Source organism: Haliotis rufescens, unplaced genomic scaffold, assembly GCF_023055435.1.
Source record: "Haliotis rufescens isolate VD_foot unplaced genomic scaffold, xgHalRufe1.0.p SCAF_14, whole genome shotgun sequence".
NCBI lineage: Eukaryota > Metazoa > Mollusca > Gastropoda > Lepetellida > Haliotidae > Haliotis > Haliotis rufescens.
The window spans coordinates 26,158,886-26,447,243 of NW_025963824.1; the positions used below are offsets into that span (position 1 = coordinate 26,158,886).

Below are 288,358 nucleotides of genomic sequence, written 5' to 3' on the forward strand. Positions count from 1 at the left end.
TGGTAAACGTTTGAGACCTGCTTTCCTCCTTTCCTCCCACATTAAGCTGACACACCGTGATATAACTGGAATACTGTTCATAGCAACCCGTGAAGATCCGGGTTAGAATAGGTCTTCAGGAACCCATGCTTGCCGTAACAACCTTGTCGTAAGAGGCGACTAATGGGAGCGGGTGGTCAGGCTTGCTGACTTGGTTGATGCATGTCATCGTATCCCAATTGCTTAGATCGATGCTCATGATGTCAATCAATGTATTGTCTGGTCCAGACTCGATTATTTACAGACCGCCGTCATATTGCTGAAGTATTGCTCTGTTAAACAACACACAAACAAAAATGTTCAAAGTGGCATTAAACCCATCTCGCTCGCCCCACGTCTCCTTTCAGCATTCGATGTGATACTCGGTAATTAATGACTGGGGATAAGATCCATTCACTTTGAACACAGAACAGTGTGTCTTCCATTTCCATTGTCCATTATTGTAGCAAAAACTTTGCTGCTTTGCTGCGTTTTGATATCTTTCATATCAAAAGTTTTCAATGAGAGATGTGTCATCCAGTACTTTTTAAGGGAGCGACAATTTGATATTCTGGGGGTCAAATTTTGAAATTATAGTTTATTCTGGAAAAAAATATATCCTCAGGTTTTAATAAATAAAAAGTCAGCTGGACATGCTGTGTAATCCTGGAAATAAATGTGTTGAGGAAAAAAGACCTGCTTTCCAAAATATGATTGTGTGTGTTTAAGCAGTGGCCGAAAAGATATCCCCTGTGACCAAAATCCCAGATGCCACTGATATTTAATGGTGGGTCCGCATCTTGAAAATTAGTGATCAAGTTAATGTTTGAGACCATCTTGAAATTGCTAAAGTGTGAAAAAATTGTGACTCTGCACAATAAATCTGCTGATTTGACATTATTTATTGTTGTATTGTCCCTGCAGCTTTCAGTAGCGTGATGGTTTTCCGTATCCAGGGGAGGTAACTCTGTATGTTCGTGTACAGCCCGGTCGTGTTGTCACACGCGTATGTATCAAGTACTATCCCAGCAGCCACCCAGCTTGTTCCCATCCGACACTGTAGTGCACCGCCCGCATCTCCCTGGGCGAAAAGAAGGATGAGTGAGTGAGTGAGTGAGTGAGTGAGTTGGGATTTATCGCTGCTTTTAACCTGATTTCAAGTATTTATTTGTGTGGAGGCTTAGGCCAAACTCTTTTTTATGAATTGGTTTATGAATCCACCGTCTTTAAAAAAGTGCAATGTGGAAAGAATATAATAAATGGAAAGCGGTGGGTTTTTGTTTATCCCGTGATCAGAAATAAGTTGGCAAAATAAGCAAAAATGTTTTCGGACGCTATCAATATGAATAAATAAATTCATTAAAATACCATAATTAAAATTTAGTTACTACAAAACAATATATCATGACGAATCGCGACATATCCGCGGAAGGGAGGTAGCTTTGAACTCAGACACAGTATACTGGCTCTGGGCCGATCAGTCCTTGTTTTAGTCCCATAATGCCGAGCGTTAGACAGGGTAACAACAAGTACCATCTTTTAACGTCTTTTGGTATGACGCGCCCGGGGATCGAACCCACGACATTCCGCTCTCCGGGCAGACGCTCTACCACTAGACCACGGAGGCGGTCCCACGCCAGTTTTATCGGACAGTAAGACATACTTTTCATCAAAAAGATTTTTGAGTGTGTTCTTTTGCGTGTCATTCAGTTATTCAATGTGGATTTTCTCGCAACTCGATCATAATCAATGGGACCGAAATGTTATCCCAGGAGGCGTGGAGATGATGGTTTGAATCCGTCGTTTACTGCTACCGAGATTATGAGAATCTAGTAGGCGAGCTGTCTTTGTGGCATGGTACTGTTTAGTGGATATTGATTCACACGGATGACCTATGCCAATCCCACTAAAATCAGATCTTAGTTCTCGCTACCGCTAAACAAAGATCTGACGACATCCCATTACGGGTCACGTCAGACCGACCTTGCGCGAACTTTGACCGATCAATGGAATGACTAATCAGAATTTCATAATTCATTTCATAATTTCAAATTGGCGACTACGCTTCGAAACATATTTTGATAAATTCTCGATTACAAATTTGAAACCTAAACAAAAGAACATTCTGGAATGGCTAATAGGTAGTCTAGATTGTATGGATTCAGTCGTTAAACCCGTAACTATCGTTCGGAATACCCCGTGTTAAAGTTTTCGAGGTTGTATGATCAGAAATCACATTCCGACTGTCACTTTCATGATCTGGTAAGCGACGCTCTGATTGGTCGGATGAAAGGTCGTTCTGACGTGACCCCTAATGGGATGTCTTTAAATCTTTGTTTAGCGGTAGCGAGAACTTAGGGTCTGATTTTAATGAGATTGGACCTATGCATGAGTTCATGGACTGTTCCGAGTTCATGGATACTATGTATGGTACCAGTTTCTCGTGTGTCTCGCGTTGATATTGCTGATAATTGTTAAAAGCGGCGTAAAACGATATTCACCCACTCACTGATCGACATCCATTCAGTTCCGAAAATGTGCTGTGGCACATGCTCTCCTGATTAGAGTGAGTGAGTGAGTTTGATTTTATAGGATTAAGGTCAACAGAGTTACAGAGTGGCCACGTCTGCCCACATAATTCATTCAGCTGAATATGACCGCAAACAATAGTGAGTGAGTCAGTATGGTTTTTACGCTGCTTTTAGCAATATTCCAGCAATATCCCGGCGGGGGACACCAGAAATGGGCTTCACACATTGTACCCATGTCGGGAATCGAACCCGGGTCTTCAGCGTGACGAGCGAACGCTTTAACCACTAGGCTACCCGACCGCCCCCTCTCCTGACTAGAGTGGAGACCGCCTCCGTGGTCTTGTGGTAGAGCGTCCGCCCGGAGAGCGGAAGGTCCAGGGTTCGATCCCGGGCCGCGTCATACAAAAAGACGTTAAAAGATTGTACTTGTTGTTACCCTGTCTGGCGCTCGGCATTAAGGGGCTAAAACAAGGACTGGTCGGCTCGGAGTCAGTATACTGTGTCTGAGTGGGGTATTCATGTTAAACTGCGGCATGGTATCTCAGTGAGCTAGCACTATAAATCGGCATCAGTCCGGACTAGTACAAGCAGCCACACACACACATACACGTGCATGCACGTCGCTATATAAGTGCAATAATCTTGGACGCGACGTTAAACCCAATTTCACCTCACCTCACCTGACTAGAGTGGGCATGGATCTACACAGGTGTAAATCACTGCACCCATGGCCAAGACGCTTGGTGACATTGGTAATATGTGCACACACATTCCCCCTTTTAAACTGTGAACGAAAGGTTATTTTTATATCAGAGAGGTTCAATACTTTTAGGAATAGGAGTAAGTGAACGCCTTCTCATCACTGTAAACTCGTGTTGAGTTATCGTTCTTGTTTAATAATTTAAAGAAGTTCTTGCGTCCAAACGCCCGTATGGAATCCTTCCGGAAAGGCACGAGTCTCCATCGGCATGATCACGACCGGGACACCATGGGTTTGTCGTGCCTTCGTCCATTCGCGACCAACTCTGGTTATTTCGGGACAAGCCAAATGGCGACTTGTGCCTTTCTAGAAGGATTTGACATTGGCGTATCATTCGTGACCAACTCGTGTCTTTCCGGGACTAGCCGTATCGCGACTCGTGCCTTTCCTAGAAGGATTTCACATTGGCGAATCATTCGTGACTATCTCGTGTCTTTCCGGGACAAGCCGTATTGCGACTCGTGTCTTTCTAGAAAGATTTCACATTGGCGTATCATTCGTGACCAATTCGTGTCGTTCCGGGACAAGGCGAATGGCGACTCGTGTCCTTCTTTAAGGATTTCATAATGGCGTTTCATTCGTGACCAACTCGTGTCTTTCCGAGACAAGCCGAATGGCGACTCGTGCCCTTATAAAAAAGATTTCACGCTGGCGTATCATTCGTGAACAACTCGTGTCTTTCCGGAACAAGCTGAATCTTGTAGGTTACGGAAAGATGCGCGTGAGGACGACTGTTTATTTTGAGCTAAGGCTTTAAACGTCTCCCAACCTAACATCCTCTTGATTTGAAGAACAAAAATAAAGGGTAAAATAATCTATTGGTTCCTTGCACACACAAACACACACACACACGCACGCACGCACGCACGCACGCACGCACGCACGCACGCACGCACACACACACACACACACACACACACACACACACACACACACACACAAACACACACACATACAATCCAGCTGATCAGCACGTACGACACTTACAGTGCAAGGACCTCCATCTTGGACATCACTGACAGCACACAGGTAACTGTCACTGTGGATGTTGCTAGGCAACCGGCAGTGGGAGGTGTTGACAAGTTTCATCGCCAACTTCTGTAGTTTATGTGCCAGGTCAGTCCCTGGAAAGGTGAACGAACATTCAGTCAATTTCAGCAGATGGAGCGCTAGTTGCCTTAAATTGGCTGACATTGTAGTGATGGGGGAAGTACTGTAGTAACTTTCACGTCGAGTGGGCGTCTCCTAAAACACACGTTTGTCTAAAGAGTCGACACAAATGAAATCATTCAATCTGGATGTTCCAATGGTCAAAGTCGTTTCAACTCCCTGCTTCACAAAGCGTTCGTAGCCACGACTATCGTAAATGCGTAGTTTGATATAGACTTGCGACTGTCGTAGCGCTAAGATCGCTAAGTTAAACGGGACCCAATTATATGGTTTCGTATCCCTACAACTATCGTAATTTTATCATTTTATCGTAGAATAACGATTATCGTAGCTCTAAGATCACTTAGCTTCGAGTATTCACAAAGCGTTCGCAGCGCTGCGATTGTTGTAGCATATATCATAGGACAGTCGCATCGTTGAGCTCGCTTTGTTGAACGGCCCCTTGATAGCGTTCGTAGCGCTCTGACTTTCGTCACTACAGTTCATCATAGACTGACGAGTGTCGTTGTGCTAGGAGAACAAAGTGGACAGGGAACCACGGGTTCATCCACAAAGCGATCTTAGCGCTGTGCCTGTCGTATCTCCCATACATAACATAGACTTACGACTGTCGTATCCCAATTGCGTGGATCGATGCTCATGATATCAATCTCTGGATTGTCTGGTCCAGACTAGATTATTTACATCCCGCCTTCATATAGCTGGAATATTGCTGAGCGCGGCGTTAAACAACAAACAAACAAACTACCGTAGCGCTACGAACGCGTGGTGGATGGGGGCCTACGACCTTATATACTTTGGCTTGTCTTTGCACATCATAGCACCTGTGCAGTGACTGACTGAACTGATGTCGGATGAAGTGTTAACTGCACGTGTGAGATTGATCGATAAAAAAGGTTGGTTATCACGAAACCTCACCCCGTGCGTTTTTTAACTGAAAACCAGGTTGTGAACATGAAATTAAGTGAAATGGTTGAGTTGAAGGTTTTTTGTTTTTTTTAACGCCGCACTCAGTAGTATTCCATCTATATGACAGTAATCGAGTCTGTACCAGGCAATCCAGTGTTTGATGTTATGAGCAAAGGTGAGGTGAAATGGGGTTTAACGTCGCGTCCAAGATTATTGCACTTATGTAGCGACGTGCATGCACGTGTGTGTGTGTGTGTGTGTGTGTGTGTGTGTGTGTGTGTGTGTCTGCTTGTACTAGTCCGGACTGATGCCGATTTATAGTGCTAGCCCACTGAGATATCATGCCACACTCAGACACAGTATACTGACTCCGAGCCGACCAGCTCTTATTTTAGCCCCTTACTGCCGAGCGCCAGACAGGGTAACAACAAGTACCATCTTTTTACGTCTTTTGGTATGACGCGGCCGGGGATCGAACCGCTCTCCGGGCGGACGCCCTACCACTAGACCACGGAGGCGGTCCATTCATGGGCAAAGACCCGCGACGTCAGGATGCGTCGACACGCCATCGACCAAGTCACTGAGCCTGACAACCCGATCCATGAAGTCGTCTTTTACGACCAACATAGGCATCTTCCCAAGCCAAGTGAGTTAACTGACTATAAAAGTCCAGTTTCCACCCTTGCCGAACTAGGCTGGTATTATGGAGTTACATTTTGCTGGTCTAACGAGTCTATGCATAGTCCAATCAAAATTGCGCAGCGAAATCGAAATCCGGTTCGTAAACTGTCATACAGAGTTCGGTCGATTGCAGGATTTCCAAAGCATGTGCACCGCCAACTCGTTGTCAAGAGATATTTTCCAAATCTTTTAAATTTTTTAATCAAGGTGCTCACCTGATTTGATGCACTTCGCGATGTAAGACCAGTTTTATCACAATATAGATCTTGATCGTCGATCAGATCATCTTGACTGGGCGCCGCCATTTTGTTTGAAGCAAAGTAAGTGATACGTGAGGTGGAATCTGATTGGTCCATAGGAGAGGCATAGAAGGGACATAACTCGTAACAGCCACTGGTGGTGCTACGATCGAGCCCAGGATTTCCAGCCTAGTTCGGCAAGGGTGGACACTGGACACTTAAAGTCAGTTAACTCTCTTGTCACCACGGTGCAGCTGCTTTGAACTGTATTTAAGTTATTTCATAGCCTGCCAGATGCATGGGCGGGGCCCAAAACGAAGTTGATGGCGAATGTGTCCAGGATATTGATCATAACAGAATATTTTTTTAATTTGAAGTTTACATGATATACGGCTTTTCCATTGGACGAGAGATCGGTCACATGCCCGCGAAATTGACGTTCATAAGTGTATGAACGACACAATTTGACGTTCATACGTTTTTCACGAGACCGTGTTCTTGAAATGACGTAAAACACTGACGGACTACTTCCACATTCCTTGGGAAACCCCTGGGATTTCCCTAGCACGAAAACATACATTAGCGTTCTTTATGATCATTTAGAACTTTTATCTTGGTCTCAGCCTTTCAGTATACATTGAGAAACGTAAGAGAGCTTGACTGCATGATTGTTTACGAATTTCCTCGCTACGGCCCATCCTAATGAACAAACGAAAAAATGCACATCCAAACTATCGTCAGTATCGACTCGATCTGTGTCTAGGCTGACAGAGACCGTCTCCAGTAATCTACGAATTTACCTTGGTGTCTGTTTGACGCATCTTTAATCACCTTTCAATAATCGGTCAGTTGAGCAATGATGATTAACACATGTAACCGCCACAGATTCATTAACAACTTCGGAAATCCTCCCGTCACGTTTATCGTGTCGGCCATTTTGACGTCTTGTACTTGATGTAATTAAGTGTATTACGACGCGCTGTCTTTGTGACTGACTTACTGGGTAGTTCTTTACAGACCTTTCCCATCTAATGGTGTTATTATTTGAACACAGTCATGTGTTGCGTAAGATGTTTCTGAAGAGCAAGTTGTGCATCCATACGCCCATGTCACCTCTCCTTTTTAGGAACTATTTTACTCCGCGATATAGCTGGTTGTTGTATGGCCGTCAGTGTAAACATGAAGTCACACGTACTAAATATAATTGTGTTTAGATCTTGGCCTACATCCTTTGAGGTAAGAAATTATGTTAAAAAGCTCCGACGTTCATACAGTACTCCAATGAACTCACACACAGTGAAAGTCAATTCTTAAATGAGTATAAACTATTCTGGATAATCGATCATACAATCAGGTGAGAAATAGTCTTCCACATAAACCTTGTTATTGATATTGAGTGAGTGAGTTTGGTTTTACGCCGCTTTGAACAATATTTTAGGTATATCGCGGCGTGTCAGCTTAATGTGATAGGAAAGCCCGAAGTGATGCAGGTTTAAGACGTTTTACCATTTTGGTGAAACACACGAGCGAGGGTATGGTGTTGAACACTGAAGAAACACAATCAGGGCGAACAGGAATCGGAACCAGTCGTCTGAGGCGCCGAGATTCTCTGTGCAGAGTTGCGTCCCTTGGGCACGCCAGAAACCCAAGAAGATGGTGGGTTCGAATCCCGGTTCGCCCCGATTATGTTTCGAGGTTTGTCAGCACCGTGCCCGTGCTCGTGGGTTTCACCGAAGTGGTAAACGTCTTAGACCTACCTCACTTCGGGCTTTCCTCCCATATTAAGCTGACACGCCGTGGTATAACTGGAATACTGTTAAAAGCGGCGTTAAACCAAACTCACTCACTCACTCACTATTAAAAAAGAACGACTTTCATGTGGCCTTGAAGTAAATCTATCACTTAAAATGTTGAAGTTGCCGGATTCTGTATCACCTCGTGCTTTCCTGTTGGTCAATCATGTGACTTGATTGACATGTTACTATAGTTTGAAGGTATTCATCGAACGCTCCTTTCAAGCGCTGCTTAACCCCAGAACGAGGCCTATATTATTGTGCTATGTGTCTTAACAGGTAATTATGACACTAGTGTCGTGTGTAGAAAATGAATTCCGTTTTGACGAATGTTAGATCACTTGCTATTTTAGGTCTTCCAGCCTTTGGCATCGCTCGATCACTTTCTCTCTGATCACCTCTATTGCTCATTACTATACCTCTCTGGGTGGCCCCCCAGCCTGTGATCACACAGCTTGATCCTAGCAAGTCCGTGTTCGAATCTGGTAGACACACTGACGGGTAGTCGATGTCGTGCCCCACCAACTGTACCAGAGCAACGTCGTTACTGTAGGGGTCTACGAAATAAAATAATAATGCATATGACATACGTTCTGCTCTAGGTCTACAGACTGCAAACTCTTCATTGACGCGAGCCTCTCGTCAGCTTTTATACGGACGTCTCCGTCTCTACCGAATGTGTTATGCTTTGCAATGAAGTTCTTCTCAAACAGTGTGGTTCTAGTTGGCGCTTTCCAGCTGTTGCAATTGTCGTCGAGACGTTTCTCGTCCTCACAGTAATTCACGGATATCGTTTAAATTATTAAGAAGCTGAAGGCTATGCACCAAGGAAGGCCACAAGGCAATATATTACCGGTAGTTTTTGCCTCTGTATATAACCTAAATATTTAAAAATGATAAACATATTTAATAATGTATCCGATCCCCTCACATAAATTTATGTTGTTTGTTTGTTGTTTAACGGCGGTCTGGACCAGACAATCCAGTGATTGACATCATGAGCATCGATCTAATCAATTGGGATACGTTGACATGCTTCAACCAAGTCAGCGATCTTGACCACTCGATGCCGTTAGTCGCCTCTTACGCCAAGCATAGTCGCCTTTTACGGCAAGCATTGGTTGCTGGAGACCTATTCTACCCCGGATCATCACGGGTACATAACCTCATGTGAAACGGTCTGTGCAGACTGCTTTCAATGACATACGTTCTATTCCCCTTATGTGCATTAAACTCGATGCGCATTCATAGTGTCAACCCACGACCAACCACCTTCCCTCCCTGTATTTTTAAAGGAATACCTATTTCTAGTTTATTTCAGATACTAGTATACTAGTATTTATTTAAAGATTCATGTTGGTTTGTTTGTTGTTTAACTCCGCACTCAGCAATATTCAAGCTTTATGACGGCGGACTGTAAATAATCGAGTCTTGATCAGACAAGCCAGTGATTGACATCATGGGCATCGATCCACGCAATTGGGATACGATGCCATGCATCAACCAAGTCAGCAAGCCTGACCACCCGATCCCGTTAGTCGTCTCTTACGACAAGCATAGTCGCCTTTAAAAGAGTGAGTGAGTGGTGTTTACGCCCCTTTTAGCAATATTTCAGGAACATCACGACGGGAGACCCCAGGAATTGACTTCGCACATTGTACGTGGGGAAACGAACCAGGGCTTTGGGAGTGACAAAACGGATGCCTCAACCACTTGACTTCCCCAAAGCCTCTCACTACAGAAGATATGTTTTACCCATAGTGAATCCTCCATGTATAACGATGTTCCTGACGTTCACGCGCATCTCCGTGCCCTCCTGGTGCTCTCTGTCATAGTCCCCCAACACAACTATCCAGCCGGTCGGATCATAGTGCCTGCAGCAGAGAAACACATGTACGTCGGAGCAACTGTCCATTCGTTCGGATCATAGTGCCTGCAGCAGAGAAACATGCACGTGGGTGCAACTATCCAGCCGGTCGGATCATAGTGCCTGCAGCAGAGAAACATATGCACGTCGGTGCAACTGTCCATTCGGTCGGAATATAGTGCCTGCAGCAGAGAAACATATGCACGTCGGTGCAACTATCCAGTCGGTCGGATCATAGTGCCTGCAGCAGAGAAACATATGCACGTCGGCGCAACTATCCAGCTGGTCGGATCATAGTGCCTGCAGCAGAGAAACATATGCACGTCGGTGCAACTATCCAGCCGGTCGGATCATAGTGCCTGCAGCAGAGAAACATCAGTCGTAGCATGTTACACTTCTTAACAGAGGCACAATTATTTCCTCTGGTACAATTGCCAATATATTAGCTTCTTCTAGTCAAATCGCGGCGTCAGTTTGGCAAGCCATTAGTAATATTTGACCATTGTGCTCCAGAATGTCTTTTTCAGCTCACAGGGGAAAATACAATCCAAGCGTATGTTCTGCGTTTCTTTACATCCATAATTTATTTGATATGATTTGGTCAGGTTCATACACTATGTATACAAATCAGACTGTGTAAGGGTCATCCGATTCTTTCATATTACTAAATATAAAAATGTGTTTTACCGTTTTTCTTACCCGTCAAAACACCTTCCGGCTGTGAGCACCCAGTCTTTGGCAATTAACACTCCGCTACAGAAAGTAGGCCCAAATGATCTCAGACCAACCTGGAATGTCAAAGGTCACTATATGTCATATTTCATAGACAGGCAGGCAATATAAAAAACAACACCTCCTTGTCTCAATCGTAATGTACCTAAACTTTAACATAAGTTAAGTGTCCCCTGCCATGGTATTGCTGGAAGATGACACACTCACTCAAATTACTATACAGTAAAGACGTGTATAACGAACACGCTTATAACGAACTGTTTTTTTTTGTCCCGGCCACTTTCTGTATAGATGCTGTATATATGATTATAACGAACTACGGTTTTAACGAACTAAAATAAGTGGTCCCTTTGAGTTCGTTGTAACCGTAGTTTATTGTATTTAATCTTTCATTTTCGTGAACGTACACACAATAAGACAATCATTCTTATTGAATTCAGATCGTTTACTCTGATATTCGAAAGCTGTCTCCGTTATGATCTGACGAAACCCCACAGGACGTCGAGTCAGGAGAATCCTAAGTGGACTTTGACCCAATCTAAATTGAGGATGTGTGGTTTCTTCAGCCAATCAAATGTCAGCTTTCTGAAACGACTAGGGTTCCTATACTTTCCACCTTGATACACAAAAATTGAACAGAAAAAGGTAAATCTTTTGGGTTTAAATGCCATGGTCCACAGAAACGACAGGGTGTATATATCATCTACATCATGTATAACGCGGTCTTTATTATTCTCCATCCAGAACTGACCGTTTCGATTTAGAAATACTGCAGACAGATATGCTGTTCAGAACGTCTCGCTCGCTTGTACGGAGAAATGGAATTCAGCGCCGATTGACTTCACCTATCTTGACTCCGATGGAAGATTTTTCAAAATTTGGTCGTGTGAGATCGACGCATTGTTTGACAAAGAAACCCGAACAATCCGAGCAAGATTCCTTTTAAAGGGCACGGTCCAGATTAGTGAGGTTTATCGTAATTGGTTTACATATACTTTTTACAGTTTTACCCTTAGCTAGAAATATGCGCATCGCGCTATGATCAATAAACCAATGACGTCATACCTGCCATGGGAATTCCCCTTGTTTGGCCGTAGTGCCTCCGACAATACGCCGTCCTACTGGCGGAGGTACGTCTTGGACTCTTCCACACGGCACTTGAAAATGAGTGAGTGAGTGAGTGAGTGAGTGAGTAAGTGAGTGAGTGAGTTTACGCCGCTTTGAACAGCATTTCAGAGATATCACGGCACGTCGGCTTGTTGTGGAAGGAAAGCCAATGTGATGCAGGTCTCAGAAATTTACCACCTTAAACCCACGGGTTTGGCGCTGAGAGACCAATAAATGTCATAGTCCGAATCTGGGATTCGAACCTACCCTCATAGGTTTCTGGCTAGAGCAAGACGCAAGTATACAAGGCGATTGCGGAGTTAGATAGTATTTCAGTACAATCACGGCAGTCATATGTCGGAGCTGGTAAGGTGAGGTGAAATAGGGTATAACTTTGCGTTAAAGATCATTGCACTTCTACAGCGACGTGATTATAGGTATGAGTGTTTTCGTCGTTTAACATGGATACCCAACTCCCAGCAGGTCCCATAATGCCGAGCGCAGGATAGGCAGATTACCATCTTAAGAACGTATTTTGGTCTGACACGGCCGGGCATCGAAACACCGGCCTTCCGCTCTATGGGCTGATGCTCTATAAAGCACACTACAGAGGCGGTCGGACCAATGAAATGACTAACAAAAAGTCGATATTAGCCAATCAGAAAGCAGTGTTCTCGAGCTTTACGACATTTTTTTCAAACTGGCGACTTCCATTCCAGGCTACACTTCGAAAAATATTTTGACAAAGTTCTCGATTTAAAATTTGAAACCTGAACAAAAGAAAATTCTGGAATGTCTAATAGATGGTTTAGACTGTATGGCAGTACTTCCCACCGGACCCGTGAAGATCCGGGGTAGAATAGGTCTTTAGCAACCCATGCTTGCCGTAAAAGGCGACTATGCTTGTCCTTAAAGGCGACTAACGGGATCGGGTGGTCAGACTCGCTGACTTGGTTGATGCATGTCATCGATCCCAATTGCGTGGATCGATGTTCATGATGTCAATCACTGGATTTTCTCGTCAAGACTCGATTATTTACAGACCGCCGTCATATAGCTCTAATATTGCTGAGTGCGGCGTAAAACAACCAACCAACCAACCAACTTCCCTCGTCTATGCAAAGTCAATTTATATCCCATTGAAGCGAGAGATGATTTTGATGCATTCAGTCCAACAGCCGGTAACTGTCTCTGATTGGTTGGAAGAAACCAATTGACCAATTGACCAGGACCAGATCCAACCAAGGGATGGAACGTTCAAATGTGACCTGGCTAACGATACCAGCGTATTTCGATGTAAGTATTTTCAGTATCGTCACTGGATATGACGTAGTTTCATATATACTCAACACCAAAATAAAGGGAACCATAGAAACATATAGAGAAGTGTGTACGCTAAGAAGATGTGTTTCCAAGGTGTACCACTTAATGACAAAACTAACAATAAGTCAAGTGTTACCACAGAGTGTCTTTATTCTTATCACGATATGCTGCACGTGATTTCCAAACCTTACACGCTAATCCTGCACGAGGATAACAGTTTGTTCGTTTGTGCATCGAACCAATCTAATATGCACTGAACATGAGTAATTATTCATATAATAACCAATTTGTATGGTGATCGCGTTTGTTTTGTCTGTGAGTATATTTTTAAGAGGGAGCACGGTTGACCCAGTCGTCTAAGGCGGCGCGATACGCTATGCAGAATTGCGTCCCTTAGGCGTGCTAGAATCCGTTTATTACTCCATATTCTCCATATTTATGATTTATTATTATTTTTTTTATATTTATTTTTTTGTGTTCATGCTCAAGGGCTTTCCCTCCACATCAAGCTGACACGATGAGATATAACTGATAAACTGATCAAAGCCTTATTGAACCATACTCACTCACTCACTCACCCACTCATTTTTCACATCAATCTTACACCCGTGATGCAACTGAAATACAGTTCAAAACGACGTTAAACCAGACTCACTCACTCACCCTAACTCACTTCTCACATCAAGTCTACGCCGCGATGCAACTGAAATACTGTTCAAAGCGGCGCTGTCCTCGGCCAGTGAACTTTATGCATTACAGTGGGTACTTTGCCGTCGCTACAGCAATGGCAGATCCCATAATGAATGCCAGTCGCGACACAAGCGGAATTATGTATGCTATTATTTCGCGTGATTTCAAGAAATTCTCGGTCAAAACCGTCATTTCCTGATTTTTCTCAAAGTCCAGTGTTTCCGTGAAATCGGTATTTTCTCCAGATTACTAGAATTTGCACAAGTCTGTTCTATCCTCTAAGTGAGCAGAATGAAGTCCTTACCGATTTGACTGGAGCAAGTCACTACCAGTGTTAGACACAGACTTGTCCACCATGAGCGCTGGACATCTGGCATGTTTACACGGGGCAGATAAGGTATGGGATTAGAAATACCTTGTGAGTAGAAGACTGTGGAGGCACGTGGTCATGTGTACTGCACACGGGTAAATAATCAGGCGCAGATCAACGGAGAGTAGGTGGATGGGTGACCGTGTTCGGGAGCTTGAGTTTCTGGAGTTTCTGGAGCTCCGGTCCTGCCCGACACTGAAACACATGCGACATGTGGTTTCTATTGTGGACGGGGGTATGATGGCCGAGAGGGCACATCGTATGCTCGCCTTCAGTTACGGCTGCGGGGAAGCAATAAATCGATAACACGACACGATAAAGCGATAACGCGAAATGAGAAAGCGATAAAACGAGACGAGAAAGCGATAAAGCGAGACGAGAAAGCGATGACACGAGACGATAAAGCGAGACGAGAAAGCGATAACACGAGGCGAGAAAGCGATGACACGAGGCGAGAAAGCGATGACACGAGACGAGAAAGCGATAAAGCGAGACGAGAAAGCGATAACACGAGGCGAGAAAGCGATACCTCGAGGCGAGAAAGCGATAACTCGAGGCGAGAAAGCGATAACACGAGACGAGAAAGCGATAAGACGAGACGAGAAAGCGATAAAGCGAGACGAGAAAGCGATAACACGAGGCGAGAAAGCGATAAAGCGAGACGAGAAAGCGATAAAGCGAGACGAGAAAGCGGTAATACAACATAACACGTATCTCGCTTTCTCGGCTCGTGTTATCGTTTTTACGCGGTATAGCAATAACCCCTCATAGCCACTATAGGGGTCGCATGTGTTATCTGTTTCTATACCATAAAAAGTATATACGTAAAACAACAGTAACGAATTGTGTGAATGCATGCATGGATGGATGGATATGTGTGTATGTGTCCGTCTGTCTGTCTGACTGTGTATATATGTGGTAGATATTTACATAATTCACATCAGAACGCTCAATTGTTAGCATTCAGACAGTGTAATAGTTAGAGAATTGTTACATAACTATGAATAGTCCTGCTTGAACAAAGATGCGTCGCTTGGGTGACATTGGCTGGCGTGAAAAGTGAAACAGAAGGCTTTCTGTTTGCTGCTCAGGACCAGTCACTTCCCACTTGAAACCGTCAACGTGTGATTTTGAATCTGAAGCGACATGATGGAGTGGCTCGATCATTTAATAACCGTCTTCGCCATGCTTGTGGTTTTGACACAGAGGCACATCCAAGGTACGACCCAGAATATATAGAGGGCGTAATGGAAAATGCTCAAATATGTAATTCTTTGGAATAGGTCTATATTCAACCTCCGACATATCCGCGCCAACAAACTTGATCTTGTCCTTTTTCTTAACTCCAATAAAATAATTTATTTGTGGGTTTGACTAGGCAGCGCGTCCTTGGATGGGTCCCATTCGCTGTCTGGGCTGCGTGTAGAGGGGGCAGGGGCCCCGAGCTGATGATAGCCTAACCAGCCTGACTGTGCTAGGATCACCAAAACCCTCTTTGCTGCATGTTTTAATCTGTAACTACTAATACTACTACTATTACTACTACTGCTGCTGCTGCTGCTGCTACTACTACCATTACCAACACCACCACCACTACCACTACCACTACCACTACCACTACTACTACTACTACTACTACTGCTGCTGCTGCTGCTGCTACTACTACTACCATTACCACCACCACCACCACTACCACTACCACTACTACTACTACTACTACTACTACTACTACTACTACTACTGCTGCTGCTGCTGCTGCTACTACTACCATTACCACCACCACCACCACAACCACCACCACTACCACTACTACTACTACTACTACTACTACATAGAACGCATAACCATGCATGCTAATAATCCCAGGGCTAAATATTGTATTGCTTTGTCACTATTTGCAAGTTAAAAAGATGAAAAATAAATTTCAACATTAAAATATTGGCCTCAGCGTTCCATTAAACGTGGCAACAAAGGTACTGCACTGTGGCATCCGGAATACTACTCGTGGTTAGGCATCCCCCATACCAAAAGGGGGTGGCACCCTCCCATGCTGTCTATTTGTCAAATATGTCATTCAGCTGTAATAACAACAACAATGTCGCATATGTGTCACGGCACCGAACAGCTGTCACTGTTCCCATCACACAAGTGTTGTATCTCAGGTGATACCACAGATACTTTCTCATTTCCATGGCAACGAATCAAAACACATCGGGCGTGGTAGTGCGCTGTCTTCATTTAGATGATTCTGACCTCGGTTAACAATCTGTTCGCCTCAACCAAATCAGTACCTTGTAATCATTAGCATATTGCAATAACCATAATGTGGTTCAGTCATACATCGATATAAAATACAGCTCGCAATTCAATAGACTACAACTTACAGAAGGCCGTGATGTTGCCTGATCTACATGACCAGTTCATCTAATCGAACACAGCCTCATCGTTATAGCGATGCTATGCTTGATGGGTATTGATGGGTCGATTGTAAACTGAAGCCAACACAACTCTGTGCCTGATGATTTGACAATGCGGGTCTACATGATAAAAGACACAATGGCAGTGTTCATACACCCCTCGACATCAAGGTGCGCTGACTGGGCGACGTGATTTGACAATCGGGGACAGAGTCGGCGGTTGAACGTTGTCAAGTGAATTCATATGACGATAATCTGGAAATGTCAGTGGATATTACTTTGTTTTATGATATGACAGAACACGCCGACGTTTAAGGTGGGTAAGTTATTTGAGTTTAACGTCCCTTTGATTCACTTCCTTTGATTCACTTTCAGTCAATCCTATGTATGGTGGTGAAATAAATCCAACATGAATATGATCGCATAATATACTTGTATAGATTCCGTGTCATTTCGTATTTTCTCTGTCTGTCTGTCTGTCTGTCTGCGAGTCTATCTGTCTCTCTCGCCTCCGTGGTCTAGTGGTAGAGCGTCTGCCTGGAAAGCGGAAAGTCGAGGGTTCGATCCCCGGCCGCGTCATACCTAAAGACGTTAAAAGATGGTACTTGTTGTTACCCTTCCTGATCGGCTCGGAGTCAGTATACTGTGTTAAGGGTATTCATGTTAAACTGTGGCATTTGATCTCAGTGGACTAGCACTCTAAATCTGGACTAGTAAGAGCAGCCACACACCTACGCTCACGTACACACACACACACACACACACACACACACACACACACACACACACACACAGAGGCAGGCAGCTTGAGTTAGTGAGTGAGTATTGCTTTTAGCAATATCCCAGCAATTTCACATTCAGGGACACAAGAAAAGGGCTTCACACATTGTACCCATGTGGGGTCATCGGCGTGACGAGCGAACGAAGAGAGACATATAATTTATTTGAGCCCCACCTCGTAACTAATATAATATATGGTGAATAAACTCTTTCAGAATATCTTAGTATAGGATATAGAGTAACGAACCACTTCATACGTGAGTTATGAGAGACTATAAATCAATTGTAAAAGCATGTTTACCCTTTCACACACATACAAAATATAAATATATATATACAAAATATGAATGGTTGTAAAACGTTTTTCACAAAGGTGATTCATCTTGGGTAAGAAAATATTGCAGGTTTTGGCAGCTGGAGATATCAATGGAATGGAATGGAATTGGTAGATAGAATAAAACCTACTTTCTTTAAGTCACCCAAACTACCAAAATCAAAACATATAAAAAGACATTTGGAAACAAGATAAAAAGTATAAGGTCAATCAGTATATACTATATAATATTTACAATATAAAGCAAGTAGACAAACAAGTATAAATATACCCCTAAGTGATTTCGTGGTAGATTTTCAAATCGGCTGAAGTTTTCTATAACTATAGTAGAATTAACTTTTTTAATTACATAAAGAAATTTAACAATTTCGCCAATATTGGCTCAAGGCACACACTCAGAAATTGTAAACAATCCGTTTATCATTTAATATGCCATGCAGATTTTGCACAATCTAATCCAGCACAATAACAACATATTTATCTAATTGCATTTACTAAGACCAATCACAATATTATTTTTGTATCGCAGTTATGAATGTGTATTTTTCACGACAGCTGGAGTGAGTGAGTGAGTATGGTTTTACGCCGCTTTTAGCAATATTCCTGCAATATCACGGCGGGGGACACCAGAAATGGGCTTCACACATTGTACCCATGTCGGGAATCGAACCCGGGTCTTCGGCGTGACGAGCGAACGCTTTATCCACCAGGCTACCCGACCGCCCCCACGACAGCTGGAAATAGTGCTGTGGTAATAACTATAAACATTATGGCACTTTTTAGACTAAATTTCAACATGTGTGTATTTTTACTAATTTCAAAACTTGCATAGAATATATTTACCTCACTTCTCTTCCCAAACATTTCTTGTAACACTTTAGCCCATGCAGATCCTATGTAGAGATTATTATACAAGCATGTGTGTCATAATGATTTTACGAAGCGCGAGTCAGAAGTCTTTCCCGAAATATTTGCAAGGGAAATACATGAAATCTTACACGAGGTTGTAAAATCAGTATGACACACATGCGAGTGTAATACTTTCTTTAATACCCATTTTTTCTCAATTCCTTTGATCCCCCCTTTTGTAAAATGCACTAATCACGACCGCCGTCTTAAAAAAACAGTTTTCGAGTGACGTCAACAATTTCAGCTATGACGTCGTTTCTTGTGTGACGTTATTTCACCCTTATGACACAAGAAGATTCGAATAACGTTAACAATGCAAGGATGACGTAAAAAATACACTCGTGCGCCTAAAGTGGTATTTGCACCAGTTCACATACGAATTATATTAGCGCGTTTTTTTCTAACCCCAAGGGTAATAAATGGTATTATTATACCCCCATGTTATTCTATCAGGGTCCATTGTATCTTTGACCGCCTCCGTGGTCTTGTGGTAGAGCGTCCGCCCGGAGGGAGGAAGGTCCGGGGTTCGATCCCCGGCCGCGTCATACCAAAAGACGTTAAAATATGGTACTTGTTGTTACCCTGTCTGGTGCTCGGCATTAAGGGGCTAAAACAAGGACTGGTCGGCTCGGAGTCAGTATACTGTGTCTGAGTGGGATATTCATGTTAAACTGCGTCATGGTATCTCAGTGAGGTAGCACTATAAATCGGCATAAGTCCGACTAGTACAAGCAGCCAAACACACACGTGCATGCACGTCGCTATATAAGTACAATAATCTTGGACGCGACGTTAAACCCAATTTCACCTCACCTCACCATTGTATCTTTAAACGAGTGAACGGAATGGTTTTAATCTATTTTACGTCAAATTGGCAAGATTCCAGACAGGGTGTCACGAAGTACGTAAACTGCCCGGCAAAAGAAAGTATACTCCCATTTTTGATTGTGGTTAAAAATGAAACAAATGAGAAATGGTTATTCGATGGTTTGATACAGGTATCATTAGTGATATTACACGCATCATATGAATAAGTATCTCACAACAGGTCAGCCTAGTAATGTTCTGATAACATTTGCAAAGTTTGAGTCAAATTCAAATTTACTTTCTTTTGATTGGCAGTGGGCTGTCGGGTAGCCTAGTGGTTAAAGCGTTCGCTCGTCACGCCGAAGACCCGGGTTGGCTTCCCGACATGGGTACAATGTGTGAAGCCCATTTCTGGTGCCCCCCGCTGTGAATATTGCTACAAGCGGCGTAAAATCAAAACTCACTCACTCACTCATTTGATCGGCAGTTTGTAATGGAAGCATATTAATGCCATAGTCCATTCTTTTTATTATCTACGCAGATGATATCTACGTAGATGATACTTTGATCTACGTAAAAGATACTTTCATCTCCGATATCATCGTTACTTAGGCAGTGATATTGTCTTGTGCAGTTGCGATCCTAGTAGGATACAACCATTTATATTTTTAATAAAGGTGATTACTTAATTACTGTCAATTTAATTAAATGTTTGGGAGCATGTTGGTTGTGTATTTTCATTTGGCCCTTTTCTGTATTTTCACAACATACTGAGATCATTATCTACGTAGATGATACTTTGATCTACGTAAAAGATACTTTCATCTACGATATCATCGTTACTTAGGCAGTGATATTGTCTTGTGCAGTTGCGATCCTAGTAGGATACAACCATTTATATCTTAAATAAAGGTGATTACTTAATTACTGTTAATTTAATTAAATGTTTGGGAGCATGTTGGTTGTGTATTTTCATTTGGCCCTTTTCTGTATTTTCACAACATACTGAGATCATTATCTACGTAGATGATACTTTGATCTACGTAAAAGATACTTTCATCTACGATATCATCGTTACTTAGGCAGTGATATTGTCTTGTGCAGTTGCGATCCTAGTAGGATACAACCATTTATATCTTTAATAAAGGTGGTTACTTAATTACTGTTAATTTAATTAAATGTTTGTGAGCATGTTGGTTGTGTATTTTCATTTGGCCTTTTCTGTATTTTCACAACATACTGAGATCATTTCAACGTGTCAAACTATCAGCGCTTAAAGAAAAACACAAATTGCATAAGTGTACCTTCATTGCTTTATAGGATGATGACGGGTATTGGTTTGATATAGGTTTATAGTTTGAATGAATCTAAACCCTTCATATTCACGTTTTACCTCTCAAACCTTATCTCCGTTATGGAGAAATCATGAGGAGAAACATATTTCCCAGGCTTTAACAATTTCATGGTTGATACATAATTTCGCTAAAATTTGGAATAATGACCTATAGCTGTTTATTTGTTTGTAGTTTGGAGAATAGTTTGTGCTCTTCTCTCTTTATTAGGGTTGTTAGAGGTTATGTGTCATTCTCCAGTTACTTCGACACACTAGAATGAAGATTTACTTTATGCAATGATTAGATAATACCCCAATAACGACATGTCAAGGTGGAAAGTCAAGCCAGTCGGTCAATTTTAATTAAGTCAGTGGTTAAATATAACTGACCCGGAACTAGTGTCGATTACTCGAGAAAATATTGTTACCTGGATGAAAGTACCTTGTACGTAGATGTGAGCAGTATCATGAAAGTATCATCTACGTAAATGTAAGTATCATCTACGTAAATGTAAGTATCATCTACGTTAATGTAAGTATCATCTACGTAAATGTTAGTGTCATCTACGTAAATGTAGGTATCATCTACGTAAATGTTAGTGTCATCTACGTAAAAGTAAGTATCATCTACGTAAATGTAAGTATCATCTACGTTAATGTAAGTATCATCTACGTAAATGTTAGTATCATCTACGTAAATGTAAGTATCATCTACGTAAATGTTAGTATCATCTACGTAAATGTAAGTATCATCTACGTAAATGTTAGTATCATCTACGTAAATGTTAGTATCATCTACGCAAATGTAAGTATCATCTACGTAAATGTAAGTATCATCTACGTAAATATTAGTATCATCTACGTAAATGTAAGTATCATCTACGTAAATGTTAGTATCATCTACGTAAATGTTAGTATCATCTACGTCAATGTTAGTATAGTCTACGTAAATGTTAGTATCATCTACGTAAATGTTAGTAACATCTACGTAAATGTAAGTATCATCTACGTAAATGAAAGTATCATCTACGTAGATAATACTAGTTTTAAGAATGTTGCACTAATACGCTTCCAAAGTTTATTAATGTAACACTGTTTTATATGTTTTGAGAAAGGTTGGGTGAACTGTCTAGAGTTTCATTCGAAATAAGATCTTTGTGCATCATTGTCAATGGCAATGTTGTCCGCAGAAGCTGTGGTGTCTTCATTTGGATAATCAAAACCTCGGTTAACTATCTCACCTAGCTCAATCAATACTTTGTCATCATAATTAACCCACATCAGTAGTGTAATCCGTGTAAATGCAATTACGATCAGACAATAGTGTGATAGACACTGCACGTACAAAGTGCAAATAGAGTTTAACGATAACAAAGAATAAAAACAACAGAGGGCATCGCGGCAATTAATGACGTAACGTTTTATGACACGTCCCCAATGTACGTCACACGTATTATGAGGCGGGGGCGGCCACATGGCGACGTTAACACCTTAGTACCTTCACGCGGGGTTAATAATGTTGATCATATTACATTGTTGGGTGGGTGGGTGTGTTAATGACCCAGGTGTTTGACCCATCACCGCATGGTATACATGTGTTAGCAATTAGGGCCGTGTCCATCCTTTTGTTTTGATGATTATCTAATCTTCCACGTATATAGCTACACAGTGATTATGTTAAAACACATCTAGATTGCTGGCGGGTAGGTAGGTGCTTGTATTTTTTCTGCAGTGCATTACTGTACTCTAATGACATTTTCTTGCTTTAAAACAACGAATCTTCTTGCTTGAAAACAATGACATTTTCTTGCTTTAGTACAAAGGCATTTTCTTGCTTTACTACGATGACATTGTCTAGCTTTACTACAAAGGCATTTTCATGCTTTACTACAATGACATTTTCTTGCTTTACTACAATGACATTTTCTTGCTTTACTACAATGACATTTTCTTGCTTTACTACAATGACATTTTCTTGCTTTACTACAATGATATTTTCTTGCTTTACTACAATGACACTGTCTTGCTTTACTACGATGTCATTGTCTTGCTTTACTACAATGATATTTTCTTGCTTTGCTACAATGCCATTTTCTTACTTTACTACAATGACATTTTCTTACTTTACTACGATGACATTGTCTTGCTTTACTACAATGACATTTTATTGCTTTACTACAATGACATTTTATTGCTTTACTACAATGACATTGTCTTGCTTTACTACGATGACATTGTCTTGCTTTACTACAATGACATTTTCTTTCTTTACTTCAATGGAATTTTCTTACTTTACTACAAAGACATTGTCTTTCTTTACTACAATGACATTGTCTTTCTTTACGACAATGACATTGTCTTTCTTTACCACAATGACATTGTCTTGCTTTACTACAATGACATTGTCTTTCTTTACCACAATGACATTGTCTTTCTGAACGACAATGACATTGTCTTTCTTTACCACAATGACATTGTCTTGCTTTACTACAATGACATTGTCTTTCTTTACTACAATGACATTGTCTTGCTTTACTACAATGACATTTTCGTGCTTTACAGATATAGTTTTTCAATAATAATAATATAAATATTAGTTCGGAATCACTTATGATTTCACATCATGTGTAACTAGCTTAAATTTACAAATACAATTTCAACTCATTTTTCACACGTTCCTATGAAGAATACGTGAACAGACTCGCTTTTCGTTTCCATGCTTACATACATTGTCGCTCAAACAAACCAGGCAAATGTATTACGTTAATTAGCAAATGTGTTGAGGGTGGTCTGTTTGCGTCAACGCTTGACAGATGGGCCTAATTCATTATCGTTTCCCGCGTATGATGTCCACCTGGAAAGAGAGTATACATGGGTGTTCGCATGCACAATCTTGCTTATTGATGCTTATTGATTGAAGTTTGGCAAGCATCTTAGCCCATATCAATTACGCTATTGCAAAATCAGGGTCCCGACAACTGCTACTGTAATTGGAGATACGTTTAGTTTGGTCGGAAAATTATATTGTGGTTACGATTGTCAGTGCCATGGCAACAAACAATATTTATTCCGGTTTCACGTATTAGCATTAACTAACGTGAGTAGTAAGAATCATGATAAGGTGCAGTGTTTGCACTTTAAGAAGGTGTTTTATATGCAACAAACGCCCACGTGGTTTATTAGTTGTCACCCTACAGCTAACTAAAACTCGAGGGACATTAAAATGTAATATACATAAGCATTACAACTTAAAAGGAGGCGGGCCCTCAACCTGGAACCACCCGTGGAGATCCGGGTTAGAACAGGTCTTCAGCAACACATGCTTGCCGTAAAAGGTGACTATGGTTGTCGTAAGAGGCGACTAACGGGATCGGGTGGTCAGGCTCGCTGATTTGTTTCATGTATGTCATCGTTTCCCAATTGCGTGGATCGAAGCGCATGATGTCAATCAGTGGATTGTCTAGCCCAGACTCGATTATTTACAGACCTCCGTCATATAGCTTCAATATTGCTGAGTGTGGCGTCAAACAAACAATCAACCTGGAACCTCGTCGCAACAAGCAATTGTCTCCACGATCGCGATCATATTTTTGCGCCCGATCGATTTCGACGGGGTGTTGGTTTCTATCTATTCCATTCACTTTCAGGATGGTGTTAAACTGACAGTACGTCAAAATGGCCAAGTCACGTGGTACAAGCAGACGCGTCATCCTCGCCAATGAAAGTATCTCAGGTAATTATTCTCTTAACCTCTTCTTTACTCACCGCCTCCGTGGTCTGGTGGATAGAGGGTAAGAAAAGAAATTTTGTAGTGTACCTACCAATTGATGCAAGTACCCATACTGTCATAAAACACACATGTGTAACTCAGAAGATAAAACAAATTGTATTTGGCACGTGGTACCTTCAGAATCAGGAATGTGAATATGGAACATTTCAGTTTAAATATTTATCTAATATAAAAGTAGAAAACAAACATTCTGAAAACAAAACTTCCTGAAACTTTTGTTTTTGATTTCAAGGGAACAAGGGGCATAATTTGACCCCATCATAGTGGTATGCATAATACTGTTGACACTGACATTTGTACAGTGGTAAAGTTATTAATATGTTTTAATTAAAAGTAATAGTTACGTTTTTGTAATGTTTTTTAAAAATGAAGTAGATCAACATTGTGAGTGTGGGTTGTTTTAACCACGAACCATACTTCTCTATGAAAGTAACCGCCATAATGGTTATATGTTTATTCCTGACACCTCAATTATTCACACTGTCCAAAAGTGCTAATATCCCGCTGCATGGAAACCTGATCAACGTTTTCCGCATAGCGATATGCTATAGACCTGTACCCGACCCTCTCGACAGGCAGACCTCGCTACACGGAAATGGATCAACGTTTCACCTGCAGCGAAATGTAGTATGGGGAAATAGCTGGGATAGAGCTAGACGCCAGTCTAGGATAGAGCCTGACTCCCTCTTATGATTTACTGAATAGCACAAACATGTTTAGTGTAATAATTTACAGTGAGGAATGTTAAAAAATATATTCATAATTATTCAAATAGTTTGTATGTACGCATGTCACTATACATATGTGAGACAAAGATAAAGTTACTTTAAAAGGCTCGTTTACATCTTTCCAACGATTACTCATCATCACCTTGGCCCCGTGTAATTTTCTCATATGACAAATAATATGCAATAAACACGCAATACATTTGTTAAAGGGATGCTACTTTCCATAGACTGGAGCCCATTTCCAAACCAGACGTTGTATATCGTGCTCAAACAGTGTGCCTGTGTCTTCAGCAACCCATGTTTGCCTTAAAAGGCGACTAACGGGATCCGGTAGTCAAACTCGCTGACTTGGTTGATGCATGTCATCGTATCCAAGTTGCGTAGAACGATGCTCATGATATCAATCACTGGACATGATTTTCTACAGTCCGTCGTCATATAGCTGGAATATTGCTAAGTGAGACGTTAAACAACAACAAACAAACAAATATTAGGGTGCATTTTATCCGTAATACAAATTGAGCTAGCAGTTCGACAAAGTTATCAATATCAATTTGATAAAAAATAAGACCGCTGACTTTGTGTGCTGGCGATTAGGTGCCTCACTATGGCAATGTGGGTTCGAATACCGGGCGGGACTCAACCCCCCAAAAGTACGAATTTACACTTGTCTGAGGGGTACACAAAGTACGTGACCTTGACCACCACTTGTCTCACTTGGACTCAACCAAAAAAAGTACGAGAATAGGTCCTGTGTTATCCCAAATATAACATTTGTTACAGATAAAAAATAATATTACAATTTATTTTTATCTTAAATGTAACTAAATTTGTGACACGTATGCTGATGTTTTGAATACCTATGTTTCTAACTACTATTTGAATTATTTCCTAGACATCCGATTGGTGGAGATATGGTTGTACCTTCTTGGTGTCATCTGGTGGCTGTTGACGGTTGTATTCCGCGCCTGGAGTCTGAACCCAGTCAGCTTCCTCTACCACCGGATGAAGACCATGTACATGTTAGACGGCAAGAGTGATCTCCCCATACAACCCAGGTGGACGGACCGCATCAGGGATCTGTTTATTTCAGGTAGGACGAGAGTTATCTCCCATGATTCAGACCTATGTTCCTCCATAGATAAGATTATTCATTTTCATTGTGGCTGGATTTGCATTATTATTGTATTGTCGCCGATTGGTAACAGTACCAAATATTATTCAAAGGGCGACAATATGACTTTTCAAAACGTCGTCGGGAGGCAACGCGACAATATCTCTTCTAGGATTCCATAGATTTGTTTACAGACCGGGGCGACGTTATGCACAATATTTAAGTATGAAAGGCATATGTCTATACGCTCTGTATTCATGGCCCATTGAGAACTGGAGATGTGATAAATATCTGTTCGCGATATGTTCTACTGTGTGTTCAAAGAGGTCAGACTCTGAACAGCATTACCAGCTCTGTACCTCTGCCTCTGTAAACAGACAATGTGACAAAGGCATTGTTATCTCTGTACCTCTGCTTCTGTAAACAGACAATGTGACAAAGGCATTGTTATCTCTGTACCTCTGCCTCTGTAAACAGACAATGTGACAAAGGCATTGCTATCTCTGTACCTCTGCCTCTGTAAACAGACAATATGACAAAGGCATTGTTATCTCTGTACCTCTGCCTCTGTAAACAGACAATGTGACAAAGGCATTGTTATCTCTGTACCTCTGCCTCTGTAAACAGACAATGTGACAAAGGCATTGTTATCTCTGTACCTCTGCCTCTGTAAACAGACAATGTGACAAAGGCATTGTTATCTCTGTACCTCTGCCTCTGTAAACAGACAATGTGACAAAGGTATTGCTATCTCTGTACCTCTGCCTCTGTAAACAAACAATATGACAAAGGCATTGTTATCTCTGTACCTCTGCCTCTGTAAACAGACAATGTGACAAAGGCATTGTTATCTCTGAACCTCTGCCTCTGTAAACAAACAATGTGACAAAGGCATTGTTATCTCCTGAACCTCTGTCCACGTGAACAGGCAATGTGACAAAGGCATTGTTATCTCTGAACCTCTGTCCACGTGAACAAGCAATGTGACAAAGGCATTGTTATCTCTGTACCTCTGCCTCTGTAAACAGACAATGTGACAAAGGCATTGTTATCTCTGTACCTCTGCCTCTGTAAACAAACAATGTGACAAAGGCATTCTCATCTCTGTACCTCTGCCTCTGTAAACAGACAATGTGACAAAGGCATTGTTATCTCTGTACCTCTGCCTCTGTAAACAAACAATATGACAAAGGCATTGTTATCTCCTGAACCTCTGTCCACGTGAACAGGCAATGTGACAAAGGCATTGCTATCTCCTGAACCTCTGTCCACGTGAACAGACAATGTGACAAAGGCATTGTTATCTCCTGAACCTCTGTCCACGTGAACAGGCAATGTGACAAAGGCATTGTTATCTCTGAACCTCTGCCTCTGTAACAGACAATGTGACAAAGGCATTTTTATCTCTGTACCCATGCCACGGTGTGTATATCTTTGTGCATGTATGTATGCGTGTGTGCCTGTATGTGTGTATGTATATTTGCATGCCTCAGTGTGTGTGCAGTCTTGTGATTGTGCGTGCGTATGTATCTGTGTACATGCATCCATACTATCTCAGTAGACAACATACGTGAATTTCGATCTTGACCGAACACTATTTCCACTCCGGATACATTTAGCTATGCAACAATCAATATTTACGCCACCGCGCCCAGAATATGTCCTTTAAATATATATCTCTCAAGCTGTTTCTGTCACGAAGTGACGCTACCCGGTGATGGGGCTCCAGTCCAGTATTGATCAGGGAGACAGGATGAGGCACACGTATTGGCAGCTCATTAAGTTATAGTTATCACCTGGCAACTGTTTTCTTGATGAAGATTGTTTGTGGTATTGATAGTGAGTCGGGTTTAACGCCGCTTTTAACAGTATTACAGTTATATCGCGGCGTGTCAGATTAATGCGGGAGGAAAGCCCGAAGTGATGCAGGTTTCAGACATTTACCACTTCGGTGAAATCCACGAGCACAGGTATGGTGCTGACAGACCTAGAAACATATTTCGTGATGATGATAATGATGATGATGATGATGATGATGTTGGTACTGGAGATGATGATGAAGGTCATAGTGTTGCTATAGTTGATTAGATGCGAGATGAGGTGAAATGGGGTTTAACGTCGCGTTCAAGAATATTGCACTTACATAGCGACGTACATGCGCGTGTTTTTGTGTGGCTGCTTCATCATTGTCTGGACGCTTGCCGAATTTATTGATCTTCATATCCGAAATTAATTTTACAGAAATTTATCGTCATTACGCCTCCACTATCATTTCATCAGTTCCCATATGTAACTCCAGTCACCCATCCCAACCTTCTATTTGAATCGACCATTACATAGATTATATATCAGTATATGGTCTCTGACCATTAATATATTTGGAGTTAACGAGGTATTTACTCGGGCAACAGTACAAAGCAATCACACAATGAGTAATACAAACTGACAGATTATTGGCTTATCGTGACTAAAGCCTCGGATGCGTCGCTGTATAATATGGGGATTACATCGATCTGTCTCCTAATGAACGCACGATACTGTTACTTAAACCACGTGTAGGCGTCATTGTGCTGATCCATCAAAGCTGCGGGTGATCACGCAAATGTATTGTTATGTCTACGTTTCAGATTTCTAGTTTCCTCATGCGATATATCAGAGTTTGAGATTACCGGTGCATGTATCGATATACCGGCTTTCCATGCATTGATGTATCGGCGTTTGAGGTTTATCTGTCTGTCTGTCCATTAATTCCTCCATCCATCCATTTATTATCCATCCATCCATCCCTCATCCATCCATCTATCCAACCACCATCCATCAATCATCCATTCATCCAACCACCCATCCAACCACCATCCAACCAGCATCCATTCATCCATCCATCATCCATCAACCACCATCCATCCATCCATTAATCATCAAACCACCAACCATCAATCCAACCACCATCCATCCATCTCATCAACCACCATCCATCCATCCAACCACCATCCATCCACCCATCTATCCAACCGCCATCCATCCATCAACCACCATCCATCCATCCATTCACCCAACCACCATCCATCCATCCACCATCCATTCATCCAACATCCATCCATCAACCATCATCCGTCCATCCATTAATCATCCAACCACCAATCATCCATCCAACCACCATCCATCCATCTCATCAACCACCATCCATTCATCCAACCACCATCCATTCATCTATCCATCAACCACCATCCGTCCATCCATTAATCATCAAACCACCATCCATCATCTATCCATCATCCATCAACCACCATCCGTCCATCCATTAATCATCAAACCACCAATCATCCATCCATCCATCATCCATCAACCACCATCCATTGATCCAACCACCACCCATCCAACCACCATCCATCCAACCACCATCCATCCATCATCCATCAACCACCATCCATTGATCAACAACCACCCATCCAACCACCATCCATCCAACCACTATCCATCAATCATCCATCAACCACCATCCATTGATCCAACCACCACCCATCCAACCACCATCCATCCATCATCCATCAACCACCATCCATTGATCCAACCACCACCCATCCATCCAACCAACCACCATCCATCCAACCACCATCCATCCATCATCCATCAACCACCATCCATTGATCCAACCACCACCCATCCAACCACCATCCAACCACCATCCATCCATCATCCATTAACCACCATCCATCAACCACCATCCATCAACCACCATCCATTGATCCAACCACCACCCATCCATCCAACCAACCACCATCCATCCAACCAACCACCATCCATACATCCAACCAACCACCATCAATCTATCCAACCAACACCAACCCATTCAACCACCATCCATCAATCCATCTATCCAACCACCATCCATCCATCAACCACCATCCATCGGTACGTCACACGTGTGTCGTACAAAGTTGACCTTGTTTTATTCGTTTTGATTGGATAACCGTGACCTCTGTCACACCGGGACTATTTTTTTTCATTCATTAAAAATCGCGAGACGTCATTCATTTGTAACTACAAGGCAGAACAGAAGCAATCTCATGAGAACGAGAGATATTTACAAACACTTTATCAAACCAAAAAGATAGTCACAAGCACTAAATTCGGTTTGCATTCTATGTAAGTTATGCATAGAGCTGCTACAGACATTATATAATCGAGCTATATCAATTTACGATATACGACTACCGATCAATAGATCGAGGGTTCCCATGAGCGTGATGCTCATCAATCTGATTTAATGGATAAGCGTGGCGTCAGTTTAAACTACCTGGACAGATATCTATCTGGACTTGCTTGTGAAGATCCGGTTTTGCCATCAGTGTCCCCTTCGAAGCGTATTTTGTGGCACTGTTTCGGGGGTTGTTTGTTCACGACTGCACGACCAGATCACTCAAAGTGAACATTTCCGATACAAATCATTCGAAAACTCTGTAGATGTGTGCCTGACTTCTGATTATGTGGCCCAAAGATCCAAAATGTGAACAATAACATTCCCTAGCTCTAGCGTAAAACGCTGTGTGAGTGAGTTGGGTTTAACGCCGCTTTTAACAGTATTCGAGTCATATCGCGGCGTGTCAGCTTAATGTGGGAGATAAGACCGAAGTGATGCAGGTCTCAGACATTTACCACTTCGGTGAAACACATGAGCACGGGTATGGGGCTGACAAACCTAGAAACATAATTGGGGCGAACCGGGATTCGAACCCACAATCATAGGTTTCTGGCGTGCGCAAGGGACGCGACTCTGCACAGCGAATCGCGGCGCCTTAGACGACTGTCCACCCGTGCCCCCTAAAACGCTGGGTGTTTTTTCTTATACCGGTGGAGACCTTGCCCTTCGATCGTTCGAAGCTGTCACTGACATGCAAGCAGACTTGAGTTTGTTGATTTTCACGTCTTCAGGGTGGTACAGTTAACATGAATGTCTTTGGCGAACGCTCTGATTTCCCTTTTCCAAAATGGTACTGACATGATAAAAATTCAGCTGATAGATCAATGATACCGAACGATTTTGATTGCACTGACGGGACCCCGGCAGTACGAGTGACCGACTGTTGGTCCGATATTCAAAGCGCGGCGCTAATGTGACTTTTCAAATTTTCGTATAGGTGTCCTGCGTACTAACAACATGGCGTTACCATAAGTTGAAGACATTCTTCCAAATGGACCTTGAGCGCCGGTGCTGTTTTGTTTGCAAACATAACTGCAGGCGTATGTTGTTAATGCGTGTGCATACAAATGTCAACAATGCCCATATTTAGGCATATATCAATATTCATGCGCAACCAGAATTTGCAACCGGTTACAGTTTGGTCTGTCAACGAACGAAGGGTGTTATTTATTTACACTTAAATATATATTTAACGTGGGTAATAAATAAAATACCACACTCAATCTCGTTAGATACCATTTTTACGAAACCCGTGAACGTCCACCCGTTTCGTAAAAATGGTATCTAACGAGAATGAGTGTAGTGTTCTTTATATATGTACAGACACAACACAACCCGTAAGACAGACACTTCGACACAACGTTGACATAACTGTGTTGAACAATTAGAGGCACGCTGACACAGACATCTGCGCAGGGCAGGTTACGGTAACCTGGCAACCGTGACACGTGCTCGGCTCGTGATGACGAAGGTGTGGCGGTTGTTTTGACAATGAGTGACGTGATTATGCAAGGCGGTGTATCTGGCGCTCCAGGGATCTTCACGTTTTCATAGGTGGCATTTATAGCAACAGTTCCGCATAGAGGCCAATGTCGCAGGTGTTTCCGTGCGCCAGCACTTCCTCCGTAATTTAGCATCTACTTAACAATATAATAATAAAATCGTTGCATAATGGGGAACTTTGGAATAAATGCCAGTATTTTGGGACAAACAAAGTGTCGTTATAAACTGCTGACCCTATGAAAGTATACACCCATGTTTGATTTTGATATACAGTAAACTACGGTTATAACGAACACGCTTATAACGGAATGACGGATATAACGAACTTACTTTTTGGTCCCGACTACTTGCTGTAGTTATGTTGTATATGTGCATATAACGAACTACGGTTATAACGAACTAAAAGTAGAAGTTCCTTTGAGTTCGTTATAACCGTAGTCTACTGTACTTGATAGTGATGTTTTGGACCTTAAGTCTGCAGTGTTTCGGCAAATGTACACAGCCTAGTAAAGTTTTGATAACGTCTTTAATTGTTTTTGGTCCAATCCAGGGTGATCCAATTAGCGATGCTTGACGTCTATATATAGCAATATTCCACTTATATGACTGCGGGCTATAAAAAAATCCAGTACAGACCAGATAATACAGTGATTGATATCACAAGCAACGTTCCACAACCAGCCGTTAAAACCAATTTCACTTCACCTCACATCTTACGACAGGCACGAAGGGCCTACCGGGAACGGTGCGGTTAGAATTGTGCATGCCAGACGCTCATTGATTTATCAACTGCTGCCTGCTTGTGGCTGTCATCGGCTTCAAGACAGCAGTATGTAATCATGCATTAATGTGATAAATCACGGTATTACAGCCGACCGCGAATGAAGTGTCCGCCCTTGATCCCAAGCAACTGAAATATTGTAACGTTTGGGAAGACACGTCGATCAGTCTTCGAACGAAAACTAGCTTCCTTACAACTGCGTTTTGAGCAAGTATTATCCACGGCACTACGGGGATGTTTTGAATATAGTCGCGGATGGACAGGATGAGAAATACCAGGATGCCTGTGAATGGAATCCATAAACAAAGAAACATTGTTTACCATGATTCATGCCCTAATTTTGTTTTGATCATGAATCATTGGTCGTTGTCAGATGTCAACGAGGTGGATATAGTTTGATATAGAACAGTATATCGAACAAGGACGTAACTGCTTCCTGTTAGTTCCAGCGTGTGACACGTTTCCAGACACCTGGTGTTTGCTCCAAGCAATTCCCCACCAATATGACCGCGACCTGTAAATAATCGCGTCTGGACCAGCCAATTCCGTGATTGATGTTATGAACAACAATCCACGCCGCCGGGGTACAAAAACATGCAGCCAACCAATTCACCGAGCCTGACCAACCGATTCACTATAGGTTACTGGGGAACAACTGTAACCCTCGAATCTATGCTTGCTCTGAATCCATGCGGGGAGCCAGCATTTCGATCAGCTGGTAAACCCATCAAATGCATCTCCGCGCTATATTTGAACATAGGACTATGTGCTGTCCTGGAATAAATCTGTAAATACCAAAGGCAGTCTCAGACCTCAGTCAAGGCCTGACTGCACCAGTGTTAATTCACACCCCGGGGATAACATGATGATGACTGAGTACGGTAAATCAATGTTAAAAATGCTGACGAGGCAGAATGAGACGGGTTGGATAAAAAGAGCTGCATACGCTATGCCGTTATGTCGTGGTAAGTTGTTGTTAAAGAGCGCCGTCACCAGGCACCGCTCAATCCCAGAAAGAGACTTCATAAACGTGCTACCGTATTCGACGTAATAAGCGCTCCGCTCTAATAAGCGCCCACGGCAATATTTGCTAATATATTGGCTGGTGAACAATCCCAATTGGCACCCCTTCCGATTGATAAATGTAATCAAGACTTATTTATTCATGTATAATACAAACTCGTGTGTTATATGCACCCTTAATTACGGTTCTGGAAAAATTGTTTGTCGTGTATAGTACGCACAGACGTTTCTTTTGTATCATTTCAGGCTGTCAACATAAACAACGAAATTTACGATCTTTCACCTCTGTTTGTCTTCCGCCAAAATTATATTCTAAAAATAGCCCCGTATTTCTAATTTTAAGAGCACCTTGGGTGCTTATTACGTCGAATACGGTAAGTCTTAACTGGTATCCTAAAGGAACAAAAAGGAAATCCATCATGTCGTGTTTAGGCCACGTGTTATTTATGTCATCTAGCCGATGGGTATCGCTCGATAGCTTCCTTTAAAAGTCAGTTGAGTCTTTATGCCTGGTAGGGGTGGTCGGGTAGCCTAGTGGTTAAAGCGTTCGCTCGTCACGCCGAAGACCCGGGTTCGATTTCCGACATGGGTACAATGTGTGAAGCCCATTTCTGGAGTCCCCCGCCGTGATATTGCTGGAATATTGCTAAAAGCGGCGTAAAACCATACTCACTCACTTATGCCGGGTAGAACAGAATTTCAGTTATCACGTCTTACCAGTTTCATGTGGAAGGAAAATTCAAAGTGGTTGGTTGGTTTGTTGTTTAACGCCGCACTCAGCTATATGACGGCGGTCTGTAAATAATCGAGTCTGGACCAGACAATCCAGTGATTGATATCAACCAAGTCAGCGAGCCTGACCACCCGATCCCGATAGTCGCCTTTTATGGCAAGCATGGGTTAAAATTCAAAGTGATGTGAGACGTTTAATACTTAGTGATAACCACGAGGTCAGTATTTGTGCGGATAGACCAATGCTCATTATCTGCACACCGTTTGCGACTGACCACCCGTCCCTCTTATTGCAGTTAATTCAGATATTGGAATTTAAGGAAGATGTTTATAAACATATCCACGACAGAAAGACCCCAAGGGTTGATTTAGACATCGCTCAAGCCTGTCTGTGCATTCAATGCCTTAGTAAAGCTTTCAAAAAGTTTTCAGGTGAAAAATTGACTCGTCTTTGCATGTATTTGTGACGGGTGCCCCCGGTGGGACAGGATAAGCTCAACTTTTCGCGTACACCCGATATCATCACTATTAGATAGTGATTCATAAACACATGCTCATGATATACTCGGAATAATACAATCGGCTCTGCTTTTAGCGGAGATTTGTTTTGAAATTAGAGGGAGTTTTGTGGCTTTTATTTGTTTGATTCCATCGTACACGATATCAAAGACATCATGGTGTAAGCACAAACGGCATACGATTTGTAAGCCTGTCATTACCTGAAGCACAGTATTCACATATTCAAGGCCATTAACGTCTCATAGTGTCCCATCCAACACGTGGATGGTTAAAGTGAACACTATCCCCGCTATATCGCGGCGCCCGGTATATACACGAGTCTTGGCCAGACAAACCTGTGGTTGACATCATAAGTTACAGTCAACGATGTGTACGCAGTGATGTCCCATTGTTCATACGGAAACCTTCTGCCCAGAAAGAGGGGTTTCCGAATTAACGGCGTCCGGACTGGAGAGGTTTCATTGTTCAGTCTGTGTTAAAAATTCTCTGGCACCTTTTATAAAAGACGGATATATGCATCTTAACCGTATAAATTATACATGTGCATTACCTACGTTTAAGCCGTCGTAATTCTCTGTGCAGAGTTGCGTCCCTTGGGCACGCCAGAATCCTATGATTGTGGGATCGAATCCCGGTTAGCCCCGATTATGTTTCTAGTATACCCGTGCTCGTGGGTTTTACCAAAGTTGTAAACGTCAAGGACCTGCATCACCTGGGGCTTTCCTACCACATTAAGCGCACATGCCATGATATAACTGGAATGTTGTTGTGAAAAGTGGCGGTAAACCAAACTCACTCACTCATTCATTTCAGATGTCCAAAGAAAGATCCGTCTACTTCAGTGGGTCAAGTCACGAGTGACCCACATCCAAATCGACGACTTCATCTACTCCTGGCAAGACGGTATAGCACTGTGCGCCCTCCTCGAGTCCCTCAGCCCTGGCTTGTGTCCCAGATACTATCTCCTCAAATCTGTGCTCAGGGTCAACAACTGCAAATTTGGGCTGCAAATCGCAAACAAATTCCTGGATATACAGCGGGTAAGCACGTATTCTTTGCTTCGTTTGTTTGCTTGTTGTTTAACGCCGCACTCTGAAAATATTCCAGCTAAATGACGGTGGCCTGTCAATAATCGAGTCTGGACCAGACAATCCAGTTATCGATATCGTGAGCAACGATCCACGCCATCGTGGTACAATGACATGCATCAACCAAGTCACCGACCCGGACCTCCAGATCCATTTATATGCCTCTATGCGACCAGCATAAGTTGCTGGTAACAAATTCTAACACGTATACCCGCAAAACCCCACCGGGGGTGTTCTATGCTGAACTTCACTGAGAGAATATAGTTTTACGCCGCAGTTAGCAATATTCAAGCAAAATCACGGTTGTGACTAGAGACAGAATACCAATGTTAATAGATCCCACGCCTTCGACGTGACAAACGCACGCTTTTATTAGGGCAGATCCCACCCCCCCCTGGTGTTCACTGTTTAGTGTAAGAATTGGCACACATGAATATAAGAGTTGCATCCCTCCTCCGTGCGATTCCGAGAGATTTCCAGAATGGTAAAACGTAAAAGACAATTCTTAGTGGGTGTGGCAACATTCCAGCAATATCACGTCGGGGGACACCAGAAATTGTCTTCACACATTGTACACAATTTGGGCATCGAACGCGGTCCTCCTGCGTGACGAGCGAACGCATTACCCACTGGGATATTCCACCGCCCCGCATCTTAAAGAGTGAATTAATGTACAATGTTGCAGATACACGAACGGAGTCAGTTTAAAGGGCAAGTACAATCAACATAGCAACTTTGCAGAATTTGATACTTTAGAGAATTCCTAATCACGAATGCTTACCCAGAATAAGCAGAGGGACGACGCAACAAATCATGGCGAGGGGTGGCACCAACATATGTACAAATTCATTCAGATACTGCAGGTTGAGCAATAATACTGTGATCACGACCCTGGTTGTTTGATGCCCCTCAATAGGTAGAAGTATCGAAACCTATTCTTTGATAGGCAGTACTTAGAAGTTGACGGATGACAAAGTAGACACAATGTATTGATAACAACTTTTTTAATACTGTAAGCAAGTCCTTGCTTGACAACGGTTTAAGGATCTATACCGAAACGTCGCCTTTACAGTATTAAAGAAGTTGTTAAAATTCATAAATTGTATCTACTTTGTCGAAACCTAGACTATGCCTGTGAGAGGGAAAAGAAACTTCTTTCCAACCAGAAACCAGTGAACGATTATCACAATGCTGTTTCACATCTAAACTAGTGTCCAAAAGAAACGATACCAACTTATTTTCAAAATTGTTTTTTACTAAGTGAATTGTCAAGTATGAAAACATGCCAATTCGTATTGCACATCCCAAACACAGCATAGTCGATAAAAAATACCGGGAACACGTGATCACTTCCGGGAAAAAACGTAAATTTCGTGAAAGTGACATTTCCCTCTCTAGCATGTTCTGCACGTGCAGAAAAACTGTATAAAACGGCTGATCAGACACGTTGATATCACAGCAACAAAAAGAACACAAGATATGCCACGTTTGACAGCCATCGAGAGAGAGAGAGCCGTTGGAATGGTCCAACAAGGAGCGTCACACGTCGACGTCGCCAGAAGGTTGGGCTTCGCACGCATCACTATCACCAGGTTGATGCAGCGGTTACGTCAGACAGGTCAGATGTCAGACAGGCCCAGGAGTGGAAGACCACGAGTAACCACGCCCCGTGAAGATCGTTACATCCGGGTATTACACCTGAGGAACCGCACCGTAACAGCGACGTCCACGGCGGCTACAGCACTGGGACACAGGATCAGTCGACAGACCGTCTACAGGAGACTACGGCAGTATGGTATCCGGCCACGTCATCCCTACCGCGGACCGCTCCTGACGCCTCGACACCGGAACAACAGACTGATCTGGGCCAGGCGAGTTCGACGTTGGCAACGGCGGGACTGGGCACGTGTTATGTTCTCTGATGTGAGCAGATTCCTCATCTTCAGAAACGATGGACGGCAGCTTGTATACCGACGATTTGGTGAACGTTTGGCGCCTAACTGTATCCAACAGGTCCGGCCGTTTGGAGGTGGAGGGTTAATGGTTTGGGATGGCATATGTGGTGACGTCAAAACGATGCTTGTCGTAATTCGTGGAAACCTGAATGCACAGCGTTATCTTGATGACATCCTACTGCCTGTTGTGGTGCCCTTTATTCAGCAACAGCCTCGTGGACTCCTTTTCCAACATGACAATGCAAGGCCACACACAGCAAGATTGACACAGAACTTCCTTGCCAACGCCAAAGTACAGGTTTTGCCATGGCCCGCATATTCACCGGACATGAATCCCATCGAGCACTTATGGGACCACCTCGATCGGCAAATCCGACGTCGCCGTGTGCCTCCAGTCAACGTCCAGGACTTGGAACGATGTCTCCTGGAGGAATGGCAACGCATCACTCCCAACGTCATCAGACGTTTGACGTCATCAGTCCGTAGGCGTGTTCTGGCATGTATTGATGCTCACGGTGGACATACCCGCTACTGACTTGACTTTGAGACGTGTGGTGTGACATTTCCCGTTGTTTCTGTGATCAGTGCTCTAACGAAATGTTCATTTTTCGACCCCACCCATCTTTAAAGGCTTGTCATATTGGTTGTACAGATTTTATTGAAATGAAATTTTTGTACAGATGTTGTGAAAGGATTTATCAAAAGCATAACACCAATCCTAAACTTCTGCATTGTTTAGTTTTTCTTTTATGTCGTTGCAAACAGGTGGTATCGTTTCTTTTGGACACTAGTTTAGTTGGGGTGGTAATTGTGTAAATGGAAATGTTAAATTCGAAATTGGACAAATAGGACGCTATTTATGCCGTGCTCGTTCTTTTTATCAATTGTTTATTTTATATTTAAAAGTAAACGACTGCTGTATGTACACATGTTTTTTTCTTCATCAAACACGATGGGGATTATCCCTTAGCTTGCTGCTGGGCGGGTAGAAAGTCTGATTCACAATGTCAAGATCATAGGTCGTTTTTACACAGTCAGCAATGTATGCAATGTTACTTTTGTAGGATTAACAGAAATAGCAAAACTTTTAGATTGATCGCATCCTGGCTTATTGGCGCCAGAACGTCACAACATATCAGTCAGGGAAAACATTAGTCACGCATCGCTGCACCGTTGCGCCGGTAGCTTTGGTCCACGCCCCAAATAGTTTTATTTTGGAATCCGATTACGCCCATGTGATTTCATCACTTTTGACTCAATATATCTGGGACAATTGAAATTCGCAACAAAATCGCAATCATTTTTTTCTCACTTTACTTGCCCTTTAAAGTAATACGGGTGATCTCACACTAGCGATACTTCATGTGGGAGCTAGAAAAAAATTACAGCTATTATTTGACATAGTATATTAATATATCCTAATTAGGCCGACAAAAGTTAATTATAATGTAATATAATGGGGCTGGGACCTGTGATTTTGTTTCGACCACTGCTTCAAGGTGTAAAGGTTCAATTGATTTCTCTAGAGTGAGTGAGTATGGTTTTACGCTGCTTTTAGCTATATTCCAGCAATATCACGGCGGGGGACTCCAGAAATGGGCTTCACACATTGTACCCATGTCGGGAATCGAACCCGGGTCTTCGGCGGGACGAGCGAACGCTTTAACCACTAGGCTACCCGACCGCCCCAGATTTCTCTAGAGAGAGGAACTGAACATGATTGTTTACGAACAAGTCATACCTGAGGCAAAGTTATCTTTTTTTCAAGTATTTCCCGGAGCAAATTATGTTTTTCAAAACATCTCCAGCCACAAATGGTCGGTTCCTAAAGCTGTATCACATTAAATGTGAAAATTGAAACTATCTCAGGTTGTCATCACCCCGGAAGAGATGGCCATAGCAGCGGAAGACACAGAGCTGAAGATCGTCCATCTTGTCCACATGATCCGGTGGAAACATCAGCGTATGCCCAAGTCATCTACTCCCGCACACGCTGTAGCACTTCCAGTGAGGAGGGTCTTGAGCAGGTGCTTTGCACGTGGAACCGGTTTGAAAACAGCGATGGTTGGACGCAGGGCCAAGTTCAACATCATCACAGACGATGAAGGCAAGTCTTTTGTATGATAAGGGATAATATCATCTTCCTATGAAGTTATGAATGAAAGGAAATAAAAAAACCAACATTTATAATAACACTACTACTACTACTACTACTACTACTACTACTACTACTACCACTACTACTACTACTACTGGTGGTGGTCAGGCTCGCTGACTTGGTTGATGCATGTCATCGTATCCCAATTGTGTGGATCGATGCTCATGATGTCAATCACTGGATTGTCTGGTCCAGACTCGATTATTATCATATAGCTGGAATATTGCTGAGTGCGGCGTTAAACAACAAACAAAACAAAACAAAGAAACTACTACTACTACTACTACTACTACTTCTACTACTACTACTACTACTACTACTACTTCTACTACTACTACTACTACTTCTTTTTCAATCTATCAAAACGTAATACCGTAGCATATTTTATGTCTTTTTCACTTCAGTATCCGTGAAAAGTGTATTTGTTTCTATTCAATTTCCTATAACTTTAAAGTTCAAACTTAAAGGGGCACTGATCTAACGCAATTCCCCGGGACTGGTTGTTGCCTTTGTTATTGTTTTTTCCCAGTGAGTACCCGGATGTATAGCAGAAATCTAGACTAGTTCGCGACCTCTGCTGCGCCATTCGTAAGCGCATTAGTCACTTTTATGGGTAGTAATAAGGGCATATGGTCACATTGATCAACAAAATGAAATACAGTTTTCGAGATAATAAGGAAATGTAGGTATCTTTGCGGGTAGCATCGGTAATGGTGACGAAATTTTGATAAGTCACTTGCTTGGTAATTTTGCGATTTTCGTTTACACTATTTTGACTTGCAAAACAAAGTAAATATTTCACCTGAGCACTGCTTTTTTTATAGTGTGTATATTTTTTTACTGTCAAAATGTGTAACATTTTCAAATTTATTAAACGCCTAAATATTCAGTTATTTTACAAAGTGACTGAAAAACATTTCCATCTGTATTATTATGATAACGAATTCCAAACATTTTGATGTTTTATGTCATCACAAATAGACTGGAAATATTACGTTGAAAAGTACATTTCTATGTTGTTTGGCTTCTAATCCAACATAATAATCTGTTGTGATGTTTTTAGGCCCTTTTTATCGTCTTAATCAATTTTAGTCAATCTGAAGAATTTCCCAACCAAGACGTAGAGGAACAAGAACGAATCGGTTCAATGCTACAGCGAATGAAGGAAATCAAAATGCAAATACCATAATTACAACCTACCAAATTTATGTGTATAAATTTTAGGCAGCTTCCTTGTTCGAGGAATGTATCCGTGAATATCCACACAAAGGAACAATATCCCAATCGTCTGCAGCTGTACAAAGAAACTTATTCGATGTCACGTGTCTCTGTAACAATCAAATATTTTAAAAGATATTTATCGTTTCGGGATATTATAACCCGTGTTCGTTTCTCAACTGATCACTTAGATTGTTTCAGGTGTTTCACATAGGTGTCAAGTCTCAAGGGTCGGACGAGAAAGCCCACGTGACGACTATTTCATAACGTCCGCGGTTCCTAAAAAATCCATTGAGTGATAGATAACAATGAGCAATCAATCAACGTATTATTAGTTAACCCTTTGAACAAAGTATGTTGTTTTTACATCGACACTTCACGCCATGATATGAGTGTATTCCCTTTGTTTTAGTAAACCTAGACATGTAAACACTCCCTTTTGACATATCCACTGTGCAAGATAACAGTGATTAATCAATCAACGTATTTTCTGTTAATCCCTTGATGACTAGGAACGATCCGTTGATTTACAAAAAAAAGTAAATGCACTGATCATTCACCTCTTGCTGGGCTTCCACGTGCATATTACATAACACATATTTCACCTCACTTCAAACCTGGATTGAGATTGAATAAATACCCCAGACACAATAAATGCCAAATGGGAACCTTTGTCAGGTAATCTAAGTCGTGCTACCACTAATTGTACCTGTAATAAATTCATTAACTGAGCATCAAGTGAATGACGACAAATACACAAGTGTAGGGTTATACCAGAAAACGTGGATGACAACAAGTGAGTAGTAATCGTATTATCGACGCAATCCGAAATCCGAAAATGCTTTCACTGCATGGATACTTTTTTTTATTATTAAACTATAACCATCTGGGGTATTTCCAAATGACGACATACGATGAGCTCCGCCGTTCTTTTTGTCTGTTTGTTTTGGCTGAAGAAATTAATTAACGTGCGCCTTTTGTCAAAATCTTTATAGATCACGGTTAAAGTAATCAGTGTTCAAAAATGCGTAAAACAAATATTGCCTCCAGCCTCCAAGTTTATTTAGCTGTCCTTGCAGACGGTAGCCCAGTCTCTGGTCACGCTCAGTTGCGTTGCGTATCATCCGGGTACTCACGGGGAAAAAACAATAACAAAGGCAACAACCAGTCCGGGGAATTGCGTTAGATCAGTGCCCCTTTAAAAGGCGCTTAACCTTTCGGGATTTGAACTTTTATATTTGTTGGCGTTTCTTTTTTGTTAATTCGACATTATCAAACATGCGACTTCTCCACACCAGGTACACTTGACCTTCTGGTAGAAATCATTGGTCCACTTGGAGAGATGAACAGTGAAAGGATATCTTCTCTCCATCCAGAAATATCCTCCAAACACCAACATGAAACTACTATAAACACCCTGAAGCCTCCATCCGAACCGCGGTCAAAGGTAATTGAAGATAGTGAGGGAAACAAGTTCATCCGTCAGAAAAGGTTTGACGAAGACAGTAACCAAGTCATACCATTTGACTATCAAAGCATAGGGGAAGGACGATTCCTTGTGACGTATGTTCCAAGAAACACGGGTGTTCATGACATTGTCATCAAATCCCACGACCACCATATTCAGGGAAGCCCCTATCAAGTCTCTGTGTCGGACTGGTCAAGCTCGTGGAACGTTTTAGGGAAGAGCAAGCCTATGACTTTAGGCATGCTGCCATCAATCAGCAAGGGCCCAGCCAAGATGAAACAACTCCAGGAGGAAGTATCCAACAGGTTCCTGGATGCTGGAGTCAGATCCAGACGCCACAGAGGCCACTCCAAACAACTCACAATAGGAAAACGGAGAGTTGTTAAAAGGGTGATAACTCGAAATGGAGAGGAGATTGCTCTTTCGGATTTTTCTCCTTCGCCAACTTTGTCTAGGCAGAGTAGTGCCGAATTCTCTGATCTGTCTGAAGAAGAACAGAACAGGAAAGACTGTATCGGAAAGAGACTGACGTGGCAGTCTGGAGTTAAGCATGCTAACAACGCAGGCAAAGGAAAGTTTCAGGCTGTCAAAGAAGACATATATATCCCCGAGGACGAGACGTACAATGACACATCTGACTCTCTGTCAGTGATATCAATTGATTCAGATAGTATAAAGAAGAAACCCCTATCAAAGGACATTAACAAAGGGAAAGCTGTTCACGAATGTGTTCCAGAAAGCAACGGGCGTAGTTTTTGCAGTAATTCAAAGCAGAATTCTTCACACAAGTCTTCTGTCCATTGCAGCGTTTCGGACAAAATGGGCAGGGCAGTTGAACCTGTGAGATATTCCAGTGATGAAATAAATGAAAACTGTATGGCAGGCGTTCATCTGAAGCTTCTGCAATCAGACAGCCATAAGAAATCTTGTTACTACATGAAGGATACGACTATCATAGATGATTCCTCTAACTGTGAGCCACCTATTGCAGCACATCCCAGACCAAACATGTTGCAGATGTCGCGACAATGGCAGTCTTTCGATGTTGACCAACTTCCCAAAGACTCTCCACGGATAGAATATGTCAACAACACGTGTCCAAAGGCAAAGACAACGAGGGATTCATCCTGTCAGAACGGGGATGCCTCAAAGGACAATGATGATGAACAGGTGGCAGTTAAAGCAACTGCAGCGGACGAATCAATCCTGTCAGAGCATTCTGGACGTACAGAAACGCTCTTGGGTAGGTCTACAAAGACTTCCAGCCAACTTCAATCCAAGGAAGGAAAAGAAGACCAGGGTCACTCACACCCTTCCGGCAGTTCAAGCAGCACCATAACACCAACTGGGTTTAAGAGCATTGTTGACCAACAGTCCCCATATCGATCATGGACCAACTCCCAGGTGGTTATCGTGGTACCTAGAGCGAAGGTTGACAAGACGACCCAAGTAACAAATGAGGAGATCAAGAATGCTACGGGTTGGCATTCTGGTGCATTTAAGATCAAGAAACGTAAAATATATATTAACACTGGCAACATCCAACAGCAATCTCAAGCAGCTGAATCTGATATACCCTTGAATGGCGATGACATAGAGGGCTCTCTCAATGGAAACATTAATGCCCAAGAGAGACAGAGAAATGTCTTTAATGTGGAAGAATGGCTGCACAGTAACGGCAATGATATATTTCGCGCTCCTTCAGACAGACAGTCAACCTTTGATACGATAGATAGTGGCATAGCTGATGAGAATATCTCCCTTTGGAACCATGGAGGCACAAATGGGCACCGGAGGATATCCAGAAGGCAACGTCCTCATGAGATTCAGTTAGATCCAAGTACTAGGAACTACCATCAACGAAGAAGGAGGTTGCAGTTTCAGAGAGGGTCTCAACGAAGGGTACTCCATTCTTCATTATCAGAGATTGGGTCCAAGCTGGTTGAATGTTCGAATGAAGAGTTAAACTTTTCCGACTCGGAACTTGAATACAGCTCGAGACGAAATCGGATGCACAACAGGGCTCAGTTTAGAAGCCAGAACAGTTGTCATGGTGATACTTTGCGTCGATCAATGATAGCTATTGGAAGGGATACAGATGGTGCGAACATGCAACATCTGAAGAGAAACCGTTCAGTAAGTGGACAGGACCAGTTTCATGTAGAAGCTGCATCACGTAAAGGTCAAGCATTCTTCGGTTGGTGCGGTGATCAAAGTAATACGGGTAACATTGGAACTGTTACTGTGTCAGACACTGTTAGGATAAGCAGTAAAGAACCTGAAAGAGTTAGATCATCTGGTAAGAGTGCCGATGATGGACTCGGACTTTCAACCTTACAGAGATCACATTTTGTTGGTGAAACAAACATGTTGAGAAATGTTGAGGATCATTTGAAAAATATGACACAAAAATCAAGGACGTGTGGAACTGGAAGTGACAGACTGGATGGAAACAAACTGGACAATAACAAACAACCCTTTAGGAAGGTGTTTACCTCTGGACCTGTTGGTACACCGACACAAGGAAATGATTCACTCAATGTCCAAAGTGGAAAACAGGATGGCAATCAGTTGAAAGAACAAGCTAACTTTAAGACTGTAAAAGTAGTTCGCCCTCCGACAGAACATATTGAAACTTCTTCATGTCTTAATGACTCGCCTGTTGTTCCTCCGAGTCCCAATACTCCAGATGTGAATATTCAGGAATATTCCCTCTCAGACTCTAGGCGACCAGGTTCTGATGTAGTTGATGAAGCATGGTTCTCAAAGTTCTTTCCCAAATCTGTGTTGCAACTACTAGAAAATAACCCTTTCTCTGAGACCACCGGGGGTGACGAGAGACTCCCCGGAGACCTTAGTGAAGAGGAAGAGTGTCTGGCGTTTGGAGCTGGTTTGTCTTATGGACAGGTCGGGATGAAGAACAACTTCCAGGTACGTCAGGAAATTGATTATTAAAGCAATGTTAGGATGAACGAGGTCCAGGTGTTTTTGTTTGCCTAATATGATTTCAGATTGACCCCATAGGTTTTCTGTGATTGATTTAGTTAAAATGAAGTCGGTACCTTTTGCAATCGGTACCTTTTTCAAGCAACATATTTAGGTGAGGTGAAATGGGATTCAACGTCGTATTCAAGATTATTGCACTCACATAGCAACGTGCATGCACATGTGTGTGTGTGTGTGTGTGTGTGTGTGTGTGTGTGTGTGTGCACACGCAAAGTTGCTTGTATTAGTCCGGGCTAATACTTAGATACCATGCAACAGTTTAACATGGATACCCGACTCATAGTCCGAGCCGACCAGTCCTTGTTTTATCTCCTTAATGCCAAGCGTCAGGGAGGGTAACAAGTACCATCTTTTAAAATCTTTTGACTATGGAAAGGGTTTTGTCGTCTTTATTGATATGACACAGCTGGGGATCGCACCACAGACTCTCCGCTCTCCATGCAGACTCTGTATCAACTAGACCATGGAGGCGGTCCAATACCTATAGATGTTTAATAGCACAGACGTCCCGGGCTCCCAAACTAATTTTCGTATATTATTCATGGTGTACTGGTGCTTATTTAGGCTGTTCCGTTATGGAGAAATGTTAAGTTACTTTTGCTGTTGAGTACATGCTTTCATGGTGATGTTGTTTTCTTATAGGTGTGGGTCCGCTATCCCTGCAACGGCATCGTCAACATCAGCGTCCACGGCCCAGATCCCCGCTACATTACAGAGACATCGACAACATACACGGGTGATAACTTGTATGAGGTCATGTATGAGGTCACACATCCGGGCTATTATGTCATCACAGTTAAGTGGTGTGACCAGAACGTTGCAAATAGTCCCTTCATTACCAAAGTAGCTTGGGATTAAAGGAAGCCATCGATCGATACTCAAAGGCCGGACGTCCTATAGTAACTCGTGACCTATTTACGTCAAATGGAATTCCCTTTCTGCACACAACACCTCTTATGACTACCACATATGTGTAGAAAACCAAGGGACGCTAATACTAGCATGATTGTGTAAGGCTCATTTTGAAAATTGAAATGAGAGCTCAATGTCTATTTCTAACAGCTCGTTTCTATTGTCGCACATTGGTTGGTATGGTTTTCATAGTGTGGTCTAAACGTTGAGAATAACCCTTTATGGCAGGTGTAACAGGTGTGTGTTCCAACCTGTGTTCCAGCCGTCATACAAGTGGAATATTGCTGAGTGCGGCGTTAAACAAATATCAAACAAAAAATATTTTTGTTCCAAATATTCCTTCATATCGAGAATAACCCTGGCTTGAAGGCATGCACACTGGTGGTAAAGAAGGAAACATGTCCCCAGTATCCCACACTTGTATCCGACTATTTCATATTCTCGTTAGGGTAGGGTTAGGGTTAGTGTCATAAAGTAATGAATGAATGCTGTTCAATAAGGATAAGAATAGCCTATTGCCGATGCTGTGTACTTGTCGTGGGGTGTAATTTCGTTTGTCTGCCATTCCGTTACCAGTCCAACAATTATATGCACCCGATTCATAATTTTTAATGTAACCACGTGCTGTCCGTGTGCGTGTGTTGACAAACTGCCATGCCTTTCCTATGATGACGAAATAACTAACTGCCATTAAATTTTCTTGAATGACCACGGAGACTTCTTCGTCTTCTTTTCAGTTAGGGTTAGGGTTGGAGTCTCCAGTACCCCATGCTTCAAGCTGACCATTTCATATGCTGAGGACCGGGATTTTTGTTAGAAGCAGAGTATCTTTACTGCTTTATACAATATTTTTCTCCGATTCCCGTCGTATGACGGGCGTATAAGATGGCTTAATCCTTCTATTGCATCCGGTATCTGAGGACTATATATAAGGTCGTTCAATCATTTCATCACATCCGGTATTTAAGAGAATACAGATATTAGCGACGAAGGGATTTCCTTAATGATAAGTCTCCGATGAAATCGTTCAATACCTCCATTGCATCTGGGGCTTATATAAAGCCGTTCAGTCAATCAATTACATTCGGTATTTGAGGAGCATTTGTGGTCGTTCCGTCATTCTGTAACATTCAATGATTATGGAGAATATGAGGTCGTTAAGTCATTCTATTACCTCCGGTGATTTAGGAGAATATATGTCGTTCAGCCATTCCAATACATTCGGTGATTGTGGAACATGTATGGTCGTTCAGTCATTTCATTACATCCGGTGATTGAGGAGAATATATGGTCGTTTACTCATTTCATTGCATACAGCAATTCTCCAGTTATACTCTTCTTTTACTTTCGATGCATATTTCGTATCTAGAAGAGAGCTGAAGATCAGTTTAATTGTAAGTTTTATGGCACACTCCGTGGCCAGAAGGCTGCATCTAAGTTCACGTGGGGCGTGCTGTATGATTGAGTGTGGACCCTGGGCCCTTAACTTGTTGAAGGGGTGTATTTTCTCCGGAATGCTCATATGATTTGATACTGTGCATCTTTTGACTTGTCGCATCTATAACTGTACGTGTATTCTGATAACCGATGGCTACGCTTTGGATTCTGACTTTTGTAGTCGTATTGCAAAATGAAATATTATTGTTGGTAGTAGTATTGTAATTATAAGAGCCCTTGGAAATAAAATAACCCAAAGAGACATGTATGTAAGATGAAATTCTACGTCACCTCAAATTAACCATTCAGTAGTAGCTTGAGAATGGCCGATTTCACATATTTTTTTTCAAATCCGAAAAAATGTTTTAAAAAGCATATTAATGATGATGTACCGAAACTAATGGGCCCAGGGTAGTTATGATAGGATATATAATACCCTGGGACACTGAGGATGAGGAACAGTTTGTAACAAATGGGTATCCTTGTCAAACGAGGTCTGCTACACACACACACACACACACACACACACACACACACACACACACACACACACACACACACACACACACACACACACACACTGTATAATTGATGGATGGATGGATAGATGAATAGATGGATAGATAGATAGGTTCAATAGTCCAAAGATGACATCTATCGTTTACTCTACAGGTTTCACCATTGTACAAGTACACAGTAAGGCTAGTTTGATGTCACATTCCTCCTGCGAGGAAGACTTCTAACAAATTTATCCAACGCTGAGTGTCATTACTGACATAATTACTTTCGATTGGCCGGCCTGGTATTTTGTCACATCCGTCCTTGTGTTGCCGTGTTGAATGCGACACATATGCTAAATAATGTATTCACCCTACGGCAAAGAAGTTTAGATTTTTAAACCAATGAAAACATGGTTTTAATTACATAATGCATCATTTTACCTATTTCCCACACCTGATGACAGGGACACGGGGCGCACATCAGTGTAGCGTGGAATAATTCGCTATGTGGAGCTGCATAACTGCCCAAATCTGATGGTTTAGGGTTTGTGATTTGTAAGCACAGTACCCATGCTCGTGAGTTACACAAAAGGTGAGGTGAGGTGAAATGAGGTTTAACGTCGCGTCCAAGATTATTGCACTTATATAGCGGTCTGTGTGTGTGTGTGTGTGTGTGTGTGTGTGTGTGTGTGTGTGTGTGTGTGTGTGTGTGTGTGTCTGCTTGTACTTGTCCGGACTGATGCCGATTTATAGTGCTAACCCACTGAGATACCATGCCGCAGTTTAACATGAACACCCCTCACAGTATACTGACTCCGAGCCGACCAGTTCCTGTTTAGGGCCCTTTAATGCTGAGCGCCAGGGTAACAATAAGTACCATCTTTTGACGTCTTTTGGTATGATGCGGCCGGGGATCGGGGACCGCTTTCCGGGCGGACGCTCTACCACTAGACCACGGAGGCGGTCGAGTGACACCAAAGTGGTTGACGTCTTTGAACTGCACCACATTGGCTTTCTTTCCACATTCAAAGCGGTATTAAACCCAGTTCTCGCACAATTGGGGGTGGTGTGTGTCGTGTTGTGTGTGGGTGTGGATGGTGGGGTGGGGGTGAGGGAGGGAGTCCCATAAAATGAATAACTGTTGGTCAACATGTATTTATAACACTGTATATTGAAGATGTTAACATGTATATATCATTAAGAAATAAACGACTCGTGGTCGTTGTTTAGCGTACAATAAAACACTGTAGGGAGAATAACCCATGAGGGGCGCAAAGGCATCTATTTCTCATATGAGATATCAACATTTTGTACTGCCTCTTAAACGATTTTAAAGAATGTACACTCTTCAAAAACATTTTCCAGTATTTAAATACTGATGACTCCTTGAATACAATGCGACCTCGGCCGTATCGGACAAGTCCATTTTATGAACAGAGGGGTTACGTTTCGTGTTTCCTGGATATTCTCACAATTTTCACGTCCATTCTCTGTACCTTTTCTCCCAAAACAGATTGTAATATCTCTCTCACATTTGAATGCGATCGTTCGGCCATTGCGTTCATCCGCGGTGCCCAGCTAATCTATGGAGAACATCTCACGTGACACTTCGTTCTAAAAAATAACGTCATCCAATTTACGACGTCATCAAGTTGTGAGCGCATGTTCGAATCTTCAGAAATTACTTCACGATAAAACTGTTTAAACCTGAAATAAACAACGTTTTTTTCTTCATTGTTCTTGTTCTTATATTATTGTATAATGAATAGGTCAACATGTATTTATAACATTGTATACGAAAGGATCAACATGTATGTATAGCACTGTAAATGTCAACATGTATTTATAACGCTGTATAATGAATAGGTCAACATGTATTTATAACATTGTATAATGAATAGGTTAACATGTATTGATAAAATTGTATAATGAATAGGTCAACATGTATTGATAACATTGTATATGAAAGGATCAACATGTATGTATAGCACTGTAAAGGTCAACATGTATTTATAACGCTGTATAATAAATAGGTCAACATGTATTGATAACATTGTATACGAAAGGATCAACATGTATGTACAGCACTGTAAAGGTCAACATGTATTTATAACGCTGTATAATGAATAGGTCAACATGTATTCATAACATTGTATAATGAATAGGTCAACATGTATTTATAACATTGTATGTGAAAGGATCAACATGTATGTATAGCACCGAAAAGGTCAACATGTATTTACTATGCTGTATTATGAATAGGTCAACATGTATTTATAACATTGTATATGAAAGGATCAAAATGTATGTATAGTAGTGTAAAGGTTCACACGTATTTACTATGTTGTATAATGAATAAGTCAACATGTATTTATAACACTGTAAAATGCATAGATTAACCTCAGCGTTTGCCGTTGTGTAAGGAATAGGTATATTTTTATTATATGGGGAAATATATGTGTTTGTTGTTTTATAATCAAATGGTTATGTCGTATTTAAGACATTGTATAATGTATAGATTAAACTGCGAAATAAAAAAATGTTTCTCGGGAACATTTTTCTCAAAAGGGAGGAGTGACTTTTTTGTTTATTGAAAACAAAACATTGAGGGAGGGACATCTTTGATTATTTTCTCACTGTAGAGTTTCGGGTTTGCCAGGATTTTATCGAGAAAAGAGAAATTATTCCAAAATAAATGTATGCTTCAGATTAAAAAAATAAATTGTTAGTCTCTAAGAAAAGATGTTTTATTGAAAGAAATATTGAGGTTCATCAACAAATGTCCCAAAGAAAGTATACGATGAGTTTGATTAAATATTTGATTAAAGCTCAGAGTTAGAGTTTTAACATAACGTGTAAAACTGCTCATGTTATCCAAAGAAAACCTTTACGACTGACTGAGACACAATGATGGGGGTTAAAAAAATGACAAGTTTCGCAATATCAGCGTCAAAACACTGGTAAAACATGAAAGCACATTCCACACCAACGTAATACCAAGTATGTCCACCTTGTGCATTAATGCTCGCCTGAACACGACGTCGCACCGATGTCGCTCGGCATTACTGCATTAAGGGGCAAATACAAGGACTGATCGGCCCGGAGTAAGTGTACTGTGTCTGAGTGGGGTAGTCATGTTTAACTGTGTCATGGTATACAGTGGGCTAAAACAAGGACTAGTCAGCTCGGAGTCAGTATACTGTGGCTGAGTGGGGTATTCATGTTAAACTGCGTCATGGTATCTCAGTGGGCTAAAACAAGGACTGGTCGTCTCAGAGTCAGTCCACTGTGTCTGAGTGGGGTAGTCATGTTAAACTGTGTCATGGTATCTCAGCGGTCTAGCACTATAAAATCGGCACTAGTCAGGACTAGTACAAACAGCCGCACACGCACGCACGCACGCACACACACACACAAACACACACACGCGTGTCATGCTCGAAATATTGCTAATAACTAGACCAAATTACTTCAATAAAACTGATGTCCCAGAAACCCTTGCTCACCTTACCACCATCCTGTCGGTCGTTCTATGGCCGAGTCATTAATTGGCTTAAAACATTAGTTTCAAGTTGTTGTCAAAGAAAAACATCATATACATCGCCTTTTGACTGATGATATAGCTTGAGGGCGAGAAATGTTTGCGTTTACTGACCTAAATGATAAACATAAAATAATTGTGATGTTAATATTCTTGAAGCAGATAATTGTCACTGAGAACGTGATACATATTTTAATTATGCTGCTCCGTTTTACAGGTCATAACATCTTTTCACTTTTCACAAATATTATGTCCACAGGGTTATGATACAATGTCAAAGGTATGTGTTATAAACTGTCGGGCATAATAAAGTATACACCCCTGTTTGATGGTGGCTAAAAATGAAACAAACAAAAAATGGTTACACGATGGTGATGTATTTGATATGGTAATCACAGATGCGTTTTCGACCTTAAGTTTGCAGTGTTTCGAAGACTGTTCTCACCATAGTAACGTTTGATAACGTTTAAAACTTTTTGGCCAAATCCAATTTTCAAGTGTATAGATTTTGTGCCCGACAATTTGCAGTCATCGATGCACATGTAAAAGTGTTCTTCAATTCAGGCATTCATAGTGTTGTGTTATAAGTACAAACATCTGGAAAAGACGAAAGCACTACTCTTTCTTTAGTTTCATGTACTTGACGTTTTCCAAAACGCCAAACAAAGACACACACACACCACACAGAAAGAACGGACCGACAGAAACACACGCAAAGACACACATACAGACAGAGAGACATGCAACACACACAGCACACACAGATATAGACAGACAGACAGACAGACAAAATCACATGGACACAACACACAAACACGCATACACTCACAAACAACACACATACACACACAGACATACACACACGTACACACACATACAAACAACACATATACACACAAACAACACACATACACAAACAACACACACACAAACACGCACACACACAAAAAAACAACAACAACAACACACATACACATGTTTTCCGTGGCATTATGTAGTTTGTGGAATAAACCGAGTGGACCCACGTGCGCCATCTTTGGGCAGAGTTGTGGCACAAACGCATGCCAGAAACACAACACGAAGGTCAACTATCCCCAATATCCCTTGTGTGGATTTGTTGGCATGATATATCCTTGATTGTTTGTTGTTTAACGCCGCAACCAGCAATATTCCAGCTATGTGACGTCGGCCTGTAAATAAAAGAGCCGGAACCAGACAATCCAGTGATTGACATCGTCAATTCGGTGGTCATGGTAAGTGACCTGGCTGACTGTGTATTATCGTACACCGATTCATCAACCAGAAGGTTGCCTTGCTCGGACTCGATGATCTGCAGTGATACCTGGAATATTGTTGACCAAGCCATAACAGTATATATTACATCTCGATGTGCTCAATGTTATTGCTCTCTCACACATCAACAGCGGCTCACATTTAAATCTGCGGTATTCTTGAAGTAAGCGGTGTCTTGGGAAGCATAACACCGAATCCTTGAGTGAGTGAGTCATTTGGGTTTTACGCCGTTTTAACAAACAGCCAGCAATAAAGTCATTAGGGGAATCGAACCCAGGCCTTCGGCGTGATGAGCGGGCGCTTTAACCACCAGCCTACCCACCGCCAAAAGACCGCAGTTAATTTTATAGCTTTCGTAACGAGATCACTTAAAGTTATTTGTAATGAGATCTAATGGGGCGTTCAAGACGTGCATGTACGTGCATGTGCTTGCTGACACCAGCACGGACTTGTGCTGGTTTTGTAGTGCTAGTCCACTGAGATATGATGCCGGCAAGTTTTTGTTTTATCCCCCAAGCGCCGAGCGTCAGGCAAGGTGACAACAAGTACCACCTTTAAACGTATTTTGGAATGGCGCGGCCAGGGGAACGAACCACCGACATTCCCCTCTCTAGACAGACTCTCCCTAATTCGCCACGGAGGCGGTCGCTCAACAGTTGAAAGTCTTCATAAAATCAGTCAAACACCGTTGTGTCGAACTTACAGTTGTCTCGAAGTAAAAGCTTGGTCCCTGCGTATTCCTTCTTTATTATCAATAAATAATCAATAAGAAAAGTTATGTTGGATATTTATTTTATTTTCTCGTTGTTTATTTCTCGCATATGTTTCATGCCAATCGGTGGATGTATTCCATGTCTTTTATCAGTTGTGTCGAACCTCGGATAACACGAAGTATTTCAGTAGGTCTCTTCAACTTCAACACAACGGTGTTTAACTGTATGTAAGAACTACTCGAAAACAAAAAAAGCAACAACTTTAAAAGAGTCCTGGCATTTTTGCATAACTATCTTTTAGATTTTACGAAATGAATGTATACATCACTGCGGTTTATTGTTTTGAACAATGGCCAACTTTAGACTAACCAGAGGAAATAAATGACTACGAGAATGAAATATTCCTCGTCTCATATTTTCCCTGGTCACTTTGACATGTCGTAAATCGTGCGTGTCTTTCGCTGCGTGACAAAATAAAAGGAACAGTTATTTTGTTTCATATTCTGGCCAGGTTTGATGAAACACGTGTTCTGACAAGCATGATAAATGATTTGCTCATTTTGGCCTATAAAAGGGATTAGCTTCTTTCAACAACTGTATTAATTTACTATGGGTTTCCGTGTGGTGTACATGCTGGCTATGGCGGTCTACTTGTCAGCTGGGAGTCTTCACCAAGATGGTAAGTCGAATTGACATAAGTTGACAAGCGGAGTGCGGAGATTGTGAGGTTCCGAGAACAATGGGGAGTCGGACTTGAGATGCAAGCGCGGCATTTCGTAATGGGACGTCGCATATTTGCCTTGTTTTTCCCGAATCTTGTCAGTCAACATAGTGTCAAAGGGACAGAATATTCAATGATATAGATGATTTCATTGGATTAAAAAAAGGACAAGGTCAGGTTGGTTGGCCTGGGTACGTATTATTATTATTTACAGATTAAAATAGAAAATGCAGCAAGGAGGGTTTGGGTGATCCTGGCACAGTCAGGCTGGTTAGGCTCATCATCAGCTCAGGGCCCTTGCCCCCCCCCCCCCCCTCCCTCTTCACGCAGTCCAGACAGCGAATGGGACTTCTCCCAGGAAGCGCTGCCTGGTCAAACCTACCCAGAACGTTTCGGAGAATGTGAAGACTCCCCAACACTGCAGCCTTCTGCATTACCCAGATTGTCAGAAGGGCTGTATTCCTGGCAGCAAACACGGGTACTCTCCCCATGTCAGTCAACAGATTTGGAGGTACCAAACCTAAGGCACCAAGAACAATTGGCGTCGGACAGCTTGGTACTTGTGATGCAAGCGTGATATTTCGAAGTCACTGTCTGCATATTTGACATGTTTTTCCTGAATCTTGTCAATCGAATTAGTGTCAAAAGGGACAGAAAATTCAATGATATAAATGGTTTCATTGAGTTTATCAAAAAGGACAAGATCCGGTTTGCTCGCCTGGATAGGTTTGAGGCTGTATAGGGGCCTATTCCAAAGGATTTTGTATTTATCATTTTCCATGACGCCATCTACATATTCTGTGTCGTACCATGGATGGGCTTAAAATACTGTGTTTGTGCCAAAGCTGGGCATCCACTGACAATGTGTTGGACAGTCTCATTACATTCATTGCATAATCTACATTTCTTATTTACATTTTGATGCAAAATCACACATTGACGGTTTCGATAAGGAAGTGACTGGTCCTGAGCAGTAAACGGAAAACTTTCTGTTTCACTTTTCAGGCCAGCCGACTTCATCCCAGCGAAGGACTCTGCAGGGTTGCTGACCTTCTCAACACACTGCACATAAACTCGATGCAGTGGTCGTTCAGAAAGCCTCTCCTTGAAAATCTGAGTCAGGGCCGATTTGATATGGCATTTCGCATGGTTGACACTCAGCAGTACAGAACCATCAACAAACTCAACACTGACATTGAAATTATGTTCCACATCCTTAGCTCGTTTATGTAAACTGTGTAATGCCTTCTTTTCATCACGAGTCTTGACATGCTTCACAAGAGGATCATCAGACAAATAAATGTGTGCAAAAGTGCACAATACAGTCCCATCATGAAGAGCCCCAACGTTAATCAAACCATACCCTCCCACTTTTATTGGTAAATATAAGCAATTAAGAGCGAGGGTGGTGGGACCTATTGTCTGACATGGTGTCAATACCCTGAATTTCTTGTTTCGTCCAATCAACAACACCAAAAGAATATGAGTGAGTGAATTTGGTTTTGCACATGGCGAGTCAGCTTAATGTGGTAGGAAAGCCCGAAGTGATGCAGGTCTCAGACGTTTACCACTTCGGTGAAACCCACGAGCACGGGTATGGTGCTTACAAACCTAGAAACATAATTGGGGCGAACCGGGATTCGAACCAACAATCATAGGGTACTGGCGTGGCCAAGTGACGCAACTCTGCAAAGCGAATCTCAACGCCTTAGACGACCCACCCGAAAATTATGAAAGGACGGGTACAGTATAAGTATTTGTGGCTTTAACTTTATTGCGAGCATTCAACTCTGAATCCAGATTTTCTTAAGCCTACATTTGTACTTCCCTTGATATGGGCATTCTGGAGTTTGTCCCTAACCTGTATCCCTAAGTACGTATAGGCCTACCCTTCCACGAGATAGTGAATAACTCCTTCTCCAAGTAAACTGACTGATCTTCTACCCTGCCACGTCCAAAGGACATGTCGATGTCATTAGAAAAAGACTCGACAAGGAAAATCTGTTTTCTTAGTGTGGATCCTCCATTGGTAATACGTTCAAGGTCATCCATGTAAAGGAGGTGAGTAAGGGGTGTTGGGGAGCTGTGTTGAGGAGTTCTAGAATGATAACCTTCCTCTTTGCTAATCAGAAAGCTTAAAGGATTTTGTGACAAACAGAAAAGCAAAGGCCTAAAAGAATCGCCCTGAAATATTCCTCTTCTGATAGAAATGTGTTCCGAAGTCACCACCTGCCTCTGCGAATACATCTCAAGTTGAGTTGACCAGCAATTTATTAAAGACTTGAGTAAAACAAGTAGTCGCTCGGGGTGTTCAATACATTCTAGGGACTTCAAAATCCATTCTTGAGGTACAGAATCACAAGCTTTTCTGTAGTCTATCCAACACATAGCGAGGTATCCCTTTCTGGCTCCCTATGCTCTATGTAGATAATGTCATTCGATGGCAGTACGATGGCACGAGATCTGTTAGACACCCTGTAAATATGTTGTACTGTATGTTAAAAAAACTACTAGTAATTGGGCGGAAGTGTTTAGGGTCAGTCAGATCACATTTCTTTAGGAAAAGACAACCAAGGCGGAACATCGCCTGTTTCGAGAAGAGAATTTAAACAGTGACGTAATGGTGTTTGGACACATGGGAACAGTTTCCAAAACCGATCTCGAATATCACCAGGCCCTTTCTCCGTATTAGATTTGGACTCTTTAATTACCTTTTTTCAGGCAATCGAGTGTAATGAAACACAACAATGCTGGCTATATTTTGTTCTCGAAGTTACAGTTGCCGGGTACAGACCATAACTGTCTTCAAAACCTTTCACTGGAATCCATCGTGTTTTTCTCTCTCTCATCTTTGCATGTATTTTTTTCTCTCCATTAGATTTGAACAGCTTGTTTTGTTTTATGAACTTATTTTTCCTGTTCTACTTTTTTTCTTTCTGTCCAAACCTTTAACTTTGATTTTAGAGAATCAATAATTGGATTTAGTATTTTCTCTTTTGTTGTCTTGAATTTTTTTTTTTTATTGTTTTCCAAATTTTGTTTGTTTGTCGTTTTAACATTGATTGCCCCGAGGAACGTAATTTCTAGCAAAATCTATCCAGGATATATCTTTCTTTGTTTCAGTTAGTTTTATTTGGAATCGGTTTTTCTTTTGATTTATTACCCTTTTGTAGTTCAGTGTCTTTGGAAACTGTATTGAGTTTCTCCTGTGTTCGAGCAGCAGCATACACGCAACAGTTAATGTCCACATTGAGAGTGACAGAAATAATGTCATCTTATTTGTCAAGTTGATTCTGTGAAAATGATTGGTTAAATCATTTTACTGGCCTCTGTTTCTCAATCGGTAAATAAAAGATTTGATTCTAAAATGACATGAACAAAATATACAAGTGATCATGAGAAAGTTTATCGATAGAAGAAGGATCAAAATCTTCGAGGCCTACATGAGGGATTTTGTTTTGTGAGCCCATGTCTGGGTCATCAGTGACGGCTTCAGGTAATTTAGGGAGAACAATGCGAACGTCCGTTTGCAGTTTCGGGTCTACTACTGTTGGAACTGAAGGTTAATGCAAAGGCCCTGACGCGTGTTGGCATTTGGCTCACAAGACTCATGGCGCATATACACATTCAGTCGCCGGAGCTGGTCGCGAATATGCTGCTCTGTCAGGTATGCATACATTGGTGTGACTTTGTTCCAATGCTGTTTCAATAATTTGCCATTTGTTCGAGGTATGTCTGGCCATACTGTCATTTTCGCACACCCACGAAGTGTGGACTTGAGTTAGTACGTCCAAGATATTCTTGGATAGGTTCTGTGCCTCCCAAGCAAAAGAAAGAAACACAAGAAAATTAGATTCGACCAAACAAGTACAAACGTTATTAAAACTGACTGAAAGCAGTCGCCGAAATCAATTACACCACCTTTGAATAACCATTTCTTATTTGTTATATTTGTTATATTTTTAACCACAATCGAGCATTGGAGTATACTTTTTTGTCCTGTATGTATGCTTGACGTAAGAGGCGGTTGAAGCATGTTTTCGTATCCCAATAGCGTGGATCGATGCTCATGATGTCAATACTCGATAATTTACAGACCGTCGTCATATAGCTGGAATATTCCTGAGTATGGCGTTAAACAACAAACAAACAAACAAATAAACAACATGCCGATGTATGATTTTTGCCTTGTCTGAGTGCGGGATTAAATACCAAACGGGCAGCATGATGATGTATGACTTCTTGTCTTTCAGGCTGTTTACCGTTCATGTGCAGTCAATTGTGTATATTTGGGTACGTGGAAGTGAACGGCTGTCTGACGTGTACCTGTTGCTCTCTTCCCTCGTGTGCTCCTCCTACCCCAGACATGTGTCCCCGTGGTATCAGATACGCCAACGGCTGTCCAACGTGCCTTTGCCACTAGCGACGACGACAATGACGGTGGCAAAATATGCCTCAGGCTCAATGGACCTTCTGAATGATGTACACTGATGTGGTTTGTGCTGTACGATTTACACCCTATGCTTTGTTCGGCATGATTCATATATGTAATGGTTTATTCTGAATGACATTTCAATGGCAAATTCTGTATCATATCTTCTACGGCTTGTTCAGTGTCATGTCACAAATTGTAGTATACAATGGCTTTGTTCTCAAAAATATATATTCAATGGCTTGTTCTGGAAAATATATTTAAATCATTGTCATGATTTATATTTCAGTGGTTTGTCCTGAATGTTGTATTTTATATTCTTGCTATAAATGTGATATATATATTCAAATAGATGTTCAGAGTGATATGCATTCAAACACATGTTGTGAATCATATAAATACTAGTATATATCTTGAATGTATCTTATTGATATGTATCTCATGTTATTTCTAAAAGAAATCTACTAAATACCTTGTTCTACAATATACATATTCTATGGCTTATTCCTAAAGGTTATATATTAAGTTTATACACTATTGGATATTTTGAATGGGACATACCACATGACTTGGTCTGAATTTAATATACCACATGACTTATTCTGATTGATATATACCAGTGTTTTAAGTAAATAAAGTGCCAGGCTACCATCAGGACCCACATACTTGAGAAGCTGCAGGCCCTAACTAAGCTCCTTAGGCCCTATATCAATACTACAGCTCATTGTGACAAATAAATCAAGCCATACAAATTTGAAACCACGAGCCCAGGACAAGATCTACCTGCCACGAGCCAACGGGCAGAACACTGACACTATATATACCCTATGACTCGTTCTGGGCGATATTTTATGTTATGAATTGTTCTGAATGATATACACCCCATGATTTGTTCTACGTGAGATATTTTGAGTAATATATACAATGAACGAGTCGGAGAATATTGATATATCCTCAGGTGTCCAGGGTGTGTGATTCGTTAAGACAAGTGAGTGAGTGAGTTTGGTTAAGTTAATATAGTGTATATTCATTATATTGAGAAACCATAGGCCTATAGCACATGTTATATAGCTAAAACAGCTTCACAGGAAGGGGACAACAGTGACAGGGCTCAGTTTAGCCATAGAGATTCTAAGAGTGCTTCAAAATCGAGCACTAAGAGAAGTTGAGGGTGTGGCCAGGGCCCATCTCCAGTCTCAACTGATAACACTGATGATTATAATAAGCCTGGATCTGCTAACAATGGTGATAAGTGTTGCACAATTTTGTCATGGAACATTGAAAGTCTTCGTAAGAAATTAGAGGACAATGATTTCATTGAATATATTAGAAGCTTTGATATTGTTATTTTACTAGAAACTTTCCTTGATAAAACTGTTGATGCTCCTGAACTAAATGATTATGATATTTACTTTACCAAAGCTCATAAAATTGCAAATTACGGTAGACTGTCAGGTGGGGTATGTATGTATGTGAAGAAATCTTAAACTTCTTATTGCGTTCAATACCCCTTGTCTTTTGATAATGCCATTTGCATAAAATTATCTAAATGCCTATTCGGTTGTGATAAAGATGTTCTTTTATTTGGAATGTACATACCGCCATATGGATCAAACTACTATGATACCTCAGGAAAAAGAACTAGTTTTGAACAACTGGAACAGTGGTTGATTGAACATGCATCTGAACTGTTAGATTTTCACGTACTGATATGTGGTGATTTAAATGCACGTACTGGTAATAACAGTAATCCCCCTGAGCCGTGTAATGATGAGGAAACAAGTGTATTCCCCGAGGAGGAACTTGTGCATGTCGGGGAGAGATCTTCAAAGGATACATTTATGAATAGATTTGGTAAAATGTTGTTAGATTTTGCTTCGCATTCAACATGTATGTCTTAAATGGGAGGTTCAAGGGGGATGAGCAGGGTGAATTTACTTATGTATCTGTGCAAGGTGGTAGTGTTGTTGATTATTTTATTGCCTCTCCTGCTCTTTTTGAATACTTCACTCGCTTCACAGTCGAACAGAGGCTAGATTCAAAACATATGCCCTTGTTGCTATATTTTAACAGGCCACCCATTAGTACTGTAGAAGTAGATGATTCAACAGAATGTAGATCATCCAAATACCAGTGGAATGTGGATAATGTCAATACATTTGTTGAAAACCTTAAATCGATCTATTTTGCAACTTCTGCTAATCTCATGGCCAGCGTTAATGTCAACATCAATTCAGCTCTTGATATGTTTGTTTCCACTTTGCTAGATGCTGCAAGTTGTATGAAAAAAACAGTTTACCCTAAAAATGTTAGAAATGGATTTTACAGTTATGAGTGTAGGATAGCTAAGCGTAAAGCTAAGAAATATCTTAGACTATTTCGGAGATATAAATCAAACTTATTCAGAAGACAATACTGTACTTTGGGGAATAGATATAAATTTGTCTGCCGAAAGTCTAAATTTGAATTTAAGACAAAGACTGCGAAGGCGTTGACAGCAGTTATATCCAATCAAAAACAGTTTTGGAAACTTCTCCGAGGTATAATCTAAGCCGTGTAGTAAGCAAAATTATATAAGCAGTGATGCTTGGTTTAACCATTTTAGCAATGTGTTCAATGCTGATATCTTCTGTGACCAGAATGTCTCCTCATCGAACGTAGACAACGAAGCAAATTTAGAACCCAACTGTGCTAATGTAGTAAACAGTGTGGAAGAGTATATACTGGACTCCACTATAACAGATGAAGAGATACATAATGCTATATCTCATTTGAAAGATGGCAAAGCTTCAGGTATAGATGATGTGGTAATTGAAGTGTTAAAAGTCTCTGAAAATGTTGTCATGCCCTTTCTGAACGTGTTATTTAATAGAATATTTGAGTCTGGTGTTTTTCCTGATGTTTGGTCAAAAGCTATTATCATTCCTGTTCATAAAAAAGGAGAAAAAAGCAATCCTGATAACTATCGTGGTATTTCACTTCTCTGTGTTATAGGTAAAGTTTACATGTATGTTTTAAGCAAACGACTAACTATAAGGGCAAACATCAAGAACAGAATACCAGAAACACAGGCCGGTTTCAGAAAGGGTTATGCAACCACTGACCACATATTTACTCTGTATGCTATTATTCAGAAATGTTTATGTAAAAAGAAATAAAAACTTTATGCGGCATTTGTAGATTTTAAAAAGGCTTTTGATTTTGTTAACCGTGATAAGTTGTGGAATCTCTTAATGTCTTATGGTATAAGTAGTAAAATGTTAAAAGCTTTAAGAAATTTATATAAAAGTGTTAAATCGTGTGTAAAATGTGATCTAGGTTTCACAGATTATTTTGACTGCCCTACTGGTCTACGTCAAGGATGTATTTTGAGTCCATTAGTGTTTTCACTTTTCATAAGCGAACTATCAAATGAAGCTATCTCTAATGGAATGCATGGTGTACAGTTATTCCCTGATTTAATAGAGATACTGTTATTGTTGTTTGCCGACGATGTTATTTTAACACGGGGCTACAGACTCAGTTGAATATTCTAGAAACCCACACAGAAAAATGGACTTTAATGGTAAATCTGGAAAAAAACAAAAGTTGTTTTATTCAGACGAGGTGGGGTGCTTTCAAAAAAGGATATTTGGTATTATTATTTGGGAAAAAGGTTGAGGTAGTGTCAAGCTACAAATATCTTGGTTTACCTTTTAATTCATCAGTAAAATTCAGTAAAAGTATATCTGACCTAGCACTAAGAGCAAAAAGAGCTTTGGTCGAATTGATTGCAACTTTAAGTAAAACTGGTCTTATTTCAAAGTCAGTGTTCTGTAAGATATTCGATTCGCAAATACAACCCATGCTTTTATATGGCTCTGAAGTGTGGGGATTTCAGCAATATGACAAATTGGAAAAAGTTCATCTATTAGCCTGTAAGAAATTCCTGCAAGTAGGACAACAAACCCCAAATGCTATAATCTACGGGGAAACGGGTCGCTTTCCAATGTACATCAACTCCTATGTTAGAACACTTAAGTTTTGGCTTAAATTAATTCATATGAATGAAGACAAATTGCCAAAAAAGGCTTATAATATGTTATTGTATTTAGATAACTGTGGACGCCATACATGGGCTTCTAACATTTGTTTACTTCTTTTTTCTCATGGCTTTGGTTTTGTATGGATATCGCAAACAGTTGGGAACCAGCTTTCATTTCTACGACTTTTTAAGGATACTTGTATAAACATGTTTTACCGAAACTGGAGATCAGTCTTAAACTCTAGTTCAAGATTTCATTTATATGCAGAGTTTAAAAGACTTTTAGAGCCTGAAAAATATCTTTCAGTTTTTTATGAAAGAAAATTTAGAAACATAATTGTAAGATTTAGAGCAGGTCTTGTAAAATTGAAGAATAATGAAGGCAGATATCTGTCGATAGAAAAGTCTTTTTGAATATGTCCAGTCTGTAATAATGGTATAGAGGATGAATTTCATTTTTTACTCATTTGTTCATGTTATAATGATCTCAGAAAAGAATACTTACCGGCCAAACTTGCCGATATCCTAGCTTGAACCATTTCAAATCTATTATGTGTAATAACAATGAAGCAGTCTTAAACAGTTTATCACGTTTCCTATATTACGCTTATGCAAAAAGAACAAGTAGTACAATTCAATTATGACATAAGTCATGTGTCACGTTACTTTACCGTTGCATCTGTGAACAATTGGTATATTGTGAACTGAAATTGTATATGGGCCCGAGGCCTTCATGCAAATAAAAGTTCTTCTTCTTCTTCTTCTTCTTCTTCTTCTATATAGCTATGTGTGTATATGTGTATGTGCAATGATAAGGTAACATATTTGGAGTGAGTGAGTATGGTTTTACGCCGCTTTTAGCATTATTCCCGCAATATCACGGCGGGGGACACCAGAAATGGGCTTCGCACATTGTACCCATGTCGGGAATCGAACCCAGGTCTTCGGCGTGACGAGCGAACCCTTTAACCACTGGGCTATCAGACCATCATCTTACATAGTTTGAAGTTTTTAGGTTCGTAGCATGCAACATGTACATTGACAGTTGTTACTTGACATTAGCGAAACGTATGCTTTAGTGTGTCACCTTTATCACGGCGTGTCAGCTTACTGTGGGAGGAAAGCCCATGATGCAGGTCTCAGACGTTTACCCCCCTGTTGAAACCCACACGTATGGTGCGGACAAGAATAGAAACATAATCATGGCTGCACTGGGATTAACCCAATGATCATGCCAATGATTTCTGGTATGACTAAAGGATGCAAACCTGCAAAGCCAATTGGTTAAGACTTCGTGGTCAGATGGCGGACAAAGTAGAGAATCCAATATCGTCTTTGTTCATTTCTATTCATTATATTTCAATCATCGTAACAAAGGTTATATTTGGGATAACAATTTCTCATTTGTTACATTTGACCACTTTCTAAATGGCATTGTGTATTCATGTCAGTCATTGTTTTGTTCTGTTCTGTTTTGATTTTCTAGAATATTCGTAAATAAAATCGACAAAACAATTTCGATCATCATATTCCGATTATAAAAAAAATATGATAAGAATATGTTTATGAATCTAATGGAGATGCAGGTCTTGGATGAAGGGTTTGCGTATTCTGCCCCGCCATAAACACAACAAACCGTATTCGATGTAATAAGCGCCCCGCTCTAATAAGCGCCCACGGCGATATTTGCTAATAATATTGGCTAGTGAACAATCCCAATTGGCACCACGTCCGATATATCAATGTACACAAGACTTATTTTTTCGCGTATAATACGCACTCATGTGGTATATGAACCGTTAATTATGGGCAATTAAATTCTGGAAAAATATATCTGTCGTACATAAACATTTCAGGCTGTCAGCATAAACCACGAAATTTATCTTTCAACTCTGTTTTTTTCACCAAAATAATATTCTTATAAGAGCCCACTATTTCTAATTTTTAGAGCGCCCTGGGCGCTTATTACGTCGAATACGGTAATATTTTAAAAAATCTTATCTTATCTCATTTGCATCAGACATCATGTTTGTCACCGATGCGCTGATCAAATTTTGAACAAAGCACGTATGACGCTCTTTTAAATCTTCGTAGAAAGAGCATGCTCAATTGTACGCCGCAAGTTGTGGAATGTAGACACCAAAGCCTGAAGCTGTTGGAATATTGCTCGACATAAAGAGAGAGATGAGTATTTTCATCCCTCTTCCCATAAATCTTATAGATAACTCTTTCTCACTTTGCACATCACATCATTTTGCATATATATAAATATGAAACAGATGGCTGGCTATTTGACCATTCTTGAACGACATCTGATCATCGATATAATTGAACCTGTTGAACTTGTCATTGTGCACTAAGTGAACTATTTAAAAGTAAATGACAGTTTTAGAGAAACATGATATACGACCCGGACATGAACAAACAAAATATACAACAGGAAAGTGCACGTGCACCACAAAAAAACCCACAAGACATATAATTGCTATGGCTTTTTTGCAATCACCTTGTCACGATTACCCACGATGACCCTTAAATTACACGTGCATTAATTTTTATGAATAAGACATTCGTGACAAATTTCACAGTACAAGTGGAACCGCCTTAATTCAAACACAGAGTTAATCGCTGAAGTGTTTTAACTGTGAAACGAAAGTTTGTCAGCCAAACCTCGTAAACGTTTATGAAAATAAAGTGGTTCTGTCGGTGATGCGCAGGAATTGTTTTCCGCTAGAAAATGATTATGTTTCTTAACATGTTCTTGGAATCTAGTACATAAATCAGTCCACATTAATGTAGCTCTAATGTGTGTACATCCAAATATGTACATTGCGAACAGGATAGGAAAAGTCAAAGTAGACACAATTTATGGATAAACACTTCTTAAATAGTGTGAAGGCGACGTTTCGGTACAGATCCTTATACCGTTGTCAAGCAAGACAGAATGAGGGACATAGTACAGAATATATTTAGTAGGTGGGGGACTAACAGTGGAGGATTATAAATAACATAAGGTACATTTGCACCTAGGAATCCGTGTAGATAAGGTACATTTGTATCTTGGAATCCAAATACATAAGGTACATTTTTATCCAGGAATCCAAGTACATAAGGTACATTTGTATCTAGGAATCCAAGTACATTAGGTACGTATGTATCAAGGGAATACAGGTATATAGGTTCATTTGTATCTAGCAAACCAAGTATCTAAGGTACATTTGCACCTAGGAATCCAAGTAGATAAGGTACATTTGCACCTAGGAATCCAAGTAGATAAGGTACATTTGTATCTTGGAATCCAAATACATAAGGTACATTTTTTATCCAGGAATCAAAGAACCTAAGGTACATTTGTATCTAGCAAACCAAGTATATAAGGTACATTTGCACCTAGGAATCCAAGGACAAAAGGTACATTTCTATCTAGGAATCCAAGTACATAAGGTACATTTTGTTCTTGGAATCCAAATACATAAGGCACATTTTGTTCTTGGAATCCAAGGACATAAGGTTCATTTGTATCTAGGAATCCAAGTACATTAGGTACGTATGTATCAAGGGAATACAGGTATATAGATTCATTTGTATCTAGCAAACCAAGTACCTAAGGTACATTTGCACCTAGGAATCCAAGGACATAAGGTACATTTGTATCTAGGAATCCAAGGACATAAGGTACATTTGTATCTAGGAATCCAAGGACATAAGGTACATTTGTATCTAGGAATCCAAGTACATAAGGTACATTTGTATCTAGCAAACCAAGTACCTAAGGTACATTTGCACCTAGGAATCCAAGGACATAAGGTACATTTGTATCTAGGAATCCAAGTACATAAGGTACATTTGTATCTTGTAATCTAAATACATACGGTACATTTTTATCTAGGAATCCAAATACATAAGGTACATTTGTATCTAGGAATCAAAGTACCTAAGGTACATTTGCACCTAGGAATCCAAGGACATTAGGTACGTATGTATCAAGGGAATACAGGTATAAAGCTACATTTGTATCTAGCAAACCAAGTACATAAGGTACATTTGCACCTAGGAATCAAAATACATAAGGTACATTGTATCCTTGAATCCAAATACATAAGGTACATTTTTATCTAGGAATGCAAATACATAAGGTAAATTTGTATCTAGGAATCCAAGTACATTAGGTACTATGTATCAAGGGAATACAGGTATATAGGTACATTTGTATCTAGCAAACCAACTACCTTAGGTACATTTTTATCTAGGAATCCAAGTTCATAAGGTACATTTGTATCCAGGAATCCAAATACATAAGGTACATTTTTATCTAGGAATCCAAGGACATAAGGTTCATTTGTATTTAGGAATCCAAGTACATAAGGTACATTTGTATTTTGGAATCCAAATACAATAGGTACATTTTGTTCTTGGAATCCAAGTACATAATGTACATTTGTATTTAGGAATCCAAATACATAAGGTACATTTTTATCTAGGAATCCAAGTACATAAGGTACATTTTTATCTAGCAAACCAAGTACATAAGGTACATTTGCACCTAGGAATCCAAGTAGATAAGAAACATTTGTATCTAGGAATCAAAGTACATAAATCGTCCGCCCAGAGAGCGGAAGGTCCGGGGTTCGATTTCCGGCCGCGTCATACCAAAAGACGTTAAAAGATGGTACTTGTTGTTACCATGTCTGGCGCTCGGCATTAAGGGGCTAAAACAAAAACTGGTCGGCTCGGAGTCAGTATACTGTGTCTGAATGGGGTATTCATGTTAAAAATGCGGCATGGTATCTTAGTGGGCTAGCACTATAAATCGGCATCAGTCCGGACTTGTACAAGCAGCCACACACACACACACACACACGTGCATGCACGTCGCTATATAAGTGCAATAATTTTGGCCGCGACGTTAAACCCAATTTCACCTCACCTCACCAAGTACATAAGGTACATTGGTATCTAGGAATTAAAGTACATAAGGTACATTTGTATCTAGGAATCCAAGTACATAAGGTACATTTGTATCTTGGAATCCAAGTATATAGGTACATTTGTATCTTGGAATCCAAATATATAGGTACATTTGTATCTTGGAATCCAAGTAAATAGGTACATTTGTATCTTGGAATCCAAATATATAGATACATTTGTATCTTGGAATCCAAATATATAGGTACATTTGTATCTTGGAATCCAAGTTTATATGTACATTTGTATCTTGGAATCCAAATATATAGATACATTTGTATCTTGGAATCCAAATATATAGGTACATTTGTATCTTGGAATCCAAATATATAGATACATTTGTATCTTGGAATCCAAATATATAGGTACATTTGTATCTTGGAATCCAAATATATAGGTACATTTGTATCTTGGAATCCAAATATATAGATACATTTGTATCTTGGAATCCAAATATATAGGTACATTTGTATCTTGGAATCCAAATATATAGGATACCGGTTCTTGTTTTAGCCCCTTAATACCGAGAGACAGGCAGGGTAACAACGAGTACCATTTTAAAACATTTTTTGGTATGACGCGACCGGGGATCGAACCCCGGACCTTCAGCTCTCAGGGCGGATGCTCCACCACTAGACCACGTAGGCGGTCTTGTATCTTGGTAACGCAGACATAAACAACACAAGGCACGTTTTTTTATGGAAGCAATGACGTTGCACAAAATATAAGGTACATTTCCATAGGGAACCTAGGGTACATGAGGTTATCAGGCAATTGAGACACACAAGACCATTTAATATGACGTGCTTCTTTCACAAGTTACACTCTGCAGACCCCGCGGCATGTGATAGGCTAGCCAAACAATTTTCTTTGCCATACACAGAAACAAATTAAGCAACGCCCGCCATCAAACTATTGTTTCCTGATTGGCTTGTGTTGAATTGCGCCGAACCATGTCACTGATGTCGTGCTGGTGTCTTTGGTGACGTCTTTTTGGTGACGTATCATTGGTGACGTGTTATCGGTGACGTATTATTGGTGACTTCTTATTGGTGCCGTGTTATCGGTGACGCATCATTGGTGACTTCTTATTGGTGGCGTATCATTGGTGACGCATTATCATGACGTATCATGGGTGACGTGTTATCGGTGACGTATTATTGGTGACTTCTTATTGGTGACGTATTATTGGTGACGTGTTATCGGTGACGTATCATTGGTGACTTCTTATTGGTAGCGTATCATTGGTGACGCATTATCATGACGTATCATGGGTGACGTGATATTGGTAATGTATTATTGTAGACGTATCATTGGTGACGTGTTGTCGGTGACGTATCATTGGTGACGTCTCTTTCGTGACGTATCATTGGTGACTTCTTATTGGAGACGTATCATTGGTGACTTCTTATTGGTGACTTCTTATTGGTGGCGTATCATTGGTGACGTGTTATCGGTGACGTATCATTGGTGACCTCTTATTATTGGCGTATCATTGGTGACGCATTATCATGACGTATCATTGGTGACGTGATATTGGTAATGTATTATTGGTGACGAATAATTGGTGACGTATTATTATGGACGTATTAATGGTGACAACGTTGGCGACGTATTATTGGTGAAGTATCATTGGTCACGTAAAATTGATGACGTATTATGGGTGACGTATTAACATTTAAACCTCCATAAACGCACAAACATGTGGAGGTCAAATCTTAATTTAACTTCATATTACCGATGACGGCCGATTACGATGAATACATGACGGCAGACAAGCAGCAAAAACTGACTATGTTGGATATTTTACGAACGCTTGCTTCATGACAACAGGTGACATGGAGTTTTCCTTATTTGGTGACGTGCATGTACGTGTGTGCGTGGTAGCTTGTGCTAATCCGGTCGGTTGTATAGCGCTAGCCAACTAAAATACCATGGCGCACAGGATACTTCGCTCAAACACAGTACCCTAACTCACAGTCGGCCAGTTGTTTAATGCCGAGCGCCAGACAGGGTCACAGCAAGTACCATCTTTTGAAGTATTTCGGTATAGGACGCGGCCAGGGGATCGAACCACGGACCTTCCGGGCATCAACTCTATCCACGACACCACCGAGGTCAACGTGGATTGCAGGCTAGGTGTAACCTTGCGGTTAAAGCGTTCTTTCTTCACGCCGACTACCGACTGGGCCTCGCCGTGATATTACTGTAATATAGCTAATAGCTGCAAAATTAGTATTCCAGTTATATCGCGGCGTGTCAGCTTAATGTGGGAGGAAAGCCAGAAGTGATGCAGGTCGAAAACGTTTACCACTTCGGTGAAACCCACGAGCACGGGTATGGTGCTGACAAACCAAGAAACATAATCGGGGCGAACCAGTATTCGAACCCACAGTAACAGGTTTCTGGCGTGCCCAAGGGACGCAACTCTGCACAGCGAATCGCGGCGCCTTGGACGACTGGGACACCCTTGTCTCCTGGTCACATACAGAACACTGTATATTGGTATAGTGTGATTGTGCAATGTTTGAGCGTGGACCATGGTATCCTTCTTTAAACAATCTTCCTGCAATGTAACAGAAACGGTCATCAGGATTGGGATTCGAACCCTGGCCTTAAGTAAACACTTTAACCACGAGGCTAACCTTTGAAACTGTCAGACTGTATTCATAGCGTGCATTGGTGTTCATATTACCAAACACAGCAGCAAATTATTCATTACATCATGAATTCGGATATTACAATTTCCGATTGGTCAATCAGAGGTATCAAATCACATTAACCACCTCTGATTGAAACGGTCGATTTACGACCTCATTACCGTGAAAACTTTATTGAAAAGTACTTCTTCCTTAGTCATTATCGGTACTTAGTTTCAAATAAATACATGCACAATTAGAGGTAAAACAATGCGTTCTTGCTTTAAGTACAATATACAAAGTATGTTTAGCAATGAACTATGAGCAGGGAATACTTTAGTAAGCGGGTAAGAAATTGTTTTTCCAGTGTTTGGGATCACAGAGAACTTGAAATTTGTCCTTTTTATATAGCCACCCGTGACGTCATATGTTCTTCGTCATAATGAGCGTTGTGACGTCATAATATTGACGTGCGATATATCACTAAACCTTGCGAGGCTTGTCTTAATTTTTTTTCTGGGGTGTCTAATTTATGTTTGCTTCTGATTTGGCTGTGGTACATACTTTTAATGCCTTTCTTCATACGAGTACAGTACACTGATTTAAAATGTGTTAAATGTTAAATGTTTACTTAATTGAGAACAACCTGGTCACGGTAAAATGGAGTTCGACATACCGTAATCGACATAATAGGCGCCCGGGGCGCTCTAAAAATTAGAGATAGGGGGCTCTTATTAGAATATTATTTTGGTGAATAATCGTGAATAAAGATCGTAAATTTCGTTGTTTATGCTGACAGCCTGAAATGTTTATAAACGACAGATATATTTTTCCAGAATTTAATTGCCCATAATTAAGGGTACACATAACACACGAGTATGTATTATACGCGAATAAATAAGTCTTGTGTACATTGATCAATCAGAAGGGGTGCTAATTGGGATTGTTCACTAGCCAATATATTAGCAAATATCGCCGTGGGCGCTTTTTAGAGCGGGGCGCATATTACGTCGAGACGGTATATGTGTTTATGGCGGGGCAGGATACGCAAACCCTTCAGCCAAGACCTGCATCACATTGTTTTGTCAATCCAAAGGTTGAACTCAAAGTAACTAATTCAAGGACTACCATATATCATGATTGTGCCACATTGGAAGACTATTTACTCATGAAAATACTTATAGTTATTATAAGGCCACTTACGTTGGCAACAAGTACTATTCTGGCAGATTTAACATCGGTTGCAAATTCAAATGCAACTTTACATTGAAAACATAATATTTGCATCTCCTATTTCAACCTCCAGTCTTGTAAATGCTATTCCAGTTTGTTGTCAATATGTTTCTGTATGCTCCACAGTGAATGAGTGAGTCGAGCGGGGGACACCAAAAATTGGCTTAACACATTATACCCATGTTACGAATCGGACCCGGGACTACAGCGTGCTGAGCGAACGCTTTAACCACTTGGCTACCCGACCGCCCCTGGTGTCCTTTGTTATCCATCGTGTGGTCATGGTCCGTTTTAAGAATAATATTATGTAAAAACAAAGAAATATTATTTCCCTTAGGCTTTATTTGGAATTTTTCATGAAAATAATTAACAGGGAAAGGGTCAGTAGGCAATTAAGATTGTAAAATGAGTACAAAATTCAACATATAAAAGGTTCATGGCAAAAATATAAAAAATATGACAAGTGAAGGGTTGCTCAGTCTTTTCTTCCCCAACTGGTTTGGTGGTTATATCTGTAACACTGCCTCTTCACGGTGATGGTACGTGGGTGGATTTCTATTCAATGTCAGCTGAAAATTGATACAAACAGAGATAAAATTACCAGTGGTAGTTATAATCATTGTTGCTTGTGATATGCAATCTCCAAAAATAAAACAATGTAAATTTGGATGGTCATAGCACACTCGCTCCTGTTGGGAGCTACCTGAAAGCATTTGTGTCTTTATTTTGTTTTGTTTAATATAATTGTTGTTTTAACTCCGCACTCCGCAATCTTTCAGCTGTACGACAGAAGTATGGAAATGATCGAATCTGGACCAGAGAAACCAATGACTGATAATTATTATGATTGATATATATTAGCTTGGACTTTCTTGAAACATTTTTGAAAATACCGAAAATAAGTTGGCATCAGGTGTTAGCAAATTAACTAGATCGCTCACTGTTGCTGTATGTTCTGAAAAACAACCATTTTGGGCTTCTCTTTTAATTATCTGTTTTGAAGACAAATATCTAACGAAAGTGTCGCCCAAGCTAACCCGCCGCGATATAACGGAAACACTATTCAAATCGCCGTTAAACTCACTCACTCACTCACTCACTCGCTCACTCCAACGTCATGCACATCGAACGACGTGTAATACTTACCAAACCGCGACCTTCGCCTGCACACACATGTGCGACATCCCCTTCGTCTTTGGGTGGCATACCCGAATAGACAGCGCCTTCTGCATTGGTTGCTGGACACTCTGGGACAGAGCCGTGGCTTGCAGGAACACGTGGGGCAACCATTCACTTCCTTCACGCCGTTAGGACACCTCAGTGGCCGAGAACAGCGTAGTTTGGGACAGGTGGGTGGTCCTTTAATTTCAACAAAAACGAGTGAGTGAGTTGGGTGCAACGCCGCTTTGAATAGGATTTCGGTTATATCAAGGTGAGCGTATCCTGCCCCATCGGTGGCACCTATCACAAACACATGCAAAGGCAAGAAATTGGTTAACCTTAAACCAAGGTAAATTACAACAGAAATCATTCTCGTCTTCCCCTGCTTCTTCATATTCCCTGCCAGAGCTGTTATAGTAAGTGAGTGAGTTGTATCTATTGCCGCTTTGAACATTAATCCAGTTATGGCACGGCACGATATTGGGTGGGTAGGTGGATGGGAAGGTGAGTGAGTGAGTGGTTGGATGGACGGATATGAGTGAGTGAGTGGATTTTGGTAGATGGGTATTGGTGAGTGAGTGAGTGATTGGATGGGTATGCGTGAGTGAGTGAGTGAGTGAAAGGGTAGGTGAGTGAGTGAGTGGGTGGTTGGATGGACGGATATGAGTGTGTGAGTGGGTTTTTGTAGATGGGTATGGGTGAGTGAGTGAGTGAGTGGCTATGGGTGACTTAGTGAGTGAGTTGCTGAGTGAGTGAGTGTGTGAGTGGGTTGCTGAGTGAGTGAGTGTGTGAGAGTGGCTATGGGTGACTTCGTGAGTAGGTTGCTGAGTGAGTGAGTGAGTGACTTAGTGAGTGGGTTGTTGAGTGAGTGAGTGTGTGAGTGGATGGGTATGAGTGAGTGAGTGAGTGGGTGTTTGGGTGTTCGGGTGAGTAAGTGGTGAGAATGGTATGGGTGACTGAGTGAGTGAGTGGGCGAGTGGTGAGTTAATGGATGAGTAGGTCTTGGTGACGTAATACATACCTGGATTGCACTGACAAGATGGACAACCATTGATCTTTTTGTAGCCGTTTTTGCACTCCCTTGAACACCGTAGCATAGGACACACGGGACCTACATTGTCGATGGATATACACAGAGTGAGTACAGTCGGGCATTCGAGATAAAAGGGCATCGTCAATGGATATTTAACGTGGATTTTGGTAAATGAAAGGTTAACCACACCTGATAGTGAGTGAGTGAGTGAGTGAAGATAGTTTTACGTCGCTGTTATCAATATTCAAACAATAGCACGGCGGTGGCCAACAGAAACTGGTTTAACGCATTATACCATGTGGGGCGTGACGAGCGAACACATACCCCAGACCCAAGTCTAATAGCATTTTTAACATTTAAAAACTAAACCATAGCTCGAGAAAAAGCTATATATTCAATAAATAAGTTTTATAAATTTCGAATTCTTATGTAAATTTATGTGGATACAATTATTGTCACAGTACGAAACCATCGACATATCAGTAATTCGAAATAATGACGTTCGACTTCCACCCTGCCTGTTGTTCGGCATTAAAGGGATACAAATGGTCGGTCTGGAGTCAGTATACTGTGTGCGAGTGGGGTATCCATGTTAAACTGCGGCATGCTATCCCACAGGGCTAACACTATAAAACCGGCATTAGTCCGGACTAGTACAAGCCGACACACACACATACACACACGTGCAGGCACGTCGCTATGTAAGTACAATCTTGATCGCGACTTTGAACCCCATTCACATCCCCTCACTTACATGCTACAGATACCGACGATGTCAGTGATAAGTGTCATTTTCTTTCTTAATCTGGCAAGTAGTTAAGTTTCGGCAGTGAGATATTTGTTATCGCTCAGGATCTTCCGAATGTTTAACTTACGAGGGTTGCAGGAACATGTTGGACAGCCATTAACTTTCTTGACACCATATTGACACTTGATTGGGTGAAGACATCCAATCTTTGAGCAAAGGACAGGGCCTGGAGAAGAAAGATATACTGCAGGACAATTTATCAAAATCTTGATCTTGATTCCGTGGTCTGGTGGATGGAGCGTCTGCCCGGAGAGTGGAAGGTCGGGGGTTCCAAAAGACGTTAAAATATGGTACTTGTTGTTACCCTTCCTGGCGCTCGGCATTAAGGTGCTAAACAGGGAATGGTCGACTCGGAGTCAGTTTACTCACGTAAAAACGACGTTAAACCCCATTCACATCCCCTCACCTATATGCTACAAATACCGAAGAAGTCAGCGATAAGTGTCATTTTCTTTTTTAATCTGGCAAGTAGCCAAATCCTAGGCGGTTACGTTTCGGCAGTGAGATATTTCTTATCGCTCAGGATCTTCCGAATGTTTAACTTACGAGGGTTGCAGGAACATGTTGGACAGCCATCAACTATCTTGACACCATATTGACACTTGATTGCAAGTGTGGGAGGACATGCACTCTTTGAGCAAAGGACAGGGCCTGGAGAAGAAAGATATACTGTAGTACAATGAAACACAATCTTGATCTTGATTCCGTAGACTAGTGGTAGGAGCGTCTGCCCGGAGAGCGGAAGGTCGGGGGTCGATCCCTGGCCGCCTCAAACCAAAAGACGTTAAATGATGGTCCTTATTGTTACCCTTCCTGGCGCTCGGCAGTAAGGGGCTAAACAGGGAATGGTCGACTCGGAGTCAGTATACTGTGTCTGAGTGGGGTATCTATGTTAAACATAGAGCAATTATCTTGAACGCGGCGTTAATCCCCACTTCACCTTATCTCATCATCTTGATTGGTGAAGCTGCAATTCGCTGTTCATTCCTTAGACATTTCAAAATTCGATGATCGGGGCTGTAAGTGGAATCAGCAACGTGGACCCCCTCTGGGACTGAGCGGGATGGGGGAGCAATCAAAGATCACTGGTAAGGTGCCTTGCTCAGCTGATGACTGAGTGAGTGGATGGGTATGAGTGAGTGAATGAGTTGGTTTGAGTGAATGAGTGGCTGAGTGAATGATTGAGTGCGTGAGTGAGTGGGCGAGTGGTGAGTGGTCGGGATGAATGAGTCTTGGCATGGGCGAGTGAGTGAGTGAGTGATTGAGTGAGTGACGTAATACATACCTGGATTGCACTGACAAGATGGACAACCATTGATCTTTTTGTAGCCGTTTTTGCACTCTCTTAAACACTGACGCCTCGGACACACGGGACCTAAATTGTCGATGGATATACGTCAGCAATAGATATTTAAAGTGGATTTTGGTAAATGAAAGGTTAACCACACCTAATAGTGAGGATAGTTTACGTCGCTTTTATCAATATTCCAACAATCAGTGGACAACAGAAATGGAGTCACGCACAGTGCCCATGTGAGGAATTGAACCGGGACTTTCGCCGCGACGAGCGAACACATACTCCTCTAGGCTACCCCAATCCCTGGTCTAATAACATTTGTAACATTTAAAAACTAAACTTCGAAACAAAGCTATAGATTCAAAAAATACATTTAATTAATTTCGAACTCGAATATAAATTCATATTGATACAAATATTGTCACAAACAGTACCATCGATACATCAGAATATCGACATATCAGTGATTATAAATAACGAGGTTCGACTTCTACCCTGCCTGTTGTTCTGCATGAAAGGGATAAAACTCGTCGTTTTGGAGTCTAGGTTTGTGTGGAGTATCCATGTTAAACTGCGGCATGCTATCCCACGGGGCTAACACTATAAAACCGGCATTAGTACGGACAAATACAAGCAGACACGCACGCACGCACGCACGCACGCACGCACGCACGCACGCACGCACGCACGCACGCACGCACGCATCGCTCGCATGCAGGCACGCACATACACCCGTCGCGATGTAAGTGCAATCATCTTGAACGCGACGTTAAACCCCATTAACCTCCCCTCATCTACAGGCTACAGATACCGAAGAAGTCAGCGATAAGTGTCATTTGCTTTTTAACCTGGCAAGTAACCAAAACCTAGGCGGTTAAGTTTCGGCAGTGAGATATTTCTTATCGCTCAGGATCTTCCGAATGTTTAACTTACGAGGGTTGCAGGAACATGTTGGACAGCCATCAACTATCTTGACACCATATTGACACTTGATTGCAAGTGTGGGAGGACATGCACTCTTTGAACAAAGGACAGGGCCTGGAGAAGAAAGATATACTGCAGTACAATGAAACACAATCTTGATCTTGATTCCGTGGTCTAGTGGATGGAGCGTCTGCCGGGAGAGCGGAAGGTCGGGGGTTCGATCCCTGGCCGCTTCATACCAAAAAACGTTGAATGATGGTCCTTGTCATTACCCTTCCTGACGCTCGGCATTAAGGGGCTAAATAAGAAATGGGCGGCTCGGAGTCAGTATACGGTGTCTGAGTTGGGTGTCTATGTAAAACATAGAGCAATAATATTAAACGCGACGTTAATCCCAACTTTACCTTGTCTCACCGTCTTGATAGGTGACGCTTAACATCCGGGGTTGGAGCATGGGCTAAATTACTGCAATTCGCTGTTCGGAGTTGCATCCCTTTTTTTAAAATCTGATGATCGGGGTTGGAAGTGGAATCAACAACGTGGACCCCCTCTGAGGCTGAGGGGGGAGGGGATGGGGGAGCAATCAAAGAACACCTACACTAGTAAGGCGCCGTGCCCAGTTGATCAACATTGGCCATCATATTGACTACAAGTATCAACTTTAAGGAGTGTTTGTAAAAGGCACACCTGCTCATTTCAGATTGTCAGAAAACAAACACTTACCAGGATTGCACTCGCACGTGGGGCAACCATTCACTTTCTTTAACCCATAAAGACATTTGACTGGGCGAGCACAGCGACGTAAGGGGCAGATGGGCGGTCCTGTAATAGTTGACAGGTGCATCATCAATAAAACGAAAAACAGTACAAGCGTCACACACAAATTATATTTCTCACCTGAAATGACATATTTTACAACTGACCCTTAAGTAATAACTTAACAGTATGAGGTGAGATGAGATATATTTTTACAGTGCGTTTATGATAGCGACGTGTGTGTGTGCATAAGTGAGGGTGTGGCTGGTGAAGTGGTGGTGTGTGTGTGACTGCTTCTATTAGTCCGGACTAATGACCACCATGTCGCTGTGTAATACGGACATCCAACTCAGACAGTATACCGACTCCTAGCCGACCAGTCCTTGTTCTAGCCCCTTAAATGCCGAGCGACAGGCAGGGAAACAGCTAGTACTATCTTTGGTATGACGTGGCCGGGGTTCGAACCACCGACATAGCGCTCTCAAGCAGCCGCTCTACCCTCTAGACTAACATTATCAGTGCGCGGGGCGCCTCAATACGGCGGCAATTGAAACATCCCAACAAGGCGAGTTTGAAAGTGAGACAACCGAAGTTTTTCATCACAAAGTGTTGATCGTTCTCGTTAGATATAATTTCTGAAGAAATCATGACTTTCTGTTGCATCTTTGTTGGTTTGTTGTTTAACGCTGCACTAAGCAATATTCCAGCTATATGACGGCGGTCTGTAAATAATCGAGTCTGGACCAGACAATCAAGTGTTTGAGCATAAGCATCGATCTACGCAATTTGGATACGATGACATGCATCAACCAAGTCAGCGAGCTTGACCATCCGATCCCGTTAGTCACCTATTACGGCAAGCATGGGTTGCTGAAGACCTATATACCCGGATCTTCACGGGTACTTTGGTGTCTGTCCGGACGAATACGAGTGTGTTATTTATTTTATTTATATTATTCCATCATTGTATATCGCATTTAGTAGATCTATGTTAACAGCAACACATATTGAAGAATGTGACGTACACACAAGGGTATGATAAAATGCAAATCCTGAAGAATTCTTCTGATTATTAATGAATGGAACAAAACCTTTTTCTATCATGACCTAAGGTAACCTTAGCAAGGTCACAGAATAAAACGAGGTCAACCTTGCACGACACACGTGTGACATACGGTTTTGGTATCTCACTACAAGTCTCTTCATCCCGTGGGAAACAGTTTCTCGTCACATATACGTATTTACGTTAGTTGGGGGAGCGTGGGTTGGGTGTGTGTGATTTTACAGTGATGGAAGCTTACCACAAGGTCGACATCGACATGTTGGACATCCTCTCTCATCAGGGATATTTCCACATTCACAGAAGATGGCGCACACGGGACCACATACTGGCCGGGGATGAGGCAGAGACACAGCAGGGACGTTAGCTGCGCCTAGAATGCAATGGATGAGTGAGTGAGTGAGATTGGTTTGACGCCACTTTGAACAGGAGGAAAGCCTGAAGTGATGCATGTCTTAGACGTTTACCACTTTGGTATTACCCATGAGCACGGGTAATGCACGCAACACTGAATGAGAGATTGAGTGAGTGATTGAGTGAGTGAGTGAGTGAGTGAGTGAGTGAGTGAGTGTAACCCACGAGCACGGGTAATGGACGCAACACTGATTGAGTGAGTGAGTGAGTGATTGAGTGATTGAGTGATTGAGTGAGTGAGTGAGTGAGTGAGTGATTGAGTGAGTGAGTGAGTGAGTGAGTGAGTGAGTGAGTGATTGGGTGAGTGAGTGATTGAGTGAGTGATTGAGTGAGTGAGTGAGTGAGTGAAACCCACGAGCACGGGTAATGGACGCAACACTGCAAAGCGAATTACGGTGCCTCGGTCGATTGGACCAAGTGTATAAAACGACACATGCTGATTTGATTCGTATTAAATGGATGCATAAGTCATTGAAATAAAACGACAACACATAACCAGTGTCTAAATGTAAACTGTAAACTGTAAACCTGACATGAATATCAAGCTGGTCATTAAATTATCGCATTGTACACATGCTCTTGCGGCACGAGATGCGTCCCTTGGTCACAAGAGAAAGCTATGATTGTGGGTTCGAATCCTGGCCAGCCACGATTATGTTTCTAGGTTTGTCAGCACCATATCCGTGCTTACGGGTTTCACCAAAGTGATAAGCGTCTGAAACCAGCATCACTTCGGGCTTTCCTCCCACATTAAGCTGACACGCCGTGATATAACTGGAATACTGATCAAAGCGGCGTTAAACCCAACTCACTCACCAACACCTATTTATATAAAGATGTGAACAAATCCAGTCAATAAGTGGGAATTCCTGGTTAGAATGTGTCCTCAGGAACGTATGCTTATTTTATTACTCGCCCGTTGAAGACACCAATGTTTGCTAACAAGAAGCTGGTATTACACATAGTGTTTTCACAAACAAATATTGAAAACTCGCAATATCGCTGGGCTTATTCAATGACATTGCACATGGAGATGATAGATTTCTGAGAGAAGCTAGTGCGCACTCGATGACCCCAGCAACCTTGTTGCTAGGCTAAAGTCACATGGCACTGTTTCGCTGGTGTAGAGGAAATTCAAAACTTACGTCACAGGGTATTGTGACGTGTTTGTAAACTTTGTGGTGCAGGCCAGGGCCCGTATCAAAGCGACAGAAGCGAAACGACAGTCAATGTTAAAGTATTAGAAGGTACGATCACCTTAACGAGACGATCGCTTTGTGGAACGGACCCCAGAATTACATGCGTAGGCCGGTGTGTGGTATTAAATAAATAAATAAATAAATAAATAAATAAATACGTGTCACCTATTAGCATGACTGAATTATGAGTCTGTAAACCTCAACGGGTTTATGCTGTTGATGTCTACCTATTTACCCTCGGCATTGAAATTTTAAAAAGCTATAAACGGCAAGTAATGAATAAAATCCTTAAGCTGACACGCCGTGATATAACTTGAATACTGTTAAAACCGGCGTTAAACCCAACTCACTCACTCTGACTACCTGATATGTAAATATGCACGTGAAAACCACATAAATCAAATGTTATTGCAGAAGTCTAACATTCATCTGTTTTTATTGACAACACCATTGACCCGACAAGGGAAAATCTGTGCGCTGAAAATTCTTCTATATCCTCTTTGTTGATATGTTACCGTTCCAGTTTATAATATACATTAATCTCTTATTGATAACCGTACGGAAAACACTGTCCATATCCCAATCCAATTCTTTTTACTATTTCGGAGAACCATTTACAGTATAGGTTTTTACTTCAAGCTTTGAAACACAGATGATTCTTGAAATGAAGAACCTGCAAAACTCGTGCCAAATTGTCTTAAAAGAGCTAAAAAGATATGGTCAGTGATTCATTCGTATGATTTCAGCGCTATTTTGCTCTTTACGCCCATATTTGAATCGAGAATTTTTATTCTGTGGCGTTGACGTTTTCTGTTAGAAACATGCACACGTAATGTATTAATAAAAAGATGCGGATATTATTCTCTTTCATGGACAATCGCCTGTGTGATTATCTCTGTCTTCATCAAACACCAAACTAGAGGTTTTACCCTATAATAGAAAGTGTTATCGATGCAACCTTTTATAAAAAACTCCGACACATGATATTTACCATATGAAAACACGATCGGCTAGTAATCTCTATATTCTGAATTATCGGAAATTGTATAAATGCAAAGGAAAAGATTTATATACATACCCTGGACTTTCTGCACCGCGAGGCAGAAGACAACCGCAGCTGGGATTATAATAGAAACTGTTAGTTTCATTATGGTGTTAGGCAAGGTTGTATTTCCCTAGCCTGTGTCTTGTTCTTTAGCTCTGCTTCAGCTCTGTATGCCCGTTATCTACTTCTGCTCTGTGGTAAATGTTAAGAAATAGGTACCCTCAATGACCTTTATATCATGTCCTACGTCCGTAAACTGAACACTGATTGGCTAGAACCTGGTCCGGAATGAGTCCTGAGCGCGTCAGGGATTTATTGATTGGTTTGTTATATGTACGTCACCAGTGACATCCGTGTTTACATCTGCGTACTATCCATCAAATTAAAGCAATGGCTTAACTACATCCGGGACACGCGTTGGTGCATAAGGCGTCATGTCTTTCTGGGCATTGTGATCTGAATGTCAATTGATTGATGGCGCTAAAGACACAGCAAAAACAAGAAATGTTTGTCTGCATTTTTTCATGCAAATACATATTTGGCGTGACGACCTTGTTATTGACAGGTACGACATGACATCAAGCACAGGCAGCATGTCAATAACTTGGCTTTACTTGCTCAAGATCATGATCAACAGTATTCCGCATTATCAAAACTGCTCGTTTGTATCTGTGATTAAAGAGTTTTGTCCAGATTTGTGACTATCGTAGATGAAACTGAACTATTGTCTCAATATTAATAGGGTAATGTTCCGTATTGGAAATATCATAAATATGACAAGATTTAACAAAGATAATAAAGTGATTAAGTTCTTATTGCAAATAAGTCTTCTTCTCCTCCTGATCATCCTCTTTTTCTTCTTCTTCTTCTTCTTCTTCTTCTTCTATGCTACCCCTTTTCTCATTAAGTGAGTGAGTGAGTGAGTTTGGTTTTACACCGCTTTTAGCAATAATCCAGCAATGTCACGGCGGGGGACACCAGAAATGGGCTTCACACACTGTACCCATGTCGGGAATCGAACCCGGGCCTTCGGTGTGACGAGTGTGACGAGTGTGACGCTTTAACCACTATGCCACATCCTTGCTCATTAAGTATTGTCTCAATATAATTAGGGTATTGCGCAGTGTAGGTTGGAATATATGATCAGATAATGTGATTCAGTTATAATTGTCATTATTTCTAACTCTTCTATGTTGGCACTTGGCTCTTTAGGTATTGTCTATAATTGGAATAATGCGCATTATCGGAAACGTTCATATATGATGCGATTTGACAAAGCTGATAATGTGATTATGCCATTATTGTAAAATATATTTTTTTATGGTATGCGATCCCTCTACTCTTTAAGTATTGTCTCCATATGATAAGGGAAATGAGCAGTATTTGTCTGTTGGTTTGTTGTTTTACGCCGCAGCAATATTCCAGCTGTATGACGGCGGTCTGTAAATAATCGAGGCTGGACCAGAAAATCGAGTGAATGACATCATGAGCATCGATCCAAGCAATTGGGATACGATGACATGCATCAACCAAGTCAGCGAGCCTGGCCACCAGATCCCGTTAGTCACCCGATCCCGACAAGCACAGTCGCCTTTTACGGCAAGCATGGGTTGCTGAGGACCTATTCTATCCCGGATCTTCACGGGTCTTGAATAAGCAGTACATATGTATATTGAAATATATGATAAGATTCGACTGAGCAGATAATGGGATTAAGTATTAAGTAATAACCGTTCTCATTCTTTGCCACTCATTTTCATTTTACTTTCTTATTTGTTGTTGTATTTATATTGTTTGTAAATATGTTTTGGGGAGGGTTTTTCTGAGTCGTGATACCTTGTGCACGATACTTTTCTCGAATTAAATATACTGACACACAATGAAAACGCAAGATAAACTTTTAACTCGAAGGATAAGACATTTTTAAGCAGTAAACAGTTACGTCACAGAGAATGATGACTATGAGGTGCAATGACATTTTTGCGTTGATTGTCTCAGTCCTAAATACACAGAACAACTAAAACTTCTGATGTACGTGTTCAAAATATTTTAGTAAATATGTAAACTAACTCAAGTTGGTTTTGAATACCAGTAACTTAAATTGAATCTGCAATGAAAATATTAAATTGGTCCGAGTCTAGAACTGAAATATTGATCGGGATATCATTGGAAATTAACAATAAGTATAGTATAACATAACGTAATTGCTGAGCATATTTGTTCGAGAAAGAGATTCCAAGGTGAGATACGTCAATAAAGAGCAACATCGCATGTCGTGATATATTTGGATTTACGTGCATACAAAACTCCTATGATGAATTCATTAAGAAGCATATGTAGAGTTGAGTTGTCACGACAAATCAGGCCACTGCCCCGGGTTACGTGGCTGTCAATCATATAGTGGAAAATCCGGTCTGATGTTAGCAATAGCATTGCCCTCCGACACCCAGATCCTCTTGGTGACAGCCCCTGGTGATGTCTGTAGCCATGGTAACCTACTTTACGTTCTCCGTATGTTTGACTTCCCCCAGGCGGCTAATTCTATGTACATATGTGAAGTTGTGCGGTAGGTTACTTAGTCGAAGAGAGGAGGAGTGGGTTGACTGAGCTTTATGGGATTGTCGACGCTCCTGAGGTACTTCCGGATATTCATTGTCTGATTTCTTTTTATATTTTTGCTAAATTCACGTGAAGAGAATGTGTATGTACAGGTGGATATGCAAAACGATATGTAAAGTCAAATAGACACTAGTGCTGTCAGAATGCTGAATGATGACTTTCAATACCAGCATTTACATCGAGTGAGAATTGCTCTTGTTCTAAGGCTTTTATGACATTTCCGCTGTCGTTCTTTTGTGTTTTTATTGACCGCCTTCGTGGTCTAGTAGTAGAGCGTCCGCCCGGAGAGCAGAAGGACCGGGGTTCGATCCCAGGCCGCGTCATACCAAAAGACGTTAAAAGATGGTACTTATTGTTCCCCTGTCTGGCGCTCGGCATTAAGGGGTTAAAACAAGGACTGGTCGGCTCGGAGTCAGTATACTGCGGCGTCTGAGTGGGGTAGTTATGTTAAACTGCGGCATGGTATCTCAGTGGGCATCGGCATCAGTCCGGACTAGTACAAGCAGCCACACACATGTGCATCCACGTCGCTATATAAGTGCAACAATCTTGGACGGGACGTTAAACCCAATTTCACCTCACCTCACCTTGTGTTTGTATTACAAAACGCCTGACATGCTTTATCGAAAACGATTATCCCTGACTGGAATTTTACTTTCTGTAGAGATGTGTCACCATTTGAGATGTCAGATATGCTCTATCAAGAACGATTATCCATGACTCGAGTTAAACGTTCTGTAGAGATGCGTCATCATTTGAAACCTCAGATATGTTTTATCAAGAACGATTATCCCTGACTCGAGTTAAACTTTCTGAAGAGATGTGTCACCATTTGAAACGTCAGATTTGCTTTACCAAGAACGATTATTCAATAACTGGAGTTTAACTTTCTGAACAGATGGGGCACCATTTGAAACGTCAGCTATGTATCATCAACGATTATCCCTGACATTTTTACATTTTGTATAGCAAGGCACAAATGTCCAGCTGCATCTTAAACATGCAGGTAAGCGAGCTGATGAACTGTTGTAACTGGTTTGGAGGCGAGAACATGAACAACCATAGAATACACAACACATAAAAAGGGAAGCATACACGATGCACGCACAGAACCTGGTGAAAAGCTTGTGCAATGGTTTCCCTTGAGTACAACTTCAAACGACCACTGTTTGCGTTGGGTAGGGCGTTAAAACGTTCGCTCGTTACGTCGAAGGTCTGGTTCGATTCTCAATGTATGAAGAACATTCTTGGTCTGTGGTATGGCTGTACCAAACGTCGTAAAACGATACTCACTCCAACAATCAGCGAGTTACAGGACGAATAAGAGTAACGGCACTGGAAATGAGGCAGAAGCATTTATTCACGAATAATCTCTGCTGTGCACAACTAAATCTATGCCACAACCCAAAAATATACTTACAGGCATAATGAAAGAAACCACAGTGTTTAAGTAAGCGGGCAAAATTGAAAATACGAAACATATAGCACATGGTAATATTTGCTGTTGTTTTAAGTAAAAAATCGTAACATAAACATGTAAGTCACAGCAAAGAAATCCCGAATTCTGTTTCAGGGTACCCAAAAAGTTGATGGTTTATTGACGTAAAGAGGTCACAGGCCCATAACACATAGACTTTTGGGCAAAAGAAAGTACACACCCCTGTTCGATAGCTGCTAAACCTGAAACAAACATGACATGGTTATTCGATAGTGATGTATTTGAGTTTGTAATGGTTTGGCGCCTTTTTTTTTAGCTGAGTGACGTTTTCATAACATTTGTAATGTTTTGGTCCAATCCAATATTCAAGTGTATATTTTCTTTTGCCCGTTAGTATAACTATAAAGGACAGTGTTTAGCTTATCTGGACTGAGCGCAGAGTATCAAGTAGTATAATATGCAACACATAAAGAGTGTATTGTGTCGTTCTATGTAATCCGAAATATGTTTTTGACGGAATACTGTATTACTCTATAACATGCAACACACATTACACTGTTGATATTGATTCAATGAAACATAAATAATGCAACAATGTAATCACAGCATTGGTATTTCCATCAAATAAGTACGGCGTTTCTTAAGGGATGACATTCAGCTAGTTTTTGCAACACAACAAGGTTTCTACAAAATAACATTTGCAGCAGTGCATGGTTGGGAGATGTGCAAAATTATTTGGAAATAATTTTTTTTCTTAAAATGTTATAAAAAAGACATTCCAGACAGACATGATACCCAGATTCAATATAAGTGTAAATACAAAATAGAAAAAGTCGTTTCTATCTTCAAATACTGTACATTCTTCAAAATAATCTCTGCTATCATATATACATCTACACAACGGAACACACAAAAAATTGTACTTATCACAAATATAATGAAAGAAGCCACATGTTTATATATGGAAATACGTAAAATACAGCACAAGTTTATATTTCCTGTTGTTTTCAGTAAAGATGCGTCACATAAAAAAGTAACTCATAGTAAAATGTCAGTGAAATTGCTGAACAATCCCAACGTTTGTTTAAGTGTACCTATGAAATGTCATGCAGAATACGGGGCGGTCGGGTAGCCTAGTGGTTAAAGCGTTGGCTCGTCACGCCGAAGACCCGGGTTCGATTCCCGACATGGGTACAATGTGTGAAGCCCATTTCTGGTGTACCCCGCCGTGATATTGCTGGAATATTGCTAAAAGCGGCGTAAAACCATACTCACTCACTGGACAGACAGGCAGATCTAAGAAACATGTTTAGGCTTCTCCTTTCAGAGAAAGAATGATCTCTCTGTGAACTTGAACTGAACGAAATATATCAAAAACATTGTCTGCAACAAAAATTCTGGGTTTCCCAGAATATATGGTCGATCCATCGCTGTTCACTCAAAGGCCTCCTCAACCCATCTTTCAAAGGGTAGTCGAACCATTCTCCCACCTTCAATTTTATATGATTCGGGTCCTTGAGGGTCATAAAACACACAACCATTGACATGTCCCACTGCAATCTCTATAATGCAGCCTCCACTGTCCGCGTCTTTGGATAATCCTATCTTAAACACATCAATGTCTTGAAGTGAAACCTTTGAATGTTTGTTTTTCTGAACTCGCAAATTCTTCTTCAGTGCTTCCATCAGACGAACTTTTATACGTTCTTGTTGATGCAGAGGAGTGTCTTCAAATTTGTGTCCTGCCATAGCAACGAACTTAGACCCGCCGCTTTTTTTCTTTGAAAGCGATGTTATATGTTCAGGCACAGAATGACTAGTCATGATATTATCCACATTGATATCATCTACTAGGACGTTTAACATGTGCCTCAATGGTGTTGAAGAATAACTATGCATGTGAATGGATCTGGGGTAGCGCATCCTCCGAGCTTCCATAACTTGCTTCCTGGAAGAAATACCTTCCAAAGAAGCTTCTGTACTTTCTGTCGTGCGCGAAGAAAACAGGAGGTGTCTTATTTTTTCGTTTGAGCCATTTTCGAATTTGTCAATAGACAACGACGGGAACTTCGTTTTCAAATCACACGTAATAAACATCTCTGATGGCTTGACGTCTACTCTGAACATATCTGCGTAAAATCCGATTCGTTGTGATTTAAACACATCACATGTAACCAAATCATGGGTGAGGATTGAGCCAAATATTTGGTTGAGAAACGTATGAAGAGAGTTCCCGGAATCAGGTGTGTTGTGCTGATGAACTATAAGACCGCCACCTTGGGAATTTCTAAAAGCAGACAGTATCTTAGTGAACTGAAGCTGCGATTCGCTCAAACGCACGTTTTCCAAAGTAGGGTCAAAATGAATAAAGAATATGTCTTTGAGTGTTGACAGCTCCTTTTCACAATTCTGAAGCATCTCGGAGCATCTTCTACAGTCACCTGGAGAATACATCAAATCTACATGTACAAACACCAAACTAATTTTTTGAAACACCTACATCGCCAGACCTATGCTAATCTACTTGGAAGCAATTATACTAAATCTTAAATCAATATTAGTTTTGGGGAATCAGTTTTTCGCTTTCATCATATGTCAATATTGATTTTTAAGGATTTGTTTCGTTTGTCTGTTTATCTAATGATGCCGCGCCATGAGTAGCTAGTTTTTTTCAAGTCATGAGGTTGACATATTATACTCATTAGCATCATCATAACTTCAGGATCTACAATTTTCCAAAGAAACGCAGTCGTGTACATGCTCATTAAAAAATGACACATTAATAACTAGAATTGCATTTTAATCACTTTCAAAACAGGGGGAACTCCATCATTCCCATTACCATGATTTTCAATGGTCAATTCATATAATGTTTAGCGTAAAGACAAATGGAATCTGTTTTGGAGGATAATCAAGACTGGTTATTCTCTTGCACTGACATTGTATATTTAAGGTCTTCTGAACCAGTACAAATCACGATGGGCTTTTAGTTTGATATCACCACTTTCGCTTTCCGAAAATATGTGACTGTAAAACATTGGTGTATATCGCGGCGTGCAAGCTTACTGGAAGAAAGTTGATAAAGTCTCTGACGTTTTCCACTTCAGTGACACCCACGGGCACGGGTATTGTGTTGACAGACCTGGAAACATAATCAGGGCGAACCGGGACTCGAACCCACAATCAAAGATATGTGGTGTGCCCAAGGGACGTAACTCTGTACAGCAAATTCCGGCATCTTAGAGGACTTATAGGCCACCCGTGCCCCGCGGTTTGGGAATTGCAACTAATCACACGATAAACCAGAGTGGCCGGGGTTTACGTACTCAATACTCATGTATCATGGCAATAAGAGTGCCGCGACCTTCAATAAATATCATTAAAAATCTTCAGAGCCACACCCAGTGTTGACTTCAGTGAGTGAGTATGGTTTTACGCCATATTTTGCAATATTCCAGTAATATCACGACGGGGGACACCAGAAATGGGCTTCACACATTGTACCCATGTGGGGAATCGAACCCGGGTCTTCGCCGTGACGAGCGAACGCTTTAATCACTACGCTCCCCGACCGCCCTTGACTTGTATGACTTTGAGGAAGAACTTGACTTTCATTATAGTTTACATGCATCTGAGAAAATTTCAAAGGGCAACACAATGTGATGTATGGATTTTAATACAACATGAATTGGCCAAAAGTAGGTCACCGCGACCTACTACTTTCATTATCAGATTGTGATCACATGATTATATAACTCATTATTCTATAAGACTTGTTACATAACAAGCTGCAGTAAAAGCCAGGGACACACTCACGGTGTCTTTGACCTTTAATCAAAGTCATTCACGACCATGTCAGACCCACCTCGAGGATGACATGTTGTCTGGTAAACAGACATTGTTTCAGGTTTAGACATTGGGGATGACATGAATAATCTTTCTCTCGAAAGAATTCCAAAGGTAATCAAGACGCTATATTTATGTGATGTTTAATTCTGGCAAAATTATGAACTTAATTAAAAAACATGACCATTAACATGATAAAGCATTTATACCAATAACAGAATGAAAAGTCAGGTTTACGTTTACCAGAGCGTTCCGGTACCGCTCCAGGTACCTTCCCATTTTGGATTCGAAATATTTGAGGGACGGATACCTTGTAAATAAAGCGACAAAACCCTGTCCATGCCCAATAGAAATCTCTGCATAAAGCAGAATCGATTGTACAATTCCGACCATATCATGAGCATGTGTTTATGAATCACTATCAACGAGTAATGATGCCAGGTGTTCGCGAGCAGGTGATCGTATCCTGCCTCACCGGTGGTAACCATCATAAACACATGTAAAGGCAAGTAAATTGTTCACCTGAAAAAGACATGGGAACATATGGCGGACGTCAAAACAGAGAATTGCATTTGGCATCATTTTTGTCACTGATGCGTCAAATTTGGAAATGTCCTCCACAAGGCTTCCATAAAACATTTTGAAAGCTTTACAGAGGGATGGAATATTGTAACCTTGATCAAACAACTTCAATAGTCGCATTATGCTCGTTGAAATCTTTGCAGAAAGAGCATGCTCGATTATATCTCAAAAGTTGTGAAATGTAAAAACCAAAGACTGGCGCTGCTGGATTTATTGCTCGACATGAAGGGAAAGTTGACTATTGGAAAGTTGAAGTCATCCCTTGTCTTGTGAAGAGTGTTTTGTTACTCTGGTATCCTTTGATTTCTTGTTCTGGTTTGTAAATCAGTGGAAGAGAATTGGCCATGTGATTGTTATTGAACGATATCAGATCATCGATATACCTGAAGCTTAAAACATCCGTAAATTAAAAGCATATTTGAAGACTGCTGAAGGGCTCGCAAATGGAGTGATATATCTGATATATCATGCTGTGGATGCTTTAAAGCATGTCACAAATACCACAGGTCGTGACCACAATACTTACACAGACGGACTTCCGATACCGGAATTGGTTGAAGCTTGTCGTCTGAAAGTAAACAAATAGTAATAGTAACACATCTACAATTGTTTCTAAACCTTGTAAATATAAAAAAATGACAAATGTACACCTCCACACCTATTATGTATTGAACCTTAATGCTCCCCATGGATATTTCTCTTATTGTAAAACATTAAATGTGACTTACCTTTTTATCTTGCCTAACATCTAAAATACTTAATTTTTGGGGTTAATGGTTTTCATAAATTTGCCCGCCACAGCGGTATAAAACTGAAACAAAACAGGTATATTGGCAATAAAATTGACCTGAGATGTCCTTGATGTACAAAGCCTAAACATACATACATTGTCGTCTATAGCAATATTGCGACAAACAACCCCTTCGCATCCGTTTGTTTTAAACTTTGCCAAAATAAAATAAAACACCAGAAAGCGAAATTCGTTTTAGGATAATCACTCGGAGAAATTATTTGATGTATCCTTTGTGTGGTACAGATGTAGACAACCATACGAAATCAGTGTCACATACCAGGCCTCGCTGTTATCAGCCAATCAGGGAAAAGTAGCCCCAAAGGAAGATAATACCTTGGTTAGCCAATCAAATGCCATGGAATCGCTTGCATTGTTTATTTATCAACACTGTACAGAAGATCATTAATGTTAGCGAATTAATATTGAGTGTAATTCAATTTTATCAACAATATGATACAATTTAAATAATCAGAGAAATAATCAGAGAAATATATATTTATATAAAATTTAGTTTACGAGAACTGTGCAGATTTAAGATGGCTTCAGCCATGTGTCATCACAACCGAGTTGTACATTATACAAAATGACTTTTCATCAATTATCGAGTTTAAAGTAATTAGTTAAAGTGAATAAACTGCTCAGTGGTGATACTACAGTTTGCTGAATATCATTACAAGGTCAACAAACAAGCTGTTACTATATACTAAGTAGATATTTTATTGTCTTTCCATTTCTACCATACTGAAGAGACACTGCTATGGGATAGATTGTTTTTTTCCAAATGCTTTCATATTCAATATCCGTTTAAAGTTTAGTTTACGAGAAAAGTTCAGATTTGTAGATTTATTTAGCCATGTATGCCTACAAATGAAGTGTATATAATACGAATTATCGTCAATTGCCAAGTTTAATGTTTTTGGCTACGTTGTATAAACAGCTGACTAAAATTTCAGAGAGTAACCAGTGGAATATGTTGATTATGCATTCACAGATATTCGGATGTGTTAATTCTACAGAATTCAATAAAATGTAATCTCAAACCTTCAAAATCCAAGATGGGAAGGTTTAATATATATCTCACTCAATATGATAATAGAACAACTAACAATAACAAATAATGTTGGCATTAAAGTAATCCTATATTTACAGTTTATTGATAGCATTAAGTCCAGACTCATAAAATTACAAGCATTCCGAACCTGTGTGAATGAATATCGGTAACATAAATTCGTTGTCAACCGACCCTCGGGGCGTGTGGTGTGATGTACCTTGTATGTGAGCCTGTGTAACCCTCGCCTGACGGTTGGTGGTACACAGTGGACATCGCACCATATACTCCTCGGGATCGGTTGAGAACTTATGATGTACACTATCTCTATAAAAAAAGCTAATTAACAGCGGTTAGAAAGGGCCTACTTATTTTGATCACTTGACATTGGTGCTCCATGTACACTTTCAACCAAACTCATGGTTAAACAAACGAAATTAATAACAGACCAGTGCTTTACATCGTGGAATTTCAGTTGATTTAGAAGCAATCATTTTGTCAAAAAGGTGTGGTTTGCGTCTGTCGTGTTCTTGGCAGATACCACCTTATACATTCCCGAAATGCATATTGATAGAAGGAAGGGTAAGTATCCTATAGTCTCCGCCAAGGATGCGGCGAAGGGAACCACTCCTTTTGGCACTATGATATGGCTACTAAAGTCTTGGCGGATACCACCTGATGCCAGCCCGAAATGTATCCTAGTATTCAGTGATATCCACCACGAACCCGGCGGACAGAAACCACCCGTTTTGGTGCTTTGATGTGGCTACTGAATGTGAAATTCAAGATTAAGCTCCTAGTTAAAACACAATCCGTCCACATAATTCTATTTTGCAAAGGTATGTTTAATGGGAGTAAAGTGTATGTCCATTACCATAAAACCTTTGGTCTAAACTGAGTCTCCACTTATCTATTCAAGAGCCGGTAGCGTGGCCAAGTGTTTGTAGTGTTCGCTGGTCACGTCGAAGGTTCAATTCCCCACTTGAGTACATTATATCAACCCCGTTTCTGATGCCCCCCCCCCATCGTTATATTTCTGGGATTTTGCTAAAAGTGGTGTAAAACCCTACTCAGTCAGACAGTCAGTCTCCATGTATCCTGTGATACTGTGCCATTCCATACTTACGAAGTTCAGGCGCCCTAATTCTTTGTCCTGTAAGAAAAGAAGTATCTACTGTTAATAATGACACAATCGATTGATCTATGGGTTTATGGATGCATGGAATTAGTGCACCAGGTACACAAAGGCTTACATTTAAACCAATAGATAACATGGACTTTGGTAAGTGTTAAACTTTCTGTAGGGATCTCATGTTTAAAGTGAGTGGTTGTCACCTATGGTTGTTATAAGATGCAACTCAGTGGATCGGGAGGTCAGTCTTGGTGATTTGATTGATTTGCATGTCACTGTACCCCGACAACCTAGAACGTTGCTCGAAATGCCAGTTGCTGCTTTGTCTGGTCCATACTCAATTAGTTGTGAACCACTGTGATATTGCTTGAGTATTGCCGATTGCAGCGTCACAAAGATTACAAATTCTCTTAACTTTACATTGGCAAGGTTTTAAGATACGTTTCGACATAATTGTCAAAAAGTGTGTGGTTTGCGTCGGTCGTATTCTTCGCAAATACCACCTGATACAAACCTGAATACACAATTGTATTCTATGATCTATGCGTATATTGACACAAGAAACCGGTGGTACCAGATACATAAACATAAATCTAATATATAATACAAAAGATAATATAAACTTGAAGGAATTGTGAAATTATGGGTAAAATGCCTGGTATGGTCCCAGTAACCTATGGATGTTAAAAGAGGCAACTTAATGGATCGGGTGGTCAGACTTGGTGATATTGTTGATTCTGTTACACTGTTCCCTGACAAACTGTGGCGTTTCTCGAAGTGCAATTAGCCTGTTTTACTGGTTTAGACTTAATTATTTTAGGCCGCTGTGATATAGCTGGAATATTGCTGACTAAAGCCTTAAACAACGCAACGTTCTGAAACATCAACACAAATTGTCTTACACTCTTGGATTTACAACGTTCTGAAATATGTTTCGACATTGTCAAAAAAGGTGTAGTTCGCATCTTTTGTTTGGTTGTTTGTTGTTTTACGCCCCACTCAGCAACATTCCAGCTATATGACGGCGGTCTGCAAATAATCGAGTCTGCACTAGACAATCCAGTGATTGACGAAATGAGCATCGATCCACCAAATTGGAATCGATGATATGAATCAGCCAAGTCAGCGAACCTGACCACCCGATCCCGTTAGTTGCCTTTCACGACAAGCATATTCGCCTTATAAGGCAAGAATGTATTGGTGAAGACCTATTCTACCCCGGATCTTCATGGGTCTTGCATCTATCTGATTCTCAGCGGATACCAAATGAAACTTAACCGAAATGCTTCCGGAAAGGTAAGTATCCGGTGATATTCGACACGAATCTGACGGACATAAACCACGCATAGGCCTTTCGGCATTGTGGAATGGCTATTGAGTGTGAATGTCATGATTAAGCTCTTACTTCAAACACAAACTGTGTTCATAATTCCTAGTTAAAAAAAAAGTATTTAATGGGGCTAAAGCGATATTCCATTACATTAACATGGTTGGTCTAAACTGTCTCTTCATTTATCTACTCAAGGGGCGATTGGGTAGCCGTACCGTTCGCATGGGTGCAACGTTTGAATGCCATTTCTGCAGTCCCCTGCCTTGACATTGATGGATTACATCATGACAGAACCGCAGAGGTAACATAATCGGGTAAAGATGGTAATACGTAAAACATAGTACATGGTAATATCTCCTGTTATTTTTAGTAAAACATGACATAAAAAAGTCACTCATTGTAAAATGTCAGTGAAATTGGTCGAACAATCCAGACCTTTGTTTCAGCGTAAATTCGAAATGTCAGGCTAATGCATTGTGTGTAACAATTACAGGGATAGACCTGGAGGGAGGAAACGATGTGTTTCCAACGTAGTTAAGGTGATGAATGTCTTTATCACCTACCACAGGGCAATAATGTGTATTCTTTAGCAGTAATTACACTAGCGTGTTTCCTAAAAACAAGCCATAATAAGTAAATAGAGGAACATAACAAGCATTCGTATTTCAGGCCATAAAATATTCTGGTTTCTCATCCCTTTTTAGAATAAAAAAATGGGTCGGTTAGTAGTAGAATGTTTATCATAATTCTTTTCGATTTCCCAAACACAGCAACCAATCAGTAAATGTCAGCAAGACTACTATATAAAAGCCGCCTTAAAATACTTAGCCTGGCACAGACAAAACTGTGGTTCATACAAATATGAGCAACGATTCACGCCATCATGGAAAGATGACAACAAACAGCAAGTAACACATTCTTACCACCTGATCCTGACTTAAGTCAGCTCTAACAATAAACACTGGGTACTGGGGACCTATTCTGCCCAAGAATTCAAACAGTAATTCAGGCACTGTTAACATTACACTTTAATACAAATAACAGAATGAAAAAAAACGTTTGCGAGATGAATACCTTCCGGATACCTTCTAAAAATGTCAAACATTTAGTTAGACATTTCATTAAATTGAGACAATTAAAACACCTGAAAATTGCAAGAAATTTGAAAGTTGCGGAAGATATCTAGAATGAAGTAGTATCTGAGAAGTTTACGGAAATAGAAACGTGACGTTGTGGATGTTTTAAAGCATGTCACAAGTGTCACAGGCTGTAACCACAATACTAACTAGCTGGCGATACCACCAGACTTGAAGTGTCTGAAAGGCCTGGAAAAACAACGTATTAGTCATGCAGCTGTGGTATATTGTCAAATGGCAAGAATAATATAAGTAACAAATATCTTTTAACATATCTACAATTGCTTCAAAACCTTGTAAATATAGATATAACATATGTACACTACCGCAGCTGTTATGTGTTAATGCACCTTATGAATATTTCTCTAAATGTAAAACATTGGATGTGTGGCTGAATTTGTATTAAAACATTTACCTGAGATGTACGTGATTTACAGAGCCTTAATATTAATACATTGTCGTTTTGAGCTCACTTGGCAATATGGCGACAAACAACCCCTTCGCATCCGTTTCCTTTAAGATTTACCTAAACAATATAAAACCCCGACAAACTAAATACGTTTCAGGATAATCCATCAGAGAAGATTATTTGATGTATCCTTTGTGTTGTACAGCTGAAGACAGCAATACGAAATCAGTGTCATCGATCGACGTATTAATGCAACGCAAGCCAGGCCAATCTGTTATCAGCCATTCAGGGAAAAGTTGCCCCAAAGCAAGATAATACCTTGGTTAGCCAATCAAATGCCATGGAATTGCTTGCATTGTTTAATTATCAACACTGTAATGAATATAATTAATGTTAGCGAATATCTATTGCGTGAAATTCAATTTTATCAATACGGTGATAGATATATACGATACAATTTAATTGAAGATAATCAGAGAAATGTATATTAATATAGAAGTGAGTTTACGAGAATTGTGCAGATTAAAGACGGATTCAGCAATGTAGCATTACAACCAAGTTGTAGATAATACACAGTGACTTTTCGTCAAATATCGATTTTAAAGTTATTAGTTACAGTGAATAAACTGCTCAAGTGTGATACTATAACTTGCCAATTATTATTACAAGGTGAACAATCAATCTGTTGCTGTATACAAAGAACATATTGTATTGTCTTTTAATTTCTACCATACTGAAGAGAAACCGCTATGGGACAGATTGTTCTTTCCAAATGTTTTCCTCATTCAATATTGATTTAAAGTTGAGTTGACGAGAAATGTTTAGATTATATACATACTCCTCGAGACCGGTTTATAATGAACATTACCCCTATAAAAAAGTTAATTAACTGCGATTAGAAAGGGCCTAATACAATACGCCCACATCGTGATATTTCTTGGAAATTGCTAAAAGTGGTGTAAAACCCAACTCAGTCTGTCAGTCAGTCACCATGTATCCTGTGACACTGTTCTACTCCATCCCCGCATAGGTACAATATATGAAGCCCATTGCTGCTGTCCCTCGGCTGAATGTATTGCTAAAGCGGATTAAATCCCTACTCAGACAGTCATTTTCCATGTATCCTGTGTCAGGCTCGGTGATTTGGTTGATTATGTATCACTGTTCCCCAACACCCTAGGGCGTTGCTCGAAGTGCAAGTTACTGGTTTATCTGGTTCAGACCTATTTGTTTTTAGGCCGTAAAGTGTATCTTCCATTACAAGAACATGTTTGGTATAAACTGAGTCTTCATTTATCTATTCAAGAGCCGGTGGCGTGGCCAAGTGTTTGTAGTGTTCGCTGGTCACGTCGTAGGTTCAATTCCCCACTTGAGTAGATTATATCAACCTCGTTTCTGACCCACCCACCGTTATATTTCTGTATTATTTGCTAAAATTGGTGTAAAACCCTACTCAGTCAGTCAGTCAGTCACCATGTATCCTGTGACACTGTAGCACTCCATCCCCACATTGGTACAATATATGAAGCCCATTTCTGCTGTCCCTTGGCTTGATTTTCCCGGGATATTGCTAAAGCGGATCAAAACCCTACTCAGTCAGACAGTCAGTTTCCATGTTTCCTGTGTCAGGATCGGTGATTCGGTTGATTGCGTATCACTGTTCCCCAACACCCTAGGGCGTTGCTCGAAGTGCAAGTTACTGGTTTATTTGTTTCAGACCTATTTGTTTTATGGCCGCTGTGATACAGCTGCAATATTGCCGACTAAAGTCTTAAAAAACAACAACAATTAGTCTTTCACTCTTAGATTTGCAACATTCGAAAATATGCTTCAACATAATTGTCAAAAAGTCGTGGTTTGCGTCTGTCGTATTCTTGACAGATACCACCTGATACTTGCCCGAAATGCCTCCTGGTATCCGGTGATATCTGCCACGAAAGCGGCGGACAGACACCATCCCTTTGAGTACTGTGATGTGGCTACTTAATGTGAATTTCAAGATTAAGCCCCTGCTTAAAACACTCACTGTGCACATGATTCTATGTTTGTAAAAGCATAATTAATGGGAGTGAAGTACATGTTCGATTACAATAACAAGGTTGGTCTAAACTGAGTCTTCTTTTCTCTATTCAAGGGGCGGTTGGGTAGCCGACGCTTCTAGCGTTCACCAGTTTCGTGGAAGGTTCAATTCCCCAAGTGAGTACACTATGTCATGCCCGTTTCTGATGCCACCCAAAGGGATATTTTTGGGATAATGCTATAAGCGGAGTAGTACCCTACTCAGTCAGTCAGTCTCCATGTCTGCGTCTGTCAGATTTTTCGCAGATACCTCTGGATACCTAACCTAAATGCACCCTGGCATCCGGTGATATCCGCCCCAGATCCGGCAGACAGAAACCACCCCTTTTGGTGCTGTGATATGGCTACTGATTGTGAATTTCCAGATTGAGATTACTTTAAACACAAACCGTGTACATGATACTATGTTAGTAAAAGTATATTTAATGGAAGTGAAGTGAATGTTCCATTACAATAACATGGTTGTCCAATCTGACTCTTCATGTATCTAGTCAAGGAACAGTTGGGTAGCCCAGTGGTTGTACCGTTCGCTGGTCACGTCGAAGGTTAATTCCCCACATGGATATTATACATGAAGCTCATTTCTGCTGTCCCCCGCCTTGATACTTCTGGGATATTGCTAAGGTGGAATAAATGCCTACTTAGTCAGTCAGTCTCCATGTATCCTGTTACGCTTTGTCATTCCATACTTACCTCTGGATCTTGTGGCTGGAAGAAACGAAATATATTACTGTTAATAAACACAAATTCGATTAATTTATGCGTAATTTGACACATGAAACCAGTGTACCGGATAAATATCTCACATTAAATACAATAGATAATATAAACTTAAGAAAAGTGTAAAATTATGGGTAGGATGCCAGTAACCTATGAATTAAGAATTAACTCAATGGATCGGGTGATCAGGCTCGGTGAGAATGTTGATTGCGTATGGCTGTCCCTCCACAACCTGGGACGTTGCTCGAAGTGCAAGTTACTGGTTTATTTGGTTCAAACTTAATTTTTAAGACCGCTGTGATATAGTTGGAATATTGCTGACTGAAGCCTTGAACAACAAAACAATTTGTCTTACGCTCTTACATTTGCAACGTTCTGAAAGATGTTTCGACAAAATTATCAAATGGGCGTGGTTTGCGTGGTTCGTATTTTTGGCGGAGGTTCAATTCCCCACTTGAGTACATTATATTAACCCCGTTTCTGATGCCCCCCATCGTTATATTTCTGGAATTTTGCTAAAAGTGGTGTAAAACGCTGCTCAGTCAGACAGTCAGTCTCCATGTATCCTGTGATACTGTGCCATTCCATACTTACGATGTTCAGGCACCCAAATGCTTTGTTCTGTAAGAAAAGAAGTATATACTGTAAATAATGACACACTCGATTGATCTTTGCGTTTATGGATGCATGGCATTAGTGTACCAGGTACACAAAAGCTTACATTTAAACCAATAGATAACATGGACTTTGGTAAGTGTTAAACTGTCTGTAGGGATCTCATGTTTAAAGTGAGTTGTCTCAAGTAGGTTAGCCTATGGTTGTTATAAGATGCAACTCAATGAATCGGGAGGTAAGTCTTGGTGATTTGATTGATTGCATGTCACTGTACCCCGACAACCTAGAACGTTGCTCGAAATGCCAGTTGCTGCCTTGTCTGGTCCTTACTCAGTTAGTTGTGAACCGCTGTGATATGGCTTGAGTATTGCCGATTGCAGCGTCACAAAGATTACAAATTGTCTTCACTTTACATTGGCAAGGTTCTAAGATATAATTCGACATAATTGTCAAAAAGTGTGTGGTTTGCGTCGGTAGTATTCTTCGCAAATACCACCTGATACATGCCTGAATACACAATTGTATTCTATGATCTATGCGTATATTGACACAAGAAACCGGTGGTACCAGATACATAAACATAAATCTCACATGTAATACAATAGATAATATAAACTTGAAGGAATTGTGAAATTATGGGTAAAATGCCTGGTATGGTCCAAGTAACCAATGGATGTTAAAAGAGGCAACTTAATGGATCGGGTGGTCAGGCTTGGTGATATTGTTGATTGCGTTACACTGTTCCCTTACAAACTGAGGCGTTACTCGAAGTGCAATTTACTGGTTTTACTGGTTTAGACTTAATTATTTTAGGCCGCTGTAATATAGCTGGAATGTTGCTTAGTGAAGCCATAAACAACAAAACAAATTGTTTTACACTCTTGGATTTGCAACGTTCTGAAATATGTTTCGACATTGTCAAAAAAGGTGAAGTTCGCATCTTTTTTTGTTGTTGTTGTTGTTTTACGCCGCACTCAGCAACATTCCAGCTATATGACGGCGGTCTGCAAATAATCGAGTCTGCACCAGACAATCCAGTGATTGACAAAATGAGCATCGATCCACCAAATTGGAATCGATGATATGAATCAGCCAAGTCAGCGAGCCTGACTCCCCGATCCCGTTAGCTGCCTTTTACGACAAGCATAGTCGCCTTTTAAGGCAAGCATGGATTGTTGAAGACCTATTCTACCCCGGATCTTCACGGGTCTTGCATCTATCTGATTCTCAGCGGATACCAAATGAAACTTACCCGAAATGCTTCCGGAAAGGTAAGTATCTGGTGATATTCGACACGAATCTGACGGACATAAACCACGCATAGGCCTTTCGGCATTGTGAAATTGCTATTGAGTGTGAATGTCATGATTAAGCTCTTACTTCAAACACAAACTGTGTTCATAATTCCCAGTTAGAAAAAGTATTTAATGGGGGTAAAGCGATATTCCATTACATTAACATGTTTGGTCTAAACTGTCTCTTCATTTATCTACTCAAGGGGGTAGCCGTACTGTTCGCATGGGTGCAACATATGAATGCCATTTCTGCAGGCCCCTGCCTTGACATTGATGGATTACATCATGAAAGAACCGCAGAGTTAACATAATCGGGTAAAGAGGGAAATACGTAAAACATAGTAAATGGTAATATTTCCTGTTGTTTTTAATAAAACATCACATAAAAAGGTCTCTCATAGTAAAATGTCAGTGAAATTGGTCGAACAATCCCGACTTTTGTTTCAGCGTAAATTCGAAATGTCATGCCGAATACAGGTTCATCTAATTACTGTTCATTGTCTCTTTCCATCCACCTTGGATATATCTACACTAATGCATTGTGTGTAACAATTACAGGGATAGACCTGGAGGGAGGAAACGATGTGTTTCCAACGTAGTTCAGGTTACCTCAGGTATGCATACTTCTATGAATGTCATTATCACCTACTACAGGACAATAATTTGTATTCTTTAGCAGTAATTATACTAGCGTGTTTCCTTAAACAAGCCATAATCACTAAATAGAGGAACATAACAAGCATTCGTATTTCAGGCCATAAAAGATTCTGGTTTCTCATCCCTTTTTAGAATAAAAAATGGGTCGGTTAGTAGTAGAATGTTTATCATAATTTTTTTCGATTTCCCAAACACAGCAACCAATCAGTGAATGTCAGCAACACTACTATATAAAAGCCGCCTTAAAATACTTAGCCTGGAACAGACAAAAATGTGGTTCATACAAATACGAGCAACGATTCACGCCATCATGGAACGATGACAACAAACAGCAAGTAACACATTCTCACCACCTGATCCTGACTTAAGTCAGCTCTAACAATAAACATTGGGTGCTGGGGACCTATTCTGCCCGAGAATTCAAACAGTAATTCAGGCACTGTTAACATTACACATTAATACAAATAACAGACTGAAAAGACTTGTTTCCGTTTTTTTAAAAAAACGCTCCAGTAACGTTCCAGGTAGCGTTTCATTTTGGATCTGAAAAAGTGTGCGAGATGGATACCTTGCGGATACCCTCTAAAAATGTCAAACATTTAGTTAGACATTTCATTAAATTGAGACATTTAAAACACCTAAAAAATTGCAAGAAATTTGAAAGTTGCGGAAGATATCTAGAATGAAGTAGTATCTGAGAAGTTTACGGAAAATAGAAACGTGACGTTGTGGATGTTTTAAAGCATGTCACAAGTGCCACAGGCTGTAACCACAATACTTACTAGCTAGCGCTAGCACCAATCTTGAAGTGTCTGAAAGGTCCGTAAAAAAACGTATTAGTCATGCAGCTGTGGTATATTTTCAAATGGCAAGAGTAATATAAGTAACAAATATTTTTTAACATATCTACAATTGTTTCAAAACCTTGTAAATATAGATATGACATATAATCAATATGTACATATGTCAATATAAATGTGACATATGTACACTACCGCAGCTGTTATGTGTTAATGCACCTCATGGATATTTCTATAAATGTTAAAACATTGGATGTGTGGCTGAATTTGTATTAAAACATTTACCTGAGATGTACGTGATTTACAGAGCCTTAACATTAATACATTGTCGTTTCGAGCTCACTTGGCAATATGGCGACAAACAACCCCTTCGCATCCGTTTCCTTTAAGATTTACCTAAACAATATAAAACCCCGACAAGCAAAATTCGTTTCAGGATAATCCATCAGAGAAGATTATTTGATGTATCCTTTGTGTTGTACAACTGAAGGCAACAATACGAAATCAGTGTCATTGATCGACGTATTAATGCAACGCAAGCCAGGCCACTCTGTTGTCAGCCAATCAGGGAAAAGTTGCCCTAAAGCAAGATAATACCTTGGTTAGCCAATCAAATGCCATGGAATCGCTTGCATTGTTTATTTATCAACACTGGAATGAATATAATTAATGTTAGCGAATATATATTGCATGAAATTCAATTTTATCCATCCGGTGATAGATATATACGATACAATTTAATTGAAGATAATCAGAGAAATTTATATTAATATAAAAGTAAGTTTACGAGAATTGTGCAGATTTAAGACGGATTAAGCAATGTTGCATCACAACCAAGTTGTAGATAATACAAAGTGCTTGTGAAACCTACAGCGTACAGCTTCATAGTGCGTTTGACCTGACACGGCAGTGATTCACGACCTTTTCAGACCTGCCCCGAGGATGACATGTTCTAAGTTTCATTGACATACAGTCGATGCGTTTCTGGTAAACAGACATTGTTTCAGGTAAAGACATTGTGGATGACATGAATAAACATTGTCTCGAAAGAATTACCAAGGTAATCAAGACGCTATATTGAATTGTGCAGATTTAAGACGGATTCAGCAATGTAGCATCACAACCAAGTTGAAGATAATGCAAAATGAGTTTTCGTCAATTATCGAGTTTAAAGTTATTAGTTACAGTGAATAAACCGCTCAGGTGTGATAATATAACTTGCCATTATTATTACAAGGTGAACAAGCAAGCTGTTACTATATACAAAGTACATATTGTATTGTCTTTTCATTTCTATCATACTGAAGAGAAACCGCTATGGGACAGATTGTTCTTTCCAAATGTTTTCCTCATTCAATATCCATTTAAAGTTCAGTTTACGAGAAATGTTCAGGTTTTAGACATACTCCTCGAGGTCGGTTTATAATGTCCATTACCCCTATAAAAAGTTAATTAACTGCGATTAGAAAGGGCCTAATACGTTATACCAACCCCGTTTCTGACGCCCCGTTTGTGATATTTCTGGGATATTGCTAAAAGTGGTGAGTTCGGATTAGATTTTAGAATCTTTCATCCATGTGTGATCACAACTGAAGTGCAGATGATACGAGTTTTCGTCAACTGTCGAGGGAAGTGTTTTTGGTAACGATGGATAAACAGTTGACACAGTGACTAAAATTCCAGAAAGTTGCCAGTGAAAATATATTGATGATGCATTCTGACGTTTTTTGATGTGTTAATTCTATAAAATGTAATCCCAAACCTTCCGAATCCAAGATTGGAATGTTTGATATATATCTCAATCAATATGGTAATAGAACAACTAACAATAACAAACAGAAGCAGATGGCTCAGTGGTGGCTCAAAAGTAGTCTTATAATTACAGTTCATTGATAGCATAAAGTCCAGACACATTACATAGATTCCTGACCTGTGTGAATGAATATCGGTAAAATAAGTTCGTTGTCAACCGACCCTCGGGGCATATGATGTGATGTACCTTGTGTGTGAGCCTGTGTAACCCCGGGGTACACAGGATACATCACACCATATATATACTCCTCGATGTCGGTTGAGAACTTATAATGTACATTACCCCTATAAAAAAGCTGATTAACTGCGATTAGAAAGGGTCTACTTATTTTGATTACTTGACATTGGTGCTCCACGAACACTTTGAATCCTACTCATGGTTAACACGAACAAAATTAAGATACCCCTTAATATCAGACCACTGCTTTACATCATCACATGTGAGTTGATTTAGAAGCAATCACTTTGATTTGATTACTTATGCTTTGTCAAAAGTATATTTATGGAAAATTTAAGAGGTTATTAAATATCTCTATATATTTCATGGCAGTAAAGTGTATGTTCCATTTCATTAACGTGATCTGTCTGAACCTATTCTTCATTTATCTATTCATGGGTCGTGGGGTTGCCCAGTGGTTGTAGCACATAGTATATTATATCAAGCCCGTTTTTGATGTCCCCTAGTGTGACATTTCTAATATATTGCTAAAAGCGGAGTAAAACCCTACTCAGTCAATCAGTCTCCATTTACCCTGTGACACTCTGCCACTCCATACTAACGAAATTCATCAATCATCTTTGCGACTGGAAGAAAAGAAGTATCTACTGTTAATAAACACGCCATCGATTGCGTACATACGAAGGTGCATTGAATCAGTATACCCGATACACAAAAGCTCAGTGTCAGGCGGTATCAATGACGAATCCGCGGACAGAAACCACCCCTTTTGGTGCTGTGACACCATATGTCCTGTGAAACTGCCGCTCCATCCCCACATTGGTACAATATATGAAGCCAATTTCTACTGTCCCTTGGCTTGATTTTTCCGGGATATTGCTAAGCAGATTAAAACCCTACACAGTCAGACAGTCAGTCTCCATGTAGCCTGTAATACTGTGCCATTCCATACTTACGACGTTCACTCGCCAAAGGTCTTGCTCCTGTAAAAAAAGAAGTTTCAACTGTTAATAATGACACAATCGATTGATCTTTGCGTTTATGGATGCATGGAATTAGTGTACCAGATACACAGCTCACATTTAAACCAAAAGATAACATGGACTTTGGTAAGTGTTAAACTGTCTGTAGGGATCTCATGTTTAAAGTGAGTGGTTGTCACCTATGGTTGTTATAAGATGCAATTCAGTGGATCGGGAGGTCAGTCTTGGTGATTTGGTTGACTGCATGTCACTGTACCCCGACAACCTAGAACATTGCTCGAAATGCCAGTTGCTGCTTTGTCTGGTCCACACTCAATTAGTTGTGGACCACTGTGATATGGCTTGAGTATTGCCGACTGCAGCGTTACGAAGATTACAAATTGTTTTAAACTTTTCATTGGCAAGGTTCTAAAATATGTTTCGGCATAATTGTCAAATAGTGTGTGGTTTGCGTCGGTCGTATTCTTCGCAGATGCCACATGATACATACCTGAATACACAGATTCGATTGATATTTGCGTATATTGACACAAGAAGCCGGTGGTACCAGATACATAAATCTCAAATGTAATATAATGGATAATATAATTATGAAATAATTGTGAAATTATGGGTAAAATGCCTGGTATGGTCCAAGTAACCTATGGATGTTACAAGAGGCAAATTAATGGATCGGTTGGTCAGGCTTGGTATATATTGTTGATTGCGTTTCACTGTTCCAAAACAAACTGGGACGTTACTCGAAGTGAAATTTACTGGTTTTACTGGTTCAGACTTAATTATTTTAGGCGATATGTGATATAGCTGGAATATGGCTGACTGAAGCCTTAAACAACAAAACAATTGTCTTACACTCTTGGATTTGCAACGTTCTAAAATATGTTTCGACATTGTCAAAAACGTGTAAAATGTCAGTGAAATTGCGGAACAATCCCGACTGTTGTTTCAGTGTCAATACGAAATGTCATGCTGAATACCGGTTCACCTAATTACTGTTACTTTTTTCTTTCCATCCACCTTTGAAATATGTACACTAATCCATTGTGTGTAACAAGTACAGTGATTGAACTGGTGAGAGGCCGATGTTCAGTCCCTAAGTCTTTGCTGAAAATGTTCGTAAAAAATCCCGAATTAGCCGCCTTTAAATATCTAGCCTGGCACAGATACAAATGTGGTTGATACAAATACAAGCAGCGATTAACGCCACCATGGAACGATGACAACAACCAGCAAGTAACTCATTCTTACCACCCGATCCTGACTAAAGTCAGCTCTCACAATACACATTGGGTGCTGAGGACCTATTTTGCCCAAGAATTCACACAGTAATTCAAGCACTGTTGACATCACACGTGATATCGATATCACAGTTGCAGACAGACAGACATACAAAGAGGCAGTCAGACGATAGACAGACAGACAGATAAAATATGTTTAGGCTTTTCAGAGAAAGTATGATCTCTCTGTGAACTTGAACTGAATGAAAAATATCAAAAACATTATCTGTCTTAAAAGAAATATCCCAGGGTTCTCAGAATATATGGTTGAATCCTCGTTGTTCACTCAAAGGCCTCGTTAACCCATGTTTCAAAGGGTAGTCGAACCATTCTCTCCTCTCCAATTTTACAAGATTCGGTTCCTTGACAGGCTCCATTGTCCGCGTCTTTGGATAATGCTATCTTCATCACAAAAAATGTCTTGAAGTCAAACCTTTGAATGTTTGTTTTTAGGAACTCGCAAATTCTTCTTCAGACCTTGCATCAGATGGTCCTTTCTATATCCTTGATGCTCTTAAGGAGTGTCATCATATTTTAGCCAAAACCACAACAACGAACATAGTTCGGCCACTTTTTTTCTTTGAAAGGGCTGTCATATGTTCAGGGCTAGATAGACTAGTCATGATGTCTTCCACTATGTCGTTTAACATTCTCTCCTTAAGTGCTTAGGAGGCAGTTGGCACGAGAATTGTCACAAAGAAAACAGGAATTGTCTTATTTTTCGTTTGAGCCATTTTCGAATTTGTCAATAGACAAAGAAGTGAACTTCGTTTACAATCACACGTAAGAAACATATCTGATGGCTCGACATCTACTCTGAACACATCTATGTAATTTCTGATTTGTTATGATTTAAACACATCACATGTAACCAAATCATGGGTGAGGATTGAGCCAAATATTTGGTTAAAAAGTTATAAAGACAGTCAGTCCCCTGAATCGGTTGTTTTGCGCTAATGTACTATAAGAACGCCACCATGATAATTTCTAAAATGAGACAGTATCTTAGTGAACTGAAACGGCGATGCGCCCTAATAAGGATAGATATGAATGAAGAATAGGTTTTTGAGTGTTGACAACTCATCTTCACAATTCTGAAGCACCTCTGAGCATCTTCCACACTTATCTGGAGAATATGCAAACAATATATACAGAACATAAAATCTTCAACCCGGCTTAGACAGTAACGTGACCTATACCAAACTACTCGGAAGCAAGTATTAAAGAAAATAAGAAATAGAAATGTTTTGGGGGGAAGCAGTTTTAGCTTTCATCATGTTGCTTTATTGAGTTTTAAGGATTTGTTTCGTCTGTGTGTTTACTACTTTTGCCTCGCCATGAGTAGATAGTTGTTCCATTTTTGTAAGAACATACATCATACTGATAAACTTCAGGATATAAAATTGGATTCCAAAGAGATGCAGTCGTGTTCACACTCCTTAATAAAGTGACACATTTATAATAGTGATGATAAGCAGTATTAAACAAAAATGTAAAAAAATAATAGAAATAAAAGAAACTAGAATTTCATTTTAATCATTTGCTAAACAAGAGCAACGTCATCAATCCCATTACCATGATTTTCAAAGGGCCATTCATATAATGTTTACAGCTTTTTTGCCCTTTACGCCAAATGGAATCTGTTTCAGTGGATATTCAAGACTGGTTATATCCTTGCATTAACATTTTATATGTAAGGGCTTCTGAAGCAGTACACATCACGATATGCTTTCAGTGTGTTATCACCACTTCCGCTTTCCTAAAATATGTGACTGCAGAACAGGGAGTCAACCACGTTGACTTAAGTGACTTTCAGGACGAATCATTATAGTTTACAAGCATTTTAGGAACTTTTCCAAGGGCAAAACACAATATGATATAGAGATGGATTTTAATACAACAAAAATAGGCTAAAAGTAGGTCACCGTGACCTGATCCTTTTATTGTCAGATTGTGACCACGTGATCATATAAAGTATTACCTGTATAAGACTTATAACATTACTATCTGCAGTAAATGGCATGCTTGTGAAAACTACAGCGGACAGCGTCATAGCGCGTTTGACCTGACACGGCCTTTTCTGACCCGGCCAAAGGATGACATGTTCTAAGTTTCATTGACATACAGATGCGTCTGTGGTAAACATACATTGTTTCAGGTTTCGACATTGGGGATGACATGAATACTTTTTGTCTCGAAAGAATTCCCAAGGTAATCAAGACACTGTATTTATATGATGTTCGTGTGATGTTTTATTCTAGCAAAATTATTTACTTGATAATAAAACATGATAATAAACATGATAAAGCATTCCCATTAACTACCATAACCATGCAATAATACCAATAACATTTCAGGTTTCCGTTTTCCAGAAAATCTCCGGAAACGTTGCAGGTACCAAATCATTTTGGATCCGAAACGTTAGCGGGACGGATACCTTCTGGATACCCTAAAAAATATCATACATTTGGATGGACATTTCGTTAAATTAACAATGTAAAACACTTGAAAATTACAAAGAAATTTGATGGCTGACTTAAGGAGTCTAAACTGAAGTGGTAACTTAGAGGTTTACGGAAACTACAAACGTAACTCTTCATGCTGTGGATGTTTTAAAGCATGTCACAAATACCACAAGTCGTAACCACAATACTTACTAAAATGGGATCTTCTGGATGGATCTGAAAGGTCGGTAAAACAACGTATTAGTCATATATTGGTTATTTCAAGGGAAATAATGTTTCATTCATATTCATTCATACAAGTATTCTGTTCCACAGAAATGACACGACTGGTCACTCTGTCGTATCGAATAATAGCATCACCCCCACTATCCTATGCTGCTTTATTGCGTAATGGTGCCTGGTTCGTGAATGGCGATTACTATAATTGATGTGTTTTTTTCTTCATAACCAGTATGAAGACTTTGAGCTCATCATCAAAGAACAAATGTGATAACAATGTTATTTGTTACAATGGTTTCATAAAATACCTGCAGCTGTGATATATTTTTAAATAGAAAGAATAACATAAGTAAAACATATCTTGTAACACGTCTACAATTGTTTCAAAACCGTGTAAATATAAATATGACATTTGTACACTACCGCAACAATTATGTGTTTAACCTTAATACACCTCATGGATATTTCTCTTATTGTAAAACATTAAATGCGTCGCTGAATGTGTATCAAAACATTTACTTGAGATGTACGTGATGTACAGAGCCTTAACATTAATACATTTGTCAATCAGGGAATGCCCCAAAGCAAGATAATTGCTTGGTTAGCCAATCATATGCCATCGATTCGCATGCGTTGTATATTTGTCAACAAAAATGAATGAACATAATTAATGTTAGCGAATAAATATTGCGTGTAATTCAATTTGATCTAAACGGTGATAGACATATATGATGCAATTTAATTGAAGATAATCAGAGAAATAGATATTAATATAAAAGTGAGTTCAAGAGAATTTTGCAGATTTAAGAAGGATTCAGGCATGTAGCATAACAACCGAGTGGTAGATAATGCAAAGTGCGTTTTCTCAGGGATCCCAGATTTAAAGGGGTCCCTTGTAACCTATGGTTGTTATAAGATGCATCTCAATGGGTCTGATGGTCAGTCATGATGATTTGGTTGATTGCTTGTCAGTGTACCCCGACAACCTAGAACGTTAATCGAAATACCAGTAACTGCTTTGTCTGGTCCACATTCAACTATTTTCAACTGGTAGTCTAGATCACATACTTTGTGTACCCCTCTGACAAGTGTAAATTGGCTAAGCTCCCGCGGCCGAAATCTTTGAGCACACAACACCATTTAGAAAGTGGTCAAATGTAACAAATGGCGGACACCACGTGATACTAACACAATATGCATCCTGGTATCCGGTGATATCAGCCACGAATCTGACGGATATAAACCACGTCTAGGCCTTTCGGCACTTTGATATGGCTGCTGAATGTGAATATGATGATTTAACTCTTACTTGAAACAGATCCTGTTGACTATGTTAACTCTTACTTGAAACCGATACTGATTCTTTGTGTGAAAAGGTACATTTATTGGTCGTAAAGTGTATGTTCCATTACAATAAAACGGGTGGTCTAAACTGAGTCTTCATTTATCTATCTAAGGCACGTTTGGGTAACCCTGTGGTTGTAGCGAGCGCTGGTCACTAGGTAGATAAAATTCCCCAAATGGGTACAATATATGAAGCTCATTTCTGCCGTCTCCGCCTTGGTTTTTCTGGGATATTGCTGAAGCGGAATAAAATCCTACTTAGTCAATCAGTCTCCATGTATACTGCGATGCTTTGTCATTCCATATTTGGATCTTGTGACTGGAAGAAACGAATTATATTACTGTTAATAAACACAAATTCGATTGATCCATGCGTATGGGTAGGATGCCAGTAACCTGTGAATTAAGAATAAACTCAATGGATCGGGTGGTCAGTCTCGGTGAGATAGTTGATTGCGTATCACTGTCCCTCGACAACCTAGGACGTTGCTCGAAGTGCAAATTACTGGTTTATTTGGTTCAGACTAAATTTTTAAGGCTGCTGTGATATAGTTGGAATATTGCTGACTGAAGCCTTGAACAACAAAACAATTTGTCTTACGCTCTTTCATTTGCAAAGTTCTGAAAGATGTTTCGACATGGGCGTAGTTTGCGTCGCTCGTATTCTTGGCGGATACCGCCTCATACTTTCTCAGAATACATACTGGTATCAGGTGGTATCAGTGACGAATCCGGCGGACTCAAACCACCCCTTTTGCCACTGTGATACGGCTACTGGATGTGAATTTCAAGATGAAGCTCCTACTTAAAACACAAGCCGTGCACATGATTCTAAGTATATACAAGTATATATAAAGGGATGTGGATGTTGATGTGGATGTTCCATTACAATAACATGGTCGTCTAAGCTGCCTCTTCATAAATCTAGTCAAGGGTCGATGTGGTAGCCCAGTGGTTGTAGCGTTTTCTTATTACGTGGGAGGTTCAATTCCCCACATGAATAACACATATGAATGCCATTTCTACTTTCCCTCGGCTTGATATTGATGGAATATTGCTAAAAGCGGATTAAAACCCTATTGAGTCTGTCAGTCTCCATGTATCATGTGCCACTGTGTCATTCAATACTTAACGTTCCTAGGGATAGAAAAAGAAACGAACTGTTTTACTGTTAATAAACACATAATTGATTGATCTATGCGTACACAGATACAGGGAACCAGTGTACCAGATATACAACGGCTCACAATTAATACAGTAGATAACATAAACTTGTGGTTAGTGTTAATTTAATGGTAGGGATCTCCGGCTCAAATTTGTTCACAGTGAGCTATGGGTCTCAGAGTAATAGCGGCAACTCAATGGATCGAGTGGTCACACTCGGTGATTTGGTTGATTGCATGTCGCTGTACCCCAACAACCTGGGACGTTCCTCGAAAGGCCAGTTGCTGCATTGTCTGGTACACACTCAATTATTTTTCGACTGCTGTCATATAACTGGAATATTGCTAAAAGTGCAGTAACACCATGATCAGACAGTCAGTAAGTCTCCATATATCCTGTGACACTGTGCTATTCCATACTTACCTTTGAATGAAGAACTTGTCTCTTCTTCGTCGGCTGGAACAAACGAAATAAGTTACTGTTAATAAACACACTATTCCATTGATAAATCTATGCGTATATAGACACATTGAATCAGTTAAAGAAATATGCAAAAGCTCACATTTAATAAATAGATATCTTGAACCAAGGTGAGTGTTAAACTATCGGTAGGGGTCCCAAGTTTAAATTGGTCCCCAGTAAACTAAGATTGTTATTTGATGCAATTCAGTGGGTCGGATGGTCACTCACGGTGATTTGGTTGATTGCATGTTACTGTAGCCCGGCAGTCTACCACCTGAAACTTACTCGAAATGCGTCCTGGTATCCGGAAAGGTAAGTATCCGGTGATATTCGCTACGAATCTGACGGACATAAACCAGGCATAGGCCTTTCGGCACAGTGCTATAGCTACTGAATGTTAATATCATGATTAAGCTCTTACTTGAAACACAAACTGTGTACATGATTCCCTGTTTGAAAAAGTATTTAATGGCAGTAAAGCGATATTCCATTACATTAATATGGTTGGTCTAAGCTACCTCTTCATTTATCTACTCAATCCGTTCACATTGGTGCAATATATGAAGCCCATTTCTGCTGTCCAACGCCTTGACTATGGATTCATAATGAAAGAAACCACAGCGTTTACATAACCGGGCAAAGATGGAAATACGTAAAATATAGCACATGGTAATATTTACTCATGTTGTCAGTATTAAAACATCACAGAAAAAAGTAACTCACAGTAAAATACCAGTGAAACTGTCGAACAATCCCGACTTTTGTTTCAGTGTAAATACGAAACGATGTTAAGTCCCTAAGTCTTTGCTGAAAATGTTCGTAAAAATTCCGAAAATTAGCCGCCTTAAAATATCTAGCCTGATACAAAAGTGATTATACAAATACAAGCAGCGATTCACGCCACCATGGAACGATGACAACAATCAACAAAGTTATATATTCTTACCACCCGATCCTCACTAAAGTCAGCTCTCACAAAACACATTGGGTGCTGAGGACCTATTTTGCCCAAGAATTCACACATTAATTCAAGCACTGTTAACATCACACGTGATATCTATCACAGTTGCAGACAGACAGACATACAAAGAGGCAATCAGACGACAGACAGAAAGATAAAATATGTTTAGGCTTTTCAGAGAAAGAATGATCTCTCTAAATGAACTTGAAATGAATGAAAAATATCGAAAACATTATCTGTCTTAAAAGAAATATCCTAGGTTTCTCAGAATAAATGGTGGAATCCTCGTTGTTCACTCAAAGGCCTCGTTAACCCATGTTTTAAAGGGAGTCGAACCATTCTCTTCACTTCAATTTTATAAGATTCGGGTCCTTGAGGATCATAAAACACACAACCATTGACATGTCCCACTGCAATCTCTGTAATACAGCCTCCATTGTCTGCGTCTTTGGATAATGCTATCTTCATCACACAAATGTCTTGAAGTGAAACCTTGGAATGTTTGTTTTTCGGAACACGCAAATTCTTCTTCATTCCGTGCATCAGATGGTCCTTTCTATATTCTTGTTGATCTTAAGGAGTGTCTTCATAATTTAACCAAAACCACGACAGCGAACATAGTTCCGCCACTTTTTTAACATTCTCTCCTTAAGTGCTGAGGAGGCAGTTGGCACGATAAATGGGTCTGGCATAACACAACCTCAAAGCTTCCACATTTTGCTTCCTGGGAGAAATACCCATCAAAGCAGCGTCTCTGCGCTCTGTCGTGCGCGAAGAAAACAGGAATTGTCTTATTCTTTCGTTTGAGCCATTTTCGAATTTGTCAATACAAAAAGACTGGTACTTCTTGTTCAAATCACAGTCCACTCTTAACACATCTTTGTAATTTCTGATTTGTTGTGATTAAAACACTTCTCATGTAACCAAATCATAGGCGAGGATTGAGCCAAATATTTCGTAAAAAACGTATGAGGATAGTCCCCGGAATCAGGTGTTTTGAACTGATGAACAATAAGAACATCATGATACATTCTAAAAGCAGACAGTATCTTAGTGAACTGAAACAGCTATGCTTCGCGCATCATGGAATTTTCTCACGTGAGGCACTGTCTTCATCAGCTGATTAACGTCAACAAATACATCTTCAATCCTTACAAAATTCAGAAGGGTTTCCAGTGGGATATGTTAATGATGTATTCACGCGTTTTTGGATGTGTTAATTTAATAAAATATCAAACAAAAACCTTCCGAATACAATATATATCTCGCTCAATATGAAAATAGAAACCTAACAATACCAAACAAACAGATAAGTGGTGGCTCAAAAGTAATCCTATAATAACAGTTTATTGATTGATGACATTAAAAAGATTCCGGACCTTTAAGAATGAATCTCGGAAAAAATCATTCGTTGTCAACCGACCCTCGGGGCACATGGTGTGATGTACCTTGTGTTTGAGCCTGTGTAACCCCAGCTGACAGTTCGGGGTACATCACACCATATACTCCTTGAGATCGGTTGAGAACCTATGTACATTACCCCCATAAAAATGCTTATTAAAAGAGGTTAAAAAGGCCTACTTATTTTGATCACTTGACATTGGTGCTCAACGTACACTTTCAACCCAACTAATGGTTAAAATAATCGAAATTAATAACAGACCAGTGCTTTACATCGTCGCATGTCAGTTGATTTAGAAGCAATCACTTTGTCAAAAAGGTGTGGTTTGCGTCTGTCGTATTCTTGGCAGATACCACGTTATACATTCCCGAAATGCATCCTGGTATCCGGATGTGTAAGTATCCCATAGTCTCCGCCACGGATGCGGCGGAGAGAACCACTCCTTTTGGCACTGTGATATCGCTACTAAAGTCTTGGCGGATACCACCTGATGCTAGCCCGAAATGTATCCTGGTATTCGGTGATATCCGCCACGAACCCGGCGGACGGAAACCACCCGTTTTGGTGCTTTGATTTGGCTACTGAATATGAAATTCAAGATTAAGCTCCTGGTTAAAACACAATCCGTCCACATAAATTGTATTTTTGCAAAGGTATATTTAATTGGAGTAAAGTGTGTGTTCCATGAAAAGAACATGTTTGGTATAAACTGGGTCTTCATTTATCTATTCAAGAGCCGGTAGCTTGGGCAAGTGTTTGTAGTGTTCGCTGGTCACGTCGAAGGTTCAATTCCCCATTTGAGTACATTATATCAACCCCGATTCTGAGGCCTCCCATCGTGATATTTCTGGGATATTGCTAAAATTGGTGTAAAACCCTACTCAGTCAGTCAGTCAGTCAGTCACCATGTATCCTGTGACACTGTGGCACTCGATCCCCACATGGGTACAATATATGAAGCCCATTTCTGCTGTCCCTCGGCTTGATATTTCTGGGATATTGCTAAAGCGGATTAAAACCCTACTCAGTCAGACAGTCAGTTTCCACGAAGCCTGTGTCAGGCTCGGTGATTTCGTTGAATACGTATATCTGTTCCCCGACAACCTATTACGTTGCTCGAAGTGCAAGTTACTGCTTTTTCTGGTTTAGACCTAATGTTTGTTTAGGCCGCTGTGATATAGCTGCAATATTGCCGACTAAAACATTAAAAAACAAAGCAATTTGTCTTACACTCTTACATTTGCAACTATGTTTTTCGAAATAATCCTAACAAATGGTGGCTTGCGTCTGTCGTATTCTTGGCGGATACTGCTTGCTACTTATATTAGCCGATATGCATCCTGCTATCCGGTGGTATCTGCCCTGAATCCGGCAGACAGAAACCACCCCTATTGGTGCTGTGAAATGGCTACTGAATGTGAATTTCAAGATTAAACTCCTCCTTGAAACGCAAACGGTGTACATTATTCTATGGAAGTACCTTTACCACTTTCCGACAACAGTTTAGATAGAGGTCAAATCTAACAAATTGCGGATACCACATGATTCTAACGCGATATGCATCCTAGTATCCAGTGATATCAGCCACGAATCTGAGCGACATAAACCACGCCTATGTCTTTCGGTACTATGATATGTACATGGCTACTGAATGTGAATATCATGATTTAACTCTTACTTGAAACATATACTGTGGACATGATTCTATGTTTGAAAAAGAACATCTATTGGGAGTAAAGTGTATGTTCCATTACAATAAAACGGGTGGTCTAAACTGACTTTTGGGTAGCCCAGTGTTTGTAGCGATCGCTGGACACGTCGTAGGTTCAATATACCAGATGGGTACAATATTTGAAGCTCATTTCTGCTGCCCCCAGCTATGATATTTCTGGGATATTGCTGAAGCGGAACAAAATCATACTCAGCCAATCTCCATGTATCCTGTGACGTTTTGTCATTCTATACTTACCTCCTTTACTTCCGTCTCGAAGAAACACAGTTAATAAACACAATTGCGATTGATCCATGCGTAAACTACCACATGACATGAATAAACATTGTCTCAAAAGAATTCCCAAGGTATTCAAGACGCTGTATTTGATATGATATAACACCCCCATTTACATCGGACTAGCATACATGTAACCATGCATTAATACCAATAAGAGAATGAAAAGACAGGTTTCTGTTTTCCAAAAGCGCTCCCTTAACGTTCCAGGTTCCGTTTCATTTTGTATCCGAGACGGATAGCTTCTGGATACTCTCTAAAATTGTCAAACTTTTTTTTTGACATTTAATTAAATTAACACATGTAAAACACCTGAAAATTACAAAGACATTTGAAGGCTGCTGAAGATATCTATAATGTGGGTAGAACCAGAGAAGGTTACGGAAAATAGAAACGTGTCTTTTCATGTTGTGGTTGTCCTAACTACAATACTTACACATAAAGGGTCTCAATGCAATATCTGAAAGGTCGGTAAAAACAACGTTTTAGTCATATATTGATTATTTTGAGGGAAACGATGTTTCATTGATATAAGTCTTGTGTCCAAGTTTACCGTACCACAGAAATTACATGACTGGTAACTCTGAAGTAACTAATAACAATATCACCCCTAGAATCCTATACTGCTTTATTTTATTGCGCAATGGTGCGTGGTTCATAATTACTATAATTGATGTGAACACACAATGCCGTTTAGAAAGTGGTCAAACGTAACAAATGTTATATTTGGGATAGTACTTTTTTAGTAAAGTACAGATTCTCGTACTTTTATGGGTTGAGTCCAGTCCGGGATTCCAACCGACACTTCCATAGTGAGGCACCTAATCACCAGCACTCAAAGTCAGCAATCTGACACACTCAGCCAACGAAGCTTCCACGAAAAAAAGAAAGTCCGACAACTGGTAGTCCAGATCACACACTTTGTGTACCCCTCTGACAAGTGTAAATTGGCTAGACTCCCACGTCAGAAATCTATGAGCACGCAACGCCATTTACAAAGTGGCCAAATGTATCAAATGGCGGATAAAACGTGATGCTAACACGCTATGCATCCTGGTTAGTATCCGGTGATATCAGCCACGAATCTGAGCGACATAAACCACGCCTATGCCTTTCGGCACTTTGATATGGCTGGTGAATGTGAATATCACGATTTAACTCTTACTTGAAACATATTCTGTGGACATGATTCTGTGTTTGAAAAAGAACATCTATTGGGTGTAAAGTGTATGTTCCATTACAATAAAACGGGTGGTCTAAACTGACTCTTCATTTATTTAAGGCACCTTTGGGTAGCCCAGTGGTTGTAGCGATCGCTTGACACGTCGTAGGTTCAATTCCCCAGATGGGTACAATATATGAAGCCCGTTTCTGCTGTCCCCGGCCATGATATTTCTGAGATATTTCTAAGGCGGAATAAATCCCTACTTAGTCAGTCAGTCTCCATGTATCCTGTTACGCTTTGTCATTCCACGAATTATATTACTGTAAATAAACAAAAATTCGATTGATCCATGCGCAGATTGACACATGAAACCCGTGTACAAGATACAAAATATCACATTTAATACAATAGATAATATAAATTTGAGGAAAGTGTGAAGTTATGGGTAGGATACCATTAATCTATGAAATCAATTAAGAATAAACTCAATGGATCGCGTGGTCAGTCTCGGTGAGATGGTTGATTGCGTATCACTGTCCCTGGACAACCTAGGACGTCGAAGCGCATGTTACTGGTTTACTTGGTTCAGACTTAATATTTAAGGCCGCTGTGATATAGTTGGAATATTGCTGACTGAAGCCTTGAACACCAAAACAATTTGTCTTACGCTCTTACATTTGCAAAGTTCTGAAAGATGTTTTGACACAATTATCAAATGGGCGTGGTTTGCGTCTCTCGTATTCTTGGCGGATACCGCTTCATACTTTCTCAAAATACACCCTGGTATCAGGTGGTATCAGTGAAGAATCCGGCGGACAGAAAGCACCCATTTTGCCACTGTGATATGGCTACTGGATGTGAATTTCAAGATGAAGCTCCTACTTAAAACACAAGCCGTGCACATGATTCTAAGTATGTAAAGTTTATTTAAAGGGAGAAAAGTGGATGCTCCATTACAATAACACGGTTGTCTAAACAGACCCTTTATTTTTCTAGTCAAGGAACGGTTGGGTAGCCCAGTGGTTGTAGCGTTTGCGGTCACGTCGAAGGTTAAATCTCCACATAGGTATCATTTATGAAGCCGATTATCTCTGTCCCCCGCCTTGATATTTCTATCTCACTCCATGCATCCTGTGACACTGTGCCTGTCCATACTTAAGATGGATTCAGCCATAACAACCGAGTTGAAGATAATACAAAGTGAGTTTTCATCAATTACTTACAGTGAATAAACTGCTCAGGTGTGATAATATAACTTGCTAAATATTTTTACAAGGTAAACAAGCAAGCTGTTACTATTTACATAGTAGATATTATATTGTCTTTTTATTTCTACCACACTGAAGAGAAACTGCTTTGCGACAGATTGTTCTTTCCAAATGTGTTTCTCATTCAATATCCATTTAAAGTTTAGTTCACAATAAATGTTCGGATAAGATTTCATAATTTTTCATCCATGTGTGATCAAAACTGAAGTGTAGATGATACGAGTTTTCGTCAACTGTCGAGGAAAGTGTTTTTGGTAACGATCGATAAACACTTGACTCGGTGACTAAAATTCCAGAAAGTTGCCAGTGGAATAAATTGATGATGTCTTCAGACGTTTTGTGATATGTTAATTCAATAAAATGTAATCCCCAAACTTCCGAATCCAAGATGGGAAGTTTTAATATATATCTCAATCAATATGGTAATAGAACAACAAACAATAACAAACAGAAGCAGATGGCTCAGTGGTGGCTCAAAAGTAGTCTTATAATTACAGTTCATTGATAGCATAAAGTCCAGATTTATTACTTAGATTCCGGACCTGTGTGAATGAATATTGTAAACATAAATTTGTTGTCAACCGACCCTCGGGGCATATGGTGTGATGTACCTTGTGTGTGAGCCTGTGTCACCCTCGCCTGACGGTTGGGGGTACACAGGGGACATAACACCATGTACTCCACGGGATCGGTTGAGAACTTATGATGTACACAATCTCTATAAAAAAGCTAAGTAACAGCGGTTATTTTGAACACATGACATTGGTGCTCCATGTAAACTTTCAACCAAACTCATGGTTAAAACAACCGGAATTAATAACAGACCAGTGCTTTACATCGGCGCATGTAAGTTGATTTAGAAGCAATCACTTTGTCAAAAAAGTATGGTTTGCGTCTGTCGTATTCTTGGCAGATACCACCTTATACATTCCCGAAATGCATATTGGTATCCGGAAGGGTAAGTATCCTATAGTCTCCGCCACGGATCCGGCGGAGAGAACCTTTTGGCACTGTGATATCGCTACTAAAGTCTTGGCGGATACCTCCTGATGCTAGCCCGAAATGTATCCTGGTATTCGGTGATATCCGCCACGAACCCGGCGGACGGAAACCACTCGTTTTGGTGCTTTGATGTGGCTACTGAATGTAAAATTCAAGATTAAGCTCCTAGTTAAAACATAATCCGTCCACATAATTCTATTTTTGTAAAGGTATGTTTAATGGGAGTAAAGTGTATGTCCATTACAATAACACTTTTGGTGTAAACTGAGCCTTCACTTATCTATTCAAGAGCCGGTAGCGTGGCCAAGTGTTTGTAGTGTTCGCTTGTCACGTCGAAGGTTCAATTCCCCACTTGAGTACATTATATTAACCCCGTTTCTGACGCCCCCCATCGTTATATTTCTCGGATTTTGCTAAACGTGGTGTAAAACGCTGCTCAGTCAGACAGTCAGTCTCCATGTATCCTGTGATACTGTGCCATTCCATACTTACGACGTTCAAGCGCCCTAAATCTTTGGCCTGTAAGAAAAGAAGTATCTACTGTTAATAATGACACAATCGATTGATCTATGCGTTTATGGATGCAAGGAATTAGTGTACCAGGTACACAAAAGCTTACATTTAAACCAATAGATAACATGGACTTTGGTAAGTGTTAAACTGTCTGTAGGGATCTCATGTTTAAAGTGAGTGGTCTCAAGTAGGTTAGCCTATGGTTGTTATAAGATGCAACTCAGTGGATTGGGAGGGCAGTCTTGGTGATTTGGTTGATTGCATGTCACTGTACCCCGACAACCTAGAACGTGGCTCGAAATGCCAGTTTCTGCCTTGTCTGATCCACACTGAATTAGTTGTGGACCGCTGTGATATGGCTTGAGCATTGCCGATTGCAGCTTTACAAAGATTACAAATTGTCTTAAACTTTACATTGGCAAGGTTCTAAAATATGTATCGACATAATTGTCAAAAAGTGTGTGGTTTGCGTCGGTCGTATCCTTCGCAAAAAACCACCTGATACATACCTGAATACACAGATTCGATTGATCTATGCGTATATTGACACAAGAAACCGGTGGTACCAGATACTTAAGAATTGACCTTCACTTTGTGTGAGTTCATTGGAGTATGAACCTTCACTCTATGAAGGTTCATACTCCAATGAACTCACACAAAGTGAAATTCAATTCTTAAAAATTTTTAAGCACAATTTCTTACCTCAAAGGATGTAGGCAAAGATCTAAGCACAATTTTATTTAGTACGTGTGACTTCATGTTTACACTGACAGCCATACAACAACCAGCTATATCGCGGAGTAAAATAGTTTCTCAAAAAGAGAGGTGACATGGGCGTATGGATGCACAACTTGCTCTTTAGAAACATCTTATGCGGCACATGTGTTCAAATCATATCCTCATTAGATGAGAAAGGTAGGTAAAGAACTACCTCAGTAAGTCAGTCACAATGACAGCGCGTCGTAATACATTTACATCAAGTACAAGACGTCAAAATGGCCGACACAATAAATGTGACGGGAGAGATTTCCAAAATTGTTAATGAATCTGTGGCGGTTACATGTGTAAGTCATCATTGATCAACTGGTCGATCATTGAAAGGTGAAAAAAGATGCGTCAAACAGACACAAAGGTAAATTCATAAATTGCTGGAGAAGGTCAATGTCAGCCTAGACACGGATCGAATCGATACTTCGATAGTTTAGATTTCTTCGTTTGTTCATTAGGATGGGCGGTAGCGAGGATATTCGTGAACAATCATGCAGTCACGCTCTCTGACATTTCTCAATGTATACTGAAACGCTGAGACCGAGAATAATGGTTCTAAATGATCAGAAAGAACGTTTATGCAGGTTTGCGCGCTAGGGAATTCCCAGGGGTTTCCCCAGGAATGTGGAAGTAGTCCGTCAGTGTTTACGTCATTTCAAGAACATGGTCTCGTGAAAAACGTATGAACGTCAAATTGTGTCGTTCATACAGTTATGAACGTCAATTTCGCGGTCATGTGACCGATCTCTCGCCCAATGGAAAAGCCGCATATCGTGTAAACTTCAAATTAAAAAATTATATAAACATAAATCTCACATGTAATACAATAGATAATATTAACTTGAAGGAATTGTGAAATTATAGGTAAAATGCCTGGATGTTACAAGAGGCAACTTAATGGATCGGGTGGTCAGGCTTGGTGATATTGTTGATTGCGTTTCACTGTTCCCCCACAAACTGGGACGTTAATCGAAGTGAAATTTACTGGTTTTACTTGTTCAGACTTAATTATTTTAGGCCGCTGTGATATAGCTTGAATATTGCTGACTGAAGCCTTAAAAAACAACACAAATTGTCTTAGACTCTTGGATTTGCAACGTTCTAAAATATGTTTCGACATTGTCAAAAACGTGTAATTTGCATCTATCTGATTCTTGGCAGATACCACCTAAAATTTATCCGAAATGCATCCTGGTATGCGGAAAGGTAAGTATCCGGTGATATTCGACACGAATCTGACGGACATAAACCACGCATAGGCCTTTCGCCACTGTGATATGGCTATTGCAAGTAAATATCATGATTATGCTCTTACTTTAAACACAAACTGTGTAGATGATTCCCTGTTTGAAAAAAGTATTTAATCATGGGAGTAAAGCGATATTCCATTATATTAACATGGTTGGTCTAAGCTGCCTCTTTATTTATCTACTCAAGGGGCGATGTATGAATCCCATTTATGCTGTCCCCTGCCTTGACATTAATGGATTACATAATGAAAGAAACCACAGAGTTTCCATAATCGGTCAAAGACGGAAATACGTGAAATATAGCACATGGTTATATTTCCTCATATTTTCAGTAATAATGCGTCACAGAAAAACGTAACTCATAGTAAAATGTCAGTGAAACTGCGGAACAATCCCGACTTTTGTTTCAGTGTAAATACGAAATGTCATGCCGAATACCGGTTCACCTAATTACTGTTCCTTTTCACTTTCCATTCAACTTTGATATATGTACACTAATGCATTGTGTGTAACAAGTACAGTGATTGAACTGGTGAGAGGCCGATGTCTAAGTCTTTGCTCAAAATGTTCGTAAAAATTCCCAAATTAGCCACCTTTAAATATCTAGCCTGGCACAGATACAAATGTGGTTGATACAAATACAAGCAGCGATTCACGCCACCATGGAACGATGACAATAATCAGCAAAGTAACACCATTCTTACCGCCCGATCCTCACTAAAGTCAGCTCTCACAATACACATTGGGTGCTGAGGACCTGTTTTGCCCAAGAATGCACGCATTAATTCAGGCACTGTTAACATCACACGTGATACTATATCACAGTTGCAGACATACAGACATACAAAGAGGCAATCAGACGACAGAAAGACAGACAGATAAAAATATGTTTAGGCTTTTCAGAGAAAGAATGATATCTCTGTGAACTTGAACTGAATGAAAAATATCAAAAACATTATCTGTCTTAAAAGAAATATCCTAGGTTTCTCAGAATATATGGTCGAATCATCGTTGTTCACTCAAAGGCCTCGTTAACCCATGTTTCAAAGGGTAGTCGAACCATTCTCTCCCCTTTAATTTTATAAGATTCGGATCCTTGAGGGTCATAAAACACACAACCATTGACATGTCCCACAGCAATCTCTATAATACAGGCTCCATTGTCCGCGTCTTTGGATAATGCTATCTTCATCACACAAATGTTTTGAAGTGAATCGTCACGATATGGCTGAAATACTGCCGATGTGACGTTAAATCTTAACTCACTCACTTGAAGTGAAACCTTTGAATGTTTGTTTTTCGGAACTCGCAAATTCTTCTTCAGTCCTTGCATCAGATGGTCCTTTCTATATTCTTGATGCTCTTAAGGAGTGTAATCATATTTTAGCCAAAACCACAAGAACGAACATAGTTCCGCCACTTTTTTTTCTTTGAAAGGGCTGTCATATGTTCAGGGCTAGATAGACTAGTCATGATGTCTTCCACTATGTCGTTTAACATTCTCTCCTTAAGTGCTGAAGAGGCAGTTGGCACGAGAATGGGTCTGGCATAACATAACCTCAAAGCTTACTCTTTTTGCTTCCTGTGAGAAATACCCTTCAAAGCAGCTTCTCTGCTCTCTGTCGTGCGCGAGAAAACAGGAATTGTCGTATTTTTGGTCGTTTGAACCATTTTCGTATTTGTCAATACACAAAGACTGGAACTTCTTTTTCAAATCACAGTCCAGTCTAAACACATCTTTGTCATTTATTTGTAATTTGTTGTGATTTAAACACTTCACATTTAACCAAATCATAGGTGAGGATTGAGCCAAATATTTCTTAAAAAAACGTATGAAGATAGTCCCCTGAATCAGGTGTTTTGAATTGATGAAAAATAAGAACATCATGATACATTCTAAAAGCATACAGTATCTTAGTGAACTGAAACAGCGATGCTTCGCGCATCATGGAATTTGCTCACGTGAGGCACTGTCTTCATCAGCTGATTAACGTCAACAAATACAACTTCAATCCTTACAAAATTCAGAAGGTTTCCAGTGGGATATGTTAATGATGTATTCACGCGTTTTTGGATGTGTTAATGTAATAAAATATGAAACAAAACCTTCCGAATACAATATATATCTTGCTAAATATGAAAATAGAAACCTAACAATAACAAACAAATAGATAAGTGGTGGCTCAAAAGTAATCCTATAATTACAGTTCATTGATTGATGACATTACAAAGATTCCGGACCTTTAAGTATGAATATTGGAAAAATCCTTTCGTTGTCAACCGATCCTCGGGACACATGGTGTGATGTACCTTGTGTTTGAGCCTGTGTAACCCTCGCTGACAGTTCGGGGTACATCACACCATATACTCCTTGAGATCGGTTGAGAACTTATGTACATTACCCCCATAAAAATGCTAATTAACAGCGGTTAGAAAGTCCTACTTATTTTGATCACTTGACATTGGTGCTCCACGTACACTTTCAACCCAACTAATGGTTAAAACAAACGAAATTAATAACGGACCAGTGCTTTACATCGTCGCATGTCAGTTGATTTAGAAACAATCACTTAGTCTAAAAGATGTGGTTTGCGTCTGTCGTATTCTTGGCAGATACCACCTGATACATTCCCAAAATGCATACTGGTATCCGGAAGGGTAAGTATCTCATAGTCTCCGCCACGGATGCGGCGGAGAGAGCCACTCCTTTTGGCACTGTGATATGGCTACTAAAGTCTTGGCGGATACCACCTGATGCTAGCCCGAAATGTATCCTGGTATTCGGTGATATCCGCCACGAACCCGGCGGACAGAAACCACCCGTTTTGGTGCTTTGATGTGGCAACTGAATATGAAATTCAAGATTAAGCTCCAGGTTAAAACACAATCCCTCCACATAAATTGTATTTTTGCAAAGGTAGGTTTAATTGGAGTAAAGTGTGTGTTCCATGACCAGAACATGTTTGGTATAAACTGACTCTTCATTTATCTATTCAAGAGCCGGTAGCTTGGCCAAGTGTTTGTAGTGTTCGCTGGTCACGTCGAAGGTTCAATTCCCCATTTGAGTACATTATATCAACCCCGTTTCTGACGCCCCCATCGTGATATTTCTGGGATATTGCTAAAAGTCGTGTAAAACTACTCAGTCAGTCAGTCAGTCACCATGTATCCTGTGACACTGTGGCACTCGATCCCCACATGGGTACAATATATGAAGCCCATTTCTGCTGTCCCTCGGCTTGATATTTCTGGGATATTGCTAAAGCGGATTAAAACCCTACTCAGTCAGACAGTCAGTTTCCATGAAGCTTGTGCCAGGCTCGGTGATTTCGTTGACTACGTATATCTGTTCCCCGACAACCTATTACGTTGCTTGAAGTGCAAGTCACTGGTTTATCCGGTTCAGACCTAATGTTTGTTTAGGCCGCTGTGATATAGCTGCAATAGTGCCGACTTACACCTTAAAAAACAATGCAATTTGTCTTACACTCTTACATTTGCAACTATGTTTCGAGATAATCGTAACAAAGGGTGGTTTGCGTCTGTCGTATTCTTGGCGGATACTGCTTGCTACTTATATTAGCCGATATGCATCCTGCAATCCGGTGGTATCTGCCCTGAATCCGGCAGACAGAAACCACAACTATTGGTGCTGTGATATGGCTACTGAATTTGAATTTCAAGATCAAGCTCCTACTTGAAACGCAAACGGTGTACATTATTCTATGGAAGTACATTTACCACTTTCCAACAACTGGTAGCCTAGATCACATAATTTGTGTACCCCTCTGACAAGTGTTAATTGGCTAGGCTCCCACAGTGATAAGATATCCCACCGGTGATAAGATATGTCAAGCTCTGAGCACAAAACACTATTTAGAAAGAGGTCAAATCTAACAAATGGCGGATACCACGTGATTATTTAGCGATTTGCATCCTGGTATCCAGTGATATCAGCCACGAATCTGAGCGACATAAACCACACCTATGCCTTTCGGCACTATGATATGTACATGGCGACTGAATGTGAATATCATGATTTAACTCTTACTTGAAACTATACTGTGGACATGATTCTATGTTTGAAAAAGAACATCTATTGGGAGTAAAGTGTATGTTCCATTACAATAAAACGGGTGGTCTAAACTGACTCTTCATTTATTTATTCAAGGCACCTTTGGGTAGCCCAGTGGTTGTAGCGATCGCTTGACACGTCGTAGGTTCAATTCCCCAGATGGGTATTATATATGAAGCTTATTTCTGCTGTCCCCGGCCATGATATTTCTGGGATATTGCTAAGGCGGAATAAATCCCTACTTAGTCAGTCTGTCTCCATGTACACTACTGCCTAAAAGTTCATTCCCCTAACACGCGTTGAGAACGCGTGTAACACGCATGTGACACGGGTGCTCAACGGGTTGCACACGCGATTCACACCCGTTGCACACCCGTGTCCAACGGGTGTGAATCGCGTGTGCAACCCGTTGCACACGCGTGTGCCACGCGTGTAACACGGGACCGGGTTCCAGTTGAAGTTGACAAATTTATCAAATGAATAGTGAATTAAAACAAAACAGTGAGATGTGAAATTTGAGTTAATGAGCGGCCATTGAGCTGTGTTCACCAGACCGTAAATACAAGGTCGGCCCATCTTAATTAGTGTTCGGTTGCTAGACTTTTATGGCATGAACCATTCCACTAGGGTCCAGTCTAGCCGTTGTGGCTAGCCGACAGTAGAACAGTAGTGAATTTAGATGCGAGTTTATTGCTAAGAAACCCCCGTGTTGACACGATTGTCGCGGGTTGGTAAATGTTCGCCATTAATAAAATAATTGTTTGTGGATTGCGAACATATTCATTTGCCCACACGAGTCATTCCATTTGATTGCAAATATAACGTTTTTCGTTCGCCAAATTTATGCTTTAGACAGTTCAATTATGACATAGCCGTCACCACTACTAATGTCTCATTATTTCACGTAGGAATATGTCCCATTTCCCCACACCCAACTTTCTGTGTTGTATTTTGAAAAATAAATAAAAGAAGGTTTTGTGTGGGACACTTTTATACTAATTATAAGAGGATGTTGTAAATGAATATGAACAGCCATGCTGTCTGACAGTTGATAACATTTGAGATCTTCACAATCACCGGGTGTGACCATGTAGACAGAATCTCGTTAGGGTTTGTGATTTTTACATTTGCCCAATTACCATAGTGAGTATTGCTGGGGATACCAAACGTAACAGTTTATTATTAGAGGTTGTGAGTACCTATACCACGTAGATAGGATATCTTTAGGATTTTAATCCTTCTTTGAGAGGCATTTAGAAGTTGGAGTACTACGTTAGGATAAGATTTATGGGTGACTTTAATCCTTTCTTTCTCTGTGGGTAATCCTTTCACGTTCATTTGAGGAAGTCACTCAACCAGGTCATGACAGGTCGTGAGTTTACTTACTAACTACTGTGAGCGTTTTTGGCATGACATCTTTTCTTGTATAAACATAGAAACGATGCTCACTCACTCACTGTTAATCTTCTGCAGTTTGCTTGCAAAGTGGGGATAAACCTCAGTGTCAAAGACGATCAAACTTAGTTCGAATCCTTGTTTATATGTGACATCTCCCAAATGGTGACATTTTCATAAACTTGGCAAGTGATGATGAATTTTAATATTAATATTATTATAGTTTATGAAATTGTTAATAAAACTTTAATAAAATTGTGCTTCACTCTCACGAAAAATATATTGTCTCTGAGTAAATTTATTTGTCACGTTACATCGGCATTTTTCAGTGATATTGGGACTACATGAAACATGGCTGGTTTTACATTTCTGATACAGGTGCTTGACTGACTGAGTAGTTCATGATCAATAAGATATGTTTAAATCAGTCAAGTTTGCAACAATAGATGAATAAGTTGATACATTTGGACCGCAGTTACGGATTAACAACTTAAGACATAGAGACAGGGAGGAGATATATAACCAAACCTATGATCCTGTTGAGACAGTTGACAGTTAGAACGTTGGATTAAACGACAGCAACTAATTTGAACATTCCCCAGTTATATCATAAAATACATCATAACTCATAACAGTCCGAGAGACAGCTTCCAGACATATACTAGTATTGAAGGGACAATCGCTTTTGACAGTTTAAAAATAAACTCACCTTAAGGTGCTTGGCAAATCAAAACTGACCTCCCTGAATATGTTTTTTAGGTTTGACAGCAACTATGCTTGTGGATTTCAGAGATAGACATGATTGGTTAGCTAGATGTTATTACAATAAGCGAAAATGTCTTAAAAGTCCACAGTTGGTTTAATAGTACAAAAAGTGTGTTATAGATCTATCAACGTTTTCTTTTATTGAACATAATATTTGCACTATTTTGCTGTAAGCTGTAAATAATCTAGCCTCCCCATGTACGTAACTTACATATATTTATGTATTGCCAGAACAGCAAATAGAGTTCTGGTAGATAGGTACCTCGGAGATATAACGTGCGCTTTCCGACTTAAGCCTATCTCGCACACGGGGAAGCACTTGTACTATTAGGGTAAAAAAGGGTAATGATTAAATAAAGAAGTGCAACCCCCCCACCCCCCACCCCACCCCCCCCCCCCCCCCCACCTCCCACCACCACCACCACCACCCACCCCCACCACCCATCCCCACCACCCCACCCCCACCCAAAAAAAAAAGAAAAAAAAAGTCTAGTCCTTGTAGTAGTCTTCTCATCCTGGGGGTCGGGATTCTGGTAGAGACTCTTGGCAAGGAGGGCGGCGGTATTGGCGACGAAGTGGTTTGAGGTCGGTACGCCACTACTCTGGAAGAAGTGGTACAAGTCTGTGTAGTTTGTGATGTCGTACTCGATGTCCTGTCCACCCTTCTTGTGCACCATGACGAAAGGGACTCCTCGTTAGGCGTAGAGATATTCCTTTGGGGTGTTGATCTGGTCAACCTTGAGATCCGGCCGGGGCCTGTAGTGGTTGATCGGAATGTCTGATTTTTCCACTAGTAAATAAAGTTATTTGGTATGACCTCTTTTATCCCTGCTGACGTTATCCTAACGTTCAATTTCAGTCTGCCTCACCAAGCGTAAGAAAGCATTGTACATGTTCTCATAAACCACACTGATGCAATTAAGCAAATGAATATTTGCTGTGGGCAAATATCTATTTTCTATATATATTTGTAGATATGAAGCATTCTAGTTAATTGTGGATGCATTGGGCAGACAGAATTGTGTTTATTTCCAGGCCATCCTGATCGTCGTTTACTACTATAAGGTGTATGGTTGGAGGCAAGATCAAAGGCGCCGCACAGCATTTATTAGATAACAGACGGGGTCGTCCGTTTCGCTTTGAACAACCACCCCACCTGTCTGTAGGAGTTATATAATCGGTGCGCAAATAATTGTGTCAAGTCCACTGCCGGGCTGATGCGGTGTCAGTGTCAGCGATGAACATGAATGCTCAAATTATAGACTTGTAGCACTCACAAGTTGCTTAGCCAAATTATTTGAAAAGTGTATATTCAATTCTCTGATAACAGGAAATATAACCTTAGAAAAAGATTCAACATACAAACAATCAAATGTAGAACACAGTCCTATGCTTATTATCATTTCTTCTGGATATGATCAACCTGCGGAACCCTCTATCCGATGAAGTAACTAATGCTCGCTCATTAAAAGAAATCAAATCCTTAATTAATCGTTCTGATGCAATTATTAATAATTTTGACTTCAAATATTTTCATAGATCATGGCAAATTGTCCACTGTCGCCTTTGGCTCGGCTGCAGTGACTTAAACGCTGATAAGCTTAGACGACATGTATCAGACATACCAGACTGCACTTGTGGATATCACCTTGAAGATGCAATTCACTTTTTCTATAACTGTTAAAAAATACGATAATATCAGAAACACTGTGTATTTCTACACACATGGATATGGTCTAAAAATTATATTACATGGCAGTAGTTAAGCAGTTCTACAAACGTGACTCTTCTTAAATCAGTTGTCAAAAGCAAAAGGTTTGAGTAGCTTAATTTTATGCATGTAGTAAAGGAAAACTGCATTACCTTATTTCAAAGACACCACTTGCTTGCTTTCATTTGTGCATTTTGTATGTTTATGTTCATCACTCTCTTATATATATCCAGCTGTTGTTAAGTTGTTACCTGGAGAGGATTACATAAGCATGTTTTGCTTGTTTACCGATCCAGATTTCTTTTGAAATAAAAATATGTTTAAGCCAACACAGCTAACCGTAAAACACATGATTGTAAATTATTCAAAAAGGGGCACTAATCTCTGGCTTCTTCTCGGGTGTCGGACTCAAACTCATTTATTCTTAGAATAACATGACATACAATTATCTACAATTTTTATTATGTACAATTTAATAAAAATAGGATACGTGGATACTAATACAATTTACCAATTGTATTGTACACATTGTTAAGGAATTTAGATAGGCCTTTAAGATTTCTTACACTGTTAGTGGTCATAATTTTCTTAAATGTTTTGAAACTTAAGATATTGCTTATTTAAGAGTTCATATCGCCGTTGGTGAAAAGCTTCACATCGGAATATATAATGCAATTCATCTCCCACGGCGATAGAATCACAGAGTGGACACTGGTTGTCTTCCCTGGGAATGTTCAGCCATCGACCAGTTTCAACTGGTACTCCTTGGTTAGAAAGTTCTGACTTTTAGTATTGGGAGAAATATTGATTTTGAGAGCAGTAGATATTTCGCAAATGAAGGTTGATTCTTCAGGTAACACGACCTTTGGATTTCCGCTTTGGCTTACTAGCTGCCGTGAGTCAATTTGCTCGTTAACGCAACCGAGCGTGACAAGAGACTGGGCTACCAGTCTGCAAGGACAGCTAAATAAACTTACGCATTTTTTAAAACTGATTGGTTACCCGTGATGTATGAAGATTTCAACAAAGGGCGCATGGTAATTAATTTCTTCAGCCTAAACAAACAGACAAATAACGGCGAAAGCTCATCGGATGTCGTCATTTGGAAATACCCCTGATTGTTACAGTTTGATAATAAAAAAGTATCCCTGAGTGAAAGCATTTGCGGATTTCGGATTGCGTGGATGATACAATTACTACTCCCTTGTTGTCATCCACATTTTCTGGTATAACCCTACACTTCTGTATTTGTCGTAATTCACTTGCTGCTCAGTTAATGAATTTATAACATGTATACTTAGTTGTAGCACCACTCAGATTACCCGATAAAGGTTCAAATTTGGTCTTTCTTGTACCTGGGGTAATTATTTAATCTAAATCCAGGTTTGAAGTGAGGTGGAATGTGAGTTATGCACGTCGCAGCCCAGCAAGTGATGTATGATCAGTTGCTTTACTTTTTTTGTAAATCAACTGATCATTCCCGGACATCAAAGGATCAACAGGAAATACGTTGATTGATTAATTACTGTTATCTTGCACAGTGGATATGTCAAAAGTAAGTGTTTACATGTGAAGGTAGGGTTACTAAACCTAGGGAATACTCATATCATGGCGTGAAGTACAGATGTAAAAACAACATACTTTGTTCAAAGGGTAACCGATAATACACTGACCGGTTGTTCATTGTTATCTAACTCAATGTATGTTTTTAAGAACCGTGGACATTATAAAAATAGTTGTCACGTCGGCTTTCTCAGCTAACTTAGCACCTATGTGAAACAATTGAAACAAAATAAGTGATCAGTTAAGAAACAAACACGGGTTATACTATTCGATACATTTAAATAACGTTTAAAAACGATATATTTAAAAATTTTAATATATTTCATATATATTCCAAATATTGTTTCCAAATAATTATTATTAAAGTATTTGATTCTCACATAGACATTTTACATCGAATAAGTATTTTTGTACAGCTGCAGACGCAATGGATATTGTTCCTGTATGTTGATATTCCCGGATACATTATAACTTTGGTAGGTTGTTATAATGATATTTGCATTTTGTTTTCATTCATTCGCTGCAGCTTTGAACAGAATCATTCTTGTTCCTTTCCGTTTGGTTGGGAAGTTTTTCGATGCGCGATAGACGGTGTTTTCACAAGTATTTTCTTTTGTAAGCGTGTATATGTTACAGTCAATGTGTAAAATATGATTCACTCAGGCAATTTATTAAATATCTAAATATTTCAGTCATTTTACAAATTGACTGAATAATCCATTCATTTATTTAACCGACTGACTAAAAATGATAAAGACGACCAAGAGAGCTTAAACACATCACAATATATTAATTATGCTAAGAAAAGAAGCCAAACAATACAGAACTGTACTTGGTGATGGTATTAAACATAAACAAATATTTGGAATTCGTTATCATATTAATAAAGATGGACATATTTTTCAGTTAATTTGTAAAATAAACTGCATATTTAGGCGTTTTAATACATTTCCTTAGTGAAATCTGTTTACATTTTGAATGTAAACATATACACACGGTAAAATAAGCAATGTTCAGTGAAATATTTACTCTGTGTTGCAAGTCAAAATAGTGTACACGAAGATCGCACAATTACCAAGCAAGTGACTTATCAAAACTGCATCACCATTACCGATGCTCCCCACAAATATACCTACATTTCAAAAACTGTATTTCATTTTTGTTGATCAGTGAGACCATACGTCCTTCTACTTTCAATTAAAATGCGCTTACAAATGGCGAGCACAGGTCGCGAACAAGTCTAGATTTCTGCTATATCATCCGGGTACTCACTGGGAAAATACAGTAATGCACAGGTAACAACTACTCCCGCGGAATTGCTTTAGATCAGTGTCCTTTGTACGTTGAAATACTATATATTGTGAAAGACAAAATGATGTATCAAGGATCAAGTAGAAGATACATTGACCGTTGCGCTGGGAGTTTATTCAACAGACCGTGAAAATAACACTGCTGTATCTTATTATTTATTTTAGATGATGCAGGCAAAGCTCACTTCTCCTGGCGGCCATTATCAAACGGCCAGCTAAAACACAACCCCGCGCTTACGTCTACAGGTCTCTTCCTGTAGTACGGTAATTAGTATTCTCTCCCTCAAGTGTATCCTCAATGATATAACCCACCCTCATTAATTACATGCTGCTCTTTTCCAGCCTCACGGGTATGGAGCTGTGATAAAGAGTCCAAGTCATCATAAAGTAATTAGGGTCCAATAAAAACAATGCGCCGCCAAACCTCATACATATTATCACTGAAAGTCGTACTACAGACGGTTAATGTCAGATCACAATAAAAGCATTTCAATTGCAATAACATGTTCCAGGACCATGTATTCTCTTAACACCATCGGATTTAGAAGCAATGGTCGTATAAAACAAAACAGATCTATTTAATCGCAACAGTATTCATGTTATTCCCACAAAATCACATAAAGAAAGGAGACATTAGGAAATACATGTGTATTATCATTTTTCGTCAGGATAACAAAATTTTCTCTCCTTGTTACCACCTCCAGGTTCAGCTTAAGACGGGTCCTCCTTTGGTCAAAAGTTTGTTCCCCCTCTAATGAGTGTGTCACGCGTTGCACACGAGTGGCGGACGGGGTGCACACCCGTGTGCAACGCGTTGCACACGGGTCTCACACGCGTGACCAACCCGATGCACACTGGTTGCGTAACGCGTTGCCCATGCGTGTAAGGGGAATGAACTTCTAGGCAGTAGTGTATCCTGTTACGCTTTGTCATTCCACGAATTATATTACTGTAAAAAAACACAAATTCGATTCGAAGCCCAGTGGTTGTAGCGATCGCTTGACACGTCGTTGGTTCAATATACCAGATGGGTACAATATTTGAAACTCATTTTTGCTGCCCCCAGCTATGATATTTCTGGGATATTGCTGAAGCGGAACAAAATCATACTCATCCAATATACATGTATCCTGTGACGTTTTGTCATTCTGTACTTACCCATGACGGTTCCGGCTGGAAGAAACAAATTATATTACTGTTAAAAAACACAATTTCGATTAATCCATGCGTAAACTGACACATGACATGAATAAACATTGTCTCAAAGAATTCCCAAGGTAATCAAGACGCTGTATTTGATATGATGTCCATGTGATTTTTAATTCTGGCAATATTTTAAACTTGAGAAAAGAAATGACAATAAACATAATAAAACACCCCCATTTACATCAGACTAGCATAACCATGCATTAATACCAATAAGAGAATGAAAATATAGGTTTCTGTTTTCCAAAAGCGCTCCCTTAACGTTCCAGGTTCCGTTTCATCCGAAAAGTTTGCGAGACGGATAACTTCGGGATACTCTCTTAAAATGTCACACTTTTGGTTGGACATTTAATTAAATTAACACATGTAAAACACCTGAAAATTACAAAGACATTTGAAGGCTGCTGAAGATATCTATAATGGGGTAGTACCGGAGAAGGTTACGGAAAATAGCATCGTGACTTTTCATGTTGTGGATGTCCTAACCACAATACTTACACAGAAAGGATCTCGATGCTATACCTGGAAAGCCTGTAAAAACAACGTTTTAGTCATATATTGATTATTTTGAGGGAAACGATGTTTCATTGACATGAGTCTTGTGTCCAAGTTTACTGTACCACAGAAATTACATGACTGTTAACTCTGAAGTAACTAATAACAATATCACCCCTAGAATCCTATACTGCTTTATTTTATTGCGCAATGGTGCGTGGTTCATAATTACTATAATTGATGTGAACACACAATGCCATTTGGAAAGTGGTCAAATGTAACAAATGTTATATTTGGGATAGTACTTTCTTAGTAAAGTACAGATTCTCAAAATTTTAAACTTCCCCACATGGGTATTATTTATGAAGCCGATGTTTTCAGTTCCCCGCCTTGATATTTCTGGGATATTGCTAAAGCAGAGTGAGACCCGACTTGGTCAGTCAGTCTAACTCCATGCATCCTGTGACACTGTGCCAGTCCACACTTACAATGGATTCAGCCATGTAGCCGAGTTGAAGATAATACAAAATGAGTTTTCATCAAATAGTTCATCAACAACTGTGAATAAACTGCTCAGGTGTGACAATATAACTTGCTAAATATTTTTACAAGGTGAACAAGCAAGCTATTACTATTTACATAGTAGATATTATATCGTATATTTATTTCTACCACTCTGAAGAGAAACTGCTTTGCGACAGATTGTTCTTTCCAAATGTTTTTCTCATTCAATATCCATTTAAGTTTAGTTTACGAGAAATGCTCGGATTAGATTTTCGAATTTTTCATCCATGTGTGATCAAAACTGATGTGTAGATGATACCAGTTTTCGTCATCTGTCGAGGAAAGTGTTTTTGGTAACGATGGATAAACAGTTGACTTAGTGACTAAAATTTCAGAAAGTTGCCAGTGGAATATATTGATGATGCAATTAGACGTTGTTTGATTTGTAATTCTATAAAATGTAATCCCAAACCTTCCGAATCCAAGATGGGAAGGTTTGATATATATCTCACTCAATATGATAATAGAACAACTAACAATAACAAACAGAAGCAGATGGCTCAGTGGTGGCTCAAAAGTAGCCTTATAATTACAGTTCATTGATAGCATAAAGTCCAAACTCATTACTTAGATTCCGGACATGTGTGAATGAATATTGGTAACATAAATTTGTTGTCAACCGACCCTTGGGGCATATGGTAGGATGTACCTTGTGTGTGAGCATCTGTAACTCTCGCCTGACGGTTCAGGGTACACAGGGTACGTACATCACACCATATACTCCAAGTGATTGGCTGAGAACTTATAAAGTACATTACCCCTATAAAAATGCTAATTAACTGCGATTAGAAAGGACCTACTTAATTTGATCACTTGACATTGGTGCTCCACGAACACTTTGAATCCTACTCATGGTTAAAACAAACCAAACCCAGTCTTAATTTTATCTATTCAAGGGGCGGTTGGGTAGCCTACGCTTCTAGCGTTCACCGGTTACGTGGAATGTTCAAATCCCCTAGTGAGTGCTATATATCATGCCCGTTTCTGATGCCACCGTGTTTAACATTTAACATTCGTTTAACATTCTATCCTTAAGTGCTGAAGAGGCAGTTTGCACGAGAATGGGTCTGGCATAACACAACCTCAAAGCTTCCACATTTTGCTTCCTGGAAGAAATACCCTTCAAAGTGGCTTTTGTGCTCTCTGTCGTGCGAGAAGAAAACAGGAATTGTCTTATTATACGTTTGAGCCAATTTCGAATTTGTCAATGGACAAAGGAGTGAACTTCGTTTACAATCACACATACTAAACATATCTGATGGGTCGACACCTACTCTGAACACATCTATGTAATTTCTGATTTGTTGTGATTTAAAAACGTCACATGTAACCAAATCACGGGTGAGGATTGACCCAAATATTTCGTTAAACAGTTATGAAGACTGAACAGTCCCCTGAACCGGTTGTTTTGCGCTGATGTACTATAAGAACGCCACCATGATACTTTCTTAAAGCAGACAGTATCTTAGTGAACTGAAACAGCGATGCGCCCCAATATGGATAAATATGAATGAAGGATAGGTTTTTAAGTGTTGACAGCTCAGCTTCACGATTCTGAAGCACCTTCCACGCTTATCTGCAGAATATGCAAACATTATAAACAGAACATAAAATCTTCCACCCGATCTCAACTGTAATGTGACCTATACTAAACTACTCGGTAGCAAGTATTAAAGAAAATAAGAAATATAAATTATTTTTGGGAAACAGTTTTAGCTTTCATCATGTTGCTTTATTGAGTTTTAAGGATTTGTTTTAGTCTGTGTGTTTACTACTTTTACCTCGCCATGAGTAAATAGTTGTTCCATTTTTGTAAGAACATACATTATGCTTACTAACATAATTATAACTTCAGGATTTAAAATTGGATTCCAAAAAGACGCAGTCGTGTTCACACTCCTTAATAAAGTGACACATTTATGATAGTGATGATAAGCATTATTAAACAAAAATGTGAACAAAAATAATAGAAATAAAAGAAACTAGAATTTCATTTTAATCATTTGCTAAACAAGAGCAACGTCATCAATCCCATTACCATGATTTTCAAAGGGCCATTTATATAATGTTTACAGCTATTTTGCCCTTTTTACGCCAAATGGAATCTGTTTCAGTGGATATTCAAGATTGGTTATATCCTTGCATTAACATTTTATATTTAAGGTCTTCTGAAGCAGTACACATCACGATGTGCTTTCAGTGTGTTATCATCACTTCCGCTTTCCTAAAATATGTGACTGCAGAACAGGGAGCAAACCACGTTGACTTAAGTGACTTTCAGGACGAATCATTATAGTTTACAAGCATTTTAGGAACATTTCCAAGGCCAACACAATTTGATATAGAGATGGATTTTAATACAACAAAAATAGGCTAAAAGTAGGTCACCGTAACCTGCTCCTTTTATTGTCAGATTGTAATCACGTGATCATATAACTCATTACCTGTATAAGACTTGTGACATTACTATCTGCAGTAAATAGCATGCTTGTGAAAACTACGGCGGACAGCGTCATAGCGCGTTTGACCTGACACGGCCTTTTCAGACCCGGCCCAAGGATGACATGTTCTAAATTTCATTGACATACAGTAGATGCGTCTGTGGTAAACAGACATTGTTTCAGGTTTCGACATTGGGGATGACATGAATACTTTTTGTCTCGAAAGAATTCCAGGGGTATTCAAGACACTGAAGTTTATATGATGTTCGTGTGATGTTTTATTCTAGCAAAATTATATGATGAAGCATTCCCATTAACTACCATAACCATGCAATAATACAAATAACATTTCAGGTTTCCGTTTTCAAGAAAATCTCCGGAAACGTTGCAGGTACCATATCATTTTGGATCCGAAACGTTAGCGGGACGGATATCTTCTGGATACCCTAAAAAATATCATACATTTGGATGGACATCTCGTTAAATTAACAAATGTAAAACACTTGATAATTGCTTGGTTAGCCAATCAAACGCCATCGATTCGCATGCGTTGTATATTTATCAACAAAAATGAATGAACATAATTAATGTTAGCGAATAAATATTGCGTGTAATTCACTTTGATTGAAAATAATCAGAGAAATAGATATTAAGATAAAAGTGAGTTCACGAGAATTTTGCAGATTTAAGACAGATTCAGGCATGTAGCATAACAACCGAGTTGTAGATAATGCAAAGTGAGTTTTCCCAGGGATCCCAGGTTTAGAGTGGTCCCTGGTAACCTATGGTTGTTATAAGATGCATCTCAATGGGTCTGATGGTCAGTCGTGATGATTTGGTTGATTGTATGTCAGTGTACCCCGACAACCTAGAACGTTAATCAAAATACCAGTAACTGCTTTGTCTGGTCCACATTCAACTATTTTCGGAAATACAGACACACTTTTGGCAATGACCATAACAATTTTATTTTGAAAGGATACTGTACCTTTTTTGGAAAAGCACAACTGACTGAACATTGTTGTAAAGAATGCGACGGCATTGTCAAATATTTGTTAAACTTTAGGTCAAATACAGACCAGTGTTGAAGCGGCAACGTGGTCGGAGGCAAACAATGTCAATAATGTCATCACTTGGAACGTATGAGGAACAACGTAAAAGACTCGATTGGGTAACCTCTTTAAATCTGTTGAAAAGGAAGCGATGTGTTTCCAACGTAGTTAAGGTAACCCCAGTTAAGCATAGTCTATTAATGTCTTAATCTACCACTGGGCAATAACTAGCGTGTTTCCTAAAGCATGCCATTATGACTCAAGAAAGGAACAGCACATTCATAACGTATTAGGCCATAAAAGATTCTGCATTCTCATCCCTTTCCAAAATTTAAAAATGGGTCGGTTAGTAGTGGAATGTTTATCATATTTTTTCGATTTCCCAAACACAGCAACCAATCAGTAAATGGCAAGAATAATATAAGTAACAAATATTGTTTTTCAAATATCTACAATTGTTTCAAAACCTTGTAAATATAAATATGACATGTACACTACCGCAACTATTATGTGTTCAACCTAAATGCACCTCATGGATATTTCTCTAAATGTAAACCATTAAATGCGTCGCTGAAAGTGTATCAAAGCATTTACCTGAGATGTACGTGATGTACAGAGCCTTAACATTCATACATTGTCGTTTTGAGCTCACATGGCAATATTGCAACAAACCACCCCTTCGCATCCGTTTCCTTTAAGATTTGCCTAAATAATATCATACATTTAGATGGACATTTCGTTAAATTAACAAATGTAAAACACTTGAAAATTACAAAGAAATTTGATGGCTGACTAAAGGCGTCTAAACTGAAGTGGTAACTTAGAGGTTTACGGAAACTAGAAACGTAACTCTTCATGCTGTGGATGTTTTAAAGCATGTCACAAATACCACAAGTCGTAACCACAATACTTACCAAAATAGGCTGGCTCGGATACTACATGGTCTGATAGGTCTGTAAAACAACGTATTAGTCACATATTGGTTATTTTAAGGGAAATGATGTTTCATTCATATGAGTCTACAAGTATTCTGTTCCACAGAAATGACACGACTGGTCACTCTGACGTATCAAATAACAGCAACACCCTCACTATCCTATGCTGCTTTATTGCGTAATGGTGCCTGGTTCGTGAATGGCGACTACTACAATTGATCTGTTTTTCTCTTCATAACCAGTATGAAGACTTTGAGCACATCATCAAAGAAGGACAAATGTGATTACAATGTTATTTGTTACTATGCTTTCATAAAATACCTGCAGCTGTGGTATATTTTTAAATAGAAAGAATAACACTCCTTAATAAAGTAACACATTTTTGAAAGTGATGATCAGCATTATCAAACAAAAATGTCAATAATAGAAATAAAAGAAACTAGAGTTGCATTTTAATCACTTGCTAAACAAGCAACGTCATCACTCCCATTACTATGATTTGCAAAGGGTCAATCATATTTTGCGGTTTATGCCAAATGGAATCTGTTTCAGTGGATAATCAAGGCTGGTAATTCCATTCCATTGATCCTGAAGTGAATCTCAGACGTTTACCACTTTGGTGAAACCCACAAGCACGGGTATGTTGCTGACAGATCTGGAAATATGATTTGTGCGAACCGGGAAACGAACCCACTGTCATAGGTTTGTGGCGTGCCCAAGGGACGTAACTCTGCACAGCGAATTGCAACACCTAAGACGACTATACCATCCGTGACCCCCGGTTTGGGAATTGAAACCAATCACACGATATACCAAAGTGGTCGTGGTTTACGTCTTAAATACTCCATGTAATCATGACATTAAACGTGACCTCAAGCTTCAATAAATATGATAAGAAACGTATCACTTTATCACGTTGACTTTAGGGACTTTGAGGACGAATCACTATAGTTTACATACATTTAAGAAACATTTCGACAACACAATATGATAAAGAGGTGGATTTTAATACAACAGAAATAGGCTAAAAGTAGGTCACCGTGACCTGCTACTTTTATTGCCAGATCATACTACTCATTAACTGTATAAGACCTCTGACATCCCTATCTGCAGTAAATAGCATGCTTGTGAAAACTACAGCGTACAGATTCATAATGCGTTTGACCTGACACGGCAGTGATTCACGACCTTTTCAGACCCGCCCCGAGGATGACATATTCTAAGTTTCATTGACATACAGTAGATGCGTCTCTGGTAAACAGACATTGTTTCAGGTTAAGACATTGTGGATGACATGAATAAACATTGTCTCGAAAGAATTACCAAGGTAATCAAAATTATTAACTTGATAAAAGACATGACAATAAACATATTAATAAAACATCCCCATTTACATCGGACTACCTTAACCATGCATTGATACAAATAACAGAATGAAAGACAGGTTTACATTGTCTAAACAACGCTCCGGTAACCAGGTTCCAGGTACCGTTTCATTTTGGATCTGAAATGTTTACGAGACGGATACCTTCCGGATACCCTATAAAAATGTCAAACATTTGGTTGGACATTTCATTTAATTAAGACATTTAAAGCACCTGAAAATTGCAAAGAAATTTGAAGGCTGCTGAACATATCTAGAATAGGGTAGTATCTGAGAAGTTTACGGAAAATAGAAACGTGACTTTTCATGTTGTGGATGTTTTAAAGCAAGTCACAAGTGCCACAGGCCGTAACCACAATACTTACCAAAATAGGCTGGCTCGGATACTACATGGTCTGATAGGTCTGTAAAACAACGTATTAGTCACATATTGGTTATTTTAAGGGAAATGATGTTTCATTCATATGAGTCTACCACAATACTTACACAGAAAATGCTATAAGCAGAGTAGTACCCTGCTCAGTCAGTCTCAATGTCTGCGTCCGTCGGATTCTTGGCAGATACCACCGGATACCTACCCTAGAAGCACCCTGGCTTCCGGTGATATCCGCCCCAAATCCGTCAGACAGAAACCACCCCTTTTGGTGCTCTGATATGGCTACTGAATGTGAACTTTCTGATTGAGATTACTTTAAACACAAACCGTGTCCTCGAAATGCCAGTTGCTGCATTGTTTGGTTCTCACTCAATTATTTTTCGGCACATATGGCTGGAATATTGCTAAAAGTGCAGTAAAACCCTAATCAGTCAGTCAGTCAATCTCCATGTAGCCTGTGACACTGTGTCATTCAATACTTACATAGTTCTTCATGTAGCTTTTCTGCGAAATAAGAAAAGAATGATTTACTGTTCATAAACACACAATCGATTGATCTATCACAATTCAAAGCTATATGCGTAAATAGATACATGGAACCAGTGTATCCGATATACAAATGCTCAAATTTAATGCAATAGAAAATTTGAACATAGATAGGTGTTGGTCTAAACTGACTCCTCATTTATTTATTCAAGGCACGTTTGGGTAGCCAAGTTGTTGTAGCGATCGCTGGTCACATCGAAGGTTAATTCCCCACATGGGTATTATATATGAAGCCGATTTCCACTGTCCCCCGCCTTGATATTTCTGGGATATTGCTAAAAGCAGAGTAAGACCCTACTTAGTCAGCCAGTCTAACTCCATGCATTCTGTGACACTGTGCCAGTCCATACTTCAGACGGATTCAGGCATGTGGCATAACAACCGAGTTGAAGATAATACAAAGTGAGTTTTCATCAATTAGTAACTGTGAATAAACTGCTGAGGTGTGATAATATAACTTGCTAAATATTTTAGTTTATGAGAAATGCTCAGATTAGATTTTAAAATTTTTCATCCATGTGTGATCACATCTGAAGTGTAGATGATACCAGTTTTCGTCATCTGTTTAGGAAAGTGTTTTTGGTAACGATGGATAAACAGTTGACAGTTTAAAATTCCAGAAAGTTGCCAGTGAAAATATATTGATGATGCATTCAGACGTTTTTTGATGTGTTAATTCAATAAAATGTAATCCCAAACCTTCCGAATCCAAGATGGGAAGGTTTGATATATATCTCAATCAATATGGTACAAGAACAACTAACAATAACAATCAGAAGCAGATGGCTCAGTTCTGGCTCAAAAGTAGTCTTATCATTACAGTTCATCGATAGAATAGAGTCCAGACGCATTACTTAGATTTCGGACCCTCGGGGCATATGGTGCGATGTACCTTGTGTGTGAGCCTGTGTAACCCTCGCCTGATGGATGTGGGTACACAGGGGACATCACACCATATATATATACTCCAAGAGATTGGCTGAGAACTTATAATGTACATCATCCCTATAAAAATGCTAATCAACTGCGATAAGAAAGGACCTACCTATTTTGATCACTTGACATTGGTGCTCCACGAACACTTTGAATCCTACTCATGGTTAAAACAAACCAAACCCAGTCTTAATTTTATCTATTCAAGGGGCGTTTGGGTAGCCCACACTTCTAGCGATCACCGGTTTCGTGGAAGGTTCAATTCCCCATAGTGAGTACTACATATCATGCTCGTTTCTGATGCCACCATCTTTAACATTTAACATTCGTTTAACATTCTCTCCTTAAGTGCTGAAGTGGCAGTTTGCACGAGAATGGGTCTGGCATAACACAACCTCAAAGCTTCCACATTTTGCTTCCTGAGAGAAATACCCTTCAAAGCATCTTTTGTGCTCTCTGTCGTGTGCGAAGAAAACAGAAATTGTCTTATTTTTGCGTTTGAGCCATTTTCGAATTTGTCAATACACAAAGACTGGAACTTTTTTCAAATCACAGTCCAGTCTTACTGGTATACGGAAGTGTAAGTATCCCATAGTCTCCGCCTCGGATGCGGCGGAGAGAACCACTCCTTTTGGCACTGTGATATCGCTACTAAAGTCTTGGCGGATACCACCTGATGCTACCCCGAAATGTATCCTGGTATTCGGTGATACCCGCCACGACACCGGCGGACAGAAACCACCCGTTTTGGTGCTTTGATGTGGCTACTGAATGTTAAAATTAAAACACAATCCGTCCACATAATTCTATTTTTGTAAAGGTATGTTTGATGGGAGAAAAGTGTATGTTCCATTACAAGAACATGTTTGGTATAAACTGAGTCTTCATTTATCTATTCAAGATCCGGTGGCATGGCCAAGTGTTCGCTGGTCACGTCGAAGGATTAATTCCCCACTTGAGTACATTATATCAACCTCGTTTATGATGTCCCCTAGTGTGACATTTCTAATATATTGCTTAAAGCGGAGTAAAACCCTACTCAGTCAATCAGTCTCCATTTACCCTGTGACACTCTGCCATTCCATACTAACGAAATTCATCAATCATCTTTGCGACTGGAAGAAAAGAAGTATCTACTGTTAATAAACACGCCATCGATTGATCTATGCGTACATACGAAGATGCATTGAATCAGTGTACCCGATACACAAAAGCTCAGTGTCAGGCGGTATCAATGACGAATCCGCGGACAGAAACCACCCCTTTTGGTGCTGTGACATCATGTGTCCTGTGACACTGTGCCGCTCCATCCCCACATTGGTACAATATATGAAGCCAATTTCTGCTGTCCAATTTCTGTACTGTGCCATTCCATACTTACGAGGTTCACTCGCCCAACGTCCTGCTCCTGTAAGAAAAGAAGTATCAACTGTTAATAACGACACAATGGATTGATCTATGCGTTTATGGATGCATGGAATTAGTGTACCAGATACACAAAAGCTTACATTTAAACCAATACATAAAATGGACTTTGGTAAGTGTTAAACTTTCTGTAGGGATCTCATGTTTAAAGTGAGTGGTTTTCACCTATGGTTGTTATAAGATGCAACTCAGTGGATCGGGAGGTCAGTCTTGGTGATTTGGTTGACTGCATGTCACTGTACCCCGACAACCTAGAACGTTGCTCGAAATGCCAGTTGCTGCTTTGTCTGGTCGACACTCAATTAGTTGTGGACCACTGTGATATGGCTTGAGTATTGCCGACTGCAGCGTTACAAAGATTACAAATTGTCTTAAACTTTACATTGGCAAGGTTCTAACACTGCAAACACGAAAACGTCGTTTATTTCCGTATATGGTCATTGGACGGAAAAACGACGTTATTTGGACGTTTTCAAACCATCGTTTTCCCGTCCAAATAACGTCGTTATTTGACATCGGAATTTACTGGGAGAGAACGATAGCGTTAAGCTCCTCCCTTTCTTGATTGACATTGTCAATCAAGCAACAGCGTCTACCGGTATTTCTACTTCTCAGATTTCATTGGTCAGTTCTCGCGTGTTAGATTACAGGCCCGCGTTTGACGCTGCACTCGAAGCGCTTAGCGGAAGTATTGAAATCAATCGTTCTGCGCATGCGGATTACTTAATGCCTTGTCCAAATTTTCCGTTCTGAGCATGCGCGTTTTCGCGTATTGTTTCCGAGATTTCATGTCTCCCCTATTTGACAATGACTCATAAACACAGTCTCGTGAAAGTTCGGAATCGTACAATTCCAAACTGGTGATGCCTATTCACACTAAGACATATTCTCCCCCCCCCCCCCCCCCCCCCCCCCCCCACACACACACACACACCTAAATAATCTGGACAGGAAATACTGCTGATAGCCTCTGGTCAACTCAGCCACGCTACCGCAGAATGTTCGTCCAACTCTGCAGGGGGGCATTCAAACACACTTAAATGTTTTCGCCTTGCATCCAAGATGGTGGACAAGTGAAATCGTATGAAATTTGGCTATTATAGGTCGCTGTCTCTTTTTTGATTACCCAATAAAGTCACTTCAACATTCAATTTCCGATACCAGTAAATGAATAAGTGTGTTTAACGCTACAATTAGTCAAAGACCAACGTTGTCTGGTTTGATGACACACAATCTACCAGGTAGCACATTGTGTACACCCTATCCCCATTTAAGTCTCCACTGTGCGTATTCCTGGTGACAAAAAGGCATAATTTACCTAGGAATCTCATTAAAACATTCATGCACGGCATTCTCTACCTCTAGAAGATTATATAGTTAACATGCTTATCCAAGTCGAACTATCATGCCGCTCAAAAATCAAGCACACACACACACACACACACACACACACACACACACACACACACACACACACACACACACACACACACACACACACACACACACACACACACACACACACACACACACACACATACACACACACACACACGGACCTAAATAACCTGGACAGGAAATACTGCTGATCGCCTCTGGTCAACTCAGCCGCGTTACCGCAGAATGTTCGTCCAACTCTGCATGGGGCATTCTCAGTGGCTTCAAACGCCCTGAAATGTTTTCGCCTTGCCCCCAAGGTGGTGGACAAGTGAAATCGTATGATATTTGGGCTATTTTACGTCGCGATCTCTTTTTTGATTACCCAATAAAGTCAATAAAGTTGTAGTTATTATGGCACTGTTTTATTTCTTTAAACATATATTACGTGTTCATGAATAACAATTGAGATGAACATTCAATTTCCGATACAAGTAAGTGAATAAGTGTGTCTTACGCCACAATCAGTCAAGGACCAACGTTGTCTGGTTTGATGACATTATGTACACCATATCCCCATTTAAATCTCCACTGTGCGTATTCCTTGGGACGAAAAGGCCCCATGTACCTGGGAATCTCATTAATACATTCATGCGCGGCATTCTTTACATTAAGAAGATCATAGTTAACATGCTTATTCAACTCGAACTACCATCCCGCCCAAGATGAATTTTGATTGACCAATCCCTGAAATGAAAAGACGTGCGTTACGAAGTCATTACCAAGTCGTCATCAATATCCGTAAATGTCTGTGATATTATTACCCATCCAAAGCCGAATATATTTATTGTGCTTTCTTGACGACAAATGTCATAATTGGGATAACACTTTTTTAGTAAAGTACAGATTCTCGTGTTTTTTTGGGGTTGACTCCCGTCCGGGGTTTGAGCCCACACTGTGAGTGAGGCACCCAATCGCCAGGAAACAAGTCAGCGGTCTAATCCATTCTCAGTAAACTACATATTCTCGTAATATTTAAGGTTGAGATAATGGACGTTGATGGACAAATTAAAGCCAAAACCTAACTTATGAATGATCGGTAATGGGCAATAGACAATGGGCAAACGGGAGGCCGGGGTAATCAGCGCTAATTATCTGTTGGCTTCCCTTGTTACGTTTCCTTCTTTGCTATCTTTTTACTTTTGTTGTTCTTACAGGTACTTGTATATGTTCTCTGCCTCATAGCATTTATTCACCCGATGAAGGGGTGAGTATATACACCGAAACGTTGTGTTCCTCATAATAAAGACGTTGACATTCATATTTTTTTCCTTATGTGTATCACTTCTTAATGCCCTTCAAAGACTCAATCTAGCTTTGTTTTATAAATGTGGAGATATTTGCTTAGAATATAATATGATCATGCCTATAAACATTTGGGTCTTTGTCTGCATGAGCATTTAGACATAAATTTTTATAGCTGATGACATTGCTAAATCTGCAGGAATGCAGTACACGTTATAGCAAGCTGTCATCTTTATTCACACTTTAGATATTCGAAAGGAGATCTGTATGTTTATCGTAATCTTCCGCAACTCTCACCTCCTGACCAGTTGAACTTTTTAGTGCATTCTGATGAATGAAATCTTTTGCGTTATGATAATCTCTGTTTGCTGAACTATAATATGTACATATTGTAAAATATTTGAAACGTGATATTCGATGCATGCAATGTAAACATAAGTAGTGTTTTCTTTTACTCAAAAAAATGTGACCGGGCATTCTACATATCTATTCGAACTACGTAGTCATTTTTATGCTGTACAATTCTTCTACTTCTTCTTCACACATACACACACACACACACACACACACACACACACACACACACACACACACACACACACACACACACACACACACACACACACACACACACACACACACACAAACACATTCACATTAATTGTTTCATTAAATGTATCATCGAGTATCAGTAAGAAACTAGAACTAACTGCCTTTGTTCTGTAAATCTCACCAAGTTTCAGCTTTAGCCTATTCCTTTGTGGAATGAGGTTTCACATTTGTAAAATGATCTCTCTTATCTGTCTGAACCATCAACTTGACTGCCCTCAGCCCCTGCAGTTTTCCTATCCCATATTGCCAAGCAGGTCACCCACAAGGAGGAATACGGCCCTCCTTCAGTCCAGCTATACTGTGCCCAGCACAATATGTTGTGAATACGTAGCCTTGCTGTGCCCAAACATTTTGTAACAATTTGGCAACAGCAAATATAATTCAGTTTTATTTCAACAAAAACGGAAAAAAATCGGATCCTACTTATTTTGTGGATACCATAAAAATAAATCAAACCAATGGATCGTTTGAGCTAGCATGAATATAAAAAAGTAATTAGCAAGTCGATAGTCATAAGTCCCTCTGTTGGTCCCACGTGAAATGTTCTTCATATATACTGTAAATCATGAAATTAATGCAATCATAAGACAGCACATTAATGCGAGTATAGAACCCTGGCCTAAAATGCGTCATGACATTTATGAAGGTAGCCTTGCAAAATCACTGTGGAGTCACAATTCAATAATGTACTATTGGCTGATAGACGTTCGACCGAAAAATATCATTTGCTAACTTCAACTGTTCATCTTATTTCGATTAATGTATGTTACATAGTTAATATGTTCATGGGCTTCTTCACTGAATGTATAGTGTGGAGGACTACTTCACTGTAGGATAAATATTTTAAAACGTGTACTTTTTCCTAATTTAACACCCTTAAAAGAGGCTGTAAATAATGTGGATATCTCATATAGAAATAACAAGTCGTGGTCGTTGTTTATGGAACAATAAACAACTCCTACTCGTCGTTTGTGTCTTAATTATATGACCATATACACTAGCATTCTATCTTTTCATAAGCATTTCCATTACCATAAGAAACCCTTGCCAAAAGTAGCGCCAACTGCACGATTACGACAAGACCAGGAGCATGTTTCATGATTCACCATAAAAATGATGACACTGGGTGCTCGCAAAAACGCGAGCTCAATCCGCTCCACTAGTGGCACCCGCAAAGGCAAGCAAATTGTTCACCTGAAAAGGCAGAGAATTGCATCAGACATCATTTTGGTCATTGATACGTCAAACCTTGAAATGTCGTCTACACGTCCAACACAAAGCCCAAGCAAGGACCCTAATCCTTTAAACCCGCCCACAGTTATGTTAATTACATAGTTTTTACATTTTCCCCTAACATTTAAGTAATATATCCTAGTTCTGAAGTAAATCGTATTTACCCTTATGAATCGTCTTATGTCATTTATTGCCGATAAACAGAATATGCACACTTTCTGAAAGTAATGAGTGATAAGTCACGCACCAAACCTTTACTCTCGATATACATGTTGCTCTTACTTAAAAAGAACTGTTGGGTTAACAAGATACGTATATTAAAGTGCCATGCTTACCCGATGTGTTATCATCCTAATTTGAAATAAAGACATAAATAGTTACCACTCATCGTTCAATATTTTTCAAGGTTGGGTTATCACCAACATATTTGAATATATACAACAGCTGTACTTGCTTATCTTTATACTTAAAAGCATCAGTGTTGTCTGTCATACAGACCCCGAAACAAATATGTCCAACACAGCCCAATATTTGGCAAAATGAAGAAGGTCTCTCGGCTCCTTTTTATTATATTTTATAACTATTCTTTTATAACTGTTTTTTTCTGTCAAATATGTTCCTTTCAGAGATTAGATGCAATTCTAGCATCAGGTCTGTGGTACGTTCACTACATCAGAGTTGACATTAAAACGATATTTACATATATAAATACATACAGAGGAAATGCTTAGCATCTACCTTTTAAGGAAGAGTGCAGGACGACTTATTTATACAGATATGTCTAGACATATATGTATGAACATTTGGATGAATATAGATATACCTCCTTATAGATAGTGTTCGTAGATGATTGTAGAACGTGCATGAAGAAAATGGAATAATTATGTGAGTAATCGGGTTAATACCACGTTTAACAATATTCAGCCATATTGCGATATTGGTTTCCAACATACAAGACGGACCATGAAATTATGACTTGAATTTGGAACTGGCTTTCTGGTGTGATGTAACACCCCATAATATCCTGTAGAAAAAGAGCTTAAAGCACGAATGTTAATTCATCAGTATATATGTATTTTGCGCAAAAGGATATTGTAGGATCGACGCTGACATGCGCATATACTAGTAACCTATTCACCATTGCTGTAATATTTAATTTATTTGTATTTTGACACATATCGATAGGAACATGGAGAGTCTGTCTGAAGATATATAGACACGCATGGGATCTTTTGGATAGTTGTACCTCACGGCTAGACTAACGCTCAGTCTCTGAAAATATATTACTTTGATTAAAACGAGAAACTATATTTAAATTTAAAGGAGCCCCAGTGGGATGGACATTTCAGCCTGAACCTGTTGAACATCTAGGCTTGTTTCATTTGGGGCTATAGCATTGCAGTGAGGACTGGGCGGAAGAAAAAAGCTGTTTACACCCATCAGATTCAAGTCACTACTTCTCTCTCCAAACGAAAATAAAATACGAAAAATGTCAGAAGTGTTTCATCTTAATCCTTCTAATTTTCTATTTAGATACAAGTTTTAACTTTAAAGTAATTATATGTATCTCATGTTAAAAAAAATGTATTATTGGTATCTGTGGTGCTGGTACCGTTTTGTCGCCATTGTGTAGCTTTTGTGGAGTTGCTATGAATATCAAATACATGTCTTGAAATATGGACTTGTAACAGAACCCATCATTGAACCATTTGCAGTCTAACCCATCTAATTGCCGTGTATGGACATATTATCCATCTACTTATACATATTTATTATGGACATGTACATAATTTCATTGCAACATATTATTTAAAAAAATACCCGTGAAGATCGGGGTTAGAATAGGCCTTCAACAACCCTTGCTTGTACAAAGGCGACTCACATCATCGGGTGGTCAGGCTCGCTGACTTGGTTGATGCATGTCATCGTATCCGAATTGTGTTGATCGGTGCTCTTGATGATCATAACTGGATTGTCTGGTCCAGACTGGATTATTTACGAACCACCGTCATATAGCTGGTATATTGCTGAGTGCTGCGTTTAACAACAAACACTCAAACAAAAACTATTATTAAACACCTTCCAACAATGAGAAATTAAACTTATATTTTCTATATATTCTGTTATATTTATAACATAATTTGATTCATAATTTAATTATTGCATTGCTTTCTTGTCCGTCATTCAATGTACATGTTCAAACCCCTAAACTTTGAATATTTGATTTTTTTCAATAATGGTTACGTTAGTGAGTTGCCTAGATCTCTCGTTACCTTCTCACACGAACAGATTAAAATAATTTGTTTTTACTATCATATTTCAGTTTATTTAATTCATAATACGAAATTAATAATTCATTTATCACAGTATAGATCATATTCGTTTATATCACTATCTGGTCTTAAGGTTTTATTGCAGCAATTATAATGAATTCAAAATGTAGAAAGATACACAATTTGCCATTATTTGACGTTAATACTGTACAAAGTATAATATAATGATGAGAATTCCTGTAACAGACAGTATTTAAGAAAGAAATATTAGTCGATTAGTCAGATATGCCCTTCAGTAGTATTATTGTATATCTCCAGAGAGAGGTTTACATTGTAGTTCTCATTATTTGTGGATAATTCAACAAGCAAAAGTAGAAAATATATATTCTATCATAAAGAAAGAATACAGAGTATACAATAACTCGCAATTGTTCAAAAGAGATTTCAAATCACAATAACATATCTTATATAAACAGAGGTGCTAATGGTTTAATCTCTACATTGTGCCCATGTTCGTGAGCCGTTGTTCTATTCAGTCAACAGCCCAAACCCGAAACAGCCCTTATCCGATTACACTGACCCAGTCCTCCAGTTCTCCATGCGATACTGTCGCTCTTGTGCGTCTCCCAGTCCATAGAGAATAAATTTAAAAGGAATCCAACTCAAGTCTAGAACTATTTGTCAAGCCTAGATTGCCTCAATGCTATTAATGAAAGTAAGCGTTAATAAAAAAATATTGTTCTTGGCTGCTTCAGATTATATTTTGTAGATACATATTTTTAACTACGAAAATTGTACTGACGCCGGTGTCCCGGTATAAACACTCCCCCGTACAAATTCTCCCCCCGGAGATTTTATACCGGTACAGATTCTCCCCCGGAGAATCTGTTGTGAAATAAAATCTCCCCCGGGCGGATATATTTCGCGCCCCCCTCAGTATTAAGTCTCCCCTCTGATTATTCGGTTTGCTGCAATGTCTTTAAGTACTATATTCTTTAAATAGTTATCTTTAATGTAAGGAGGGTTACTTTAAAAATATACTAGCCACATAAAGAAACTGTGCACGGAGAAAATATATTCTGGACTGAAATACAACACAGCAAGAACAAAATGATGCAGATGCTGTAGCAGCTGAATGATCGGACCATAAGAAAATGTCAACGGGACCTGAACAACATCTGTTACGATGACGTGAGAAGATCAAAATGGAGTAGAGGGTCAAACGACAAAGTCACAAAGTCAATAACGGGTATGACCACCCTGTGCGTGAATCACAGCAGTGCATCGGCGACGCATGGAATCCACCAAATGGGCATGGAAGGCCAGGGGAATGGCCTGCCATATCCTCCTCAAATCCTGTGCCAAGTCACGGACGTTATCTGGAGGATGTGGAAGCTGACGCAGACAGCGCTCCATTTCATCCCACACATGCTCTATTGGGGAGAGATCTGGAGAATTTGCAGGCCATGGCAGTAACATGACATTGTTATGGTGTAGGAAATCCATTGCGACCCTAGCCGTGTGAGGACGAGCGTTGTCCTGTTGAAATGTCAATCCCGGGCCATGACGTTGCAGGAAAGGAATGACTACAGGCCTCAGAATCTGATCTCTGTAGCCAACACCGGTGGGATTGCCCTGAACAACCACCAAAGGGGTTCGGTGCCGTGCTGTTATCCCAGCCAAAATCATCACAGAGCCACCTCCAAAACGATTTCTCTCCACAATACAGTTGCGTGCATAACGGTCTCCCAAACGCCGGTAGACACGTTGGCGCCCGTCACTTGTGGAAATGTTGAACCTCGATTCATCTGTAAAGACAACATTTCTCCACCATATTCGAGGTTGGCGAACATGATTTCGACACCATCTTAGACGTTTGACTCGATGACGGTGTGTCAGGATGGGACGTATGGCAGGGCGTCGTGGTCGAAACCCGTACTGACGTAAACGATTCCTGACAGTGTTGGGATGGATACGCGCAGTCCAGGAATTGTCTGGGACGTCGTTACTGCCGTTTGGAACCTGTGTCGGAGATGTGTAACTCGAATCCATCTGTCCTGTCTTGGCGTCGTTACTCGGGGACGTCCTGAACGTGGTTGGTCGGCAACGTCATTTGTGTTCTGATAACGCCTCACCAATGCCGATATCGTGTTACGATGGCATTGGAAATGTGTTGCCACCTGTTGTTGCCTCATTCCCGCTCGGATCATTCCAATGACTTCATGACGCTGTGCAGCTGTCAATCTTGGCATGATTTGCTTGTGATATGCTTGTGTCTGCGCCTGAGAAGTTTTGAATTTTTGAATGACCACAGATTATGCTTTCCAAAGTGACAGCGAATTTTGAGTTGCACATGCTGTGTACAGCTGCACAGGATGCACGTGCAGTAACACATTGCACGTCCATAGGCCCCCATCAATGACGTCATATCGCATGGCACGTGCACGAGCGTTTGAATGTCTCAAACCTATATTTCATATATGGACGGTGTGCCCTTATATCTATATTTTCTGGTCATAATGAATTGATATTTCAGCATATGTTATTTGGTAACTGTACCTTCCATCCTAAAATAATTATAAGACATAATCATACCAAACAAATTTGAATTAAAAATAACTTAATGTGACAAATACATGTACGGTTACTGTTGTAACTGAAATTCAGAAATCTTATTAATCCTCGCAAACATTCGGTTTTAACACGTACAAACTGTCAACATATCCACGCGCGCCTCCAGCTCAGGCTGTCCGTTATACTCTGATTTAAGATCTAAAATATATTCCTTAATACAGGCTACGATTTGAAAATGGTATCGGTGTAGGTGAGGTGAGGTGAAATGGGGTTTAACGTCGCGTCCAAGATTATTGCACTTATATAGCGACGTGCATGCACGCGTGTGCGTGTGTGTGGCTGCTTGTACTAGTCCGGACTGATGCCGACTTATATGCTAGTTCACTGACATACCATGCCGCAGTTGAATGAATACCCCACTCAGACACAGTATACTGACTCCGAGCCGACCAGTCCTTGCTTTAAACATACAACATCATAACTATCTAATTCAGCAGTGATTAAATCTACTGTGTCTTTAAGACAGCGTACGTTTAGATGTATACTCTTTAAATCTGGACTATGCAAAGGTCCTGGATTCGGACTATTTTATCGCAGCAAAAGAGAAAAAGTAAAACTAAGAATGATAATCGGAAATTTTATAAGCAAAGTAACCCAAAATATAGAGAAATGTGTATCATCTTCCCGAAATGATTAGCATGTAGAATAAATTCTAAAACACCCACCGCCAGCCTATATTGAACAACATCAACCGGCATCGTTAAAGCAAAGTGCACATGTAATTGTTACAATCGGGCTGGCGGTGAATCTTAATGAAAAACACCTTGTTAAAAAGACACACCGAAACTGATTTGCATAACTGATGACCACAACATATTGAAAAATATCAAAACAGTAAAAATGATACAGTATAACCTCATAATCAATCGCCAGCTGTCAATATACAAAACAGAATAATACATCAAGATGACAGTTTTCATGTAAAGATTAAGTATTTCTAAGCAAATTAAAGATACATATGTCTAGATATTGTGCATATCTTTAAGTTGCTTAGAAATACTTAATCTTTACATGGAAACTGCCATCTTGATGTATTATAATGTATTGTTTATTGACAGCTTGTGATAAATTGTTACCAGATGGCTCCAGCTGGTGTAGCAGACGACACACTTTCCAACAATGGGGAAAAGGGTAAAAATATGAGTAGGCTGGTTATCATAGAGCAGACGGCTCACCAGTCTAAGATGTATTGAAAATACACACACTTAATTCTCAACCATATCTAATGTTAATTCAACAATTTATTATATACTTAGCTGTGGGATATTCTGTTAATAAACTCTCATAATTCTATTGAATGGTTCTGTACATTCTATCAATGTTTATTTGTACAAAGCTGTTTTATGTATGTACAGAAGTGGGACATTAATACATTATTGTCTGTCTGTCTACAATGTATACCTTACAATTTAACCGATTACACACGCATGGCAAGTATTTATATAAACGACCGAAAAGGGGGGGGGGGGGGGGGGGATATTCTGGGGGGATATTTTATTTCGTAGGTGGGGGGAGAGTTTATTTCGAGAGGGGCGGAACAGTACCGGTATAAATTCGCCGGGGGGGGGGGGGAGATTTTTTATTCTGGGGGCGAATATATTTCGTGACAGGGTCCCGGCACACAATGACAAGTGAGGATGCCGCGCTACACTATAATGAAAATTATAATCAAGTTGACTAGCGTGTACATTACTACAGTGAACATGTACATGATCATGCCCTCATAATCAAATGTCGTAATATCAAATACTAATATATTATTATGTGATGAATTTGACTGGATCAGTGGTAACATGTGATATTAATATTCCATCAATTTCTTTCCTGGTTGGTCTATCCATGTCTACAAAATGAAAATAATGCAATTAAAAAGGAGCACAGAACAATTCTTAATTTCAGACTAGAGCTGTGGAAATCTAGACTTTCCAAATCATTATAGACTTGAGTTGGTCTCATTTTTTACATTATTCTCTTGGGTCTACGTCACAGCTCATGCCACACAATAACAAGACCAGTTAGTCCCCCGGCGGAGCGCCTGGATTTTGGTTATATCATCTAACATGGTCAACTCTGCTCTTAAGTAAACAAGAACCTAATTAGCGAGTGGTCCTTTATGATCATACTGGGTCTTTGTCCTTTGCTTGAACAATAATGTAACTTAACTTCTTTTATTGAGTCGTTTATTTGTAGATTATTTCGTATACAGATAATTCATCTAACATGGTAATTATAATCATAACTATTTTTCAATAATAATGGTATGCACAGTTCTTTATGTTGTTCTGTACACGGATTCCCCAGAGGCTATATTGCATCATATAGAATACTCATGGATGTGTATGCCACTGTACCAAATTAATTATGATCATATTCTATATTATTATCCCATTCAGACCCTACATTTTAACAAGAACACACAGAGATATAGTTCAGAAACACTAGACTGAAATTAATCCAATATGATTCCAAAATTATTAGATATATTTATGATTACTTCATTGTGTAATAAGAAAACAATTGTCAAATAAATGGATTTTCATGTGAATAAAATCCAGAGGCCAAATATCGGAACGAATGACAGACCCTGTCATTAAACACGATTGTTAAGGATACTGGGCGTTCAATAATTCCGCTAAACCACCATTTCACAATGTGAAAATACGGGACATAATCGGCGATATTTACTTCATCAAATGAAGATCGTATTATGTATACGATTTCGTGTTAACAGTGAGCTGACACGAAACATTAACGCACGTATCACTGTCGAAAATTTAGTGTGTGTCATTGTTTACATTTCACTGATTTGAAGAACACTTTCGAGTCTCGAAACAGCTTAAATAATGTTTTCCTTCACTAAAAGTAACAACGGACGTTATTCTCGTGACATATACATTGCAAGAGCATTCATGAAAATGCTAAGAAAAAATATTTAACAACCCGTTCTAGGGTTTTTCTATAGTATATACATGGCGTGTCAGCCATGTTTGTTCGTCTAGTGGAGGCGGCCATTGTGCAGTCATTGCCTCGGTCACTGTAGCGCCAGCGCCGCATACCAGGGGAACCAGGCTGCTTCAATTACCCAATTGATTTGATTAGAATATACTTGCGTCAGTTTTTTTTTATTAACCCCCCAAACCGTAATTTAAACACATTTAATAACAGATCATATACACGCATGGTGCCTTCACTTACTACTAGCTTTAATAGGCCATCCCGGAATAAAATAGTTCCCCAAAAGCGAGGAACATCCCTTTTAGTCTGTTTATAAGAAATGTATTCCAAACAATATCCTCAGTAGATGAGAAGATCTGTTAAAGAATTGCCTCAGTAAGTCAATCACAATGACAGAGCGTCGTAATACATTAACATCAAGTACAATATGTCAAAATGGCCGACACGATAAACGTGACGGGAGATATTTCCGAAGTTGTTAATAAACCTGTGGTTATTTCAAGCTTTTGTCATCACTGATCAATTGGCCAATCATTGAAAGGTGATTGTAAAGATGTGTCAAATAGATACTAAGGTAAACACATAGATTGCTGTAGATTGTCACTACGATAGTTTCGATGTTTTGGTTTTTTTCGTTTTTATTTCTCTAGGATGGGTTGTAGCGAGGTATCCTTAAGCGGGCTATGCAACTCTCTGACTTATCCCAGACTAAGCTAAGACGCTAAGTTCAAAATTAAAGGGTCTAAATGACGAGAAACAACGCTTCTGTTTGAATTCGTACATGTACCAGGGAATTCTCAGGGTTTTCCCCAGGAATGTGGAAGTGGTCAGTGTTTATGTCATTTCAGGAATACAGTCACGTGAAAAACGTCATGTGACCGACCTCTCCTCCAATGGAAAAGCCGTATATCTTGTAAACTTCAACTAAAAAAATAGTTACTGTTATAACCAAATGAAACACAACCCATATCCGAAAGAGGTAACTGTGCATAGCGGAGGGATATGTTATCACAATAAACTTGGTAACATGGTTTGATTTGACGTCTTGGCGCGTGTCTGAATTCCTTTAACATGTTGCATATCCTAAAACTAGCTTATCAGCTAATCTCGCTGCACTACGCGCGACAGATACTAGAGCAAGGCATGCCAGAAATACGAAACCTTATGCTTACCGAAAGGATGCCTTAGGCATCACGTGCGTCGGGGGACCAGCGCCATCTCATTGGCTGTTAACAGTTGTACAAGGCGGGGCACAAAGCATCGTTTTTCCGTCCATTTTACGCTTGAAAAACTCGACCCTTTTCCGGACACTTTCTAGACGCTCGCCAATTAATCAATTTTAATGAATTTTTAGTCGTTTTTCCGTCCTATGACCATATACGGAAAAAACGACGTTTTCGTGTTTGCAGTGTAAAATATGTTTCGGCATAATTGTCAAAAAGTGTGTGGTTTGCGTCGGTCGTATTCTTCGCAAATACCACCTGATACATGCCTGAATACACAATTGTATTCTATGATCTATGCGTATATTGACACAAGAAACCGGTGGTACCAGATACATAAAAATAAATCTCACATGTAATACAATAGATAATATAAACTTGAAGGAATTGTGAAATTATGGGTAAAATGCCTGGTATGGTCCCAGTAACCTATGGATGTTACAAGAGGCAACTTAATGGATCGGGTGGTCAGGCTTGGTGATATTGTTGATTCTGTTACACTGTTCCCTGACAAACTGAGGCGTTACTCGAAGTGCAATTTACTTGTTTTACTGGTTTAGACTTAATTATTTTAGGCCGCTGTGATATAGCTGGAATGTTGCTTACTGAAGCCTTAAACAACGCAACGTTCTGAAATATGTTTCGACATTGTCAAAAAAGGTGTAGTTAGCATCTTTTGTTTGTTTGTTTGTTGTTTTACGCCGCACTCAGCAACATTCCAGCTATATGACGGCGGTCTGCAAATAATCGAGTCTGCACCAGACAATCCAGTGATTGACAAAATGAGCATCGATCCACCCAAATGGAATCGATGATATGAATCAGCTAAGTCAGCAAGCCTGACCACCCGATCCCGTTAGCTGCCTTTTACGACAAGCATAGTCGCCTTTTAAGGCAAGCATGGATTGCTGAAGACCTATTCTACCTCGGATCTTCACGGGTCTTGCATCTATCTGATTCTCAGCGGATACCAAATGAAACTTACCCGAAATGCTTCCGGAAAGGTAAGTATCCGGTGATATTCGACACGAATCTGACGGACATAAACCACGCATAGGCCTTTCGGCATTGTGAAATGGCTATTGAGTGTGAATGTCATGATTAAGCTCTTACTTCAAACACAAACTGTGTTCATAATTCCTAGTTTGAAAAAGTATTTAATGGGGGTAAAGCAATATTCCATTACATTAACATGTTTGGTCTAAACTGCCTCTTCATTTATCTATTTAAGGGGGTAGCCGTACTGTTCGCATGGGTGGAACATATCAATGCCATTTCTTCAGTCCCCTGCCTTGACATTGATGATTTACATCATGAAAGAACCGCAGAGTTAACATAATCGGGTAAAGATGGAAATACGTAAAACATAGTACATGGTAATATTTCCTGTTGTTTTTAATAAAACATCACATAAAAAGGTCACTCATAGTAAAATGTCAGTGAAATTGGTCGAACAATCCCGACTTTTGTTTCAGCGTAAATTCGAAATGTCAGGCCGAATACAGGTTCATATAATTACTGTTCATTGTCTCTTTCCATCCACCTTGGATATATCTACACTAATGCATTGTGTGTAACAATTAGAGGGATAGACCTGGAGGGAGGAAACGATGTGTTTCCAACGTAGTTAAGGTTACCTCAGGTATGCATACTTCTATGAATGTCATTATCACCTACTACAGGACAATAATTTGAATTCTTTAGCAGTAATTACACTAGCGTGTTTCCTAAAACAAGCCATAATCACTAAATAGAGGAACATAACAAGCATTCGACCCCAAAATGGGTCGGTTAGTAGTAGAATGTTTATCATAATTTTTTTCGATTTCCCAAACACAGCAACCAATCAGTGAATGTCAGCAACACTACTATATAAAAACCGCCTTAAAATACTTAGCCTGGAACAGACAAAACTGTGGTTCATACAAATACGAGCAACGATTCACGCCATCATGGAACGATGACAACAAACAGCAAGTAACACATTCTTACCACCTGATCCTGACTTAAGTCAGCTCTAACAATAAACATTGGGTGCTGGGGACCTATTCTGCCCAAGAATTCAAACAGTAATTCAGGCACTGTTAACATTACACATTAATACAAATAACAGAATGAAAAGACTTGTTTCCGGTTTTTTTCAAAAAACGCTCCAGTAACGTTCCAGGTAGCGTTTCATTTTGGATCTGAAAAAGTGTGCGAGATGGATACCTTGCGGATACCCTCTAAAAATGTCAAACATTTAGTTAGACATTTCATTAAATTGAGACATTTAAAACACCTAAAAAATTGCAAGAAATTTGAAAGTTGCGGAAGATATCTAGAATGAAGTAGTATCCGAGAAGTTTACGGAAAATAGAAACGTGACGTTGTGGATGTTTTAAAGCATGTCACAAGTGTCACAGACTGTAACCACAATACTTACTAGCTGGCGATACCCCCAGACTTGGAATGTCTGAAAGGTCCGGAAAAACAACGTATTAGTCATGCAGCTGTGGTATATTTTCAAATGGCAAGAATAATATAAGTAACAAATATTTTTTAACATATCTACAATTGTTTCAAAACCTTGTAAATATAGATATGACATATAATCAATATGTACATATGTCAATATAAATGTGACATATGTACACTACCGCAGCTGTTATGTGTTAATGCACCTCATGGCTATTTCTATAAATGTAAAACATTGGATGTGTGGCTGAATGTGTATTAAAACATTTACCTGAGATGTACGTGATTTACAGAGCCTTAACATTAATACATTGTCGTTTCGAGCTCACTTGGCAATATGGCGACAAACAACCCCTTTGCATCCGTTTCCTTTAAGATTTACCTTAACAATATAAAACCCCGACAAGGAAAATTCGTTTCAGGATAATCCATCGGAGAAGATTATTTGATGTATCCTTTGTGTTGTACAGCTGAAGGCAACAATACGAAATCAGTGTCATCGATCGACGTATTAATGCAACGCAAGCCAGGCCTATCTGTTATCAGCCAATCAGGGAAAAGTTGCCCCAAAGCAAGATAATACCTTGGTTGGCCAATAAAATGCCATGGAATCGCTTGCATTGTTTAATTATCAACACTGGAATGAATATAATTAATGTTAGCGAATATCTATTGCGTGAAATTCAATTTTATCAATACGGTGATAGATATATACGATACAATTTAATTGAAGATAATCAGAGAATTTAAATTAATATAGAAGTGACTTTATGATAATTGTGCAGATTAAAGACGGATTCAGCAATGTAGCATTGCAACCAAGTTGTAGATAATACACAGTGACTTTTCGTTAATTATCGATTTTAAAGTTATAAGTTACAGTGAATAATTGCTCAGGTGTGATACTATAACTTGCGAATTAGTATTACAAGGTGAACAAGCAAGCTGTTACTAGATACAAAGTAGATATTGTATTGTCTTTTCATTTCTATCATACTGAAGAGAAACCGCTATGGGACAGATTGTTCTTTCCAAATGTTTTCCTCATTCAATATTCATTTAAAGTTTAGTTTACGAGAAATGTTCAGATTTTATACATACTCCCCGAGGTCGGTTTATAATGTACATCACCCCTATAAAAAAGTTAATTAACTGCGATTAGAAAGGACCTAATACGCCCCCATCGTGATATTTCTGGGATATTGCTAAAAGTGGTGTAAAACCCAACTCAGTCTGTCAGTCAGTCACCATGTATCCTGTGACATTGTGCTACTCCATCCCCGCATAGGTACAATACATGAAGCCCATTTCTGCTGTCCCTCGGCTGAATGTATTACTAAAGCGGATTAAATCCCTACTCAGACAGTCAGTTTCAATGTATCCTGTGTCAGGCTCGGTGATTTGGTTGATTGTGTATCACTGTTCCCCAACACCCTAGGGCGTTGCTCGAAGTGCAAGTTACTGGTTTATCTGGTTCAGACCTATTAGTTTTTAGGCCGTAAAGTGTATCTTCCATTACAAGAACATGTTTGGTATAAACTGAGTCTTCATTTATCTATTCAAGATCCGGTGGCATGGCCAAGTGTTCGCTGGTCACGTCGAAGGATTAATTCCCCACTTGAGTACATTATATCAACCTCGTTTATGATGTCCCCTAGTGTGACATTTCTAATATATTGCTTAAAGCGGAGTTAAACCCTACTCAGTCAATCAGTCTCCATTTACCCTGTGACACTCTGCCATTCCATACTAACGAAATTCATCAATCATCTTTGCGACTGGAAGAAAAGAAGTATCTACTGTTAATAAACACGCCATCGATTGATCTATGCGTACATACGAAGATGCATTGAATCAGTGTACCCGATACACAAAAGCTCAGTGTCAGGCGGTATCAATGACGAATCCGCGGACAGAAACCACCCCTTTTGGTGCTGTGACACCATGTGTCCTGTGACACTGTGCCGCTCCATCCCCACATTGGTACAATATATGAAGCCAATTTCTGCTGTCCAATTTCTGTACTGTGCCATTCCATACTTACGAGGTTCACTCGCCCAACGTCCTGCTCCTGTAAGAAAAGAAGTATCAACTGTTAATAACGACACAATGGATTGATCTATGCGTTTATGGATGCATGGAATTAGTGTACCAGATACACAAAAGCTTACATTTAAACCAATACATAAAATGGACTTTGGTAAGTGTTAAACTTTCTGTAGGGATCTCATGTTTAAAGTGAGTGGTTTTCACCTATGGTTGTTATAAGATGCAACTCAGTGGATCGGGAGGTCAGTCTTGGTGATTTGGTTGACTGCATGTCACTGTACCCCGACAACCTAGAACGTTGCTCGAAATGCCAGTTGCTGCTTTGTCTGGTCGACACTCAATTAGTTGTGGACCACTGTGATATGGCTTGAGTATTGCCGACTGCAGCGTTACAAAGATTACAAATTGTCTTAAACTTTACATTGGCAAGGTTCTAAAATATGTTTCGGCATAATTGTCAAAAAGTGTGTGGTTTGCGTCGGTCGTATTCTTCGCAAATACCACCTGATACATGCCTGAATACACAATTGTATTCTATGATCTATGCGTATATTGACACAAGAAACCGGTGGTACCAGATACATAAAAATAAATCTCACATGTAATACAATAGATAATATAAACTTGAAGGAATTGTGAAATTATGGGTAAAATGCCTGGTATGGTCCCAGTAACCTATGGATGTTACAAGAGGCAACTTAATGGATCGGGTGGTCAGGCTTGGTGATATTGTTGATTCTGTTACACTGTTCCCTGACAAACTGAGGCGTTACTCGAAGTGCAATTTACTTGTTTTACTGGTTTAGGCTTAATTATTTTAGGCCGCTGTGATATAGTTGGAATGTTGCTTACTGAAGCCTTAAACAACGCAACGTTCTGAAATATGTTTCGACATTGTCAAAAAAGGTGTAGTTAGCATCTTTTGTTTGTTTGTTTGTTGTTTTACGCCGCACTCAGCAACATTCCAGCTATATGACGGCGGTCTGCAAATAATCGAGTCTGCACCAGACAATCCAGTGATTGACAAAATGAGCATCGATCCACCCAAATGGAATCGATGATATGAATCAGCCAAGTCAGCAAGCCTGACCACCCGATCCCGTTAGCTGCCTTTTACGACAAGCATAGTCGCCTTTTAAGGCAAGCATGGATTGCTGAAGACCTATTCTACCTCGGATCTTCACGGGTCTTGCATCTATCTGATTCTCAGCGGATACCAAATGAAACTTACCCGAAATGCTTCCGGAAAGGTAAGTATCCGGTGATATTCGACACGAATCTGACGGACATAAACCACGCATAGGCCTTTCGGCATTGTGAAATGGCTATTGAGTGTGAATGTCATGATTAAGCTCTTACTTCAAACACAAACTGTGTTCATAATTCCTAGTTTGAAAAAGTATTTAATGGGGGTAAAGCAATATTCCATTACATTAACATGTTTGGTCTAAACTGCCTCTTCATTTATCTATTTAAGGGGGTAGCCGTACTGTTCGCATGGGTGGAACATATCAATGCCATTTCTTCAGTCCCCTGCCTTGACATTGATGATTTACATCATGAAAGAACCGCAGAGTTAACATAATCGGGTAAAGATGGAAATACGTAAAACATAGTACATGGTAATATTTCCTGTTGTTTTTAATAAAACATCACATAAAAAGGTCACTCATAGTAAAATGTCAGTGAAATTGGTCGAACAATCCCGACTTTTGTTTCAGCGTAAATTCGAAATGTCAGGCCGAATACAGGTTCATATAATTACTGTTCATTGTCTCTTTCCATCCACCTTGGATATATCTACACTAATGCATTGTGTGTAACAATTAGAGGGATAGACCTGGAGGGAGGAAACGATGTGTTTCCAACGTAGTTAAGGTTACCTCAGGTATGCATACTTCTATGAATGTCATTATCACCTACTACAGGACAATAATTTGAATTCTTTAGCAGTAATTACACTAGCGTGTTTCCTAAAACAAGCCATAATCACTAAATAGAGGAACATAACAAGCATTCGACCCCAAAATGGGTCGGTTAGTAGTAGAATGTTTATCATAATTTTTTTCGATTTCCCAAACACAGCAACCAATCAGTGAATGTCAGCAACACTACTATATAAAAACCGCCTTAAAATACTTAGCCTGGAACAGACAAAACTGTGGTTCATACAAATACGAGCAACGATTCACGCCATCATGGAACGATGACAACAAACAGCAAGTAACACATTCTTACCACCTGATCCTGACTTAAGTCAGCTCTAACAATAAACATTGGGTGCTGGGGACCTATTCTGCCCAAGAATTCAAACAGTAATTCAGGCACTGTTAACATTACACATTAATACAAATAACAGAATGAAAAGACTTGTTTCCGGTTTTTTTCAAAAAACGCTCCAGTAACGTTCCAGGTAGCGTTTCATTTTGGATCTGAAAAAGTGTGCGAGATGGATACCTTGCGGATACCCTCTAAAAATGTCAAACATTTAGTTAGACATTTCATTAAATTGAGACATTTAAAACACCTAAAAAATTGCAAGAAATTTGAAAGTTGCGGAAGATATCTAGAATGAAGTAGTATCCGAGAAGTTTACGGAAAATAGAAACGTGACGTTGTGGATGTTTTAAAGCATGTCACAAGTGTCACAGACTGTAACCACAATACTTACTAGCTGGCGATACCCCCAGACTTGGAATGTCTGAAAGGTCCGGAAAAACAACGTATTAGTCATGCAGCTGTGGTATATTTTCAAATGGCAAGAATAATATAAGTAACAAATATTTTTTAACATATCTACAATTGTTTCAAAACCTTGTAAATATAGATATGACATATAATCAATATGTACATATGTCAATATAAATGTGACATATGTACACTACCGCAGCTGTTATGTGTTAATGCACCTCATGGCTATTTCTATAAATGTAAAACATTGGATGTGTGGCTGAATGTGTATTAAAACATTTACCTGAGATGTACGTGATTTACAGAGCCTTAACATTAATACATTGTCGTTTCGAGCTCACTTGGCAATATGGCGACAAACAACCCCTTTGCATCCGTTTCCTTTAAGATTTACCTTAACAATATAAAACCCCGACAAGGAAAATTCGTTTCAGGATAATCCATCGGAGAAGATTATTTGATGTATCCTTTGTGTTGTACAGCTGAAGGCAACAATACGAAATCAGTGTCATCGATCGACGTATTAATGCAACGCAAGCCAGGCCTATCTGTTATCAGCCAATCAGGGAAAAGTTGCCCCAAAGCAAGATAATACCTTGGTTGGCCAATAAAATGCCATGGAATCGCTTGCATTGTTTAATTATCAACACTGGAATGAATATAATTAATGTTAGCGAATATCTATTGCGTGAAATTCAATTTTATCAATACGGTGATAGATATATACGATACAATTTAATTGAAGATAATCAGAGAATTTAAATTAATATAGAAGTGACTTTATGATAATTGTGCAGATTAAAGACGGATTCAGCAATGTAGCATTGCAACCAAGTTGTAGATAATACACAGTGACTTTTCGTTAATTATCGATTTTAAAGTTATAAGTTACAGTGAATAATTGCTCAGGTGTGATACTATAACTTGCGAATTAGTATTACAAGGTGAACAAGCAAGCTGTTACTAGATACAAAGTAGATATTGTATTGTCTTTTCATTTCTATCATACTGAAGAGAAACCGCTATGGGACAGATTGTTCTTTCCAAATGTTTTCCTCATTCAATATTCATTTAAAGTTTAGTTTACGAGAAATGTTCAGATTTTATACATACTCCCCGAGGTCGGTTTATAATGTACATCACCCCTATAAAAAAGTTAATTAACTGCGATTAGAAAGGACCTAATACGCCCCCATCGTGATATTTCTGGGATATTGCTAAAAGTGGTGTAAAACCCAACTCAGTCTGTCAGTCAGTCACCATGTATCCTGTGACATTGTGCTACTCCATCCCCGCATAGGTACAATACATGAAGCCCATTTCTGCTGTCCCTCGGCTGAATGTATTACTAAAGCAGATTAAATCCCTACTCAGACAGTCAGTTTCAATGTATCCTGTGTCAGGCTCGGTGATTTGGTTGATTGTGTATCACTGTTCCCCAACACCCTAGGGCGTTGCTCGAAGTGCAAGTTACTGGTTTATCTGGTTCAGACCTATTAGTTTTTAGGCCGTAAAGTGTATCTTCCATTACAAGAACATGTTTGGTATAAACTGAGTCTTCATTTATCTATTCAAGATCCGGTGGCATGGCCAAGTGTTCGCTGGTCACGTCGAAGGATTAATTCCCCACTTGAGTACATTATATCAACCTCGTTTATGATGTCCCCTAGTGTGACATTTCTAATATATTGCTTAAAGCGGAGTTAAACCCTACTCAGTCAATCAGTCTCCATTTACCCTGTGACACTCTGCCATTCCATACTAACGAAATTCATCAATCATCTTTGCGACTGGAAGAAAAGAAGTATCTACTGTTAATAAACACGCCATCGATTGATCTATGCGTACATACGAAGATGCATTGAATCAGTGTACCCGATACACAAAAGCTCAGTGTCAGGCGGTATCAATGACGAATCCGCGGACAGAAACCACCCCTTTTGGTGCTGTGACACCATGTGTCCTGTGACACTGTGCCGCTCCATCCCCACATTGGTACAATATATAAAGCCAATTTCTGCTGTCCCTTGGCTTGATTTTTCCGGGATATTGCTAAGCAGATTTAAACCCTACACAGTCACACAGTCAGTCTCCATGTAGCCTGTAATACTGTGCCATTCCATACTTACGAGGTTCACTCGCCCAACGTCTTTCTCCTGTAAGAAAAGACTGTTAATGATGACACAATCGATTGATCTATGCGTTTATGGATGCATGGAATTAGTGTACCAGATACACAAAAGCTCACATTTAAACCAATAGATAACATGGACTTTGGTAAGTGTTAAACTGACTGTAGGGATCTCATGTTTAACGTGAGTGGTCCCCAGTAACCTATGGTTGTTATAAGAGGCAACTCAGTGGATCGGGAGGTCAGTCTTGGTGATTCGGTTGATTGCATGTCACTGTACCCCGACAACCTAGAACGTTGCTCGAAATGCCAGTTGCTGCTTTGTCTGGTCCACACTCAGTTAGTTGTGGATCGCTGTGATATGGCTTGAGTATTGCCGACTGCAGCGTTATAAAGATTATAAATTGTCTTAAACTTTACATTGGCAAGGTTCTAAAATATGTTTCGACATAATTGTCAAAAAGTGTGTGGTTTGCGTCGGTCGTATTCTTTGCAGATACCACCTGCTACATACCTGAATACACAGATTCGATTGATCTATGCATATATTGACACAAGAAACCGGTGGTAACAGATACATAAATCTCACATGTAATACAATAGATAATATAAACTTGAGGGAATTGTTAAAGTATTGGTAAAATGCCTGGTATAGTCCCAGTAACCTATGGATGTTACAAGAGGCAACTTAATGGATCGGGTGGTCAGGCATGGTGATATTGTTGATTGCGTTTCACTGTTCCCCCACAAACTGGGACGTTACTCGAAGTGCAATTTACTGGTTTTACTGGTTTAGACTTACTTATTTTAGGCCGCTGTGATATAGCTGGAATATTGCTGACTGAAGCCTTAAACAACAACACAAATTGTCTTACGCTTTTGGATTTGCAACGTTCTAAAATATGTTTCGAGATTGTCAAAAACGTGTAATTTGCATCTATGTGATTCTTGGCGGATACCACCTAAAATTTATCCAAAATTCATCCTGGTATCCGGAAAGGTAAGTATCCGGTGATATTCGACACGAATCTGACGGACATAAACCACGCATAGGCCTTTCGGCACTGTGATATGGCTACTAAATGTGAATATCATGATTAAGCTCTCACTTGAAACACAAACTGTGTACATGATTCCCTGTTTGAAAAAGTATTTAATCATGACACTGTGCCATTCTATACTTACGTTTTTTTTCCTTTATCTTTCCTGCAAATGAAGAAAAGAATGATTTACTATTAATAAACACACAATTGATTGATCTATAGCAATTAATAGATATATGCGTAAATAGATACATGGAACCAGTGTATCCGACATTCAAATGCTCACATATAATACAATAGACAATTTGAACACAGATAAGTGTTAAACTGTCGGTAGGGCTCCAAAGTTCGACTTGGTCCCAGGTGACTTATGAGTGTTATAACATGCAACTGAATGGATCGGGTGGTCAGTCTCGGTGATTTGGTTGATTGTGTGTCATTGTATCCCGACAACCTAGGACGTTCCCCGAAATGCCAGTTGCTGCATTGTTTGGTCCACACTCAATTATTTTTCGGCCACATATGGCTGGAATATTGCTAAAAGCGCAGTTAAACCCTAATCAGTCAGTCAGTCAATCTCCATGTATCCTGTGACACTGTGCCATTCTATACTTATGTGATGCTTCCATTTGCTTTTCTGCGAAATAAGAAAAGAATGATATACTGTTTATAAACACACAGTCGATTGATCTATCACAATTAATAGCTATATGCTTAAATAGATACATGGAACCAGTGTATCCGATATACAAATGCTCAAATTTAATACAATAGATAATTTGAACATTGATAAGTGTTGGTCTAAACTGACTCTTCATGTATCTATTCAAGGCCCGTTTGGGAAGCCAAGTTGTTGTAGCGATCGCTGGTCACGTCGAAGGTTAATTCCCCACATGGGTATTAAATATGAAGCCGATTAGAGGCAACTCAGTGGATCGGGAGGTCAGTCTTGGTGATTTGGTTGATTGCATGTCACTGTACCCCGACAACCTAGAACGTTGCTCGAAATGCCAGTTGCTGCTTTGCCTGGTCCACACTCAGTTAGTTGTGGATCGCTGTGATATGGCTTGAGTATTGCCGACTGCAGCGTTACAAATATTTACAAATTGTCTTAAACTTTACATTGGCAAGGTTCTAAAATATGTTTCGACATAATTGTCAAAATGTGTGGTTTGCGTCGGTCGTATTCTTTGCAGATACCACCTGCTACATACCTGAATACACAGATTCGATTGATCTATGCATATATTGACACAAGAAACCGGTGGTATCAGATACATAAATCTCACATGTAATACAATAGATAATATAAACTTGAGGGAATTGTGAAAGTATTGGTAAAATGCCTGGTATGGTCCCAGTAACCTATGGATGTTACAAGAGGCAACTTAATGGATCGGGTGGTCAGGCTTGGTGATATTGTTGATTGCGTTTCACTGTTCCCCCACAAACTGGGACGTTAATCGAAGTGCAATTTACTGGTTTTACTGGTTCAGACTTAATTATTTTAGGCCGCTGTGATATAGCGGAATAGGAATATTGCTGACTGAAGCCTTAAACAACGATACAAATTGTCTTACGCTTTTGGATTTGCAACGTTCTAAAATATGTTTCGAGATTGTCAAAAACGTGTAATTTTCATCTATGTGATTCTTGGCGGATACCACCTAAAATTTATCCAAAATTCATCCTGGTATCCGGAAAGGTAAGTATCCGGTGATATTCGACACGAATCTGTCGGACATAAACCACGCATAGGCCTTTTGGCACTGTGATATGACTATTGCAAGTGAATATCATAATTATGCTCTTACTTGAAACACAAACTGTGTACATGATTCCCTGTTTGAAAAAGTATTTAATCATGGGAGTAAAGCGATATTCCATTAAATTAACATGGTTGGTCTAAGCTGCCTCTTTATTTATCTACTCAAGGGGCGATGTATGAATCCCATTTATGCTGTCCCCTGCCTTGACATTAATGGATTACATAATGAAAGAAACCACAGAGTTTCCATAATCGGGCAAAGACGGATATACGTAAAATATAGCACATGGTAATATTTCCTCATATTTTCAGTAATAATGCGTCACATAAAAACGTTATTCATAGTAACATGTCAGTGAAATTGCGGAACAGTCCCGCCTTTGTTTCAGTGTAAATACGAAATGTCATGCCGAATACCGGTTCACCTAATTACTGTTCCTTTTCTCTTTCCATTCACCTTCGATATATGTACACTAATGCATTGTGTGTAACAAGTACAGTGATTGAACTGGTGAGAGGCCGATGTCTAAGTCTTTGCTGAAAATGTTTGTAAAAATTCCCAAATTAGCCACCTTAAAATATCTAGCCTGGCACACATACAAATGTGGTTGATACAAATACAAGCAGCGATTCACGCCACCATGGAACGATGACAACAATCAGCAAAGTAACACATTCTTAACACCCGATCCTGACTAAAGTCAGCTCTCACAATACACATTGGGTGCTGAGGACCTATTTTGCCCAAGAATGCACACATTAATTCAGGCACTGTTAACATCACACGAGATATCTACATCACAGTTGCAGACATACAGACATACAAAGAGGCCGTCAGACGACAGACAGAGAGACAGATAAAAAATATGTTTAGGCTTTTCAGAGAAAGAATGATCTCTCTGTGAATGAAAAATATCGAAAACATTATCTGTCTTAAAAGAAATATCCTAGGTTTCTCAGAACATATGGTCGAATCATCGTTGTTCACTCAAAGGCCTCGTTAACCCATGTTTTAAAGGGAGTCGAACCATTCTCTTCAATTCAATTTTATAAGATTCGGGTCCTTGAGGATCATAAAACACACAGCCATTGACATGTCCCACTGCAATCTCTGTAATGCAACCTTCATTGTCCGCGTCTTTGGATAATGCTATCTTCATCACACAAATGTCTTGAAGTGAAACCTTGGAATGTTTGTTTTTCGGAACACGCAAGTTCTTCTTCATTCCATGCATCAGATGGTCCTTTCTAATTTTAACCAAAACCACGACAGCGAACATAGTTCCGCCACTTTTTTAACATTCTCTCCTTAAGTGCTGAGGAGGCAGTTGGCACGAGAATGGGTCTGGCATAACACAACCTCAAAGCTTCCACATTTTGCTTCCTGGGAGAAATACCCATCAAAGCAGCGTCTCTGCTCTCTGTCGTGCGCGAAGAAAACAGGAATTGTCTTATTCTTTCGTTTGAGCCATTTTCGAATTTGTCAATACAAAAAGACTGGTACTTCTTGTTCAAATCACAGTCCACTCTTAACACATCTTTGTAATTTCTGATTTGTTGTGATTTAAACACTTCTCATGTAACCAAATCATAGGCGAGGATTGAGCCAAATATTTCGTAAAAAACGTATGAGGATAGTCCCCGGAATCAGGTGTTTTGAACTGATGAACAATAAGAACATCATGATACATTCTAAAAGCAGACAGTATCTTAGTGAACTGAAACAGCGATGCTTCGCGCATCATGGAATTTTCTCACGTGTGGCACTGTCTTCATCAGCTGATTAACGTCAACAAATACAACTTCAATCCTTACAAAATTCAGAAGGGTTTCCAGTGGGGTATGTTAATGATGTGTTCACGCGTTTTGGATGTGTTAATTTCATAAAATATCAAACAAAACCTTCCGAATACAATATATATCTCGCTCAATATGAAAATAGAAACCTAATTATACCAAACAAACAGATAAGTGGTGGCTCAAAAGTAATCCTATAATAACAGTTTATTAATTGATGACATTACAAAGATTCCGGACCTTTAAGAATGAATATCAGACAAAAAATCATTCGTTGTCAACCGACCCTGGGGGCACATGGTGTGTTTGAGCCTGTGTAACCCTCGCCTGACAGTTCGGGGTACATCACACCATATACTCCTTGAGATCGGTTGAGAACCTATGTACATTACCCCCATAAAATGCTAATTAACAGCGGTTAGAAAGGCCTACTTATTTTGATCACTTGACATTGGTGCTCCACGTACACTTTCAACCCAACTCATGGATAAAACAAACGAAATTAATAACAGACCAGTGCTTTACATCGTCGTATGTCAGTTTATTTAGAATCAATCACTTTGTCAAAAAGGTGTGGTTTGCGTCTCTCGTATTCTTGGCAGATACCACCTGATACATTCCCGAAATGCATACTGGTATTAGGAAGGGTAAGTATCCCATAGTCTCCGCCACGGATGCGGCGGAGAGAACCACTCCTTTTGGCACTGTGATATGGCTACTGAAGTCTTGACGGATACCACCTGATGCTAGCCTGAAATGTATCCTGGTATTCGGTGATATCCGCCACGAACCCAGCGGACAGAAACCACCCGTTTTGGTGCTTTGATGTGGCTACAGAAAGTGAAATTCAAAATTAAGCTTATAGTTAAAACACAATCCGTCCAAATAATTCTTTTTTTGTAAAGGCATGTTTAATGGGAGTAAAGTGTATGTTCCATTACAATGACACGTTTGTTCTAAACTGAGTCTTCATTTATCTATTCAAAAGCCGGTAGCGTGGCCAAGTGTTTGTACTGTTCGCTGGTCACGTTGAAGGTTCAATTCGCCATTTGAGTACATTATATCAACCCCGTTTCTGACGCCCCCCACCGCGATATTTCTGGGATGTTGCTAAAAGTGATGTAAAACCCTACTCAGTCAGTCAGTCAGTCACCATGTATCCTGTGACACTGTAGCACTCCATCCCCACATGGGTACAATATATGAAGCCCATTTCTGCTGTCCCTCGGCTTGATATTTCTGGGATATTGCTAAAGCGGATTAAAACCCTACTAAATCAGACAGTCAGTTTCCTTGTAGCCTGTGTCAGGCTTGGTGATTTCGTTAAATGCGTATATCTGTTCCCCGACAACCTATTACGTTGCTCTAAGTGCAAGTTACTGGTTTATCTGGTTCAGACCTAATGTTTGTTTAGGCCGCTGTGATATAGCTGCAATATTGCCCACTAAAGCCTTAAAAAACAGAACAATTTGTCTTACACTCTTACATTTGCAACTATGTTTCGAAATAATCTTCAAAAAGACCACAGACAGAAACCACCCCCATTGGTGCTGTCATATGGCTACTGAATGTGAATTTCAAGATTAAGCACCTGCTTGAAACGCAAGCGGTGTACATTATTCTGTTGAAGTACATTTACCACTTTCCGACAACTGGTAGTCTAGATCACATACTTAGTGTACCCCTCTGACAAGTGTTAATTGGCTAGGCTCCCACGGTGAATATATATCCAAACGGTGATAAGATGTCCCAAGCTATGAGCACAAAACGCTATATAGAAAGAGGTCAAATCTAACAAATGTGATACCACGAGATTCTGACGCGATATGCATCCTAGTATCCGGTGTTATCAGCCACGAATCTGGGTGACATAAACAATGCCTATGCCTTTCGGCACTATGATATATACATGGCTACTGAATGTGAATAGCATGATTTAACTCTTACTTGAAACATATACTGTGGACATGATTTTATGTTTGAAAAAGAACATCTATTTGGAGTAAAGTGTATGTTCCATTCAATAAAAAGTGGGGTCTAAACTGACTCTTCATTTATTTATTCAAGGCACCTTTGGGAAGCCCAGTGGTTGTAGCAATTGCTGAACACGTCGTAGGTTCAATTCCCCAGATGGGTACAATATATGAACCTCATTTCTGCTGTCCCCAGCTATGATATTTCTGAGATATTGCTGAAGTGGAACAAAATCATACTCAGCCAGTCTCCATGTATCCTGTGACGTTTTGTCATTCTATACTTACGTTCGATGCTTATGGCTGGAAGAAACAAATTATATTACAGTTAATAAACACAATTTCGATTGATCCATGGGTAAAATGACACATGACATGAATAAACATTGTCTCAAAAGAATTCCCAAGGTAATCAAGACGATGTCTACACTCAATTACTTTCAGGCCACTCTGATATGGCTTGAATTTTGTTGAGTAAAGCGTTAAAGAAAAAAACAAATTGATTTAAACGCTTGGATTTTCAACGTTCTAAAATATGATTCGACATAATTTTCAAAGAGCCTGTGGTTTGCGTCTGTCGCGTTTTTCGCGGATACCGCGTGATGCTTACACGATATGCATATTGGTATCCGGAACGGTAAGTATCCGGTGGCATCCGCCACGAGTCCGGCAGACAGAAGCGACACCTTGGCCTGTTGGTGCTGTCATATGGCTACTAAATGTGAATTTCATGACTTGAAACACAAACCGTGTACATGATTCTATGTTTGTAAAAGTATATTTATTAGGAATAAAGTGGATGTTCCATTTCATTAACACAGTTGGTCTAAACTGTCTCTTCATAAATCTAGTCGAGGGGCGACGTGGTAGCCCAGTGTTTGTAGCGTTTTCTTATCACGTGGGAGGTTAATATGAATACCACATATGAATTTCTACTATTTCTACTTCCCTCGGCTTGATATTGATGGAATATTGCTAAAAGCAGGTTAAAACCCTATTGATTCAGTCAGACTCCATGTACTATGTGCCACTGTGTCATTCAATACTTAACGTTCCTAGTAATAGAAAAAGAAACGAACTGTTTTACTGGTAATTAACACACAATTGATTGATCTATGCGTACATAGATACATGGAAACAGTGTACCAGATATACAACAGCTCACATTTAAAACAGTAGATAACATAAACTTGTGGTAAGTGTTAATTTATTGGTAGGGATCGCGGGCTCGAATTGGTCCACAGTAAACTATGAGAGTAATAAACGGCAACTCAATGGATCGGGTGGCGACTCACGGTAATTTGGTTGCTTGCATGTCACTTTATCCCGACAACCTAGATCGTTAATCGAAATACCAGTTACTGCTTTGTCTGGTCCAGTGACATAGCTTGAATATTGCTGAGTGAAGCGTTAAACAACAAAACACATCGCCTCTTCAGGGTTTGCCATGTTCTAAAATATGTTTCGACATAATTGTCAAAAAGGAGTCTGTTGTATTCTGTTGGCGTCTGTTGATATCAACTGATGCTAACCCGAAATGCATACTGGTATCCGGAAAGGTAAGTGTCTGGTGATATCCGCCACGAATCCGGCGGACAGAAACCACCCTTTTTGTTACTTTGAAATGTCATCTTAACGTGAATTTCAAGATTAAGCTCCGGAGTGAAGTCTATGTTCCCTTACATTTACACAGATGGTCTAACTGCGTCTACATGGAACCAGTGTATCCGATATACAAATGCTCAAATTAATACAATAGACAATTTGAATATAGATAAGTGTTGGTCTAAACTGACTCTTCATTTATCTATTCAAGCCAGTGGTTGTAGCGATCGCTGGTCACGTCGTAGGTTTCAAACCAAAAAGTTGTGGCGAGCGCCTGTGTCATCTAGGCGGATACCACCTGATATATACCCGAAATGCATACCGGTATCCGGAAGGGTAAGTATCCTATGGTATCTGCCATGAATCCGGCGGACAGACCGCCCCCAATTGGGCACTGTCATTTAACTGTGAGTGTGACTAAATTGTTAAACTGCCGGTAGGGATCCCAGGTTTAAAGTGGTCCCCAGTCACCCATGGTTGTTTTTAGATGCAACTCAGTGGATCTGGAGGTCAATCTTAGTGATTTGTTTGTTTGCATGTCACTGTAACCCAGACAACCCAGAACGTTGCTCGAAATGCCAGTTACTGCTTTGTCTGGTCCACACTCAAGTATTTTCAGGCCGCTGTGATATGGCTTATAATATTGTTGAGTAAAGCGTTTCATGATTAAGCTCCTACATGAAACACAAACTGTGTACATGATTCTATGTATGTAAAGGTATACCAGATGTTCCATTTTAATAACACCGTTGGTCTAAACTGACTCTTCATTTATTAATCGAGGAAGGGCTGGGTAGCCCAGTAGTTGTAGCATTCTGTGTTCACGTCGAAGCTTCAATTCCAAACATGGGTGTTATATGTGAAGTTGATTTCAGCTGTCCCGCCCTTGATATTCCTGTGAAACTAATTATCGCGAAGTTAAACCCAACTCAGTAAGTCAGTCAGTCTCCCTGTATCATGTGACACTGTACCATTGCATACTTACGAAATTCAGCAAGCTCCCCACTTTCGTCTGGAAGAAAGAATTATTTTACAGTTAATAAACTAACAATTAATTGATCAATGCGTATAAAGAGACCTTGAATAAGTGTTACAGATATATAAAAGCTCACATTTAATACACTTGACAACATGTACATAGATAACTGTTAAACTATCGGTAGGGATTCCAGGATTACTTTTTTTATCAAAAAGGTGTGGCTTGCGTCTGTCCGAGTTCTGGCGGATACCACCTGATACTCACCGGAAAGGCATCCGGTGATATTAGCAACGAAATCACTACTTTTGGTGCTGTGATATGGCTACTGAATGTAAATTATGATTAAGCTCCTACTTGAAACACCATAAGATTCGCAAAAAGTAAATATCTCATTTCACAATAACAAATCCCTAGAAAAACTAGGTGTTAAATATTTATTGTACTTTATTGTATCAAAACATATTTTTGTTATTTTCTTTTTACAAAATTCAAAACCTACCTGAATACTTCATCTTTTCCCTACAAAATAAAAAGGAAAACATGATGAATATGAGTTGAAAATATAGTTTATGTTAATTCGGCGTTGATGGAACTGATATGCAAGAAGGTCCAAAATCACATGTACATGGCCTAAATACTAGTACGTCTCAATGGTATTCCCTTTCTGTCAACGTTAGCTGTACACTATCTTTTACACTTAATCGTATCTGCCAAACCAAGAAATCTATTCAGAGTAAACCTTGTGTAAGCGACCTATGTTTCTGTGGCGAGAAGCAACTCCAATGGAAGCTCGAAGTACTTACTTCCGTGTCAGTATATCCTGCGCCAGATGATCCCCACACTGGCCAGATCTTCCCCTACCCCGTGTAAACTTACCTTGGAAGGTTCTGCCTAGGCCAGGTGCTCCACCTCTTGATTTCAGATATGCTGGAACGTATGAGGTTACCTTTTCGCGAACACCTGGTACCATCACTATTTGATATTGATTCATAAACACATGCTCATGATATAGTCGAAATCGTACAATCGACTCTGCTTTATGCAGACATTTCTATTCGATATGGAAAGGGATTTTATCAAAAAAGAAGCGACATATTAATGTAATGACAGAAAACTAAATTATTTTGTCAGGTAGACAGGTTTTAGCTACAGTCAGATCCTTCCCTAATATAGTATATTACCTAGGCGAAATCTTCCCAATAATAATGTTGTATATACCTGGGGACCCCTGCAGAATTTGAATCAATTGATTGAATATCAAGATGTCAGATTTCATATAACACACACGGTGACATAACAATGGCCTGTGAATTTTAGTCAATGAAATAGTATAGCATGAGAATTCCTCCGTAACAACCGTATTTAACACTTCAGATACTTATTTCTTAACCGCCGCCATACAGCTGGAATATTGCTGAGTGCGACGTTAAACAAGAAACCAAACTAGACCAAACCAACCAAAAACTTATTTCTTAAAGCATATTTCAATGGAATTGTCATGTGTTTGAAGGAAACAGTTTTCATGACAACAGTTGAATCTTCCGTCTTTCTATTTCGACTAGTCTGTCTTACAGACCCTGATACAAATATATATCAAATACAGCCCATGCAAGTCTATAATGTTTGGCAAGTCTAGATCACTTCAGTATCAGGGTCTCTGAAAATGAAGAGAGTCACTGGGCTCCTTTTTATTATATTTTTATTAAGATAACTGAACAACTGTTTTTTTATGTACGATATGTTCATTTCAGAGACTAGATTTTAGTCTATATTTCGACAAATAACGACATTTAGTCAGATTCAAGGAGAAGATTTAGAATAAAGCTGGTATTGTTGATTTACATATGATTTGTTGAGAATCCCATTATTTCATTACCTAAAGGGAGGGATTAACTAGCGTAATTATATCTTCGTTCGTTATAAACATATATATTTAGTAAACTCCATCCTACTTAAGTGACATCATATTCCCACTTTCATGTCAAGTAAATCATTTGTGAATACTAAAGAGAAATGAATACACAAAAGAGTGATATCACTTCAGCAAAGAAGCTTGACATTTGTCAGTCATCAATTAACATCAACATCCTAATATTTCATAATATAATTATATAAATATAAACCTTTCAATATTGTGGAAAAATATCTAACATATTTAAAGACGAATATAAAGTTTCCAAAAATATAAAGTTTTATTGAAGAAAAGAGACTTGGCCTCGAAAAACTCTTTTCTAATGCCGACACATGTTTGTAGACTTGGGAACGTATGACCACAGTGAAGAAGAACTGACCCAGGGTGAGATTCCCCACCTCTGTTTTGTAGAGAAAGTCTGGCCAGGGGTGGGGAAGAACTGGACAGCCATTATTTCCCCGGGGAAGAACTGGCCAGGGGGATGTTTCAGCCTGTTACATGTACACCAGTTATTTAATACGAACCAAAAGAGAGTGTAAACTGCCAACAACTGATACACAAGCAAACATACTCACTTAAGCTGGCGTTCGCTTTCGTCATCTGATACAGATTGAAACCGTTCTTCCTTTTTGTACTCTGGTGGCAACATCCCCTGTGCTTGAGCTTTTTCACTTTTTGATGTCGACGGCACGCTCACGTCTTGCTCAATATGCTTTAACTCGGTATCTGGTTTGTCGGTATCTGTCGACACTTTCAAAGTACAGGAGGGAGCATTTGGGTTAATGCCGTCAATAAAGGTCTGAAACATTTTTCTCACTGTTTCTTCTTCTTTGATCATTCTGTCTCTGCCTTCTTCCGTTTCATGTCGAAATTCTATGACGAGACATTTCTTGTAAACTTTGTACACCTTACAGCCATAACGTTCCTCCAACTTTTCAATCAGGTCAAAGAATTCATCACTCTTTTCCTCATTGATAATGACTACCATGAATCCGTCGGGAATATTTCCAAAGGTCCATCTTGATCCGAATGTGTTTTCGGTATCGACTTTTCGGGAATATAACCATTGTTCCAATTTTCCGTTGATACATTCAACTGTTGACAAAAACATGTGAAGGGCTTTTTTACTCTATATCTGTATTTTATGATAAAAAAATCGTATTTAAAGGGTAATATCAACATCTACTTATAATTTGATCAGATGTTAAACAGATTATGACCCCTGTGTGTTTCCGTATATAATAATATACTCTTAAAAAAAGAAGGAAACCCAAAACGGATATTTGTGGCCACAAAAGTAAAATAGCGACCCAAGAGGTGCAAAATGAAGTGGTTTAATGTGTTATAGTGTCAGTGACAAAAATTTCCCGAATCAAAATGATCACAAGAAGGACATGCAAACCATCAGTCGGGAAACTCGTACGATTCGGAACAACGCACCCAGTGCATTCACAAAAAGGCCACTGAGCTGCACGCACTGCACGTCTGGCATCTGCGTCAATCGAACAGTGACAGTTCAACAGCATGCGAAGATTAACAGAAGTGAAAAGAAACAACGTCATAGGTCGCTTGCAGGCAGGGGAATCCCGATCAGCTGTAGCCAGCACCATCACAAGGCTATGGGATCGGTTTCAACAACATTGGTCAACACTTGATCGGCCAAGGTTGGGACGACCAAGATTACCCACCCCCACCCCAGATCGCTACATCCGACTGCGCCACCTACGTGAAAGGAAGAATCTCGACCAGACCGTACCAGACCGTTTAAGAGCAGCAGGTCTACGAGCAAGACGTCCTGTTAGATGCGTCATATTGAGTCCACAACATCGTCAACAACGACGGCATTGGTGTTGTCAACACAGGGTGTGGCCTTAACTGAGATGGAGAGATGTCTGGTTCAGCGGCGAATCAAGATTTCTCCTCCGTCCAGGGGATGATATCCAAAAAGATTTGCCAAATGTAATTTTATTATTATTATTATTATTATTATAATTATTATTATAATTATTATTATTATTATTTATTAAGCATTGAAATTGTATGAAGGACTTAAGTAGTTAAATTACTCTTATAATGTATGCCGAAATATTCGAGTTCCGGGATGAAGCTGAGTAAAACATTCATCTAACCGTTAAAATGATAATAGATTGCCTCAGGTATAGGAAACAAAACACTCATGCTGAAGACGCAACGGATAATACTTGTTACTCAATACTTCAGAACGTTTCAAAGAAAGAAACAGTTATTTAAGGCGCCGTTTCTCGCCTGATTATGATCTCAAGTTTGTCAGCACAATATCCGACCAATGCCACTTTATAACACTCACATTTAACATGCAACCCCTGAGAGATTTGAAATACTGTTCAAAGGGGACGTAAGGGACGTACAATCCCAACACCAATCACAGTGAAGACTCCAGCTCATTGTATACTCACAAGGAAAACAATTTATTGTGAGGTTACAGAAATGACGATTAGAGTAACAACGAGTGAATAGAACAGGTATGTGCAACTGCCTGTCTCTTGGACATCAGATAGTAGTCTGGTGGCACCACCCTGGGACCTTGCAATGTCTGTTTACATCTGGCCTTTTCGTATTGTTCGATATCATTCGGTTTCAAGGTGAAATTTTGGCTGGATGGCCACTGACGACCCGCTTGGCTTTTAAGGACCATCTGCATTTCCTCATAACTTCTGTTCTAAGAACAATGGAATCGTGATTTTGACATCTTTATGTTTTCGGGGGTGAGGTGAGTTGAGGTACACGATTTGTGTACTTATACAGCGACGTGCATGCGACGATTTTATAGTGTTAGCCCACTAAGATACCATGCTGCAGTTTAACATGAATACCCTGAGCGTGGTATAAAAGAAACACTGTTTTAATGTGGTATGAATGTTACATACAAGATCACTTTTGTGACGTCATATGAATTTGTTATAAAGATACTCTGTTGTAATGTGATATAAATGTGGTATACAGAAAACACTGCTGTAATGTGGTATGAGCGTGGTATTAAAGGAACACTGTTTTAATGTGGTATGAATATTGCAGACAAGATCACTTTTGTAACATCATATGAATTTCTTATAAAGATACTCTGTTGTTATGTGGTATGAGCGTGGTATAAAAGAAACACTGTTTTAATGTGGTATGAATATTGCCTTCAAGAGCATTGGTGTCATGTGATATGTGGTGTAAAGATTTACTGTAGTTATGTTATATGAATGTGGTATAAAGTATCACTCTTGTAATGGAATATGAATATGACATACAAGAAACACTGATGTTATCTAATAATAGCCTGCGTGTTAGGCTAGCAAAATGAATCCCGTTTTCTAACTAAATATGTGACATCGGTAATGTGAATTATTAAAGACTTTCGATTGGTGTAGAAGCGAAATCAACTCACCGTGAATCACTGTTCCACCATCTTCTGCTGGAACTGAAATACATTATTGAGAATGTTACGTAATATATAGATAATGATGTCAGTAGCTTGTCATATCAGTAACGAAACTGTTTCAGCTTTGTCTCAACTGTCTAAATCAAGTTTGTGGTTATATTTACCTGATATCTTAACTCTCGGCTTTGCACCTTCTGCTGTGACGTTACACGTGACTCCTTCCTGCTGTTTCTCTGCAACATTGTTATATGCTCTATCAAATTAAGGCACAAACTATGTTTTTAATCTTAGCCAAGCATCAACACTATGACTGGCCTTTGGTTTCAGTTTTGGTTGCCTTACAAACTTCTTACTGTAAAATATTTACACATTGACGTTGTTTGACTATTAACAAGTGGGAATATCTAATAAAAAAAGGATATTAGGCAGGGTATTGGATGCCTTAAAGACGGTAAAGTCAAGCAAGCATTTGGCATGAGGCTATCATAGACATGAATGACACAGGATAATGGGTATACATTCTCTAATCCCCAAATGACGAATAAATTGCAAATCCATGCCATGCCCAATCATGCGATATATAAATACATATTTATATATAACAAAGGGTGCCTCTTTCGGTTTGGTATGAATTGTTTAATGATGGATCTAGCCAACACCAATCCTTTAATATCCCTTTTCAATGCGATTTGGTGTCATCGCATTTAGAGGCATTATTTTGTAGGAATGCACAGTGCTTTACCGTTTGTAATTACTGTTTTGTTTAACACTCCTATTACGGTGCTGTCTCTGATTGTGCTGTTCTCCGATCCTTTGACTGTGTAGGAATCTGTAATTAAACAAATCGTTTCATTAGGTCAGACCAATGCTTGTTTTACAGATCAGCATTCCCTTCTTTAACCCCCAAGAATTTAGTCAGTAATTGAAAATTTTAAAAATTGACCGCCCTCCACCACCACCCGCACCCCAAGCTTGAACAACTAGCAATTGATTTGGTCTGGCTTTATAACTTTATATCTTTGTAATACTGGTTTCATTAAATAAAAATACATAATGTAGACTGATACTATACGATTTCAAATTTCGTAAATCCGTGCAAGTAGCCAAAGTATTGTAAATCCCCACGGTTCCGAGTATGGTGGTCTACCTTTAGTTGCTGGCGATCCCTAGACCCGTTTTTATGATGTATTGTTATTTATCGTGATATCTTTTTATGGTTCCATACTAGTTTTAAAATATACATCTGTGATAATCAAGTTATTTTACTGTCCTTTGACGACTGGTTTTATAATCGAATTGTCTGTATTCTTACTGTCTAACATGATTTAGTCACGATATGGCTGAAATATTGCCGATGTGACTATAAAGATTCACTCACTCACTCACTCACTCAAATTTCGAAACTCAGGATAGAGACATACTTTGATAATTGTGTTTTATAGAGATGACGGAATGAATAAATACTCATACTCTTATCTGCTGTGCAGCGTGTAGGGCATTTCCCATATGGTGTCTCTGTGTCAGGGATTCGATGCTCATCCAACGTCTCTGTGTCACGCACAGGCGAATGGAGCGGGTCCGGGGAGACCTTACCGTCCTTATCATCCGTCAAGGTGCCCATCCTTTTCTCCATATGTGCGCAAGTTTTTCTAAACATAAAAAGGTAAGTGAAGCAGTATGGTTTTAACAATATTCCAGCAATATCACGGCGGTGGACACCAGAAATGAGCTTCACGCATTGTACCCATGTCGGGAATCAAATCGGTCCTTCAGCGTGCCGTGCAAACACTTTATCCACTAGACTACCCTACCGCCCTATATGGTGCTAAGCCCCACGGATAGCCGCCCGTGTTAGTTTAACTTCTGACGGAATAAAGAATTTTGGGAAAGACATATCCTGCAAAATGGCAATGTATTCCCTTGCGGCCCTTCATCAGCATATTTTATAGTTCCTAAAAGTAAACATGAAAAGATTAAAAAATGGAAATTAAGTGAAAAAGAATCCAATAAAAAACATATTCAAAGAAAAACAGGTGAACAATGAGATAGAAGGATCACAGTCACTTGGACCTTTAGTATAATCAGCTGTATTTAGAAAATACATGTAGTAACCGTATAGCATCATCCTTTTGTGAAGTGATATTTCCACTTCTTTTAAAAATTGGATAAGTCACCTGTGAATCTTCGTTTGTAGTGTCGCCAGATTCACTTCCTCTTCAAGTCAACCCTGCATGGAATACGAAAACACTATATTCATTTAAATGTTCTTTCAGATTGAAGAAACGACGCAGTGAAATCAATGACAATCTTTCTTTTATCATGCTCGTACTTGTCTGGACGAATGCCAGTTTTATAGTGCTTGCCCACTGAGATACTATGCCACAGTTTAACATAGATACCACACTCAGACACAGTATACTGACTCCGAGCCGACCAGTCCTTGTTTTATCTCCTTAATACCGAGCGTCAGGTAGGGTAACAACAAGTAACATCTATTAACATCTGTAAGTATGACGCAGTCGGGGATCACCGACCTTCCGCTCTCCGGGCGGACACTCTGTCCATTAGACGACGTAGGCGATCACCGATTATTATAAAAAAATTATCAATGAACTTGATTGTTTACCTAAATGTTACAATTTTGAACTCAGTTGTGTGATATCAATACTGTGTTGATCTACCAACCATAGTATTAAATAGAATAACAACATATCTTCATTGGCCGAAATGCACTTCCAAACATTCGTATCCCCACTACAGTTTATATGCTAATAAAGCAAACATAGTTTACAATGGCAAATGTAGACACAATTTTATTTTGTGCAAACTCGAAAGCACATACAGGAAGAAAATGATCATGAGATCAAGTCAGGTAGTCAGAATCTACAGTCATCAAATTACCGCAAACACCGGTTAGGGGAATCCCCTAGTTTCAATTTCCATAACCTCATGTTACCCAACGAGAAGAATATAGAGCATCAAAAAGCACACCGAGTTGTGTACGTTTGAGCAAATAGTCTTCAGACATCCATATCTAAATACACATGATAACAATCATATCAAGGTATAAATCATTCTAATATCCAGGTACAAACAGGCAATGGTAATCTGTATACACGGAAGTGAGTGACTTAAGTGGGTCACCCACTAAATATGTGAACAGCATAGAATGTTATCATATTACAGTAAATCACGGCTATATACACGGTGTTCATAGCAGCTTTCATCGCGTCTTCGTGTCAAATAGATCAGATCTTAAAATGTCTTTAAATAATTAACTTGATCCGTATTTTTGTCGTTAAATCCAGACACCGTATTTACATATTTGGTCTCTGTGAAATCGTTTTGTACTATTATACTGCGTTGTAGCGTATCGTTAAATCTCATGAGCAAGCAGTTACTATTACCGTATATTAGCCTCCGATTATGCAAGTGCTAACTGACTTCAGCTGCAAACATAACATTGTCCCAGTCTTGAAGGTGTCTAATCTCAACCTCCCCAAGGCGTTATCCCGGTCACGTGGTACAACCGGTGTCTAAAGAGAAAATACCCCATTCAATATCCATAGTGCATTGGTTGGTGGGTCTCCGTCTCATACACAAATCTTCCTCAAGTGAATACCTTGTATAGCAAGGCATTACGATTGGACGTGTTTTGAGGACTATTATTTTTCAGTAACCTTGAATATTTACTTGGCACAAAAGTTATTATCTCCACCCTGTTTTAATAACATAAATTGGTCTTGAGGAAGTGAGTTTTTCTCATCTGTATGATTTGATCATTAATAAATATATTTTCTTAATATAAGCATGGATTATTGAGAAGTCTTTTAAGTGCGAACTGTGCCCCGGAACACAGTTATGCCAATCTCTTCAGTTTATCAAAATGCAACCTGACGAAAACATCCCGAAATCAAAGTATTTTGAACGAATTAAGGGGATGTTTACGGCTCATGGTCTATGCAGGGGTTTTACTTCTCTTTCCGGTTGGAAGATGTTTGAGCGTAATGATGACGATGTACATCAAATTCCCGTAGATATACGCGAAGACATGAAGGTAAAATTCCAACAAAACATTTTAAACCCTTGATAATATTCATGTGCATTCATTACTGATTTAATTATAATTGCATACGCACGCTCGCACATACATACATGCACACATACTAGTAAATGCACAAGTAGGGGGCACGGGTGGCCCAGTCGTCTTAGGCACCGCGATTCGCTGTGCAGAGTTGCGTCCCTTGGGCACGCCAGAAACCTATGCTTGTGGGTTCGAATCCCGGTTCACCCCAATTATGTTTCTAGGTTTGTCAGCCCAATACCCGTGCTCGTGGGTTTCACCGAAGTGGTAAACGTCTGAGACCACTTCGGGCTTTCCTCCCACATTAAGCTGACACGCCGTGATGTAACTGGAATACTGCGGCGTTAAACCCAATTCACTCACTCACATGCACAAGTAAAGATAAAATATATGGATATACTTCTTTATTACAATTGGAAGCGACGTTTTGGTGCAGGTTCTAACTTGCTTGATTACGGTGTTAGAACCTACACCGAAACGTTGCTCCTAATTATAATAAAGTAGTTGTTCATCCATATACTGTATATCATGGCATTAACGCGAGCGTGAATTAAATTAGAAAAATGCGAGTGGTCTTTGCTCGCATTATTTAACATCGCATTCATATCAACAATAAGACATTTAGTCCTAATTTGGGATAGCAGAAATATAAACTTAGTCATACGCTGAAAACAAACAACTATGTATCTATGTATTCCAGATATACATGTATCTTATATATATTTATTTATCATATTGTATCTTATCCTTACTCAGCACAGCTGTCGCAGTTGGGCATGCGGATTGCCACACTCATAAGGCGAGACTTACTTTATTTTTTGTTTAACAGATATCTTCCTGAAAACATCCGAGTATTATATTACAGATTTCTTTTCATTCTTCAAGGTGTTATTTGAATATGTTGCAGTATTTATGAAAATGGTCTCTACAGCCTTATAAATGTTGTTCAACAAATTGTATGCTCGGTGTGTTTCAGGTAAATACATAAGTTGGAAGTCGGGGGTATAAAATTTATTCTTCTTAGTCACTGTGTCTTTTTTCCACTTTTCTTTATTTAGGGTTCGATTGAACTATTCACATCAAAGCTGACGAAGTGTCTTTCAACCTGGAATAAATGCAGTGATTTTACTGGCGATTACGTTACATAGAGGGGGAAATTGGCAGGCTCGTGTGAAGTCTGGTTGGTGGGATAAGTCCTTCATTGTGTCAAGTAACGGAACAGTGAACATTACTATACTGGAGACTACAAACATATATTGATTATATGACCGAAATTGAATATTGACCACTTCCAATATGTCGAAACAACTCATCCATATATCCGTATTTGTTTTTCCCAATCATTTGTATGACTAATTAATCACTCATCGATCTACCAGGTCACTGGGGACTGTTGTCCGTTTCCAACTACTCGTCTCCATCAATGCATGGATTGAAATACGAGATGCTTGAGGTTTAGACATGGGGCACACGTACAGTTATGGAGTTATATAGGTTCTCTCTTGATTCTAATGGGCACAAAATCGCTCAAACGTTATTACGTCTTGTTATGGGTGATATAAATCTGCAATTAATGTTCCATAATACACTGCCGGGCATATGGAAGTATTCACCCATGTTTAATGGTGGCTAAGAATGAGTGAGTTGGGTTTAACGCCGCTTTTAACAGTATTACAGTTATATCACGGCGTGTCAGCTTAATGTGGGAGGAAAGCCCGAAGTGATGCAGGTTTCAGACGTTTACCACTTCGGTGAAACCCACGAGCACGGGTATGGTGCTGACAAACCTAGAAACATAATTGGGGTGAACCGGGATTCGAACCCACAATCATAGGTTTCTGGCGTGCCCAAGGGACGCGACTCTGCACAGCGAATCGCGGCGCCTTAGACGACTGGGCCACCCGTGCCCCCGGCTAAGAATGAAACAAACAAACAAATGGCTGTTCATTGGTGATGTATTTGATACGAGAATCATAGTTGTGTTTTGGACCTTAAGTTTCGGCGACTGTTGTCAGCACTTCAAACGTTTTGATAAAGTTTGCAAAACCAATTTTTGCAAAACCAAATCCAATTTTCATATAATGTAACCCATATCAGGACCCACAAATCTATCAATTAATACATACACCACTCCCGAACGACACACACCTCTATACACTAATATCATACACTCGTCCCTCACTACAGACGTCTCTATACATTAATTGCATACACCCACCCCTCGCGACACACACCTCTACACATTAATATCATACACCCACCCCTAACGACAGAAACATCTATACACTAATATCATACACCCACCCCTCACGACACACACCTCTTTACACTAATATCATACACCCACCCCTCACGACAGACCCCTCTATACACTAATAATATAACCCACCCCTCACGACACACACCTCTATATACTAATATCATACACCCACCCCTCACGACACACACCTCTATATACTAATATCATACACCCACCCCTCACGACACACACCTCTATATACTAATATCATACACCCACCCCTCATGACACACACCTCTATATACTAATATCATATACCCACCTCTATACACTAATATCATACACCCAACCCTCACGGCACACACCTCTATATACTGATATCATACACCCATCCCTCACGACACACCCCTCTTTACACTAATATCATACACCCACCCCTCACGACACACCCCTCTTTACACTAATATCATACACCCACCCCTCACGACACACCCCTCTTTACACTAATATCATACACTCGTCCCTCACTACTAATTGCATACACCCACCCCTCGCTACACACACCTCTTCACATTAATACCATACACCCACCCCTAACGACAGAAACATCTATATACTAATATCATAACCCACCCCTCACGACACACACCTCTTTACACTAATATCATACACCCACCCCTCACGACACACACCTCTATATACTAATATCAAATACCCACCCCTCACGACACACACCTCTATATACTAATATCATATACCCACCCCTCATGACACACACCTCTTTACACTAATATCATACACCCACCTCTATACACTGATATGACACACCCAGCCCTCACGACACACACCTCTATATACTAATATCATACGCCCACCCCTCACGACACACTCCTCTATACACTAATATCATACACCCATCCCTCACGACACCCCCTCTATACACTCATATCATACACCCACCCCTCTCGACACACCCCTCTTTACACTAATATTATACACCCACCCCTCACGACACACCCCTCTTTACACTAATATCATACACCCACCCCTCACGACACACCCCTCTTTACACTAATATCATACACTCGTCCCTCACTACTAATTGCATACACCCACCCCTCGCTACACACACCTCTTCACATTAATACCATACACCCACCCCTAACGACAGAAACATCTATATACTAATATCATAACCCACCCCTCACGACACACACCTCTTTACACTAATATCATACACCCACCCCTCACGACACACACCTCTATATACTAATATCAAATACCCACCCCTCACGACACACACCTCTATATACTAATATCATATACCCACCCCTCATGACACACACCTCTTTACACTAATATCATACACCCACCTCTATACACTGATATGACACACCCAGCCCCTCACGACACACACCTCTATATACTAATATCATATACCCACCCCTCATGACACACACCTCTTTACACTAATATCATACACCCACCTCTATACACTGATATGACACACCCAGCCCTCACGACACACACCTCTATATACTAATATCATACGCCCACCCCTCACGACACACTCCTCTATACACTAATATCATACACCCATCCCTCACGACACCCCCTCTATACACTCATATCATACACCCACCCCTCTCGACACACCCCTCTTTACACTAATATTATACACCCACCCCTCACGACAGACACCTCTATACACTAATATCATACACCCACCCCTCACGACACACACCTCTATACACTAATATCATACGCCTACCCTTCACGACACACCCCTCTATATACTAATACCATACACCCACCCCTCACGAAACACACCTCTATACACTAATATCATAAACCCACCCCTCACGACACACACCTCTTTACACTAATATCATACGTCCCACCCCTCACGACAAACACCTCTATACACTAAAATCATACACCCACCCCTCACCACACACGCCTCTATACACTAAAATCATACACCAACCCCTCACCACACACGCCTCTATACACTAAAATCATACACCCACCCCTCACCACACACGCCTCTATACACTAAAATTATACACCAACCCCTCACGACCCCACCCCTTACAACACAACATACACCTCTATATACTAACATCACACACCCGTCTCTCACGACAAACACCTCAATACACTCATATCATACACCCACCCCTCACAACACACACATCTATATACTAATTTCATACTTCCACCCCTCACGACACACACCTCTTTACACTGATATCATACACCCACCCCTCACGACACACACCTTACAACACACATACACCTCCATACACTAATATCACACACCCACCCCTCACAACCCCGACCTCTATACACTAATATCACACACCCGTCTCTCACGACACACACCTCTATACACTAATATCATACACCAACCCGTCACGACACACCCCTCTATACACTAATATCATACGCCCACCCCTCACGACACACCCATCTATACACTTATATCATACAGCCACCCCTTACGACACACACCTCTATACACTTATATCATACACCCACCCCTCACGACCCCCACCTCTATACACTTATATCACACACCCACCCCTCACGACCCCCACCTCTATACACACCCGTCTCTCACGACAAACACCTCAATACACTCATATCATACACCCACCCCTCACAACACACACATCTATATACTAATTTCATACTTCCACCCCTCACGACACACACCTCTTTACACTGATATCATACACCCACCCCTCACGACACACACCTTACAACACACAAACACCTCCATACACTAATATCACACACCCACCCCTCACAACCCCGACCTCTATACACTAATATCACACACCCGTCTCTCACGACACACACCTCTATACACTAATATCATACACCAACCCGTCACGACACACCCCTCTATACACTAATATCATACGCCCACCCCTCACGACACACCCATCTATACACTTATATCATACAGCCACCCCTTACGACACACACCTCTATACACTTATATCATACACCCACCCCTCATGACCCCCACCTCTATACACTTATATCACACACCCGTCCCTCACGACACACACCTCTATACACTAATATTATACACCAACCCGTCACAACGCACACCAACAAATATCATAAACTTTAACTTAGGGTGACTTGCACTTTTTCCTCTGTGCGACGTGATCGTGTATGGTTGCTGCGCATGCGTATTCGTGACTCAGCAGAATTTCATATCTCTGAAGCCCCATGGCGTCTTCGCTTGGCTACTCACGGATTATGATGTTAATCTAGCGTTGCTGTAATCCCGTCTATCTCTTCACTACCAAAACAGCCATGACTAAGCGTCTTTCTTTTAAAGATCAGATTCATACAATAAGGAGACTGATTTTAATACTTTCCCCCGACGATCCTGTTGGGTGGAAACATATGTCTTGTCAATGCATCAGTACAGCCCTTTCTATTATTTGGGCCATTCCAGTTAAGTCCTTATTACTATGGATACCTCTAAAGTCCACAGCTCGATAGTCCAGAATCGTCTATAATCCATACCTTTATACACTGAAGGTTTTTTTAGATCCACACCGTATTATTCTGGAACCCAATCTTCGAAAAGCTGTTATACAGTTACTCCGCTCTAAGCAAAGTCTAGTTGCCCTGTTCAGGAATACTTATTCAATACAGGCGTTTATTAGGAATACTTGTTTAATAATCCGTTTATTAGAAATACTTATTAATACACCCGTTCACTAGAAATATTTATTCAATTACACGGTTCATTAAGAATACTTATTTAATACATCCGTTCATTAAGAATACTTATTCAGTTAGCCCGTTCATTAGGAATACTTATTCAGTTACCCAGTCCATAAGAATACTTATTTAGTTACCTTCTTAACTAGGAATACTTATTTTGTTACCCCGTTCATTAGGAATACTTATTCAGTTACCCAGTCAATAAGAATACTTATTTGGTTACCTTCTTAACTAGGAATACTTATTTAGTTACCCCGTTCATTAGGAATACTTATTCAGTTACCCAGTCCATATGAATACTTATTTAGTTACCTCCTTAATCAGGAATACTTATCTAGCTACCTCCTTAATTAGGAATACTTATCTAGTTGCCTCCTTAATTAGAGATACTTATCTCGTTACTTCCTTAATTAGGAATACGTAATCTAGTTACCTCCTTAATTAGGAATACTTATCCAGTTGCCCCATCCATTAGGAATGCTTAGTCAATGCCCATGCTTATGAATTAAATCTGTTCTGTTCTGCCGCTCATTATGAATACTTATTCAATGATGGTCTCCTGCAACTTATGTTTATCATAAAATATACTGGTATGGGCAGGCTCGAAGACAATGCTGATTGCGTGTCATCGTGTTCCGATATCATGGCTCGATGCTCATGCTTTCAGTCACTGGTGTGCCTGGTTCAGACTCAATTACTCACAGGCTGTCGTGATATAACTGGAATATTGTTGACTGTGGTGTTAAACAACATTCATTCACTCTCACATTCGAGAATGTTAAATATCCATTATAAATCGACACCTAGGAATATTCCAGCATTATCACGGCGGGGGACACCAGAAATGGGCTTCACACATTGTACCCATATGGGGAATCGAACCCGGGTCACGGTATTAGGCGTGACGAGCTAACGCTTTAACCACCAGTTTACCCCACCGCCACGGAGGGGGTCAGAGTAGGTCTCAAGCCACCTGTAGTGGTCCTCAGGGGTGATATAACACGAATAATGTTCAAAGCGGAGTTAAACCCATCTCACTCACTCACTCACGTAAGAAGTGCCTCAGTGGATTGAGTGGTCACTGACTTGGTTGATTGCTTTTTATGTTGTTTAACGCCGCACTCAGCAATATTCCAGCTATATGAAGGCGGTCTGTAAATAATCGAGTCTGGACCAGACAAGCCAGTGATTGATATCATGAGCATCGATCCACGCAATTGGGATCGATGACATGCATCAACCAAGTCAGCGAGCCTGACCACCCGATCCCGTTAGTCGCCTCTTACGACAAGCATAGTCGCCTTTTACGGCAAGAATGGGTTGCTGAAGACCTATTCTACCCCGGAATCTTCACGGGTCTCCGAGGTAATGGGACGCTTTTCACAATGTCATTCATTTGATTGTACGACACAGTCCAGACTCGATTATTTACAGACCGCCGTCATATAGTTGGAACATTGCTAAATGCAGCGTTAAACAAACAAAGAAACAATCATAAATAGATGAATGGATATTTCCCTACAGATAATCAGCAGTAATTGGGTTACAGCCAACTGTGTTATTGGGTACACAGTCGTTCACCCAAATCACCAAGGGCATCAGTATTGATAACGTTCATCGAAGGTTATCTTTCAGTCACGGAACAAAGTGTCAATATCTTTGAAGTTAATCATGCGGTTAGCCCGATCCAAGCTCAAATTAATACTCCCTTCTCCCAGGAATGCTTTAATCACGGGTAAGTCAAGCTATGACCAAGAGCACAACGTTCCGGTGCTGGCGATGACATTTGTGCACTCGGAACTTAAGCGTCAACGTGAGAGATTTGTTAATTCACCAACAAAATGTTGATGCGCGGATGGTTTGACTCTACTGCACCACCGTTTCATGAAGCACGCTAGGCGTTAACACAGCGAAGGGCGACAACGCGTGAATGTAACCTTGTCCGTCTGACAGGGCACGAGTATATCAACACGGGCTCACTGACGCAACCTGATTTCGGATGACGACGTGACTGAAACCTCAGAAGGAATGCAGCTGTGAAGATATAAACGGGGTGGTATTTACAGTTCATGCTGATAGAACAAATGGGATACTCAATCGATGAGAGGAGCTGTGTTCTTGTGCTTGTGTCAACAGAAGATGTAGGCATTGATGTGCTGACCGGCTGATCGCCGGTAGCGGTATATAGATAATATCCACTACGCTGATAGCATTTCCTGATTGATCAAATGAACAGTTTTAATGTAATTAATAGAACAAATACGCTAGTGGAAAATCCGCATTGCCAAGGATACGGTGTATGCAGTGTTGTGCTTTCAAAGAGGATCTGTTTTGAGTAATTCCATTTTGTTAGGATATGTTATGGACAGCGTTGAGATTTCCTCTGGGATCTATTGTAAAGAAATTCCTCATTGCCAAGGATATGGTGTATGCGGTGTAAGATTTGCGGTGATCTGATCTAGTGTAGCATCCACATTGATAAGGGTACGTTGTGCGCAGTGCCTGGTTCCCTTGAGGATCTGTCCCATTGGTGAGAAACGTTGATAGAAACAGAGACACTTGAAGTGTGTTTATTTAAGGTGACTGTCGATAACGTTGACGAACCACAGGGGGTGTTCAGTCATGATTTACAACACACGGAGGACTGACATTAAAATGATCATCAAGAAGACATGGAAGTCTTCCCAGAACGCGTATTGAGATGTGTTGACTGTGGAACTGCAGTGTCTTGACCTCGTGTATGGCGTATGAAGATATCTGTTATAAGTAACTATCTAAAGAGTAAGGTGTGAGGCAAGGTTGTCGTATACATACACCACTCTTGACCTCGTTTATGGTCCCATAAGCATTTGCTGTGTAAACACACAACTCATTTGTGGTTTAATATATATTGGCTGTATACATATATTCTGATCTCTTGTGTGATATAATACACGCTGGTACCATGGCAAACCAAAGTCCAAACAAGTCTTCATCCGTATCCCCGGACCAGATGGAATGTGGACAGTCGGACTGTGACGGGAGGGAAAGTAACTCTAGCAGCAAAGTGCTACTGCAGATCATAGTGTCAGCAATTTGTGGATTTTTGTTTGGTGTCGCACTTGAGAAAGCTCGGGGTAAGATAGAATTTATTGACTGTCTGATTTGTAAATGTCAAATCATAGCATGTACTATGCAGGATAGTAAATGGATGTATTGGGAAAATATACTACTTAAAAGAAGTTAAAGAACACCCGATTCTTTCATATTACTAATGTTACTCGGTCATGTCATGACAGATTAGTCACAGTAATATGAAAAATCGTAAAAGAACATGTTACTATAGTTAATCTGTCATGTATTGACAGCTGATGTAGAACGCTATTATTATGTGTTTTGATAAAATGGAAATCACCCCTGATTACAAATGGGTTATTTTTTGTTGTAAAATCAACCATTCACATGTATTTTGCTACCTTACCCAAATCACCGTCTTAGGTAAAGAGTCAAAACATAATATGTGCCGAGTGTTCGCAGTTGTGACCACATGAATTAGTATCTAATATCCGTTAAACCCAATCATTGATATGTCTTGGCATTTTTTTGTATTGACATCTTTCATGAGACACGTGATGATCCGGGGACGAATAGGTTTTCAGCAACTCATGCTTGCCGTAAGAGGCGACTATGCTTGTCGTAAAAGGCGACTAACGGGATCGGGTGGTCAGGCCGGCCGACTTGGTTGATACATGTCATCGTATCCCAATTGCATGGATCGATGCTCGTGATATCAGTCACTGGATTGTCTGGTCCAGACTCGATGTTTTACAGACTGCCTTCATATAGCTTGAATACTGCTGAGTGTGCCGTTAAACAACAAACAAACAAAACTTCCTTCATGAATAAATGCGGGGCGGTGGGGTTGCCTAGTGGTTAAAGCGTTTGCTTGTCACGCCAAAGAGTCGAGTTCGATTCCCGCATGGGTACAATGTGTGAGTCCCTCGCCATAATATTGCTGGACTATTACTAAAAATGCGCAAAACCAGACTCACCCACCCATGAGTGCAATAACCAACCAACCAACCAACCAATACCTGTTGTAAGATGTGGTTGTTAAAGTATAAAGTTGAGATGATGGTAAATAGATAAACCGTATAACCATCAGATATACGATGGGGTTATTTTAAAATCTGTTATGAGACAGGACTGTCTTAACCATCTACTATGAGATGATGTTTCATTGACATCTGGCTTGAATTCATGTTGTCTCTATAGAAATAGGGGCGGTCGGGTAGCCTAGTGGTTATAGCGTTCGCTCGTCACGCCGAAGACCCGGGTTCGATTCTCGACATGGGTACAATGTGTGAAGCCCATTTCTGGTGTCTCCCGCCGTGATATTGCTGGAATATTGCTAAAAGCGGCGTAAAAACATACTCACTCACTCACTCTACAGAAATGGTCATTCGATGGTGATCGGGTATCATAGGTTGTTTCGGACTTTTGCAGTTTGCAGTGCTTCGGTGACTGTTTTCAGCCTAGTTACGTTTTTATGACGTTTGTAAATTTTCGGTCAAACCAATTTCCAAGTGTATACTTTCTTTTGCCCGGCAGTTTTTATGCCCTACTTTCAACTATACAGTAATAGATATATCTATGCTAAGTATATGGTAAGATCAAATGTTATTAAATTAAAAAAGCCTCGTGAAAACTTGTAATTTATTTGAAAGTTGTATCGGTTTTACAGCTATTATTTTGAAACCCAAACCTAATATTATTGGTTAACAGCAGCAGAATATGTAGACTCAAAGCTACACACCACCTCCTGTTTATGCTATTCTCAATTTAAATTTGCATTTATGTTACGCGTCGTATATGATTGAAGACTTAAAGACTATTTACTATGTCTCCCGACCGCCTGTGGTGGTAGAGCGTCCGCCCGGAGAGCGGAAGGTCCGGGGTTCGATCCCCAGCCGCGTCATACCAAAAGACGTTAAAAGATGGTACTTGTTGTTACCCTGTCTGGCGCTAAAACAAGGACAGGTCGGCTCGGAGTCAGTATACTGTGTCTGAGTGGGGTATTCATGTTAAACTGCGGCATGGTATCTCAGTGTGCTAGCACTATAAATCGGCATCAGTCCGGACTAGTACAAGCAGCCACACATACACATACACGTGCATGCACGTCGCTATATAAGTGCAATAATCTTGGACGCGACGTTAAAACCCATTTCACCTCACCACTGTGTCTCCCACGTCGGCAAACTTCAGAACATGTAATCATAGATGACGAGTTGAGAAGAGTAGATGGACACAGGTCTCGCGTCATGACAGACTGTGTGTATTGTGCAACAGAAACCACTTGGGTGATGACTATCATCATTTACAAATATACCCTGATTTCAACTACACAGACCTAGATATATCCACGTACATTGTAATGCCTCTTGAACACTAGTAATTTAACAGCATTACAAATGTTATATAGGTTTTATTGAAATTATTTTCAAATCAATGAACTCATATTATTGTTTAACAACAGCTGATGTTGATTTTGTACTCTTTGGAACACACCTCCACCTGTCAGTGCCGTTCTTAATTAAAATTAATATTTATTCTTCGCTCAATAACGTTTCGATAACGTATGTACTTTTGTGGTCAATTCCAATCTTCAGGTTTATACTTTTCTTTGCCCCACAGTATATATGCCCAACTACTTTCAACTATACAGAAATAGATATATCTATATCAAGTAAGACTAAATGTTATGATTTTTGTTTGTTGTTTAACGCCGCACTCAACAATATTCCAACTATAAGACGGCGGTCTTTAAATAATTGAGTCTTGACCAGACGATCCAGTGATTGATATCATGAGCATCAATCGAAGCAAGTGGGGTCGATGACATGCATCAACCAAGTCAGCGAGCCTGACCACCCGATCCCGTTAGTCGCCTCTTACGACAAGCATAGTCGCCTGTTACTGCAAGCATGGCTGCTGAAGACCTATTCTACCCCGGATCTTCACGGGTACCAAATGTTATGAAGTTAAATAGCCCGCTGAACACAAGTAATACATTACAATTACAAATGTTATATCCGATTTGTTGCTATTGTTTTGAAAATCGTGAATTAATATTATTGTTAAACAACATTACTGACACTTCTGGACACCCTCTTCCCCCACCCCACTATCAGTGCTATCCTCAAATTAAATTGATATTCATGTTACGCTTCACATATTTCATAGGGGGCACGGGTGGCCCAGTCGTCTAAGGCGCGATTCGCAGTGCAGAGTTGCGTCCCTTTGGCACGCCAGAAATTGTGGGTTCGAATCCCGGCTCGACCCGATTATGTTTAAAGGTTTGTCAACACCATACCCGTGCTTGTGGTTTTCCCCGAAGTGGTAAACGTCTGAGATCTACATCACTTCGGGCTTTCCTCCCACATTAAGCTAACACGCCGCGATATAACTGGAATACTGTTAAAAGCGGCTTTCAACCTAACTCACTCACTCACTCACATATTTCATATTTAATGAGCTGACGCTGTGATAAGATGAATTTGTGTTGACGTTTAAAACTGTGATAAACTGTTATTGCTCAAACCACTGACTATGCCTTGCTCTTAACCTCAGTCGATAAATCGGTGCTACTCATAACTGACTCTGATAAGTACTAAATATGTACGGTTGTTTCATATCTCTGACCTACTACACTTGTCGCGTCTCATGCGCTACATTCCTCATAGCGAGAGAGTCACGTCTCTAGTGAAGGACACTCCCGCCTATGTTGACCTAAATTTGACCTAACGTGTGTGCTGTTGAGGCTCACACAACCTTAAACGAGGAGCTTGTACTTGTGAGTGCATCTCCTAACACAACAAATGTTTCCATTCATTCAGCCATTCGTTCATTCATTCGTTTTTGTCGTTCGTCTAATGAATGATGATGATTTTAACATCAACATTAGACGAGCTAATAGCAGCTACGATAGACTCGGTGGTTCGTCTTTTGTTTGTTTGTTGTTTAACGCCGCACGCAGCAATATTCAAGGGATATAACGGTGGCCTGTAAATAATCGAGTCTGAACCAGATTCCAGTGATTGATATTATGAGCAACGGTCCACGACACTCAAGTCACCGAGCCTGGCCATTTAATCCCCTCTGACGATCAGCGTAGGTTGCCTGGATCCCCGCGGGGCAATTTGTATTGATGTAGACGTCGAATACAGTAATTGTCCGGAAACATCAGAGTCCAGACTAACGAGGTTCCACTGTTCCACGATTGTCTCATTTTTCTCTTAAAGGACCGGTCCTACTAGTCCTGTACCCTAACTGTGGAATATATTTATTTTATGAAAAAACAACAATCTAGATATGTATACAAAAGCAAGCCTAGCCAGCTCTATCTAGCTCTATTCCACACTATGTAATCAGCATCGGGGAAATTATTTGTAAAATTGTAGAGTTGAGAAGGGCATTATGTAATATAAGATTTCATAGACTAAATGTTAGACTTAATGTTAGTCTACGGCACTACGTTTTATGTAAGCACCGTTAACTATCACATATGTCCGATCATAGTTAGTACCCTAAGCCGCAAGACTGTCTAATTTACCCCGTGATACGAGGACGTATCGAATTCCTCTTCAAGGTGGTCGACACTGTGAAGATCCTGGTCTTCAGCAACCCATGCTTGTCGCAAGAGGCGACTAACGGGATCGGGTGGTCAGGCTCGCTGACTTGGTTGATGCATGTCATCGTATCCCGTTTACGTAGATCGATGCTCATGATGTCAATCACTGGATTGCCTGGCCCAGACTCGATTATTTACAGTCCGCTGCCATGTAGCTGGAATATTGCGGAGTGCGGCGTTAAACAACAAACAAACAAAACAAAACAAACAACTGAAGCTGGTCATGGTGCGTGCGCAGGGTATGAACATGTAGCATTATACTGCCCATGGAACCCTTCGCCTGTCGAAACGAGTTAGTTTAACTCGGAAGGTTGATAAGAACGTTCCTCTCTGGTTAACCTGCCAATTAGTTTATATTTATGAGATTCCCAGTGGAAATTAGACGTGTCACCTGATGAACGCGTCAAGTAATCGTTGTCTCATACCCAGAATTCCCGAGGACAATAATAGGACTGCAACAGTATATAAATCATATTTTAAACGCACGATGTTAATTGTAGAAACGATCATATCATTAACTCAATACTAAAAACGTATGCATGAGAAATAGGCTAGTCCTCTTCTCTCGAGTTGTTATAAAAGAGCAGCCCTATACTTACCAATATACATAGGCGCTGTAATGACTAGTATCTCCCTCCGCTTGGCTGCGCATGTATATCAAAATGGCGAGTTTAACAGTAATTAATTTTTGATTATCCGTCATGAAGGGTTATATGCGCTTTAGATGTTTCTAATGCCTAGCGGGGCGTGTAAGGTATGTAAAGTGCTTTGCTTAAATGGTGGGTGTAAAGTATGCCACATTGACAATGCTGCGGATAGAGTATGACACATTAATAACGCTAGGCGGGGAGTCCGAGATGATGATGGAGCTAGGTGTTCCCATGTGGTGTAAACAGATGAAAACAAGATCGCATTAAATTGCAATTTCATTTTTATGTCCGACTTCCATTTAATTCTGGCATCAATCCAAAATGCCGCTTAATGAAATTGCAAAGGAGAACATGCAATATCAAATAGAAAATATATAATTGGTTTAACATTAAAAGTCACATCGGCAGTATTTCATCCACCTTAGAAAATATCAAACCCGCCGACGATGGACAATATTTAAGACAACTAGGTTTTCACAAGTATCCTGTGAAAATGATTTGGCCAAACAAATACAAAAATTATCAAAATGTTTCTCGGCTGAAAACAATCGCCGAAACTTCAAGGTCCAAACACAACTGTGATGCTCGTATCAAATACATCACCATAGAAACCATTATTTTTCTGGTTTGTTTCATATTAAGCCACCACTAAACATGGATTTTGCCCGGAAGTTTAGTACGAGGTTATTAAATAGTGGCTTTAAGTATGATGGTGTCTTACATGTTCTCCAAGGGGAATAATTATTTTAAGGCCTCAGTCACACATTCAAGAATGTCACGAAATATACTACTCAAAAGAAGTTAAGGATCACCCGATTCTTTCATATTGAAATGTTAATCTGTCATGGCATGAGAGATTAACTATTGTAAAATGAAAGAATCAGGTGATCCTTAACTTCTTTTGAGTAGTATATATTCGCCCCCAGAATAAAATCTCCCCCCGGCGAATTTATACCGGTACAGTTCCGCCCCTCTCGAAATAAACTCTCCCCCACCCTAGGAAATAAAATCTCCCCCCAGAATATTTCCTCCCCCGGTCGTTTTATAAATACTTGCCATGCAGTTGCCAATAGTTTTAATGTTAATTTGTTTATGTGTTTTTTTATTCATTTTTTTTTATCTCCTTTATTTTTTCTGAATTATACATTTAGTTACTTGTGTGGGGTGTGGGGTGTGTGGTGGGGGGTGGGGGGTGGGGGGTGTCCCACCTTTCCTTTCGTTTTTCATAATATTATATTTTTAAGTTGTATATAACGTATGAATCCCTTCTCAGATTATTTTATCTCAGTTCTATATGACTTACTATTTTACTTTTCTGTGTCGTTCTTGTTTTCTCTTCAGTGTGAGGTTAAACTGTATCATTTTTACTATTTTGATATTTTGCAATATGTTGTGGTCATCAGTTATGCAAATCAGTTTCAGTGTGTCTTTTTAACAAGATGTTCTTTATTAATATTCACCGCCAGCCCCATTGTAACAATTACATGTACACTTTGCTTTGACGATGCCGGTTGATGTTGTTCAATACAGGTGTTTTTGAATCTATTCTACATGCTAATCATTTCGGGAAGATGATACACATTATCTATATTTTGGGTTACTTTGCTTATAAAGATTATACATGTAAACGTACGCAGTCTTACTAGATTTTAAAGTAGATTTAATCAGTGCTGAATTAGAAAGTTATGATGTTGTATGTTTAACAGAAACCTGGTTGCACCATGATTTCTAGCCCCTGGTATTACACTGATACCATTTTCAAATGGTAGCCTGTATTAAGGAATATATTTTAGATCTTTAATCAGAGTATAACGGCGTGGATATGTTGACAGTTTTTACGTAGTTAGTGTTAAAACCGAATGTTTGCGAGGATTAATAAGATCTCTGAAATCAGTTACATCAGTAGTTCCGTTGTCACGAAATATATTCGCCCCCAGAATACCCCAGCCTCACCCCCACACCTACACCCCCCCCCCCCCCCCCCCTTCCCGGCGAATTTATACCGGTACAGTTCAGCCCCTCTCGAAATAAACTCTCCCCCACCCTACGAAATAAAATCTCGTAGGGATTTTTATAAATACTTGTGTTTGGCTTGTGTTGGGTCCGAAAGTTTATATCTAACATTTTGGAATTGAAGACAGTGATAAAGTCTTATATCAATATGTGGACAATACTACACCATAAATGAACTGTTTCGATTTGCTAATGGAAATACTACACCATAAATTAACTGTTTCGATTTGCGCGGTTTCACCAACCGTTCAAGATAACTAATACTCTCTGTCAATGCGTTCAACGTGTAAATGCATTTCATACCTGATATACTGACATGGTCCCAGCTGGCAAACAAGACTTCTAAGAGCTTACTGTTGCGGCATAACTTCATCTATTCATCGGAGGCAACAGATTTTCAGTGATCCATTAATATATTTTTACCGCTATTGTCAACGTTTACGCCAAAAGGAATTTTTTCGTTGGAAAATCGAACTTGGTTATTCTCTAGCATTGATGTTTCACATTTCTATGGTTGTTTACGTTATGAGTATTGGTTGATAACAACATCTGGTGTCACATGACACAAAACAATATGTGTATGCCTGAAGTAGATAATATTTTATTCAGGAAATAATAGCTAGAATTGGTTACCCGAACAGACTAAATGGTTATATTTCCCTTTAATATAACAGTGTTTCAACACACAAAAATGTTAAACAAACACACGTTTGTGTTTACCGTTATACTTGCCCATGTAGCCGTCGTATACATGTAAATATATAAATGTTGTGTACAGTCATGGGTGGAATTGAATACAATATTGAAATAAGGAACGTGTTCATGAGGCGAGACATTTCAAAACAATATACAATCTGAAGTGTTGATTATCTTCTTTGGTTGACTACAAACTACAGTTTTTACACGTGCGCATACCTTAGCTACATCATAAATAATATATATTTCATATTTTTTTGTTATCTATAAATACCCACATCTAAAATCAACCAACATCCCAGAAATACAATTTCATGTAGTTAAAATTATAAATCTACTCAATAGAATACAAATGGATCCCAGAATGATGCTTGATTTCAGGACCAGAACTTAGGCAATCTAGACTTGTCAAATCATTCTTTACTTGGAGTCCGTTTCAAATATATTCTCTAGGATCTGGGGACAGATAGAGTAACACATAGTCATAGAAAACATTTCTTTAAAATATATTTTTTTTATTCGGAAGAACCTTTCTCCTTCTGCTGTTATGGAATCAACTAAACTAGACTTGGTTAGTATGATCTAGACTTGCCTAGGAATTTAGTAAAACAGAATACCTAAAAAATATAAATTCCACAGTCATGGCGCAGGACCAGGCCTAGGAGACAGACTACCGCGTGAGTATTGCATTGAGAACTGACGGAATCCCGCTAGGGTCAGCCTGGGCCAAGTGTAATCGGATATGTTGCTAGGTCTCGAGTTTGAACTGTTGGCATAATAGAACAAGCTTGGGCACAGTGGTGCAATAAAGGGGTTAGTTACCTTCCGGGATTGTTAATGTAGAGATTAAAGCATTATCAACGCACAATTTGTCTGTTTTAAAAAGAAAATGTGCTATTGTGATTTCATATTCATAATAATGCTATGCTGTACCAGTACATGGATATTACTTGCTTGTACTCGAGGTACATTGATAACGTATGCTTGTAAAGGCTGGCATGGGACTCGGTGTAGCCGGTGTTGGTTTACTATCAACTATAATCGCCACGCCTATCGTACTTGACATGGAAATAGCCGCTGGAGAGGAATAGCGATAAAATGTATTTCTCGTAAGTTGCCAAAGAAAGCATTAAAACATGATAATATTCGGATACTCGCCGAATGAGTGAGTGAGTTGGGTTTAACGCCGCTTTTAACAGTATTCCAGTTACATCACGGCGTGTCAGCTTAATGTGGGAGGAAAGCCCGAAGTGATGCAGGTCTCAGACGTTTAGCACTTCGGTGAAACCCACGAGCACGGGTATGGTGCTGACAAACCTAGAAACATAATCGGGGCGAAGCGGGATTCGAACCCACAATCATAGGTTTCTGGCGTGCCCAAGGGACGCAACTCTGCCTTAGACGACTGGGCCACCCGTGCCCCCGATACTCGCCGAAGCAAAGTTGAACAGCATTGAGGATCATATTTCAACAGCACTGGCTGATTGTAAGATATCCGAGGAGGATTTTCGTTCAGTGTTGTCAGAACTCACCAAATACAACACAATAAAGCAGGAGATTCGATCTTAATATCGTAAGATCAGTGGTATTAGCGAAGACGTGAAAAAAAGTACATAGAACAGGGGACACAAGCGCGTCAATTATTCCGTGCCAAAACCAAAGAACTGGTTGGAGATTAAAAAAAAAATTGTTTCCTATCATTGGATCGCACCGCATAACAAATCATACATTCATTTAAACGAATGCTTACATAAATATATAATAATGGAGAATTACAAACCAACAAAGGAAGAACTCGAAAAAGCTATCGAAGCATTTATGCTCAGGGACAAAATTATCAAATGGAGAGAATTACCACAAGGTATATATTATATCAATGATGTCAGACCAACCAAATACGGTCATCAATTGTTTCTTTCCAATTACCAAGAAGAGTATATAGTCTGGTCTCCTAGTAAAATGAACGAAGAACTTAGTAAAAATGTTGAATATCACTTTGTTAAAAAAATATGTTATGCGTATGAGTAAAAATAATAGAGAATATTTTCATTACAATTTAGTTTAGTCTCATCATCGTTTTTGTGCTAAAAATTCCCTCTATGGTATCATTGATTGACTCAAGGTAGTGGTGAGCTAGAGTCAATTTAACTTAATCTCATGACGATCGTTGAATCGCATCAACGTTTACACATAAAAAATTCCCCCTGTAGTAGCAGTATAGGTATATAAATCTGGCTCCAGTGGGGTTGCGGCAGAATCACCATTACCTATACTACTTTCTGTGACGTTCCTTGTAAGAGCTGAACATTTAATATTGGAAAAAGGCTCAGGGTAGATGAAATGGAAATTTGCAATAACATATTGTGTGATGCATAAATTGGGTGCTTATTGCAATTGCAAATATCGTCTTTCTTTTTTGACAATAAATAACAACAAATTCTGTACTGTGCTCATATTTCAACGCCATCATCACTGTTCGTGTGATGATTAACCGATCATTATTGACTTATCAACACTGACTATTGGGCAATCTTTTTGTTCCAAAGGGAAATAACTCTCCTTTTGAAATGATATAAGCGACGGTCCAAACTGTCACTTCCGGTCTGGTTCCCGGATCAATGCGCGCTGCGACAACTACACTCTCCAACCCAGAGTTCCATGCGGCCGGTGTCATTTATACCGGTACAGTTCCGCCCCTCTCGAAATAAATTCTCTCCCACCCTACGAAATAAAATCTCCCCCCAGAATATTTCCTCTCCCGGTCGTTTTATAAATACTTGCCATGCAGTTCAATAGTTGCCAAACACTTCTGATAGAGACGATGTGACGAGACGAGAATGTGGAGTGTGGAGTTCAATGGGCTTCACTTTGAGCGCTGTGTTTTCTTTACTACCGCAATATGAGACAATAAAGTGGTATATAGGTGGTTATAATATTAGTCGTTAGATATAAAGAATGTTTAGTAACTTAAGAAGTTCTAGGACAGTTATTAACACATGTCGTGTCAGCCCTATTACATTCGCGATTGTCCACTTCCAGAAAACATCCTGTGTTGGTTTAACATGAATTAGTAAGTGTTAATTAGGGATGCCCATAACGTTAATTAATGAAAGACGAGTAGTCAAAACACTGTCATTTCCTGCCCAGGACATCACACCCCTACACGCTAAGGTCGGTGAGAAACATTCTCATAAAAAAACACACACACAGTCAAGACTGTAGATTCCCGTCGTCTAGCTACAAATCCCTGTGATGTATTAAAGGTTGAAGAATTTTGAACTGAACTGTCCGAAAGTTTAGATCTAAAATGTTGGAATTGGATACAGTGATAAAGTCTTATATCAATATGTAGACTCATAAATATTGGTTTTATGTTTTAACGGAGATATGATATTTTCTTATGAAATATCGCGTAATAGAGTAATTTGCATGCTTTACCATTCATTGTACCATTCTAAAAACCATGTGAATGTTGTAATATCAGTCAATCGGGTGGGAAAACAGCCCAATCATCGCTCTATAAAGGACTATGTCAATCATTTTGCAAGTTGAAATGACCCCTGATACTTTATGAATACTTTATAACAGTTTATTCATAAACTTAATGCTTCGTACTATAGGCCTGTGGCCTCTTCAGTGCTGAATAAAGATTGAAAATACATCAGTCAATCAAAGATGAAGGTAACTTTATACATCAGAGTTCTTTAGAATTAGTTCATGTTTTGTTCTTAGACCAACATTTCAACCATCGATTGTGTTCACATGTAGACTCAAACTGGTATATTAAAAAAATGTATACAGACAACAACAACTGTATTAGAAACAACAAGTTCTGTAGAGACTCATGTCTCCCATCCTTTGTTTGGTATGATTATGTCTTATAATTATTTTAGGATGGAAGGTACAGTTACCAAATAAAATATTCTGAAATATCAATTCATGATGACCATATTTCATAATCTATTTTTTAAAGTAACCCTCCTTACATTAAAGATAACTATTTAAAGAATATAGTACTTAAAGACATTGCAACAAACCGAATAATCAGGGAGAGACTTTATACTGAGGGGGGCGCGAAATATATCCGCCCGGGTGAGATTTTATTTCAGAACAGATTCGCGGGGGAGAATCTGTACCGGTATAAAATCTCCGGGGGGAAAATTTGTACGGGGGAGAGTTTATACCGGGACACCGTCCTTGATAGGACCATCCCCGATTAAAAGTTGTCAAAAGTCTGATCGAGATCCTGTGATTCGTGGCGGGAAATTTACCAAATTCGTTAAATCATTTATCTTATCACAACAACAATCAAATATTGTTGAGGAAGTTTCCAGGCGAATTAGTCCCGATTCTCCCGTTCTCAATCCGAATCTGATCCGATTTGTATCAGACCGAATCTGTCCCGACAGCGTCCCGATTCTCCCGAATGCGATCCGACAGAGGTCAGACAGTGATCGGACAGAGAACCGACAAAGTCGGCAAGATCTGCACGCAATCTGGACTCAATCCACAAGAAATGGCAATGAACAATTTCTCCAAAATCATGCCCGTTCATCCCGACAGTGTCCCGATCCACAGGACACCGTCCAGACAACACAGGACATTGTTACGATTTTGATCCGATACAGCTGAATCTGTCACGACATATATAGTCACGTTTGTAATCCGACTAGACAAAATCGGCTGAGTACCCCGAATGTTACGGGACGCACCATACTGCCGGGAGTGCTTGGCCGACCTCTCTGGACCTTTCCCGATCCGTAGGACTGTTACGAACGTATATGACTGCGTTCAGACAATGATTGGACATTCCAGATTATTGGGGATGGTAATCCGACTTTTCACTTTTCGTGTCGTAGCGCTGTCTGATCTCAAACAGGAGCCATACCCCTGCACTGTATGGACGTAGCATTATACAACTACAACCCCCTTTGAGATGAAATCTTAGTTGGTTGGTTGGTTGGTTGTTTAATACCGCACTCAGCAATATTCCAGCTATATGACGGCGGTCTGTAAATAATCGAGTCTAGATCTGGTCCAGTGATTGACATCGTGACTATCCATCTACTGAAATGGGATGACATGCATCAACCTGAGCACCCAATCCATTTAGTCGCCTCAAGCATAGGTTGCCGTGATCTATATTCTTTCCTGGGATCTCCACGGGTATTGAGGTGAAAAAAAGACAAGGAGTATGACAAATGTATAATGTAAGCATAGAGTATAGACTATTGACAATGCTGGAGATGAATGTGAAATAGTTATAAGGGACAAGGAGTATGACAAATGTATAATGTCAGGCATAGAGTATGGACCATTGATGATGCTGGTGATAGAATGTGAAATAGTTATAAGGGACAAGGAGTATGACACTTTTATAAATGCTTTTAAAAATGCTAATAATGGTCAAAGTGTGTGAAATATTAACATACTAGACAATGAGTATTACACATTGATAATACTATACATAGTGTATATATAGAATTCTAAATGGGTTCCCCTTATAAAACGAGTAAATAGGTCTGGTACGCGACAAGTATAGTTGCCTTTTACGGTAAGTATGAGATGCTGAAGACCTATTCTAACCCGGATCTTTACGGGCTTGTCGCAAGAGGCGACTAACGAATCGGGTTGTCAGGCTCACTATCCTGGTTGATGCATGTCATCGTATCCCATCTGCGTAGATGTCAATCACTGGATTGTCTGGTCCAGACTGGATTATTTACAGACCACCGCCATATAGCTGGGATATAGCTGAGTGCAGCGTTAAACAACAACAAACAATTTATATCAGATTTTCAACAGTATATATCTGTCATCATTACCAGTGGAACAACTTCAGTACAGATGGCAGTCATTGTACCCAGACAACGTAGGTCGTTGCTCATAATATCGATCACTAGATTTTCGGGTCCAGACTTGATTATTTACAGGCGGTAGCTGTAATAGTGCCGAGTGCGGCTTTAAACAACTAAAAACCTTTACCACAACGTCAGTTCAATCAAAGCAACGGTCATGTTTGTTGACAATATGTCAGTTTAACCGCCATAAGCACATGGTTATAGATGAGCAGTGTGCTGTTGTATAGTGTGAAGAAAGTTAAAGGATGTTAAACTAGACTGTTAATGTTTCAGTGTTCGAGCCTGAATCTATCCGACTACAGATGGTATTTGAAAAATGGATCATGCTGAAGATGTTTCTCGCTGCCGTAGCATCAGGTAGGACACCTGTCCTCTCGATAGCCGATCCTCTGTCACTGGTAGCGTCAGTGAGTTGGCCATTGGTAAAGCGAGTGAGTTGGTCATTGGTAGAGTGAGTGAGTTGGTCATTGGTAGAGCGAGTGAGTTGGTCATTGGTAGAGTGAGTGAGTTGGTCATTGGTAGAGTGAGTAAGTTGGTCATTGGTAGAGCGAGTGAGTTGGTCATTGGTAGAGTGAGTGAGTTGGTCATTGGTAGAGTGAGTAAGTTGGTCATTGGTAGAGTGAGTGAATTGGTCATTGGTAGAGTGAGTGAGTTGGTCATTGGTAGAGTGAGTGAGTTGGTCATTGGTAGAGTGAGTGAGTTGGTCATTGGTAGAATGAGTGAGTTGGTCATTGGTAGAGCGAGTGAGTTGGTCATTGGTAGAGCGAGTGAGTTGGTCATTGGTAGAGTGAGTGAATTGGTCATTGGTAGAGTGAGTAAGTTGGTCATTGGTAGAGTGAGTGAATTGGTCATTGGTAGAGTGAGTGAGTTGGTCCGCGGTAGACTGGAATGGAAAGGGAATTGGGATAGTTTGGTAGTCAGAAGACACCGGTTCCATTTACATGATCAAACACGGCCGCTATGATTATTTACCCACCTGAAAATGCCATTTATGTAGAAACGTCTCGATGGAATCATATCCCGTCATGCAATTAATTCATATAATTAAAGAGACGATTTATAGAGTAAAAGTTTACCAAGCCGGTAGACCAGATATATGCCAAATATATGCTCAACGTGTATAGAGTATGTTTCAGTACATAAATGTCATTGTAATCAGACCCCTCAACACATAAGAGGCACCGTGTGGGCCTGCTTCTTGTGGTATCCGTTCGGCATGTATCATTATTCAGAATGTTGGGCCGTTTGCCCAAATACATTTAATTTATTTATACTTATGGTGAGTTTGTGATAAGATTAGTGTTATGCATACTTGATATTTGTGATGAGAGTAGTGTGGTGAATATTTTGTATTTGTGATAAGATAAGTGTTGTGAATACTTTAGATTTGTGATGTGAGTAGTGTGGTGAATATTTTGTATTTGTGTGAGATTCGTGTTGTGAATACTTTACATTTGTTGTGATGTGAGTAGTCAGGTGAATATTTTGTATTTGTGATAAGATAAGTGTGGTGAATACTTGATATTTGTGATGAGAGGAGTGTTTTGAATATTTTGTATTTGTGATAAGATTAGTGTTGTGAATACTTTATATTTGTGATTAGAGGAGTGTGGTGAATATTTTGTATTTGTGATAAAATTAGTGTTGTGGATATTTATATTTGTGATGAGAGGAGTGTGGTGAATATTTTGTATTTGTGATAAGATTAGTGTTGTGAATATTTTGTATTTGTGATAAGATTAGTGTGTGAATACTTGATATTTGTTGTGATGTGAGTAGTGTGGTGAATATTTTGTATTTGTGATGAGATAAGTGTTCGGAATACTTTATATTTGTGTTGTGAGTAGTGTGGTAATTTTTTTTGTATTTGTGATAAGATTAGTGTTGTGAATACTTGATATTTGTGATAAGAGGAGTGTGGTGAATATTTTGTATTTGTGATAAGATTAGTGTTGTTAATACTTTATATTTGTGATAAGAGTATTGTGGTGAATATTTTGTATTTGTGATAAGATTAGTATTGTGAATACTTTATATTTGTGATGAGAGGAGTGTGGTGAATATTTTGTATTTGTGATAAGATTAGTGTTATGCACACTTGATATTTGTGATGAGAGGAGTGTGGTGAATATTTTGTATTTGTGTGAGATTCGTGTTGTGAATACTTTACATTTGTTGTGATGTGAGTAGTGTGGTGAATATTTTGTTTTTGTGATAAGATTGGTGTTGTGAATACTTGATATTTGTTGTGATGTGAGTAGTGTGGTGAATATTTTGTATTTGTGATAAGATTAGTGTTGTGAATACTTTATATTTGTCATGAGAGGAGTGTGGTGAATATTTTGTATTTGTGATAAGATTAGTGTTGTGAATACTTGAAATTTGTGATGAGAGGAGTGTGTTGAATATTGTGTGTTTGTGATAAGATTAGTGTAATGAATACTTGATATTTGTGATGTGAGTAGCGTGGTGAATATTTTGCATTTGTGTGAGATTAGTGTTGTGAATAATTTGTTTTTGTGAAGAGAGGAATGAATTTGGTGAATACATGTTGTTTTTGGTGAGTGTGATGCGTTTGTTGAAACCATTGTATTTGTGATTTAAATGATCAATTTTGGTGAACACTTGGTACGTATGGGGAGAGTGAAGAGTTTTTTTTTAATACATTGGATTAATGTTGAGAGTGATGAATTTGGTGAATACATTGTAGTTGTGGTGAAGGTGATGGTGACTACATCAGAATTATGTACTGGTATATGCTGAGTTGGTGAGTGTCAATCTCCTCCTGTTCCAGGGCAGCTGTTCCTGGCTATACTCTCCGTCGTTCCCCACACGAAGTACAAGTTTGAACAGGCCAGCTCGGAGTTCGTCCAGTGTTTCGCAGACAAGGGTCTGCTGACCAGTTCCGTAGGTCCGTTCATTTTGGGCGCTGGCATGACTCTAGCAGGAGCGGTGAGTGATAGATGTACACTGGCAGTAACATCTCCCACTAAATCATGATAAATAAGATATTGTGCGTACGTATATTGGGCTCCCCTCCATACACAAGGTGCATTCTCAAGACTAACCTAATTCATTGAATCCGTGTGCACTCGATTTTCATTCTCAGCTCCCTGGGGAGTTTACAACCTAATATATAATCAATGATCATGGACAAAACAATCTAGTAACTGACATTGTGAACGTTTCGGGCTAGAACTCGATGACTTACAATGCGCCATGATAGAATATTGTGGACGGCGGCGTTTAACATAATACTGTTGTGCTGGTGATTGTGGTGTGCCTTACATATATGCTATGCCTGATCTGTAACGTTGTAATGTTTTGTATGTTTTACCTGTTAATATTTCAGTGTCCTGGGATGGTGCTAATTCAAGTGGGAGCCTGGGTTCCTAACGCCAGTGAGTATTTGTAGAATGTCAATACCAGATTACAAGCTACAAGCTCCAGACAGGGTTATCCTAACGATCTTATTATTCGATCCTTATCTACACTGTATCCGTGCTTGTGGATTTCACTTCGGATTATTCTAAACACATTCTATTCTGAAAAGTAAAAGCATTTGAAACAATGATAGTGAGACAGATTAGAGAATACCCTCTCTGCCTGCTATTTACCTTTGTAATAATTTTCGTTGTTTTAATGCCGATCGCATTCCAATTCGACCTTTTACTCCGCTATCGTGCCTATATCTGCGTCAACATCTGAGGACACGCCCATTAGAGGTCGGGCCAGGTGAACTTTCTAATCAGCAAATCAGTGTCGAGGCTTCTAAATTCTCGGGAGGAGTGAACGAAGCATCCGAACAAGCATACTTGATCTCAAAAACGAGCATAATCGGAGTCTCGTCATTTTATTGTTGTTGATATATTATACACAATGTTGTTTCTGAGCGGCAATTGGAGCAGTATCGAAAAGCATATTTGTGTTCTGTGTTTTTTTATTTGTACAAATCAAACTATGGGCTACCCGTTGTGATGTATCTGAAATGCTGTTATTCCCATTTCACTTTCCCTGGCGCTATCACGGATTGCCAAGGGGTCCTAAGACTTGAGACCCATCACCCTTGGATTCCCTTGGCTACCTGTCGGCAAATCAGCGTTGGTTATTTATGTAAGGTATTGTCTGCATGTCTATTTCAGTCTTCACACTACTTGGAGCTTTAATCGGGGCGTTGCTGTTTGGTCTTGTCGCAACAACCGTCACCAGGATCACCAGACCGAACAATCCCTTTAAATTTCACCAGTGAGTTTTTGTGATGTATACTCAACAAAAGAAGTAAAGGCTCATGAATATTTTTTGGGATACTTTATTGTGAAAACTGAGCACACAATTTCATAAAAATATCTCCAAAAATATTCATGATCCCTTAATTTCAGTGTTCACTATAGCTTGTACCCTGCTTGTTGATAATGGGTCTTTGTTTTGCTAGGTGCATCAGAACTTTCAACTTCTGCTAACACGGTTTCACAACTAAACTGCCAGGCAAAATAAAGTACAGTAAATTACAGTTATAACGAACTCAAATTGACCACTAATTTTAGTTCGTTATAACCGTAGTTCGTTATAACCATATATACAACATCTATACAGCAAATGACCAGGATAAAAATATCAGTTCGTAATATCCGTCAGTTCGTTGTAAGCGCGTTCGTTATAAACGTATTTTACTGTAAACACCAATGTTTGAAGGCTGCTAAACTGAAACAAACGAGACTGTTTTCAGCCTAGTAACGTTTTGATAACGTTAGTGATTATTTTGAAAAATCCAATTTTAAAGTTTAAACTTTCTTTTGTCCGGCAGTTTACAAGTATTCTATGTATTTGTAGTAACATGTAGTAACATGAAGTAACATTTTAACAAACCAAAACCTACTGTTTTTATGCAATTTGTGCAAGTGGCGTGTGCTAACGACAGAGCAGGGCTTACCCTTTTCGCAAACACTTGATGGCGTCACTGATTTTCAGTGATCCTTTCATATAATTTCCACAAACGGATCAGAAGGTCCGCGGTTCGAATCCCATCACGGGACTAGGAAATGTTGTGGCCGCTACACTAACATCAGATGACGGTAGGTTTGAATACCATAGTTAGGCGTTACACACCAACCAACTAACCATAACAGGTTTCATTTGTAAACATCTCAGTCCCAAACACTCCACCCGTGAAGATCCGGGGTAGAATAGGTCTTCAGCAACCCATGCTTGCCGTAAAAGGCGTCTTACGGCATCAGGTGGTCAGTTTCGCTGACTTGGTTGATGCATGTCATCCAACCCAATTGCGATGCTCATGATATCAATCACTGGATTGTCTGGTCGAGACTCGATTATTTACAGACCGCCGTCATAAAGCTGGAATAGTGCTGAGTGCGGCGTTAAACAACAACAAAACCAACCAACCCAACTTAACACTGCACAGTTATTTATACGGCGTCAAGTACAGCAACCCTCCACTCATTGTTCCAGAATCCATACGAAACTAAACAAGCCGTACATTATGTTCGCCCTTCCCATGGCAGTGATGCTTGGAGTCGTGGTGTTTCTACTGGAGTTCTACATTCCCTACCAACAAGATGTAAAAGTAAGGAGATTTTACAGCACTTCGTTTACTTTCCTTTCCGCATTCAGAAAGACACACTACATAAACTGTTTAGAGCACTGAGTGAGTGCATCAGTTTTGCAAATACTCGCGACGAGACAAATCGTTCGCTAACGTATCTGTTTATCACAATTATATATTTAGTTCTCTTTCGAAATGCGCAAATTGCCAGTTAAAAGTATTTATATAGTACTAAGAGGGGCGGTCGGGAAGCATGGTGGTTAAAGCGTTTGCTCGTCACGCCGAAGACCCGGGTTCGATTCCGACATGGGTACCGTGTGTAAAGCCCGTTTCTGGTGTCCCCCGCCGTGATATAACTGGAATATTGCTAAAAGCGGCTTAAAACCATACTTACTCACTCACTTTATGTGGGACTGTGGGATTGCCTTGTGGTTAAAGCGATCGCTCGTCACGTCAGTGACAGTATTTATATAGTACTGAGAGTCTGTAAGAAAGATGATTAGATTCATGTTTACTTGTTATTCTAATGTCAAAAGATTGTTTGGATGTTTGTTTGTTGTTTATCGGGTGGCCCAGTTGCGTCACTTGGGCACGCCAGAAACCTATGATTGTTAATTCGAATCCCGGTTCGCCCCGATTATGTTTCTAAGGTGTGAGCACCATACCCGTGCTCGTGGATTTCACCGAAGTGGTAAAGGTCTGAGACCTGCATCACTTCGGGCTTTCCTACCACATTAAGCTGACACGCCGCGATATAACTGGAATACTGGAAAACCCAACTCACTCACTCACTTACTCCCAATTGCGTGGATCGATGCTCATGGTGTCAATCACTGGATTGTCTGGTCCAGACTCGATTATTTACATACCGCCGTCATATAGCTGGAATATTGCTGAGTGCGGCGTCAAACAACTTACAAACAAACAAACAAACAAACGTTGGAACGGCGGGGATGGATAGTGGTTGAAGCTTTCGCGCGTCATGCAGAACGACCAGGTGACTTTCTCACTATACAGTGTAGGTACACATTACTGGTGTACCTCGCCGACGTATTGCCTGGTTGGTTTTTTTTTTGGTTTTTTTTTTTTGGGGGGGGGGGGGGGGGGGGGGGTATTATGTGAGAGTATACTATTCATGCATTTACTTACTTCATTTGCAGCGGCCGGAAAAATTATCCTACAACATCATCAAGACCATTGCATGGCCTCCGTATGTCTCAGGTGAGAACAGTCATATAAGCGGAGTCAGTGACTGCGTGAGATCACGATTCTTTGACCAGTTTTCCAGTTATATGACGAATTGTGGTGTCTGAGGCGACTGGTAAGAATCAATGACGCACATGCCCTCCTTTTTTTCTCGTGTGAAAATATCAATAATGACAGTGTCTTGTTATTTTGATATTCTCGAGAGTTGGGGATGTCGGTTGCAGGGGCTATTTTGAAGAAAACATGTATTACGTTGTTCAAGAAAAAAACTTGAAAAATTATTCTGGGCAACAATCACTAAATAAAAAACAACATATTTTGAAGATACTTGATCTTGTTTTCAAGTGTTTGAGGTTTTATCTCTCCATAATACACATATACAACAAATGGAAATACAAGCGACAAATCCTTTCTATAATAAAAAATAATAACTGCTAAAAGCAGAGGCCATTGTGCGTGACTGTTGTTGCTGTGTATGTTGTGCGTGACTGTTGTTGCTGTGTATATTGTGCGTGACTTTTGTTGCTGTGAATTATGTACCTGATTGTTGTGGCTGTGTGTTGTTGCTGTATATGTTGTGCCTGAGTGTTGTTGCTGTATATGTTGTGCATGACTGTTGTTGCTGTGAATTATGTGCCTGAGTGTTGTTGCTGTTTATGTTGTGCCTGAGTGTTGTTGCTGTGAATGTTGTACCTGGTTATTGTGGCTGTGTATGTTGTGCCCGTGTGCTGTTACTGTGTATGTTGTGCCTGATTGCTGTTGCTGCGAACGTTGTGCCTGTGTGGTGTGGCTGTGAATGTTGTACCTGATTGTTGTTGTTGTGAATTATGTACCCGAGTGTTGTTGCTGCGAAGTATGTGCGAGTGTGTTGTTGCTGTGTATGTTGTGCCTGAGTCTTGTTGCTGTGAGTTATGTGCCTGAGTGTTGTTGCTGTGTATGTTGTGCCTGTGTGTTGTTGGTGTGTATGTTGTGCCTGAGTGTTGTTGCTGTGAATGTTGTGTCTGTGTGTTGTTGGTGTGTATGTTGTGCCTGAGTGTTGTTGGTGTGTATGTTGTGCCCGAGTGTTGTTGGTGTGTATGTTGTGCCTGAGTGTTGTTGGTGTGTATGTTGTGCCTGAGTGTTGTTGCTGTGAATGTTGTGTCTGTGTGTTGTTGCTGTGTTTGTTGTGCCTGAGTGTTGTTGGTGTGTATGTTGTGCCTCTGTGTTTTTGTTGGTGTGTATGTTGTGCCTGAGTGTTGTTGGTGTGTATGTTGTGCCTGAGTGTTGTTGCTGTGTATGTTGTGTCTGTGTGTTGTTGCTGTGTATGTTGTGCCTGAGTGTTGTTGCTGTGAATTATGTGCCTGAGTGTTGTTGGTGTGTATGTTGTGCCTGAGTGTTGTTGGTGTGTATGTTGTGCCTGTGTGTTGTTGTAGTGAATGTTGTGCCTGTGTGTTGTTGGTGTGTATGTTGTGCCTGATTGTTGTTGCTATGTATGTTGTGCTTGTGTGTTGTTGTAGTGAATGTTGTGCCTGAGTGTTGTTGGTGTGTATGTTGTGCCTGAGTGTTGTTGGTGTGTATGTTGTGCCTGAGTGTTGTTGGTGTGTATGTTGTGCCTGGTTGTTGTTGCTGTAAATGTTGTGCCTGTGTGTTGTTGTTGTGAATTATGTACCTGATTGTTGTTGCTGTAAATGTTGTGCCTGTGTGTTGTTGTTGTGAGTTATGTACCTGATTGTTGTTGCTGTGTATGTTGTGCCTGTGTGTTGTTGTAGTGAATGTTGTGCCTGTGTGTTGTTGCTGCGTATGTTGTGCCTGGGTGTTGTTATTGTGAATTATGTACCTGATTGCTGTTGCTGTGTATGTTGTGCCTGTGTGTTGTTGTAGTGAATGTTGTGCCTGTGTGTTGTTGTAGTGTATGCTGTGCCTGATTGTTGTTGTTGTGTATGTTGTGCATGAGTGTTGTTGCTGTGAATTATGTACCTGATTGTTGTTGCTGTGAATGTTGTGCCTGTGTGTTGTTGCTGCGTATGTTGTGCCTGGGTGTTGTTGCTGTGAATGTTATGCCTGGGTGTTGTTGCTGTGTATGTTGTGCCTGTGTGTTGTTGTTGTGGGTTATGTACCTGATTGTTGTTGCTGTGTATGTTGTGCCTGTGTGTTGTTGTTGTGAGTTATGTACCTGATTGTTGTTGCTGTGTATGTTGTGCCTGTGTGTTGTTGTAGTGAATGTTGTGCCTGTGTGTTGTTGCTGCGTATGTTGTGCCTGGGTGTTGTTGCTGTTAATGTTGTGCCTGTGTGTTGTTGTTGTGAATTATGTACCTGATTGTTGTTGCTGTGTATGTTGTGCCTGTGTGTTGTTGTAGTGAATGTTGTGCCTGTGTGTTGTTGTAGTGTATGCTGTGCCTGATTGTTGTTGTTGTGTATGTTGTGCCTGTGTGTTGTTGTTGTGAATTATGTACCTGATTGTTGTTGCTGTGAATGTTGTGCCTGTGTGTTGTTGTAGTGAATGTTGTGCCTGTGTGTTGTTGCTGCGTATGTTGTGCCTGGGTGTTGTTGCTGTGAATGTTTTGCCTGTGTGTTGTTGCTGTGAATGTTGTGCCTGTGTGTTGTTGCTGTGAATGTTGTGCCTGTGTGTTGTTGCTGCGTATGTTGTGCCTGGGTGTTGTTGCTGTGAATGTTGTGTCTGTGTGTTGTTGTAGTGAATGTTGTGCCTGTGTGTTGTTGCTGTGTAGGTTGTGCCTGTGTGTTGTTGTAGTGAATGTTGTGCCTGTGTGTTGTTGCTGCGTATGTTGTGCCTGGGTGTTGTTGCTGTGAATGTTGTGCCTGTGTGTTGTTGTTGTGAATTATGTACCTGATTGTTGTTGCTGTGTATGTTGTGCCTGTGTGTTGTTGTAGTGAATGTTGTGCCTGTGTGTTGTTGTAGTGTATGCTGTGCCTGATTGTTGTTGTTGTGTATGTTGTGCATGAGTGATGTTGCTGTGAATTATGTACCTGATTGTTGTTGCTGTGAATGTTGTGCCTGTGTGTTGTTGCTGCGTATGTTGTGCCTGTGTGTTGTTGCTGTGAATGTTGTGCCTGGGTGTTGTTGCTGTGTATGTTGTGCCTGTGTGTTGTTGTAGTGAATGTTGTGCCTGTGTGTTGTTGTAGTGTATGCTGTGCCTGATTGTTGTTGTTGTGTTTGTTGTGTCTGTGTGTTGTTGTTGTGAATTATGTACCTGATTGTTGTTGCTGTGAATGTTGTGTCTCTGTGTTGTTGTAGTGAATGTTGTGCCTGTGTGTTGTTGCTGCGTATGTTGTGCCTGGGTGTTGTTGCTGTGAATGTTGTGCCTGTGTGTTGTTGTTGTTAATGTTGTGTCTGTGTGTTGTTGTTGTGAATTATGTACCTGATTGTTGTTGCTGTGTATGTTGTGCCTGTGTGTTGTTGTAGTGAATGTTGTGCCTGTGTGTTGTTGTAGTGTATGCTGTGCCTGATTGTTGTTGTTGTGTATGTTGTGCATGAGTGTTGTTGCTGTGAATGTTGTGCCTGTTCGTTGTTGCTGTGAGCTATGTACCTGATTGCTGTGGCTGTGTATGTTGTGCATAAGTGTTGTTGCTGTGAATGTTGTGCCTGAGTGTTGTTGCTGTGAATGTTGTGCCTGTGTGGTGTTGCTGTGAATTATGTCCCTGAGTGTTGTTACATTGTATGTTGTGCCTGTTTGTTGTTGCTGTGAATTATGTACCTGATTGATGTTGCTGTGTATGTTGTGCCTGAGTGTTGTTGCTGTGAATTATGTGCATGAGTGTTGTTGCTGTGAATGTTGTGCCTGAGTGGTGTTGCTGTGAATGTTGTGCCTGAGTGGTGTTGCTGTGTATGCTGTGCCTGATTGTTGTGCCTCTGTGTTGTTCCCGTGTATATTGTACCTGTGCCCGTGTATGTGTCTGATTGAGCCATTATGTTTACTGTCAGGCATCATCGTCGGGGTCTTACAAGTGCCAGTCGTACTCGTCTTGGGCGACACTATTGGCGGAAGTACCAGCTATGTCACTATTACGTCACAGTGGGTTGTGTCAAAAACACTGCAGAAGAAACTTCCGTATATGGCAGCGAAACGAACCGGGATTGGCAACTGGTGGCAGGTAGGATATTTATTTTCGGTGAATTATAACACAAAAGCATATTGAATTAACTCGGTATGACGTTTAAGACTATTCCAGATTACTGTCCAGGAAGAATTCTTACCCGCACTGTCTACTATCGCCACTGGGGTTGCGGATAACCCAGGATTTCGAGTTATGATTTGAAAATTTATTCTTAATACACAAAAGTCTTTCCTCGTATGAGCAAGTCCTGTGCGAAACTGATCCAAAATGCAATTAATAGTTAGAATAGTTAAAACTTGTAGAATCAGATCACAGTAACGTATGTGAATGTGTTATTGTTTTAACCGTAAGACTGTCATATTGTCTTCCTGCTTACAAACCTCATTCTTACAAACCTCACATAACATATTTAGTACCGGTATTTAGACCAAAACTATTGTGTATTATTGTGTATCTGATAAGTCGCTGTATTCCTTCTTAAGAAATGCGTTCAAAAAGCTTAACATTTCTCCTTTCCAATGTGTTTAACCATCACTGTATTTTGCCTTTCCGTGAACGAATTGACTGATAAACACCAAGCAGTAGAAGTATCAAAACGCCTTCTTGGTTTAGTGTGCCAGGTGTTCTTAAGTCTTGCATATGTTTACGTCAAGACAAGAAACCTTTATGAATAACAGCTTTTGTATTGTTTGTAACGGCATGTCAGGGCAACTTCCTGCCAATTCATCCTCAGTTGAATATTGAATAATGGCATTGGGTTCATATTTTTACATGTTAAATGTTAAAGAATTTACCTCAGATTACATGGTATAATTAGATAGATATCCTATTGAAATCTTAGTATAGATGGGAATAGTGTCATATTGGGGCAAGCTTATGTCTCACCCCATATGTATTGTGTTATGTATTATTTGTCAAATAGTACCGATGGTTGTAAGTTTGCTTTACTAAAAAACGTTAAAACCATCCTCCTGGATACAGGCATGCCATTTGCTGGATGTCTCAAAGTGTGCCCAGTGTCGGTTGACTAAAAATAATGTAGCATTAGTTTTGTTAGATCAATTTACTCAGACCTGGCGCACATCTGCAGAATGTTCATCAAAAGGATAATATTATGTATTGTTCAAACAATTACCTCACTTAGAACCCTATTTGTAACAATTACCCTATACATTTCGTATTTGGCTCACTAGAATAAGAACAACAAACCACAGACTCCCTTTTGAGACCGGACGATGGGTAAAAATAAAACAGTAAAACAGAAAATGTCTGTGTAACTTAACAATGTGTAATGAATACCATTTCCTACTTGTATGCCCATCACTAATCAATCAACGAAAAGCCCTTTTACCAAAATATTTTTGTACCAATCCCACAGTTGAAACATGTATCAATCTAATGCAAAGTGATCATGTCCCCCTACTAGTTTAAGTCTCACACCATATCAAATAGTGTCTGTGTTTATTTTGACTTGTATGTGATAAGTGGTTATATATGTTTAACGATGTATGTTCTTTGTGTCACTGTGTGTGATGTTTTAGAATAAAAATACTGTTCTGTTCTACAGAAGGTAGGTTTGATGTACGAAAATAACAATATAACTTGGAAGCCAACAGAATTAAGCGGATAGAAGCCTGGGTGCCGTTGTACAGAGCGAACCTAGCGCTAAGGTGATCGTAACTCCCATACCATAACAGACTGACGACAGGCGTAGCTCTAAGATGATCGTAAATCCCATACCATAACAGACTGACGACAGGCGTAGCTCTAAGGTGATCGTTACTCCCATACCATAACAGACTGACGACAGGCGTAGCTCTAAGATGATCGTAACTCCCATACTTTAACAAAGACTTACGACAGTCGTAGCTCTAAGGTGATCGTAACTCCCATACCATAACAGACTTACGACAGGCGTAGCTCTAAGGTGATCGTAACTCCCATACTTTAACATAGACTTACGACAGTCGTAGCTTTAAGGTGATCGTAACTCCCATACCATAACAGACTTACGATAGGCGTAGCTCTAAGGTGATCGTAACTCCCATACTTTAACATAGACTTACGACAGTCGTAGCACTAAGGTGATCGTAACTCCCATACCTTAACATAGACACGACAGTCGTAGCTCTAAGGTTGTTTTGTACAACGGCACCCAGTTAAATACAGTGAAAGTAAAGTTAATAACAGTGTTATAACAAAGAGCTGACTGACAATATACCAATAAAATGATGAGGATGTCCACTTGCGAGTCACGATGTCATCTGTTCATATCAACCTGAAATTTGAAAAAAACAGGTTCCTACCAATGATGACAGCTTGCATTTCCGATCCAGTTTCAATAAGACCGTCATGTGAACCACGTTAGAAAGTATTTAATTCATTGGTAAGCCTTCGTTAGAAAATGAACTCGTTATATAATGTAGTGCCTGAGTGGTTCATTCTGGGCGCAACAGATTTACTTCGTTTCATTTTGAATTTCTACCCCCCAATCCATTTACCGTATTCGACGGAATAAGCGCCCAGGGAGCTCTCAAAATTAGAAATGGGGGGCTCTTCGTGGTTTATGCTGACAGCCTGAAATGTTTATGTACGACAGATATATGTTTCCAGAATTTAATTGGCCATAAATAAGGGTGCATATAACACACGTGTGCGTATTATACCGAATAAATAAGTCTTGTGTATATTGATCAGTCGGAAGGGATGCAAATTAGGCTTGTTCACTAGCCAATATATCAGCAAATATCGCCGTGGGCGCTTATTAGAGCGGGGCGCTTATTACGTCGAATACGGTTGTCGCCTCTTACGACAGCAAAGGTTGGGACCTATATATTCTAACCCGGAATCCAAACGAGTTGAACCGTCAACACTTTATATTAAATCGTCTCGTTCTTTAGGTGATCTACGTATGCTGTGCTATCATTGGTGGACTTGTGTCGGCGGTGACGTCACACTCATTAGCCTCGATCCAGGGTGTCGGGGTACTTGAAGGCTTCTTTGGTGGAATGTTGATGCTACTGGGGGCGAGGCTAGCCGCCGGGTGTACAAGGTAAGGCTAGACATACGTTCACGGTGTTCTTTTCTTGTCGTCTGGCCGCCACAGAACTGAAATATATTTCAAAGGGCCGTTATATAAATTCATCCTCTTACTTGACTGACATCGTAAAATCGATTTTTCCATGAGTGGCGCAACTCCTTTTTATATCAAGAGATGAGGTAAACATGTCACTGGACAAGAAAGCCCAACTGTTCATTTCTTAATTTAATTGTTTACTGATATCTGTCTGAAAACAAAGGTGTAAAGAAAACAGAATGGAATTTTTCCGACATATAGTGACATTTCACTCGAGTGAAGTATTGATTCTCGATTTTCAGATACATATCATATTTCATCACACAAAAACCCATAACGAAACGTTATATTTCTCTATTCAAAATGCACATCACAATTGTTCTCAACGTAATGTTATTTTACTTCCCTTTGCATGTGTTTTTGCCGGTCGCCACCTTTGGGACAGGATACACTCACCTTTTTCGGAACATCTTGTATCATCACCATTTGATCGTGCTTCAAAAACACGTTAATGAAATATACGGTATAAACATTGGACTTTGCTTTCAGCAGAGATGTATTGTCATTATGATAAAATCCTATTGTTGCCATTACCAAAAATGGAAACATCTTCACAGATAAGCCTATATAGACATCATATTGAAATACTAAAACACTGTACGATCGCAATACTGTCGATTGGAGTGATAAATGGGACAGTGGCTTAAAGAAGATTACTCACGTCAAAGCAAGGCAAAGTTATTTGGTGTTTTCCGGTTAGCAAATAAGTCCCCAGCAATCTATGCTTGTCGTAGGAGGCACTATAATGCATCAGTTCGTCAGGTTTGATTGACTGTGTGTCGTGGGACGTTGCTCATAATATCAATCACTGGTTTCTCTAGTTTTAGAGCTTCGTTCCACAAAGCAAATTTAGCCCTACGATTGTCTTAAGTCAGTGCTAATGAATGAGAGTAACGATCGTTTCAGCTCTGAGATCGCTTTGTGGAACAGGGCTCAGGCCGCCATCATATTGCTGGAATATTGCTGAGTGCAGTTTTAGACATAAAAAAGTCAAGCCTAAAAGCATAAGACAAAATATAACTTTTTTATTTTTTATATTTTTCAGTGGCCACGGTCTTTCAGGAATGGGTATGCTAGCCTGGCTGAGTTTCATAGCAGTGCCGTTCATGTTTGGCGGGGCCATAGCAACAGCTTTCATCATGAGAGCAGTGAATGGTTCATTAGACCGTTATGTGTGGACTACACTGAACTTGTAAACAGGAGTTGATGCCAATGCTGATCTCGACCGCCTGGTGTCTTTGTCTAGTCGATATCCTGCAATGTGTGGTGCCAGTGTTCAGATCAGACCCTGTAACAGAACTGAAAATAACGGATGTATTGAGACATCCACAGTATTTGAGTGATCTTGATAATAAAATGTATGTTGACAATGGTGACGGAACGGAATATGATGCTGCATTTTATTGAGAGTGGAATAGAATAGAAAGGACATGTTGTGCATCATTGTGGACCAATGTGCATTGTTCTTACTTGTTCTAACAAAGACTTCGGTGGCTCATTCGTCTTGTACGCCATAATACACTGTGCAGAGCTGTGTCCCTTAGGCGGGCCAGGAACCTTTGATCGTTGTTTCGAATCCTAGGTTCGCCCCGAGTAATTTACTGATGAAAAGAAAATAAGGAAACAATGAAAACTATAGGGACGTAAGGTTTATACACAGTACGTTTGAAATAGCGTCATACAAATTCGACACGTCAGCATCAAATGTTGACATGTGTTTTTATGCATTGTTTCCAACGATATTTGGTCGACACCTATGATAGGATATTTTACTGTGTCTAAAAACTAAGTGTTCTCTAATTCAGTTTCATCAGTTTATTTCTTACACGCCTGTGGGTGAGAAACCCATTTGAGATAACTGGTATCAAACATATGTGTGAGATCGAATTCCAGGCCCGTGACTGGCTACTCCATGGTGATGACCTGGGGTCAGATGATGACGGACTACTTTCCTTAGTGTAAGTCATTCATAAGTTGCTCGTGCTTCAGTCGAATGTTCACCTAAGTCTGTATTGAACCACAGGACCGTGTAATTAATAATTAAAGTAAACAAACTCGTCCTCGTCTGAGAGTTTGTTTGTTATTATTTTCAGATACATTATCTGTTGGTATGTCAACATTATCGGTTTTTTTCAGAGTGTAAACCCCCTGGATGCCACAGCGACAGATATGTCCCTCCTCTTCAGCCCTCACTTCGAAATCGAATAAAAGTCAAAATACATCAAGCAGACTAATACTCTTCACAGTTTTGAATTCCCCCTTCTGTTAATCATTTACTGTCATTTTAGGCAATTCAAATTACTGAAAATACTGAAAATTGTAAATATCGCCATATCACAATTCACGGCGTTATATAAATATTTACTGTGTGTTCAGAAATCTAAATATCGGATATTCACTCGAATAATTAAAGTAGAAAAATAGCATATTAGCCATCACGGGTATCAAATCACTAATGATAATTCTGAAATGCCGAAGTGTACGTTCTGCCATATTGGATTGTGTTTACAAAATGACGGTTATGAGACGCCTATTCGATCAGGTATATTTCAAACTCAGCTGCTATATATGCATCCCTGAATTCCTCATACATTTTCGAAACAATGGATAAATGGTCTTTGTCACCAATGCAGATTATCTAGATGAAATCATGCGAATATGAATTAGGTATGGTACTATGCTCGGAAAAATGTACTTGCTGAAATGCAAACAAAGCAAAATTCAGATTTTACACTGTGTAGCATTTTCAGAGGTACTTCGTCTAATTCTTGCATACATTGGCTCGATCACGCGTTTGAGAATATTCATGGGAAGAGTATCGTTGCACTAATTATGGAAATACACATATACATGACAATGATGTGGTAAATGCAACAGAAGCCGTAAATGTTTCCGTCTTGTGTGATGCCATGACTGACGCTAAATCACGCACAACGATGACGGTTGTTATCCTGTACATCATGTTTGTAACGTCACATCCTGTACTTCATCCTGATAACTTCTTGATTACATTGTTAACTGCTGTGTATACTTATTGTTTACTTATTTGGGAGCAATAGTATGTCGCTTCCTTCATAAATCTGCAAATAACGTTATTTTACTAACGTTATTGTATCCGCTTCATATTAGTATCTACTGCATAGGTTCTAAAATGACATAATGGTATAGAAGTATGAACACTACATCGATGAAACATGCAACAGTTTCTTGGTCATGGTCCTCTTGTGACACGTAATATTCACCCGTGATCCGGGGTAGAATAGGTCTTCAGCAACCCGTGCTTGCCGTAAAAGGCGACTATGCTTGTCGTAAAGAGGCGACTAACGGGGTCGGGTGGTCAGGCTCGCTGACTTGGTTAATGCATATCATCGAATCCCGATTGTGTGGATCGATGTTCATGATGACAATCACTGGATTGTCTGGTCAAGACTCGATTATTTACAGAATGCAGCGTTAACAACAAACAAAACAAACAAAGATCATGCAATATTCCAGCAGCTCCATCCTTTGGTGTCTATATTTCTCAACGTTTGAGGTACATTTAGAGATTTGCAAGAACGTCATGAGGCTCTTCCCTGTAAGTTGCGTGACAAGGGGAACAGCACAGCCAGAATACAGATGCTCGAATGCTGTTTTTTTCTGGTCAAAGAACTTTCAGTGAAGGGTCCAGTGTGTTTGCAACAGTTACTGTTACTAACATTTTGGTAAGGACCATTTCTGGTTAGGATTATGTCACTTCCGGTTTCAGAGAAGACTTACTGTTCTGGAACGTTCAGATCAGCTGATAAGTCCCAAACTGATAATTTCGTTTTAAATAAATCATTTTTAGTTTAAGACCTTAGAGAAATGTTTACCCAATGCCCGAACTGACCAAGTTACAATGTTCATGGTACACGAAGAGCAAATATATATGCAACACCTTCATCAGACCAATGACTCAACCCCCAAAAAAATCAAAAAGCGATAGGCACTAGATAACCCGTTTATGGTACACTATATTTTTCTTGTTTTGAATATCCATATATCCACTGCAGAAGACCTTCACGGCAAGACGTGCCAATGTGAAGACAGTGAATGTTCTTTCCTGAATCCGTGTCGCAGCTTTCAGTGTCTCAACTGCATGAGAGTTCTACACATATAGTGCCAACAACAATATGATCATGCAGATATGGGGAAATATGACCTAAGTCAAAGAACTAAAAAATACAGGCATCTGATGATGCAAAACATTGCCGAAGAGAGAGAGAGAGAGCGAGAGAGAGAGAGAGAGAGAGAGAGAGAGAGAGAGAGAGAGAGAGAGAGAGAGAGAGACAAGCGAAAGTGCTGGTAATAGGATAATATGACTCGCTCTGTACTCGGATTCCGAAACAATAGTCGTCCTTGGTCAAGACATATATGTAATTACAAACGGGGGTGGTATTTAGCCATAAGTTTTTTGCATGTTACCTGTTACCTTGCAGAAAGTGAGCTGAATAAGTCAAGAAGGAATGCAATTTCTTGTTTGATGTTTAACCCCGCACTCACCAATAGTCCAGCTACATGACTGTAGCCTGTAAATACTCCAGTCTGGACCAGACAATCCCGCGATCCGTAACGTCCGATTAGGGTAAGATAACACAAGTACCCGAGCATGACGACTCGACCCATCTAGTCGGGTCTTGGAACAACACAATTCCAGCTAATTATCATTGCGACATGTAACCCGGCCTGGGAGAGTCAAACTCATGTTATAGTTATGATGTATATTTTTAAGAAAAACATTCAGATAACACATTATAATCCATCTACATGTGCATATCTCGTCGGTCTATAACTAATAAAGTCTGGACCACACAAACCAGTGGAAGATAGTATGAGCAACAATCCACGTAATCGATGCACGATTATCGCGATCATCCACGTCATTTAAGTCGCCTCTTGCGACATGAAATAGCTAGAGGGCTTGGCGGTCTTATTTTAACCCGGCTCCCAACTCCTCTCCCCAGACACCGAAGGCCGGTAAATCGGTCAAGCCGTAGTCACGTCAAAATAGTCTATAACGTTGTAAACTTACCTGTCCTATCATTCATTTATTAAATCTATCATATTTCACAATGTCTGAATGAGTATTCCATTTCAATTTATTATTTTGTATCGATAGATTAAAACATTATTCACTATTTCCCGCAATGTTAATGAAAATAAAATTTTCGGACACACACTTCGACAACGGGTCCACATCGAACATGTCAAAGAGAAACAAAAAGACGTTTCACGCAAATCTTCAAATATAGTATACATAGTAAAAAATCTAGAAGTTGTCAAATTTACATCTAAGTTATTATTTCCATCTTTTCGTGCGATCGCTTGTAATGTAAGTCAAATGACATCTCGGCATTCGTCGCCTCAAATTCTCGGCTCGGACACGATGTTTAATGCCAAAAAATTTGCATGAAAAATCTTTGCCACAGCTCGTAACCTAGCACGATACATCCACGAAGCTTCACATTTTTAATATAGATCGCGATTCCCTGCTTAAAACGCCCAGAATAACACGAATTAACAAACATCATACACGCGTACGAGGACGGTACCATAGCTGTAATTTGAGGTCCCTTGCTCAAGTTTGACCAATCATGAACCTTGTTGCAGATTTCGGCAAGAAAGCGTCAGTCGTTGTTATAGGGAAATGGGTGAAAACAGATACTATTTACACTTCTTTTTAAAATAAGTTTCCATTTACGTAAGCAATGAAAATAAAAAAGAAATAGGTAAGTGGATTTTATGAAATTATCTTATATTTGCCGAAAATCTTATAATTCTCGCTTCCTTGATCCTTAATCTGGAAGTTATCAATGCGTTAGCTTGCATTTTTTTCTTTACAACAATCTTAATTCGGTTGTAAATGCATTATTTAAATAATTTGATAAACATAACTTTCATATTTATAACCAATAGGATTAGACCTTTCAAATGGTGTATAACATGTAGTAGCAAAGATGCTTTACAAGCAGATATTTTCTTTGATAAATGTTGGCTTCATATATCACACAAGATAACTGGAATACTGTTAAAAGCGGCGTTAAACACACCTCACTCACTCACTCACTCTATCACTCTGGGAACTCGGTGTCACAGCAGTAACGCTTCTGGTTGACTGGTCTGGAAAGAGTTAAAGCAGCGTTAAACCGAACCCACTTACTGTAAATTGTGCACCAATGTAGCAGTTTGAGACAGGGAGGCAACTCGTACCACCTAAGTTTTATAAGAGCACCCGGCGCTACATGTTGTCACTTGACTATTTTAAGCACAGTAACTCTCACACGCACTGCACTTTTCTAGGTCAGTATGTACAAGCTATCGCCTCCTTTTCGCTTTAGAATACGATAGACAATTGGTCAGGGTTACTTATGTCGCGGGTCCTTGCCGACGATGAAATTGAGTGGATTGATGCGGTGAAGATGGCATAAAAGGATTTATTATCTGTTAAAAGTGGCATTTGAAAGTGGCCACGTCACACCCCAGGTATGTGCACGAGACACTGCTGGTAAGACAACCAGAAGTAAGAGTGGGAGATGAAGCGTACGTACAATACAATAGAGATAACTCTTGGCAACTAACCCTAAATATGTCCAGCGATAAATGTATCGAACGTTGAGGTGAAACTTTATTTAAATATTTGTCTGTCTGTCTGTCTGTCTGTCTGTCTGTCTGCAGGACATGTCTCTGTTTCATAAGGTTTAGATGAGCATAAAACAAATCTTAATCAAGTAAAGTCAATTTATTCATGTTCATTCAAATGAAAGTGGATCATATTCATTGCATAGATTGCCAAATGAAAACCTGGCGAGAGCGAATGGTTATCGTACTTCTGTTGATGTAATTAGTATCATGTATGTAAACAGCGTGCCGACCTGAGGCAATTGTTAGTTAATTGAAGCGTACGCGCGAAGTTTGTGAATTTGGGGTCACAGTGACAATGCTAGGATGAGAAGTGGCGGTGGGGTAGCCTGGCAGTTAAAGAATTCGATAGCAGCGCCTAGAACAATGTTTGAATCACCACATGGTCCACTGTTTGAAGCCAACTTCCGGAGTCCCTAACGTGATATTCCTGGAATATTGCTCACTCACTCACTCACTCACCTCAGTAGGTTTGAGCTCAGCACAGAGCCTCAGTGAATGTCATATCATTGGCGTTGATACCTGTGTTGAAACTCGATCGTGTCAGCACCATGTTCTTGCTCGTCGGTTTCATCGGTTGGGTAGGATACACTCCCCTTTTCGCGTGCACGTGCTCATGATACAGTCGGAATTGAACAATGGTATTGTTTGGTCGCTTGTATTAAACGACCCGCGAAACCTTTGGTCTCCTCCAAGATTGAGCGGAGGTGCCTTGGTGTAACTGAAATACTCATTCACTCACTCACTCAATCACTTATCTCAACCATGTATGTTTATTGCAACTACATACATCCCTGTCAAGCATCTGTTTCCTATATCATATTTTTTATTATTAAAAAGCAATTTTCCTTTGAATTAACATTTCCATTTCACATATAATGCCCGTCGTATAAGGCGATTAACGTGCTCAGGTTCGCTGACTTGGTTGATGCATGTCATCGATCCCACTTGCGTGGATCGATGCTCGTGATATCAATCACTGGATTGTCTGGTCCAGACTCGATTATTTACAGACCGCCGTCATATAGCTGGAATAGTGCTGAGTGAGGCGTTAAACAACAAACAAATCATACACAACTATCTCTAAATAATCTTATGAGGATTAATTTAGCATCACCCGATTCAAATTACGAAAAATAATTACAACCCTGATCTGAACCCAACTGAACGCCTTTGGGGTTACCTTGGCCACCAAGTGAGAGCTAGCTGGAAATCCTCCAGTTCAAAACATGAATGATACCCTGGCACGGAACCATGAATGGCAGAGGATACAAATGTTTAAAGTCAGACCTCTGGCCAGGAGGAGACGCCTCATCGTGAGGGGGGTCGGATACTGCAGATATTGATTGCGAGTCAGTGATGATGACTGGTGTGGGTGCTGATACTTTTCAGCGTTGTTATAATGAGGGTTTTTAATACTTGTTCGCATGACACCGATTGCTTGTGTCAGCTTTATTATTTGTGTCATGGTAGTGCCAGGCGTTCTATTTGTCAGTTCATTACCCTTTTGTCGTGTTTCAAACAATGAATCACACCAGCCATTTTTCAATGTAAACCATAACCGTAAAAAGTGCGTGGTGCTTTATTAATGCTCATGTGTATAATAGAACACTTGCTGTACATGCGACGGTGCGGTCATCTTGATGTGTAAAGGTAAATTGTCATACTCCTCAACTACGAAAGCCTGATGTTGCCAAAATGGTAGCATAATTTGATCTTTGTAAAATCGAGATTTCGTTCTCAATTACTTAATTATCTTTTTGAAATTTCTATTTTAGTCTCTATTTTTCGATTATGTTTTCGTAATTTCGATTATTTTCACGTTGTTTTAAATTCATTTCAATTTTTTTTATAAAATCGAAAAGATTTTCAAATAATTGGAAACGAGAAATTTCAATGCAGAGAAAATGAAAGTATGTTACAAAAGTTTCAACATTAGGCTTTCGTATTCTCCGTCGCCTGTGCAGTAGCTAGCATATCTTAATAGTGAGTGAGTTGGGTTTAACGCCGCTTTTAACAGTATTCCAGTCATATCACGGCGTGTCAGATTAATGTGGGAGAAAAGCCTGAAGTGATGCAGGTCTCTGACGTTTACCACTTCGGTGAAACCCACGAGAACGGGTATATGGCGCTGACAAACCTAGAAATATAATCGGGGCGAACCGGGATTCGAACCCACAAACATAGGTTTCTGGGTGCTCAAGGGACGCAACTCTGCACAGCGAATCGCGGCGCCTTAGACGATTGGGCCCCCCGTGTCCCCCTCATGTGGTTGAGAAAAAATGAAGGCAGGTGACAAAACATATATGTATGTATAAAAAATAAACAAACAAACAAATGTTTATAGTTGTAAGTAACTCAAACAAATAGTTTTGGGCATATATTTACTTACACTAAACTAACAAGTACAGATTCTTCAGGGATATGAAATAAACCCATGCTCATGATTATAACCAGTCTATACGTTCGACCTGTTGAACAAAACTATTCCAAAGAAGACCCAGTGCGGTATCCTTTGAAGCTTAACCTGCTAAGCTATTATTGTGTTTACAGAGTAAACTTGTGGACCATCTTGTGAGCGATATTTGTGGTTATGTTAATCATATCAATTAGCGTCAAATTGCTATATAGACCGTCTGGATTCCTAATATGCTTAAATCAAAACTGGTACTACTACAATGATTAAACTACTACTACGACTACGACTGCGACTACTACTAGTACTACTACGGCGACGGCTACGGCTACTACGACTACTACTACTATCGTTTCTACGACAACATACTAATACTATATAACGACAACATCGACTAAAAAAGAGTGAGTGAACGAGTTGGGTTTAACACCGCTTTTAACAGTAGTCCAGTTATATCGCGGCGTGTCACCTTAATGTGGGAGGAAAGCCCGAAGTGATGCAGGTCTCAGACGTTTACCACTTCGGTGAAACCCACGAGCACGGTATGACGAACCTAGAAACAAATCGGGGCGAACCGGGATTCGAACCCAAAATCATAGGTTTCTGGCGTGCCCAAGGGGCGCAACTCTACATAGCGCCTTAGACGTCACCCGTGCCCCCGTACTACAAAAAAACTAATGATCAACAATCATGACAATCAACTACTACTACTTCTACAAAGAAGGTCTACCAGTTAATGTCTACAACTACGACTGCAAATTCTACGACTTCTGTGTATTGAAAGTCAACTTGTCACATCAGTATGGTGTTGCGCAATATCATGTCAGCATTCGCTATATTCGGAAGGCTTCTGGTCATATTCAAAAATAACCCAAAAGGAAAAGAGTATGTTATTATGCATCTTCCTAATGGTATTAGCATATGTATAGTTGTGCATGTTAATATGCCACATTGTACCGTCAACTCCTTTGTCAGCACAAATAATGGTGGTGTTATCGAAGGGCGTGGGACACGAATCGACTGAAAAGCAATACCTTCTGCCTTTCATAAGGTACCGTTTGAATGATTGAAATACAATTTCTATCTGACAGAAAGTCTTTTCAATTACATTTGAAATTGTTCGTTCTTTTGAGCCACCCAGTCTGATTGCTTGCCAAATCAAACACTCCACAAGACTGTATGACTTCAGCATTCAAATAGTCAGCTTTCATTTTATGTTTCAACAGCTCCAGTCTTTGGCGTTTACATATCACAGCTTTTGAGCTACACTCGAGAATATTCTTTCCACTAAGGGGCGGTCGGGTAGCCTAGTGGTTAAAGCGTTCGCTCGTCACGCCGAAGACCCGGGTTCGATTCCCGACATGGGTACAATGTGTGAAGCCCATTTCTGGTGTCCCCCGCCGTGATATTGCTAGAATATTGCTAAAAGCGGCGTAAAATCAAACTCACTCACTCACTTTCCACTAAGATTTCAAATGGCGTCATTCTACTCCAGTTTTTTATTCAAGATCACAACATTGAAGTAAAACTTTTAGAATGCCTTTATGGCAGACAAGAGCACCTGGTATCGTGACTTTTTGATAGAGATTCATTTGCTCATGATATAGACAATCTCATTAAAATCAGATCTTAGTTCTCGCTATCGCCAGATCTGAGGACATCCCATTACGGGTCACGTCACTTTGACCGACCACTGAAATGACTAAGAAGAAGTCGACATCAGCCAATTAGAAAGCAGCTTTCACGAGCTTTACGGCACTCGTTTCAACCAGGCGGCTTCCATTTTAAACTACTCTTGAAAAGTATGTTGACACAGTGCTCGATTAAAATTGAACAATGCTAGTTGTGGCCACCCTGCTTGACCCTCTGAATATTGGGTAAAACGAGTACTGCTCGTCTCGTCGTCAGAATAATGTGTCTGAGTGGGGTATGCATGTTGAACTGGGGCACGGTACTTCGGTGGGATAACATTAAATAAAGCGGCATTAGTCCGGATTAGCACAGATACACACACTACATATATAAATGCAATAATCTTGAACGCGACGTTAAACCCCATTTCACCTCACCTTTTTAGCAAACGCAAATTCTTGTTATTTTGCACAAACTAAATTGTTTTTTGGGTTAAAGTTTGGGTGTTTTTGTGTTAACGTGTGTAATATGTTCTTGTTTATGACATGCTGGTTCTGTATTACAATCGATGGCGTCCGTAAGTGAGAAATTATCCCCGTGTTATGATTATGAGGAAAGGTTCAAGTATTTCAAAACCGGGTTAGGAGTACTTCCTCGTTCTCAATACAACCCAGACATAAGGTAATAGAAACATTCCGAAAGCAATTGTTGCTGCTGTTTACTTCCCGGGTAAATGCTGTTAATCAAACGTTATCGTAGTATTGTACTGAAAAGCTATAATGTGTTATTGACGGTTTATTCTGTATTGAATATTGCACCATGTTGACTGACTTTATCAGTGTGTATCAGGGATGTAGCGCTACCTTCGCATATATATGTAGAAAGGCAACTGTTAACATTTTGCCCATAAACTATTTTAGGTCCTGACATTGCGGCATGGCTACATTATCAAGGATAAACTGATTGTGTCGGGACACATCCAATGAAACGTTTGATGAAATTTATAAAGTTAAAATGCCCCGAGGTTTACCCTTTCTCCGAGGTCTCGATAAAGATTAAGCCTAGATTAACTAATAAAGATTAACTAATAAAGATTTCACCTCACCCCACCTCACCTTGCCTCGCCTCGCCTCGCCTCGCCCCTGTTGTCATAAAGTTGAGCTTCACTTAAACATACCAACAACCAACAAAGGCATCCTGTTGTAACAGCTCGTTTTTGTATCAACCGGACACTGCACACACGCTTGAACTACGTTTCCATATGTCACACTGACACTGTCGCACATTACAACATTACGGTCGCACTTGACTGGTGTTATTTGCAGAAACGTTTAGCAAAAAGATGATTTTAAGCAGCGCCAGAAGAACAAAGAATTTCTGTGAATTATTTAGTCAAGTATTTTTTTTAGTAAATGTGATATAGAGATAATTTGACAGTATGTTTTAGTATATTTTAGTATATAAACTAGTGTCCAAAAGAAACGATACCAACTTATTTTCAAAATTGTTTTTTACTAAGTGAATTGTCAAGTATGAAAACATGCCAATTCGTATTGCACATCCCAAACACAGCATAGTCGATAAAAAATACCAGGAACACGTGATCACTTCCGGGAAAAAACGTAAATTTCGTGAAAGTGACATTTCCCTCTCTGGCATGTTCTGCACGTGCAGAAAAACTGAATAAAACGGCTGATCAGACACGTTGATATCACAGCAACAACAAGAACACAAGATATGCCACGTTTGACAGCCATCGAGAGAGAGAGAGAGCCGTTGGAATGGTCCAACAAGGAGCGTCACACGTCGACGTCGCCAGAAGGTTGGGCTGCGCACGCATCACTATCACCAGGTTGATGCAGCGGTTACGTCAGACAGGCCAGACGTCAGACAGGCCCAGGAGTGGAAGACCACGAGTAACCACGCCCCGTGAAGATCGTTACATCCGGGTATTACACCTGAGGAACCACACCGTAACAGCGACGTCCACGGCGGCTACAGCACTGGGACACAGGATCAGTGGACAGACCGTCTACAGGAGACTTCGGCAGTATGGTATCCGGCCACGTCATCCCTACCGCGGACCGCTCCTGACGCCTCGACACCGGAACAACAGACTGATCTGGGCCAGGCGAGTTCGACGTTGGCAACGGCGGGACTGGGCACGTGTTATGTTCTCTGATGAGAGCAGATTGCTCATCTTCAGAAACGATGGACGGCAGCTTGTATACCGACGATTTGGTGAACGTTTGGCGCCTAACTGTATCCAACAGGTCCGGCCGTTTGGAGGTGGAGGGTTAATGGTTTGGGGTGGCATATGTGGTGACGTCAAAACGATGCTTGTCGTAATTCGTGGAAACCTGAATGCACAGCGTTATCTTGATGACATCCTACGGCCTGTTGTGGTGCCCTTTATTCAGCAACAGCCTCGTGGACTCCTTTTCCAACATGACAATGCAAGGGCACACATAGCAAGATTGACACAGAACTTCCTTGCCAACGCCAACGTACAGGTTTTGCCATGGCCCGCATGTTCACCGGACATGAATCCAATCGAGCACTTATGGGACCACCTCTATCGGCAAATCCGACGTCGCCGTGTGCCTCCAGTCAACGTCCAGGACTTAGAACGACGTCTCCTCGAGGAATGGCAACGCATCACTCCCAACGTCATCAGACGTTTGACGTCATCAGTCCGTAGGCGTGTTCTGGCATGTATTGATGCTCACGGTGGACATACCCGCTACTGACTTGACTTTGAGACGTGTGGTGTGACATTTCCCGTTGTTTCTGTGATCAGTGCTCTAACGAAATGTTCATTTTTCGACCCCACCCATCTTTAAAGGCTTGTCATATTGGTTGTACAGATTTTATTGAAATGAAATTTTTGTACAGATGTTGTGAAAGGATTTCTCGAAAGCATAACACCAATCCTAAACTTCTGCATTGTTTTGTTTTTCTTTTATGTCGTTGCAAACAGGTGGTATCGTTTCTTTTGGACACTAGTTTATTTAATATGTCTTTATGTTGCAGACGGGAACGTCCGTAGCTGAAGTCGCAAGGACGATGGGTTGTAGTCGACGGACTGTTTATGATCAACAGACGCGTCTACAGCAAACGGGTACCACCGCTGATCGCCCTCGGCCAGGGCGACTACGTGTGACGTCACATGCCGAGGATCGTCAGATTGTCTTACGTCGCCTCCGTAACCGATTTTTGACGGCTAAATCAACCAGAAATGAACTGTTCAAGGGTGAACTGAGTGCGCAAACTGTTCGCAACCGTCTGAGAACTGCTCACCTTCAAGCACGACGGCCATACTGCGGGCTTATTCTGCCTCAATTACACAGACGTCAACGTCAATTGTGGGCACAGCAACACTTACGATGGACTCGATGGAGGAATTGGAATCAAGTCGTCTTCAGTGATGAATCCCGATTTAATCTTCGATTTGCTGATGGTAGGGCGAGGGTTCGGAGGCGCCGTCATAAAGTTACGCCCAGTGTTGTGTACAGGAAGTTGACAGATTTCTAGGCGGAAGTGTCATGGTGTGGGGTGCTTTCTCTGGCAATGCACGTTCCAGGCTACTTGTCATCCGTGGAAACCCCAACGCTGCTGCTTACCGCAACCAGGTACTGGCACCAGAACTTCTGCCTTTTATGGCAGCACATGGACCCGGTTTATTCTTCCAACACGACAATGCCAGACCCAACACAGCAATTTTGACAAGGAATTTCCTTCAGAATACGGGAGTCAACGTCATGGACTGGCCGTCAAGGTCTCCCGACCTCAATCCCATCGAACACATCTCGGATGCTCTTGGCAGAAGTCTGCGCACTCTCCAGAACCAACCACAGAATTGCAAGATCGTGGCACCATTTTGCAGCAACAATGGCGTCGTCTTCCCAATCATTTGTTCACAAGCATCACAAGGTCCATGCGGAGGCGTTGTGTGGCAGTTGTCAATGCACATGGTGGCCATACACGCTACTGAACTTGTGTGCCATCAGATTCTCGTGCTTGGGACTTATGATTTAAACTGTTGATGTTATAACCGAATACCGTAGGTGCTTGAAACAAATTATGGCTACCACCATTGATTAAAATCCTTCTTTGGAACATAAATGATTAAAAATTACCTTCTCTGATACATTTGTCCGTTGTATATCACATATGGGATTACTTTTTAAAAATGTGGAGTTTTTAATTTGACTCAGTATACTTTTCCTTATTGTGAATACATTCTACACGGTGACTTTAACGCCAGAACTTGGGAATTTAGCAGACTATATAGAAAATAATGATACCATCTATTTGCCAATTGACGAAAATGTGAACAATATAAAGGATGAACCCACCCAAGAATATCTCAAGACAAAAATGTAAACAAAAGGGGAAAGTCGTTGTTAGACTTTTGCAAGAAAAATGAACTCCGTATCTGCAATGGCCGTTTATTTCAAGATAAAGACATTGGGAAAATAACTTGTATTGTAAATGAGGGCCAAAGCGTTGTAGATTATGTTTTGTGCTCAAATAACATATTTCACCAGTTTAATCCATACACTTTCCTATCACATACTCTGTTTTATTCAAGGGATTTAGATCACCTAAGTTGACCAACGATACAGTATCTAAAAAGTCAAGATATGTCTGAACGAGAAGAAAATGGTAAAATACACTGAAAATTGGAATTTGATATCGGAACATTCTATCTAAGAAATAACAACAATAGCAGCATGTGGGCGTGTCGAGGAAGTGGCTGAAAAATTCCACGACCTGCTACTGTCATGTTCAAAGGACTTCAAGAAATCATCAGTATCCACAGTTAACAAGGGACATAACTGGTGGGACGCGAAATGCTACCAAGCCAGGTGTAACGCACGCCGTAAACTTGGTGCATTTCATGCAACTAACTGTACACGCGACCGCCTCACCTACATCGAGGCATGGGAATCATACAAACATTTGTGTCACCTGAAATGTACACGTGCTCTCAATATGAAAACGGAAAAACTTCAGGAGAGCCTTCTTAATAGGGACAACAAACAACTCTGGTCAATTCTAAAGGAAAAACGACAATTCACTAACCCAGTTATTACACCTGCTGAGTGGATAAGACATTTTGAAAGCCCCTTTAATAGTATAAGCAGTTAACCTGATGAACAATCCTTTATTGAAAGCATAATAGACTTTATTGACTCAATCACCGATGATTTGATAGATACAACTGTAAATACGAATGATTTAGATAGAGACATTAGTTATGATGAAATTACTGCTGCTATTTCAGGTATGAAAAATGGCAAAGCTCCAGGATATAGTGGTATACCAATTGACTTTTTCAAAAAATGCTCCATTTGCTTGTGTTAACCTATTACTGATTTTATACAATGCAGTATTGAGAACTGGTATCTATCCGAAACAGTGGTCACTTGGTGCAATACTTCCGATTCATAAAAAAGGGAAATGTTAACAATCCTAAAAATTATCGCCCCATAACTTTATTGGAAGTTTCTGGTAAAATATTTGCTAAAATTATATGTGAAAGAGTGACCAATTTTGTTGAAACTAATGATATTCTTAACCTGAACAAGCTGGTTTTAGTAAAACATGGATTTCAAACACTGGACAACATCTTTGTTTTAGATACATTGATCGCTAAATATTTTGCTTTGTATAAAGGTCCATTATATTGTTCTTTTATTGACCTTAAAGTTGCATTTGATTCAATTAATAGAAAAAAGTATGTTATATAAGATTTGGTTTAGGAAGTGCTTTTCGCCTCATTAGAAATATGTTCAGTCATGTATTTCACTGCAGGGTGGTTTTGCTGATTTTTTCAATTGCTTAAACGGTGTGAAACAGGGATGTCAACTATCTCCACTACTTTTTTCATTGTATGTTAAGGATGTTATAGATTTTTGAATGTAGATGAGGACAGATGTATAGAACTGGGTATTTGTAATATTTTTATGTTACTATTTGCAGATGACATGGCACTCTTCGATAGTACAATAAAGGGTGTACAAAAAAAGCTTGACAAATTATCTGTTTATTGTAAAAAATGGAGCCTCTGTGTTAATGTTGAGAAAACTAAAGTTGTTGTTTTTAGATAAGGTGGTAGACTTAGGAACTATGAAAAGTGTTATCTTGACAATAGACCATTAGAAATAGTTCCTTCCTATAAATATTTAGGTGTTCAGTTCTCTAGTAGTGGTTCCTGGTATAAAACACAGAAACCTCTGTCATTTCAAATGTCTAAGGTTTTGAATACAATGCGTTCCGAATGTAATAACTTTAGAAATTTACCATTGTCATGATTGCTTTATATTTTTTATGTTAAAGTGTTTCTAGTGTTGACTTATGGATTGGAAATTTGGGGTTTTCATCCATCGCCAGACGCAACCCGTGTTTACGATACTTACTTTAAGTAATTACTAATGTTGTTGCTAGAGGTGAAGTTGGATATTGTTCATTAAAAGCTAAGATGTACAACAAAAATAATTAAGTATTGGCTGAGATTAATTTATCAACAAGATAATGTGATTTACAGCCGGCTTATTCTTTTCAATATAGATTACCTGAATTAGACAAGAGTTGGGCATATAATGTTAAAATGCTTTTATTTAAGTACGGTTTTGGATTTGTTTGGAAAAAAAAGAAGTTAATTGTATCACTTCTTTTGTGTCAGAGTTTAAAGAGCGTTGTAAAGAGATTGGCTACAAAATGTGGTTTGAGGATTTGTCTAAATATTCTAAATTGAAAATAAACCAGTCTGTTAAGACTTCTTTAAATTTGAAGAATACCTATCACTTGTCATTGTACATCCTCATAGAAATGCTTTGATTAAATTTAGATGTTGAAACCATAAACTTATGATTGAATACTGACGTACACTTGGTATAAGTGCGAATGAAAGATTCTGTCCATTGTGTATCGTACCTTGTGTCGAAACTGAATACCATTTTTCTATGATATATCCATTCTATAATGATATAAACAGTTTATTACCCAAATACTATGTACAAAACCCAACTCTTTTTATATTCGAACAACTACTGTCATCACAAAATGCTTACACTGTAAATGAAATATATTTTCCTGTCAATGAAAAAAAGATGTAAACAACTCAATATTAATTAATTGTCACTTAGATTGTGCAATGTATAATATTGAAAAAATCAATGAAATATGTATTGTATAATGGGCCGGTGGCCCCTTTACTGCAATAAACTCTCTCTCTCTCTATATATATATAAACGTAAATGCCGCTTGGAACAGGAATTCTGCTGGAGCTTTAAGACGTTTACCACTTTGGAAAAGCCAAAGGGAATGGGTATGGTGCTCACAAACCAGGGATTATAATCAGGCAGAATCTGACATTAGAAACTACGTATATCGAATCCTTGCACGTCCAGAGGGCAAGCTCTGCACAGTAAGGTGAAATGGGGTTTAACGTCACGTCCAAGAGTATTGCACTTATATAGCGAAGTAGTATAGGTGATGGGGGTTCTGCCGCAACTCCACTGGAGCCAGATTTATACACCTATACCACCACTACAGATTGAATTTTTTATGTGTAAATGATCATGCGATTCAACGATTGTCATGAGATTAAACTAAATTGTAATGAAAATGACTCCAGCTCACCACCACTTAGAGCAATTTTCAAACCTATCAATGCTTCTATGATATAATTTTTTTATAGGTAATTGGGGTTCTGCCACAACTCCACTGGACCCAGATTTTAATACCTATTCCACAACTACAGGGGGAATTTTTCATGTAAAAATGATGATGTGATTTAACGATAGTCATGAGTCGTATTCAAAGAAACATCAATATTAATTAATAATGAATAAAATTTACTATAGCCCACGAGGATATTGGAAAGGTATAGGAACAATAAAAAAGTTAGCCCCTGCAGCTAAGGTATCTAACGATGTGGCCAAGGATTGGTTAAAGAAACAAGCGATGTGGCAAATATATTTACCGTCACCACGCTATGTACCGAGGAAGAAGTTTGATATTTTTACAACGAATGAAGTTCATCAGGCTGACCTCTTATTTCTTCCCCACGATAAGGTAAGACGCAAAATGTATAAATACGCTTTAACCGTAGTGGATGTGGCTAGTCGATACAAAGAGGCTGAGCCATTAACCTCGAAAGATTCAACAGAAGAAGCTAATGCACCGAGTCGCATATATAAACGCGGACCACTAAAATGGCCTAAGCTATTTCAAGTAGATGCCGGTCGCGAGTTTATGGGATCGGTAACTAAACTGTTAACAAAGCATTATGTCGAAATCAGGCGTGGTGAAAGAGAGGCCCACCATTGTCAAGCTATCGTCTAAAGATTTCACCGTACATTAGCGGAACGTTTGTTTGGCTATCAGTATGGGATCAAAATGAAATCGGAACGATTGAGATCAACCGAATGGGTGACACGATTATCAGTTGTTGTATCAGCCCTGAATAATGAAGTAACGAGATTAATAGGGAAGAAACCATCCGATGTGAGTAAAATGAAATATGTGACTTCCGAATCTTCAGCACCGAGGAGAGGCAAAGAACAAAAACGTCCGGAACGAGTAAGCGGAAGATATTTATACCAGCCCGGTGAACTCGAAGGAGGCCTACGTCGCAAAACCGATCCGATTTGGTCTCTTAAGACATATAACATTAGTAGATTGGTTACGAAAGAAGGAGAGCCTATTCTTTAATATCTTCAATATGGACTGGGCAGGGCATTTGTACGAGAAGAGTTGCTCATAGTTCACAATGTTACAGTATTACCACCCTAAATAACTATAAGCATAGGTAGTTACATCATCCTTATCAATCCATCTCTTAGTATCTAAGGGGGATAATGATGTCTTGTTCATTCTTAATCCATATATCCTATGATTGTAACTTCTTAAAGAGTTCATCTCGTGTTTGAACGTTCTACCGTTGAATAATGCTTCTTTATACTGTTCATGTTTAATATGCTTTTTACCACATACTTTCATAAGGTTTTCTTATCTCTCCATTATTGGACTTCCTTATAGAATACATCTTAGGTCTTAATACGACATACTCCTCTATAGGAGTCCCAGCACATTCATCCTTCATCTTACCTAACACCTTTTTATTTACTACACTGTGCAGTGGATTATCTTTTGAGTAATCGCTCGTGTCGTACATATCTATTTTTTTCTGCCATATCTTTATACACATCCTTGGTTTGTATTCCCATCAACAAAGAATCTGTGTCAGTATATAACACCTCACATCTATCACCGTATTGTTTCTTAAGTTCGTTGTAATAAAAGTCATACATTAAGTGTTTTGATAAGTGGAGAATACTCATAGCGACGTACACCGGTCTGTTGAAGTTTTTATTACTCTTCTGCATATGCAACGCCTCTAAGTCGTTATCGAATATCTTGCTTCTGTTAAAAGCCGGACTGGCTATAAGTTTCCTGAGTCAGTCTCTCCTCAGTAGATCTGACCAATTTAACATCAACACGCTTCCTCAGATTCTCCATAGTTTTACGAAATACTGAGTCATTCATGAGCTTATATAGATTCTTTTCAAAATCGCTTGTAGCTATCTTTCTTAAATCTGTATTCAACCTTATATAGGGCTCCATCCAAGGGCTTTGATCAAACTTTAGAACTCTGTGTATTTTCTTTAGTTTCATACCTAACGATATATATAACTGTAGTGAACTTTATATTTTGTCTTATCCATCAGATTTGGTACGAGTTTTTCTACGTTAGCTAACCTTGTATTACCCATCAAGGAGTGTTGATATTCCAACATCCAATATTAACCATTAATCTTTCGGGAGCTAGCGGATAACTGTTATGGTCTTTATGTAACAAATTTGGACATTTTAAGTCAACTTCTAGCATGTACCCTTTATTCACATCATTCACATTGGTATTATTCACTTCAATATCATCGACCCACTCAAAACAACCCATTGGTAAAGGTTGACTCATAGCCCATCCGTACAAATTGTTGGCGTCGAGATATAATATGTGCATGTTGGGTTTACTCGGATCATATCCTACCACTAATTTATTATTAGCCTTAGAATACATTTTCGCTACCATCGATATACCACCTCTTAATCCTTTCTCAATAAACAAGTGCATATCATAATCTGTGAGTAGTTTTAGTTCTACACCGGTCTTCTTCAGATTGTTAAAACAAGTCTTTCCAAATATCTCGAATATATCAGTGAGTAGCAATACATCGGTTTTTAAGTACAGATCGTGATAATCGCCTAAATTCTTACAACCTAATTTATCCCACACGGTCAGAGCGTGTTCATAATCAGCATCTGTTATTTTAGATTCTGTTAAGTTACCATAGAATGATTCAAGGGGTGGTAATTTAGTTTCGTCGAATCTAGACCAATCATCCATATATTCGTAAGGATAGACACCTTTTCTTAACAACAAATGACGAGTTATCTGATCGGTTTATTGATTTGTTATCGCAAATTCATCGGGATAGTTCGCATTAGCTAAATTGTCTATGAATCTAGGCCCATTACTTTGCTTTATTCTGGCTTTCCCATCCTTGTCCATATAATGTATAGTTTTAGTCAACGAGAATGATATGTATTTTTCCATATTGTTAGGAATGCACGTTAAGCCACCGTCGGTCTTTGAGATAGCTTGCATGATGAGATGTGAATCGTATCGTCTAAGGTTATGAAACACAACGGGGATGGGTATTGTTTGTGAATTCATTTTTAGTTTCAAGTTACACTCGTTATGCGCGGTTCCCCGATAATTACCGTGACGTGGCAATGATCTCTTACAGAATCCCCATTCAGGGGTTTGTTACAAACATGACAACTCGTTGACCTCTCATATGCCCTCCAATCATCCCTTGTCATCCACATTGGTTTCTTACACAATAAATTTTCCTTGATTATTCTCTCTTCATTTTGAAGATATCCTAGGAACTTTCCCGCTGCATCAGAACCTCTGTAAATCACGGGCGGGTTTGTTTTCCCTTCATACCTTACAACTATATATCCAAACCCACAAGGAATATGTTCTTGAGTTTTGTACGTAAAACTACTATCTGTGATTATTATCCTGATTATTTTTATAGGTTTGATAAGCGCTTCAAAGTCGGCGTAGTATGGTACTGGCATTTGATTACAATAATGTTCAAATTTTAATATATTTTTCCCCTCTTTAGGTATATCGATCCTAATAGCAGTCTGTCCAACACCTCTACAGTCTTCTTTATGCGCTTCCAATAGATCTTGTCTGCTGTACCAATGAAGGCATCTTTCACAGAAATATTTCTTTTCTTTATGGGTTGTTTGATCATATAATAGCCTGCTTAAACTCTATCCATGTATAATGATATTTACCATCTTTTTCGATTAGAAATGAATTGATTCAGGGAATATGTTCTGGAGCGGAGCTTATCCTGTGTACAACAATTCCTTGAGAATATCCGAAAACATTTATAGCTAAATAATTTTGCTTCTGCACTTCTCCGTCTATACCACCGAAGTTGAGTCCATCGTTTTGGGGATAGCTCGAAGGTCTATTTGCAATTTTAGAATCTAAAGGGGAACAATGCAGATCTTATCATCATTCTTAAACAGTCATCGGATTTATTTTGTACAGTAATTATGGCTTTTTTTCTTTTTATAATACGGGGGTAAATCTATATAAGATCCACCTGTGAAGGGCATATAATGTGCTATATCCAAATATAAACTATCGATTTTATCCACACCTAACCTCTATTAGTACAGCGTTCTAAAGTTTCCTGTGTCCTCTGAATTGATGTATCTAATGATGCGTTTATAGTATCGGATTCGGTTATAACTTCTTGATTACTTCGGAAATATGGTTCGGTATATTCAGTGCTATCGTCTGTGGTACTTTTACTCAATGACATTTTAATCGTCAGCTGGTATTTTATACTATGTAAATCATCTAACTCCTCGTTAATTTTACTCGATTTGATGGGCTTAACATCATTAACATCCATGTTGGATTTAATATCCATCTTCCAACCTCTTAGATATTTACCAATGCCGGCGGATGTGGGTACAAATTTTAATTCTTGTTGTTTATTATCAACATCATCAGACTTTTTCCTCTCATAAATAATTTGAAACCGTTTCTTGTCAGTACCGTGACTCTTACATAAACAGTAACTACCTTTGACCCCAATCCCACATACAGAACACGAATAATTGATGTGCCCTTTTCTAATTGCAATGGAGTGGATTCCACAAAAATCTGACATACAGCTATTTCTACAAGTTTGTGATCGGCCCATGCGTATGAATTTATATGTTGATGTGCCTCTTGCCATTGTGATAAATATACACTTCTAGTATCATTTGTCTAAATGCATGCCCAGCCTTACATCTCCACTGGTGATTTATTGAATAGCAGTCAGGGTGACTCGCTCGCCCGCCCTAACTAGGTCATGGTTTATGCGTAGTTATTTTGTTACCTAAAATCAATACAGCAGTCAACCCAATTATTATGAATATGACCTCGCATTATTTTTGTTCCTCTGACGGTGTATAAAACTGACTCATTGTTGGTTTAGGAATTGGGTCAAATTTGTTCCCATAAACGAGGAAGTATTTGTGCATGGCAGATTCGAAATCCTTAAACGTTTGAATTGAATGTGCTTGTCTACGCAGTTCTTCATGAATAAAATCTAATCTCTCCGTCCAGCCCATTGTGACTGGGCTGCTTCGAGTTGTTCTAATGCTTTATTATGTCGTTTACTCTCCGAACCTCTCATACTAGAAAAAAATAAATTACTCCCCGAAAGAGCTAGAGCATTAACAATAGCTCCACCGACCATCATCGCAATTGTTGCCATGTTTATATGAATATAAAATATTCAAATGGTCAATAATATAAAATATGCAAATGTTTAATTACTTCATTATGTCTTCGGGGATAAGTCCTTGTTTGATGAACACATCTTTTGTAGCCATAGCCAATCCAATATCGAGAATGACCATACCGATATCATAACCATTAAAATCTAGCCTTGGAGGTGTGGCTTCAGTAATCATTTTAGCCATACGGGCATAGCCAATGGCCAAGCCGCTGACCACCGCTGAAGGATACGTTGCGTTTACCAACATTTTACCGTCTGTAACTGAGTAGTCATGCTTCTTTTAGCATTATATGAGGGCTAACCTCTAATTGAACTTGTTGTGACATCGGAGGTGATGTTTTCTCTTCTCCAGTCTTATAAGACAACCATACATATAATATGACATATCCAATACAGCCTGTAATAATAAACTGTTGTGAAAGAATGGGGATTTCAAACCACATTATGTCATATTAACCGCTAATGTTCAATTTGCTATAATTTTGCTATATTTTGCTACATTTTGCTATAATCTTGCTATATTTGCTATAATTTTCGCCACATTTTGCCACATTTTACTAAAACTTAACCATATTTTTGCTATAATTTGCCATATTTTGCTAAGCAATTGCATAAGCAGCTGGTTGATGGTTTTTAAATACGAGTTTAAAGTGCTTCGTTGCTGCTAACAGTTTTCTGACTTTATCTCGTTCGAGCTTGGTATAAATAACATCATTTTCGCGTAGACATTCCGCAAATGAAACTCGTCTTTGCAATGAAACAGGGCTACCCATTTGATCTGCTCTCTGAGATCTTTCAGGACAGAGTTGCATTTTTGAGTAAGTACCCAAACACTATGCTGAGTATACTGACCGGAGAATGCTAAATACAAAAGCATATCTTTCTTTTTGGTTAGTTCTTTACTCGCACTGCAGTCGTCTATTACGAAAAGGGTTGATTCTCCTTTGTATTTTTCGTGACATACTCGTAAACAGTCTTGTAAACGATCGCCCGGATCGACTCTTTGTACCCCATTGTCATTCATTACCCAATCTCTCTATAGGTATGTTTTATTAACGCTTATAGTCGGGCACAGAATAATAATATGATCGAAAATGTCTCGATAATGACTTTCTAAAATATCTAGAATAAAAGCTGTTTTTCCACAATCTGTTTGCCCGCAGATGATAGCGCAGTGTGGTTCTTTAGGTGAAAGATTATAAAAAGATTGCCTGCACGAATCTTCCATTCTGTATATTAAGTTGTGCATCCATAATAAATACAAATATATGTTTAATTTACCAGCCGATTCCTGGAGCTTCGTTATCTGTATAGTGACACCCTCGCTAGCATTTTCTATTCTCCACCCACTGCCGTGTAGTTGGTCATCGTCCGTGGTTCGCATGTCGAGCCATAGTGCGTACTTCATGGTGAGGTATTCACCCATCGATACACCCCCGAGAGACAGATCTTTCACGACCGCGTTAACTTCTGTGGTTTTGTTTTATAGAAGGAAGTTTTTTAATCTAATCCCACCATTGATACGCTAGCATTCCTTGACTATATAGTTGATTAGGAACGCCCTCGATAGTCAATTCTACTTTTGTAATCTTGGGATTGTAGAATTTCTCGGTATTTCTTTTAAATGCATCGGAGGGGTCCTCGAACAACATTAAAAAACCCTTCAACAGCCTCATGGGGACGTTTAGATTGATATTCCACGTCATATCTTTTTTGCTCCTCGTGATCTTTTGGTGTCGAAGCACCCGATCGTACAAAATGGCTAAACTTCCGGTATGCTGGTTACGAATTTGTCTGGCTAATTGGGATCTGTTCATACTACAGTGAGATATTGTCAATGGAATAGCTAGCATCTTCTGCAGCTCTGATTACTCTGCCATAGACATTAAGAGTGAGTTCGAATCCTAACCTATCACCTAGGGATGCTTGATAAAAGGACATGTGGGAATCTATTTATTCAAAGTCGAGCGGAATATACAATCGGTTACCTAATGCGCTGGCAACAGTGAGATATTTTACAACGGTATTGTCACCATTTTCAGCACCCACATGCAGTTTCAATGTGTTCTGATTAGAAATACCTTGGTACTGTAAGTTTTCCCGCTCTTTATCCGTTCTCCAGAGATCCATGTAACTAAAGTATACATCACTATCATCGATACTCAAAAACTCTTTAAACTAATTTTAATCGCGATTTTCTTAACGATAGCATGACCTATGTTCTGAACGGGCTCCCTGTTAACGTCGGCAGAAGTAAAATTAATCGTAAATGCTAGTCGGACAGTTCCCGGAACTAACACATCATGTGCCCGAGATCAGGAAAGCGAACCAGAAGCGTTTGATTCTGATCAATGGTACTCGGATTATCAGTTATAGTTACAAATGGATTTCAAAGTCTACGTTGTGGGTTTAACTTTCTACGTTGTGGGTTTAACTTGCGTCCGTATTGCGATGACATTGTTATATTGAAATTATGTAACCTTATGTTTAATATAAAAATGGATAATTTTGATCTAGATGATTTTGATAACCCTAGTACAATCGAAGAGGGTACTGATGAAACCAGCTTTGGTGGCATGAATCTTCACGATGAACTTTTACAATTAACCGTTAATGATTATTACGATACCTTTAAAGAATTGATCTTATGAATTCTCGTACTCGTAAGCCCCTAGTCTTGCCTACAATAGCCGCTTAGCTTGGTATCAGCACTGCTCATAATGAATTAGGTTTTGTAGACTACTCACGAGGAGCAAAACTTTCCGTGAAGTCTTCTAAGGTTCTTCGGACTGTGCGTGATGAACTCGGTAACAGAGATAATTTTGAAGAAAGCTCGAAGCTGGCCTCAGACGGACTCGGAGAAATCTTGGATACCTACTACGATAATTCCACGTTACAGGTACCATCCTCTGAGTTCAGTATTAGGGAATTATTAGGTCTTGACAAGGCAATGCAAACAATGCGGGGAGAACTCATCAATAATATAGCCAAGCTATCTGAAATCGACAAGCATATAGCTTATGAGAAGACAAAACTTGAACAGGCAGGTGATGAATACAGTAGACGCTGCGTTGCAGAAAGATTATGTGTCTTAGAAGAGGAAAGATTGGCCTGCCTCGAAGCTGCTTCCAGTAATAGAAAGGCACTTTGTTAACAAATCAGTCGAATTTGAGAAACTATTGATCAAGTCCTCAACGATGACACTACACTGGCCGATAAAATGAAAACATTGTTCAGAGAACAGGGGATAACCATTGCCAGTATTTTAACCGCATTGGGATTTATTATATCTACTTTGACCCTTGCGTTAACCGGTGGCAGTGGTCCACCCACACCTCCCACACACCCTCGGTTGGATGGTATAAAAGAGTGGATAAAAAAGCATTTAAAACCATTAGGTTCAGCACTGGGAAAGCTCGCTGGAAAAGCCGCATCTGCACTTCTCAGTATAATAGAGAGTATAGTTTCCTGGCTCTTGAATCTATTAGCTAAGACCACCACTTGGCTTAGTCAAAACTTGTGGGCACTGATCGTAGCAATTGCAGGGCTGTTGTACGTATCCGCTAAAGACTATTTAACTAAATCAGTTTGCTAACCAGATCATGAGTAAACCAGCCGCGACTCCACCCACTACAAGCGCTGTTTTTTCATCGCTATGTTGTTGATTTTTAGCTGCAAAATGCGGTGGCACTTGTGGTTGTGCGTTAGTAGATGGTTTAGCATTAGTAGATATCTGTGGCTTGACTATTCCCGTTTCGCCTGTGTTTGTTTGCGTTATTAATTCGGCATTTATGCCTGTTTTTTGTTGATCGGTAGCAATAACAATTTTATTATTAAAACCTATCACTTGACTGATCTTAAGTTCCATATTACTCGGAGACATGTATGGTCCCGGCGTAGTCTACCTTGGATTGAGCGTACTGTAATACATCTTGGTAATGCTTTATAGAAGATGGTATGTCAACTGGTGAATTAATAGCATCCTCCACGTTTGCAACAAACTGTTTTTGCGCATCGAGCGCTGTCCAAGAACCAATAATGGACGTTCGTATTTGCGATTGTGCACCGAGAATTGCCTCTACATAAGTTCTTATTGATTCATTAACTCTTACAACTCCTGGGTTAGTAAAATTATTTTCTGTTTTATCATTAAGAAATTCATTCCAAGCGTTTGCGGTATCGTTCAGTTGTACAAATTTTGTAACAATCTCCAATCGTTACTCGAAAATTCCCAGCCGTGATTAAGATAATGCAATCTTATAAAAAGATTGTTTTTCTGTACCAACTTAAATGGATCGAATGGTTGATGAGATTTTTTAAGTAAATCATCGCTGACTTCTTTAACAGTTTTTTGTCCGCTGTACGGAACACCTAGACCATGGTTAATTCCTTTAATACGCCAATCTTTACTCATAGCAATATTAAATTCCTGACAAATACGTTCATAGGCGAACCTATTGTATGGATTATTTGATGCATTCCATGCTCGATCCTGCGGTAAGGGAGCACCAATTTCTTTAATTATACGTCTCATCTGATAGTACACGTGAAATGATAAACAGACTTATTTAGTCCAAATCCTGGGGCATAAAGAGATACACATCCTGTTGTGGCACACCATATGCCAAAGTTTAATCGATTCCGCCAAAATTGCATCGGATTGTGAAACCAATCGTGCACCATTTTATCGCTAGTTGCTGTGAACCTGTATTTTTCAAAGATATCAGGGAATTCAACAACAAAAATAGCACCAGAGGCACTTACTAAAATCGTCTGATTAGTAATATAAGTTGATTTCATATTTAAGTTATGATATAGTATCATTGTATATTTAATATTTATGTCACACTCCCGGGATTAACAAATGGTCAGTCTATTGAACTGCTTCATACTATCGATAACTCGGATGGACAACTTGAAGTCGCTATCTGTGATGTAACGTATTACCCGCGGTGGACCAATATAAGTACTGCAAGAGATAATAATAATATGTTTATATATGGTGTAGGCATGCACATTATACCTGATGAAATTACAGTGTATGCTCACTCAATGATGAAATTTTTAAGCCAAATGGAATTAGTGTAACACAAAATGAGTCGAATGGGATGCTGACTTTGAACTCTGGAGAAAATGATATAAAACTTTTCATGAACTTAACAGTTACACTTGGATTTGCACTCCGACATATAACAGTAATCAAGACATCAGCACAGGGAGTTAAATTACCTGATTTAGTTCCCTATAAAGAGTTGTGCATCCATCTTGATCAGATAAACACGACGGATAATATTCAACTCGAAAGTCCTTCATTTCTGCTGGGAGCTATTCCAGTGAAAGATGAAAAAAACAATGGCAGTAGAACGGACTCTTATCATTACAATATAAAAAAATAAAGCATGATATTATTTCAGACCTCAAAATTTCTGTATAAGATGTAAAACACCAACCTGTACATATAGGAAACTTAAGTGTAACACTCCATATTATAAATAATGGTTGGTTCATCAGACCCTGGAATGCTCAGACAATGTAATACATGCGCTTTCCGATCTCAGAGACACAGAAGGATTCGGTAAACCCAGTACCGATGGTAAGTTAATGTATACAAGTGGAAAGAAGTTACATTCACAGGTAATCTAGAAGATTTAAGCGACGTTAGTAGACTCCATAAAATCACTTCGTACAATATTATTCTCAACAGTGATAATAAATAGAGTATGGTCGAAGCAAACATCGAGTGACTACTGAATATCGTCATTACCCCGCCGTATGTGATGATGGGTAAGGCACATAATTTAACTAAGATAATAAATAGTGGTATCATACTCGGGGCTTATATCCCATCAAAATGAAAAAGTGTGGTAGTCTCTCCTCTGCCAGAAAACCCGGGTCAGATGTTATTAAGTCGTCCGGTAGTAAAAAATGTTAGTTTTAGTTACTGAATTCAATGATATTAAACAGAACTTGAGTGCAATACCTAATATGTCTTTGCTTATTATTGAAGTTTTGTTCGGAGATGCACTGGAAAATGCCTTCGAAATATTACCAGGTCTATCCATTAAACGGCTCAAGAAACACAAGCGTCGACGTTGCAGTATTATTCATATTGGAGCATCACCCGTTGCAACCCTTGAGGTCCAAATTATTAAAAGTGGTAGTATTTCTCTTACTAAGATATTCATGCCATATGATATTTATTTGATAAGGTTGATGTATACTCTCAAAACATTTAAGCAAGACCAATTCGACCTTAATATTGAGTTTATATCTGGCGCTCAATGAGGTATTTGAAAAGATGGATACTCTTGATGGATTTAGATAACATCAAATAAGCGACATGAAACATTGAATAGAAAAGGAGAGGGAGTTTAGACTTGGATTGTATAAAAAGTATCGCAGAGCCGTGAATGCTCTCGTCGGAGTTGACACCGCGCTTGTAACCTCTGGCATTGGACTTGGTGTAGCAGGTGTTGGTTGATTATCAACTATAATCGCCGCGCCTATCGTACTTGGCATGGAAATAGCGGCTGGAGTCTCAGGACTGGCAGGAATAATGATAATATTCATTTCTGGTAGGTTGTAAAAGAATGCATTAAAACAGGATAATATTCGGATACTTGCCGAAGCAAAGTTGAACGGCATTGAGGATCATATTTCAACAGCAATGGCTGATTGTAAGATATCCGAGGAGGAGTTTCGTTTAGTGTTGTTAGAACTCACCAAATACAAAGCAATGAAGCAGGAGATTCGATCTAATTCTCGTAAGACCAGTGGTATTAGCGAAGACGAGAAAAAAAAGTTCATAGAACAGGGGAGGCAACAAGCGCATCAATTATTCCATGCCAAAACCAAAGAACTGGTTGGAGATTAAAAGTAGATTGCTTACTATCATTAGATCACATTTAGAAGAATGCTTAGGTAAATATATAATAATGGAGAATTACAAACCAACCAAGGAAGAACTCGAAAAAGCTATCGAAACATTTATGCTCAGGGACAAAATTATCAAATGGAGAGAATTACCACAAGGTATATATTATATCAGTGATGTCAAACCAACCAAATACGGTCATCAATTGTTTCTTTCCAATTACCAAGAAGGGGTATATAGTCTGGTCGCCTAGTAAAATGAATGAAGAACTCAGTAAAAATGTTGAATATCGCTTTGATAAAAATAATGGTAAACGTATTAGTAAAAATAATAGAGAATATTTTCATTACAATTTAGTTTAGCCTCATCATTGTTTGTATACTAATGGTATCATTGATTGGCTCCAGGTAGTGGTGAGCTAGAGCCAATTTAACTGAAACACATGACTATCGTTGAATCGCATGATCATTTACACATAAAAAATTCCATCTGTAGTGGTGGTATAGGTGTATAAATCTGGCTCCAGTGGAGTTACGGCAGAACCCCCATTACCTATACTACCACTGGACAAAATATCATCCATTCCAAAAAATCCAAAACTTGGAAATACCACCATTCCAATTGGAAATATGACCATTCCAATATTTGGAAAGGTCATATTTCCAAATTTTTTTGGATTTGTTTGGAAATGTTTGGATACAACATGTCATAATCATATCTGTTAAAAAAGTTGTACAACTTTTGACCTTATGTGAGATTAGTAATGACATGAAAGTAAATAATTAAGAGTATTTTGGCACTATGTACCACGAAAAGACCAAATCATGAGCAAATTTAACTAAAAGAAATTCTGTCGTTTAAAGGGGCTACTCTTTATATTTAATTTCTTATCTTCCTTGTCTGTAATCATATGACATTGACTTTGAACTTCGAACAATTAAACAAATATTTTGTTTTCCCATACCGACTTACGGTTGTCGTAGAACAAAGACCGTTTCGAGAATATAGAGGGCCTCATTATTATAATTTGAACTAATATACATATGTACATAATAGTTCTAGGTATAAATGCATTTTGATAAGTGTTCGTACAAGAATATGAACTTCGAATTATCTCGGAATTATGCGCAACACATAGGGCTGAAAATTTTATAATTGTTCTGGAACTATCTGACGGTAATTCAAAACAGGGAACAAGATTTCGTCAAATGAATCATTTAGCCAGGAATGCAACAATTTAAATGCTGACAAAATGAATAAACATATCTGGAACAGAGTAGACTGTTCATGTGGACAATTATATGCTACGTCTATTGCCAATGAAGTTTATCACCCCATGTTATAGCAATTGTTTCATATAAAAGATAGAAACCAAATAAATGGGACAATTAGTTGTTATGAATTAGCTTTACCTCTGTGACATATCACGCAACTAAATGTGAATATGTTTATCAAATAATCAATTACAGTAATTAACCTAGTGTCCTTATTTATACACAATTTATTACGTATTTGGGTACAATATATAATACACATATACATGGAATGATTTCTTATTTTGTCAATTTAATCATAACCCAAATCATACAAATCAAAGTGTGAAAATAGTGACTAACTTTATGATCAAGGGTATAAATACTCAATTGTATCTATTAATCCTAATAGTATAACAATAAACCCTGTATATATACTGAGCATATTTAGATACATCCGGATCTACGACCGCAGCCATATAATCAATCAAGGAAAGTATATTAGATTGAATTACAAATGTGCTTTCACTTAAACAAAATTTTCCGTTATCCAAGTAATACATTTTGTTGTTTTTGTTAACGATCGTTTCCATTTTCAACGTGGTAACCACATAAGTGACTAACTTTTTTATCGTGATGAAATGAAACATATTAAAATAATCAGAGGGACTGACGATCGCATTTTTCGCATAAATGTCATGCTCCCATTAATTTCATGATTTACTGAAGATAGATTTGAAAATTTCTGGGCAACGATCATGCTTGGGTAAGGGAAGTAATCTTGTCTCCGCTTGCAATTGGATTCAGTTCCGAGATCGCAGCTTGACTGTTCACACGAAAATAAACCCATTTTTCTTGTACTTTTTCATCATGAAAAGTATTTACCTAGTAGTTGCGGAGGCAAAACAATTAAAATATCACACGTATCAAATTTATTTTATTCATAAAATCGGTTCATATTTTTCACATTTACAGAGAGTTCTATTTCCATAATAAACACACCATGGCTTATGCCCCTTGCAATATGACGTCATTGGTGCCAATTGATAAAGGAATGACGTCATAAGACTTTATTAGACGCGTTTCACGTGGTGTATGTAGGTGTGTGGTTCTATCTTCTCAGACGCGCAGCCTTGCTATTGTTTTGTTCGGTGCCGAGCTGTCCAAGATACAACGCTAAGCACGATTACTCTAAAATTATTTCGTTTTCCATAATCGCGACTGAGAAGACAACAATGCACTGATAACATACTGTAAGATTCGCGATTATGGTTGGAAGGGTCCGTTGTATGAATTGCGCTTATTCGTTCATATGTGTTGCGCATATTGGCTCTTGCTGAGTTGCTGTCGTCTTCCGTGAGAGTTTAGATACCTGCTGGTTCTGAAACCGTAGGACCATATGTAACTAATAATAACAATTAAAAAAACTTGCCCAAAAATTATAGACGAGGCCGAAGGCCGTTTTTGTTACTATTATTAGTTACATATGGTCCTGTGCTGAAACTGATCGGAAGCGGATGGTGTACGATCCTTATATGGAAACGGGCTAAAGGGACAGCACTCTCATCAAGACCCTGACTGGGATGTTTTTGTAAACAAACGCCGTAAAGTTGAAGTAACTCGATCAGGTAAGTTTGCTATTTTGTTTCTTCTAACTACAGTAGTATTTAAGAAATTTATTTTAGCAGGGGTAGGGTGATATTTGGACATAGTTTCACTTGATAATCATGAATATCCGCGATGTTGTCTCGTTCACATGTTCACTTCCTCCATGGTTATGTCGATACACCTGATCAGCTGATCGTTGCAGTATGCAGCAAACTCCTGTTGATGGAGTAAGTTGTGTTACGTAATGTTTTAGTTTTACAGCAATTCCCGTCTGGAATTAACACAAATCATCTCATTTCGGTAATTAATAAACTTTATAATAACAGAGGAATTATATAAACTCATTGAAATTATGTGTGTGTGTGTGTGTTTGTGTGTGTACCTAATCTTTAAATAATCATGTACAATCATTTTGATTCAGACTGTTGAAACTGTTGAAAATACATCGTTGCCACATGTTTATTTTTTTTAATTAGGCTTTATATATATATTTTTTTTAAACAGATATCTGGTTTTGCTGGTTTGTAGCTGACAAAATATCCAGTCACTATCCAAAATCATCACCCACCCACCACCCAAAATATTCAAATTCCATGTTCAATGCAATTAACACACATATATACATGAAAAAAATCAAGTTACCATTTTTTATTTTGTGACAGTGAGATATAGATGACAAAAGTGTTAATGTTTCTATGTTGTAACTTTCAAATATGAAGTTTCGAGCCAAGTCATGCCGGACACCGATGCCCAAAAAGAACAGGTCCCCAGTCCATTATGGTGTACAGTACCAGAAGCATGGCACACCGTGCTTCACAGTATGAGGTACAAAATAATATTTTGACAATAAATACTCACACAATGTAAATACTTTATGCAAATAATTTCTGTATTGAACTCTTTTGTGTATCTATTATATTCTATATTGTTGTCTTTTTTTGTAAAAGTGTAGTGTGGATGACAAATGAAAGTATACTGTGAATGACATATAAAAGTTTAGATCTGATACAATTTGTACACAGTTAACTGATGATGTTTGTATTCAGGCACCCAGTGACATGCCTAACACTGCTGAAGATTATTACCACCTTCTTTTATAATTATTTAGTCAGTGTACATATTATTTTGACAAATTTATGTTAAAATTATTTTTATATTTTCAGGTCCCACAATGATTATATGGAAGAGTATACATGCTACGAAACCCTTTCCATATTCATATGAAATCTCTGTAAAAAACAAAGTCGATGGTACGATTCTGACTAAATTATGAGCGCGTGTTAATGAATCGCTATCAAATAGTGATAATACCAGGTGTTCGCGAAATGTGAGAGTATCCTGCCCCACCGATGTCAGAAGAAATCCCTGGTGTTGAGATCCATTTTCATTGTGTGCAAATTGTGTTTATTTTCATGCAGAGTCATAAAATATTAGAGCGTCTTGTGAGGTACAGTGCTTCAGACAACAAGAGAGCTGTACTTTTGAATTAGTCAACCAGTGCACTAACAAGTTGCCACTGAGCATTTAGCCAGTGCTTGTGATATTTTCTTCAGTCTTTTCCCCAGCCTTTGCCCTTGCCCAAAACTACCTCATCCAGCATCAGCCACCCTGTATTACAGAAACTTATCAAATGAAACAGCAAAGGCTGATTGTTGTCAGAGACCATGAAACAAGATTTCAATGAAACAAGTTTAGTTTAATGAGCATAGAGAAATACATTACATACATCAGATGCAAATCTTTCACAAATCACCTCAGCAACACAAGATGGAATAACTTTTCTTTGATTCTTCAACTACTTCTGCAAATCCCCAAAGTGAACCTCTTGTTTATGAGGTGTAGATAGATTCTGAAATGAAAAAGTGTCTTTTATTAGTCAAGCTATACACATTACAAAAAATATCACACCATTTACATATATATTTTTGTCATTTAATCTGGAGGGATGCCTAAAAAGAAGTAACTTGTATTGATGATATATGCATAATTTTTTTTACATGTTAATAATTCAATAAATACCAAAACAGTTTATAGTTCTATCATGTTGACATGATGTGTTTATTACTATAGGTTTGAATACCTCTTGAAATATTGTGGGCATGTTTCAACTGTAATCGTGTTGAGACAACGTTTGGAGACAGATCGTATTTGTTTCTTGATATTGGTAAGTAGCATTGATCTGTAGCCTATAGGTGGTGGGAATAGTTACACCTAATACAGACAAACTCAGATTGACGACAATGCCGATACCGGCGATAGGGTCGTAACAGGGTGCGACAGGATGAATAGGGTCACCAGGCGTGACAAAAATCTCTTAGAATATTACGTTTCCGCCTCTGAAAACGTAATAATGAGCATATAGGTAATTTAGGTATACACACATCAAAGTGTTATTCTTACCACGTTGTCGATCGTAGGCCTAATTGTGTAGATGTCGAGTCGGGGTCGGGTGACAGATTAGGTGATGTGGGTCTTCTCTTGTTTCCACTTGATTTTCATCGTTTCCATACCGCGAAGCTTGCTCGTTTTGGTTCAAAATCGTATGGTTTTGCGATTTCTTGAAGGGTCAAGGGAACTTCTTCGGACCAGGCAAGGTATCGGATGCCATTTTGTCTCACCAGAAACTGGTACTTGATATCTTTTGCGTTGTGACTAGACAGGGACCCAGTTGAATTGGCACCAATTACGTCATAATCAAAGGGGGATAACTCAGGCCTGTTTAGCTCGGAAAACGAAGCCCTCATGACGGCATGACATTTTCACACTTATTGTGAGCTCGCTACATTGACTGTGAGAAAAATGAGTGTATATTTTCAAACACTGATACTAACTAATTCTAAAATTGCGTTTTGTTTAAAACAAGAAAGAAAGTGATTTTTGCGTGTACACTTCCCCTTTTACTGAAGATAGATTTGAACATTTCTGAGCAACGATCATGTTTTGGTAAGGGAAGTAATCTTGTCTGCGCTTGCAGTTGGATTCAGTTCCGCGATCGCAGTTTGATTGTTTGGTACGGCCGAAAGGCGGCATCCATATTGTTCACACTCCGCTGATCAAGGGGCCTCATTTGTCTGTATTCTGCTTATGAAACACGGGTGTCAAAACGAATATATTTACCAATTATACGTACGGTCAATTAGCCAGTCCAAGAGACAATACCCTGGCTCTACCACCTTCAGGTGTAATTACGTCGCAAGCCCCTGGTTCGCGGTTCGTCTGATCGTCTGATCATAAAACCACGATTTTTATTTACCTGGAGCCTCCGACAGCGCCGACTTCCTGTGTACATGTACGTACATGGCAATAAATGGTTTGACAGTTGTTTTTCTTCTTTTTTTTTGACGGAATCAATCAATAATTATTGACACGGTGATGTAATTAAAATTTGTCACTATTCACAACTCCTATTTTTATTTTTCTATTGTTCAGCTGTATTTTCGACCAGTTTTATATGTATAAAAAATCTTCTCTTGTATTTATAAACCAACCTCAAAACATTATATAAGATCAATTGTGTTTTTAAACCATAAGTTTTCTATTAAAACAACCATGCAAGTAAGATTTCAGCCGTAATATTACTTTAGTCACTCCACAGATTACACATCTTATATGCTGCAAACGCAGCGAATGTAATGCTACTACGTCACAGCTGCCTCGGTAATTAAGGGCAGAAATGTTTTTGTGAAGGCAGTTAGAGCAGACGAATTCCCCCCCCCCCCCCCCCCCCCCGCTGTATAATGACAGTCACTAACCATATATGTGTATTTTTACTGTTTTTGGCTTGATTTGATTGTCCTTTGGTGAAAACAAATGTTCAATTGTGAAAGCAAACCCTTTTCCCCTGAACGTTAAAAGACAGCTGACTTTGTTTTTGTCTGAAATATCAACGTTTGGAGTCGTTTATATATTCGGAAATCCATATTATGGTTAATATTTATAATATAATATGGACAATGGTAAAATTCATTATCACAGTTTAAGTGCTATTCACAAATGTATGTATATCTACTTCGTCATGAATGAAGCATGGCAATAAATGTATGCATCTGATTCTTCATTTGTTCTGTATTCTTGTTCAAATTGTTCAATGAACAGAATTATTCACAGCTCTGGCGTGAGACAACAATAAATTAGTTACCAAAGATTGTCCATTTTCTGATCTTAGGCACATGTCGGCGCACTTACATGTGAGCCGTCTAGACGACTGTCTGTTTTGTAATTAAATGGCAGCTGCCATCCAGCCGAATACTTAATCTTGAGACCTATTAGTTGTCTCATAATTAACCAAAACATTAGCCCAAGAAACCAAACTCTAGCTCGCAAACACCCCTTACTCACCCCAATATCCCAAAGAATAACTAACTACCTCAATGAACACCAAACTCAAAATCTTAAACAAAACTGCAAAAAATCAAATATATTCACCCCTAAACTCTAAATACCCAAAATGGACACAACGCTAGCTAACCAAATAAATAAACAAACCGACCCAAACATAGCTAAAACCACCACACTTGCATACATACACGAAAATTGGCCAAATGGGTGCCACATATAAACTGACGGATCTTCAGACCCGATCTCCAACCACACAGGGTTCGGAGTCCATACCACACAACCAGTTATATCCACACAATCTTACCGACTCCCTAACAACCAAGCTATATTCACGGTCGAACTTATAGGCATGGCCTCAGCCCTGCATAACCAACAATCTAAAAACAACAATAAAATCCTAATTCTCACCGACTCCCTTAGTGGACTACAGGCCCTCCAAAACAAAAATACCCCAAAACGACCTAAATTAATAAACCAAATACTTAAAAGCTCCAACGACCTAACAAAAGCAGGCAAACAAATAACCTTCTTGTGGATCCCCGCCCACGTAGAAATTTACGGCAACGAAAGCGCCGATAAAGCAGTTAAATTATCTCTGATAATACCAGAAATAAGCCTAAACCTACCCATCTCAAAATCAGAAATTAAAAGTGTAAACAAACAAAAAATAACCAAAAAATGGCATAATCAATATCAAAACTCAAATAGCCAAATCAAAAAAGTGCTCAGAAAACCACTAGCCAAACTTAAAATCCTACACCCCTCTAAAAAAATTGACAGATTAATTACAAAACTCCAAACAGGACACACGAACCTAAATAACTACCTAAAAAAACTTAAAAGACACACCACAGGCAACTGCCCCCACTGCAAACAACCCGAAACCACAGAACACGCACTCACCCACTGCACCCACTACCAAACACACAGAACCACACTACAAACCACCCTCAATCTAAATAAGGTTCCTACTCTATATATATATATATATATAGCTAGATGAAATACTAAACCCTCAAAATCAAACTTCAAGGCCCTAGACGTATTCCTTATCAAAACAGACCTAATTAAGCGCATCTAAAAACTAATTAATCTACCAATCCAAAATCCAATAAACATACAAACACCCACCTCACCCGGCTCCATTAGTTCCCTCCTCCACCCACCTCGGCATTTATTCCAAATTTAAAAATCTCAAAAATTCAATATAAGCAGCCCCTAAAAGCCCCCTATTGGGTTGCACACACCACTTTCACCCTTTTCGGAATACACTAAATGGTCCGGCCAGGCCCGTGTGCGAAATACGCTGCAGTCGGAAAGCGCACGTTAAATTCTCTATATCAGTCAGTCTTGTTGACACTCCATGGCGGGTGGGGAGCAGGGGTGTCGAATATCTTTCTTTCAACATGGCTACCCCCATGTCCACTGGTTCTCGATCAAAAACAAAAAGACGTCATATTGACACAAATAATGCAACTTCTTCTGATGAAGAGTCTGCCCATATTGTTGATTCTTGGCCCCGTTTTCTTGTTGTAGAAGGAGTTGATGGTGAACCCCTCAAAATCAACCCCTTTGTAGTTTCCAAATCCATAGAAGGTATCTGTGGAAATGTGACCAATGTTACTCGTCTCCGTTCCGGCTCCTTGCTTGTGGAATGTGCACGGAGACAACAGTCTCTAAATCTACTTCAAGCTCATCACTTTGCGAATACTGAGATTGTTGTCTCAGTGCACAAGACTCTGAATTCCTGTCGAGGTATTGTACGTGATCGTGCAAAATGCCTTTCCGACATGTCTGAGGAGGAGATTGCTACAGAACTGAAAAATCAGGGTGTGACTTCTGTGAAGAGATTCACAAGGAAAGATGGTGACTCCTTCGTAAAAACAAACTCATATCTTTTCACGTTTGCTCTCGCAAAGCTTCCATCATCTATCAAAGCAGGGTATTTCAACATCGGGGTGGATGTATATATACCAAATCCACTCCGGTGTTTCAAATGCCAACAATTTGGACATGGTGCTAAACCTTGTCGCAACTCACCTGTTAGCTCCCGCTGCAGCCAGTCTCATGACAGCACAGACTGCACAGATGCCATCAAATGTGCAAATTGCAACGGTGCTCACATGTCCTCATTTAAATCGTGCCCCTGTTATGTGAGACAAACAAAAATTCTAAAAATCAAATACAAACAGATGCTAAAAAGCTTTTAGACCAAGAGTCACCTACTTCCTCTTCTAGGCTGAATTACTCTGCTGCAGTTTCCTCGTCTCCACTCAAAGTTGATGCTTCATGCCAAACGGCTATTAACTGGGTCTCAGACGAACAGACCATTTTATTTCCAGTTAATGCTGACAAGACCACTGTTTCTTCGTCAACAGCTTCACAAACTACAGAACCTCGGCCACGATCTGCACCTGAACCTGAACCTGAACCTGAAACTATCACTGAAATGCTGCATAATGTAAGCATGACAAGAAAAGGACAAAAACAACAAAAGAAAAAAGAATCAAAGGCCCTGAAACACAGCGAGGTGCCTTTACCACAGACAGTCCCTCTGGAGGTTCATAACCCCTTTGAACCTCTCGATATGGAAGTCACCCCATCTCCACCAATTCAACGGAGAGGGTCTTCCTCCCGTTCAAGATCTCCAGTTGAACCCCATGAGTTGCTCTGCTACCCTCATTCAATGGAATTGTCGAGGACTTCGGAATAATTATATGATCTTCAGCTACTAATACAAGATTTGAAACCATCAACTATTTGTTTACAGGAAACTTTCCTCAAAACCTCCGATAAGTTCGATTTACGACAGTACGACTCCTACCATTGCTTTTCCCCTCCGGGGGATAAGGCAACTGGAGGATCGTCTGTTATAGTGAGGCAGGGCGTCATTCACAGTCCTGTTCCTCTCAAAACCCCTCTTCAGGCTGTTGCGGTACGTGTTACATTAAATATTGTTTTTACATTATGTTCATTGTATGTACCACCGTCATACTCTCTTCGACTGTCTGATATTCAAGCACTATATGACCAACTCCCTAAGCCATGTGTTATCATCGGAGATTTGAATGGCCATAACCCTCTTTGGGGTAGTAGTGACACTAATAATAAAGGAAAAGTACTTGAGGATTTTTTCATAAATAACGATTTGTGCATTTTTAATGATGATACTCACACATATCTGCATCCTGCAACTGGCACTTACTCTTGTCTAGACTTGTCTGTTGTAGATTCTAATTTACTTCAGGAATTTGAATGGTCAGTCCACGATGACCTCTGTGGAAGTGACCATTTTCCTACCATTTTAAAATCTGTGACACCATCTGATGTTCCTCCATCATCAAGATGGAATTTTACTAAAGCAAACTGGGCTTTATACGAAATTCTTTGCACTAATCAACTAAAACCTGATGGTTTTCTTGATGTTACCGATCCTATTAAACTTTTTTCCGATGAACTTCATAAAATAGCTGATGAATGTATTCCGAAATCCTCCTCAAATCCTCACATACGTAAACCATGGTTCAGCAATGATTGCAAGCTAGCTAGGAAGGCAAGGAAAAAAGCTGAACACTATTTCCGTCGCCATCCTATGGTCCACAATTTAAATAAATTTAAAATATTAAACGCCAAAGCTAGGCGTTTACATTTAAACAAAACAAGCGTCAATCTTGGCACCATTATGTCTCCAAGATAAATTCTCGTACGCCAATATCTAAGGTATGGAACATGAGCCGGAAGATTAAAGGAAAGGGTTCTAAATCTAGTATCCATCACCTTAAAAATGGGAATGAATTACTAACCGATACTCCTGATATTGCTAATAAAATTGGTGAAACTCTGGCTCAACACTCTTCATCCTCAAACTATGTCCCTAAATTCCAAAAAATTCAAAAGCAGCAAGAAAAGAAACCTGTAAATTTTAGTTCCGATAATGGAGAAGATTACAATGAAACCTTTTCCATTCATGAGCTCAATACTGCCCTTGGGCAAGCTCATGATACTGCTACAGGGTCTGATAATATACATTATCAACTCTTAAAACATTTACCGCAATCATGTTTAGAAACCCTCTTGATGATATATGATAAAATCTGGACGTCAGGAGAATTTCCTTCTTCATGGCGCGATGCTATAATTGTTCCCATACCCAAACCTGGACGTGATCATACTGATCCTTCAAATTATCGACCAATTTCATTAACAAGCTGCGTTTGCAAAACCATGGAACGCATGGTCAATAACAGATTAACATGGTACTTGGAATCAAATGACTTAATCACAAATATCCAATGTGGTTTCCGTAAAAATCGCAGTACCATTGACCATTTAGTTCGACTGGAATCGTTCGTTAAGAATGCCATTGTAAATAAGCAACATGCAGTGTCTATCTTTTTCGATCTAGAAAAAGCATATGACACTACATGGAAGCACGGTATTTTAAAAGACTTACATGACTTTGGATTGCGAGGCCGTTTGCCTCAATTTATATCCAAGTTTTTATCTGACAGACAATTTCAAGTCCGCGTGGGTACTACCCTGTCTGATCATTATAATCAGGATCAGGGTGTCCCACAAGGCAGTATTTTGTCTGTCACATTGTTCAGTATTAAAATAAATAGCCTCTCTAAGGTTTTAAATGACTCCATTGATGGATCTTTATTCGTTGATGATTTTAAAATATCATGTCGTGGTAAAAACATGCATACTATCGAAAGACAATTACAATTATGTCTAAATAAGTTAAATAAATGGTGTTTAGAAAATGGTATTAAATTTTCAAAATCCAAAACAAATTGTATACACTTTTGTAGGAAATACAAACCCCATAAAGACCCTGATTTAATTTTAGATAGCACTCCGATTAAAGTTGTAAAAGAGGCTAAGTTCTTGGGTCTTATTTTTGACCACCATTTAACGTTTTTACCTCACATAAATTATTTGAAAAATAAATGCCTGAAGGCCCTTGATCTCCTAAAAGTTGTTTCAAATTCCAAGTGGGGAGGGGATCAGAAAACCCTCCTTCAACTGTACAGAGCACTTATTCGCTCTAAACTTGATTATGGCTCCATCATCTATGGTGGAGCCTGAAAAAGTAATCTTAAACTTTTGGACTCTATTCACCATCAATTGCAAGGTCTGAGACTCTGTCTTGGATCTTTCCGAACTTCTCCTATTGACAGTTTGTACGTTGAGGCTGATGAACCTTCCCTCAAACAACGCCGAATTAAATTATCCTTACAATATGTCACCAAATTACGCACTAATACCTCGAATCCAGCATATGACTGTGTTTTTCACCCCCTTTATGAAAATCTCTATAAAAAAAAATCATCGGTTCTCCCCCCACTTGGAATAAGACTTCAATCTGATATTTCTGCCGCTAAAATAAATCTTGCAGCTATAGCCCCCACGCAGCTTTTGTCTTCTCCACCTTGGCAGTTTGTAAAGCCAGAGGTGGATCTGACATTAACTAAATTAAAGAAATCGGAAACAAATCAACTTATTTATCAACAAAAATATAATGAATTAAGAAACACATATCATACTTACAAATCTATATTTACTGATGGATCCAAGGATAGTGGCGCTGTTGCTAGCTATCTCCTCAAGATTACCCGACAATAGTTCTATTTTCACAGCTGAGGCCAATGCCATTTTAACAGCTTTACAATATATCTGTAAACAGTCAAAATATCAGAAGTTTATCCTATTTTCCGATTCTCTTTCTTGCCTGCAGGCTATCCATAACATCTCCTGTCAACATCCACTTTTAATCAAAATGATTGAATTATTTAATGAACTTGCTACTGGCCAATACGACATCGTCTTTTGTTGGTTGCCCAGTCATGTGGGCATCAAAGGCAACTCAATGGCTGATGCTGCTGCAAAAGCAGCACTCAACAAATCTGTGACACCACTTCTTATCCCATATACTGATTATAAACCTGTAATCAGATCTTATATTTGTGATCTGATGCAAAAGAAGTGGGACTCCCAAGTCGGTATCAATAAATTACATGAAATTAAACAAAATATTGGTTACACCTACTTGGGCTGTCAGTCCAGATTTGAAGAGGTCATTATGCGATGATGTCGTATTGGCCATAGCAGGTATACACACGAATATCTTTTAAAAGGTGAGGATCCTCCATTTTGTATCCCTTGTGATGAAAGAATCACCGTCAAGCATGTCCTGCTTGATTGTGTTAATTTTTCCATCACAAGGGATAAATATTTTAAAGTTTTGTCCTTAAAGGATCTTTTTAATATCAGTGTTCATTTAATTATTGACTTTTTAAAAGAAATTGAATTGTTGCTAAAATTTTGATGGATATGTTTTGTATATAGTATAGTTTTTATAATTGGTAAAATAAATTTGTTAACTGTGATTGTTAGTGGCTGTATTCTCGAAGGGGGTTGAAGTAGTGTAACATTATTGTCCCCCTGAGAGGGTATGTAAGACCACGTCTTTCAAAGTCTATTTATTTCTACCATGTTCTTAATAGTAGTATATATGTTCATTTAACTTTGGCTAAATTTGTCATAATCGCCAACAGCTAAAGGGATGATGTAAATCCAGCTGGGGTCCATGCATGTAGCAAACGTACTGTAAGTCCCCATGGACCCTAGCATGGTGATCTACCTTCAGCTGCTGGCGATCTATAGCCTGTTTTTATCTTGTATCGTTATGTATAGTGCTATTCTCTTTTATACTTCCGTACTAGTTTTATGTCTTTTTCTGTGATGATCTAGTAATTTTACTGTCCTTCGTTGGCAGGTTTTTATACAAGTTTCAATGTATGTATTATATTTAACTATTGATAGTCACGATATGGCTGAAATATTGCCGATGTGACTTAAACTTTAACTCACTCACTCACTCACTCACTATATCAGTCAGTAGATGTCTCAGCACTACACAATCAGCAATCTAAAAAACAAACAAAAATCTTCATCCTAACCGACTCCCTCAGTGGACTACAAGCCCTCAAAAATAAAAACACTAAAAAACACCCCAAACTAATAAATCAAAGACTCAATAGCTCAAACAACTTAACTAGGGCAGGTAAACAAATAGAGTTCATTTGGACCCCCGCCCACGTAGGAATCTTTGGAAATGAAAAGGCAGATAAAGCAGCAAAATTATCCCTTTAACTCCCAGAAATAAGCTTGAACTTACCAAGCTCAAAATCAGAAATCAAAAGTCTCACTAAACAAAAAATCAACAAAAAATGGCAAAATATATACCAAAACTTAAATAGCCAAATCAGGAAAGTACTCAAAAAAAACTAAATAAACCAAAAAAAGTACACCCATCCCAAAAAATCGACAGAATAATTACTAAACTACAAACAGGCCACACCAAACTAAATAATCACCGTAAAATAGCTTATCTACACACAACAGGAAACTGCCCACATTGCAAACAACAAGAAACACCAGAACACGTACTCATTTACTGCACACACTACCAAACACACCGAACAACACTAAAGACCACCCTAAATCTTAAAACCGGACTTACACTAGAATCAATCCTAAATCCACAAAATAAATTAGAAAAATTCAAAGCCTTAGGTTTATACCTAATTAAAACAGGACTAATAAGTCACATTTAAACCCCAAATAAAATAATAAAACCAAAACTACCTTATCTAACAACCACCCAACACACACAGCTCCCTTAGTTCGTCCCCCACCCACTCTTGGCATTCTTTCCAAATCTCAAAATTTCAAAATAACTACTGTATATAAGCAACCCCTAAAGCCCCTAATTCATAGTCTTTTTATTGTTCAAATAACTGATAAAACATATTTTAACTTGTTCCTTCTAACCATATTTCCAAACATTTCCAAACCATTCCAAACCATTCCAAGTCATTCCAAACATTTCCAGTGCTGGAAATATGTTTGGAAATGTTGCCATTCCAATTTTGGATTTTTTGGAAAGATCGATCTTTCCAAGCTTTGGAAAGTTTGGAATGATCGATCTTTCCAAAGCATTCCAACGTTCATTCCAAATTTGAATGGACGCTATTTGGTCTTGTGTACATAGCGACGTGCACACACACATTCATATAACATAACCTTCTAAAGCACTCTCTGAATCTATTGATTTTATTGATGAATGCTCATACGTCACGAAATGCATCGACATCAACGACAATGGAAATTCCCGATCGAGTCATTAAACATACACAGGAGATCACATTCAACTATAAATGAATGTTATCTTTGTTGGCATGCGCATGGTAACTGTTCATTTCCTAGAATAGCCACGCTTTGATGACGGCCGCTGATCACGTTCTACTCGTTATTGAATCTACTTTTCCTGGAAGGAGTGACAGAAAAGTTGTTGTGACATACTCGACAAGGGTCACCAATGGGATTGTGAATTTCTGACACAGTATCCATCATTTATTTGTTTTTAATATCTCAGTCGACAGTTGTTGGGTTTAATATCTACGCAGAAGACGTATTTCTGTTATTTGGTTTAGAGGTTTATGTTTTAACTGACATTGGCCAATGGGGCATTTGTCAGTAAACGTGGTGACCATAGAAATACGAGTAATAACATTTAATTAGGTTATGTGGTGACATGTATCGACAGTGGTCATCGATAGAATTGTGAGTGAGTGAGTGAATGAATTAAAGCTTAACGTCACATCGGCAATATTTCAGCCATATCGTGACGATAGAATTGTGAATTTCTACACAGTTTATATCATTTGTTTATTTTGGATAGCTCAGTTGACAGTTTGGTTTAATATCTACGAAGAAAATGTATTTCTGTTATTTGGTTTAGAGGTATATGTTAAAACTGAAATTGGCCAATGGGTCACTTGTCACTAATTATGGTGACCATAGATATTTTTAAATAGAAGTAGGTAATGTTGTGACATGGCTCGACAGTGGTCATCGATAGAATTGTGAATTTCTACACAGTATATATCATTTGTTTATTTTGGATATCTCAGTTGACAGTTGTTGGGTTTAATATACGCAGAAAATGTATTTCTGTAATTTGGTTTAGAGGTTTATGTTAAAACTGACATTGGTCAATGGGTCATTTGTCACTAAACATGTTGACCATAGATATAGTTACATAGAAGTAGGTAATGTTGTGACATGTGGTCATCGATAGAATTGTGAATTTTTAACACAGTATGTTTCATTTGTTTGTTGCGGTTTTCTTTCCCCATTCACAACAGTTATACACATGTTAAAAAATGACAATGATTTTTATCACAGTATCTATATGTACAAAATAGAAAACATAAAAACGACGTAACATGTTTTTATTATTGGAAGTCACCAATATACATAGATTTTACATGTCTTTCTTAAAAGATTCAGAACACTTTGTCAAAATGAAAGCACATCACATCTGAAATTTACTGAGATAAAACTATGTGAAATGTTGGACTTCTTAATGGATAACATATTTTTGAAATCTTAGATTTGAATCGAAATTTCTGCTCAGACTGGCAAACTCAAACACAGACGTTTAACCTAAGTTTCAGGATATCGATGGTTTGATGAGAACCTTTAGAGCCAAAACGACAATCATACATATACACAGGGCAACAAAATGAGTAGGCACGTTATATTCAGGACCCCTCTGCGCAGCTTTCAAAAGTCATTGAAAATGCCATTCAAATGCATAAACATGTTTACAGTCGGGTAATGGGAATCAATGCTGAAGTAATAGCTTAAGGTAATTTAATCCCTCCAAAAAATATCACAATAACGGACGGTAGAATACACACACTAATCCATTCTCATAAGTAATAGACAAGATAATAATAGTAGAAACACTATGCGCAATAGATTATTTGAATGTTGTCGGTTTGGGAGAGAGATAACATCAGCTGACTTGTGCAATAGCGTTCAACTTGACTGCCGTGTGATACTGTGTTACGCCCGTGATCGTAACCAGCCAACTAACAAAGGCATAGTGTTATGGTCTTCACACACTGTAACCATGTCGGGTGTGATGAGCGGAAGCTTTAACCTCTAGGCTACCCCACCTCCCCGCTGTGCCGTGTAAAGATGTTTGATATGTAGACAATCGTTGGGAAGGGATACCTCATTGGGTCAGTTGTTATATGACGACAATGCAGGACTGTTGCTAAAACTATAAAGAGTCATTCTTAAATTGCATAGTGAAAAGCCTACGTAATATATTACTATTGTCTTTTTTGTCTGTTTGTTGTTTAACGCCACACTCAGGCAACATTCCAGCTATATGACGGCGGTTTGTAAATAATCGAATCTGGACCAGACAATCCAGTGATTGACATGAGCATCGATCCACGTAATTGGGATACGATGACATGCATCAACCAAGTCAGTGAGTCTGACCACCCTGATCCCGTTCGTCATCTCTTACGACTAGCATAGCCGCCTTTTACGGCATGCATGGGTTGACATATTCTAACCCGGTTCTTCTTGCATTCAAATGATGTAGTAATGTTTTGTTTATTGTTTTGTTTAATGTCTGGAGCTAGGAATATTCACTTACCATTAGAGTGCATAATGATTGCTTTTGATCACATGGTAACCCCCATTATGAAGTCTTGGGATTTTATGATTCCACCTGTTTCGAAAAAGTACATAACCTATTCCTCAAATAAGCTTCGCAGCTTAGGAAAAGTACCCCTGCAAACGTGTTGTATGGGGACACTGGTAGAATGCCAACATCCACTCATATTAAGAAGCGAATGACCTCTTACTGATATAAACAGGTAACAGGGCTGAACATGAGTAACCCAAGGGTACCATTGCATATTTACAACCAGATATGTAAGGGTGCCAAAATGACTTTAATTTACATGAAAATATCTGCATAGTACTAGATAATTTCAAAATCAGTGTTACTAAAACACTTTCAATATCCATGAATAAGCTTGCTTACACATATGAGAAAACATATGTCCCATTGACACATGACATGAACATAAGAACAAAATGCTGGAGAATAAAATATACAGACGACAAACTCGCTAGCGATAGCCTAATGAGCATAATGCAATAGAGGGGTGAGGAGGTTGATATGATCATTTGCCAGTGATGAGCTTGGTTTAATGACACCCCCACCCATCCACACAAACACTTTTTATTTTTAAGAAATTGTGCGACATTAGGATACTCATATAAAATTATAAACACAATGAATGAAGTCCACATGCTCACTTCAGTGTACAAGGCAGTTCAATGGGTAGCTCGACACGATACTGTTCACACATTCAGGTCAAACCCCGAGATACATAGCCTGAGAACACATTGTCAGTTCCTTTGGGAAGTTTAATCTCAAGGTTGTATTCCCGAAGCATCAAGCTTCATCCCACCACAAGCTGATTAGCAGATTTCAAACCGTGTATGAAAGTCAGAGGACTATGGTCTGTGTAAACACCTACCGGTTCACTGGTGTTTTACACATATATGTCAAAGTGTTTTAAGACCAGCACCAAGCCCAGCGGTTCTTTTTCAATAGTGGAGCTTTTACATTGCCGAAGGTTAAAATTCCGAGACACGTAACTGACCGGATGGTCAAAACGGTTATCATCCTTTTGGACATCCAGTGTTGCAAGTGTCAGACAAAATTGATGTTTTTCTTCAAGAGATCTGTAAGGGGCGCTAGCACTGAGGCGAAGTTGGGGCAAAATCGACGGAGGTAACCCGCCACATACAGGATACACTTCTTGTTTGTCTGCGGCCTGTGGAAGTTTATGATGGCTTCGACATTAGCAGTCTTGGGCGCGCTACACTTACCTAGTATATGACCTAGTATAATCATATTGGCATGACCAGACTCGCCCTTTCCATTAGGTTAGCTGCCTGGAGTCGATCTATCACTTGATGTAGAGTATCTACGTCATCTCTCCAGGAGTGAGAAGCGATGACGACGTCGTCCAAGTACACCCGCACGTCGTGGATGTCCACCAGAACTATATTCATCAGATACCGGACCGCTGCTAGTACCGTTTTCAAACCAAAGTAAGTGAGTGAGTAGGGTTTAACGCCGCTTTTACCAGTATTCCAGTTATATCACGGCGTGTCAGTTTAATGTGGGAGGAAAGCCTGAAGTGATGCAGGTCTCAGACGTTTACCACTTCGGTGAAACCCACGAGCACGGGAATGGTGCTGACAAACCTAGAAACATAATCGGGGCGAACCGGGATTCGAACCCACAATCATAGGTTTCTGGCGTGCCCAAGGGACGCAACTCTGCACAGCGAATCGACTGGCCCACCCGTACCCCCTTCAAACCAAAGAGATCTAGAACCATATGGTACTGGTGCAGTCTGGAACTTCCGTCTTGAGTGGCTATGTGTGCACCCTCCTCGTCGGTTCAGTGAGGGGGATCATGTAGTACCCTTCAAGAAGGTCTGGACTAACGGGATCGGAAGGTCAGGCTCGTTGACTTGGTTGATGCATGTCATCGTATCCCAAATGCGTGGATCGATGCTCGTAATATCAATCACTGGATTGTGTGGGCCAGACTCGATTATTTTCAGACCGGCGTCATATAGCTGGGATATTGCTGAGTGCGGTTTAATAAAAACAAACAAACAAAACAAGAAGATCCAGCTTCGATGTGTAGGTGGGGTGACCGACGCTGTCGATGCAGTAGTCGATACGGGGCAGAGAATGTGAGTCGCCTCTCATATGTGCATTCATTCACCTGTCTCAGGTCTGCACGGACACGGAACTGATTCCCAAGCGTGGGCACCATTATTCACTCGCTGTGGCTGGGCTCGATCTCTCCTTCCTTCTCTTTTATTTCGGCTTCAGGTGGATAAACGAATGAAACAAATTGGCTATTTGACTATAGCAAATTATCGATATACCTGAAGCATACGTCAAACCTCTTGGCAAAATGCTCGTGTTTTGATTTTGCCAATCCGAGCAGAAACTCCCGATTCATGTGCATAAAAGGAGGGGACCCAGTTGGTGGAATACAGTTAAAAGCGGCGTTAAGCCCAACTCACTCACTCCTATTCGTGAAGATCCTGGTTAGAATTTGTCTTCAGCAACCCATGTCTTGTCGTAAGAAGCGAGTAAAGGGATCGGGTGGTGAGAATCGCTGACTTGGTTGATACATGACATCGTATCCCATTTACGTGGATCGATGCTCACCATATCAATGACTGAATTGTCTGGCCAAGACTCGATTTACAGGAATATTGTTAAGTGCAACGTTTAACAACAAACATTGCAAGTGAAATGGTGTTTAACGTCGCGTCCAAGATTATTGCACTTATATAGCGACGTGAATGCACGCGTATGTGTGTGTGTGTGTGGCTGCTTGTACTAGTCCGGACTGATGCCGATTTATAGTGCTAGCACACTGAGATACCATGCCGCAGTTTAACATGAATACCCCACTCAGACACAGATACCGACTCCGAGCCGACCAGTCCTTGTTTTAGCTCCTTAATGCCGAGCGCCAGACAGGGTAACAACAAGTACCATCTTTTAACGTCTTTTGGTATGCTGCGGCTGGGGATCGAACCCCGGACCTTCCGCTCCCCGGACACTCTACCGTTAGAACACGGAGGCGGCCTACAAAAATAGAGGAGAATAAACATGTCAATGTCACATAGCTTTAAAGTACTCTCGCTTCTCTAGTCGCAATCTCCTGAATATACTCATACATCCAGAAATATATCAACAACTGTGAAAATTCCCCATGGATACGCTGACCAGAAACAATATATCTGTACGTTGTCATTACTTATACATTGTACTAGTCTTGTAAATAGATATTATCCAGTTAAAGACTTATCGACGTTATGGAATTACAATACACAATGCACATACAGACATCGCTTGTCACGTGTCATGGTTAGCCTATCACATTAAGCTATTTATGTATTTCTTTCTTTGTTGACATGAGCGAATTCGTCACGTGGTCTCATTTCCTAGATAAAGGCACGCCTCACGGCCACTGCGCTGACGGCGACAGTATGGTTAAGACATACTTGACGTTGTATCAACTTTACCTGGGACGGGTTGCTGCAACGTTGGTGTGACATGTATCAACAGTGGTCATCGATAGAATTGTGAATTTCTGACACAGTATGTACGATTTGTTTTTCTCGAATTTACAATTTTCCATTTATGTAGCCCAGAGATTTAATTGGTGTCTAGGGCGGGCGGGTAGCCAAGTGGTTAAAGTGTTCACTCGTTACGCCGAAGACCCGGGTTCGATTCCTCACATGGGTACAATGTGTGAAGACCACTGAAGTCTGTTGTCCCCCGCCGAGATATTGCTTGAATATTGCAGTAACAGAAATGCTAAACGCGGCGTAAAACACAACTCGCTCACTCACTCAAACGGTGTGTGAGACAGATAGTAATATATGATAATATTTGTTATCACATTTTGTACATGAACAACATATGGTACACTACTGCCTAGAAGTTCATTCCCCTAACACGCGTTGAGAACGCGTGTAACACGCATGTGAGACGGGTGCTCAACGGGTTGCACACGGGTTGAGCACCCGTTGGACACGGGTGTGCAACGGGTGTGCAGCGCGTGTGCAACCCGTTGAGCACGCGTGGGTCACTCGTTGCACACGCGTGTGCCACGCGTGTAACACGGGGCCGGGTTTCATTTGGAAACTATATCAAATGGATTGTGAGATAAATCAAAACAGTGAGATGTGAATCTTGAGTTAATTAGCGGCCATCGACCTGTGTTCACCAGACCATAAACACAAGGTCGGCCCGTCTTAATTAGTGTTCGGTTGCTGGACTTTTATGACATGAACCATTCCACGAGGGTCCAGTCTAGCCATTGTGGCTACCCGACACTAGAACAGTAGTGTGTTTAGAAGCGAGTTTACTGCTAGGGGGATTATCTCCCCAAACCCCTACATCCCATTTCCCCTACAACCCAATTCCCCTACAATTAGTTAAAACAACACGCGGCATTTACCTGTCTGGCATTATGAACTCACCTAAAGGAGAGATTAGGGTCGGGAGTAGAGGTAGTAGAAATGAAAGGGGTAGAGCTTTAGGGGATCATCTTGGCTTGGACTCTCGCCCCGCGCACACGTCCTCCCAAGCTCTCCAAACTTCCAAGCTGACAATGAGAGACATCTCAATGTCTTTGCCGAGGGAGCTTGTCTCCATCCTGGAGCCCTTGCTGGCCTACCGGGTTGGGGACTTCTCCCTCAGGACTTCCTACAAGTCCAACTCATCAACGCTCTCCATCTCCTTCGACCTTGGTCAGAGGAAGAGACCTCTGGTCAAAGCCCCGGCTAAGACCAAGCCTCAGATGGCCAGAGCCCCAGCCCCTAAACCTCCTGCTCCCCGCCCGGCGCAGAAGAAAAAGGGGCCCCCCAGGGTAAAGAAGACCCCCACAGTCTCCATCAAGGACACCAAGAGGAGTCTTCCCCCCACCCCTCCACCCCCAACAGCAGCAAAGGAACTCGCTCCCCTCGACTCCAGGGGGGAGGAGCCCTTCCGCTCGCCCGAGGGTAAGGGGAACGGGAGTAATATGGAAACTCGCTCAAGTTACCAGATTACCCCTCCACCCACCGCAGCTCCCGTCGACTCCAGAGAGGAGGAGCCCTTCCGCTCGCCCGAGGGGACAGGGCATGGGAGGAAGAAGAGGAAGAGGAAAAGCTTATTTTCCCCCGACTCCATCCCTCCTACTCCTCTCAACCAATCCATGGAGTACCTGACCATTGAGACCCCAGGCCCTGAGCTCCAAGACAGCCACACCCAGACCGCCACACCACCAGTCCCGGTTCTCCACGACTTCTACACTCAGACCAGCCCGGTCCGAGTGCCAAAGGAGAAACCTGAGGACCAGCGGATAACACTCTCCCGGGATGCGGCCAGTCTGCTGGAAGCCCACAAAAGCCTGCCTCCACCGGTCTGTGGCACACGGTCCAACTGGATCAAGCCCAGCAGTCGCCTCTTACCATCCCTTGTCATGGTCCAGACCATAGAGGGGGAACGGTTCGAACACGACATTTACAACTTCGCAGACCTCAAGGAGTTTCTGGAGCAGAGCGAGCTCGCCTGCGCAGACCACTTCATCGCAGCCATGGCAGCTCGCCTCATCAACAGATCCTTCCAGGACCTCTCCCAGGATGAAGGCAAGCTCGCCAGCCTCCTCCTCGCTGGCGTTTCCCAGTAAACGCCCTCGTCGCCACACAAGCTCGCCTGCCGACGCCGTGCCTTCCCACGCTTGACCCCCTCCCCTCCAACCCACGCCCAAACTTTTCCATATTATTGAGTATTTTATTACCACCCACACCCCCCCAGCCAAACCCACTGCCCCCCTTAGCTTTATTAGATTAGGTCTGTAAAAGTTACATTTTTTTGGGTCGCACTTCTTTATTTATTTATTACGCTTTTTTTCACCCAATAGTATAAAGTGCTTCCCCGTGTGCGAAATACGCTTCAGTCGGAAAGCGCACGTTAAATCTCCTAGGTACCTAACCTACCTAACCTTTAGGGGATTAGGGGACTTAAAGGAAAGTTGAGTTTGTTATGTCACAGAGAGGAAAGCCCCAAGTCCTATTTGATGGTTATCTTCACACTAAGAACGTCGAGAGACTGACTTGCGTACACTGGAAGTGTATCAAGTCCACATATAGAGGAAGACTCACGACAGTAGGAACCGTGATGAGGAATGCTACAGAGCATAACCATGACCCTGAGGATAGCCAGAAGGTCCGGTTTATGAGCACCTGAGGAAGAGAGCGAGAGAAGAGTCAACCCCGATGCACACCCTCAACAATACGAACTCTCCAACTTGAACCATGACGAGACAGGAATGATGCCATCCTTCCCCACCACGAGCAGCGCGTTGTACCGGCACAGACAGAAGACGATTCCTACGACTCAACCGAGGTCTCCCTCACCGACATCCCAACATCTACCGAATTGTGGAGGTAGTCAGGAAGGTGGAACAGGCAGAACGAGCTAAGATTTTACAGCTCCACTTTGGAGCAGCTCCAAGAGGCAGGAAGAGAGTGTACAGAGAGGTGGAGAACCGTCTCTGCCGCCTGAAGGACGAGTTGAATAGAGAGGTGAAATCCCCAATGCAGTTTCTAGATGCGGTTGGCCATCTCCTCAGGCTGGGATAAAGAGTGAATTGAACATTTGAGATGAAATTTATTATAAGGTATTATGAATTTTGAAAAATGAACATTTCATTATAATGTATTATGCATTTTGAATAATATCGTAATCGTAATTAAATATTTATCTCAATCTATTCGTGTTTCTTGGGTTGTTCTATTGTATGAAATAGGTAACAGACTAGGGATTAGCAGTGCCATGGACCGTGAACTATGTTGTCTTAAACTGTAGGGGAAATGGGATGTAGGGGTTTTGGGAGGTTACCGCTAGGGGAATCCCCGAGTTGATACGATAGTCACGGTTTGGTAAATGCTCGCCATTAATGAAGAGATTGTTTGTGGATTGCGAACATATTCGTTTTAAGTTTTGCCCACGTGAGTCATTGAGGGTGACTGCAACTATAACTTTTTTCGTTCGCCAAATTTATGCTTTAGATAGTACAATTATGATAGAATAGTCATCACTGCTAATGTCTTATTATTTCACGTAGGAATATGTCCCATTTTCCCACACCCCACTTTCTGTTTGGTATTTTGTAGAATTATTAAGAGAAAGTTGTGTGTGGGACTTAACATTTATCATTAATTCTAAGAGAATATTGGAAATGAATATGAACAGCCATTTTGTCTCACTGTTGATAGAATTTTAGATCTTCACAATCACCGGGTGTGACCATGTAGACAGAATCTCGCTAGGGTTTGTGATTTTTACATTTGCCCAATGACCATGGGTGACAGTTTAACTATTAGAGGAAATTGGTTGTGAGTACTTACACCATTTGGATAGGATATCTTTAGGAATTTAATCCTTTCTTTCTCCGTGGGTAATCCTTTCACGCTGATGGAAGGAAGTCACTCAACGAGGTCATGGCAATGGTTATGTGCAAGGCTCGGAATCGCGAAAAGATCACTGGAGGTGTTGATGGAGGCTGGACATGCAGCATACAGCATTTCCAGTGTAGGCTGGCACCTCGTCTTTGTTTCACTCGGTATTTAAAACCTTGACCATTCACAAGTGCATTTGTCTATTTACAATGAAGTTGTTTAGCGTTCCCAGTATTTATATACTATCTCACTGATTACTTGTTAACGGGTCACTGCAAGTGCCTTAGTTATTTAAATTTCAGTGAACTGAATTTATTCACATGTAAGCTTTCAAAGGTTGTGATGGATACTTGTATAATCCTCAGTTTAGTTTACTCACTAACTACTGTGAGCGTTTTGGCATGACTTATGTGCTTGTATAAACACAGTAACTGCTAAAAGCTGCGTAAAACCATGCTCACTCAAGTAATTGTTAATCTTCTGCACAGTGCTGGCAAATTGGGGATAAACCTATGACGATCAAACTTAGTTAGAATCCTTTTGTATCTGTGACATCTTCCAACTGGTGACATTTTAGTAAACTTGAAAAGTGATGATGAATTTTAATATTCATATTATTATAGTTTTTCAAATTGTAAATAAAACTTTGATAAAATTGTGCTACACTCTCTGGAAAAATGTATTGTCTGTGGGTAAGTTTATATGTCACGTCACATCAGCATTTTTTCAGTTATATTGCGGCGAAATAATTGCCAGCATTTGGGACTACATGTAACATGGCTGCTTTTATATTTCTTATACAGGTGCTTGACTGCCTCAGTAGTGCATGATCAATTAGAATTTTTATTGTGTAAACAAATCAGCCAAGTTTGCAACAATAGATGAATAAGTTGATAAATTTGGAGCACAGTTACCGATTAACAACTTATTTTTATTAAAACATAGAGACAGGTCGTCGATATAAAACAAACGTTATGGTCCTGTTAAGACGATTGACAGTTAGAACGTTGGAGTAAATGACCCTATATTGTAGGATCAATCGCTTTTGACATGTTTAAACTCACTTTAAGGCACATGACAAGTCAAAGCTGGCCGCCCTGATTACGTTCTTATGTTTGACAGCAACTATGCCCGTGGATTTCAGAGAAAGATATGATTTTTCCCTTGATGTTATTACAATAAGCGAAAATGTCTTCAAAGTCCACAGTTTGTTTAATAGTACAAAAATAAGTGTCTTAAAAATCAACGTTTTCTTTTATTGAACACAATATTTGAACTATATTGCTGTAAATAATCTAGCCTGCTGCCTATGTAACTTAAACATATCTATGTATGATCTTTATATGACACGTCTTGTGACCTCTATTATCCCTGCTGACGCTATCATGATTTTCAATTTCAGTCTGGCACTCCAAGCGTGAATAAGCATTATACATGTGTTGATAAACCACACTGACGCATATTCATTTTTGTAGATATGAAACATTCTAGCTAGTTAATTGTGGATACACTGGGCACATATACATAAGAAAACCCCGTGGTCGATGAATTGGTACCTTGATATGCAACAAGAAAGAATCTTGTTTATTTCCAGGCCATCCTGATCATCGTTTACTCCTACTTCATGCATGGTTAGAGGCAAGATCAAAGGCGCCGCCCAGCATTTATTAGATAACAGACAGGTGTGTCTGTTTCGCTTTGAACCACCATCCCCACCCTGTCGGTAGGGGTTATCTAATCGGTGAGCACATAACTGTGTCCAGTCTACCGCGGGGTAGTGTCAGTGTCGAATGGTTTTGTGATAGTTGTGCAAATATGCGTTGTATATCGTATATTTTTGTTACTAACTATCCTCTTATTTGCTTAAAGAAAACGGATATTACCAACAGTAAGTTAGCCAACTGGCATATTCACTGCCTGCTACATTCCTAATATAGGCTAAACGGTCCTGTTTGTGTGTACTAGACGTAACATCCGAAGATGAATAAAGTCAATATTAAGACAGTACAGACTGTGGAGTCGAAAGGTAATATGTCCAGAACGCATCTGCTTTGTATAAGATGATGTCTATGACCTGAAATGTTATAACGTTAGATCGCGAGGGCGAAACATTAATGTAGATACACGAGAGTTGGGACACTGGCTGTGTAACACCAAGACATGCGGTTTGAAATCAGTCACTGACATTAGAGATGATGTTAACATACAATTTTGCTTTCATATGAAGCATTATGAGAACTGGGGAGCCAATATTCAAGTACTACACGCATTCACACACGGAAGCAATTTAGAGTTGATATTGTATATTTTTCAATCAATATGACACTTGTATATCAAAATAGCAAATAAACAAGTCCATGGAAAATGCCTTGTTGCACGATAGTGTTTCTTTGCTTTCACTTTGACATTATATATCATAACAGAGTAAGAGAATGTTTGGGATTCCTCTTGAAAGTACTCAAATAACAACTGTTGTTTACTGAACAGAGAGTTGAACATTGACTATTAATTTCTTCTCTCATTTTCGAATGTAGTTCACTTCAAATATCTTCTTTTTTTCTAAACTGTTAAGAAAAAATGTTAACATGATCACAAGGTAATGAGCCTGTTGAATGTTACCCTGTGAGATCTGTCAAATCCATCACGGGTTCGACGCTATCTACAGGTTCAGCAATTTCCAATTTCCTTCACTATTTATTGGAAACGTTCAGGAAAATATTTCCTTTCTCCCTTAATCCCATCTTTCATGCATGTAAAACATATACTTAGTGAGAGCTTTATATAATCCATACAATAAACTTATGTTCATTCATTATGATATTGATGGGTGTAGGGAACAGTCCCTTTGAATTTTATGATTTAACACACACACATTTATGTACAGTTTGACAGATTATAATAATATGAATATAAAAAAGTATCACCACTTTCCAAGTTCACTACAATGTCAGTGGTGGGAAGTTGTCACGGATAAACATGGATTCTAACCAAGTCTGATCTGTGTTTACCATGGAATGCATGAACTGTTGAGTGACTTCTTTCCATTACAATTACACACAGAGAAGGAAAGGGCTAAAAATCCTGAAGATATCCTGTATAGATGGTATTAAGTATTCACTACCAATGTCCTCTAATAATAAAATGTTCCATTTGACCTCACTAAGCTCCAATACTCAGCAGGATCATTTGGGCAATTGTAAAAATCACCTCTATTGTGAAACCCCCAGTGATTGTTAAGATAACAAATCCTACCTGTAGTCAGACAGTCTATATTCATTTCCAATATCCTCCAGTAAATAGTGGGTAATGCCAGAATAACACCCTCTAAAAAGATACCTCTAGTCCCCCACAAAACCTCCTCTTATTAACTTTTACCATAAACAAACAAAAAGTTGGGTGTGGGGAGTCTATTACATTACATTACATTACATTATTGAGTATAGTAAAGATTTATACAGGTAGGTATATATGTTGACTATAAATCATAAATGATGCATATATGTAAATAAATGATGTATATATGTAAATACGGATATATCAAATATAAAACTAGAACATATGGATATTTTAACAGAAGGAGAAAGTTTTAAATATAGATGAAATTAAGCCCTAATATATAAGTAATGTATAGCTTTGTTAGATGTAAAGCATAGCTGGATAAAGCAAAATAAACAGTTAGGCTGTTTTTTACAGTATGAGGGGCTTGCTAAGTAAAGGAAAACTGAAGTTAAGCCCAGTTTCAACATTCATATATTTGTATGTTAACATGTTTTATAGCGCTTGTACAAGAAACATATTCTCCAGCAAAAGCAATTAAGCATTAAGAAACCTGACAGACACTTTTGACGTTCAAACAGTAATCTGTAGGTTTGTTCATAGGGCCAGGACGTCGATCTTTCTGAAGCTTTGTTTTCACACAACAGCCGATAGACCCTAAGTTTACTCTGCTCTATTCGCCTTATTAAAAAAAGAATCCGTTACACAGTAACTCGGGGTAACGATTTCCTGTGCTATAGAATCAAAGTACCGCTGTGCTTCATGTGTATGGAGTACATATATCTCATGATGATGTGTCATTCCTTAATCAGTACGAAGTATGGCATAAGTAAATACACTTAAAAGTAGACACATGTTAACGATAATAATGACAGAGATATAAATAAACGCAGGTCGGGTAAGTATTATTACTTTGGTTAATTATAAGTTGCCATTTTTTAAACAGTTTTTCATCTGATGAAAGAAATGATGGTGCAGAAACAAGACTAGCAATTAACACTATAACCGCGATGCAATCGCGTTAATTAATACAATCCACAAAGAACAATATATAGGGCGCTTTTTTACTATTTATTCGTTATATGATATCAATAATTCATTTATGGATACTAAAGAATGAATTTATATCACACATTTGATTTTGTTTTATCATGAAATGTTTATTAATATGGCAAATCGGTTTTTAGATATCAATAACTGAATTTATTATCAAATGATGTACTTTATCATCTAAAAAATCAAATATAGTATTGTATCTATAGCCTTCGTCTCCGTGAACGTTATGCCCAATTTTTAATAATTCGTGAAGACAGGTACAGTATCGTAACATTTGCATATATAGAGGTTATCACGCGAGTGTGTTTGGGGATGGTAAATATCCTGCATTCGGAATAAACATTGTATTTAGCGAGCCTTGGCGAGCTAAATACATAGTGTTTATTCCTAATACAGGATATTTACCATCTTACTGGTTTGGAAAAAAATATTTCTTTGATATGTTATGACTTTTGCTGAATAACAATTTCTTATTACTGCAAGACTAAAATGTTTATCAACCTACCGGTAATTTCGCAAATCATTTGTTCATCAACGTCACCTTGATACAATCGAGTGGCGGCCGTGGCTCTCAAGGAATGGTTTGTCTTCATGCCCTCAATACCGGACGTCTTGCACAGTCTTTTGACGGTAACTTGTAAGGTGTTGTGGCCGATGGCATTTGCAGTATACCAGTCTTTCGACGTTCTAGTCCTTCTTGGAGTGAAGTAGAAGTATTCAGTATGTTGACCAGGTTTGCTGGGGGAAATAAGATAGAAAGGGACACTTGTAATATTTGTTTTTGTGAAACAATGCATTGAGTGGGCTGATAATCCACCTTCTGAAAATTTCATTCACAATTTAGAATGTAGTCAAGATTTATATAAAGCGATTATCAAATACATAATTCCCAAACCCCTAAATAAACGTAGGTAATACATGCAATATGCATTGGTGTTTTTAACACTTACCGCAAAGACCTGTACTTTTCAAAGAGACGCACAAAACATCTTTTAGGGTTGTCCGTGTTCTCATACGCTCGAACTTGTTTCGGTACCAGCTTCCTGTGCTTCAGGCCGCTGTGATTAGTCTTTGACGCGTCTTCGATTCCGTGTAGAGTAGATACTTTCTGCCATTATCGTCAGTGTGGGGACCTGTTATTTGGGTGTTCGAGAACAGCCTCAGCGCTCTATGCTATCTTCCTCCTCGCAGTGCGAAATGCAAACCCGTGTAAATGTTTTGAAAATATGTATTTTAGACAACGGCAAATATGAACAATAATGAAACTTCAGTTAATTATTTCAACAAACTGTTAAACTTTTGTGTTCAAAAAGGTTCACACATTAATATCCACAAGTTGCTGAGGGTCGTCTTCACCTAATGAACCGCTACTCCACAAGCGCTCTTCGTCGTCCATTGATATAGTTTCAGTTTTCTTCCTGGCAGAGCTGCCCAGTCCTTTTTTAGAAAGTTCCTTCATTAAAGCGTCCAGACATGTTCTGCTCTCTTCAAACTGTTGATCCTCGAACAAATTAATGTTCTTTCGCCCTTTAAGCCTCAAGCCACTCTGAAGAGCGGTAAACAGTCCATGTACAGTATCCGCCGTGTACTGGGCGCCGTCCAGTTTCCTTGCCTCAAAAAGGAAATATTTGAAAGCAGTGTTCATAGTAGATAGGCTCATTTCGACTATATCCTCTGTCAAGCACTTTTGCGGTAATTCCAAATTGTCCGCAATTGACTGTGACTTGCGTTCTTCTTGCCACCGTTTAAATGTTGAGAATGCCCAGTCATTTTTATAACGTGTTGTTCTAGGGACACAGATCTCAATTTTCTTGGCTATTTCACGCTCGGAGAGTAGATCTCCAAAACGGAATTTAAAGTCATCACTTTCCTTGTCAGCACAGGATGCCGATTCTTTAAAAACTGACTGCGTCAGAAATAAATCGTCGTCGTCTGCGTCCATCCTCTTCAGTGGAATTCATTCGACTGGCTTGAACCACGTGCGCTCATTGTTACAACGGGCCTGAAGCAGGTGCGCCACGTGCAGAGCGGATGTACTCCCCGCGTATTGCAGTTGAACTCTCAACAGTAAATATCAATGAATTCATGGTTATACCAATTAGTAAAATTATTTCTAAATCATATCTTTGATCAGTTCATACGTGAGATCAAAAACTTGCCCTCGGTTTTGATCCTACACATCACAAGGGATACACCAAGGAGTTGTCTTAAGCAGATGTTCGTGGGTAAACCGACTGTGGCCAATACGACATCGGCGTAAAACGACCTCGTCATGTCGTGACTGACAACCCATCTAGGTATGACCGATTGTTGTTTTTTATTTCGTGAAGTTTATTTCGTCCTATTCAATCCATCCCCAGGTTCAACTCCGGGGATCTGTAGGGCCAGGGGAGAACATCAACCTTGTTGTTGTGTGGACAGGTCCGTGTGATCCGTGCTGTATGCGGTCGAGCGTTGTCTTGCTGAAATACACCGTTGCCGTTGGCTGTAATTGGGAGGACGTGTGGTAGGAGAATTTCATTGTTTATCGTTGAGCCGTAAGATTGCCCTGGATATTGACCAAACTTGTCCTGCCATGATGAGAGAAAGTCGCTCACCCCCACCAAACCTGTCCACTTCCTGTACGTAGTTTCGACCTTGGTCGATCCCTGTTGCCCCATGCTGTTGAAACCGGTCCCATAGCCTAGTGATGGTGGGCTACATTGAAAACCCTTGCTACAGCTGATTGGGATTCACCTGCCTGCAAGCGGCCAATGACGTTGTTTATTGTGCACTTCTGTTAATCTTAGCATGTTTTTGAACTGTCACATTTCGATTGCCGCAGATGCCAGGCAATAAAAATCCTGCACTTTAATAATGTTTATAGTGCTGCTGCACGTGCAGTACGTGCAGCTCCTTGGCCTTTTAGTTAATGCACTAGGTGCGTTTTTCCGAACCGTACGTGTTTCCCGACTAATGGTTTGCATGTCCTTGTAGTGATCATTTTGATCTAGGATCCACTATAACACATTAAACCTCTTCATTTTGCACCTCTTGGTCCTCTAATTTAGCTTTTATGGCCCAAAATATCCGTTTTGCGTTTCTTTTTTTGAAGAGTTTTACGTGTTTAAAGCCGAAGTCACAAATAGTCTAGTTTTTTTTCAGCGTATTCGCAAATCTACAACCGTATTTCACTGTATAATCACGTACCTTAATTTGCCATGCTGCAGTCTTCCTTACTGTACTTTAGAGTTCGCTCGCCATTCTAAAACCTTCACTCACTGTACTGCATTATCTCGCACTGCCAGTCGTCACAATATCAATCACAGGACTGTCCGGTTTCACTTTTATTATTTGAACGATACTGCAGTACAGCTAAAATACAACCTTCACTCCCTGTGTTTCAGCACTTCTTTACAATTCTAAGACATTTACTTACTGCATTTCGGAGGTGTTTTTTTTGCAGTGCTACACTTTCCAGTACCTCAGCGTTTCTTTGCAGTGCTACACCCTTCCTCACTGCACTCCACCATTCCATCGCGATTATCTTGACTTCCCGCAGAATAGTATCAGTATCATACAACCTTTAATCTCCGTACTTATGTGCGGCCATTCAGTCAGAAAATACAATGTTGAAATAAAGGACAAAAATACGCAATAATAGTCCAAAGTTATGAATAGAGTATTAAATGTTACGAAAAGTCGTCACTTGAAATGAAAGAACAATGTGTACTAAAGAACGCCAGGGCGCACGAAAGGTGAGCAATTGACTTCCCTTAAGTGTTTGTGATGGGTGCCACCGGTTGGGCAGGATACGCTCGTCTTTTCGCGAACATCTCATATCAGCATTATTTGATAGTGATAATTAAACACTCGCTCGTGATGTGGTCAGAATCTTGCACATTTTCGCTACTATTATGCTTCTTTCTAAGTCACTTGCAGTTGACCACGGCGTCTCAGCCACGCTGAAGATGAGCTAGTGAGTTTGGCTTAACACTGTTTCGAACACTATTGCGGTTTCATGAAAAGCCCACATGAATGCAGTTTAAAGGCATTTACCTCTTCAGTGAAGCCGACAAGCACATATATGGTACTCAAAGATGAATTGGAGGATCATACGATTGTGTATATGCGATTGCGACCACATACTGTACGAATCTTGGACCAGCGGATCCAGGAAACGGCCAAAAGATGCTGCTCTGCTCAGGAAATTCCGGCGCATGAAACCACTGTGCCACCGGTACCCTTCCTTATCGACAATTCGATAACGTCGTTTGTGTAGTTACACAAGCTCTACAGGTCAGAGTGACAGGAAGCAGTGGTCGATTAAAAAGATTATTGCGGAAGTAAAAATTTTCACAATCAGCTTATCTGCCTCTGACGGGTTTTCCTCCTGGTTTTATCAATATTTATAGAAATCTTTATTTATTTGTTCAATGTACAACCTGCACGATTTTATGTTTTCCTTTTCCGCTTTTACACACGTTTGACAAGTTTAAGCATCCTCCTCGTAAGAACAGTTTTTTTCCGGGATTGAGTACTAATTTAAAATAAATAGATATATTTAACCAAGCGTTACGACTGTCTTCTTGGTCCACTGCATAGAGCGTCTTCCCAGAGGGCGGAAGGTCGATGGTTCGATTCCCGGTTGCAACATACCAATATATCTGAAAAAGATGGTAGTTGTTGCTATCCTGCTTGACGCTCGATGTTTTGGGGGTAAAACTCGGAGTCAGTGTAATGTGTCTGAGCCGGGTACCGATGTTGAACTGCAGCAAGGTTCACACACACACACACACACAGACACACAGACACACACGTACACAGACACACACACACACACACACACACACACACACACACACACAGGATATATAAAAAAATATTTAATTGTATTATGTAAGCTGTCGTTGTGCAACACAGATGCCATGTTTTCTTTTTCTTTGTTAGGCGATTTCTAAAGCGCCCACAAACTGAAATTATTATTGTTTACCTTACCACCAAA

General features: G+C 39.8%; 7 protein-coding genes and 1 long non-coding RNA gene across 15 annotated transcripts; 3 read left to right on the top strand and 5 right to left on the bottom strand.

Moving 5' to 3' along the window:
• Positions 1-819: 819 nt before the first annotated feature.
• LOC124131259 (transmembrane protease serine 11D-like) lies at positions 820-14,234 on the bottom strand. Its single transcript, XM_048395529.1, has 7 exons — positions 14,125-14,234; positions 11,766-11,857; positions 10,668-10,756; positions 9,857-9,975; positions 8,521-8,658; positions 4,297-4,433; positions 820-1,099 (listed from the first exon to the last, which is right to left on the bottom strand). The coding sequence occupies exons 1-7, from the start codon at positions 14,195-14,197 to the stop codon at positions 920-922; spliced, it is 828 nt and encodes a 275-aa protein (XP_048251486.1). The 5' UTR covers positions 14,198-14,234; the 3' UTR covers positions 820-919.
• A 2,454-nt stretch (positions 14,235-16,688) lies between these two features.
• Positions 16,689-48,954, top strand: LOC124131185. Its single transcript, XM_048395448.1, has 7 exons — positions 16,689-16,927; positions 24,418-24,503; positions 26,184-26,381; positions 35,975-36,201; positions 40,074-40,311; positions 42,879-45,979; positions 46,697-48,954. Exons 2-7 carry the CDS (start codon positions 24,446-24,448, stop codon positions 46,910-46,912), a joined length of 4,038 nt encoding a protein of 1,345 aa, XP_048251405.1. The 5' UTR covers positions 16,689-16,927; positions 24,418-24,445; the 3' UTR covers positions 46,913-48,954.
• Positions 48,955-54,973: 6,019 nt separating this feature from the next.
• LOC124131261 lies at positions 54,974-64,390 on the top strand. The gene is made up of 2 exons (XR_006860629.2): positions 54,974-55,129; positions 59,425-64,390. It is a non-coding gene; the product is annotated as an uncharacterized LOC124131261 (long non-coding RNA).
• Positions 64,391-72,788: 8,398 nt separating this feature from the next.
• Positions 72,789-82,374, bottom strand: LOC124131299 (antistasin-like). Of its 7 annotated transcripts, XM_046494486.2 has the most exons (10): positions 82,195-82,374; positions 79,745-79,876; positions 78,411-78,509; positions 77,697-77,801; positions 76,752-76,841; positions 76,013-76,117; positions 75,534-75,632; positions 74,647-74,736; positions 73,611-73,823; positions 72,789-73,033 (listed from the first exon to the last, which is right to left on the bottom strand). In XM_046494486.2, the coding sequence occupies exons 1-10, from the start codon at positions 82,262-82,264 to the stop codon at positions 73,020-73,022; spliced, it is 1,017 nt and encodes a 338-aa protein (XP_046350442.1). In that variant the 5' UTR covers positions 82,265-82,374; the 3' UTR covers positions 72,789-73,019. The 7 variants fall into 7 exon arrangements, with proteins under 7 accessions (XP_046350442.1, XP_046350446.1, XP_046350445.1 ...); XM_046494490.2 differs by lacking the exon at positions 77,697-77,801; XM_046494489.2 differs by lacking the exon at positions 75,534-75,632.
• Positions 82,375-87,504: 5,130 nt separating this feature from the next.
• Positions 87,505-94,397, bottom strand: LOC125379156. The gene is made up of 3 exons (XM_048395209.1): positions 93,614-94,397; positions 91,173-91,214; positions 87,505-88,659 (listed from the first exon to the last, which is right to left on the bottom strand). The coding sequence occupies exons 1-3, from the start codon at positions 93,759-93,761 to the stop codon at positions 87,653-87,655; spliced, it is 1,197 nt and encodes a 398-aa protein (XP_048251166.1). The 5' UTR covers positions 93,762-94,397; the 3' UTR covers positions 87,505-87,652.
• A 3,664-nt stretch (positions 94,398-98,061) lies between these two features.
• LOC124131262 lies at positions 98,062-186,010 on the bottom strand. 2 transcript variants are annotated; one of them, XM_048395210.1, is made up of 29 exons: positions 185,908-186,010; positions 184,675-184,727; positions 183,971-184,149; positions 183,243-183,329; positions 182,665-182,733; positions 182,507-182,539; positions 179,670-180,189; positions 177,682-177,701; positions 177,189-177,215; positions 174,887-174,901; positions 169,203-169,223; positions 168,016-168,042; positions 165,867-165,896; positions 163,191-163,217; positions 161,115-161,144; positions 145,034-145,060; positions 142,657-142,677; positions 142,163-142,201; positions 140,393-140,431; positions 135,425-135,457; positions 134,879-134,893; positions 120,863-120,889; positions 117,372-117,395; positions 112,526-112,558; positions 109,568-109,591; positions 105,607-105,633; positions 102,643-102,672; positions 99,888-99,914; positions 98,062-99,281 (listed from the first exon to the last, which is right to left on the bottom strand). In XM_048395210.1, the coding sequence occupies exons 3-29, from the start codon at positions 184,131-184,133 to the stop codon at positions 99,223-99,225; spliced, it is 1,494 nt and encodes a 497-aa protein (XP_048251167.1). In that variant the 5' UTR covers positions 184,134-184,149; positions 184,675-184,727; positions 185,908-186,010; the 3' UTR covers positions 98,062-99,222. The 2 variants fall into 2 exon arrangements, with proteins under 2 accessions (XP_048251167.1, XP_048251168.1); XM_048395211.1 differs by lacking the exons at positions 99,888-99,914; positions 102,643-102,672 and having other exon boundaries at positions 98,064-99,281.
• An 8,274-nt stretch (positions 186,011-194,284) lies between these two features.
• Positions 194,285-225,492, top strand: LOC124131263. Its single transcript, XM_046494411.2, has 10 exons — positions 194,285-195,692; positions 209,742-209,825; positions 212,263-212,420; positions 212,821-212,869; positions 213,611-213,713; positions 214,935-215,049; positions 216,189-216,249; positions 220,154-220,323; positions 223,188-223,339; positions 224,469-225,492. Exons 1-10 carry the CDS (start codon positions 195,521-195,523, stop codon positions 224,617-224,619), a joined length of 1,215 nt encoding a protein of 404 aa, XP_046350367.2. The 5' UTR covers positions 194,285-195,520; the 3' UTR covers positions 224,620-225,492.
• A 59,197-nt stretch (positions 225,493-284,689) lies between these two features.
• LOC125379213 (uncharacterized protein KIAA1958-like) lies at positions 284,690-285,316 on the bottom strand. The gene has a single exon (XM_048395449.1). It carries the CDS (start codon positions 285,314-285,316, stop codon positions 284,690-284,692), a length of 627 nt encoding a protein of 208 aa, XP_048251406.1.
• Between the last annotated feature and the right edge of the window lie 3,042 nt (positions 285,317-288,358).

Bases quoted from the DNA above. Each gene is read 5' to 3' on its own strand.
- LOC124131259 (XM_048395529.1), bottom strand. From the start codon at position 14,197: ATGCCAGATGTCCAGCGCTCATGGTGGACAAGTCTGTGTCTAACACTG. The intron at 11,858-14,124 runs GTAAGGACTTCA...CTCATTTTCAAG, and splicing joins GACTTGCTCCAGTCAAATCG to TGCCGTGTGGAAGAGTCCAA. The intron at 9,976-10,667 runs GTAAGAAAAACG...TCTCTGCTGCAG, and splicing joins GCCGGAAGGTGTTTTGACGG to GCACTATGATCCGACCGGCT.
- LOC124131185 (XM_048395448.1), top strand. From the start codon at position 24,446: ATGGCCAAGTCACGTGGTACAAGCAGACGCGTCATCCTCGCCAATGAA. The intron at 40,312-42,878 runs GCAAGTCTTTTG...TCTCCACACCAG, and splicing joins CATCATCACAGACGATGAAG to GTACACTTGACCTTCTGGTA. The intron at 45,980-46,696 runs GTACGTCAGGAA...GTTTTCTTATAG, and splicing joins GGATGAAGAACAACTTCCAG to GTGTGGGTCCGCTATCCCTG.
- LOC124131299 (XM_046494486.2), bottom strand. From the start codon at position 82,264: ATGAAACTAACAGTTTCTATTATAATCCCAGCTGCGGTTGTCTTCTGC. The intron at 74,737-75,533 runs GTAAGTTAAACA...TCGACAATGTAG, and splicing joins AACATGTTCCTGCAACCCTC to GTCCCGTGTGTCCTATGCTA. The intron at 73,824-74,646 runs GTATGTATTACG...TTGAAATTAAAG, and splicing joins ATCTTGTCAGTGCAATCCAG to GACCACCCACCTGTCCCAAA.
- LOC125379156 (XM_048395209.1), bottom strand. From the start codon at position 93,761: ATGTTATCTATTGGTTTAAATGTAAGCCTTTGTGTACCTGGTGCACTA. The intron at 91,215-93,613 runs GTAAGTATGGAA...GTTTACTTTCAG, and splicing joins AATTAGGGCGCCTGAACTTC to ACGACAAGCTTCAACCAATT. The intron at 88,660-91,172 runs GTAAGTATTGTG...TGTATTCTCCAG, and splicing joins GGTATCGGAAGTCCGTCTGT to GTGACTGTAGAAGATGCTCC.
- LOC124131262 (XM_048395210.1), bottom strand. From the start codon at position 184,133: ATGGAGAAAAGGATGGGCACCTTGACGGATGATAAGGACGGTAAGGTC. The intron at 165,897-168,015 runs GTAAGTATGGAA...CGGACCTTTCAG, and splicing joins ACGTTGGGCGAGTGAACCTC to ACATTCCAAGTCTGGGGGTA. The intron at 163,218-165,866 runs GTAAGTATTGTG...CTTTTCTTACAG, and splicing joins TCTGGGGGTATCGCCAGCTA to GAGCAGGACGTTGGGCGAGT.
- LOC124131263 (XM_046494411.2), top strand. From the start codon at position 195,521: ATGGCAAACCAAAGTCCAAACAAGTCTTCATCCGTATCCCCGGACCAG. The intron at 209,826-212,262 runs GTAGGACACCTG...CTCCTGTTCCAG, and splicing joins TCTCGCTGCCGTAGCATCAG to GGCAGCTGTTCCTGGCTATA. The intron at 212,870-213,610 runs GTGAGTATTTGT...TGTCTATTTCAG, and splicing joins AGCCTGGGTTCCTAACGCCA to TCTTCACACTACTTGGAGCT.
- LOC125379213 (XM_048395449.1), bottom strand. From the start codon at position 285,316: ATGGACGCAGACGACGACGATTTATTTCTGACGCAGTCAGTTTTTAAA.